The 288,358-nt window shown below is 37.1% G+C and overlaps 4 protein-coding genes across 9 annotated transcripts in view; 1 reads left to right on the top strand and 3 right to left on the bottom strand.

Moving 5' to 3' along the window:
• The window catches only part of LOC149812952 (uncharacterized), a 10,597-nt gene extending 10,281 nt beyond the window's left edge, over nucleotides 1-316 (bottom strand). For all 4 annotated transcript variants that reach the window (XR_016428261.1, XM_089991535.1, XM_089991537.1 and 1 more), the window contains exon 1: nucleotides 1-316. This exon is cut by the window's left edge and continues 293 nt beyond it. Coding sequence is in view for 3 of the 4 variants with exons in the window: in XM_089991535.1 (XP_089847661.1) it covers nucleotides 1-9 (9 nt within the window). In the remaining variant the exon portion in view is untranslated.
• A 31,119-nt stretch (nucleotides 317-31,435) lies between these two features.
• LOC149812951 (GDSL esterase/lipase 7-like) lies at nucleotides 31,436-41,329 on the bottom strand. The gene is made up of 5 exons (XM_089991020.1): nucleotides 41,095-41,329; nucleotides 40,854-40,984; nucleotides 38,104-38,352; nucleotides 37,469-37,724; nucleotides 31,436-31,656 (listed from the first exon to the last, which is right to left on the bottom strand). Exons 1-5 carry the CDS (start codon nucleotides 41,327-41,329, stop codon nucleotides 31,436-31,438), a joined length of 1,092 nt encoding a protein of 363 aa, XP_089847146.1.
• An 83,370-nt stretch (nucleotides 41,330-124,699) lies between these two features.
• LOC149812950 (DNA topoisomerase, type IA, core) lies at nucleotides 124,700-225,749 on the top strand. Of its 3 annotated transcripts, XM_089991319.1 has the most exons (22): nucleotides 124,789-125,007; nucleotides 125,746-126,947; nucleotides 144,039-144,128; nucleotides 148,441-149,095; nucleotides 152,933-153,019; nucleotides 168,693-168,739; nucleotides 169,208-169,317; nucleotides 169,433-169,533; nucleotides 172,566-172,658; nucleotides 172,760-172,843; nucleotides 173,793-173,876; nucleotides 174,042-174,110; nucleotides 177,197-177,256; nucleotides 197,792-197,863; nucleotides 201,434-201,541; nucleotides 201,747-201,823; nucleotides 207,021-207,104; nucleotides 216,864-216,978; nucleotides 217,100-217,189; nucleotides 221,344-221,409; nucleotides 221,611-221,706; nucleotides 225,349-225,749. In XM_089991319.1, exons 1-22 carry the CDS (start codon nucleotides 124,921-124,923, stop codon nucleotides 225,460-225,462), a joined length of 3,591 nt encoding a protein of 1,196 aa, XP_089847445.1. In that variant the 5' UTR covers nucleotides 124,789-124,920; the 3' UTR covers nucleotides 225,463-225,749. The 3 variants fall into 3 exon arrangements, 2 of the variants coding, with proteins under 2 accessions (XP_089847446.1, XP_089847445.1); XM_089991320.1 differs by lacking the exon at nucleotides 144,039-144,128 and having other exon boundaries at nucleotides 124,700-125,007; XR_016428229.1 differs by lacking the exon at nucleotides 225,349-225,749 and having other exon boundaries at nucleotides 216,864-216,952; nucleotides 221,611-221,677.
• Nucleotides 225,750-247,540: 21,791 nt separating this feature from the next.
• On the bottom strand, nucleotides 247,541-283,636 carry LOC149812949 (biogenesis of lysosome-related organelles complex 1 subunit 2-like). The gene is made up of 2 exons (XM_089991591.1): nucleotides 283,508-283,636; nucleotides 247,541-247,968 (listed from the first exon to the last, which is right to left on the bottom strand). Exons 1-2 carry the CDS (start codon nucleotides 283,592-283,594, stop codon nucleotides 247,690-247,692), a joined length of 366 nt encoding a protein of 121 aa, XP_089847717.1. The 5' UTR covers nucleotides 283,595-283,636; the 3' UTR covers nucleotides 247,541-247,689.
• Between the last annotated feature and the right edge of the window lie 4,722 nt (nucleotides 283,637-288,358).

The following is a 288,358-nucleotide window of genomic DNA, read 5'->3' as shown; positions in this document are numbered from 1 at the left end:
CGCGCCCATCTCTCTCGCCCGCGCGCTCTCGCCTGGCCGCCAGAGGAAGTAGGACGGAAAAACAACCGAAGGGTCAGGCTGAGCCCGGCGATCGCGGCCCCGTCGCCACACAGACGGCGGCCGACGACCTGCGCAATGGAGACGGCGATCGACGACCGGGATTCGTTGGATCCGTGATTGGATCGGCGGAGAGGACGCTTAGGGTTTTCTCCTCGCCTTCCTCTTCTGTGTCGTCGTTTTCTTCGTCCACTTCCTTCTTCCCTCGTTCTTCTGCTCTGCTCTGCAAAAGGAAAAGAGAAAAAGGGAGGAAGAAAATAGGAGAAAAAGGAAGGTAAGGCGGGTTGGTGCCTAAATACTGGGGTCGTGATCATAAATGGCTTCGCACGTGCGACATGGCACGAAGCGAGGCGCTGTCGACTTGTCCTCAGAGTGTACGAGTAGGATGGCCGATTCGTATCGGATATTCCGATTCGTTTCATTGTGATTTAGAACATGATTATGATTAGGAATTTGAAAATTTTAGCGTTTGAAATTTTGATTCCCTTTGAATTTACCGACGCGAGCGATCGGATTCGGATCAGCTAAATACATAGAAAAGTCAGATCCGGATCTGGGTAGGAATTTGACTGAATATTAGGAAAAATGCGAACCAGATTGATCTGGAGAGTTCATGATCAACTCCAATGTCAAGAAAATCTCATTCTCAAGAAAATCTCACCATGCTTGCAATGCCTCTATAGCAGTGGGATTTTTTCAAAGTGTGTGATTGCAAATCACACTCATGGTAGTTTCTCAAGTTTAGTGAAACATGAGAAAGTGCAAGTTGTGATTGTGAGTTGCACCTGTATCAGATTCTCCCTGTGACCAACAATTAGGGTTGGCAATCGTGTCGGGTTGGCGGGTTGGCGGGTCGATCCGACGGGTTGGCGGTTCAGCATACCTCAACCCAAACCCGACCCGTTTATTAAACGGGTCGGCTGTGGCAAACACGAACCCGGCCCGTTTAATAAACGGGTAACCCGACACGACCCGCCAACCCATTTAATAAATGGGTTGGGTCTGGTAAACGGGTTCTCAGGTTCGCAAGTCAGGTTGGTGGGTCAGGTTGGCGGGTTGACGGGTCGGGTTGGTGGGTCGGGTTGGAGGGTTGACCCACCAGCATACATGCGCAGATTTAGTGTGAATCTAGACAGATCAACTCTAATCCGGTGGCTAAGGCTATGAATCGGTTTTCTTTATTTCTTTTTTTTTCACATAATGTATGAATCGGATAATTGTTTAAATCCGGATCCGGTTCTGTTGGAGTCCAGATTTATTGTGAATCTAGACAGGTAGCTTTCAAAGTTAGGTATCACGCGTGCGAAGATATAACACTGGAGCACAGGCAGGGTCAACCAGCATACATGCGCAGGATAAGCATGGATCCGGGTGTGACGGCGACCGGACCAGTCTAACCCTGAACATTTGGATCCGGAATGGGAACCATGTCCAGAAGACAGACCCAAATTCTAGGGAAGAGAAGTTTAACCCAAGATAATATCCAGATCCAAATCCAAGTCTAGTAGTAAAGGTCCTCACGAAGATCATTTAAAAACCAGATTGGATTTACTTTGTATTTCGAGAGTCCAATCCGATCAAGATGAGCTCGGGTCCAATGGAAATTAGAATCGTTTTGACCTCTCTAAATGGCAGCATGGACCATCTCGTAGTAGGTGCACAAACGGATCGATTCATGCTGGATCATGCCAGATCATGCCAGATCCGAATCATAATCAGAAATGCAAATGGCATATCTAAATCTGATCAGGTAGGGCTGAATCCAGGTCCAAAATACACGTGATAAAATTGGATCAGGTTTTTGCATACAAATTAAAAACGCAATTGTATCATATTTTGATCCGAATTTGAATTAGATCCGACCTAAAAGACAGATCTGAATTCACCCTAAATCTGAGAATAGTTTGAGTAATCAAATCCAAATCTGATCTGTATACACATTCAGGTCTTGTTTTAAAGATCCAATTCTGAAAGACGAATCAGATATCCGACTACGTTTGATCCATTTACACCCCCATCACATAGTAAAAAAAATATCAACAATATTTAAAACTACTGTGATTTTATCATGACATTTTCTAAAACTGATCATATCCACAAAAAATCATGATATTTTACAATATTTGATTATTAAAGTATCACAATTTATCATGATTTTATGGTGATTACATAGTTTATAATATTATATATTTCATATATTTATCGATATTTTCAAATTTTTCTAAGAAACAAATTTTTTTTTGTTAATTTATCGTGAACTTTCTCCTGCCGGTAAAATCCCAATGCCGATATTTGAGGCCATGGATTATCGTGTCCAAATAGCTAATGTGGGGCAGCCTTGCCCTGCCAAACTTTAGTCCAAAAGAATAAAAAAAAAGTAAGTTGAAATGAACTTTTTCATTGATTTGAAAATCCATGTCGCTTATTTTCTTTAATTTTTTTATTCGAACAATTATTGGTCATTGTGGACTTCAAGGTTATGTTTGGGTGTCACACGAAACGTAACCAAGTTGATGAACTCCATTGCCTTTGTTAGCAAATATAGAAGATATGGCAAGAAACATGGCGGAGTTCAAGAGCTTGGTCACATTTTCAAGCAACAACTGCATAGCAAATTAGGAACCATTGTAGATTGTAGTTCATGAACTTAACCAGGTTTGACATGAAACCCAAACACACCATAACATCTTTTTCTTTTTTTTTTGTTAACATTATCAAATAACTCTCAGCTCTTCGCTGATCAAAAGATAAATATCCACGTTAAGAATGAAAGTTCTACCTCTTTACCAATGGAGGCTCCGCAAGTCATCTTGTATTGGGAGGTTGCAGGTTCAAAACCCATTGGTATAGTTGTATATCTGGTAGGGGTTTTGCCTAACCCCAGCTTGCCTTTAAAAAAAAGTTCTACTCCTTTAAAAGTAGGGATGGCAATGGACTGGAGAACGGCCCCGCCCCGTCTTGCCTCGCCCCATTTGGACCGGGGATAGAGAGGACATGAAAGCGAATGGAGGCGAGGATAAAGGTTAAAATCAAACCCGTGTTGGGATGGACTTACACTTTCTCTTGCTCCGTCCCCAAACCCCGTTAGTAAAATAACTAAAATACCTTTAGGGATGGTAGTGGACAGGGAAAAAGGGGGGCCCGCCCCACCTCACCCCGTTTGGACCAGGGATGGAGGTATGAAATGAGGATGGAGGTTAAATTAAAAACCAGTGCAGGGATGAAGGCAGGGATGGCAAGCAGAATTTATTTTGAGACGGGACGGGGGTGGAGACCTTGTCCCCTGCCTCTGCCCCAGTATTTAAAAGGGTGTTTGGATGCAGTCATTAATCCAGATAAACACGATAATCTGAAAAATTGCATTGTGATTCATAACATAGTCATGAATCTTGTTATCAGGATTTTCTCAGCAAAGGAAAATAATGTGTTAAATAAAAAATTTATTTTTTTCAGAAAATATTGGCATATTTCAATTTTAAAAATATACAAGAAACATATAAAATACAAGAAAAATATAAAAATATATAAAATTTATACACTAAAAATATTGCATTAATAACACGATAATATTGCAATAAAAACACACTATCAATATTTTGAAATTATTGCATTTTTTGAAGATTATATATATATATATATTAAATCTCGGCATAAAATCATGAGATTTTCAAAAAATTGCTGATATTTGTAAACTATGTTCCATAAGAGAATATACCATCCTCCTATCATATATGTTTATCGTTCTTACAAGTGGGCATATCCAAACATCCCCCGAGAGTTCGAACGCATTTGTTTTCATTTGTTTGTTGCAATTTCGGCAGCTTTTTAAACAATGTCACTTTGTGATTGCGATGAATCATAAGTAATTATTGCACAGAACATGAGAATTCATAATTAGTACAATGACTTGGCTCTTTCAGCATAGTTCTTAATGCTTGGAGCTGTCTTAGACTTAACCAGTTTTGTCAGCATATATTTCACATTTTTCGCTTGGTAGTTCTCCAGTTCCAGCAAACGCTGAATTTGCTTCCCTACCAACACACCTTGTTTTGACTATGACCATGAAATTAAATATTTATATTATACAAAGAACTTTTTCATGTTCAATAGTGGTGGATGCATCTATTGACATCCATCTCAAAGATGGATGGTGCTTGGTTTTATTGGTATTAGAAATCCATCAAAGGGTTTTGAAAGGGGGGGAGGGTACCGGATTTGGGGCACGTTTGGAAGCGAAAAAAAATCTAGAAAAAGTTTCCAACCTTTCCAAATGAGCGAAAATGTTTCCTTGTGAAACATTTTGAAAAAGGTACAGTTTTTTATAGCGAAGATTCTTACAGGAGAGTGGAAGAGTCTTTCCTATCAAAATCTTTCTGATCTTGAAGAGAGACGCCCTGCTCTCGCCCCTCCTCTTTAGTTTGTAACCAGGGAGGTCGTCACCTCTCTTGCCCCTCCTCTTGAGTTACAACTTTTTGTCTTTGTCATCCTCATTTTTGCCTCCTTCAACTTCGCCTCAAGATCAAATTTATGGGTCATCCCCTCTCTCTGCTTTTTCTCTTCCTTTTCGCTCTGTGGGTCTATGAAAACATGGTGAAAGAAGAGAAAATAGGAGGTCACCAGCTTGGATGAGGTCGACAGAACTATGTACACCACCTTTTGTAGTGCGGCGAACTCCCTCTCGCTGTTGTACACGCAGGTGCAGAACCAGCAGAAGCTCATGTCCCAGGCCGATGAGCTGCACTTGATGGTGAGAATCCAGATTCAGTTTAATCAGTTTTTATCATGGAATTCAATCTGTTGGGTTTCTCTTCCAATTCATTTGGGCGCTTCAACATTGAGTGTATTTTTGGTTTTTTGAATTGTTCCTTGCAGAAAATTAGCATTTTCTTGAGAGTTTTGATCGAAGAGATGATATGTTGTTTCGTTTGTCTGTTTGGATGTTATTGTTGTTATGTTTCTTTCGTATTTCTCATTTTTGGTTTTTGGGTATTTGAAATTCGTGATTTTTGTGCTTATCTAGAGGCATATAAGTTAGAGTTCCACATTGTTGATTGATTTCTTGGATATATTTTTGTCCTAATGGTGGAACCAATGGAGATGAAAAAATGGGCACTCTGATGAATACTTAATTTTTTTTTATTATGTTCAAAGTGTGCATTTAAAGGAATCAGTAGTTAATATCGTATGTTGCATAGGCTCCAACAACATAAACCAAGGATTTCAAATGCTAATTAACTTGGATCAGATAGAGATTTTTGCTTGATTGACGAAAAGACCTTTGTCTATTCCACACTGATCTTTGAATATATATGTTGCACTTGTTATATCGTTTTTCGGATCACGCAGTTTCACGATCAACATCATGACATAAAGCAGGAAATACAACAGTATTGAAATCATGATTGACAGTCGATCGAAACAAGAACAGAGAGCAAGCATGACGTTTTCCGCATAAAACCAAAATCCAGACAACAACATATGCACAAACAGATGCACATAACACAATAAAAACAAGAAAAGCATGTTAATACTGTATAAAAGGCTAAGGCGTACGAAAGTACTCCCCTTAAAGAATATTTGCCCCTACATACAGTGCAAACAGGGTTCGGTGTCCTTCCCCCAGGATACAATAGCCTCGACGATCAGAACGGTGCACTCTGACGGATCGTCCTTCGAAAACAACCTCTACGAACCAATGTTGCAGAAAAACCTCTTTCGGGATAACTCAGGAGAGACAGAGAGAACAACTGAGAAAGAGAAAACCATAGAGCTTTTCTTCTGTGTGTCTACGATCTGAGTAACCTCAGCCCTAACCATGCTTTTATAACCCACGAACGGTTATGAAACGTGGAAGGAGCCCGTTACGGAATCTGAGGCATCGAGGCCCGTTAACGGACTTCAAAGAGTCGAGATCTGTTACGGAATCTAAAGAGACAAGACTCTTTAACGAACACGGACTACAAGGAGTCGTGACCCGTTATCATTTCTCATAACCCATTAAAAAATCCAAATATCCACATAAACTTTGGGCAAAAAGATACTTTGGTCTTGATTGGATATGGCCCTAAAGGGCCAATTACCTGAACCTGAACCCGAGCCCGGCCCGGCTCGGCATGGCACGACGGGCGGGCGCACGCGCGCGCGTGTGGTAGTCATCCCAACCTCTTGTTCTTAGGAACAAGTGTAATAGTTTACATGTAGTTTATAAAGCCTACAACAAACTCAAACATCGTCAATATGGGACTATTCCACGTCATCAAAACCAAACTTTTTTCAAAAAAGAAAAGCAACTCACGTTTCTTCTTTTGAATTCTCTCTCACCACCCTTCTTACACCTAACATTCTCCCACAAATTCAAAGAATGAAACAGGAGGAAACTGAGATGCAAGATGAGACAATCTGCAGCATGACATATCATGCTTTCAGTAATGGTACCTTCCGATTTGAACCACTATCTTAGTTGACTAACTTTACCCCTACAAGAACGAAGTGAACTGAAGTCTTGAACTTGAAACTTTGGTGTAGGAGTGTTCATTAGCAACAACACGATAAAGGTTCTGGTTGTAATCTTTAGGGGCGGCACTTTAAAGGTCATGTGCCCGAATCCTGTTTCATGGCTGACTTTAGAAATAACCCAATTCTTTAAACTATGGTCACACAGTCACACTCACATAGGTGGGCTTCTCCAGAGATGCACTGCTAACATCTCGCCTAGAAGGCCTTGAATCCATTCAGAGTTTTAACTCTTCCTTAACTTGTAGCTACAACACCTTTCCAAAGTAATGAGGGGAACAGACACAGATACATAGTATCTCATAAATAAGGTGCTATCCAGTTCACCCTACAACTTGTTATTACCACATTGAACCTACTTTGTGGGATCTCTACTCAGATAGGTTGGGTTGCTACTGTAGATGAACTACTGATGGGTTTCAGTCCCATCCTCTCTCTGGATTTCAGGACTAATGACTTTTTTAGTCCTTTTGTTGATGTATCAGTTGTGTTCTCTTTGGATCCAACATAGTTCACAGCAACTACTAACTGAGACACCAGTTCCCTTACAGATTTTATTCTGACTTGGATGAGTCTTCTTTGCTTTTGGTTATATTTTATACTTTTAATCTTTGCAATTATGGTCATATTGTCACAATGCACAGATATTGCAGGAATTGGTTTGCTCATTAAAGGAAGTTCCTCAAGAAGTCCCTTTAACCATTCAGCTTCTAATCCTGCGATATCTAAAGCATAGAGTTCAGCCTCAAAAGTAGACTGAGACAAGATTATTTGCTTTACTGATCTCCAGGCGACTACGCCACCACCCAAGGTAAATACATACCATGTCACGCCATAACTCCCAGAGTTCATGGCTATTCACCTCGCATCACTATATCCCTCAAGAACTGCAGGGAATCTCTTGTAATGCAAACTCAAGGAAATAGTTTCTTTCAGATACCTAAGTACCATGCCCAATGCCTTTCAATAAGTGCGATTTGGACAACTTATGTATCTACTTAATTTTGTCACGGATAACGAAATATCCGGTCTCATGCAATTTGCTAGATACATCAAACTTCCAATAATCTGGGAATACCTTAATTGAGACACATGAACACTAGTCGTATTCTTATGAAGAGTAATAGAAGGGTCATATGAAATTGCTATAGATCTTCCTTGGTTATAGCCAAATTTCTTAAGTACTTTCTCAACAAAGTGAGATTGAGAAATGACTATCCCCTCAACTGAACGAGTCAGCTTTAAGCCTAAGATCATATTTGCAACACCCATATTTTTCATATCAAACTTACTACTAAGAAACGACTTTGTCTCATTCACAATTCCCATATTGGAACCAAACAATAGAATATCATCTACATGCAGGCATAAAATAATACAACCATCACTTTTAACTTTGCAATAAACACACTTATCAGATTCATTGACAATAAAGTCAAATGATAAAATAACATTATCAAACTTCTCATGTCATTGTTTAGGGGCTTGTTTTAATCCATATAATGACTTAACAAGTCTACAAACTTTGTTTTCATTACCAGGAGCCACATAACTCTCAAGTTGATCCATATAGATCTTTTCTTCAAGATCGCCATGCAAGAAAGCGGTCTTCACGTTCATTTCATGGACCGAGAGATCATAAATGGAAGTTAGTGCAATAAGCACCCTAATTATGGTCATCCGGGTAACCGAAAAATAGGTATCAAAATAGTTTATTCCCTTCTTTTGTTTTAACCCCTTGGCAACCAGTCTCGCCTTATACTTGTCAATGGATCCATCTGGTTTTAACTTTTTCTTAAAAATCCATTTGCACCCAATTGTGAAACTACCACGAGGGAGGTCAACCAATTCCCAAGTGTCATTAGAGACAATGGAGTTCATTTCACTCTTGATAGCGTCTTTCCAATGCCTTGCTTCAGGTGAAGCCATTGCATCTCAAAAAGTGGGAGGATCATCCTCGATAAGGTAAGTGATAAAATCACTTCCCAAATCTTTGGTAATTTGTGGTCTTTTGCTCCTTCTAGGTTCAACCACTTCCTCAGACTCAATGGGTCTAGGATGGGAGCAAGATGGTTCTACCCCCACATCTATCATTCTTTCCACATGTTCGGGAATGGAACTAGAAGTTGAAGGTATATCTAAAGAAGAAAGATTCTGAGGTACACCAACTTTCATGGGAAATACATCCTCAAAGAATGTAGCTTCTTGAAACTCAACAATAAAGTTTACATCTATGTCAGATATCTCAGACTTAATTACTAAGAACTTATAGGCATAGTTGTTCTCTACATAACCCAAAAAGATAGCAGCTACGGTTTTAGGACTCAGCTTCTTCTTGTTATGCTCTGGGACAAGTACCTTTGCAAGGCACCTCTACACTTTAAGGTATTTCAAGCTTGATTTCCTATTTCTCTAGAGTTTAAAAGAGTTACTATCCTTATGCTTCTTAGGAACTCTATTCAGAATATTACAAGCCGTATTCAGAGCATCCCCCCACATATAGGTAGGTAAACCAGAATTCTCAAGTAGAGTATTTATCATGTCAGTTAGGGTTTTATTCTTTCTTTCTGCAATCCCATTAGATTGAGGAGAATATGGAGCAGTAAACTCATGAACTATGCCAACAGATTTGCAATATTCATTGAGTTTATTAGAGGTATATTCTTCTCCTCTATCAGACCTCAATCTTTTAAGTTTTCTACCAGTTTGTGTTTCTGCTTCATTCTTAAAAATAAGAAACTTATCAAAAACTTCATCTTTTAATTTTAGCATATACACGTAACAATATTTAGTATCATCATCTATAAAAGTGATAAAATACTTTTTATGATTTCTGGTTAATACTCTATTAAACTCACAGATATTTGTGTGCACCAGATCCAATATTTCAAAATCTCTAACAACCGTATGGAATAGTTTCCTACATTGTTTTGCTTGCACACAAATTTCACATTTTTTAGTTTTATCAGTGAAATGTTCAGGAATCATTTTCAAGTTCATCATGCGTTTCATAGAATTGAAATTCACATGACCTAATCTATTATGCCATAAATCAGATGATTCTATGTTATATACAACATTAGACAATGAATCAAAAGAAACATCATTCTCTAATTTATCACTGCAAACATGTTCAACACGAAGTTTAAACAAACCATCATCTAAATACCCCTTGTCAATAAAGGTTCCAGAATATAAAATAACAACTTTATTACATTTAAAGTTAAATTCATAACCCTCTCTCACAAGACATGAACTACTTAGAATGTTCCTTCTAACTACAGGCACATGGTGCGCTCTGTGTAAAGACATGATTCGTCATGAAGAAAACTTCAGATCCACGCGTTCAATCCCTAACACCTTTGCAGTCGTTGAATTGCCCATAGTTACAGATCTGCTTGCAACAGCCTGGTATGAGACAAAGACAGACTTATCAGCATAAACGTGCATATTAGCCCTAGTGTCAACCAGCCACTTAGTTGGCTCATAAACGTGATAGATTTGCGGGTTAACGGAAACATACCCAGTATTGGTACCAACGACCTCAGTCACCATGTTGACTTGAGGTGTTCCATCTGTGGTCCCATGAGCTTTGGCCTTATTGGAAGGACATTCCTTAGCCCAGTGCCCAACCTGCCCATAGTTCCAGCACAGTTTGTTCTTTGCCTTTTTCTGGATTTTGGCCTTAGGTTTAAACTGGTTTTTCATTGCAGATTTCGGTTTTTGTCTCATTCCCTTAAAAGATCCGGTCATCATGTTCACTTTAGGTTGTTCAGTTGGCATCACGACCTGTTTCTGGCTTTTATGCTATTCTTCAATGGCAATGACTACCATAAGATCATCCAGAAAAATCTTTCTTCTACGGTGCTTGAGAGACATATCAAAGTCTACCCAAGACTTAGAAAATTTCTCCACAATGGTCATAACTTGAAACTTCTCAAGAAGTTTCATATCAGCCTCGAGCCAAACTATGGAGCAAAAACAGAAACTCGTGTGCCTACTCAGTGACCGACTTGCCCTCAACCATTTGATATTTCAGAAACTTGGCAACTGAGTATTTTTCTAGACCTTGGTCTTCGGTATTATACTTTTTGTCAAGTTGATCTCATAGGCCCTTAGCAATGGTAGACGAGGAATAGTACACATCGAACAACGTGTTGGACAAAGCCAACAGTATGCAACCATGACATATACTGTCATTTTTTTTTCACTCTACATCCGCAGTGACCGCAGCAGTATCAGGGTCAGTATCAGAAACCGAAGGGCAATCGAGTTCCAGAACAGACAACATCCCTATCGTAGTGAACCAAATTTTCATGTGTTGCTACCAATGCTTGAAATTCTGACAAGCAAACTTTTCCGGCATACCAGACATGTCCACTTTTTGCATAAAAGCAGAAGTCGACGACATGCTTCAAAATTTCTCTAAGACTGTTATATCGTTTTTCGGATCACGCAGTTTCACAATCAACATCATGACATAAAGCAGGAAATACAGCAATATTGAAATCATGATTGACAATCGATCGAAACAAGAACAGGGAGCAAGCATGACGTTTTCCACATAAAACCAAAATCCAGACAACAACATATGCACAAAAAGATGCACATAACACAAGAAAAACATGTTAATACTGTGTAAAAGGCTAAGGCGTATGAAAGTACTCCCCTTAGAGAAGATTTGCCCCCACATACAGTGCAAACAGGGTCTGGCGTCCTTCCCCCAGGATACAATAGCCTCGACGATCAGAACGGTGCACTCCGACAAATTGTCCTTCGAAAATAACCTATATGAACCGATGTTGCAGAAAAACCCCTTTCGGGATAACTCAGGAGAGAGAGAGAACAACTGGGAAAGAGAAAACCGCAGAGCTTTTCTTCTGTGCGTCTACGATCTGAGTAACCCCAACCCTAACCACTCTTTTATAACCCACGAACGGTTATGCAACATGGAAGGAGCCCATTACGGAATCCGAGGCGTCAAGGCCCGTTAACGGACTTCGAAGAGTCAAAATCCGTTACGAAATCTGAAGAGACGACTTTTTAATAGACACGGACTACGAGGAGTCATAAACCCGTTATCATTTCTCATAACCCATTAAAGAATCCAAATATTCACAGAAACTTTGGGCAAAAAGACAATTTGGTCTTGATTGGATATGACCCTAAAGGGCCAATTACCCAAACCCGAACCTGAACCCGGCCCGACCCGGCTCGGCACGGCACGACATGGCACGGCGGGCGGGCATGCGCGCGCGTGTGTGGTAGTCATCCCAACCTCTTGTTCTTAGGAACAAGTGTAAGAGTTTACATGTAGTTTATAAAGCCTACAACGAACTCAAACACCGTCAATATGGGACTATTCCACGTCATCAAAACCAAACTTTTTCCAAAAAGGAAAAACAGCCCACGTTTCTTCTTTTGAATTCTCTCTCCCCACCCTTCTTACACCTAAGAGCACTGTCATCATGAAAAATTTCTACTTGAAGTTTATAGAGAAAAGAAGAAGATTAAAATCTTTTGTTGTGCTGACAAGGATTGGAAAGCATTGCATCTAAATTATTTTCACTTATTTTTAATTGTTTAATATTTATTCTTGGCAGGTATTTTAGAAGAAGAACTACCATTTGTTAGTTAAGAGGAAAAATTTTCTATGCACAAACAAACAAGCGATTTTTTTTTTTTAGAAAACTTCTCATAGAAAAAACTTTTTTTGCCTATGAAAATTTTTCTCACTTCCAAACGTACCCTAGAGGTGTGCATGTTAGCATCTTGTAATCACTAGGGTATGATAGTCATGGTGTCTTTCACCTTATTGTTATATGGTTTATCATGCATGTTGTATAGAGAACCGATCCGCAAACATGTTGATGGATCATAGATGTGAAACCGATTGACTGTTATCTAAGGGCACATTTGAAAGTGAGAAAGATGTAAACAAGATGAAAAATTCGTATGATTTTTTTGACCCTTACAAATGAGAGAGACTTTTTCTCTGAGAGTTTTTCTAAAAAGTACACTTTTTGACTGAAAACATTACTCGAGGTGAGTTACACTCCCCAATACCCACTACATCTTACCACCACCTACCATCATCATCAATCTCACCACCACCACTCACCACATCTCACCATTACCACCACTACTCACCACCATTATTGCCACCACCCATCAAGACCACCACTATCCAACAACAACAACAAACCACCACCGCATCCTCAGTCCCTTCTGGTGGCCCCCAAACCCCAATCGCCCTCCCCCTCCTCCGACCTCCTCGAAGGCTCTCAATGGCACTACAAAGAGTTCCTCAATGTTGTGAAGAAGTGCAAGGTGGAGCACATCTTCTTTACCAAGGATGGATGTCGACGACCACCATGCCACCGCCGTTGTCCCTAATGACCCCAACCTCATTGACATCCTTGCGATGAACGGCGTCAGCATCTCCATCTCCATCTCCGAGGGTGAGGCCGGGAACAACCTCCTCAACTTCTTCACAACTTCTTCACAACCTCTTCTTCCTCCTCCGAAGAACTTAGGCGGCCCTGACGGGTTTGTCGGCACAATGGAACCTCACTCAGTAGCGAATCTCAATTGTGTAACCTACTTTTTTTATAACTACTTATTTTCCACTTCACTCCCAACATCTCCATCACCATCACCACCACCATCATCATTACCACCACTTCTTAACCATTATCACCACCACCGTCATCACTATCACCACTTCTCAACCATTATCACCACCACCATCACTATTGCCATCACCACCACCACCACCACCACCATTACTATCACTACCACAACCATCTATCGCCATTGTCATCACTACCATCACCATTGTCATTACCACTGTCACCATTACCACCACCACCACCATCATCACCATTTTCATCACTTTCATCCACCATTACCACCATCACTAGGTTTTGCTAGTCCCATGGCAACTAGGTTCTACAAATGAATTTTAGTATTCTATCGCAACTAAGTTTCTTTATTATATAGCAACTGTGTTTCGTTAGTTCTATCACAATTGAGATTCACTAGTTTTGTGGCAATTGGGTTTCACAACTGTATTTTGTTATGCTATAGCAATTGAGTTTTACTGTTGTATTGAAACTAAGTTTCACTATTCTATTGCAATTGAGTTTTGCTATTCTATCACAACTAAGTTTCGCTAAATCAGTGACACTGAAAGTCAGTCACTCGTACGTTCTAGTGAAAGGGTAAAATTATAAAAATTGTCATAAATTCAACAAAAAAATGAGTAGACGAGTATGTGAGAAATATTGTGATATTTTGTGAACACACTGAAATATCATTATTCTCAATGGTAGTAGGATTATTTTTCATGATTTTTACAACAGGCTTACATGTTGGTTTTATATGTGTATTCATGTCATTTCTGATTTGCTTCCGCTGCCCTTCATATTACTTTCTATGTATTTTCTTTTCATTTTTCATGCACTTGCATAATGGCTTCAAAATTGCAACTTACTTCTTTCTTTCTATTACATTTTTAACACTTGCATTCCCACTTCTGCTTTATGCATCACTCTTCACATTTATTTCATTTCATGGTAACTATGGTGCAACATATTCATCTAGCAATATCTTTCAATCCCTTGAGCTTTGGGTATTTTGAAATAGGGTTGGTTCACAATTTTTATGTTCACCATCCATCTATAAATTGGACATTATCATATGCCATTCGCTCACAGTTATCTCTTTAACACATTCTATGAACATACTTTTTGCAATGTCAATTTTGCATGTGGGTCGAATAAGAAAGATTGGAGGTCTAAGTTACAAATCTTTTTGAGCTTACCTCTGATATACCACCAGTTCAGGTTGTTTTTGTAAAGTTCCTGCAGATCTGTTAGGCATGGTCAATTTGCTAAAAAAATAACGCTTGGATCATATTTTTTATTAAAAATATAATTTTTAAACATTGAATATCTTTAAAAATTGTAAACTTTATTTTTTAAATCTTATAAAAACCTACCTGCATGTTAGAAGACGTCCAAGAGTTGATTCTTATAAAATCAAGCATGTAGATCACATATGTATAGTCATGTTTAAGAAAAAATAAAAAAGACCCTTACAAAGCACGGTAGGATGGCGGTAGGTTAGAAAAGTAGTAGGTCTCTCTCTCTCTCTCTCTCTCTCTCTCTCTCTCTCTCTCTCTCTCTCTCTCTCTCTACATATATATATATATATATATATATATATATATATATATATATGAGTAGGTGGTAACTACCTACCATTTTTTTTGCCTATGATGAATACACTCGGCTTCTGAAGGGCTTTTCTTCCATGTTTTCCTTAAATCTATCCGCAGATGTGTTCTTGCCTACTATCAATCATGATCTAAGGTCTCATCCTTACCAAACAGACCATGTTGAACACATTTATGTTGTCAGATTGAGTTGATAAAGCTTGAAACTTATGATCTTAGCAAAAAAAAACTTTTTTTTTTACCTTTATTGTACATTTAGTCATCTGGATGTGATTTACTTTTTTGGTTTAGTAGAATTCAGCCCTTGGATAATGTTCTTCCAAAATTTAAGTCATATTTTTCAAGGTTTGAAAAATCAACAACCTATAATATATCAAACTTTTAACCCTCAAAATTTTGTACTTTTATGTCAAAAAAATTATGATCCAAAAGGATGATTCCTAGCATTTTTTACCATGCCAAACACATCCACAAGGTTAGATTTGGTCAAACGGAAACCCCCTATTAGTTCTAGCTAGGGGTTCCTTGCATCTCTCTTTATATATATATATATATATATATATATATATATATATATATATATATATTGAAATATGCTAAATGAAACATGTCAAATGGGTTTTTCGACTTTCTCCATAATTTTTTTTGCGGTTTCAATACCATAAATGTGTTAGGCATGGTCGATATACTAGGAATCTACACCTGGATCAAGTATTTTTGGTCAAACATTGATATTGAGAGCCTAAAAATATTATAAATATTTTGGACCATTAATTTTGTGAGTTCTATAAATACCTACTCATGCTAAGAGCTGATCAAGTGTATAGATCACATCTGTACTGTCAAATTTTAAAAATAAAATAAACCTGAAAGACCCATTTAACATGTTTCATTTGACAAAAATGTATTACCTTATACATATATGGCACCGCAGAAAATATGCACATTTGTGTGTCGTATCTGTATCGAGTATGGGGACGTGTCCGTTGTCCTTGTGGCATTGATTCTAAAGTGAAGAATTTTTCCCCCAGACTAATTGGATAAATTGTATTCAAATAAAACCATGAAAGACCAAGCCAAATGGATTGAAGCCATGTAAGGTAAAAAGTGAGGCCTGCCAAGACCCAAGTGGTTTGACTTAGTGGGATGGGGGCCTAGACCGTTTGATGGGCAGTCTAGGTTCAAATCTCATGGGTGTCACCTCCTTGCATAAGCCGAAGTTTGGCGACTCCCTAGGGTCGAGGGGAAAGCCCTCAGAGTTTTACGCTGACATGGACAGAGACCGTAAGTACGGCAGGCTGAGCCAGCAGAACTAAGTTTCTATGCTTGGAGCGGTTTCTCCAAGTAAAAAAAAAGGTCACATGGTCTCAGCTAGAAAGTTGCTTTAAAACCTACAGTCTATTTCTAAACAAAACAAGAAGTGAAATGATTAGATAATCTAAGATTATCTCAATGAGATTAGTCAAGTATGATAACTCCATATTACATATTTATGATAGATCCGTTATTTAGTAAATCTCAATTAACTTAAACTCATTCAATATGCTCTGGGAACTTTAAACTAATCAAACAACATAAGCCTCAGTGCCTTTAAACAAGTCAGGCCTTAAAATTTTATTATGTGTGCATGTGTTTTAATTTATTAATTTGAGTGCACTTGCATCACCCCATGGATCTATTCCACCCCATGCCCAGTCCCAGGCAATTCCAGTGTATGCACATCTTTGTGCCTTACAACACCATTACATTCCATGTCATACATACACAAATCCAAATTCAACATGATAAATATCCAAATTATATTAAGATAAGAATTCATATTCAAACATAATAAAATAAAAATCCAAAATCAAGCCAATCAAAAATCCAAGTTCAATTAGAGAAAAAATGATTAGATTTAGCTTAGGTTAAAAGAAACTGATTTAACTTATGAAACCACATCTAACTTTGAATAAAATCATATTTACCCTTGATAAAGATAATTCAGTTTTAGTTTTTAAGACACTAATCGGATTTAGCTTTGATAAAGTCACACAACTTTTAAATAAAATGCAAGAGCCATTTTAGATAAAAATCTCATGTGTCATGATTCTCTTTTAAATACATAGACTAATTTCAAATAACATGCTTGAATCCAATGTAATAAATCCACATGGGTCTAGTTAAATTAAAATAGAAGGATTGATTTTCATGTTCGAGTAAGCTTTAGGAACACCATAGTTTTATTGACATCATCTAGACTGTATTCATTTAGAATTTATGCAATTATATGTATACAGGTATCATCCAAAACTTGATGCACATGCATACATATGCTTAGCAAAAGAAAATTGCGGATTAGCGATGGATGATATACATTACTAATACATCGTTAAACTGTTTAGCGATGGATTGATGACGAATTAGCAATGGATAGTGTTCATCACAAATTTTTGGTCGCTAATTAGCGACAAAACTTATTTGTCGCTACTTCCGTCGCTAATTTGTGACAGATTAGCGATAGACATGATCCGTCGCTAGTCTGTTGCTAAATAAGCACAAATTTGATTTTGCGATGGACATTATCCATTGCTAATCTGTCACTAAATTTAAAAATAAAAAAACTCTTTGTCGGGTGGTATTCTGGCAGCAATAGGCCGGACTTGTACCGCACCCCACAACCATTGCACAAGGTCTTAGACCCGAGCGGCCCGGCCCGGCACGCCACTGCGGGGTCTTCCGCACAAAACCGGTGCGCTCTCCGGCGTGCTCTTCTGACCTGGTTGCCCGCTTGTCCGGCTCGTACTTCATCGTGAAACTTTTGTTCAGCGGTCGCTCTGCCTCGTCATCATCCTCCGGTATCAACCCTTCTGCTTCTACTTCCCTTTCCTCTGCCACTTGGCCAGGGATGCCTTGATATGCTTCACCGATGACGGTTGAGGAAACAGCCACCGGAAGAACCTCTACAGCTTCATTGACCTCGTCGGCGATGGCGTCAACCTGACCACAATGAACTGCTTTGCGCCCTTCATGAAGAAGTCATCCGAACTTCGTTGCTCTTCACGAAGAAGTCAGTTTAAATCGAGCAACGAAGAGGTCAGTTTAAATTTTGCACGGGGAGAGAGGAAAAATTTCGCGCTCTAGGTGGGTCAGTTTAAATCAAAAATTAGCGAGGGAATTTTTCCATCACTAATCCATCGCTAATTAGCGATGGATTAGCGACGGAAAAATTCGCTCGCTAAAATGTTTTTCTTGTATTAAGAATTAGCAACGAAAAACTGTTGTCACTAATCCGTCTCTAATTAGCGACGGATTCATGATAGAATTTTTTCTGTCGCTAATTCTAAAAATCATTCGAATGTTAGCGACGGATAGTTTTCTCTAGCTAATCCGTCGCAAATTTGCGACAGAAAAAATCTGTCGCAAATTTCCATCGCTAATTAACATTTTTCTTATTGTGGTAGAGGCAAGTGAATAGTAAGATATGTGTATCTAGGCTAACAAAAAAAACCTAAATGCATGCAAACAACAAAACTCATGCATATACATGCTAAAAAAAACTGCAGATGCATGCAAATCGTAAGATATATGCTCAGATAGATTGCAAATGCATGTAAACAAAAAATACATGTTGGTACAGGTTCAATAAAAATCACATATGCATGTACTCAGCATAATACATGCCTACACATGCCTAAAAAAATCATTGATGTATATACACAGTGAAATACATGTGTTCTTGTTCAAGAAATGTCGATGCATGTACACAACAATAATTCATGTGTATAACTACTTAGAATAATTACAGAGACATGTAACTAGCCAATATAAGTATATACCTACTCTGATAAATATTATAGAAGCATTTAAACAACAATACACAAGTATATACATGATAAAAAAACTACATAGGCATGTATAAAGCAATACCTATGTATATATGCATGCTCAAAAAAATATTAGATGCATGTAACCAGTAAACCACATATGTATACATGTTTGGAGAAGTTATAGATGCATGTAAACAGTAAATTACATGTTTATAATTGTTTAAAAAAATAACAGAGGTATGGACACCACAAAATATATATGTCTATACATGCTCAAAAAATCTTAGATGTACACTACAAATTATATTCATGTTCAAAGAAATCTCGGATGCATATGAACAGTAAAAACATGGTCAGAAAAATTATGGATGCATGTATCATGCTCAGGATAACTTTAAATGCATGTAACAGCAACACATGCTCATATATATATATATATATATATATATATATATATATATATATATATATATATATATATATATATATATATATATATATATATGTGCAGTGTATTCCTAACTATATATCTATATAATTTATATATCACGTCTCAGCCATGATTAATACCCATGGTTGAACATATGTATAACCATACATGTTTGTGATGTGTACATGCAGATGGATCTTGGCACCTTGCACACACATACTACTAACATGTTGATCAAGGATCCGAAGCACAACACGTGCAGGTAAGATGGTAGATTGATCCCCTCCAAGTTGTAGTTGCCTTTGAGGTACAGTTACAGCCTTCACACAGTTACAATACCCTCCACATTCAACACTCCTTCAATGAAGTCCTTACCAATTGTGTGGGAAGACTAAAAGAGAGAGAGAACAAAAAAAGTGAGAGAGTTTTTGGTGTGAAAAGGGTCACCTTGTAAGAAGATGCCCTCTCACAAAGAAAATACAGATTCTAAGTGGGGACTCTATAAAATTGTGTGAGGGGGGAAAGAATTATCTCCCTCCACAAGCTTGCCTTCTTTACATGAGAGTCCATACCAAGATGGGCTCTCCAAAATGTAAAAAAGAGATAAAGGTAAGATTTCTTTCCTAAACTTAGCATTTGACTTTTTTTATTTTTACTTACATTGGTTTAGAGTCCCTCTCCTAGGAGGAGTCTCCAAAACTTGAAAGGGATGAGGTAACTTTGAACTTTACCTTTACCTTTTTATATTATATTCTATTAGAGTTCCAACCTCATGTGGACTCCTCTAAAACGTAAGAGGGGAAAAAGTAACTCTTGAGTTACCATAATAGAAACCTCTTTAGGTAAATCCCTTACTTACATTTTATTTTATTTTTAGTAACCCTCTAGTTAATTAGGATTTACTTTAGATCATTTATTATTTTATTTAATTAATTGGATATATCAAGTAGGTGCGGACGTCCCACCCTACTTGGGCTTTTTACACATGGGATCCAAAGCCCATTTAAAATATCTAAAATTCATTATTGGAATATTTAAGATCTAATATCAAAGATCCAATATCAGATTGTATAAGAATTTAGAGATTCCAATTGTGTTAGATATTATTTGATATTTGACCTGTATCTAAATTAAATTCTAATATAAAAATTCACACACAAATAAGAATTCAAACCACATTTAAATTGAAAATTTATTTTTATTTATGGAAGGATTATGAAAAAATTCATAGGTGTTATAGGTGGGATATTTATGATGTGGGGGACCTTGCACCATATTTTTGCTTGAATTATAGGTTGCAAGGTCTTCAACCTAGCTAGTTCTCAAATATGAGATGGTGGTCATCTTTCTTATTGTGGAGACAGTGGTGTCATGTTTGGTCTAAATTCGTAGAGGGGCTAGTTATATATGCCACTCGGTGGGATGCATGCACTTGGTCCTATTCTAAATCTGGGGAGCTCTTGATGGCTTCTTTTTCTCGTGCACATGGTGAGGCGAGTGTATACCCACTACCGATGGAATGTGTTTGGTCCTGTAGGCCATCAGCTAGATCAAGAGTGTTTGCTTGGCTCGTGATTAGCGATGGAGTGTTCTCATAAGAATTTATCATGAAGAGGCTATGACATGTCAAACATGTGTTGTCTATGTAACTGGGATCCAGAAATGGCCCCACACCTAGTATTTGTCTATTGCTTTTTTAGTCCATATTCTTAGCAACTTGGCAATAGCTTTGATTAGCAGTGCGAAGAGAATCATTTGTCAAGGACATGTTCCTTGACCCGAACCTATTTCCTAGCCGAAGTTGGTGGTATTTTGCTTGGAGATGTTGGCTACTCATTGCATGGTGGGCAGTTTGGCGGGAGCAGAATGTGAGAACCTTTGAGGGTCAGGCTTAACCAACCACCTCTTTGCTTATTCTAATTGTATCCGATGTTTTTCACATGATAACCATGAAATGGCAATGGACATGGGTTGGTCTTGACTCATATTTGCTGCATGTCATGCTCTTGTAACACTAGGGCTTGACAGCTAATCACCCTAAAGTTTATCTCTTATTTTAATAAAATCGAGTACTTTGTTCTAAAAAAAATAAAAAACTAGGATAGATATCGAACTTCGATAGTACTATCTCATACTATTCCAACCCAAAATCTTGGTTTTAAGAATAAATAGAGTATCTAAACACTCTCATAAATGTCTTAAGCTTTTTTAACCCATCTTATTAACTTTAGAATGGACACAAATTCTGCCATAAAATCAAGAATTCTACTTCATTGGAAAATAGAACAATTTACAAACCTCAGTTAGATATTAATCAATACTAATTTCAAAACCAAGCTTTTTTATTCTAGGGATATCTACACAATTTAAAAAATCTATATGCCAATTTTTATCTAATCTAAGTTTGTTTACCCCTTAAAAAAAATTACACATGTTCACTAAAAATGCATGATAGAAACATAACATAGTTTGTTGTATGTAAGCGTTTAGAGAAACTTGCTCAACATCTAACTATCTGAAGTACTTTTAATTCTACCAATATTTACACACCAAGATTTTTCTATGGTCCGAATTTAAGCTCAAACTGATATGATTTGCCTAATAAAGCTATTAATACAGATGCTAAAAAAACTAGCCCTTTGATATTTTTAAAAAGTACAAAGAGCTAGAAAATTTTAATAGGACTCTAGTGAACAGATCGCCAAAAAAGAAAATTTCATATAATTTTCACCATGACTCACTCTAATTTCTTTATGTCTACCTTAATCTAATTCCAAAATACTGATTGAGAGAAAGTTTTTATGAATTAACACCTAGTTTTGGTAAATCAACACTTCAATCGGCAAAGTTCTTTCACTTAGTCAATTTCTTAGATTTTCATGTCAATTTAGTTTGATTAGTGACCTTATGTAATTTTGAGCTTGAATATGATATTCAATTGATTTTCAAATCCAATTGGGTGCAACAATTCAGATCTGGTCCCCATTTATCTTTTATTGTATTGTGATAGATTTTATCAAATTTTACTTCATAACTCGAATCGATTGGTCGCATGTAAAACGTTTTTGAACTTCTGATACCAATTGATACCATACCCTAATTAGAACACTCTTTTTAGAATTTTTGAATTAAAATGATGAAAAAATAGAGGGAAAATAGTAGAAATGGAGTGAATCTTGGATATGGAAGAGGGCAAAATCTTAATGGGATTCAATTAATCTAAGAAAATTATTGTCCTACAAAAAAAATTTAAAAGGGGCAATTCTCTCTTAATCAGTTATAGGTAAAATTACCAAAAAACTGTAAAAAAAACTCTCTGTTGAAATATGAATTAAAAATACTCAATACAAACCATTTGCCATTATTTATAACCTTGGCAAGACAAACATTTATGTAAATCGTATATAACACCTTAAAAGAATTAAATAGCTACTCACCTATTTACATTATATCCAACCTAAATATAAAGTCAAATTAAACCCTTTATAAAATAGAACCCAAACCCAAAACTTAATCAAAGGGCCTCAGAATCATATACCATGTTTGGAGTAGATTCAGTCTGGGGGATAGAGGGGCGTATATCAAAAACTTATTTTATCAAACAATGCATGAGCTAACTATTAAAACTGTGTTGTAAAATAGCAATAGCATTATTTTTTATGACTATAGATGCTTAAACCATTCTATGAATTAGTATATAAACACTTTTTTAAAACAATACTTTTGAAATATATTATGCATACGATTATAAAAAAAAAATTAAGCAATGTGAGCTACGAGTTTTATCCTAAATTAATGGCCTTTATGTTACAAGGTTGGCCAGACTATATGGGCAAATGACAAAGTAAGGCTAGTAACTAGCAAGGTCTAACTTACCCCATGACAAAAATTAACACTAACAAAGTTGCATTATTTCTCCACATTAAACGATAAAAACCTACTAACCCTACTTGAGTCTGACTTAGAATATGCATGTCGAACTCAGATTAGATATGATTGGATGCAGCCTAATGTATTTGGGGTCAAATGAAAATGACCCTTATAAAACATGGATCTGATTAACCTATATACCCTAAATGGATCCATATATGTAGTTGAATTCGAATCTACCAGGATCTAGTGTCGATTTGAATTTAGACATGCATGTTAAATCGAGAAATGGAATTCAACACAAGGAACTAATCTGACTAGATTAAACTAACTGTATAGGATCAATCAGTTTTTGGTCAGGCTAGATTTTTAGCTATCATAAGTTTCAAAAATTTCACGACCGTGGTGGTATCCCATGTGGTAAGTGGGGTCCTAGGTTAAGCTAAAGGCCCAAGATCGAATTCCTCTGCCACTTAGGGTAATTGTTGTACTGGTAGGGGTCTGCGCCTTCCAAAAAAAAAATCAAAAATTTAAGATAGACACCTAAACTTTACAAAATTTTCCAAATAACAACTTAAGTTGCTTTTTTGTTCTCCTGACTCTAACTCTTGAATATGATAAAACCTTTTCTTTTTTTATCTTATTTAATGTCACTTTTTTTAAGGAATGTGAAAAATATATTAAGAAGAACGACATAATACAATGTTTGAGAATGAGATATCCTTAGTACTGAGTAGATGAAGTATGGGTTACATGATTGATAGCAAACAAAGGGTGATCTATTAGATTTTGGATCGGATCAGATCCAACCTAGATGTGACCCATATTGACATGGGCACATCAAGGGATAAACATGGGTGTGGCTCTTGGGTTTTGGGGGTTACATGTCTCATAACTATCCATTCATGCCCATTAGAACCTCTACTAGTGCCCATTATGGACCTCTGCCAAATCTCCCTATAAATAGGACACCCATAGTGTTGTGATGTATACCACATACGTATGTGATTTCTCTCTTTAGGTTCAAGGGTCCTACTAACCTCTCGACATTTTGGCCTGGGCACATTGAGGGCATCAATTGGTTGAGAATATTGACCACGTGTATCCACCAAAGCATTGTTCAGATTGTCCATAGCCGCGTCCGGTAAGTGTCTCTTCCATGATCCATTTTAAGCCTACACTGGGTTATGGGCCCTTGATCCATACAGTGTTTACCACTTTTTAAGAGTAGAATCAGTTTGGTGACCCATTCAGTGCTTTTCAAGACCAGTTCAGAGCTTTTTCTTTCTAGTTTTGAAAGATTTTTCACTGGTTCATGCAAGAGGGGGCCTTTTTTCTTGTATTTGATTTCCTAACCGGTTCGGTGATTTTCTAAATCGGTTCAAGTTTAAGTAACTGGTTCAGGGTCTTTATGGACCTGTTTAGGGCATTTTAAGACCCCAATCTTGGATATAACTTGTAAATGCATGTCTTTGTCATTGATCTTATACTTTTTGATAACTTTAGCATGATATTAGGTGTGTTTTATGTTGTTTTTTAGTTATCCATGATTGTTTAAGCATGATATTATAAACTTATGTGCTATTTATGTGTTGTGACATGCTTGACATGTTCTTACAGTAAAAGATCTTGATCAACTCACTTTGACAATCACCAAAGTAATCTGAGTTGTATTGATTGAGGGTTTTTTGAATTATGTTGAGATTAAAATTTAGAATTGCAATTGTGTAAAACAATGATTCTACCCAAAGGTAGGCAATTGTATTTCAAATTCACATAGGGTGTAATAGTAGGTGTGTACACGCCCATGAAGCATGTTTGTACCTAAAAATATAGTGTTGAATTGCCTCTAGTTACATGATCTACTAGTTTCACCAATTAAAGTTAATTTCTTGAAGATTGAAGAGGCGAAGCAATTTTGAGTGTTATTGTTTTCACCAAAGTAGAACGATAATGATTCTATTGTGCCTGCCTTAGAAAAAGTAAATAACTCCATTTAGATCCAGGTTTAGCCTGACCTAGATCCAAATCCATTGTATCCACGCTAGTGCTGAGCACTGGTGTGGATCTAGCTAGGTTTGGAGCCAATTTAGCTTCAAATTTGACCTGAGGTACGAATCTGAACTGAGGTTTGAATCCAAAGTTTTTAGCATTGGCGTGGATGGGGATCCACACCAGCACTCAATTTTCACATGGATTTCGTTGTATTTCATCGAGAAACTATAAATACCTCCTTGGAGGCTTTATATGAGTATCTTGAGCTCTTTAGTGAGTTTATACTTGAGTGTGTGCATGCTTCAGTAGAGAATCAGTAGTGCCTGCATTTTTCATTCTTATTTTTTGCTTCGAGAGGCGGCCCTACCACTAGGTAGATAGTTTCTTAGGAAGGCTAGATTTCTACCAGTTAGGATAGTTTGCTTATGTTTACATTAGGTTTTTCCTACATAGTTCATAAGAATATTCTAAGTACTACCCTAGCTTAGCTTTCTCATTAGGAATGCCATTCCCACATAAGAACTACGGCTAGAGAGTGCTACCTCTACCGAATTCGTAGCTCACAATCGAGTACAAAAATTGTCAGTTCATCAAGCGAGGGCTAGGGCTCTATGAAGCTTGAGTATTTATCTTCTCCCCTTTTCCTGCTATTTACTTTCATGTGAATTTGATTTGCTACCTTTTTGCACTAATTTGCACACATTGTTTCAGTTTTGTTTGAGCCCTAGGTGGATTCACTTCCCTAAGCTTACTACATAGGTGTACGAAGGGGGGCTTTTGAATGTCAACTTTCTCAGAAAACTCTCAGCCTTGGTCGGATTATCCCTTGCCACTTGGAGAGGAATGGTCTGACCTCATACCAACGAGGATCCCACATCTCTTGAAAAGAAGTTAGTTTTAAAAGAAGTAATTTTCTAAAATCTTTTCAAAAACGGTTTTTCAAAGGTTGGATTTTGGTCCTACGGAGCTATTTTTAAACTTGTGCCATTGATGATTTTGAATAAATCCATCCCTAGTAATATGAATGAATTGATAAAGCATTAAGATGAAAAGATATGTGATGAGATACACTTGAGTCAGGATACCATGCATCCTCACTGAGAATTGATGGTGCTGCCATATATGCATGAGGGGGAACCGAACAACCATATTGTTGAAGAAGTCAACAAGACTTGGCAGTGTGTCTAATCGTCACAAAACTGGCATTAGAAGGTTGCCTGAAAGCATTAGCATCACCAATAAATCGACTACCCTGATTGTTGTATGGTGGTTGGCTACCAAACAACAATTATGAGACCTAATAACTACCTTGATTCATGTTTTGTATGAAGTTTCCAACCCAACAACTTGTGTGTTGATAGATTCACTTGAAGAGGATTTGATCTAGCTCAAGAGGAGCAAGTCATGCCACTTGTCAAAGTCCTCTAGTTTTGTCTTCTAGCCATCAATATATCCATCATGATCATAGGATATCTGGAGGGATAAGAATTTAACTTGGTTATAAGAAAATATTGAAAATTGTTTGGTGTGGGTAAATCAAGAAGAGGAGAAGAAAACCGAGAACTTATCCCAGGATTGTCATTGCCATCACCACTTGGGGATGCCATGCATGATCTGAAAACCTGCTATAAAAGTGATGATTTGCTCTGATACCATATGAGACTATCAGGATCAAACCAAACACACACATGATTTGCGTGGTTCGATCAGTATGCATCTACGTCCACGGTAAGACATATCTTTCACAATTCACGATGAGAGGGGTATTATGTTTATAAATTAGTCATTTACAAAGGTTGGAAAGTCCTTTCCCTTCTCCTCAAAGCAACCAATCTTATCTCTATCAAGAGACCCTCTTATAGAAGGATTCAACGTTTTAGAATCCTTTCTAAAATACAATACATTGTTGGCTAGACTTATTATTTGAATAGAATCCATGCTGTGATCTCTCTTATCCTGGCCGTTCTGTAGAGTCTACTATTGTAAATCAAATGAAGACCTTTGGTGAAATTTTAGATGATCAAAAAATAGTAGAAAAAGTTTTAAGGTGTCTACCTTCTAAATTTGATCATGTTGTTATTGCAATTGAAGAGTCTAAGGATTTATCTGTGTATTATATTGATGAACTAATGGGGTCTCTTTTAGCCCATGAGCATCCCATAAACAGGTCTTCAGAAAAAACATTGGAACAGGCCTTTCAATCGAAAGTTGAAATTCCAAAAGAAAAGAATACTCAGTTTGATCAAAAGGGTGAAGGCAGAGGTCGAGGACGAGGAAGTTTTAGAGGATTCTTTCGTGGACGTGGAAGAGGCCGAGGAAGATTTTATGATTCTTCTCAAAGGAATGATGGAACAGAAAAAGGTAATCAAAATCTGTTCTTTAGAGGGAAACAATGTCATTTTTGTAAGAAATTTGGTCATATTGAAGCCCGATGTTTTGAAAAGGCAAAGCAACACGCAAATTTTGCAGATGAAAATGAAAATTTGTTTCTTGCAAGCATGAATACTAACAGTTGCAAAAGTGAAATGTGGTTTGTAGACAGTGGTTGCAGTAATCATATGACCGATGATAGAAGTCTTTTTAAGAATATTGATGAGACTATGAAGTTGAATGTGTGGCTTGGGGACAACAATAAAGTAGACGTCAATGGCAAAGGAACAGTTGCAATCAAGACAAAATCAGGTAATGAACGATACATTCAAGATGTGTATTATGTTCCTGGTTTGGCTCAAAACTTATTAAGTGTAGGGCAATTGGTTAAAAAGGGTTACACTCTTTTATTTGAAAATGACGTCTGTGAGATTAAAAACAAGAATGATACAGTTCTTGTAAAAATAGATATGGTTCAAAATAAAATGTTTCCACTTGAAATGATCAAGATAGATGATTGTGCCTTTATGGCAAATGATGTTGATCAATCCAAACTGTGGCATTTGAGGTATGGGCATCTTTATTTTAATGGTTTGAAACTCTTGCATCAAAAAAATATGGTGGTTGGTTTGCCAGCCATTAATTGTACAAATGAGATATGTGAAGGGTGTGTTTTTGGTAAACAACACCAATTATCATTCCCAGTTGGAAAAGCATGGAGAGCTAAGGAACCTCTTGAATTAGTTCATGCTGATATATGCGGGCCCATGAGAACTCCTTCATTAAACAATAGCAAATACTTTTTGCTTTTAACTAACGATTTTACTAGAATGAGTTGGGTGTACTTTCTTTCTCATAAATCTCATGCATTTGATAGATTTAAGGAATTTAAGTTCCTTGTTGAAAATGAGAGAAGAAAAACTATAAAAATATTGCGCACAGATAGAGGAGGAGAATTTTTATCTGATGAGTTTGGTTTGTTTTGCAAAGATCATGGTATTTGCAGGCAACTGACAGTAAGAAAGACACCACAACAGAACGGAGTGGCAGAAAGGGAAAATCGTACAGTGGTAGAAATGGCACGCAGCATGCTAAGTGAAAAGAAGGTGCCAAATGAGTTTTGGGCAGAAGCCGTTAACACTGCAGTTCATATCTTGAATATTTCTCCAACAAAGCCAAATGTAAGTATGTTGAAGGTATTTGGCAGTATAGCATATGCTTTGATTGACTCTTCTGAAAGAACCAAGTTAGATAAGAAGAGTGAAAAGTGTATCTTTGTTGGTTATAGTAATGAAACTAAGGGATATCGTCTTTATAATCCTTCTTCTAAAAAATTGATTATAAGAAGGGATGTTATTTTTTATGAAAAAGCATGTTGGGAATGGACCAACAATGAAAGTGTGAAGTTGCAAATTGATGAAGTGGCATCACAATCAAATCATACTACTGAAGCATTATCTCCAGAAACGTCAAGTATGGGAGATGAATTCACAGAAAATATTGAGTCCACACTTGATGTGGACACTCCTCCGAAAAAGGTACGGTCTCTAGAGGATATTTATAAATGTGATTTTGCTTTTGTTGTTCTAGAACCATCATCATATGATGAAGCATGCGCAGATAAGAAATGGATAGATGCAATGAAAGAAGAAATGGAGGTCATTAAGAAGAATGACACATGGGAGCTTTCCAACTTGCCACCTGAAAAGGAATCAATTGGAGTAAAGTGGGTTTATAAGGTAAAGTATGATGCTGGTGGAAATGTGAAAAAATATAAGGCAAGGTTAGTTGTTAAAGGGTTTGTGCAAAAGTATGGAATTGATTTTACTGAAACGTTTTCACCTGTTGCAAGATTTGAAACTGTGAGAATGATCCTTGCAATTGCAGCTCAATTCAAATGGAAAGTTTATCAATTTGACGTTAAGGCTGCATTTTTAAATGGTTTTCTAAATGAAGTTGTGTATGTTAACCAACCACCTGGATTTGTTGTTAAAGGAAAGGAAGAAAAAGTTTATAAGTTAAAAAAGGCATTATACGGGTTAAAACAAGCCCCGCGTGCATGGTATAGTTGCCTTGATAAATTCTTCCACCAAAACGGTTTTCAAAGAAGTGATAGTGAACCTACACTCTATGTCAAAGTAAATGGGAATGAATTGCTCATTGTAAGTGTCTATGTAGATGATATTATCTACATTGGTTCTTTATTTATGCTTATTGCAGAATTTAAACATAGTATGATGAAGGAATTTGAAATGTCAGATTTGGGGATGCTATGTTTTTTTCTTGGTCTTCATGTTGTGCAATCTGAAGAAGGGATTTTCGTGTCTCAAGAAAAGTATGCTTTGGAACTGCTCAAAAAATCAAAGATGTTGAATTGCAAAGTTTGTGAAACTCCGATGAATGCGAATGAAAAATTGAGTTTGGAAGATGGAATGGCAAGAGAAAATGAAAAGTGTTTTAGAAGCTTGGTCGGTGGATTAATGTATTTAACTCACACTCGGCCAGATATTGTATTCTCAGTCAGTATGATTTCAAGGTTTATGCACAATCCATTTGGGCAACATCTAGGCGCAGCAAAAAGGATTCTCCGCTATATACGAGCAACAATCAATTATGGAATTTTTTATAATCATGTTACTGACTTTAATTTGATTGGATTTACTGACAGTGATTGGGCAGGTTCAATGGATGATCGAAAAAGCACAAGCGGGTTTGCTTTCAGTTTTGGTTCAGGGATTGTGTCGTGGTGTTCAAAGAAACAAAATTCAATAGCGCTATCATCTTCAGAAGCAGAATATATTGTGGCTACATCTGCTACCTGTCAAGCAATCTGGATGAGGCGTGTTATGAAGGACCTGCATGTAGAGCAAAATCTCCCAACTAAGCTCTATGGTGATAATCAGTCTACAATTTCTATTGCTAAAAAACCTACTTTTCATGGTAGGACAAAACACATTGAGCTTAAATATCATTTTATAAGGGATGCGGTGGAAAAAGGTGAAGTAGTGCTGAAGCATTGCTCTACAAATGACCAAGTTGCTGATGGTTTCACAAAAGCCTTGTCATCTAAAAAAATTTTGATGTTCAGAGAATCCATAGGCGTGCAAGGCCTTTCACATTAAGGGGGAAAATGTTGGTTAATGCTCAAGAACGTGGGCAAGAGAATCCAAAGCCCACGTATGACTTGGTGCTCAAGGTAAAAGAAGTGGGTAGAGTATCCAATGCCCACGTTTTACTTGTAGAACACTCAAAGCCCATGTAATTTCAGTTTCCTAGTTTATAGGATTTGCTTTTTGTTAGTGGAGTCTCAAAAGTTGAGTTACGTGTGGTTTCTTTCCTACCTTTTAGCTCAAGTTTCTATTTTCATGTAAAGGCTTTTGCCTTCTATAAATAGTGGTACTTCTCATGTTAAAAGTAGAGTGTATAGAGAGAGGAATGGAAATTCGTGAATAGCAATATTTGAGGTTTTTACTTTTCAAGTCTTGTATTTGTGCTATTTCATGTATTGCACTTTTTGCCTTTATCCTCTATTTCCCTCATCGCGAGGCTTGTGCTCACACAAGGCAAACTGGTCCTATTGGATCTGGATACTTGATTCTTAACACTGAGTATCTTCGCATCCTTTCACGGAGGGTGGGCGTTGGATGTCTAACATCCATTCATCTGCTCTAAGAGAAAAAAAGGTCCTTAATCTTATGGATCTCCGAGGTGGATGGTTCTGCGTTTTCTTTCGTGGGCATTCGCAGAGTTAGTGATGGTTCTGAGTTTTCACTCTTGCTTTTGAGAGAGAGAGAGCATTTAATTATATATATCCAAAGATAGCTAATCTTTATTAATGAAAAATGAATGGATGTTGAATGATTATTGAATCAGATACATCCATACAAATTGAATTACATATTCTGTGCCATTAAATACCGAACAAGATGGCAGGTGTCAGGAAAAATGTGAAAGCGCCCAGAAGTAGTCTTCCATAATTGAAGATGGCTACACATATTTATGAATATCAACCCGTCCAGTCAGAGACCCTTGACACAAACTTAACATTGATGAGCGACTTGTACTCCGGGCAAGTGAGGGCCAAAGCCACAAGCAAAAATTGACAACAATAGGAAAGACAATCTCTCTCTCTCTCTCTCTCTCTCTCTCTCCTTACAGCCTTGCCAGCTGCAGAAGGCCAATTGGATAGCACTGACTTGATGTCTCACTGTAACAACTCTGGGCAATGATCTTATTTACAGCTTGGGTTGGGTGGAAGGCATCCCAGAACACATGTTGATCCCTGTCCTCACATGGCTTCTCTAAGGGCAGGCAGGTGAGGGTCCCACCATACCTGCCAACTCCACAGCAGGCCCTGTTTGCTACCGTGAACCCTGCAAGCCAACGCCATTAAATTTCAGAGCAGCTAACTGCTTGTTGGTAATACAGAATGCAGAAATTTTTCACAAGCAAAATATGTTTGATAATTACCAAAGTGTATCACAAACCAACTTAAGAAAAAGCTCTTTTGTTGTTGGTTTCTGGCTCCATGTTTAAGGCATGAATTTAGCTAGTGTTTGGTATCATGTTAAACATGACCAGGTCCCTAACTTCAGTGTTTCAACAATGGGGGGGTGGGGGGTGTTATGTTCAATTCTTTAATGCATATGCACCATGGTGCTAGCAGCGGTAAGAATGAGGTACAAACGTTGAAGCTGATGGACTTTGCCACAACTGTGATAAAGGAAAAGTGTAACTTCAAAGTACTATCAGAAGAAATGTTATATATATGAACTTGGTCGCAGGGGTGGAGCTAAGAATCGAAAGTAGGGTGAGCGCAAATTCATAATAAAAAGAAGAAAATTAAGCAAAGAACATAAAAAAAAAAACTAAAATGTTCTATTCAAATACCTTTGTCAGATACCACCTGATCTCTTAGGAACTGAAACTTCTAAGAGAGAGAAAGGGGTGCAGGGAAAAAGTAGGGTCTGGGTGGTGCCCACCTTGACCGGATCTTTCAAAGGGTCAGGGTGAGCACTGCTACACTGCCCACCCTGATGTAAACCCCTTATTTAGGATTTTTGGGTCAGGGTGCCCAAATGTGGCTCCTCGCTTCCTCGGCATTGCATGCGCCAAAAACATCCAAAAATCCCGTCTTGGATCTCATAATTAATAATGTTGTTAAAGAAACAGTGGGGCCCACCCTTTTACTCATGTAATGTGTTTGGACAAGTTTCTCCCGGAGAACCTTCTCCTTTATCTATACTGTTGGATTAATTCTAATCCAACGGTTTAGATAAGGTTTAAATTGTGAGAGCTTTTCTTTATAAACGAAATAAATGAGATAGGATGAGTGACAGTTTTCAAAAGTGAAATCAATGAGAAGAGTGACAGTTTTCAAGGATGAAATCAATGAGTTCCTCTCTCTCTCTCTCTCGTCCATATGTAGACATGAATCATGTGGACGAATGACATGAATGCATAAAATGGATATGCATGCATTCATGTTGATCAACTAACTTTTTCTTAAATTTATAGAAAACATGTTTTTCTTTGTGTCTCTCTCTTTCATGTTTTATAAATGAATGCATGGCCATAAATGCATGATGAATGATGGAATGGATGCATGCTCTCTCAATAATGATATTGATGCATGATGACAAGTTGATAACAATGAGAGATGGAGAAAATTAATGTTAATCACTTATTTAATTAATTACTTTGAAATCAACCACCACTCACTCTTCCTTCATTTAGTTTTAAGAAGATATTAATAAAAGAAAATAATTGAAATTAATAAATCCACCCCCTCTTTCATTTACTTTTTGAAAGCCATTAAAGTTGGAAAGCAATACAAATTTCAATCTTATTTAAGCAGTTGGATTGAAAATAATCCAATGGTACAGATGGAGTAGGTGCTTTGGGAGCATATATATACATATATATATGAAAATTTGTTTCACCTAACCATCCATAAGGTGTAAACAATGCTATTTTTTTTATGTTTCAAGCAAAGTTTGGTAAATCTGACCCCACAAATGTGTTCAATTAATTTGCTAGGAATCAATTGCTGGATTGTGTTTATTAGATGAGAAAATATGATTTTTTGATTCTTTAAATTTTATAAAAAATATTGAATTTTAAAGCCTTATAAAAATCTGCTCACGTCATAGTGAGATTATCCAAAAGCTTATTCTTATTAATCACACCATATAAATCACATCTATATGGTTAGATTCCAAGAAAAAAACTAACGAGTTAAAAATTAAGACTGTATGCACCCTCCTACCATTAGGAAGAATCAATCACTATATATATAGTTTTAGAGATAGGTTTATGGATGTCAATGGGATGGATCTAGGCATTACCGAATCTGAATTAATCGGATCTGACCTAATCGGATTTGGATTTGGAGTTAGATGAAAAAAATAGAACTGAATCTGAATCCGACTAGTCCAAAATCCAATATTTACACTTAATCGGATTCGGATCTTAGACGGATTCAGGTTTTAATCAGATTCAGGTTGGATATCGGGTAACATCCGACCTGTTGACATCCCTAGGGCTTTGACAAAACAACAACAACAAACAACAAACAACAACAACTACGCCTTCATCCCAAAACAATTGGGGTCAGCGATATGAACCAAAAAAGAAAATCATTTTGGGTCTTCCACATGAATCCTTTTCCTCCAATCATTTCTATCCAATGCCATGTCTTCGGTGAGGTTCAAAGCATTCATATCCTTTCCTATCATCTCCATCCAAGTCTTCCTAGGCCTACCCCGACCTCTTTTAACTAATATATTTTCCCATTTCTCCAACCTTCTAACTGGAGCATCAGTAGGCCTTCGTCGAATATGTCCAAACCACCATAAACGATTCTTTTGCATCTTATTTTCAATGGGTGCAACACCTACCTTCTTACGTATCTCCTCGTTCTGAATCTTATCTTTTATTGTATTTCCACACATCCATCTAAGCATCCGCATCTCAGCTACACTCATTTTTTGAATATGATGTCTCTTGGCAGTCCAACATTCTGTACCATATAGTAAAGCGGGTCTAATAGTCGTCCTATAAAACTTTCCCTTCAACCGCAATGGCATTCTATGATCGCACAACACTCCAGTTGCACTTTTCTATTTCATCCACCCAACCTTTATCCTATGATTTACATCTCCATCAATTTCTCCATACTTTTGAATGATGGATCCCAAATATATGAAATAATCATTCACCGGTATTTCTTGCTCACCAAGCTTCACTACACTCTCATCACTACTTCGTTGCTTACTAAACCGACATTCCATATATTCAGTCTTACTCTTACTCAACTTAAAACCTCTAGCTTCCAATGTCTGTCTCCATAATTCTAATTAACTTAGCATTAACCCCATCTCTAGACTCATCAATCAAAACAATATCATCAGCAAACAACATACACCACGGTACATTTTCTTGAATTGATCTCGTAAGCTCATCCATCACTATCGCAAATAGGAAAGGGCTTAAAGCAGATCCTTGATGTAACCCAACCGTTATCGAAAAATTGGTTGTCACCCCTCCACAAGTGCGGACATTGGTTACTACTCCTTTATACATATCTTTAATTATACTAATGTACTTGAGAGAAACACCTTTCTTCATCATTGTCTACCAGAGAACGTCCCTAGGTACTCTATCGTATGCCTTCTCTAAATCAATAAAAACCATATGCAAATCTTTGTTCATCTCTCTATATCTTTCAATAAGTTGTCTAAGAAGATGTATAGCTCCCATAGTTGATCTTCCAGGCATAAAACCAAATTGATTCTCCGATATCATGACAACTTTCCTCAACCTAGACTCAATCACCCTCTCCCAAAGTTTCATAGTATGACTCATGAGTTTTATACCACGATAGTTTGTGCAATCTTGTATATCACCCTTATTCTTATATAAAGGCACCAAACTACTCTTCCTCCACTCATTAGGCATCTTATTTGTTCGCCAAATCAAGTTAAAAAGATTTGTCAACCATTCTAAACCTTTCTCTCTCAAGCATTTTCAAGCCTCGATAGGTATACCATCTGGGCCAACTGCCCTTCTTGATTTCATTTTCTTCAGAGCCTCTGCAATTTCTTTCTTTTGAATCTTGCGCATGAAGTCACGATTTATCTCATGAAAAGGAATGGAGAAGTCTCCAAGATCCTGAGCATGACTATCATTAAATAGCTTATCAAAATAATATTTCCACCTCTCCTTAATCTCCTCATCTTTGACTAAAACCCTTTGCGTTTCATCTTTGATACATCTAACCATACCCAAATCCTTCGATTTCCTATCTCTCATCTTTGCAAGCCTATAAATATCCTTCTCGCCTTCTTTGGTATCCAACTTGTCATAAACCTCCTTATATACCTTAGCCCTCGCGTTTCGAACAACTTTTTTTGCTTCCTTCTTTGCTATCATATACTTCTCCAAATTCTCATTATCACGACTCTTACTTAGATTTCTATAACACTCTCTTTTAACCTTAATAGCTAATTTGACATCCTCGTACCACCATGATGTATCCTTACCTAGTGGTGCACCGCCTTTAGACTCACCCAATACCTCCTTAGCCACTTTTCTCATGCCACCCGCTATCTTATTCCACATTGATTCTGAATCCTCCTCGAGACACCAATCAGCTTCCTTAACTACCTGCTCTACAAACATTCCTTATTTAGCTGCTTTCAGTGCCCACCACTTAATTCTTGGATCTATCCTATGTCTATCCCTTTTGTGGCATTGTCTAATTCTAAGATCTAAAATTAAGACTCTATGTTGTGTAGCTACACTTTCTCCCGGTATAACCTTCCAATCGATGCAACAACCCCTATCTCTCTTTCTAAGTAGGAAAAAATCTATCTGACTCGTATTAACCCCACTTTTAAATGTTACTAGGTGAGACTCCCTCTTCCTAAACCAAGTGTTTGCTAAGATCATATCATAGGACAAACAAAAATCTAAAATCCTTTCTCCACTTTCATTTCTTTCTCCTATACCATAGCCTCCATGGATATTCTCAAATCCATCCCTACTAATGCCTACATGTCCATTAAGGTCACCGCCGATGAAAAGCTTTTCTCCATAAGATATCCCTTGTACTACTCTATCTAAATCTTTCCAAATTTGATGCTTAATGGAATCATCTAAACCTACTTGAGGTGCATAAACACTAGTAATATTAATAATATCCGTACCTAATACTAATTTAATAAGTAAAATTCTATCACCCTTCCTACGGACCTCAACTACATTATCTATAAACTGATGACTCATAACAATCCCTACTCCGTTCCTATTCCTATTTATTCCTGTATACCAAATCTTATATCTCCAAGGTTCTATCACTTTTGCTTTCTCACCTACCCATTTGGTCTCTTGTAGACATAAAATATCAATCTTTCTCCTACACATAACATCTACTAACTCTACCAACTTACCACTTAAAGACCCTATGTTCCAAGTGGCTAACCTAATTTTATGGTCTTGAACTAACTTCTTTACCCCCACCCGTCCAACAAAGTGAGAGAACTCTTGCCTATTTGACACCACACCCGGGCGCCGGTGTGACGCGTCGCTTCTGGGCGACGACCTAGCAACCCTTGCCCATTTATCACTGCCTCCGGGCCTAGAGAGTACAGCGCGTCGCTCAGTAGGGAACGCCCCAACGAAATTCTCATATTGGTTCATTTTCATAGGGCTTTGACAAACTTTTTTTTTTTTATAAACTGTCTGTAAGGGGGCATCTGATTCATGCTCCATGTGAAATAGGCTTCTTTACTCTAAGGGGTGAAAAAAACATATTCATGAAAAACACGTAGTGGGTTCTAGAAAATAAATGTAAAAAAAAATTTATTTTCCATCGAAATGTGTTCAAACCTTCCCTGCTGGGAAAGCACTTTCCCTCATGGGCCTCCCTTTCAAGGGAAAGTGGCTTTATTTGGGTGGGTGTTGAACAAACACGGCATAAAGGGAAAATATCAAAGCAACAACTTTCTCCATGGAAAATGTTATGAATGCAATGAAACAGTCCTAAGCATGTCTCATGTCACGACTGAAGATCCACTCGAACCATCAGTTGTTGGATCAAAGGCCAACCCATCTAAGGCTAGACGAGTCATGTGCTCAACGGTAAGCTATTCTAGACGTGTATGTGGTATTCCTCTTACTTACCATATTTGTAAGGATTGGAAGCTATATCCATGAAGATGTCATAGACATTATGATAGACGAAGTAGGATCCGGGGAGTACTGTCGAGTTGATGCTCTTTGTTAGCTCGTACAAGTGTCTGTTGAATGAAACAATATACTGGTTTACGCGGTCGACGCATCTTCCATCAGTGTCAGCCATGGCAAGTTGGCTGGGCATGCATCCCAGAGGCCCAAGGTTAACAACTATAATCTTCCTTGCACCCAAACTGTAAAGCCTCTGCATAAACACCACCAGCAAAACAAGATTAGATTATGTATAACATGTTTCTATCATTATTGTATATAGCCTAAGCAAAACTGATTGAAAAAGAACAAGCTTTAAAACTTGAGATCAATTTACATTACCTATTAAATGAGTTAGAAAAAAGCCAACTCTGGATTTGACTTAGCCTTGTATTGGAATTGTAGGGCTATACTGGATCTTGGAAGACCCAGCTGGGTTGGGCTTAATTCTCTCCAAAGTCTGTGTTTCAGTATCAATTTGAACATGGCCCAAACGCCATGTTTAGTTCTATCTAGACTCTTGAAAGTTCTTGAAAGTAGAGTGCACAAAAGTTGGTAGCCACACTCATGAGGATCAAAGAAAAGGAGATTACCTTCATCTGTTGGAAGTAGGTCTGGACCAAGAGGGCAGCGTAGGTGTCAGGGTCGTAGAGCAGGCTAGAGGTGTACATCTTGGGCATGAGGTAGTTGTTGATGTAGTCGTTGCTCCCAAAGACCAGAACAAATATTGATTTTGCCAGGTAGTTTGACAGTGACTGGGGATCTTGGAACAGTAACGAGTACTCAAAATTAAGGCTCTTCTCAAATAATACCAACTGCTGATTAAATGAAACCCTAGCCACCTGCATTTTTAGAATTCATTTTCATGAGTCAAACCTCTAAAGTCATTTATTTCACACGTGCTGCTGCTCATACTTCATTAAAGGATGGTGAACGTTTAATATATATATATATATATATATATATATATATATATATATATATATATATATATATATATATATATATATATATATATATATATATATATTCTTGAATGAAATTAAAAGAAAAATGTGTACAAGAAGTCATCAACACATGCTATACAGTGTGTGAAAGTTTAATATATTATTTACATGTGTGATGCTGACCCGCCTCATATAAGCTGCAACATGGATCATCCCATCAAAAGGTTGCATGGTCACACATACATATATGAGGAAACATTTGCTATTCTTGTGGGTTCCAAACCTCATAGTTAAAACTCATAAGAGGAGCTCGATGTGATCTAATCTACCTCATGGACATGTTTCAACATCAAAATAGGAGATGGGATCATGTCAGTGTGAATACGGACAGAGCTCCTTTGGATGCTGTTGATCTCAAGATGAACGGCATCCAAACCTGTACGGATGAGACGCCCATTACTTGGATGAGCCCTACGTTTTTTCCCGATGTCGTTCGTGTTTAGGAAGAACGGCATCTGAATGGTTTAAAATGAACGGCTAACAATGAGCCTTATTCACTGTTGTCTGTTGGCGTTCATTTTTTAGATGAACGGCATCCAAGGAGTGTCAGAGGTGCCTCTGACCTGATCTTCTCTCTCAAAATAGCCGGGATATCATTTTTTTTCAATATAAAGAAATGAATTTTTAAGGGTTGAAAATTCAGTATATTGTCTGCCATCGGTTTTTTTAACCCCTATACAATCTGACATATACATTGGATTGGAAAAATATGATTTAAGGGTAGGTTTTTTACATATCACATCTAGAGGGTTAAATGTGTAAACAAAATTAAAAGTAAAAAGTTAAGAGTTTTTTCACTAGAGAGACTGATACCCACTAGTCGAGCAAATATATATATATATATATATATATATATATAATTTCATGCTTGGTAGCCAAGTGGAACGCTCAACCAAGCCACGCTTGGTGTTCCTATTGAATCTTCTTTCGATGGTAAACAACAAGAAAATTAGTATGTGTGTGAGTGTGATGAATCAGGCACAGTGATATACATGATTGGTTCTTGAACTCACTTTAGCTTTGAACTATACAAATATGCTCAATAATATATAAATAATGGGCTCGGTCTCGCGATTGTTTCTAGTTGTGCATTTACTGCACCACAAGTTAGGGTTGCAGTTATCAATATAAAAAACTTAAATGCTATAATTACTCAAGTCTCAGATATCAGAAAGTTTTGGTGTCTACCTTTGGGGTACATGATAGTCCATGAGGACTGGGGTTTACTTTGGAGACTGGAAAGAAGCAAAGGTATTGCAGACTGACCATTATGGGCCTCGATCCACATTATTGCAGTGGATGATGTCAAATGTGCTGTTCTTCTAGATCAAACACCAAAGTTGGCGTATAGCTAACAGCCACTTTTAGCGTTTTGCATTTTCAAGGACGCATAATGCAGTGTAGTATTGCAATGAATGTTACAATCGTAATCCTTCAAAAAGAAAAGGGGAGGGGGAGGGGGAGAGTCATCTTATATATGAAAAAAACTAACCAAGAGGTAAAGGTAAAAAGGCTCTGAACTGATCTAGCAAACCCATATGCATGCTTTCCATTTCTAAAAGAGTACGTAGTAGAATATCTCAACTGGTGGGAAATACCTTTTCTCTCTTTTTTTTTTTAAACTGGGGAGAAATACTGAAATAAAGTATTTGTGGAGGCCGTATCTAAAAATGCAGTGTGGGAAGAGAAAAAATGAAATGCAGTGTCAAAGAAAAGTTCTGTGCTTAAAAAAACTGGGAATTTTGAAGGTCAACCACCAAAAATAACTTAGGCCCTTTTATAAGTGAATAAAAAGAAATTTGATACTCTAATAAAAGAAATTCATACTCCTCTCTCTGTATATGTATATAAATATTTGGGGATAGGCAGCTATCTCTGTGAAGAGAGAAGAGAGAGAGAGAGAGAGAGAGAGAGAGAGAGATCATTCTCCAGTATATATACTTTTTCAGGAAAAGAAAAAGACAAAAGAATTTAAGCAGGAGATCTTATACAGTCCCAGGGGAATAGCTAAGTTAATTACTTGCGAAAAGACGCCCAAATTTTTCATGAATTATGTTACAGTGAGCAACATTTTTGAAAGATGGTATCCAATGCTCTCAATGGTGAGGGCAATCCATCTCAGACATAGATGTCATTTGGTGTAATTTGATACAGCTGCTGACAGCCAACCATAGGGTGCTCGTTGCTTGGTTCTGAAATATCTAAATTGAGGATTTCTTATGTAGGATAATCACTCAGCATGGTGGTTTTTGTTTATAGTGATGCATATAAAATAGAACGTAAGGTCATAGACTCATAGTAAAAGAAGAGAAGAAAGTCATGAATATATCAAGTACATAGTTTTTGCCGGTTTCGTCGAGGATCCCTGCTGCTGCTGATGCAAAGTTCACACCCTTGAGAATATCGTTGGTTGCTTTTGTTTTTAGACTTAGGTAAGGTGGCACCAAGGGCAAGCCCAATGCCAGAGCTACATTAAACATAAAAGTCGATTACACAATAGAAAGATACAAAGCAAGACGTTGCAAAACATTACTATGAAACATAAAAACATACAAGAAGAATGCTCATCTAAAATACCTGCAAAATCTACCACAGTAAGTCCATTGCAAAACCGGCCAGTCGGAAAGCCAAAATCGATGCCGTAAGGCGGGTAGTTCGCTCGAGCAATGGATGGAATGTAGTTGTTGTTCCCGTCGTCTATCAATGAGTCGCCAAATATAAACAATGCCGGCACAAGCTCTTGGCCTGTGAGTCTTTTGATGAAATGAAGGAGAGGCAGAAGAAGCAGGAAAACTGTAACCCTTCTCTCCATTTTTGCTTCCTCTCTCTCCCTCTCGTTTTCTCCGTCTTATAGCAGCTACCTGTGTTTACTTATCTATGTTCATAAAAGAACAATCCTTTATAGTTTTAAATAGTACGAAAAAAAATGAAATCATTTAATTAGTGTAGGTGTATTAATGATGCAACAGTAGCTATACTGATTAATTTATCACGCGCTTCCTGAACCGTCTCTCAAAGAATTTTTTTCATTCTTCGGTTATCCATGAAAAGTTTGAAATAAAATGACTACAATTTTAGGTATTCGTTTAATCTTGTGAGGTCAGTGTTCAAGGCTCCTTATTTTGGTGGGGTATATGATACCAGGGCTCACTGAGGGAGAGATGCAAAAAGAAATATACCCTTAGCCAAGTGTTATATTGGGTTAATTATCTAAAGTCTTTTCTTTGAAGGAGAAGGATGGATTGTTAGTGTGAACCATTTAGAAGATATAATTGGACATGCCTGCCCTAGCGGATCTTTTGGCCCGACCCGGTCAGCCCGATCCATTAGGCCGGGCCAGCCAGCCTATTAATGCTTATACTTTCTTTATGTACATATTCGAACTTCGAACATATGAATACGATATATAATCAAAAGGTCCAAAAACAAGTGCATCCTCTTCTATGATTTGCAAAAAGTGCATTATAGAATTTGACAGCTGAAAGCCTGAACTTTAAACATTGCAATTTGGGCAATGGTTAGGTTGGGCTTGACCTGACCAGATATTTTACTAGCCTGATCAAACACAGGCAGAGCATGAACTTAAGAAGAGGTCGGGATGGGTTTGGGTCTTTCGGGTCCTAATGGGCATTGGGTTGGGTTAGTTTGCACTGGCCTGATGTCTACCCTTCCTAAGATAACCTTGATAATTCTATCATTTCTATAAGGATCTTAATGCTATGGGCATCGCATGGGCCAGGGCTGTGAACCAATTGGATCCAAGTGGGGCCTGATCTTAGGTCAGATCATGAAATCTTGCCGGATTTCTGTCTGGATCAGACATGTCCATGTGGGTGGATCCCAGATTGTCTTGACATGAACTGGGGTTTACCTAATCAATTTCCTCATAATTTATCCATTGGCAGGTTTGCATGAAAAATTCGTTCAACATGGGCTGGTATTGGATATGGGGTATTGTTTGAATTGGTTCCATGCACAAACAGGGTCAGAGCAAAAACCAATCAGATAATACATATTGAGCTCCCCCTCCCCCAGACCAGGTCTAGTGTTATGGATCTACAAATTTGAGGTCAACCGTCAACCTTACCTTCTGCAAAGAACAGAAACACACGGAAATCCTCACTTTCACCGAGTATTATATCAGGCTAGCAGCATGGTTGGTGCAGAAACAAACTATCAACACACACTAAAAGGAGATCAAACCTAATTAGTTTGTGCTTAGATACGAGTGGTGGTGCCATCTTTTTTTTGTTCTATGACGTCGCTGAGAACCAGGATACTTGATGGACCCATCTCCTGAGAGGTAAACCTCGGGTGGGGTCATCCACACCCACACACCTGCTGGGAGTCGAACCTGGGACTAAGGGTTCAGCACCTTCTCCTGCTGCCAATGGGGGCACTTGGTGCTGGGCGAATTACTTGCAGGGTAGTAGCTGGAGAGCATTATTTCATAATTAGATGGCCCAAACCAGTTGTAACTCCTTTTGTTCAATCACCTACAGTACCTTGAGCAATGCCATGTGAGCTTAGGTAGGCTTTAATGGGAAATAGCTCCACAAAAACAGTGGTAGCATTTAGTGCACAGGAGAGTTGAGACTCAGCTGGTTCGGCAGCATTAATGCAGTCCCTTTTCAGTGTGGATACCGAGATGTGTTGAAATGGGTGATGCCCCTTCCAGCTGGTGCCCACATGCTGGCACACCGTGTTCACTGTGGTTCGGCCACATGATTAATTTCGGCAGACTAATTTTGCTATCTAAACTGGGGATGGCTATGGACTTGGGCGGGGGCGGTGGACAAGGTCTTCACACACACACACGCCTCATCTCAAAATCTAGACCTCCATCCCCGCCTTCATCCCTGCATGGGTTTGGATTTTAACCTCTACCCCGCCTCCATCCCCGTTTTATGTCCTCCATCCCCGGTCCAAACAAGGGCTGGGCGGGGCGAGTCAGGGCAAGGCCGGGATCAGGACAGAAATGGGGCGGGGCGGGGGAAAGCGTAAGTCCATCCCCGCCTCCAACCTCACACGGGTTTTGATTTTAACCTTCATCCTTGCCTACATCCCCGTTTCATGTCCTTCATCCTCGGTCCAAATGGGGCCCTGTTTTCCCCCTGTTCACTGCCATCCCTATTAGCAGCCTGTAGGAGAGAGAGAGAGAGGAAAAATGTGGCATACCATTTTAATTTAAAAAAAAATTACAAAACAAATTTTAACCTATTTACAAACATGCGCCTAACTTTTGAGATATTACAAATAAACACGGCTAACTTTTGAAAATTGTTTTGTAAACTAGGGATGTAGTTGTAATATCTCAAAAGTTATTTAGTATTTGTAAATAGGCCAAAAGTTAGACCTGTTTTTGTAAATTTTTCATTAAATTTTAAGCCAAAATGGATCTGAACGTCCAGACTCCAGAGTCAACTTATTTTATTGCCAGAGCATGTGTTTTGTGCTCTGTGTGTCTTCAAGATCAAAACATCACCTACCTACTGTCAGGTAGTAAAGGAGGAAGGTCACTTTCAGTAATGAGGAAATCCACCAGGAGGTCACATTTTAGGCAAAAAAAAAAACAGAAAGATATCATGAGATCTCAAGAGTGGTTGATGGGCCAAACCACCCCAGGCTCATTCTACCCTGTCAGAAACAACTGAACCAACGCACAGCTTACTGACCACCAACTGGGTCAAATCACAGTAACTGGTGATTGAGGTACTTAGACCAGGTGGTTATCTGACTTCTTGTTTGTAAGCCAGCCAATCTGACCTAGTAAGTTAGGTTATTCGAGCTCACTTGTCCCTGCAAGATAAGGGACTTGCATAAGGTTACAGGGTTCAATTGCGAGTAGATCAAGTTTCAATGGCCTTACGTAACCAGTAGGACTAGGTCCTAGGAGGGCAGAACGAGCCTAGTAACTCGAAATCGGCTTGACCTAATTCATTTATAAAACAAGACTAGGGGTGGACAACATGCTTAATTAAGATAAAATTGATTAGATAAATGTGCCTGATCTCAAGTACCAGTTTAAGCTTGTTTAGCAAGTATGTGTATGGTACGATTTACTTGTTATAGCTGTGAGGTCAAGCCTTGGCAAGCTCACCCAACGAACTTGAGCAGTCAAGCCCATCCAAGCTCAACTTGAGCTTGAGTCTGGGTTTGAATTCTTTGTGCCTAGCAAGAAGAGCCCCAGTCTTGGGCTTGGCTTGGCTTGGCTTGGCTTGTGTGCAACCCTAAGTAGGATATGTCTCTAAATTTTTTTATGTCAATAGGGATCAAGGGATGAATTAGTTGTCCCCAAATGCGTATGACTAAGCCTATGATAAAACAAAGTCTGGCTAAGTAACTGAGTCTGCATAGAGTGCATTGACATGCAGGTTAGTAAACTTGATGTCATGTTGTTAGCCTGATCCAAGCCTATGTTGTAAACTTGACATGCAGGTTAGTAAACATATAGGTTACAACATATAAATCACAGCCTGAAAACTCAGCTTTAACTTTAAAACATTGGGCTCATTTACTCAAACTCATGATGTGGGCAAGGGTTGACTCATGAGTAGATGCAAACAAGTGGTAGGTGTGACTCTATAAACAGTTGCCGAATTCAAATCTTCATTGTGGTGTTTCTCAAGATTAAACATTTTTTTTATTTTATGAGGAACATTAAGCTTGTTATAAGCTGACTTGTGAATGGTTAAGTTCACTTATTAACTCTATAAATTGAAGTAAATTTAAGAGCTTCACATGGTGATATCAATACTTGAATGACCTGCCATAAGTTGTTATTGACTTCTAATATAGGATCATGATTAAGGGGTGTTAACCATTCATATAGGGTAGAGTTTATCAAATTATGAACAAAGCATTGAAGCTTCACATATCCATCTTATTTGTTTGGAAACCATTGAAAAATGTTAGATGAAATCCTGAATCTCTTGTTCTCCAGAAACAAGTAAGAAACTGAAAATTGCATATGTATGTACTTTTAAAAAATAAATAAATGTAGTTAATGAACTCAAAAATAAGAAAATGAGTCTTCAAAATCATTTTATATTGCTGATGAATTAACTTTAATTTTTTCCCCCATAAGTAAGCTGGGGTTAGACAGACCCCTACCTATTTATCAATACAAATCTACGAGTATGATGTAAGATAATCAAACTTGGTAAACAAGTTGGGTCTGGACTTTTGCTATTTTTAATTGGTAGTCTTTCTACAGGGCATATCAGGTGCAATGTGATTGCACACTTTTGGTGTGCTGCTGCACCTGATCACCCATCACCTGCTGTTGGGCCCCACAGCTGACAGGCTGTACCCAAAGATGTTGGGTGATCAGGTGCAGCAGCATACCAAAAGTGTGCAATCACATTGCACCTGATCCTCCCTCCATTGTCTGCGGATTGCAAATCAAGTAATGATTATGTAATTTAATTAGTTTTCACAAAGGCTCTTTTTCTTTTTGTAGTGCTAGTGGATAGCTTAGTTCAAGGATTGTTTGCCCACAAGGGCTCTACTCATCTGGTAGACACGACTTGTGAACCTCACCAACTGTATAGAATGAAGGAGTCCAATGAAGGAGTCCGTTGATGATATTTAAGACTCTCTCTCTCTCAAAAAAAAAAAAAATCTTTCTGGAAAGGGAGTGAATTGATTCTCATTCAAATGGGAAGTAAACATGTATAGGTTACAACAATCTCACCCCACAAATTATGGAAGAGATAAGGAAAGGTAAAAAAAATACAAAGAAAGATAAAGATTACAGTTACAAAATCTTTGGGAATATGAATCTCCTTTCCCAAATGAACGCCTACTATCGTGCCTTCTTCCTTGATCTCCTCTTGATATTTATCACCACACAATCTTCTCTTGGTGAGGTGATTTACCTTCTATTTTTACAGTATTGTTTTCAATACTCTCCCTTAGGGATGGCAGTGGGGCGGGGCGGGGCGGGGGACAAGGTCTCCACCCCCACCCCGCCTCAAGATTAGAACCTCCATCCCCGCACGGGGATGCATTTTAACCTCCACCCCCACCTTCATCCTCGTTTCATGTCCTCCATCCTCGGTTCAAACGGGGATGAGGCGGGGCGAGGCGGGGCTATTGCGGGGCGGGGCGGGGAAAAGTGTACGTCCATCCCGCCTCCATCCCCGAACGGGGATGGATTTTAACCTTCGTCCCTGCCTCCATCCCGGTTTTCTTTCCTTCATCCCGGTCCAAATGAGGCGAGGCGGGGCCCTGCTTTCCCCCGGTCCACTGCCATCCCTACTCTCCCTCGAGCTGGAGCATGGGGATATACCATACCCAACTTGCTAACAAGAAATTTAAACTGTTTTCTCCCAAGTGCCTTTGTTAAAATATCTGCCCTCTGATTCTTGCTAGAAACAAATCAAGTGATGATCAGGCCTTGTTGAAACGAAATGCAGGTCGAGCTTTGTGTTTCATCCGCTCGTGAAAGATTGGCTGCTATATGGAGAGAAGATTGGTTATCACAATACAGTAGTGCTGGCTGCTGATGAGAAAATCCCAGATCTCTCAAGAGATATTTTAACCAGGTTATTTCACTTGGCTGCCATGGCCTGGCCATGACTCCATATTTTGCCTTTGCAGATGAGCGACAAACAGTGGCTTGTTTCTTAGTCATCCAATAGAGGGCATGCTCCCTAGAAAAGTACAATAATCCAGAGTGGATCTTCTCGTGAGGGGGCAACTGGCTTATTCTGAATCTGTATAACAAGATAATTGCCTTGAGTTATCTACTTTTAATAAGATTCCTTGCCCTCAGATATCTTAACAATGTTAGTACTACATCCATATATTGCTAATGTGGCTCATTCATGAATTGACTTAGGATAGTGCTCAAATAGTTGAGCCGTCCAACTAACCATCGATATTGATTAGTATCTTTGAGAATTAGACTATGTGATCCAATTTCAAGTGTTGCTCCATAGGGATCTCACTTGGTTGAGATCCAAGATACACAACTTCCTTTACAAGGTGAAGTGCATATTTTCTTTGAATGAAAAATATTCCTTGTTTCGATCATGCTACCTCTATCCCTAGAAGATACTTTAACAAACGGAGATCTTTGATATGAAAACGCCTTTGAAGAAATTCCTTCAATCCGATGCTAATTTTATCATCATTTTCGGTGACAATTATGTCATCAATGTAAACTAGGACAAAAGGTCCTTTTGCCTCAAAAATGAGGGAAAAGAGAGAATAAACGACCAAGGACCATCAAAAACCATATTGTTTGAGGGCTTGTGAGAATTTGGGAAACCATTGCCTTGAGTCCTATTTTAAACTACTTGTTAAGGCAACATATAGGGGTCTCTCCCTCTTTGAGATATCCGATGGTAGTTTGATGTAAATCTCTTCATCTAAATCCCTATATTATAAGGCATTGTTGATATTCAATTGGTATAAGGGCCAGTTGAATATAACAGCCACAGTGAAAAGATACCGCATAAACGCCAATTTAGCAACTGAAGTAAAACTATCATTCAAATCTAGCCCCTCTTGTTTGTATTATCCTATGCCACTAACCGGACTTTATATCTCTCAATGGACCCGTCTAAATGACATTTAATTTTAAATACCCACTTCAACCGTATAACATGTTTTCCCAAGGAAAAATTGTAAGTATCTAGGTATTGTTCTCCTCTAGAGCTCTAATCTTAATTGACATAGCCTCCTTCAACCTCTCAACTTGAATGGCCTTTTGGTAGTATCTTGGTTAAATATTGGATGAGATGGATAGAAAGCTTGATGAGCTGTAGAAAATTGGGACAAGGAAAGGTAATGGCATATAGGAAACCAAGTCTCTTTCATGTTAGATCATGCAGTGTGGGTGTGGGTATAAAGTGTAGCATTGAAACAAAAATAATAGTTTAGATAAGAAGGTTTGGACCTTCAAATTCTGGGTCACTAGTCTCATTTTAGACAACATTATCATTATTTGGCACATGAGAGAGATCAGACTCATTTCCAAGGTCATTTTCATTCTTAGGCAAAGGCTCGTGATTATCTTTGATGGGTGCAAGTAAGACTTGAGTCACTTGATCGGGAATGACACGTCCAACATAGGTATGAAAAGGAAATATACTTTGATGAAAAACCACATCCCTACTAACAAAACTATTTTGATTATCCAAATCAACAATTTTGTATCCCCTTTGTCCATAAGGTCATTGTAGCACCCTATGTGAGACATCGGGAGTTTGGGTTTGGTTGGTATTACTTTCTAGAGGAAAAGCATACAGAGTTCACACAGAAAAAACATAGATAAAAATATTTTTCATTCTTTTCCAATAACTCACTTTCTTTCACAATGTTTTTCATTCATAACATAAGAAAATAGCAAGTACATAAATGTTTAATGACAAAAAAAATAAAAACTACTAAGTGCTCTACCGAAGAAGTAGTTGATTATGTTCTGCCTGTGCTAGTGTGCCTGGAACCTACTGTTGTAAATATATAGGTGGCTGAGTCTACAACCTAGTAAAAAATAATTATAAGCAAATAAAGATTGTAACTTACAACTGCAGTGGGATCTAAGCTCCTAGTCTGAGTTTAGTTTTTGACACACCATATAAGTTTGTATGTTTTAATTATCCTCCCATTAACTCTCTTAAATACTCTATCACACTAAACTAACCTTAGGTTGGCTATACCAATCAGTCATCTATAAGCGTAGCAACCCGCGTAGAACACTCCAATTATACATATTGACCAGACAATGAATCATACACTCACAGTGATCCATGGACCACCAGACACTACAGTAAAACAAAAAGGGCATCCTATTGGTAGCTAGCTGGGAGGTCAGGCTCAATCTCAATCTCAGCATGATTCATGCTACATCCTAACCATTATTGTTATCAAACATCCATGGTCATCTAGAGTTCCAAACACTGTGTGAGTATAACCCTAAGTCATAAACTAAGTTCAACACATTGAACCACATTTTCAAACTCGTATTTTACTTGTTCTCTCATTAGTGATATCGTGAAATGATCACGACAGATCTCAGTATTTAATCCTAGAATGATATTAGGGTTCATATTTATCTCATACTAAGTATGCAATGATGTAGAGTCTCCATATTGTTAAATCATCGACGGCCCACTCTCCATGGTGGCTATACTATGGCCGCGAACCAATTAGCCCTTACCATAAGTCTTCATTTTCAGGATTTAAGGGGTTATGCATGCTAATCTCAATATATCCATTCACATAACATGAATAAAATAAATGATACTCAAGTCTAAACACAATCTCATCATAATGCATGTTATTAGCAATTTATCACACATATATGCTATCACAAAATAATCTCTTTCTAAAATGCATGATTGTTATCATGCAAAATTTTACTTTTGCACTTTAACTGGCCTTTTGAAAAAGTTTTTAAAAAACTCATTTTCGTTTTAAAAAATATGAAAAAAATGGAGAGAGGAGACTCGCATGTCGGTATGAGGTTCAATCGTTCCTGACGCCTTAACCAGAGGTAATTGAGTCAAGGATTGAATGATATGCCTTGTTTTATTCAAATATATAAGAGATTATTTTGAATCCTAGAGTGTAGAAAGAATCAAACACACATGTGATATGTCTTTGAAAAAGGTTTATTGAAAACATGATGCATGATTAAATTCTTGAAAATACTTTGAAAGGAAGAGTATTGTGAGATATTCTGAAATTGAATTTTTGAAAGAATCAAATGATTGGGCGTGTAGCCTTTTTTGGCCCATGCATGATGCAACCTATGTCTAAATGATGCGTGGATGCAATTGATCAAAAAAAAATTTAAAAGATTTGAGAAAAATCATTTATAAATCTCCTTGTTTTAGAAAATTCTTTTGATGAAAATGGGTTTTTATGCCTTATAGAATTCAAGTGAGATAAATCTGCCACATATTCATGACTATGGCCACAAGTATGTTTTGAATATATTTCATTAAATTCTAAAACAAAGGTTTTGAAAATATCTTGAAAAAAACCTTTGAAATATGCAATGATTTTAGAAAATTACTTAAGTGTTTAGGCTTCTGTAACTTAAAAAAGATTAATAAAACTTGAATTTCATTTGTATTTTGACTATGGCCATAAATATGAATTTCACTCAGCTTATTAACTTCTTACAAGAAGGTGTGCGTGCCATTTGTATTTCACCATTGTGAAATTTAAAAATATATATATGCATGACAATCGATAGCAATTAATATTAAGAAAATAAACTATATGCTTATGCAATCCTAAGTTATGCAGAAAAGTAAATTTCTACTATTTCTGATTTTTTATTATAATTTACATTAAAAATTGAATAATAAAATAAAAAAAGAAAAGGAAAATATAGTCTTAAACTTTTCTACAAAATAAGCAAACATGTTAGTAGAAATATATAGGCTTTTCGAACAACAATATCTCAAAATTGAGGGATATTATTTTGAAATAAGCCTTTTCCTATGCATTCATAAAATAAAATCCCTAAATAATATAAATAAAAATGAATGACTTAATAAACCATAAAACTAAACATAAAATAAAAAATTTAAAATTGAAGTCAAAAGACCAAAATACCCCTAGAAGTTTTGATTAATTACAAAAATAGTATTAAAAACTAGGGTTTTTAAAATATGCTTAATCCAAAGACTAAATGAACTCAAATTGACACCAAATCGGGTGGAGAGCACCCTGACATGATAAAAAACATGATCAAAATCTAAAATCATGAAAACATTTCATAAAATTAAAAAATATAAATAATAAAATATTGAATCTGTCCCATTTTCTACAGAACTGGATTCTGCAGAAAATCAGTTTTTGGAAAACAGCAAAATAAAATATCAACTGACCTTCTAAAATCATGAAAATTGGTGTGAAGACTCCTAACAACCCTAAAGATAATATGCAATTGAAAAATAAATTTAATAAACACTCAGCAAAAAGATATTAAATTAAAAGTGGAATCGGGCTGCAGAACAAAATATTTTATACTTATCACGGTGTTAGACAGAGATAAAATAGCAAACAGAGATGAAAAATTACAAAATTTAACAAAGATAAACTGGACATGACAATGAGGAAATACCTTTTTATAGATCAGAAAATTTATCTTCGGTTAGAGAGATATGACTCTGACAAGATGACCCTAATCATGAACACTGTTCTGACACTGCAGAAAAATAGGTTATGGTTTTAGGTTAAAATAAAATAGCAAATGAATTTTAAAAAACACTAAAATCACCATAAATAGACTAGACATGCAGACGAAGAAGTTATCAATTTTTAAGGATATTTTGGTCATTTTTCTCTCAATTCTGAATTTATAATTTGTTTACTTTTATTATTTCTTTAGTCATGCATCATCCTCTATTTTATTTAGTTTATTAATTGTGATGATTGATGAATCATGCATATTTTAAATTCATAATTGTCGACATGAATGACATGGGCACCTGCTTCTAAGGAGTTGATAAACTCAGTGGAGTTCGTATTTGTGGTGATAGTGAGAATACGAATGATACTCAGATTTATCATCTTCTTTTAAGTTACAAACGACCTACACTCTTAGGCTATTTTTAGAAATCATTGCATATTTTCAAAAGCTTTTCCAAGTATTTATCCTTTTAGAATCAAATGAGATATATTCAACACATATCTGTGGGCATAGTCAGGGATATGTGGTGAATCTATCTTATCCAAATTTTATAAGGCACATAAAATCCTTTTATATAAAATCAATTTCTGAAAGAAAGAGGGATTTCCCAAAGCTTTTCTCGAATACCTACAAGTATCACTACAAGAAAATTGTTAATTAGCGACGGAAATTTGCGACGGATTTTTTCCGTCGCGAATTAGCGACAGATTAGCTAGAGAAACAATTTGTCGCTAATTCGCGACGGATTAGCGAGGAAACAACTTTTATCGCTAATCCGCCGCTACTTAGCGACGGATTAAAGACTGCAATTTTTTGTCGCTAATTCTTATTACAAGAACACCATTTCAGCGATGGATTTAGAGAGGGAACACTGTCGTCGCGAATCCGTCGCTAATTAGCGACGGCTTAGCGACAGAGTATATTCCGTCGCTGTTTTGGTTTTTTTATTTACGACGACTTAGCGACGGAATTATTCCGTCGCTAAATGTCGCGTAAATCCTTAATATCATCCCTCTTTCTCTTTTTCCTGTTTCGCTGTCTTGCTTCCGCCCGCCGCCCTCTCCCTCCCGTCGCCCGTCGGCTCTCGCCACCGCCCGGCCACCGCCGCTCGCCTGCCACCGCTCCCCGTCCACCGCTCGCCAGCCGCCGCTCCCCTTTCCTGGCTATGCCCTCTCCCCACTGTTGCTCCTCCATCGCCAGACTATCGTCATCCTTCGCAAACCCTGCTACCTGCGAACCATCTTCCTCAAAACCCTCTCACCTTCTCCTATCCACCTGATCCCTTCACCACCATCTTCCTTGAAACCCTCGAATACCCAAAAGGACGATCCCGTACATGATGCAAGATCGTTGGGGTTCAAGTTTTGCTCGATAGGGGTTTGAGCGACGGAGTTAGATCGTCAGGTTTCTATAGTTCTTGATCGACAGAGGTCTGAGCGATGGGGTTTGATCGATAGGTTTCGTCTGGGTACTACAACGAGCATCCAGTGTTGCCTTAGCGAGGTAAAGAATTTTGTCATCTCCCTTCTTTCTGTAGCTTCCTCTTTCCCAATCTCTATCGCCTTTTCTTTTTTAACCTAGCCGTTGTGCTCTTTCAATCCCTCAAACACTACTGGAGGTGGGAGATGTTTTAGGGTTTCTTTTAAAGGGATAACATGCATCATGATCAGATGCCCTGTTAATTAATTGTTGAGATGGTATTGGAAATTTTTACTTTTCCAAGTGTTTGTTGGGTACCATATAAAATAGTAGCCATTATAATAAAAAACCTCTATGAGTTCTCAGTATGTTGCACCAGCTTGTTCTCGTGTGTTATCTGTATGCCGTGTAACTATTGGATAGAAGATTGAAACAAACCGAAATTTTAACTATTGTGGAAATTCTTGTATTCTCCTGTATTGTAGCAATGTTTTGCAATAGCACATCAACTTATTTCTTTTATGTTATGTGTAGATTCAACCTCAGTTCCAATTAATGGATGAGATTGCAATTCCTTTGCAACACATTGACATTTCTTTGCCTGTTGTCTAATTGAGACATTTTAACCCTGATTCATTGCGGACTTGGGAGTGCTGTATGAACTTTATGATGCTTATAACTGAGACATCATAAACTCCTGATTCATTCCTGATTTGGCAGTGTTGCATGAACTTTATGTTGATTTTCGTATTTTCAATGCCTTTCAATATGGCCAGGAAAAAAAGATTCATCATGCAGGATATTGAAATTTTGAGATTTGTTGACTGTATCTGCTCATTGTTAGGTGCCTTCTAATTGTATTTATGCTATATTTAAGATAAGTTTGCTTCTGCTACAATTCGTGTGTTTTTCACTTTAAGATAAGTCTGTGTCTGCTTCTGCTACAATGGTCCGACCAAAGTTGTGCAATGCTACAACGGGTATATCGTAAATGGTTATCGATTCCATACAAAAGACTACGGTATAAACAAATCAACGATAAATAGTGACGTGTGTGTCAAGGGTAGCAGCTACGGTGAAAATGAACATGATTACTATGGTGTTATAGAGGAAATAATGGAGTTGACTTACTTAGGCATGAATAACAGGGTTACGATATTTAAGTGTCATTGGTTTGATCCAACTGCAACAAGACTCGACAAAGCTTCAGGCATTGTGGAGGTGAATCATAAATCCAGGTTTGGAACATATGAATCATTCATATTAGCCTCTCAAGCTCAACAAGTTTATTATACTTCATATCCGAGTATAAAAAAGTCAGATAGAAATGAATGGTGGGCAGTTTGCAAGGTGAAGTCCAAACCGTACCCCGAGTATGATCAGTTACAGGAAGATGAGTTAGCTGAAGACAGTGATTACTATCAATCAGATGATGTCTATGACTTCGCTTATGGTCACGATGTTGCGCATGATATGCATGTCATATCTCCATTGGCCGATGAAACATTCATAGAGGAATGTGATCCAAATGATGTACCAAGTGGATGGGCAAACAATGAAGAAGAAGAAGAAAGTCAAACTAGTGACGAGGAAGAATTCTCAAGCTAGTGAGCAAAATCTTATACTACAAACCTCTATTTAAATACATTGTAATACTTGATGTGAGTTGTATTGCAATACTTGATGTGAATGATTAAAAATTTTATCTGAATGTATTGTAATACTTGATACAAATGATTTGAATGCATTGTAATACTTGATGTGAATGATTTCAATTATCTGAATGTATTATAATTTATGCAACGAATGATTTGAATTACTGTAATACTTGATGTGAATGATTTAAATTATTTGAATGCATTGCAATGCTTGATGTGAATGACTTGAATGCATTGTAATACTTGATGTGAATTATTTGAATGTATTGTATGACATATGTTATTTGTTAGAATATGGTTCGTGGAGGTTATAGTGGTCGCTCATCCAGTTGTAGCCAGGCTCAGCCTTCATCTTCACGGGCTCCTGTGATAGGTATATCATATAACTAATTGGATGCTTGATTAGTTCAAATGCGCATTCTGAGAATTTCTAATGTATTTTTTTACAGATGATGTTGCGCCTGTACACGATCCACCTATACCAGTTGATCACACAAGTCAACAGCCAACACAGGAAACAGGGTCTTCTCAGGCTGGCACAAGAAGACTCATTCGAATAGTGTATATCGATAATCGACCGTAAGTATTTTGTTTTCAATTATTGCATATCTTTTAAATATTTTATATTGATATTTACTGTGTAACAATTCATGTGCAGCACGAGGTTTGAGCCACAAGAAGTAGTACGGGAGATTAAGAATTCACTTCTTCAACATCTACAAGGACCAGTTGCTCAATGGAAAGAGTACCCAAAGGAGGTGTTAGACAGATTGTGGTCCTCATTCATGGTATACAGTTGTTTCTCATAGTTAATGTGTTTCATATTTAATTTATTTAAGCAATGTCTACTAACTTTCTGAAAATATTTGTAGGTTTTGAATCGCTTCGCAACTACGGTGGAAGAAAATGATGCAATGAAGGTGTGGCAGAAGGTGGCTGTCAATCGATTTGCAGACATGCTGCACACTATGAAGACTGCAGCAAAAAAAGCATCTGGCGTAGTAGATGATCCATTACTGTGGAAGGGCCATGGTCCTATTACTATCAGGAGAGATTAGTGGGATGAAATGTGCGATAAGTGGGCGGGAGATGCATTTAGAAATCGCTCTGCGAAGGCTGCACAAAATCGATTGAAGATGCCCGAAGCCCATCTACACACAGGTGGATCTAAGACATTTGGGAGCCACCTAAAAAAAATGGTAACTCATCAATATATAATATTAATTTTATAAGTATTGTTGCAAACTTGTGTACTAAATCTTTTGTCATTTAACTTCGCAGGAAGCAGAAAAAGGAGGTAGTGTACCATATAAGGATTTGTTTGTAGAAACACATAAACGGAAGACCACGGGAGTCTTCGTATCAGAGAAGGCGAGAACGACAACGGTATGTATTAATTCTATTAAAAATCATTGCAATATATATGCAAGTTATCATAATGTTATCATTAATTATTAATGAATACTTTAAACATTATTTTGTATGAGGCATATGAGCAACAGATGGTAGAGCGATATGGCGATGACGCTACTCAGCATCCATCATTTGATCCTACAGCATGGGTGACTGCAGCAGGTGAACCCAAAAAAGGTCGCGTGTTCGGGTTTGGGAGTAATATGAACACTTCACCAGTTATTGGTTCTTCCAGTTACGGCTCACCGACTTCTTGCGCCGACATAAGCTCCAAGCAGCCGACTATTCTTTCTGGTGATGATGTACGCCAGATCATTAATGAATCACTGATAACTACTTCCAATACACCGTCGCCCCCTTTCTCCGAAATGAGATCAAGGCCGCTGTTCAGGATAGGGGATCTTCGATTCCAGGTCCCTGTCAGGTATAATCACATATTCAGTTTTTTGTCTGCCTTAGAACACATATGAGCATAATCGAATCACATATATAACTTTTTGCCTGCCTAAGAACACATATGAGCATGTTATAATCACATATTCAGTTTTTTGACTGCCTTAGAACACATATGAGCATGCTATAATAACATATAGAGTTTTTTTATTGCATTAGAGCACATATGAGCATGCTATAATCACATATAAAGTTTTTTTGCCTGCCTAAGAACACATATGAGCATGATAGAATCACATATAAAGTTTTTTTGACTGCATTAGAACACATATGAGCATGCTAGAATCACATATATAGTTTTTTGACTGCCTAAGAACACATATGAGCATATTATAATCACATATTCAGTTTTTTGACTGCCTTAGAGCACATATGAGCATGCTATAATAATATATAGAGTTTTTTTATTGCATTAGAGCACATATGAGCATGCTATATTCACATATAAAGTTTTTTTTGTCTGCCTAAGAACACATATGAGCATGATAGAATCACATATAAAGTTTTTTTGACTGCATTAGAACACATATGAGCATGCTATAATCACATATTCAGTTTTTTGACTGCCTAAGAACACATATGAGCATATTATAATCACATATTCAGTTTTTTGACTGCCTTAGCACACATATGAGCATGCTATAATAACATATAGAGTTTTTTTACTGTCTTAGAACACATATGAACATGCTATATATCATTTATGATAGAATCACATATAAATTTTTTTGCTTTGCCTGCCTTAGAGCACATATGAGCATGCTATATTCACATATTCAATTTTTTGACTGCCTTAGCACACATACGAGCATGGTCGAATCACATATATAGTTTTTTGCCTGCCTTAAAGCACATCTGAGCATTGTAGAATCACGTATAGAATTTTTCTAAATGCCTTAGAACACATACGAACATGCTATAATCACATATTCAATTTTTTGACTGCCTTAGCACACATATGAGCATGATAGAATCATATATATATATGTATATATATATATATATATATATATATATATATAACTTTTTGTCTGCCTTAGAGCACATATGAGCATGATAGAATCACATATAAAGTTTTTTTGACTGCATCAGAACACATATGAGCATGCTATAATCACATATTTAGTTTTTTGACTGCCTAAGAACACATATGAGCATGTTATAATCACATATTCAGTTTTTTGACTGCCTTGGAGCACATATGAGCATGCTATAATAACATATAGAGTTTTTTTATTGCATTAGAGCACATATGAGCATGCTATAATCACATATAAAGTGTTTTTGTTTGCCTAAGAACACATATGAGCATGATAGAATCACATATAAAGTTTTTTTGACTGCATTAGAACACATATGAGCATGCTATAATCACATATTCAGTTTTTTGACTGCCTAAGAACACATATGAGCATATTATAATCACATATTCAGTTTTTTGACTGCCTTAGCACACATATGAGCATGCTATAATAACATATAGAGTTTTTTTACTGCCTTAGAACACATATGAACATGTTATATATCATTTATGATAGAATCACATATAATTTTTTTTGCTTTGCCTGCCTTAGAGCACATATGAACATGCTATATTCACATATTCAATTTTTTGACTGCCTTAGCACACATACGAGCATGATCGAATCACATATATAGTTTTTTGTCTGCCTTAAAGCATATCTGAGCATGGTAGAATCACATATAGAGTTTTTCTAGATACCTTAGAACACATATGAACATGCTATAATCACATATTCAATTTTTTGACTGCCTTAGCACAAATATGAGAATGATAGAATCACATATATATATATATATATATATATATATATATATATATATATATATATATATATATATATATAACTTTTTGTCTGCCTTAGAGCACATATGATCATGATCGAATCACATATAGAGTTTTTTTATTGCCTTAGATCACACATGAGCACATGATAGAATCACATATAGTGTGTAATTTATTTCATTATATTTTGTTTATCAATACTGACTGTTCTTTTCTTGTGTAGGCTGCTAGCGATAATCAGCGTAGTGGAGCTGAAGGGACAGATAAAGACAATGAACAAGAAGATGCACAAAATCTTGGCGATGATTAGAGGACTGTGTTGAAGAAGTTCTATTTTTTTTATGTTTTCTAATTGTAATTGTTAAATTGTAAATAATTAAACTTCTTAATTTTAAGGTGGAACGATTAATTATTGTAGATTCTTGTTATATGAATTTTTTTGTGTGGTTTGTTTTTTATTTACAGGAAATATAAATTGTACAGGAAATAGAAATTGCTCGGTATTTAATTTTCACATAAATTTTTTTAAATTTTTTTCGTGTTTGCGACGGATTAGCGACGGAACCATCCGTCGCTATTCATATTAATCTAGCGACGGCATAGCGACGGAAGTAAATCCGTCGCCAAGCCGTGGTCGCCGTTTAGTACCGGCGGATTGGCGACGGAATATAGCGCTCGTTATTTCATCGCAATTAGCGACGGACCTGGCGACGGAATTATTCTGTCGCCAGTTAGTGTCGAAATATTCGCGACGTAAGCATACTGTCGCCTCGTTGTCGCTAATCCGTCGCTAACCATGTTAGTGACGAATTAGCGACGGAATGTGGTCGTCGCTAATCTGCTGCTTTGTTGTAGTGTATGATTTTACAAAACCATATTTTATTCATCATATAAGCTAGCCAGCATCATTTTTTAAGTTTTATTTTCCTCAAAATTGATTTTCTCAAAATCTTCAAATATTTTCCAAGTCTGACTCACAACTTTCAAGTTTTTTTCCTTCAAAAATCTCTTTAAGTTTGGCTCACGATTTTCCAAAGTTTTCCTTTCTTCAAAAGTGTTTTTTAAGTTTGAAAAATGATTTCCATTCATCTCCTTTTTCCATATATTTTCAATCATTCGAAGCATACATCATATTTTCAATCTGCATTTTTCAAAGTCATAGCACATGTCTGCTTCTTTGTGCATTTAGGAAATAGAATAATGATTTAGACAGTTGAGCAAAGCAAAGCACATGATTGATCTTTGGTTTGATTACCCCTGGTTATGGTGCCAAGAACGGTTGAACCTCGTACTGACAGGCGAGTCCCATTCTACAAATTTTTTCCACATTTTGAAAACGGAGGTGAGTTTTTTTCAAAACTTTTTCAAAGGTCAGTTTGACTTGCAAAAGTAAAATTTTGCAATGATAACAGTCTGGCCCATGTTTAAAAATGATGGACGGGTCATGGATCAAAGATAAACATTTAAGATGGATCCGAAATAGAATTATCAAGTGGATCTTAGATATTGAATAAGAATTGAAGAATGGATCCACGATAATAAATGATTGATAAGTGAACCCTGGATATCTGATGAGATAATTCAGGTTCAAAAAATAAATCAGACTCTAGATATAGACAACAAAGCAAATTGGATAAAAGATCCAGGTCTGAAAACAAGATGGACCCTGGATACAGTGAACAAATCCAGGTCCAGAATAGAAAATGGATACCGAACATTTGATCCAATATTTAATCGGATCAGATATGAAATGTCCAAATTTAAAACATAAATTGGATCTCAGATATAGATATAATCTCAGAAAAAGAATTGATCTAAGTCCATATTGGAAATCATCTTGGCTTAGAAATTGATTGAACTGCCTCTCTGAATAGAAATGAGCAAAAGTATGGATGATTTTGCCCTCCTGGGCAGAGGCATGAAATGAAATGAAGAGTGACATAAGGTTTGAACTGGGTTCTAAGGTTCCTAAACTCAGGTGAACTAAAAAGACACTATCTCAACTAGAGTCTCATACCACATGAATGAAAATAGACGTAGTTCTACATGAAATGATGAGGAATTTACTATAGAGTGAAGTGAGCAATGAGAGTATACTAGGTTTGAGCTAAAATGACAATCAATTGTACTAAGATTAACTAAATTTGGAGCTTAAACGAGCTAAATCCTAGCTAGGGTTAGTTCAATTCTAGATGAATTAAGCTAAAATGAACTCCAACGATGTGAAAAAGGTTTAAACTAAAAATGGACCACTTGAACTCCTGATGAGCACAAATTAAACACAGGATAATAGGATCTACTGAAATTGACTAACTTTGAGACAATTGAATTGAATTTGAGCTAGAAATGAGCTCATTTCATATGAAATGAACCAATTTTAGCTGAAATAAACTAAGTCTAGTCATTGTGAGCTCAGAGGAGCTAGAAATGACTGATATTCTAACTCTTCTGAGGTTACAATGAGTTGGGTTGGACCTAACTGACAGGATCTAGGGTTACCTAGGGGCAAAATGATAATTTATTAACAAAATGGGGTGGAATGACATCTACATTGGAATGGACCTAGGGGTTAGACTCCTACACTGTGCGAAGGGGTCGACATCTGTGAAAGGGGTGTCCAGAAGTGAACCTAGAAAATTTGAAGTGTTTACAATGACATATCACAACTAATGTGTATATGTAATCATCTCATAATTTCATGTATGGTCATTTTATGCACATCATGTTCACACTCAAAAGCTATTTATCTAATCATGCTCACTCAAAACATTACAATAACATGCAACGCAAAAAAGGTTTATTCATAGCTAAAATTACTTATAATATCCCTAAACTTGAATACAAATCTTATGTTATGGTCGTAATCGAATCTCAAGCAGTTCTAATAGTAGGATTTGATCATTACATATGCATATTAGTATTAATATATGTCACCTCTTATATTTTAACAAAATTACCAAAATACTCCTCCCAAACTGACTTGTGAAACCTTAATTTTTGTATCCTTGATTTGACCAAAACCAAAAGACCCAAAGATTTTTCCCTATGATATGAGTCCAATGCACCAAACCTCACTCGATTCTGAGTTCAGAGTGCAAAGTTATGCTCATTTTACAAAAATGAATCTTGTGTAACACAAGGGTACTTTGGTCATTTTGATAATTATTTTTAAAATTCAAAATTAAATCACAACTTGATCCAGTTTCATTTTTTATATGGATCCAAAATTGTCTGACTGGATCCAGACCCATTATTGATTTGGATCCAAAATTGTTGGATTGAATCCAGACTCATTTCTGATCTGGATTCAAAACTGGTCTATTTTGTTAGATCCAGATCTAGTTCTGATTTGGATCCAGTATTGATCTGAACCAAATGTTCTATATGCAGTTGGCAGAATGGCATTTTTGTTTTTTGAATAATCTAAAAAAAACATGACTGACCACACTTTTATCTTTTCTTTAAAAAAAGAAAAAGAAAAGATCGACCACACTTTGGTTGGCCTGGCCTCCAGTTGGTAAAACCCCAGAGTCAGCTTCAACCTCATGACAAGAGACACCACTCATGGGTTTGGAGCTTCTATTCGACTTCCCGTCAACTTAGTGGCATTCATAAGTCTCACCTACCATATCAGTGGAGCCCTTGTGGGGCATTCATTAAATTCTTGAACATATATAAGTTTGTCATTTTCAGCATGAATCAACTCAAGTTAAAAAGTTTTTTCGGCTTGGCTGGTAGGAGCAGCTAGTGCATGTCACCTTATGTTGGGACGTTGCAGGTTCAAAACCAAATGGTATAGTTGTTTAACTGGTAGGGGCCAGCCTAATCCCAACTTGCCTTTCAAAAAATAAAAATAAAAAAAGTTTTCCCAAATTTTGCATTGCCCTCACGCATACTCTGCCCTCAAGCCTACTCACATTGTTCAATGGTAAAGAGAGGGTGTTGTGTATTCTCCCCCGAAGACAAATTCGTGTGTTCTAGTGTGTACGAAGAAATATCATGGGACCCTTGATAATTCATTTGCCAATGTTACCCATGACAATTTTATAATAAAATAACATATAAAAAAGGTAGATATGTGTTTGACAAAAATGTCCTCCCATAAAATAGATATCTGTTTGACAAAAATGCCTCCCGTAAATAGTTTTGCACATTCTCGCGACTCATGTAGCCCATCGGCTCCTTCAAGGGGACAGTGCCTGAGCTGAAGTTTGTGAAGCATATTCTCAAGAGTGCATCATTGCTAGAGTCTCTAAGCATCAACCTCAGTCCGAAGAAAATGGTGCAGTGGGCTGCCATTACTAATGAGCTCGTTTGCTTGAAGTGAATGTATCCTCAGCTGCACATAGAATCGCTTTGCAGCAGGAAATGAACTCGACGATGAAGGATATGGATCCCTTTAACAATGCACTATCTGCTGTAATAGGAGCTCTCTTTGACGATGCACCCTTTGTTGTCGTCTACTGCCGCTGGAGCACACTTTGTCGTCATCTGCTATTGTCAGATCACCCTTTGTCATAATCTATTATCGCTGGAGCACCCTTTGTCGTCGTTCGCTCATGAAAAATAGTTAAACTACCAGAGGAATCAGCATTTTGTCTATTGTTCATCATGATACCAGGGTGCAAGCATCGAAGTGAGTAGACAGAGAATAGCGATTTACAACAGAGATAATGGTGGCAACGTCGATCTAATTTTTATTATAAATCGCTACTCTCTGATTTGATTTCTACTGTAAATCGTTACTCTCTGATCTAATTTTTACTGTAAATCGCCACTCTCTGATCTGATTTTTACTGTAAATCACTACTCTTCGATCTGATTTCTAACTGTAAATCGTTACTCTCTGATTTGATTTCTACTATAAATCGCTACTCTTTGATACGATTTCTACTAGAAATTGCTACTCTCTATTCTAATTTCTACTGTAAATTGCTACTCTCTGATCTGATTTCTACTATAAATCGCTACTCTCTGATCTGATTTCTACTATAAATCGCTACTCTCTGATCCAATTTCTATTGTAAATCGTTACTCTTTGTTCTAATTTCTACAGTAAATTGTTACTCTCTGATCTGATTTCTACTATAAATCGCTACTCTCTTATCTGATTTCTATTATAAATCGCTACTCTCTGATCTGATTTTTATTATAAATCTCTACTTTATGATCTATTTTTTACTATAAATCGCTACTCTTTGATCTAATCTTTGTTGTAAAGCATTGTTCTCTGTCTACTAAGTTCGACGTTGTCACCATTATCTCTGTTGTAAATCGTTATTCTCTGTCTACTTAGTTCAACGCATGCACCCTGGTATCATGATGAACAATAGACATAACGTTGATTCATCTGATAGTTTAACTATTTTTTACGAGCAAACAATGACAAAGGGTGCTCAGACGATAATAGATGATGGCAAAGGGTGCTCCGACGATAGCAGACAATGGAAAATGGTGCTCCGGTGGCAGCAAACGACGACAAAGGTGCTCCGACAGCAGCAGACAATGGCAAAGGATGTGTCATCAAAGGGAGCTCCTGTTACAGCAGGTGATGCATTTTCAAAGGGTGATCCGGAACGTTTAGGGTGAAATATTATGATGAGCACTTGTTACAACAGAGTTTACTGCTTAGGGCAAAAACAGTCTGATGAAAATGGTGCAGTGGGTTGCCATTACTAATGAGCTCGTTTGCTTGAAGTGAATGTATCCTCAGCTGCACATAGAATCGCTTTGCAGCAGAAAATGAACTCGACGATGAAGGATATGGATCCCTTTGACAATGCACCATCTGCTATAACAGGAGCTCTCTTTGACGATGCACCCTTTGTCGTTGTCTGCTGCCGCTGGAGCACACTTTGTCGTCGTCTGCTATTGTCAGAGCACCCTTTGTCATCATCTATTGTCGCTGGATCACCCTTTGTCATCGTCCGTTCATGAGAAATAGTTAAACTACCAGAGGAATCAGCATTTTGTCTATTGTTCATCATGATATCAGGGTGCAAGCATCGAACTGAGTAGACAGAGAATAGCGATTTACAACAGAGATAATGGTGGCAGCATCAATCTGATTTCTATTATAAATCGCTACTCTCTGATCTGATTTCTACTGTAAATCGCTACTCTCTGATCTAATTTCTATTGTAAATCGTTACTCTCTGATCCGATTTTTACTGTAAATCACTACTCTCTGATCTGATTTCTAACTGTAAATCGCTACTTTCTGATTTGATTTCTACTATAAATCGCTACTCTTTGATACGATTTCTACTAGAAATTGCTACTCTCTATTCTAATTTCTACTGTAAATCGCTACTCTCTGATCTGATTTCTACTATAAATCGCTACTTTCTGATCCAATTTCTACTGTAAATCGCTACTCTTTGTTCTAATTTCTACTATAAATTGTTACTCTCTGATCTGATTTCTACTATAAATTGTTACTCTCTTATCTGATTTATATTGTAAATCGCTACTCTCTGATCTGATTTTTACTGTAAATCACTACTCTTCGATCTGATTTCTAACTGTAAATCGTTACTCTCTGATTTGATTTCTACTATAAATCGCTACTCTTTGATACGATTTCTACTAGAAATTGTTACTCTCTATTCTAATTTCTACTGTAAATTGCTACTCTCTGATCTGATTTCTACTATAAATCGCTACTCTCTGATCCAATTTCTATTGTAAATAGCTACTCTCTGTTCTAATTTCTACTGTAAATTGTTACTCTCTGATCTGATTTCTACTATAAATCGCTACTCTCTTATCTGATTTCTATTATAAATCGCTACTCTCTGATCTGATTTCTATTATAAATCTCTACTTTATGATCTATTTTTTACTATAAATCGCTACTCTTTGATCTAATCTTTGTTGTAAATCATTATTCTCTGTCTACTAAGTTCGACGTTGTCACCATTATCTTTGTTGTAAATCGTTATTCTCTGTCTACTTAGTTCAACGCATGCACCCTGGTATCATGATGAACAATAGACATAACGTTGATTCATCTGATAGTTTAACTATTTTTTACGAGCAAACAATGACAAAGGGTGCTCAGACGATAATAGATGATGGCAAAGGGTGCTCCGACGATAGCAGACAATGGAAAATGGTGCTCCGGTGGCAGCAAACGATGACAAAGGTGCTCCGACAGCAGCAGACAATGGCAACGGATGTGTCGTCAAAGGGAGCTCCTGTTACAGCAGGTGATGCATTTTCAAAGGGTGATCCGGAACGTTTAGGGTGAAATATTATGATGAGCACTTGTTACAGCAGAGTTTACTGCTTAGGGCAAAAACAGTCTGATGAAAATGGTGCAGTGGGTTGCCATTACTAATGAGCTCGTTTGCTTGAAGTGAATGTATCCTCAGCTGCACATAGAATCGCTTTGCAGCAGAAAATGAACTCGACGATGAAGGATATGGATCCCTTTGACAATGCACCATCTGCTATAACAGGAGCTCTCTTTGACGATGCACCCTTTGTCGTTGTCTGCTGCCGCTGGAGCACACTTTGTCGTCGTCTGCTATTGTCAGAGCACCCTTTGTCATCATCTATTGTCGCTGGATCACCCTTTGTCATCGTCCGTTCATGAGAAATAGTTAAACTACCAGAGGAATCAGCATTTTGTCTATTGTTCATCATGATATCAGGGTGCAAGCATCGAACTGAGTAGACAGAGAATAGCGATTTACAACAGAGATAATGGTGGCAGCATCAATCTGATTTCTATTATAAATCGCTACTCTCTGATCTGATTTCTACTGTAAATCGCTACTCTCTGATCTAATTTCTATTGTAAATCGTTACTCTCTGATCCGATTTTTACTGTAAATCACTACTCTCTGATCTGATTTCTAACTGTAAATCGCTACTTTCTGATTTGATTTCTACTATAAATCGCTACTCTTTGATACGATTTCTACTAGAAATTGCTACTCTCTATTCTAATTTCTACTGTAAATCGCTACTCTCTGATCTGATTTCTACTATAAATCGCTACTTTCTGATCAAATTTCTACTGTAAATCGCTACTCTTTGTTCTAATTTCTACTATAAATTGTTACTCTCTGATCTGATTTCTACTATAAATTGTTACTCTCTTATCTGATTTATATTGTAAATCGCTACTCTCTGATCTTATTTCTATTATAAATCTCTACTTTATGATCTAATTTTTACTGTAAATCGCTACTCTCTGATCTAATCTTTATTGTAAATCATTGTTCTCTGTCTACTCAGTTCGACGTTGTCACCATTATCTCTGTTGTAAATCGTTATTCTCTGTCTACTTAGTTCAACGCATGCACCCTGGTATCATGATGAACAATAGACATAATGTCGATTCCTCTGATAGTTTAACTATTTCTTACGAGCAAACAATGACAAAGGATGCTTAGACGATAATAGATGATGGCAAAGGGTGCTCTGACGATAGCAGACAGTGGAAAATGGTGCTCCGGTGGCCGCAAATGACTGCAAAGGTGCTCCGACAGCAGCAGACGATAGCAAAGGATGTGTCGTCAAAGGGAGATCATGTTACAGCAGGTGGTGCATTGTCAAAGGGTGATCCGGAATGTTTAGGGTGAAATATTATGATGAGCTCCTGTTACTGCAGAGGAGTTTACTGCTTAGGGCAAGTACAAAATGTTTGGACTTTAAAGAGTTAAGATCATCCTCCTTTTTCTGGATGGCGGACATTTTTGTTCTTTTCTAGAATCATTGTTTTATGGCAGGAATAGCGAGAAATGGTACTTAAGTCTTTGTAATCGCACCAGACTCTGATGCTAACTAATGTCGACACACACGGGGATATGAGCCCCACATGCTTACATAAGTGGTGCTCATTCGGTCTCCGAAGATGCACCTGCATGTTCGGGGGGGGACATATAACCTGCTTCGACAAAAAAAACCCTTTGCTTGAACGAGGAGTAAGTGCAAGGCCAACACGACATCTCCACCCAATGCCCTACACGTTTTGCAAATCCATATACAATTCAGAATCCCCAGGCAGTCAGATTAGACTGTCGGACACCTATGGTACATCCCAAGTTCAAGAACCAACAAACCACATATAGTGGCATGAGAAAAACGTGATGTACCAAGGTCACCTTTTTTATTAGGATCTGAAGATTTCTGTAAAATGGACTTGAGAGAACTCTGTGTTTGGTTGGGAAAGAAAATCCTGAAACTCTTGCGTTTTAGAATTCCTTAATTCTTGGGTGATCCATGAAATTAATTCCATGTGAAGGTGGTGTCAACTGGTGCAGTTAGATGGGATATAGATCTAGTAATGAGACCAACGGGACGTTGCAAGTTCAAAACCCAATGGTACAGTTGTATCTGGTGGGGTCTGCCTAACCCCAGTTTGCCTTTAAAAACAAAAAAAAAAATAGATCCAGTAATCAGAGTGTTCACTTTCTCAAGTAAATATCGCCTTTAGAAGCAAATGTATGTCCCTTTTTGTAAAAGAGAATACTGGTTATTGACGTTAACTCGCTACACAAAAAAGAGGAAACAACTTGCTAGACAGAAGTTGATCAGGCTAGGAAGTTTTGTGCACCCAAAGTTAATGCCCTTGGCAACTTTTATGAAGGGGACACATCAACTTCTATAAGAGGAGATCACCTTTTTTTATGACAAAGGAACCCTTGCTGATATGAGGAAAATCCCAGGTGAGCCTCGTTACAATTATCAGTTCTCTTTCAATGAGCTCTGCTCCATAGACATCACAAGTTTAATCTAAAGAAGGATCGAACTAAGGACGTCTAAGAAAACCCCAGACTTGCCAGACTACACGAAAAACATGCACACACAATCACAAGAATTTTTAAAGTAGTTTGATTACAAGGATCTACGCCCACGATCGGTCCGCTCACTTTTTCTCTTGATTTCAACTGAGAGAGGATCGACGTTTATTTATAATATCACTGGGTTACATATCTTTTTGGAGGAAAGTCCTGTTTAGAAACAAATCACAATCCAACTTCCTTAAGAAAGTTAACATTGGGAGCTTTCTCAGGGTCTCTTTCATTGGAAGGACTTTGTACTATATTAGGAATATGAGATCCTTCCGGGTTGGGTCTCTTGAGCTTACCTCCTTGATCTTCTTGGAATCATACTTTCTCATTCACCTTTCTTGGCTGATGAGGACTTCTTTGATTGAGAGAACTTTTATTTCTTGAGGACTTATCAGGATTAGCAACACCCAGACCCATAGAAGATGTGTGGGCCATGTGATGATCTCTAACAGCCCCCTGCAAAATCTGCGTCCTGTAGGTTACATTGAGCTTGGACCTAAAGAACTGAAACTAAGAGACATGCAAGGGCTTAGTCAAGATGTCCGTGATCTGATCACGAGAGGACAAGTTCTGAACGCATAATTGTCTCTTAGCTACCTTTTCATGGATGAAGTGAACATCGATCTCGATATGTTTGCTTCTATTATAGAACATCGGGTAAGCAACAAGGTATGTTGTGCTGATAGTATCACACCACATGATAGAAGGTGAAGGCACCCAAACTCTAAGCTCATGAAGGAGGATCCGAACCCACGTGACTTCTGCAGTGGCATTGGCCACAATATGATATTTGGCATCTGTGCTAGAGCATGGCATTATATGATGCTTTTGAGAGCTCCATGATATAAGATTTGGTCTTAGGTACACGACATAACCCGAGGTTCATCGACAGTCATCTGGGCACTTGGCCCAATCCCATATGATACTCTGGTAGAGGGTGGGATTATCAAATTTTGAACCATTGGTGGCTAAAAGATTAATGAAAGCAAACATAGGCATGGATATCGGTTTGGTGTATACCTCATTGTGCAATATCCTCTAAATCATATTTCTAATTCATTGTAATGCTTTTACATTCCAATTTCTTTCTAGTACACAGTGCATTAAAAGCCCCTGAATCAAGGTACCATGCATGCTCCTCTGGAACAAAAGGAGTGGTGTTGCATAGGGTGACATGCTTTGAGTTTCACCTATATATAATCAATCTACAGTCCTTAGCAAAGTGCCCTGGCTTGTCATAGAACTGACATAAAAGATATTATTTTCTTGAGTTTTCATAATCACTGGGTGAGGAATGACCTTCGGATTGATTAGGTGGTCTTCCATAGAACCAACCACCTCTTTCACGACCTCTAAACTGACCCTAATCGCCTTGACCTCCATGAAAGTTTTCTCAATTTTCTCCTCTTTGAACAAAGTTTGCCTCATAGGAATCTTTCTTATTTTCATCGGCTTTAGTGAGATGAGCTTCTTGTAAAAGAAGAAGATTATGAAGATTTGTCAATCTAATTGGGGCAGATTTAGCTTGAGTACTAACAAACACCCGAAAAGAGTCATTCATAAGGAAGGCGAAGAACATAGAGGCTAAGGTCCGCTTCTTGAACTGGTTTCCCAGCAACAACGAGTTGATGAGCAATCAACTTAATTTTATGGATATATTCATCAATGCATTTGCTTTCTTTTTTGAAGCATTGAAGTTGCTCCTTCAATTGCATGACTTTCGCAAATGAATGTGCAACATAGGCCTTGTTGAGAGACTGCCATACCTCATATGAGGTGTCAAGGTCCACGATTTGAATATAGAAGTTGGTCGTGCTATCTCCAAACACGAAACTCAATGAATTCAACTGGTTTGGCCTTCAAATCATCAATGTGCTCTTGTAGATCATATGAGATCAATATGGGTTTGAACTAAGAAGCTCATAAATCATAGTTATCAATAGTAAGTTTGGTGCTAAGAAAATACTGAAACTTATTTGAAACAGGAAGCGTTGAGAGAAGAGAGGAGGAGGAGGATTCACTACTCATACTTTGATTGCTCTCGATGAGAACCTGGATACTTCAACACAAAAAAACTAGGCCAGTAGTTATGGCTCTGATACCATAAGAAAGCACCAGACATGCCAAACTACACGAAAAAATGCACACACAAACACGTGATTTTTTAACCTGGTTCGACAGTAAGGATCTACGTCCATGGTCGATCCTCTCACTTTCTCTCTTGATTTCAACTGAGAGAGGATCAACATTTATTTAGAATGTCACCGGGTTACACGTTTTTTGGAGGGGAGTCTTCCTATTTAGAAATAAAGCACATTCCAACTTTCTTAAGAAAGTTAACATTAGGAGCTTTCTCATGGTCTGATTGGAAGGACTCTGGACTACATTAGGAAGATGAGGTCCTTCTAGATTGGGTCTCATTGATCTTCTTGGAATCTTCTTTTCTCATTAATCTTTCCTTATTGAGAAATTTCTTGATTGAGAGAACTTTTTTTTTCTTGAGGACTCACCAAGATTAGCAACACCTACACCCATAGAAGACGTGTGGGCCGTGTGATCATCCCTAACAAGATCGGTTATTAACATGGAAAGAGTGAAGGCACCCAGAAACCCTAAGAAAGTCAGGCAGTAGGCAACAACGGGGAAATCCCTTACGGTCATATTGCATATGACTGAGGCTCTTCTATATTCAATCCCCACCCCACATCTCACTTAGAAACCTTGAGATGTATGAGAGCAGGCCCCATACGCACCTCCATCAAGTGAGATGTGTGATGGCGATGGAACACAAGGTTATAATACAATATGACAGTAACTGGTATCTCTGCAAGAAGGGTGATGCAGTCAACTAGGTCAGTGTGTCTGAGTATCCTGTGCATTATTTTTGGTGAGGACAGGAGCATAACCGATTCACGTTTTTAGCAAGGCACTGCCACGATGGTGTAATTGGAGAGCACGCCCTCGTGTTCCTAAACACGCACCATCTAACCCTAATTTATTATGCCCCCATGCTATTTTTATGTTTTACTAATGGTATTTTGCTAATGATGAGCTTGGGATGCCAAGCTCTGTAACATCTGGTCCATGTTCTCAAGGCTCGTAATTTCATGCTGACCTCACTCCAAAGCACCAAGTATCACCAAAACAATAAAAAAAATACATAAAATAAACCAGACCCCAGCATGCCAATCAAAAGGAACAAAAATGCATAAATTAAATACAAAACTTACTGTGGTATCTTTTCATAACCAAGAAAAGATTACCAATCAGTTGCTTGGCTCATGACTTGCTTCGTCGTCGCAATCTTCCTTGCTTCCCTGTTTTGAAATGTCTGTCAAAAAAACAAAACCATTTTAAAATCTATTTTTTTAACATCTTGTTACCTGTGTTCATGAATTTTTCTTTTCAACTAAAGGATTTTTTCAATTATAACCCACCTTTTTGTTGTATTCATCCCATGTTATCTGCAAAGATATTTTAGAACTCAACTTTTTTGCTGAAAATATCAAACAGATACCTAAAGTTAATTTGACTGTTAAGATGGTCTGAAAAGTGCTACTTTTTTGCCTATTTTATTATGCAACAGGGGTCTGCAGTTTAATAATCTTAGTATACACAACCCACGATCTTGTGTTGCTCTGACTGAGTTAGACGTTTGGCAGTTTCGGTGAAAAGTTGGTCGTAAAATATCGTTTCAGAAACTGTAAGACACCTTTTGAAATAACCAGGCAGAAGATCGGACTCATGAAAACTTTTTTATTAATTGATCTGATTTTACTTTAAAAAAGGGCCCACGAGGGCTCTGTTCATCTGGTAGGAGCGACTTGTTAAAGGTTAAAGGGACATTCCGGTTTTGAAATCCATGGGTGCGCTTCTCTTGCTGGAAGGTTGAAGCTGCGTGTACTCCTTACTGGATGGAAGAACTGAGGTTTCTATACCAATCAGCTTGCGAGTGAGTGATGTGGATTTTCTTTTTCTTTTTCTGTTTTTTTTATAGGCAAGCAAGGGTTAAGTAGATCCCACCAATTATACAAGGTATCATTGGGTTTTGAACTTGCAACATCCTAACAGAAGGTGACGTGCACTAACAGCTCCTACCAAAGAAGAAGAGCCACCATTGGTAAGTGTTGTGGTCAATGTTGTGAAAAGTGTTGAGGCGTAGCAAGGCACTTCACCAAAAATTGAGGTGAGGCGTAAATCTCCAGGCATAAAGCTAAAGTCTCAAAAAAAATGAAAATAAAAAAAAATTATAAAAAAAATATCTAAAAATACAAATAAATAAAAAAATATTTTATTGATGAAGTAACAACCAATAAGAAATAGAAAATCCAAAATAAGTACTAAAAAATATGAGATTAACATGTAAAAGTAACTAAAAAATTGATTACATAACTGAAAAACTAATTATATAATTAAAAAATATAATATCCTATAAAGCAACAACCAATAAGCAATAGAAAATCTCAAATAAGTACTAAAAAAGTAAAAGATTAACCTATAAAAGTTTAAAAAATATGAGATTAACATATAAAAGTAACTAAGAAACTTAGAAAATCTCAAATAAGTACTAAAAAATATGAGATTAAAAAGTAAAAAAAATATGAGATTAATATATAAAAAGTAACTAAGAAACTAATTAAATATATATTCTTCTTCTTCTTCTTCTTCTTCTTCTTCTTCTTCTTTTTCTTCTTCTTCTTCTTCTTCTTTCTTTCTTCTTTCTTCTTCTTTACGCCTCAGGCTGGCGCTTTGAGGCGCAGAGGGTCTCGCCTCAAGGCGCATTTTTAATAACACTGGTTGTGGTTTTTTGCCATTATCTAAAAGAAAGAAACATATCACTTGCAAAAATCTTATAACTCCATTAACACTATTTCGCTTTGTTGGCATATATGATTCTATATGCTGCAGTTTCTGCTTGGTGCAATTTCAGTAACAGCAGATCTTTGCTTATCATCATGTTGATTTCCAACAAATTCATTGTCCAAAACACAAAAAAAGAAAAAGTGAAAGAGCTAACCTTAGTTTTATGAACCATTGCTTGAAGATATTCTTGAATTTTTAATGGTTATGCCCAAATATACTAAGCTGAAAGAAAGAAACATTACTTCTTCTAGTTGGTAGGTAAACATTTGACTGTCATTTTGATTTATGAAAAAACTAAGGCTCGAATATTCTGTTTCAGCAAATGAAAGTCAAAATAACTTGGTTATAAGCTGACTCTGAATATGAACATGCTAACTGTAGGGTTAGAAGCTTCAAAACCAAAGGTACCTAAGCTTTCTTTTCTACCATTGTTTATTTTTTCCAAGTGCAAATACCAAAATCCAGTAGCACGGACCAAGGGGTGGGAACGTGAGTTTGGAAAGACTATATCATACTAAATGATGTACAACGGTCAATTTCAACTTATTTAGGAAAGCTAGTCAAAGCTATTAAATAATTATTTATTTATTTTTCCTACAAATTTTTGGTCGTTGGCCTAAATTGAGTAAGAAAAGTCAAAAGAAGCTAAACCAAGACAAAACCCTCAATCTAGAAACATGCCAACTTGACTGCAGATCGACTCACTCACCCTAATAAAATATCAATTTCTATACTTTCTATTGGTGACTTATGACTTTACTGATCTGACACTAACATTGAGAGACAAAAGCTAAGAGATCGAATGGAGTTAGGTACCCCAATAGCCCTAGCTGTAGACAGTGGATATTAGTGCTTGTTAGTATTGGCGTACTTGAAATATACACAAGAAAGGCTGCTTGGTACAAAGGTTATTTCATTAATTCACATGAAAAAAAGGCTGTGATTGTCTTTATACCAAGCAAGGAACAAAATCAAGTCAGGCAAACTAGCCTTGGTTGAAATTAAGTTGAGTTGAGCATGCCAAAGCAAGTGCAATAGAGCCCAATGTCCTAGGAGAGGAACGTGCAAGCAGTACTAGTGTACTCGGCCAAACATTCATCTACAAGACTACGCATAACAAAGTCCTTTGGATGTTGAAAATTTACAATCTAATCCCTTATTCACATTTCACATAGGGGTGTCAACCGGTTACCCGGACCTGACCCCGACCAAACACTATAGGGTCTGGGTATGGTGACAAATAACAAGACCTGATTAAGACCCAGGTCCGTACACGAAGGTTCGATTAATACATGGACCCGGGTATAGTTTGTGAAATTTTATACCAGACCCGGACCTGACCCAAGTTTCTATTAAGACCCACATTTTTTCAATGTAAAAATGATAATAAATATTATTTTATCAGGTATGGTCCGGGTCTGGTTCATGTAGTTCTTATCGGGTCCAGGTATGGTTTCTCTTATAGTAGACTCAATTAGACCTGAATCTAGACCCGGTACCATACCCAAGAATCTGGTCCAAGTCTGCTTCCACATGAGTTCGAACCAAACTGAACCGGCTGACACCTCTTAATTTGATCACTCTTCTCACTTGGGGTGATTATCAAATAAAGCTAGTCGAGCTGAAATTGAGTTATTTACATTTTACACTGTTCTTACTACTGGTGATTATCAAATCAAGCTATTCGAGCTTAACTTGAATTTGACTTCAAAGCTCATTTGAGCTTGACTTCTTAAGCTAACAATTCAAGTTCAAACACTATTTTTAAACCTCGAGAATGAATCAGAATTAGGGAGGCCAAACTTGAGAAACTTTTCAAATTGCAATTCTCATTTCCTCTAGTCACAACATAGGACCTTGCTAGGTCCGTCAACCCCATTTGGAGTTCTCTAAATTTTCTAGGGTTGATTTATCTAGTTGGCTCTTCTACGTAGAGTGGTAATTCAAAATCTCCCAAACACCATATCAAGATCGGGTGCATTTTGCCTTGATTCACATGGAGGAGGCAATCCGGTGGTACCACTGGTTCGAGACCAGCCTAGGCATGCCCACCTGGGAGTCATTCTCAACAGCCCTAGTCATGAGATTTGGGCCATCAGTATACGTGAACCACAATGTGTCACTCTCAACGATCAAGCAACACGAAAGTGTGGTATACTACCAAGTGGAGTTCGAATAATTAAGCAACTTGGTGACTGGGTGGTCTCAAGACTCACTTATTGGGATGTTTATTGCGGACCTCAAAGGAGATCTGCAAATCAAGGTCCAGACGGCCAGACCCATCTCCCTCCCATAGTGTTTTGAGTTGGCTTGTATTGTCGAGGAGAAGCTCTCTAGGTGGGGTGCTTGATGGCTGCGATTGAGTGGATCAGGTGGCATCAAAATAGCAACTCAGCTTCATCACGATGGGGGGGCAAAAAAAGGCGAACATGTAGGGGTCTAAGGCACACTGAATTCCACGTCTAAAGTTGGTGAATGTACAAAGGGTGTCACACGAGCACATGAATGAGCGCAACAAAATGGGTCTATGTTATACTTGTGTAGAGGTTTTGAAGTCGGTTCATAGGTGTAAGGCTCTAAACCTGCATGCATATGAGAGTGAGAGGGATGAGAGTCATCTAAATGACGCTTTAGAGATCTCCTACCATGCCTTAGCCCGAGTCGATGTACTCAAAACTCCATTTCATTGACATTGGTTAGATGCAAAACTTTGTGTGCACCCAAACGACCAAGATAGCCAATTGTGTGTCCACCCCATAGACTCCATTTGAGGTGGTGATTAGAAATGGAAGCAAGTTGAGATGTGAGGCTCAATGCCCGAATGTGTAACTGGACACCTAAGGCACACCATTTGTTATATGCATGTCTATCTTGCCGATGTGGTGCTTGGAATGCAATGGCTTCAGTTCTTGGGTTGTGTTAAAAATTTTGTGACATGAAGATGGAATTTGACCATGGCAGGAAAAGACTTGTGATCTCCGCTTTCAACTTGACTCCCTTTACTTTGGCCAAATCCAAGCAAATTGCTAAGACCTTACAAGAAGCACCACAACAAAGCAGTGGATTAGCGACGACCACATTCCGTCGCTAACCGGCTTAGCGACGGATTAGCGACGACTAGGCGACGGTATGCTTACGTCGCGAATTTTTCGACACTAACTGGCGACGGAATAAATCTGTCGTCAGGTCCATCGCTAATTGCGACGAAATAACGAGCGATGTATTCCGTCGCCAATCCGTCGGTACTAAACGGAGACCTCGGCTTGGCGATGGATTTACGTCTGTCGCTAAGCCGTTGCTAGATTTATATGCATAGTGACGGATGGTTCCGTCGCTAATCCGTTGCAAACACGAAAAAAAATAAACAAATTTATTTGAAAATTAAATACCGAGAACGGTACAATTTATATTTCCTATATAATTTATATTTCCTGTAAATAAAAAACAAACTACACAAAAAATTTCATATAAAAGGAATCTACAACAATTAATCGTTCCACCTTAAAATTAACAAGTTTAATTATTTACAATTCAACAATTGCATTTAAGAAACAAAAAAAAATAGAACTTCTTCAACACAGTTCTCTAATCATCGCCAAGATTTTGTGTGTCTTTTTCTTCATTGCCTTTATCTGTCCCTTCAGCTCCGCTACGCTGATTATCGCTAGCAGCCTACACAAGAAAAGAACAGTCAGTATTGATAAACAAAATATAATGAAATAAATTACACACTATATGTGATTCTATCATGTGCTCATATGTGTTCTAAGGCAATAAAAAAACTTTATATGTGATTCTATCATGCTCATATGTGCTCTAAGGCAGGCAAAAAACTCTATATATGATTCTATCATGAATTATATGTGTTTTAAGGCATTAAAAAATTTTATATACGATTATATCATGCTCAGATGAGTTCTAAGGCAGCTAGAAAAACTGTATATGTGATTCTACCATGCTCATATGTGCTTTAAGGCAGGCAAAAAGCTATATATGTGATTCGATCGTGCTCGTATGTGTGCTAAGGAAGTTAAAAAATTGAATATGTGATTATAGCATGCTCATATGTGTTTTAAGGCAGACAGAAAAACTCTATATGTAATTCTATCATGCTCATATGTGCTCTAAGGCAGGCAAAGAAAAAAACTTTATATGTGATTCTATCATGAATTATATATGTTCTAAGGCAGTAAAAAAACTCTATAAGTGATTTTGGCATGCTCATATGTGTTTTAAAGTAGTCAAAAAACTGAATATGTGATTATAACATGCTCATATGTGTTCTCAGGCAGTCAAAAAACTGAATATGTGATTATAGCATGCTCATATGTGTTCTAAGGCAGTCAAAAAAACTTTATATGTGATTCTATCATGCTCATATGTGCTTTAAGGCAGGCAAAAAACTTTATATGTGATTATAGCATGCTCATATGTGCTCTAAGGCAGGCAAAAAACTCTATATGTGATTCTATCATGCTCATACACTACAAGAAAAATGTTAATTAGCGACGGAAATTTGCGACGGATTTTTTCCGTCGCAACTTTGCGACAGATTAGCTAGAGAAAACTTTCTTCATGAATCCATCGCTAATTAGCGACGGATTAACGACAATGATTTTTTCATCGCTAATTCTCAATACAAGAAAAACATTTTAGCGAGGGATTTAGCGAGGGAATTTTTTCGTCGCTAATCCGTCGCTAATTAGCGACGGATTAGCGACGGAAAAATTCCCTCGCTAAATCCCTCACTAATTTTCGATTTAACAGAGCGCGAAATTTTCCCTCTCTCCACGTTCGAAATTTAAATCGGCCGCGCTCGATTTAAACCGACTTCTTCGGAGGACGGCGACGTCGGAGAGCATGACGGCGACGAGGCAGTTTCACGGAGGACGGCGACGCTGGAGGACGACGACGTCGGAGGACGCTGGAGGACGGCGATGCCGGAGGACAGCGACGTCGGAGGACGCTGGAGGACGGCGACGCCGGAGGACGCTGTCTCACGGAGGATGCCATTTCACGGAGGACGGCGACGAGGCAGATACAAAAGCGGTGGCCGAAACCTCAGCTTTTGGCAGCTCGTTGGAGCCGAAGATGGCGGTGCCAGCAGCTGCAGTGGATGAGAAGAAGTGGCCGGCCTCTGGACTGTCAAGGAACAACAATATTGAAGACGGAATGTTGTCTTTCTCCTCTGCGATCGTCCTTCCGTCCGGGGTGAAGTCGGAGGGAGACTCGAACCACTTTAACCTCGAGGCATCGGTGCGGGAGGCCGGTTCACGGAGGACGGCGACGCCGGTTCACGAAGAATGACAACACCGGTTCACGGAGGACGGCGATGCCGGAGAGCATCGGTTCACGGAAGACGATGACGTCGGTTCACAAAGGACGGCGACGCTGGAGAGCACTGGTTCTGTGCAATGCCTGTCGGGTGCGGTATAAGTCCGGCTTATTGCTGCCGGAATACCGCCCGACAGGGATCAATTTTTTTTATTTTTTTTTTTTAAATTTAACGACAGCTTAGCGACGGACATTATCCGTCGCTAATCTGTCGCAAATTAGCGACGGAATTAACGACAGATAAGTTTTTTCGCTAATTAGCGAGCAAAAATTCGCGATGGTCTCTATCCATCGCTAATCCGTCGCTAAGCCATCGCTAAACTGTTTAGCGACGGCTTAGCGATGGATAGAGACCATCGCTAATCCATGATTTTCTTGTAGTGATATGTGCTCTAAGGCAGGCAAAAAGTTATATATGTGATTCGATTATGCTCATTTGTGTTCTAAGGCAGACAAGAAACTGAATATGTGATTATACCTGAGAGGGACCTGCAATCGAAAATCCCCTGTTCAGCACAAGATTGTTGATCTCATCTCAGAGAAAGGGGGCGACGGTGTCATGGAAGTAGTCATTCATTGTGTCCTTAATGATCTGGCGTACATCATCACCGGAAAGAATAGGTTGTTGCTTGGAGCTTATGTCAACGAAAGAAGTTTGTGAGTCATAACTAGAAGAAGCAATAACTGGTGAAGTGTTCAGATTACTCCCAAACCTGACCTTTTTTTGGGTTCACCTGCTGCAGTCACCCATGCTACAGGATCAAATGATGGATGTTGAGTAGCGTCATCGCCATATCGTTCTACCATCTCTTGCTCATATGCCTCCTACAAAATAATATTTAAAGTATGCATTAATAATTAATGATAACATTATGATAACTTGCATATTAAAATGATTATTAATAGAATAAATACATACCATTGTCGTTCTCGCCTTCTCTGATATGAAGACTCTCGTGGTCTTCTGTTTATGTGTTTCAACAAACACATCCTTATATGGTATAATGCATCCTTTTTCTGCTTCCTACGAAGTTAAAGGACAAAAGATTTAGTTCACAAGTTTGCAACAATACTTATAAAATTAATATTGTATATTGATGAGTTACCATTTTCTTTAGGTGGCTCCCAAATGACTTAGATCCACCTGTGTGTAAATGGGCTTCGGGCGTTTTCGCTCGATTTTGTGCAGCCTTCACAGAGCGATTTCAAAATGCATCTCCCACCCACTTATCGCATATTTCATCCCAATAATCTCTCCTGATAGTAATAGGGCCATGGTCCTTCCACTGTAGTGGATCATCCATTACGCCAGATGTTTTTTTTGCTGCAGTCTTCATATTGTGCAGCATGTCTGCAAATCGATTGGCAGCCACCTTCTGCCACACCTTCCTTGCATCATTTTCTTCCACCGTAGTTGCGAAGCGATTCGAAGCCTACAAATATTTTCAGAAAGTTAGTAGACATTACTTAAAAAAATTAAATATGAAACACATTAACTATGAGAAACAACTGTATACCGTGAATGAGGACCACAATCTGTCTAACACCTCTTTTGGGTACTCTTTCCATTGAGCAACCGGTCCTGATAGATGTTGAAGAAGTGAATTCTTAATCTCTCGTACTACTTCTTGTGGATCAAACCTCGTGCTGCACATGAATTGGTACACAATAAATATCAATATAAAATATTTATAAGATATACAATAATTGAAAATGAAATACTTACAGTCGATTATCGATATACACTATTCGAATAAGTCTTCTTGTGCCAGACTGAGAAGACCCTGCTTCCTGCGTTGGCTCATGACTTGTGTGATCAACTGGTGTAGGTGGATCGTGTACAGGCGAAACATCATCTGTAAAAAAATACGTTAGAAATTCTCAAAATACGCATTTGAACTAATCAAGCATCCAATTAATTAAATGATGTACCAATCACAAGAGCCCGTGAAGATGAAGGTTGGGTCTGGCTACAACTGGATGAGCGACCACTGTAACCTCCATAAACCATATTCTAACAAATAACATATGTCATACAATACATTCAAATAATTCACATCAAGTATTACAATACATTCAAGTCATTCGCATCAAGTATTACAATAATTCAAATCATTCGCATCAAGTATTGCAATGCATTCAAATGATTCGCAACAAGTATTACAATACATTAAAATCATTCATATCAGGTACTACAATGCATTCAAGTCATTCACATCAAGCATTGCAATGCATTCAAATCATTTGCATCAAGTATTATAATGCATTCAAATCATTCAAATCATTCACATCAAGTATTATAATAATTCAAATCATTCGTTGCATAAATTACAATACATTCAAATAATTCAAATCATTCACATCAAGTATTGCAATGCATTTGAATCATTTGTATCCAGTATTACAATACATTCAAATCATTCACATCAAGTATTACAATGCGTTCAAATAATTCGTATCAAGTATTACAATACATTCAAATAAAATTTTTAATCATTCACATCAAGTATTGCATTAAAACTCATTCATTTGCATCAAGTATTACAATACATTCAAATAATTCAAATCATTCACATCAAGTATTGCAATGCATTCGAATCATTTGTATCAAGTATTATAATACATTCAAATAATTCAAATCATTTACATCAAGTATTGCAATACAACTCATTCATTCGCATCAAGTATTACAATACATTCAAATCATTCACATCAAGTATTACAATGCATTCGAATAATTCGTATAAAGTATTACAATACATTCAAATAAAATTTTTAATCATTCACATCAAGTATTGCAATATAACTTATTCATTCGCATCAAGTATTACAATACATTCAAATAATTCAAATCATTCACATCAAGTATTGCAATGCATTTAAATAGAGGTTTGTATTACAAGATTTTGCTCATTAGCTTGAGAATTCTTCCTCATCACTTGTTTGACTTTCTTCTTCTTCTTCTTCTTATTCTTCTTCTTCTTCTTCTTCATTGTTTGCCCATCCACTTGGTACATCATTTGGATCACATTCCTCTATGAATGTTTCATCGGCCAATGGAAATATGACATGCATATCATGCGCAACATCGTGACCATAAACGAAGTCATAGACATCATCTGATTGATAGTAATCGTTGTCTTCAGCTAACTCATCTTCCTGTAACTGATCATACTCAGGGTATAGTTTGGACTTCACCTTGCAAACTGCCCACCGTTCATTTCTATCTGACTTTTTTATACTCAGATATGAAGTATAATAAACTTGTTGAGCTTGTGAGGCTAATATGAATGGTTCATATGTTCCAAACCTGGATTTATGATTCACCTCCACAATGCCTGAAGCTTTGTCGAGTCTTGTTGCAGTTGAATCAAACCAATGACACTTGAATAAAGTTACTCTCTTATTTATGCCTAAGTAAGTCAACTCTATTATTTCATCTATAACACCATACTAATCATGTTCATTTTCACCGTAGCTGCTACCCTTGACACACACGCCACTATTCATCGTTGATTTGTTTATACCGTAATCTTTTGTATGGAATCGATAACCATTTACGATGTACCCGTTGTAGCATTGCACAACTTTGGTCGGACCATTTTCTAAATCACATATTCCTTGATCTTTAACATCACCATGGCGGACCTACGCACAGACATAAACAATGATTGTGATCACGATCAATTAAGTAACTTAGTGTTGTTTATAAGTATAAAATTTATGTTAGCTTCTTTACCAACTGTTTCAACCACTCCACAAACTTAGTTTTACGTTCTTTTTATACTTCTGCATTAGTGAGATGTGAAACTTCTCTTTGCAACTCCAGATCAAATCGTCTGCAAACCACAAATACTTATATTACTGAGCCATGTATCCACATATAAAACATAAAAGGATTTATAATTGTGTTGCGTCTACATATACTTACTCGATGTATGGGTCGATCACTGAGTAATTAAAAAAAATATAGCTGTGTGTTGCGTCTTGCTCTCAATCTGTCAAGAGCCTTGATCGGCAACTACCAAATGCATGCCCAAGTGGTTGAAATATCGACAGCTTGTCAGCTATAGTTACTTGTTCTCCATCATCGTTACGGGGCGGGCATGTGTAACGTGTTGGAATATGAGGTTCGATGTACATAGATGAGAAATTTGAAATATCTTCTAAAGTGTACGCCTCACAAATAGAGCCTTCTACTCTTGCTTTATTATGAACCTTTTTTTTGAGGTCGAACATGCATCTAGCAAAAATATACATTTCAAATTTTAAATAACTATCATTAAAGAGACAAATATAAAAAAACATATACATTTCAAATGGGTACATCCATCGATATTGCACAAGGCCACCAACCCTTAGTTCATATGGCAGATGTATGATCAAATGTTTCATAACATCGAAAAATGCTAGCAGAAATATCTTTTCTAACAGACAAACAGTGGTGATGACAGAGTCCTCGAGATTCTTTATATCTGATACTACGACCTCCGATGCACATAATGTTCTGAAAAATCTGCTCAACTTAGACAATACCCTCATATAGGTTTGTCTAACATATCATGGAATGCTAGGGGTATCAATCGTTGCATAAAGATATGACAATCATGGCTCTTCAACCCATATAACTGTCCATCGTCAATCTTCACAGCCCGAGCAATGTTAGAGACATATCCATCTGGAAATCTCAATTGTCTCAACCATTGACATACATGTTTTATTTGATCAGGTCTGAGCACGTACTTTGCCTTTGGTTTCAGTACTTTGTCATTATACTCTTTGAGTTCCAATTCTGGTCTTTTACATATTAATTTTATATTCATACGGGCCTTCGGATTATCCTTCATTTTTCCTTTAACATTCATTATTTTATTGAACACATTATTAAACACATTTTTCCCCACATGCATCACATCCAAATTATGTCGTATCAATAGAGTCGACCAATACAGTAGTTCTCAAAAAATAGATTTCTTCGTCCAATTGTGATCCTTCCCAAAACCACGAAAGGGTGTAGGACTGCGGGCATCTGTTAATACATTTGGAAAGTATTGAATCTTCTTAGAATCTCTATGTCAGACAATCTTGAGGATGGACCTTCCGTTTTAATTGTGCCTGCTTTAAACGCATTCTTTTGTCGTCGAAACGGATGGTCGCTGGGTAGAAATCGACAATGGCACTCAAACCAGCAAGGCTTCCTTCTATGCCTCAATCTAAAAGCTTTGGAATCCTCCATGTAGTACGGACATGCCAACCTCCCATGTGTGCTCCAACCAGATAGCATGCCATATGCAGGGAAGTTACTGATTGTCCATAGAACAGCGACCTTCATGTTGAAATTTTATTTTTTGTGGGCATCATACGTGGTAACACCGTCATCCCACACTACTTTTAGTTCATCAATCAATGGTCTTAAATATACATCAAGATTTTGGCCAGGTGAGGTTGGACCAGGGATCAACAGAGACAAGAAAAGATTTAGACGTTTCATACACAAGCTTGGTGGAAGGTTGTATGGAGTTACAAATACTGGCCAGCATGAGTATGGAGTTGATCTACCCCCAAATGGATTAAATTCATCTGTACATAGACCGAGTCTAACATTTCGCACTTCCATTGCGAAGTTCTGATGAGTACGATCAAAGTGCTTCCAAGCTTCAGCGTCAACAGAATGCGTGATCTTGTTTTCATCGTGTCAAACTTTATTTGCATGTCATCTCATGTGTTTAGCTGTCCTTGAAGACATATACAATCGCTGCAATCTAGGAGTGATAGGAAAGTAGCGGAGCGACTTGTATGAAACTTCCTTTGATCTCGTGCTACCATTGACTCTTGTTTTTTGCTTAAACCGAGGATGCCCACATGACGGGCATGATATGTTGTTTTCCTGCTCCTTGAAATACAACATGCAGTGATTTGGACAAGCATTAATCTTTTTGTAACCCATACCTAGAGCATTGACCATAACTTTCGCACGATAGAAATTTTGTGGCAATTTTTCATCTTTGGGCAACATAATCTTCACAATCATGCACAAACGGTCAAAACATGATTGACTCAAATTATACTCGGACTTCAAATTCATTAGTTGAAGAACTGCAGACAAGAGAGTGTGACTCTCACAACCGTTCAAAAGTGGCTCATCAGCATCTTTAAGTAAATCATAAAATCTACTAGCTGCATCGTTTGGTGATTCTTCGTTACAGCAGTTCTTACATCACTAGAACTCATAGCATAACCCAGTTCTGTTCCTGCGGCATCAAATATCAAATCCATATATGGATTATCGTGCACCACATTCACCTGTGCATCAAAATTGTTTCTAAATTCTTCTCCATGAAACGTTCAGTTCTGATAATCACTCATAAAACCCTTCCTGTTCCATTCGTTGTTCGCCGGTCCTACCGTCCACAGGCCCCACCGCCCGAAGACAGGTAAAGGACCCCCCCCCCCCCCCCCCGCGCGATTTCTGACATGGGGTTAACCCTCTGCGTTTCCGGCAGGGGGTCGACCCCCTGCTAAAAATCGCAGGGGGGGGCGTCCTTTACCTGTCTTCAGGCGGCGAGGCCTGCAGACGGTGGGACCGGCAAACGGCGGGAGTGGGACCGGCGAACGGCGGGAGCAGCGAAAGAAGAAAAGGAAAATTTGTCTGGGATTAGGGTTATTCGAAACTTAGTGACGGCTTAGCGACGGAATTAAGTCGTCGCTAAGCCAACGTAAACCAAATTTATGAAACGAGCGACGGACTATATTCTGTCGCCAAGTCCCTCGCTAAGTAGCGACGGACTAGATTTTGTCGTAAACGTTGTCGCCAAATGGTGCGGTCGTAACGACAAAACAGTATGTCGCAAAGTCCATCGCTAAGTAGTGACAGACTGGGCAACAGACTATATTCCGTCGCTATTTTCGTAAGCTTCATTAATTATAGCGATGGATGTTTGTCGCTCGTTAATCCGTCGCTAACTAGCGATGGAATATTTCAGTCGCTAAAGTCTGTCGCTAACAACGTATTTTCTTGTAGTGAAGGAGATTCACAAATATATGTGATGATGGCCATGGATGGGGTTACTACTACCCAAAATGACCTTCACACTGACTTGGATGGCGTGATCAGACACTTTAGTACAATTTCTCATAATCCCAAGGGGTTGTCCCCTCAACATAGCCAAGTTCATGTTATTCCTATTCAATTCAGGGCCAAACCAACCAATGTTCGACCCTATCGATATGTGTATGCTCATAAGCAAGAGATTGAGTGTCTTGTAAAGGAGATAACTCGTCTCAGGCATTATATATTCAAGCAAGATTCTATATTCCTCACCGGTGTTTTTGGTGAAAAAGGATGGTTCATGACAGTTTTGCATCGACTACCAGGCCTTAATTTAATCAAATCACAATCAACGGAAAATACCTAATCCCAGTGATAAATGAGTTATTGGACGAACTTGATGGGGCAATTTTCTTCTCCAAGTTGGATATATGTTCAAGGTATCACCAAATATGATGGTACTGATGGATTTGCAAAAGATGGCCTTTCATACCCATGATGACTATTATGGGTTCCTTGTTATGCCTTTCAAGCTCACCAATACTAATACCATGTTTCAAGGGTTAATGAATAATGTTTCGGATCCTATTTGAGGTGATTCATTTTGGTATTCTTCGATGACATCTTTATGTACAATGGTACTTGGAAAGAGCACTTACACTATCTTTGACTCAACTTGGAGACTTTTGCTAAACACCACTTTGTATGCCAAAAGATACAAGTGCAGTTTTGGGCAGCCATGGGTGCAATACTTGGGCCATGTCATTAGCTGTCAAGGCATAAAAGTCAACTCGAAGAAGATTGAAGCCACTAAAGGTTGGCCCATTCTGAAGTAAATAAAAGGATTACAGACCTTCCTTGGGTAAAATTTGTGCATAACCTTTGCCAAATCGTTTATCCTCTTAACCTTTAGCTTATGAAACTCTTTTCAATGGAGTGATGAAACGACAAAGGCCTTCGAGCATTTAAAGAATGCCATGATCACCATATCCATCTTAGCTTTGCAGGACTTCTCCAACCTCTTCATGAATGACATGAATGCCTCTAGGTTGGGCATGGGGATGGTTCTCATGCATGAGGATCTCCCTCTTGCTTACTTTAGCAAGGTGATTGAAGGTGAAAAAAATGGACACTTGACCTAGGAGAAGGAATTCATGGAGATCATACTCATCATGATAAAATGGCACCCCTACATCTTAGAACGACATTCTATAGTATGCACAAACCATAAGAGACTTCATCATATGCTGGTGCAAGGGGTCAGCACATATAACTAATTGCATGCTTGTGCGTAGTCAAAAAAACCAATAATCCACAATAACCCCTGTAACCCCTATTAAATGTTTGTGCACGGTCAACCGCAACTACATCTAACTAAATGCATGTTTATGCACGGTCAACCTTAGCCCCAAACTGGAGAGAGGGAGAATGTTCAAGATTTGGAAAGATCAACCTCCAGGCTAACACCCATTAACAAAAGGGTGATTTTCTGTATACAAAACACAAATATTGAATCAATAAACAAGTAATTAAGGTCTACCTAACCCCAACTTGAATATAAAAATAATATATATATATATGCAAAAACCCTAAACGATAAATTTGGTGCCTAATATTAAATAAAACTTTGGGTTACATAAATAAATCATCCTTAATAGAGAAACATACATAACACATCCACAACAATAACCAAACAAAAGCACTGCAAGGTTGTTAACTACTCATATTTACAGGAAAAGAAAAAAGTTTAGAAACAATTGTAATCGTTGGAATATAGAGAAAAATAAACTGGAAAGGCCGATGAGCATCAGAATGGAGCAAAAAAAATCACAAAAATAACAGAAAAGGTACAGAAAAAGACAGGGTTCTAGAGAGAAAAGGGTTATCACTCTTTCCATATACAAACGCAAAAAAAGGAAAAAAAAAATAAACACAAATGCCTATATATACACGTAAATTCGCACACTAAAATGAAATATCACATCGCTTAAAGTCGACAACACACGAAAGTCTGTGAATTCCTCAAACTTTTCATAAATTTTGCATCAAAAGTAGACTTTTGCAACAACCAACGTGAAACTCTTGATGAAATTTACACTCTAATCACCTATATATACACGTAAATTCGCACCCTAAAGCTGAACTTTGCATGCAAAAGCCTGTGAATTTCACAAAAGATGCATTTTACATCGATAACCAAACTTTCGCAACCACCAACGTGAAACTCTTAATAAAATTTGCAAGTGATTTTCATAAGAAGTGTCATGATTTTTGTATTGTTTATGCAAAATATGTGATTTCTGTAAAAAATATCATGCGAATTTTGTTTTTAGTAAGATTTAGCAAGATCGAGAGAGTGTTGCAATGTAACGCACAAAAATCAAGGAGTTTCGCAAGGGCCAAGTGTAAAAAACTCCTGAAAAAGTTAGAAACCTGTAAAATTGGTCATCGAGCAAATTTTGGCAAATTGTGGAGGTTTTCTAAAAACTCATCAAATTTGTCGTTACAATCATTTTCTATTTTTTTATTATTAGGTGATCATTGTACATTGTTTTGAAAAGACAAACCACGAGATTGGATCCTTCCTTGGGTGATTTATTGTAATTTTTATTCATTATCAATAAAATTCAGAGCTTAGACTCCAGGGATTACCCTAAAAAGAAATCTTCTTAAATACGTTGATTCTACACTTGAGAATTTTCAGCACCATCATATATAATTATTTCTAATTGGTGATTATCATTCCTCTTATATTTCTTTGAACGGGTGCTCCATAGACCCTTAGCCATCAACCTTTTCATGAAATCAAATAAATCCATTTTTTTTTCCTGATTGGCAATAAGTCCAACATTGATAAGGAGGAAAAGTTCATTATTACTTCAGTTAGATATGGATGTATAAGCTCATGGACAAAATCAAATAAAGCTCTAAGCTCAATACAAGTTAGACTTCGAAATTGAAATTGAATTTCCTGACAAACCAAGTTTGAATATGTTGAGATTCGACATGGCTTGGCATGTTGGCACCCCTAACTTGCAAATTAAAGGGCTTCCTGGTCCTTTGCAGAGGTCAAAACCCATGATTTGTCCTTCAAGTCAAACCTCGACAAGGGGGTCCTCCACTACCCTATGGCAGCGTGCCAACTCGCTTATCTTGATCTCAACGAGGAAGGATGCTATGATTTAAAAAAGAAGGCAAGGAATAAAAATGGTGAAGAAAATCAAACACAACGAGTGAGGTGTCCTGTAGAGGTGTGCTGTTTTGGGAAAGTGCGCTAAAGAAAAATGATATTAGTACCAAAACCCTAGGCTTGATGTGATCACCAACTTCACAGTTTTAGCAATGCGTGCATGGCGGCAGACAGGCGCAAGACACTCGTATCTTCCATTCCACGCATTCATACTCCCTATTCACCATGATTTTTTCAAGCCACCAAAGCCTAAAATTGAGACCTGGCAGCTTTTGTCATCTGTGATTGATTAATCATGAGTGGTGACACAGACGTGTCATAGTGTTCCTATTATATTATTCACAAAGACAGAGACAGAAAGAAAGTCTAAAAATAAGAATCTTTGCCTCTATTTTGACCAAGGTTCCTTCCACTATAAATGCCTTGCTTCCATTTTAGTTACCCCTCTCTTTTGTTGATCTTCTACTACAAGTGATGGATCTCTACAGACTGACAATCATACTGTACTTCTATTTCCTCCTGAGTTTTGCTGCTCTTTGTAGCTCTACTCTAGAAACCCAAAATGGTATGTGCAACATCTCGCTGCTATTAATTCCTTTTAAAGATATTCTAGTTCTGTCAAAAAGAAAAACTATGCTACATTTCACTGATAGTATAGCCAGTTGTCGTTCCTGGTGATGTAGCTGATGTTAGTATTGTGTTGCTGCAAAAACATGAAAACTGAAGGTGCAGTTGTATGCTTTATGCAGAGACTAAGATGACAAGCAAAGGGAAGTACATGAATGTTCATCCAAACACTTTGTTAGTTGATCAGGTAGGTGTGTGAATCTGTGTGTGCGTGTCCAGTGAGTTAAACAAAGAGGGGGAAAAGGAAAAGAATGTCTGACCTAAAAAATGAGTAGAGAGTTAATTTCCATAAATTCACAAAGCTATTTCCAAAGTTTGGGGGATCGGAAACAACAAATATCTGAGCATTTAATGCCAAGCCAATGGGGTATCTACCAAAAAGGAAAAAATGTTGGGGTGTTGGCACTTTTCTTTTGATGGAGGTTTTAGCTTTTTCATTGTTTTTGTTCACTTATCATGTAGAGTTTCTTTGATTGCAGAATGTTGCAGGTGGGTGGTTGAAAGCAAGGAAGATGGTGGGGGTTAATGAGATAACAAAGAAAGAGAAGATAAAGGGGGGAAAGATAGATGATCCTTCAAAAATTTCAGGTGCCACCCATTCTAATGGAGTGAAGGGCCAGTGTTGTAATTTGAGTGAAAAAACTCTGCTTCATAGGAAGGTCAAGCTGGTTGGTTTTGCATCATTTAGTGCTGATTATCGTGGTCCACTGACACACCAACCCAAGCATAACTGAGGGAGTTGCATGCAACTCATTAGCTTAGTATCATACACACTATGTTAATGTGAAAAACAGAAAGAAAACAATGAGAAATACTATAGAATGTATGTATCTTGTTGAATTTTGGCATTTAAGCTTTTCAAAGGAATTCTTATACTGAAAGAAAGTCTCCTCTTGGGCTGTACTCAGAATCTCTCTTCAATTGTATTTTCCTTTTAGTCGGATGATTAATGAATTGGGCTGCATTTTTTTCAGTGTGTTTATGATGTTTTATCTGGTGGAGAATGCTGCATGTCAGTTGGAAATGAGGGTGGTAGAAGAAGTAAAAAGTGGCTTAATGTTTTTCCTTTGAATACTTGGGTGTTCAAATGCAGGAAAAGGCATGAAAGAAGCAAAGAAGTCCTTCGGAGGTTCTGAGTCGAGAACTGATTCTCACGTTAACCACAAAAGCGAGGTAAAATTTCTCATCCTGACGTTTATGCCTCTCTCTCTCTCTCTCTCTCTCTCTCTCTCTCTCTCTCTCTCTCTCTCATAGTGACAAATACTGAGATTTTTTAAGATATCACAAAAATATCACATCTTGTCAGCCATTTTAAATGGTCAAAATACCACGATAGTGACAGGAATTTTATTAATGGCCTTTTTGTATTTTATTATTTGATTTCTTCTACATTTATTTTTCCTATTTTCTAGTTTACTTATTTCAGCTGATATTTTCCCATAAAAATCAAACATGTATAAAAATTTTCCGTTTCTCACACAATATTGGCTGCCGTGTTTTTACCCTCTCTATATTTCTCTCTAACACAAACATGCATGACACAAGCATTATTGGCAAAAGTCTCTTTTATGATTTATTTTCTTTTTGGTGTAATGAAGCTAACGTGGTTTTACTGGTGCATCACAGTCTATCAATAACCTATCAAATTTGAGGACACCGAACTCCATCACCCGCAAAATTGCCAAGAGCAGCCATGATGAGCCACGTCTCAACTACCATGAACTCACAATTCCAAAGAATAGGAAATTTCTCAACTCAAGAAGTTCTCATAGTCCTAAGCCTTCGCTCAACAAGAATGGTGATGAAGAGGACAGCTTCATGTTTAACATGGATTACAATCACTGTCCCCACCATAAGCCTCCAATCAACAACGGACAACCTCGAACTGCCTCGGTTTGCCGGCCTTAGATAGCTATAAATGACCAATGTAGAAGGGCTCTTTTATTTCATTTTAGACGATGGTTTTTTTTATACTAAAGTAATATATAAAGGAGGGGAAATTCAAGATCTCTAGCTATTCTGTTTTGGCGCTCCTACAATACTTGGAACACAAGTCTCCATAATAGCATGTTAATGCCCTCAAATTCCTTTCTACTTCAAGCTCTTGATATCTCGGACTGAAATCAAAGGTGATCATGTAGAATAGCTGTATTGGTGGGCTTATTTTTGGAAAAGCAGAAAGTCTTTTTTTTTAGAGAAGAAGAAAAGCATGTGATATACAAATGCAGCTTTTTACTCGAAAGAAATATAGTCATCAGGTTGACAAGACACCATCATGAGTTTGAAACCCATGGGGGCATCCCTTACTGCAATATTGAAACTTTCTCAAATTTTCTATTAAAATTTCAATTTCTATTACATTTTCCTTTCTTGTAAAACTTTTTCCAAGATTTGGATTTCTTTTTGAAAGAAATCATTTTCTCTTGGAATTTTCATTCCAAGATTCTTGTTCCTAAGTGGATGTTGATAAGAAATTTTACCAACAAGGTTTTGAAATGTCTTAGAAAGATTTTTAAACTTGCCTTAGTTTTCAAGATGATGGGATCGGCCCACTCAGTACGGGGTTGAATCTTTCCTTTCCAAATGGCAAGGGATAATTCAACCAAGGTTGAGATTTTTGCCTGGAAAATTTTGTTCTTGAGCCTTCTAGAATCCTTGAGAGCACACTTGTGAGGTAAACTTGGATGGTGGACTCACCCAATCCAATAAAGTATATTTTTCAATTAGAATGTGTACAAATAATAAAATTTTCTAAGAAAATGCAAGAAACTAAAGAAAGAATGTACAAGAAAGGGAGAGAGAAACTTGGGTTTCTATGGAACACTAGCCCCTTTCTCGCGATGATCCGGCATAGTGAAGGTGTTTTGAGCTTGCAGATGTTGAAATTGTAGTGTGAAATGAGGCTTTCCCATAAAGGAGCAAGGTTTTTGGAATAGAAAATACAAGAAAAGAGGTTTCTTGAAAAAAGAAACCCAAAAAAACCAAAATCTTGAGCAAAAGAACCCAAAATGCAATGCAATATGTAGAGAAATGAGAATTTTAAAGGAAATTAAGATAATATTAGAAATTACCTTCAGCCCCTCCCCGAAAGTTTAAGGTTGTAGGTTGATTCTCTGGTTGGGCGAGAGAGAAATAGAGAGAGAGATTTGGGAACCGAGGGGAGCTTTCCCCACCCAAGATCTCAAACTCACAATTTTTCCAAAAAAGGGACAATTTTCAAAGGGACTTTTTTGAAAATGGGACAACCAAAGGAACTAGAGAGCTTTTGGAAGGCTCTTTAATGATTTTGAGAAGCTTTTGAAGGAAGGGGAGGGTGTATTTATAGGTTTGGAACCCCCAAGCATTCAAACCACATCCTGGCACAAATAAAGAGGAATTGTCATCATCCCCAAAGGGGGCTAGCAGCAATAGTGGATATTGCCACTCGGGGCTGGGGGCAATACCCAGTATTTCCATAAGGGGACCTAGTGGCAATACTCATAAGGGGGGCTAATGGCAATATAGAGTATTGCCACCGAGGGTTGGCAGAAATGCTAGTATTGCTATTGTTGCCATGCTTGGCTGGGCTATGCTCTTTTCTGCGTTGTTACAATGTTTTGGCTATATCTCTGAAATTGCGCATTGTATCGATGCATTGTTTGGTTTGTTGGAAAGCTAACCTATTTACAAGTTATTTTGAATCAGAGTCAAAATTGTTAGTTTGATTGGTCAACATTTGACTTAAAGTGGGCCCTACTTCCGAAAGCTATTTTCCCAAAAGTAAAACTTGTTTTGCTCATAACTTTTCACTCTGATATCTGATCGAAGTGATTTTTATTTGGTTGAAAAGCTTGAAACCTCTAGTTTTTAATAAAAATACTAAGAAGATGTATTTTTAAAAAATAAATTTGGCAAAAATCATTTTTTGGCAAAAAATGCTTCAAAATATACTTGAATGCTTTATAGAATGGTCTCTCTCTCTCTCTCTCTCTCTCTCTCTCTCTCTCTCTCTCTCTCTCTCTCTCTCATGACTCAAAGATATTATGTCCAAAGTGTTGATCAACCTTGCACAAAAAAGAATCCTTCATAAAGTAGCTCACTCATTGCATGTGAAGATACTTCAGGCTCACATCCAAAAGCTTGGTAGTGTTAAAAAATCATCCCATTTTTTACAAGTCATCCTAGTGACTCCAAAGTGTTGGGACCAACATTTATGTTGGTTAGAAACCCAAAAAAAATTGGGTGTCAATAGTGAGAAATCACTTATTCCCACTAAGATATCAACTTCAAGAGACTCAAGACATTGTCACCATGCCATATCTTCACGAGGAATGGGTTAGGGTTTCCAAGAAACCTAAGTATGATTCTCTCTCCCTCTTTCTTGTTCTATTTTCTTTATTTACTTGCATGTTCTTGGGAATCCTAATTGTTCACACATTTTCTAATTAAAACACATGTTTCTTGGATCATGTTTTTCTTGGGTGGTTCCACCATCCATGCTTACCTACAGGTGCAATCTAAAGGGTTAAAGAAAGGTCATGAACATATTTTCTTAGGTGAAGATCTTAACCTTGGTTGAATTATCCCTTGACATTTGGGAATGAATGGTTCAACCTCATATCGAGCAGGCAGATCCCATCACCTTCACCTTTTAAACATGAAGGTGATTTTTTTATAATCTTTTATAAAATTTGTATAAAATCTTTTCAAATCCATGTTCATGAATTTTTCTATCAACATATCTTTCTTTTTCGCAACAGTGATGAGACCTACTCTATTCTCTTGTTGAGATCATCTTGAAAAAATTCTTTTTTAAGAATTGTTGAACCTAAGCACCATACACACTCACATTACTAGGGGTCTACTTGACATGTAGATTATAGGAATTAAATTTCTCACACCTAGCAAAGTCACAAATTTGTGTAAAATATTGTATACTTCGCTTGTGCTCTCTCACTTTTATCCTTTCTCTCTCTAGGATTTAGAGTCCTTGTTTTTGCATGTGCAAAGTTTCAAACTACTTTGTCCCATATCTTGGATCAAAAGATCCTCCTTCCATATACCAAGATCCCTTAGCTTGAATATATCGGTTGGTATTCATGGATTGCTAATGTCCTTGCTTGCACGTACTCGAAGCCTTTAGCTTGGGTATATCATGCACGGTCTTGAAGGGAACCCTAACTCTAAAACTTTGAAGTAACTTGCTTGAGTAACTCTTGATTAGGAAACCCATATATTTCAAACATTATGTGCAAGTTGTTCTTGTGTGATGTCTTAATTGTTGTCCTAAGCCATGGGTAGGTTTAGGAAGGGCATGAGTGATATGAATGAGGAATTTGATTTGAAAGAAGGGATGCAAGACCTAACTACATCTAGTGTACTTACTATAGCTCAAAAAGCTAAAATAATAAAATCTGAGATTCAAGAAGAACGAGTGATGTATATTCTAGTGTATGTGGATGATATTATAGTTATTGGGAGCTCTCAAAAGAAGTCTAAAACCTCATTGATAATTTTGGTTGTGAGTTTTCTATCAAAGATCTTGGAGAATTGCATTTCTTAGGAATTGAAGTCAATAAAGTTGCAAATGAAATCATGTTATCGCAAAGAAAATACAATTATGATCTTTTTATTAAGGCTCAGATGTCAAGAGTCCAAACCAATGATCATTCATGCAGCTCACAATGTCACTCTATCCAAATTCAATGGTGATCCAATGCTTGATGCTAATCATTATCGAAGTGTGGTTATTGCCCTTCAATATGTTATTTCCACTAGACCTGATGTTATCTTCTATATTAATAAAGCATGTTAGTTTATGCATGAACCAACACAAGATCATTGAAATGATGTAAAGAAAATTCTTTAATACTTGAAAGGAACAATCAATTATGTATTAAAAGTTGTCAAGTCCAATTCTTTGAATCTGCTTGCTTTTTCTTATGTAGATTGGGTTGGTTGTCTAGATAATAGAAAATCCATCGGTGGGTATCTCACTTGCTTAGGGATCAGCATCATATCCTGGAGCTCCAGAAAACAACATGCCATAGCCAGATCAATTTCAGAAGCCAAATACAAGGCCTTGGCAGAAGTTGTGTCTGAATTAATGTGGTTGAAAAAATCTCGTAATTGAATTGGGTATAAATTATGATGCTAGTCCCATGCTATGGTTTGATAATCTGGGAGCTACCTACCTTACTGCTAATCTTGTTTTTCATGCCAGAACAAAACATATTGAAATTGACTATAATTTTGTCAAAAAAAAAGTTGCAAGACAAGACATCAATATAAAGTTTATATCCTCTGAAGATCACTCTGCATATATTTTTATTAAAACCATTCAAGGACCCAGTTTCTATATGTTGATAGGCAATCTCAATCACCAAGAGATGAAGATTGGCTTGCGGCATGTTAAGGAAGGTATTGAAGATATCATCCATGTAAGGAAGGATGAAGATGGTCATGTCACACTACAAGAAAATAACTCATTGCCAACGACAGTTATATATGATTTATGGTGGACAATAATATAAACAACAATAAATATCATCACCAAATACGTTGGCTTTTTACTGTCATTTATATTGCTATTTTCGATAATAATTATATATCATCATTTTTTAAAAATAAATTTGATGATGAATATAGTTGGTATTAAACGGTTGGCTCTAGGATGTCATTGGTAATATTATATCTAAAGTAACAATAAATATTGTCGATGATAGTAACTAAATTCGATGATAAATATTATTGACTATATTTAACATAACTGATCATATTTATCGTTGGTTTTGTATTAAAAATGATGACAATTATCATTGTATTGACCTTGAAAATTCATATATGTTGAAATAGCTGATGATAAATATTGTCGACTATAATACTTAAAACCGATGATGAATATCATTGGCGATATTATTTTAAACCGATGATGAATATCATTGGCGATATTATTTTAAACCGATGATAAATATTGTAGGGTATATTAGTTAAAACTGACAATAAATATTGTTGGTTATATTATTTTAAATTAATGATAAATATCATTGCTTATATCGATATTAAAAAATCACTCATATAGTCGACTATAAATTTTGTCGATTATCTTAAAAAAATTAATTGTAAATTATCGACATTGACTTTAATTTTTTTTTTTACAAATACAAACCCAACATATCATATTGTCTAGCTCAAACATACACAAACGGCAGCATTGAAGCAAAATTCAATATAAATTGATGTCCATATTGGTAGCTTAACAAACGATTGATGTCCATATTAATAGCTTATTAACAAATGATGTACATAGGCTTTTCAAGAGGAAATGATTGAACATCAACAAAACCAGAAGTCCTCTCTTTTTTCTTGGAAGATGCTTTAACTGCCTTTCTGTAGCCTTTTTCTCCTCCTCAGTCTCATCTCCGAAAAGATCCAAGTCATCATCATCTCCCTCTAATGTGGCCTAAAAACCATAACGAGTTAGCAAGGCATTTGAACAGCACACCTAAGTGTGTGTGTGTGTTTCTATATATATATAGAACACTAGGACTGGTTTCGTATGCATGTATATGATATGTGCACCACATGAATATAAGTTGCAAAACATAACATGTGCACACCTCTTTCACTTTTTCAACATGTGCACCTGCAAATGCTTGACCACTTATTCTGACTCCAACACTTTTGGGAAACTTGCATTGATCAACTGTGAGTCACCATGACATAAAATAGAAACAAGAAAAACAAACATTCACCAAATTTTAAAGCATGCATATATTGCATGGTCACAGGTATGAAATCATATATTGGCTTCGCTGGCTTTTGGCTGATAGATGGTCATAGCTTTTAAGCAAACATATCTGCATGGTAACAACAAAAGTACCATACCATTGCCAAATGAAGCATATTAAGATTGATTAGTCATGGTCTTGATAATGCTCTTGGTTGGCACTAGTTCTCTATCCTATGTTTCTCTAGTGGATAAGTTTTATACTTCACATATAAGGATGGTTCATGTGATACTTTGTCGGTCCTTCTAGCCTTTTATTTTCTTCCCTTTAAAAGAGTGGCCTTTATATGGTTTGTTTAGATATTTTTATTTTGTTGTTTTATTTGATTGAATTTTATTGTTATTACTCATGAACGTTAACACAAGTTTTCTCTTCACCCAAATGTTATCATCTTTTTCTAAAGAAGGTACACCAGTGGCCATTATGTGATCATTGTGTACTGCTAGTAAAAGAACATGATAAGCATTTAACAAGTTGGATACTTCACCCCTTTATGGATGGCATGTTTAAATTCTTATGCATAAGTTGAGTGTGACATAATATATTGGTTTGTATTACCTAGTTGATACAATATTTTCCTCCAAAGCTCCATTTTGGAGGTTTGAGTGATCTTCCTTTACAAGAGAAAAGGTCCCTTCTTTTGATCATGCTGCTTTCCCTTTATTTAACATTTTACAGAAGTATTTTTATGATATCTTCATGAAACTAGTTGAGATTAATTGAGAAATGATAACAGGTTTTGAATAGGGCAGTGACACCAAACAATTAAAGCAAACAAGCAAATCATATATGTATATATATTTTTATATATATTCATCAAATTTTAAAAAACTCCAAGCTTGAACTAAGTAAGGTGATGAGAGACCGAGAACATCCATGAAGATGTAAATGAATCCAATGCATGAGTTTTCATTGATGTAGGTTCTTAGTCACACATATGCAGCATGTATATGAGCCAACAGATGTTTGATCAGAGGGCCTTACTCGGTAGGTGGTTAATGTGAATTGGGTCAACCAAAATTGGATCCTTTGGAGGTTTATGAATTTATGTGCCATATGTGTGTATTGTGAGGTATTTAGTACTCTCATTTTTAAAATTCTATGGTCTCTTCTTGGACAGCCATTCATTTTAACCTTTTAATGAAAGCAAAGAAAGAAATTTCATATTGTTATCTTAAAAGTTAAAACTTACCAACTCATGCTTTTTAAATTTTCAAAAGAAAATGTTTTTTAAGAAAATATATCTTGCCTCAAATATTTAAAAAAACATTTTTGTTAAAAAAGGTTCATGAATGATTTCAAAATTGTAGATTACCTAGGAGAAAAAGTTGCATCAAGTGGTCAAATATTTTCTGATTCTAGAGAATCTTGTGCACTATTTTCCAAATATTTTTAAAAATAGAGTATCTGTAAAATATGAACACAGCTTTCATGTAAAAATAAAAAAGCCTCAAGCAAGTGAATGTCTTGCCAAGTGCTATTGATAATTGATCACTATAAATATTAATAAAATTCTGACCAAGGAATTACCCTTTACCCCATCCAAAGTTCAGTAAGTTGTTATTAGAGTGGTATAAGTCATCTTGTTGAAAAAATAGGAGACACATTATCAACAAAGTCAACAGCCATACATCAATTTTCAGTTAGACAATAAAACAACTTGAATTGCCCGCATGCATTTATAAAAAGCCTCAATGGGACAAACCTTGTATGATAAAGCTTCATCAAGCTTATTTTTGAAATATGTATTGAAAAATTGGTAATCACTTCTTGTCGTTCCAGTTTGAGATTACATCTTTTGAGGGTATCTAACTCAAATTACCAAACCGAGAAAAATCAAACAAGTGAATCAAATTTTTACACTAAGTTACCAAATTCATCACAATGGTAATTTAGAATTTCGAGACAGGAACCTAAAGAACATTCAACTGTAGTTTTCTAGTAAGCACATGTAATCCATAGAAAGCTCATGTTGGAAAGGGGGGGGGGACTAGGGAATGAGGCTATAATAATTTAAAAATATGGAAAAAGTCCAAAGAAATCTAGAGACAGAGTTTAATCATTCGGATGCCACAACAAATATGAAGATAACATTGTGATAAGGAAAACACAACCTAAAAGTACACAAAAGACAGTCACCCACAAATAATAGTTATCTATTTGCCTAGAAAACTAGGTTTCTAAAGCAGTAAATAAGAGAACAAAACTTCTCTCTCTCCATGCACATGCATATAGTTACAATATGTCATGATGTTTTCAATTTATCATGTTATTGTAGTTCTTCCAGAGAAACAGAAAAGGTCAAAATGTCTTCTTAAATTTAAAAAAATGGTAAAATGCAATTATGCAAATTTATACTGCTTTTTATTTTTAAATGATTTTCCCTTAAACTTTTCCAAGAAAACCATTTATTTTTAAATTCATCCAAGAAAAACTCTTGGTTGATATTTTCTTAATATTGACATTTATTTATGGTTGATTGCTTCTTGGTTAAGTAATTCAATTTTGAACGAAATGCTTGTGAATAGGGAGCAAGGCTCATATTGAGGAGCAAACTATTGTCATTCACACACTAACAATGTGATTCAACCAACATTTTTGAAGATTCAAGTTAATTTTTTCCTCTGGCATATAAACCTAAGTTAACTGGTTATGTTCTCTTATCACATTCCACATAACATTCTAACTAAAGAACCCTTTCATTAAGCTTAGTCAAGCTCTTAACAAGCTCAAAGATGGGCTTCACTTCCATCTCATTTAAGTAAACGAGCTTGGCTCGTTAGTTCAGATCATTGCACAAGCCTATATACAAATATACATGAAAAACATGGACATTCAACGACAATTCTTGTTGATGATCAATAACAAATCTTTTAAGTGAGTTGAAAGAGGCACTATCGGACATCTATCAACCATAGTCATAAACATTGGTCTCAACTATATCTCTGCAAGGCAACTTCTTGCGATAATATAGGTTTAATTGACAAACCTCGGGAAAATCACGGCACTTAAAAAAAGGATATGCAAGAATTTATTTAACAAACATGAGAACTACCAATTTAAGGAAAATCAATGGAATCAACAAAGAACCATACTTTTAAAAAATGAAAAAAAAGGATAAAAGAGAAAGGAATAAATGAAATATATTTCCCATACAAATTATAATTCTCAAATAAAATAGCAAAGAACAAGAAAGGGAACATTAGATATTTACCATGATGATTCCCTACTTTAATCAATTACTTCTTTGCATGCCTGCAAACACTTGCAAGGTTTGTTTTCTGCTTTATTTCATCACAACAACATATAGTGTATCTACTTCAACTTTTTACCATATTGGTCTTTAAATGATTAATTTCAAAGGCTTTGTCTCAAATGAAAACATATTCAAAATGATTAATTTCACAAAACAAACATGAGATATTTATAAATCTATTACATGATAGCAATTGTCTCAATCATTAGGTTTATCAAATCATCCAAATCTATTACATGAAAGCAATAACCGTATTTAGACACATATTTCATCATAATAGAAGAATTCTACTTCAGAAGCAAATAGACCACAAACAAGCCTATGTCAAATCATCCAAATCGTTCAAATCTAGGCAGAGAATCTCTATGCACGCGTCCATATCTACATAAAAAAATTTTGAACATGAGGATCACAATGCAAATGTAAACAATGCTAGAACATAAATATATATATAGTAAACAAATCTGAGTAGCTAGCTAAGTAAAGATGTATGAAAGAAAAGCTATTAAACTACAATACAAAACTGAAATTATTTAATAATACCTTTTAGCTTAAACTTTGGTCTTGTTGTAGTAGTGTTGCAACCATTCCCTCAAACTGCATCAGCCTATCTTGCAATCCCACCATTGCACCCCTCAAGGTGCCCATCTCTTCTTTGGTAGTTGCCAAGCATTTTTTGGCGATCACCAATTCTTCTTTAATTGATTTAAGCTCATGCCTAAGAGCATTGTTCAATGTATTGGTGGAAGAACCTGCTTGGGTAGGTATGGCAGAACTCTCCATGCCTCTGACATAGCCAGGTCATGTACCAAGGACTTTTTTAAGTATTATAGAATATTCTATATTGGAGTCTTGTGATGCCAACAGTGTCATCTCAAGCTGCAACACAAACATATACTTGAATTAGTTATAGTCAGAACACATAGTTTCATACACAAGATCGTAGAATGATTCAATTACTTACATAATTGTTGGTTGCAATATCATGCAGAAAGTCATCTTTATCGTTTGTATGGGTTAACCTATATATCTCAATCAACCAAATTTTCTCTCCTAAAGCATTGCTCTAAATATGAAAGAGAAAAATTAAGTTATGATTTATGGTCATTTAGAAATGAATAAATCTCTTCAACATGAACAAATTTTTATCATACACCTATGAAATCAAATTATTATACCTTCTCTCTTCAATGTCACATATATGATTTTGCCCCACTAGTATGACTGACCTCCAATCCAACTCTATTGGATTTATTTCTTGCACACTTGGCCTAGATGAAATGAAGATCAATCGTTTATATATATATATATATATATATATATATATATATATATATATATATATATATATATATATATATATATATATATATATATATATATCCTCCAACAGGTAGTTTACCATTCATTTTGAATTGTTGAATAATTTGTTACACATATATATCCTCCAACAGGTAGTTTACCATCCATTTTGAATTGCTGAATAATTTGTTACATATATCCTCTCACTACACATCAAAAATATGCTTTGGAACATTGGCTATGGCTTCCTCCTTAGTCCTATATCCCTTAAAGATATTGTTGTAGTCATGGTGGATCTCTATGCAGTCTTGAGCCAACTGAACGTTCAAGGCTCTCATGTCCTCTAATTGATTCATTTCTAAAATGAAGTTTGGTTGAAACATATAACAAAACAACTAGGAGATGAGAGCTGATACACTTTGTTAAAACAAAAAATATAGGTACAACTAAGTAGAGCATGATAGTTACCACTTCCTTTTTGTGTGCTTCGGGCACTCATTTTTAGGACATATGATAAAGGTGTGCATGCTCATGCACAATGTACGTTATCCTCCCAGCAACTATAGGAGCTTTCGGGCACTCTGCTGCCTATGATCCATCTAGGACACTAAGTGGGATATGGTTTCCTTGCCTTAGCAATGCAAACCATGTATCTAGATTCTTGCCTCATAGATGGAATAGCTGCATAGACAAGTACATGTGGTTAAAATGGATTGAATCAATGTGATATATAAAGAATAAGAGACATAATTAACATAAAAATATCACTTACATGCAGCACGGCTCGATGCACCATGGTTAGAGGATGTTGCTATTAGGAAAAGCTCATCGTCTGACTCATCAAAGAAAGATGTTGATGTCCCCCAACCCTACAAGTTGTCATCAAGATGAGTGACAGGAGGCATCAGATCCCTCACAACAGTCGCCTTGCACTTACAAGGATACACAAATCGAATCCGCCCTCCTGTCATTTGTTTATCATTAAAAAAACAATATTAGATTAGCAAAATAACATATTATATATATGAGAACTGAATATATTAGGCCTCATTTCTCATTTTGCCCCATAGGTTTTAAGTGTTTTATGATAGACCCGAACCATTAGATGTGTTTAGAATGCTCAATTTAGTGGGAATCAAATCTTGGATCATATTTTTTTGACGAAAAAACATGTTTTTTGAACTGAGAAAAAATGGTGCCTTTATAGCCATTGATTTTGGATCACCGAAAAAACCTGTATACAGGTCAGATTCTGGTGATCCAAAAGTCGATTTCCACTAAACAAAACCTATAGATCACAGCTATTGTGTTAGATGTGAGAAAAAAGGAATGCATTACTCTCTCTCTCTCTCTCTCTCTCTCTCTCTCTCTCTCTCTCTCTCTCTCTCTCTCTATATATATATATATATATATATATATATATATATATATATGTGTGTGTGTGTGTGTGTGTGTGTGTGTGTGTGTGTGTGTGTGTAAAATTCATATCCCTTTTCCAAACAAAAAGAAGCCTTTGGTGGGAAACACAATTGAATAAAAATGTATTAATTCCATACAAAGAAAACCTATTATGCTTTCAAAAATAGGAAAAATTTATTCATAATCAGCTATTTTTTTCTTCATTTATATTTTCCAAAAATGGTAAGTGTGTGCACAATGGTAAGTAAATTAAACTACTAAGAGTTCATGAATCATGATAACTAAAAACATTGATAATTAAAAATATTACATTTAACCATTGTCTTACATGCTATTTTTGTTAGAAGGTATGCATGCCCCATCCAAAGTCTGTACCATATCAGTAGAATCTTTATCCTCATCATCAAAGTATGTCTCCACGAGCCTAGGATCTTCTTGACCATCAAAAGATGTGTCATCGTCGGTCTAATCTCTCGCTTTTTCTTCATGATGGATGTCTATCAGGTCAATTTGTACTTCAACCAAATCGACGTTATCTCTATGTAATAGTGACTCTTCATCATCATATTGAATATTTAATGAATTAGCATCTTTATCATCAAATCCAATATCATGACCATCATCGGTGTACTCCTCTATCAATTCATCTTCTTTGGATCCACTTACTACTAGAAGAATATCGGATTTCTCAGAGATATTTTTGCACTACATGCCAACTTTTTCCCAATTTGGTATCAAGAAGGTAAAAACATTGTGTATCTTGACACGCTAAAATAAATGGTTGATTATCATACCATGTCCAAGATATATTCACACTTGTAAAGTAAGTGTCTTGTCTCATTCTTGTACCAAGCTGAGTGTCGAACCAATCACATCTGAACAAAAATATTGTATGTCCTCCTGTATAGCGTAGAATATAAACATCTGTTAGAACACCATAATAATCAATTGTGCCTGTATCATCCTCACATAGAACAACAACACCATTGTTTTGGTAACAACATAGAACAACACCATTGTTTTGGTAACAACAGTTTTTTTATGATCCATTATACGAAACCTATTCTCATTCATGATACAACCCAAGAACCTGAAGACCTCACGATCTGGGCCATATGCAAGAGCACGTACTTGTAGACTAACATCTCGTCCATTCGGTTGATGTATGTGAACCTTAAACTAAGCTTCAAACTCCTCTTGATGCTTATGTTCAACATTTGTAGCAGAGATCTCTCTTGCAATCTCCTCTTTATGTTTACTGCATTAAAAATAGATGAGGTATGGAAAGCAATCAAACTATATATGCTACTTCACTTAAGGAAGTGTAGGAAAAAATATATCTAATGTAATCCTGAATTTTTGCATAATTATCTAGTGCATACCATCGAGCCCTAGCTAGAGAAACATCATCCAGTGGTACCAACTTGGAGGTTCTTAATTCATAAGCTCGTTTAGAGAAAACATATAAGCCTATAGAGTTCTTAACTAACAAATCATCATAGTTACGCTCTTCATGGTTATGTTTTATTTCAATTCCACGTAGATATATGGAATAAAAAGTCAGCCATTCATTTGAGATATATGCCTCTACAATTGATTCTTCTGCATGTTCTCTATTCCTTATAAAATGCTTAAGCTTCCTAAGATACCGTTCAATTGGATACATCCAACAAAATTATACAGGTCCTGCAAGCTCAACCTCTCGAGGTAAATGAATTGATAGATGCACCATGATGTCAAAGAAATATGGCGAGAATATCTTTTTCAACTTGCATAAAATCAAAGTTATATCATCCTTCATGCGGGTCAAAAGATCTACTTTCAAAGTCCTAGCACACAATTCTTTGAAGAATATGCTCAACTCAAAGTCCTACCAATGTGAACGTTGTCACTGACATATATGTAGTTGTATCACGGCTCTGTATATACAAATTTTGATGTATGTAAATGGGTAATTACTTTTGTATATGTTTGTTAACTCATTTTATATATATTTGTTTACTTAGTATATGAATGTTACAGGTATGATTGCGGAATATGTTTTTTTGTATATGCAATACTTAGGATTAGGCGAACCATTAAATTTCACAAAGGTATGTCATAATATGTGTTCATATTTTGCTTCTTTTTTTAGTGATATTTGTCGCATGTTTACTAATTGACCTGTGAGGAGTAAAAGAAAAAGAGGGTTGAGCTTGCAGCAATGAAAGCTGATAAAGAATATAAGTCGAAGGATGCCATTCTCCTTGAGGATGTAGAGACGGCATTGGATAATAAGGTGTTGGATGGCAATGAGAGTTTATAAGACCTATGGGCAGTCATGGGTGACATAACGAAGCAATGAGTCAATGACCCTCTTTTTTATGTTTTTGTAGTTGGCTAGGGTATCTTCAATTTGATTTTAAGGTTGTTAGTCTAACATGAATTAGTTGCATCATACAATGATAGTATATATTCTGCAGTTAATTTTTTCTAATTAGAGTATCTTTTGCTTTTAGTTGTGGCCCTCATACTCATCCATTAGGGGATTTGCCTAATCAACTCTAGTAAGAGTCACATGGGATATTGAATCATCTGCCAAAAATATATGGCCAATTGGCAAACTTAATCATTGGTTTGTCCAAACTCACTATTGTTTCTCTATGATAAATTCCCAAGTAGCTAAATCATCCACAAAATTAATATAAATAAACTTTATCATCCTATTTAAATTAGAAAGAAAATTCACAAGGTAAGTGTGAATTTTCATTCATTTCTTTTGATTTAAACAAGTTTGAACAAAAAAATCGTACGCATCTTACAAATTTTCTTTCTGATTTTAAAAAAAAATAAAAGAAATTTGCATGTACCTTGCGAAATTCTTTTTTGGTGCAAAAATCATCAGTTGCAAATACATGTTCATTCCATGGTTTTTTACACAATATACATAAATCATTCACATAAACAAATCAATTACCCATTACAAAAATAATACATATCCAACAACTTACAAGATTCAAACAACTCCATTCTATGTTATATACACATTTGATTCTCATAAACAATTTAATTACCTGTTACAAAAATAACACATATCTAACAATTTACAAGATTTAAATAACTTCATTCCCTATTATATACACAATTGATTCTCCTCAAACAACAAGAATCAAACAACTTCATTCCTTGTTATATACATAATTCATTTATAAACAACTTTAATTACCTCAATTAATTAATGTACGTAACAAAATTCAAACTTTAGCAATATACAAATTTTAATTAATCAATTAATGTACATAACAAATTTTAATAATATATAAAGTTCAATTAGTCAATTAATTTACATAATAAATTTCAATTAATGTACACCACAAAATTCATCGCTCTAGTAGCCCATTGATGTAATTTTGCAAATTAATGATAAGAGTACTTTGAGACTTAAGCATCTCTGTTAAACATGCATTTTTTTTCTTAAACGGGTATTTTTTATATATGCCCTAGTAGCACTTGTTGTAGCCTCAACTTTCTCCAAGATGTGGACCTTATCTCTCCCTTCATCCCTATGTACATCAGTTATGGATTTCCTATTGATGTTTTCCCCACCATCATACCAATCTTTCAGTTCATATTCAAATAGTGGGATAATCATTCTTCTTATCCTTATTGTGCCATGGATTATTTAAATAACTACTCTAGGGCGATGAGGTGTTTGCTAAACAAAGTCAAATTGTCGGACCACTCAACTGACTAGTTGTCGCTCAACTTCGTTCATGTTGTGCAACCAAATGTCACTCCTTGCAAGCTCTCTCATGTGCACAACCACCTTCTCATGGTTCTCATATACCACGTCTACATAGGGGCACCACATTACTTAAAACGTAACAAACATCATGAATGACTTTAATAAAAGAATGAACACCTCCAACATCAGAATAAACACCTTCAACAGATTTTTTGAAGAAAACTTACATGTACTTCAGTGATGTTCTTTAATTGTGCTATGCAAGACACTCTATTGATATTACGACACAATCCTCTTCGATCATTTATATCCTCATTGTCACGTGTTTGTCTCCATATTGCACCATGTGAAAATTGAGGGAAAGGGTTACGTCTCAAGGGCATTTCAATGGATATGTTCTCTCATATTCAAATATGTTACAACAGATCAATACAAGAATTAGCACAATATCAATAATTTATAGATAACAAATGCAAAGAAATATCAAATAGGAAACATAAAATAATGAATACCTCTAACAAAACTAAAACACCTATAATATATTTTTTGTCAGTCTTGCACTCAGACAAACCTGAGTACATGTGTGCAAGAATTGTAGCTCCTCGTGCATATTCATCGATGGAAGTCAATGGTTGCAACAATTTCATGTATGATCTATGGATCGTCTTTTCAACCAAGTTGATGAATAAGCATGCATCAAAAAAGTAGAGTATGAATGCTTTGATGTCATTTTATGGATTCTTTTTACCTTCCCCTCCAAAAGTCGACACCAACTTCTCACCAAAACTCTTTGTTAATGTGGGGTCATAGTGGTTCCTCAACCATGATAACTTGACATCAGCATCATCATATGCCTCATCATCTGCATCTATGAGGACACAACCCCAATCCTTGAATAACCCTCAATGACATCCAGTCACTGGCTTTTCATGGCACTTCAATATGGTAATTCATGCCACATCCACCAATGTAATTGTCATCTCAATGTCTTCGAAGATGAATGTGTTTGAAGTTGAAGACGGACTTTAAAACTGCATAATAGAATCTATGAGATTGTGGTCAATGTTTTATGGGTGATCTCCAAGAATTTTCATAAATGCATATGATCCAGCAAATCCTTATGGAACTCTATCAATGCTAGAAACCACAAGTGTGCTTTGTGCCAGAAAAATTAGTGCACGTAGGTTGGTGGAGGCTGATGTGGCTACACACATACTTTTTTGTTTTTGTTTTTGAAAGACAACTCGAAGATGTTTTAAACCTTATGCTTATGAATTAAGCTTACACACAAAAACATCAAGTGGTTCTTTAATGCTTATAAACATCAAGTGGCAGTTATGTACAAAATATGTAAATATTTGTGGCAACGATATACAATTGATGAAAGCCAAGCAAATCGCTATAAGGGTGTTGAGCTCATCCTTGGGCCACAGTACTGATAGATGCACAGCTGGACCATAATGATCTCTACTATGAACATTCACAAGGTACAATAGAGGTTTTATGGTAAATCAGGAGCTAATCATGCCCAAGTATATACTGATTATATGATACAGAAAATAGCCCAATGCAAATAACCTAATTGACACAATGGACAAATAAAAACATGAAGTTCAGTCATTGTTTGTTATTGCAATTTTAGACGAAGATAAGGGAAAGGATGCACAAAAAATTATAAATGACTTTAGGATACTATACATTCCATAGCATTCCATTTTGTAATGTAGTTGTCCTATATTGTCCATTGAGGTTCCATAATCATTAACTAACAAAACTAAGAGAATTGTTACATCATATTGTGTGTTAAGATCCTAATTGCTAGATTATGTGCGATGAGGTGCCCTGTTACAAGAGTCCGTGTTACATATATTAAATACAAAAAATTGACATAGTTGCTAAATACCACACACACAAACACAAAAACACACACAACAACATTGCAAGAAATAAAAAGACAACTTAGGTTAGGCATTTTATCAAACACATGGGAGGCAAGATGCAAGAAGGTGGAAGATAAAGCAATGAATAGCACAATACATATGTAAAAAAAACAAAAACAAACAAACACTGGCCCAAGCTTCAATGGCCAACAAAAACATCCTCCACAACTGCTTACCTTAGAAAAAAAATAGTCAGCCACAACCTTCAAACTCAGCCCTGCACCCAAAATTGGCAACCACTACCTTTAAGTAACACCCTTTACCCAACAACAAGAGAGCGATTGTCGACCTGCAAAATGGGTTGATAATGAGAAAGGAAAGAGAGAGGTGGTGTGTAGATCCCATTGATTCCACTTATCAAATTTATTATCAACTTTCCTCCAGCCAAGACTTATAAGTTCTCCTTTTCAAGTGTAATATCATGTTGATAAACCAAGTAAAACTCTGAAAAGCTGGCAGCATGATCCCAAATTATTGTAGAAATAGATAAGTGGATTCACCTTTATGAGATTCAAAATATGAAGTCTTCGTCTAAAATACAAACAAAATACAATAAATTAAATACAGAAAAATGTGTGTGTGAGAGAGAGAGAGAGAGTTAAAATGAAGAACATAAAAATTGTCTTACAAGTTTTATGACTTTCAGATTTTCAGATAAAGTATTGAAGGTGGTGGCTTACCTGATCCTCCTGCCGACTGCTTGAATTTGCCAAAGCTGGCCCAGTAGAGTCTATCCCAGTTGCAGCCTTGTCATAGCTTTTTGTCTCCAAGGCCAACTCTGACGATCCATGAATTAAATCTTGTGAATAAACAAATAACTACATATACCCACCACAACTTCATAAGGCATTCCTAGATGTCGGATTATACAATTCACTTTGTTGTTTTGGTACTAATGAAGGTAGGAAACTATGGAGCTGGAAATCATAGGTTCAAGTTGAATCAACTTAGTTTGACCACATAGATGTCTTTAGCATGTCTTATTTGCTAAAGATCAGCCTTTGGATTTTTTTTTAATATAAATATATCATTTTTTGAGTCATGAAATTTTAATACATTATACGCTAGTTGTTGATTTTTGAATCTCTTCAAAAACCAATTTATATGTCATAATCACATTATTTAAACTAACTCCGCCTGTGTAGTTATACACTGCCGGTCCCAAGCCCGGATAAAGGAGGAGGGTTGCGGTAGGCCTGTGACAGCCAGCATAAAAACTTTGTCATATCCTATGAAAATGAACCAATATGAGAATTTCGTTGGGGCGTTCCCTACTTAGCGACGCGCTGTACTCTCTAGGCCCGGAGGCAGTGATAAATGTGCAAGGGTTGCTAGGTCGTCGCCCAGAAGCGATGCGTCACACCGGCGCCCGGGTGTGGTGTCAAATAGGCAAGGGTTCCCTCACTTTGTTGGACGGGTGGGGGTAAAGAAGTTAGTCCAAGACCATAAAATTAGGTTAGCCACTTGGAACATAGGGTCTTTAACTGGTAAGTTGGTAGAGTTAGTAGATGTTATGTGTAGGAGAAAGATTGATATTTTATGTCTTCAAGAGACCAAATGAGTAGGTGAGAAAGCTAAAGTGATAGAACCTTGGGGATATAAGATTTGGTATACAGGAATAAATAGGAATAGGAATGGAGTAGGGATTGTTATGAGTCGTCAGTTTATAGATAATGTAGTTGAGGTCCGTAGGAAGGGTGATAGAATTTTACTTATTAAATTAGTATTAGGTACGGATATTATTAATATTATTAGTGTTTATGCACCTCAAGTAGGTTTAGATGATTCCATTAAGCATCAATTTTGGGAAGATTTAGATGGAGTAGTACAAGAGACATCTTATGGAGAAAAGCTTTTCATCGGCGGTGACCTTAATGGACATGTAGGCATTAGTAGGGATGGATTTGAGAATATCCATGGAGGCTATGGTATAGGAGAAAGAAATGAAAGTGGAGAAAGGATTTTAGATTTTTGTTTGTCCTATGATATGATCTTAGCAAACACTTGGTTTAGGAAGAGGGAGTCTCACCTAGTAACATTTAAAAGTGGGGTTAATACGAGTCAGATAGATTTTTTCCTACTTAGAAAGAGAGATAGGGGTTGTTGCATCGATTGTAAGGTTATACCAGGAGAAAGTGTAGCTACACAACATAGAGTCTTAATTTTAGATCTTAGAATTAGACAATGCCGCAAAAGGGATAGACATAGGATAGATCCTAGAATTAAGTGGTGGGCACTAAAAGGAGCTAAACAAGGAATGTTTGTAGAGCAGGTAGTTAAGGAAGTTGATTGGTGTCTCGAGGAGGATTCAGAATCAATGTGGAATAAGATAGCGGGTGGTATGAGAAAAGTAGCTAAGGAGGTATTGGGTGAGTCTAAAGGCGGTGCACCACTAGGTAAGGATACATCATGGTGGAACGAGGATGTCAAATTAGCTATTAAGGTTAAAAGAGAGTGTTATAGAAATCTAAGTAAGAGTCGTGATAATGAGAATTTGGAGAAGTATATGATAGCAAAGAAGGAAGCTAAAAAAGTTGTTCGAAATGCGAGGGCTAAGGTATATAAGGAGGTTTATGACAAGTTGGATACCAAAGAAGGCGAGAAGGATATTTATAGGCTTGCAAAGATGAGAGATAGGAAATCGAAGGATTTGGGTATGGTTAGATGTATCAAAGATGAAACGCAAAGGGTTTTAGTCAAAGATGAGGAGATTAAGGAGAGATGGAAAGATTATTTTGATAAGCTATTTAATGATAGTCATGCTCAAGATCTTGGAGACTTCTCCATTCCTTTTCATGAGATAAATCGTGACTTCATGCGCAAGATTCAAAAGAAAGAAATTGCAGAGGCTTTGAAGAAAATGAAATCAAGAAGGGCAGTTGGCCCAGATGGTATACCTATCGAGGCTTGGAAATGCTTGGGAGAGAAAGGTTTAGAATGGTTGACAAATCTTTTTAACTTGATTTGGCGAACAAATAAGATGCCTAATGAGTGGAGGAAGAGTACTTTGGTGCCTTTATATAAGAATAAGGGTGATATACAAGATTGCACAAACTATCGTGGTATAAAACTCATGAGTCATACTATGAAACTTTGGGAGAGGGTGATTGAGTCTAGGTTGAGGAAGGTTGTCATGATATCGGAGAATCAATTTGGTTTTATGCCTGGAAGATCAACTATGGAAGCTATACATCTTCTTAGACAACTTATTGAAAGATATAGAGAGAGGAACAAAGATTTGCATATGGTTTTTATTGATTTAGAGAAGGCATACGATAGAGTACCTAGGGACGTTCTCTGGTGGACAATGATGAAGAAAGGTGTTTCTCTCAAGTACATTAGTATAATTAAAGATATGTATGAAGGAGTAGTAACCAATGTTCGCACTTGTGGAGGGGTGACAACCAATTTCCCGATAACGGTTGGGTTACATCAAGGATCTGCTTTAAGCCCTTTCCTATTTGCAATAGTGATGGATGAGCTTACGAGATCAATTCAAGAAAATGTACCGTGGTGTATGTTGTTTGCTGATGATATTGTTTTGATTGATGAGTCTAGAGCTGGGGTTAATGCTAAGTTAGAATTATGGAGACAGACATTGGAAGCTAGAGGTTTTAAGTTGAGTAAGAGTAAGACTGAATATATGGAATGTCGGTTTAGTAAGCAACGAAGTAGTGATGGGAGTGTAGTGAAGCTTGGTGAGCAAGATATACCGGTGAATGATTATTTCAAATATTTGGGATCCATCATTCAAAAGTATGGAGAAATTGATGGAGATGTAAATCATAGGATAAAGGTTGGGTGGATGAAATGGAAAAGTGCTACTGGAGTGCTGTGCGATCGTAGAATGCCATTGCGGTTGAAGGGAAAGTTTTATAGGACGACTATTAGACCCGCTTTACTATATGGTACGGAATGTTGGGCTGCCAAGAGACATCATATTCAAAAAATGAGTGTAGCTGAGATGCGGATGCTTAGATGGATGTGTGGAAATACAATAAAAGATAAGATTCGGAACGAAGAGATACGTAAGAAGGTAGGTGTTGCACCCATTGAAAATAAGATGCGAGAGAATCGTTTACGGTGGTTTGGACATATTCGGCGAAGGCCTAATGATGCTCCAGTTAGAAGGTTGGAGAAATGGGAAAATATATTAGTTAAAAGAGGTCGGGGTAGGCCTAGGAAGACTTGGATGGAGATGATAGGAAAGGATATGAATGCTTTGAACCTCACCGAGGACATGGCGTTGGATAGAAATGATTGGAGGAAAAGGATTCATGTGGAAGACCCAAAATGAATTTCTTTTTTGGTTCATATCGCTGACCCCAATTGTTTTGGGATGAAGGCGTAGTTGTTGTTGTTGTTGTTGTAATCACATTATTTAAACTATTTTCTACTAAATAAACCTTGTAGATCATATCCACATAGTCCAATCTACAAAAGGCCTAACATATAGAAGTAGAAGTGGATCTTTACTAACATATAGAAGTAGAAGTGGAAATCTATGTATTTAAGAATGGTGAGATTCAAATACAACCTAATAGGATTGAAGGCAAAGGCCTGATAGTTTTGTTGCTTGCCCAGATGGACTCTTACCAGACCTAGCTCTGCTAGGCCCAATTCAATTGTGCTTCCACCAAAACCTAGAGTAAAACCAAATCCAAACCTTTTTTGGACACAGACCTATTTGAAACCAAATAGTTTTTCCCCCAAACCATTATAGGCCCAACTTGACTCATACTCAACCAAAACCTAGAGTAAAACCAAATCCAAACCTTTTTTGGACACAGACCTATTTGAAACCAAATAGTTTTTCACCCAAACCATTATAGGCCCAACTTGACTCAGACTCAACCTAAACCTGACCTTCAAATGTATGTGTCTTGATGTTTTTGCTAATTCAATCCATTTGCAGCCTAGATATAATCTCAATCCACACTTTAGGGACTCTCTTTTCTGGAGAAATTTTTTATTTTGTCCTGAATTAATCGATTGACCTAACAATCAGTTGTTGAAACTGAAGTACTGAGCAATTCTTTTATACTTACCTCTCAAATACAAGAAATATATTATATGCACAATAAATTTTGCATTCATGAACTGAAAGACATGAACAATAAACATTTGCCCCCACAACCACAAGAATAAAGAATAAATAACTCACGTTAGACAAGGATCAAGAATCCTAAAAAGCGCCAACTCCTCTTAGTCTGCAGAATACACGCACCTTCGACGACCACTTATGGAAGAAGAGAGAACAAAAACTCTGCAAAAAATCAAAAACTAGGGTTTAAAAAACAATGAGGGAACAAAAAAACAAAAAATAAAACAGAAACCAAACCTCAAAATAATGCTTCAATTCTAATCGATGGTGATCTCCCACATGGTTCACGGAAAACACGTAAAAGATGAAGACGAGAAAGCAGACTAATTTCATACAAGAAGTGGAAATGGGATTACCTGGATCGGTTCTCAGTCTTACCCTGCGTCTCCACCCTCTTCATCAACATCTTCACTTCCATTGGCGCCCGAATCTTGTTCCCCAACAGCTGCGACGGCGTTCCTGGTCGAGCATCGGCGGCTCCTCGTAGAACGTCGTACTCTCTCTCTCTCTCTCTCCAACATTTTCTTCACAGCACAAAGTGCTCTTTCATTCACCACAATACCTTTGGGAAACTTCACCCAAAATTAGAGAGAGAGAGAGAGAGCAGTTTGGGGATGAAAAGAAAGCCCCAAAAATGAAACCCTTTACTGGTACAGTTTGTGGCTGTCTGAGATAATGGATTTACTGGCGCAGTATCTAAATGCGCCAGCAAAACGTTATATTCCATAGCAACCTTATTGTTTTGGCGCGGGTAGTAGATGCGCCAGTAAAATACATTTTACAATGGCACTGCCGTCAGGGTTTACCAGTAAAACACATATTTCTTGTAGTGCATGAAAGAAATGGAAGAACGTGTAATACATTTTATTCTTGTTGTATTTTTGTTTTTTCCTTTGTTTTCTCGTGCTTATATTACTGTTTCTTCCTTTGTTTTGTTTGGTATTGGTACGGTATTGTTTCAGTACGATGGGTTGTAATTTTCTTTTCAAGTTTTGTTGTTTGGGCCGTGCCAGTTTCTCTGGCTCTCTTCTTGCGTGGGCTTTTACTCTGCTTATAGTTCTTCTGGGAGGCTCAATTGGTGGCTCTTTTGTTGTGCTTTTGCAGTTTGCACTGTGTTTTCGTCCTGAACTGTAGCTCCATAAGAATATTGTTCTCTATCTTACGGAAAGAGTGTGTTTTTTCATGTTTTTCCCTTTGATGTTTGCTCTCTTGATTCTTTGTTTCTGGCACGTGTGCACGGTTCTGTTCTCTAGGGATGGCAGTGAACAGGGGGAAAACAGGGTCCGTGTCCCGCCTTGCCCCGTTTGGACTGGGGATGGAGGTTAAAATCAAAATCCGTGCAGGGATGGAGGCGGGGATGGATTTACGTTGTTTTTTTGTCCCGGCCCATCCCCGTCTCCAATTCCCCGCCCCGATCCTTCTTTAGGGACCGAGGGGAAACAGGTTCCCCCCTCATCCCATTTGGATCGGAGATGGAGGACATGAAATGGGGATGGATGCAGGAATGGAGGTTTAAATCAAAACTCGTGCGGGGATGGAGGTTAAAATCAGAACCCGTGCGGGGATGGAGGGCAGGATTTTGAGATGGGGTGAGGGTGGAGATTTTGTCCCCTGCAGCGGTCCACTGCCATCCCTACTGGTCTCTCTTTCTTTGGTTTTCTAGTGAATGTTTGGTGGGGTTGATACTTTGTGTAGTGTTGGAAAAGGTGTGCTAACTTTCTTTTTGGTGCATATTTTCCTGATTTTTTTTGTTATTCTTTACATTTTAGTTGTATTTACTATCTTTCTTCTGGGTCTTATTGTTCATGCTTTTGTGTTTTTTTTAAGCTTTCATTGGATGCTACTTCTTGAGGGCGTTGGCGTTTTTGCTCTTTTTTCTTGTGTTTGCTGCCCACCCTGGTGATTGTTTGTTTGGTGAGGTGGTTTGTGCTTTAATAGGCTGACCTTGTTTGGTCAAGCATTTTCTCTATGGTAGCATACATGTCAGTTTTCTTTTTTTAGGTATATGATCAATCTTGATGCAGCTTGTATGGAGTGATTATTCTAGGCATATGGTCTATTTTCATATGGTTTGAACGCAATGATGTTAGTTTTCATTTTTACCATGCACTTTTGCTTGTTTGGGTTGGTTGCAATTTTCAAACATCAACTTCAAGTTTATGAGCTAGCATTTTAAACTATCGTAGTTAAGATAAGATTTAAGGGCTTTGTAATGACCCAAATTAACCGCTCGAAAATCCTTGGAAAAAAAATTAAGGTGAATGACTCAAGGCCTTATCGATAGTATTGTTCGAACCAAACTACACTTAGGGGCCCGCCTGAGTATAAGCGCAAGCGTATATTAGCCCATTAAAACTAAGTTCGCGAATGAGACAATTAAGGACAAGAACCCTTTGTCAAAAGAAAAAATACATCTTTTTATAAAAGCAAAAATACATCTCATGGATCAAGGGTACATCACATATTAGGAACCCACATTCCACAAATCAACCATCCATTTTAAACCATTTTTAAAATGAAATAGTTCAAGTCATAATCAAAACTTAATAAACTTCATATTTAGCTCACAAGTTTTTATTCAAATCCCATAACATTTAGAAACAAGAAATCATCCACAATTCATAAATCCATCCTCTCAAGCATACATGTCACGTCATCACTTTGCTCAACTGACCTCATCTGAAAATGTGGTACGAAACTTTACATTATCCAACAATAAGGAATAAAGTCTTAGAAATCATGAAGGCACATAAAAAAATTCAGATATGATTGTAGTCTCACATGATACATGAACCAATGCATACATGATACATGAACTAATGTATGAAGTAACTTTTATCTCCTTATTGACACTTATTTTTTAGTGCATAAGCAAATTTAATGAAAACTACTTTTTCTTTTAATCCAGTTGTGGCTATTGTTTACAGTAAAAATCCAAAGCATATCTTAATCACACATAATTGTATTTTATTAATTTGGTCTTAACTAAACTTGAAATTTTAGAGTTGAAATGGCAGAGCCATCTTAGTTTGTTGCTCCTCTCAAGCAAGTAACAAATTGCTGAAACACATGACACCATGCACGAGTAGGCGTACGATCAATCTGCACAATCTTAGAGCTCAGTTCCAAAGGTTTCATGTTCTTGACTCAACTCCCTCTGCTCATATAGTTGGTTTGCTCTTTTGAAAAACTGAACTGGGAGGTTGGAACCTGTGGAGGGACAAACCACTAGGACACTATGCATGGCTTATAAGTAAGGATTTGAGATTGGCCAAGAAGATACAGATGGATATGAAAAAACAAAACCATTGTTTCTTCCTGGCGAGGCCAATGAAAAACCAGACCATCATCATTCGCACATAAGTGAGCCTCCAGTTGGTGAAATGCTTGATGTCTTTGAGTTGGGATCTAGGGAGTGCTTATGTATCCACTTATGTAACACTAGACAATCACATGACAACATTTGTATGGGGCCACACCAATAGATTGCAAGCCCCACATGGAATGCAATCATGTGATGTGTCACATAGCTGGGCACTTAAGGTGACTTTTGCACATCGCGCCAAATGTTAGATGCAGTTGACGTGGCCACATCCTAAAAAAGGGGAAACAATGTTTCACCCCACCCTCCTTTTCCTGGAACTAGGGGACAAGATAATGTTCTGATGCATTTAAAAAAAATAATGCCCCCCCCCCCCCCCCACTCCACCCTCCTTTTCCTGGGTACACCCTCAACTCGCTCTTCATCTATCTCTCCCTTTTCTTTATTATGTTGCTCCTTCTTGCTCGTTCCTCTCTCTCTTCTTCTTTCTTTTTCTTCTTCCTCGTTCCTATCACCCTCCATTTTTTTATTTCTTTCTCCTCTCTCTTCTTCTTTTTTCTCCTTCCTCATTCCTCTCTCCATTTTCTTCTTTCTTCCTTTTCCTCTCTCTCTCTCTTGATTTGAGTTTTTTCCTTTTCATTTAGGGTTTGAATTAGGGATTTTTGATCTACATAATTGACACCTAATTGAACATTACAAACATATGGCAATCCCTACTTTAACTACACAAACAGACAATTTGTGCCTAACACAAACAAGTATTTTACAGTTAACTAGAAGCATATTGCCAGAACACATAAGTAACCCCTAATTGATTACATATAACAAGCAATTAAATAGATAATAACATAAAAAATACTTCTACATGTATCATTCCCTATAGAGCCTCTAATGAAACTCATAGATTGAGGTAATTTTGACCAAATTTGACCTATAGATGTGTACAAGATGGTCAAGCCAGTAGGGAATGAATCTTATATCATATTCTTTGAATATAAAAGTATATATTCATTGATGGTTGAAAATTCAGTATTATAGACCATTGATTTTTCAACTTCTAGAAAAATTATTTATTAGAAGGTTCAACATTAATGTAAACTCATAATCAGATTTATGAAAATATGCTACCAAACTAAGGATTATCTAAGAAATTCTAAGAATATATACCATTGAGGATGCAAACGGTTTGGATATCGGGTCCCAAAATACATTGGGTTGTAGATTCAGTCCCATTGTATCAACCATATGCTTGTGTTGGACCTTGATGGAATTAGATCTTAGGACCTGTGGGTTATTCTCGTCCTGAGAATGGGTTTAGATCAATTGTGGGTCTTGGGTGAGGTTGGGGATTGGACAAGTAAGATGATGAGTTTGGGTAGGGCTTGTTTGGACTGGGTAATTAGACTGATGGGTGTAGGTAAGATCCGATTGGATCATAATTGGATTAGGGTAATAATATGTCATTAGACTTAGATTTGGTTGAGATTGTGATACAGATCCAATTAAACCCGGATCCACAACAACACTAATTTGCACAAATTCTATAGAATCCATATAAGTGGCAAAGCATGAAGAAACCAGATCCAATGAGGGCCCAAATAGATCAGTGCAAGAAAGAAGAATCATACCTCACTTGGGAGGACCCGGATCCAAGGAAGCCAAAAAAGGGACAACTGGCCCTAGTGGGGCTCACATGTTGGGTATCCTCCCGTAAATCTGGAAAAGAGAAGAAAAAAATGAGATAACTCAAATTATGGAGAAGAGTAGCTTAAATTAACTTGGCTAATTCTAGCCAAGTCAAAGGAGCCTTTCTAGGAGTCCTAATAGGCTTATTCCAAAATAGTCTAAGTCTAAAGTAGGAATTGCTTTCTCTAGATTTTATTTACTTGTCATCTTGAAGATTGGTTTTTCTCAATTACTTTTCTTGAACTTGTGAAGGGTTTGTAAATGCCTTTGAAAATAAAGAAAATGAAATATCGAATCAAGTTGTCTCTCACTCTCTCTATATTGGGTGTGGCCCTCTCTTCTTCTTCTCTCTTCCTTGGCCCCAAGGCCCTCTTCTAAATTGAATCCCTCTCTTGATCTATTGTGAGTTCTTTTTCTTGACTCGTCTCTCCCTAAGGACCAATTATTACTCATGGGTGGTTGATCTCTGGTGGATTTGATCACTCCAAGTGGACCAAGGCTGCAACAAAGGCCCACCTTCATTCAAGTATTCAAGAAATTCGGTGGATTCGACCTTGGTGCATTCACATTCTTTATTGTTCTAGCCTAGCCTCGACCATGCCAACCTTAGTAAACCATCCCTAGTAAGCTTGTTTAAGTCCAGTAAGTGGTCCCAACCCTTTTCCTTAGTTATGGCATAACCAAACGTGTGAACCCAGTTAAGCTCAGTTTCAGACTACTGATAAAAGCATAATCTGAACTGACTTTGAACAATCATATCTCCCTAACTCGACCTCATTTGAACTTCAAATTTTAACCATAGGTGCACTCACATGTCTCCAATAAACCCTCCGAAAGATGAAACTCACTTAGAAGATTCACACTTGCTACATTATTTTGTCCCCATTTGTGTGGACCTCTCAACATTCACACCATTATCATGCAAACCTCTGAATATAGTAAAAAACATTGAGAAGATTTGCATGGTAGTTACATGGACCTGATGACATTTGCACAAATCACCCAAGAATCATAGAGAGTTGAAGGATAACACATAATTAGGGTTCTCTTAAGGGGCAAATAGACTAAAAAAATACAAGTACTTATACGAGTCTGAAATCATGCGTCTATAAACTTTTAGAGGCTTATAAAATATTTTATATAAATGTCGAAAGGTTCCGTAAACATCTTGTGAAACTCCTTGGGTTGATTTAACCATATTTGAAGGTTCACAACATATTTGTGTGAATGTCAGGAGATTCACAACATATTTGTGTGAGCGTTAGGAGGTTCGTATGTGAATGTCATGAGATTCACAATATATTTGTGCGAACATCAAAAGGTCTGCACAAGTATATCATGAAGGATAAAATGTCCTAAATAAGTCAGGAATGAATGATTTTAGACATGTTGAAATTTTTGACATATTTGTGGGTTTTTGCAAGAATGCACCATTTTTATAAGACAATACGATCAATTTTTGTTATGATAAACGCTAAGTCTCCTAATGTAAAAAATGCATTCTAATTATATATGGATCTAATATAGATCCAATATTTAAAATAAAAGTTAAAAAATACCAAATAAAAAATGTGAATCCAAAATGATCTAATGGACCTAGATGATATTATGCTCTCACTCCAACATAGTAGATAATATATTTCCCTTATTGAAATGCATTATTGGATCCAACAACCAAACACTCCTTGGTAGTTCAAGCATAAAGAAAGTTAAGGTTAAAACTCAATCAAAGTCAAGTCAAATATAATTAGATCAAGACAAAAAAAATTGAAGCTAAGAAAAACAAACCTCGAAACACAATTTTGTGGCATAAAGTTAACATGTTTGGGTACAAACTTGTAGACTTTTTATTAACAAAAAATGTTGTATTGTACTGCTATTTTGACCTGATGCTCTTAAAACCCTATAATTTCTTATATTCTTTTGATGTCCAAAATTGCAAATATCTCACATCGTTAGGGTCATTTTACCTTTCGCAACTGCGAATTGAGGCATAATTGCGATAAAATTATACCATCCATCGGTTAAGTCCAACTCTCACTTAATTCCAGAATCACAAGTTTTTATATGCGGAACTCACAAACTCACATAAATTTATTTGCGAATTTTCAGTGAAACTAAAACCACAAAAATCATAAATATCCTACACTTTCACATATAAGTCAATATTTTGCATAAATATATTTGTGAAACACCTCTCATAAATATCTTACTTTTTTGCAATTACTTTCCCAAATTGCATAAAGTTATGTGCAAAACTCCACATAAAGGAAAACAACAAAATCGTAAATCTCTTACTTAAATATTTGCGAAACTTTAATTACATGCATTTTTTCTTAATATTTATGATTTTGTCAAATCATATATATACTTGTTTTTTATTCGTGGGTTTCTTTTTCTCATTTCTGTCTGCAAAGAACTTCTCTGTAGAGCCCTTGCAGTGATTTCTGCATTCCAAGGAGGTTACAATATCATTCTTGTGATCGACTTTCCCATCTACAAGTTTGAAAGGTGAGTTTTATACAATATACACATGCATATTCCTATGTATATTTCTTTTTAATATGACAACCTACAATCAAGGGTGTGAATAGATCCAGTTTGCGATAATTGAATATCCCCTTTGTTTATTTTTGTTTGGTTGTTGCTATGGATGTTTTTTGTATATTTTTTTGTGTTGTCATCAACTTTCACATCTACCAAATTTATCATTTAGGGTTTACTATGTTTAGAGTTTTTCATAGAAATATATATTGTTGTAGATGATTTATGATTATTTGTTTGTCATTTAGTTAATATTTGTTATTCTTGTGTTGGTGTAATGATGCTAGGGTTCACTATGTATAATCATTGAAAGGGCTAAAATACACTATCGTGGTTGTTGTAGGCAGACAATGATGGCGTTTAAAAGGGCTAAAGTACTACCGTAGGTCTGATTACACTAACTTGAAATCTATAGTGGTCTCGAAAAATATTACCTTTAAGAAATTTAACTTTAATGTATTGTAAAATCAGATATATAACAAACTTATTGAGCCTTCAGTATAGTTATTATCCAATCTTAAATAAGCAAAAAATATGAATAGATGTTGAGAATGATGGTGATATAGAATCAATGTTATTTAGTGGTTATGTTTACTTGGAAGTATACAAAGTTAATGAGTAGTTGACCAATAGAATTATGTGAATCCCGTGGAGAATATGCATGTATCTCAGGCACCATCTATCGAGATGAGTCATTTGTCGATTATCCAATTGTCTCAAACAATTGATGATATTGATGTTGTACATGATCAACAGATCACTTCAAATGATATGAAACCATGTAAGCAAAGAAGTGACACTGATCTTAATCGCAATAATTTGAATGACATGCAACATTACTGGGCATACAACAATGCTAGGTATAAGTTGTCATTTTGATATAATTTATGATTAAGATGTAAGTGTGATGATGAATGTAATATTTTGATGGTTACTCTTGAATGTTGAAAATGTAGTAATAATGCATGTATGAAAGCAAATGAAGTGATATATATAATGAATTTTGATTTAGTTGGTGCAACAGAACAATCAATCAATGGCAGTAATAATCATGTTGATAGTGAATAATCAGATGATAATGATGATGATGAGTATACCATGTCGATAGGAGATGATGAAGACAATGATGGCATGAGACAAATAAGGGTGGGTGAAAGTGATGCACCAATGACATTCAAGAACGAGAACCCTTGGTTCTCATACAATGAAGAGCAATTAAAAAAGATTACACACTCAAACAACCAAAAAATTGTTTTGGGTAAAAGGTTTAATGATCTCCAGTATTGCCATGAGTTTTTGAAAGATCATATGATCAGAAATAACTATAAAGTAAAATTTTTAAAGAGCAGCAATAACAGAGCCACTGTTGTATGCATGAGGAAGAACACTCATATAATAGTTGATTTCTCCTTGAAGATCTATTGTACAAAGGTACGTGAAGCAGGTCTTTTTCAATTGAAGATGTATGATAGAATGCAACTAAAGGACAATAAATAGTCGCAACTAAAGGGCATCGAGGTGGGGCAGCTGACTGCTTAGAAAGCAACGACTTGTCATTTTATTTTATTGATACTAACAAGGTATGTTTTTACACAACTTTACACGATGACTTATACATAAATTTTCACTTTCACAATGATGTTACACTAAATTTATGTTGCAGCTCTTAATTCTTTTCAACTGGGGCAACGAGCACTAACTTCTTTGAGATATTGACATGAAAGAAAAATATTTTAGGCTATACAATTCCATGCTGAACACATATTTAGCAGATAAAACCCTCAAATAAATAGTACGATAACATAACTTACTCAATAATGTACTCGCTTTTTGTGTATGTTTGTTATCTATTTTTCGTGCATATGTGTTGAAGATTTATTTTGTTTAGCGTAATTTGAGTTTGACTATTACAAAAATTAAACAACGCTCACCATGGAGGGTATTTCTCAACAATAGAATGAGTAATTACTTTGCATTTATTTGTTAACTCATCTCATATATTACATATTTTTCACTTGGTATTTCTTTGTTTTACAGGTATGACTCTGATATATTTGTCATACAATATATGTAGTACTTAGGCAAAAACTGGAGATTGAACTTCACACCAGTATATATTTATATGTCAGTTGTTCATTAGTTTGAGATGTTTGTTGTAGTTAGTTATTACTAATAAAGGGTTATTTTCAGCAAAATGTCACAGATATAAAGAGTTGTATGATCAAGTTCTACAAGCATACAAAGAAAAAAGCTTTTAAGAGTATGAAAGATAATTAAAAGCCAGAGACATCAGTTAGAGATGTATCGAAAGAGTTTGTCTAGATAGCTGAGTTGTCGACAATTATGCACCTTTGAGATAAATCAAGTTAAATTTATATTTGTAATTGAATGAATCAAGTTAAACTTTGACCATGGTTACCTTTAGACTTCTATCCCGTCATCTCCAGCGAGATTATGCACCCCATACACCTCCAGCTCAGCCTAAGAGGGCGAAGAAACTCAGGTTCGATCCTCTTGCTTCCATCAAGTTCAAACTAAAGTACTGGTTTGTTGCTAGCAGAGGGCTCCCTTCTGGTCTGAACTCCAAACCAATTAAACCAAATCATGAGAAGGGTGCAATATGATTCAACCCCATTATCAGATCTAGAACAAACATGTCCAGATCGATTTGGACACGAACAAAGCTAGATAGACAAATATGTTGGATCTATATGAGAGTCTAATATAATTTAAATCCATTATATATTTTGTTCGCTCTAAAAGTTGACAAATTTTACGTGCTTTCAGTGGATCTAATGTCGCAGGGGTTCATATCTCATTTATATCTGGAACTCCATTATGAGAAACATAGGGATGTCGATGGGTTGGATGTAACCTGACATCTGACCCAACTCCCAATCTTAATCCGATTAGTTGGGTTCGATTGTCAACTTTGAAACCCAAATCTGACTAACAACCTGAACTGATTAAGTGCATACATGGGCTTTTAAGCTAGTCGGATCCTGGTTTGGTTTTATCTTTTTTCATTCGAATCTCAATCCGAATTCGAATGCGAAATTGAATAGGTCAAACCTGATTAAGTTGTACTGGGTAATACTTAGATCCGACCCATTTAACAGTCGAATTCAGATCCAAAATATGACCCACTTTTCAAAGAACGTATCTAGTGTTGGGTCAAGCCTGACCTGATCCATCTGACCCATGTGCAGCCTTTTTTTTAATCACCGAACAGATCGGGTCATGAAGGAGTCGATCCATCCTTGCAAGTCCATTTCGGACCGCCTTACCCGGTTCACCGACTTCGATCCAAATGGGGATACGTTCGAAGTTCGAACACGAGGCAGACCGCCGCCCACTCTGCCCTAAGCCATTTCTTGGCGCTTCTTCTTCCTCTTCTTCTTCTTCTTCTTCTCTCTCTCTCTCTGCTGCCAAAAGAAAGAGAGCATCAGAAACTCTAGAACTCTCTCGGGGAAAAATATGATTTTTGGCCTCCTCCTCTGAGGAAGAACGAGTTTCTTCGGTCGTTCTTCGTCTGTAATGGGTGAGGCTCAGTCGCGGCAATGACGCTTTATCTACGCAGGGTATTCGCTATGAGTAGTAGCTGCTTCGGTGTTCCCTCCTATGTACTCTCCCGTCTACTCCCCATGGTACTCTTTCTCTCTCTGTGGCATTGAAGTTTTGGGTCGGTTCCAAGGTTCTTTTCAAGTGGGCAGCTTCTTGACTCTTGAAATGTGACGTATAGTGGGTTAGGTATAGGTGATTTTTCTTTCAGCCCATTCTGTAGCCTTAGAATTGCAAGTTCTTTTCCTTGGGCTATTTTTGTTAAAGTTTGCTTTCTTAAGCTTGATTTCATGCAAAACAATGACTTTTTCTTCATTCTTCGAATCATCGGATTCGTTTGTTGAGAAAAAACATTCATATCGAGTTCAGTGAAAGGTATGTTTTTAGTTTCGGTGAATTGAGAATGTGATTGTTATTAATTTTGCCTTTCTCTGGATCCTTACGCAATGTTGAGGAGCATGGTAGTTGCTTACATTTCATGGAATAGATTTGTCGCACGAGAAGTAGTTGAATGTCTTGCATAGCTTATGTAGTCATGTGCTGAAATGAGGATTTCTGTCTTGTTCAACAACACATTGAGCCGTGCATACTAAGGTGGATGTCTTTGAGGATAGAAATGGTTCTTGGTAATTTCGTTCAATGATTTTGAGGTGTTTCTTTGATCTTAGTAAGCAAATATGATGCAATTTGACCTTGGTTTGATGATTTCAGATTTATTGCCTTCTGTGATTTAATTTATCTTGAAGGTTTAATGGCTATTTTTGTTGATATATATGCTCCCCTGTTTGATTTTTTTGGTCTTTTTTCAATGTTGTCTTGAGCAGCAGCAATGCCAAGCTTTGCAGTATCCGTTTGCTTGTGCCTTTCCTTATTCAAAATTCAGTAAGGAAGATACAGGTAGAAAGGTTCTCCGACTTAAAATTAGAAAGCCATTGGAGAAAACCAGCAATGCTGTAAGTGCTGTGGGCGAGATTGCTGCTTCTAAGTCATGCTTGACTGATGGCCGCTTTCAACGAAACTCAGTGGATTTAATCCAAGCATCCCAAAATTCGCAAGGTAAAAGATTTCCGGTGAAGAGAATTTCCTTGGTTGTGTCATCATCAAGCACTCTGACCAATCCAAGTGCTTTGAGTTCTAGTAAATTTCGCTCCAAAATTGTTGATGCTTCTGAACCCCAAAAGCAAATTAGATCTAATAAGGGTATCCAGAAAATAAAAACTGATGATCAAATCAACAACAACGATGCAACTCCGGTAACAGCTGTTGTGTCAGAATCTACAGCAGATAGTAATTTTATCGATGGAACGAAACAAAAAAATCGGTCCAGAAGTAAAAAATCCAGCAAGTCCTCATCAGAGGCTGAAGGAAATGCATCTACTGAGATTTCACAGAAGAAGAAACACACAAACAAAGAACCACATGGTAAAACTGCTCAGCATTCTTCTGAGGGTTCTGTAAAAGATAATAGCAGGAAAAATGAGGCCAAAGGAAACAGACTGACAGGGGCTTCACAAAGGAAGAAACGTACAAACAAAGAACCTGACAGTAAAAGTGGTCAGCAATTTTCTGAGGTTGCTGTAAAAGCTATAAATAGCAAAAAGATTGATTGTGAAGACGACCCTGAAATTCATCAGCTGGTGAAAACATTGGAAACCTCTGAACCGAAGAGGGCTTCTAAGAAAAACTCAGCTACTAAGAATGGACAGGATGATCTATCACCAAGCAAGAACTTGCGCTCTATGTCACTTTCACCAGTCCTAGATGAAACCAAGCATTCCCAACAACGCCTAGGCCCCTTGTATCCTCCTGTTGGAAAATCTGTTGTTGTAGTAGAGTCTGCCACAAAAGCTAAGGTTATTCAGAATTATCTGGGAGATATGTTTCAGGTCTTGCCTTGTTATGGACATGTTAGAAATTTAGCTGCCAGGTCTGGATCTGTTCGTCCTGATGATGACTTCAGTATGGTCTGGGAGGTTCCTTCCACTGCATGGACTCATCTTACAAGTATCAAGGTAGCACTTAATGGGTATGCCTCATCCTTCCTTTTTGGATTTTGACACATGAAACTGTTTGCTCCTTCCATCAGATGTGTTTCTTTTAGCATATTAGGTGACATTTATGTAGACTTTACCACAATCTGGAATATGTGATTTTATATCCTTGATGGCAACTGATTATCATATTACAGTGGTTGATAGTCTCCAATATGAATTGTCTGTGATTGTTAAGTTTGGATTTATTCACTTTTTCAAATGCATCTTCAATTATGAATCTGCACTGAAATCTTGCTTGAAGACATAAATTTTCTGATTTATGCGTTAGAATAAATCAAGGGTATGTTCGGCTGCTCCTTTGAAATGTGATTTGGAATCTCATGAGATTTCATTTCTCATGTTCGGTTGGCTTGAGAAAACCAATCTCATACAAATGAGATTCATTTTCTTTTATTCGGTTATTGTGACGTGGATTAATTTTCTCATGTTTTACCGAATTCCATTCCAGCGTCCGGTGAGCTCTCCCACCTGTGCTTCGCCCAAAAATAAAAATAAAAATAAAAAATAAAAAAACTAAAAAAATAAAATAAAAAAACTGAAACAGGGCCTCGCTGGTGAGCCCATGTTCACTCCTGGGAATGGCGATGGAGTTCACCGCAATCCATTCTGGCATCCGGTGAGCTCTCCGACTTATGTTTCGCCAAAAAAATAAAATAAAAAAATCTGAAACAGGGCCTCACGAGTGAAAGCCCATGTTCACTCCTAGGTGAAGGCCGCCGCTCCGATGGAGCTTGACTCCACCACCTTCCTCAATGTCGTGGCATGACGTACATCGTCGACTGCCGTCCGCCTCTCTCGACAACTCCTTTTCGGCCGACCCTTCTCCCTCAAGTACTAGTTACCCAACGAGGAACCCGACACAACCACCAGCCTTGGCTCCCTCTTTGAGGAGTCTAAGGCTGAGACCTGGTTTGTCGATGCCTTCAACGGCGCCATAGGTCACCCCTCCCCCTTTAATCTCTCTGCCATGGAAAAAAAACATTTTACCTGTGTTTTTCGCTGAGCATCTCCTTCCTTCGACGAACAACTTCCTTTCTGCATCGCCTTGCTCTGCTGTTCTTCATATAGGAAAGAGGAGGAAGAGATGCCCGTTGCAGACCCGTGAAACACGGGTCTCAGGTGCATACCCGTATTTCATGAGTGTGATTTTGAATCACTCTGATTTGAAATCACAGGGCAACCCGTGAGAGAGTGATTCTCACGGGGTGATGTTATTTCGAATCAGAATTATTCAAAATCACAACAAGCTTGAAATCTCATGTTCGGTCTCCTTTTGGAATCACTCTCTCACGCCCGTGAGAGAGTGATTCCAAAAGGACGTTATCAAACATATCCTAAGAGACTTCTTTTTCCACACTGGGTGTTGCAATATGAAGTTCCACTTTTTATGTCTTTAACATCATTGGATATTTAACTGATTAACCGATTCATCCTTGTCCACTGAAGGAACTCAATCATTAATCCTAAAATCCTTTTTTTGCTTTCCTAATATATTACATGCTTTTCTCTTAGTGAAACTATTTCCATAGATTGATGCAGAATATCCCTGCACAGAAAATCCACTGAGGCTAAGGACATGTATTGAGTATTTCTATTTATTAACAAATTATCCTCTCCTGAAAATGTTTGCTTGCATTAAGTTGGTTAGATCTGCAAGATGAGAGCAAGAGAGCATGGTATGAAGAAGAAGAAGAAGGGCAGGAAGAATCACAATACAGTAGAAGAGGTTTCATGTAAGAGTAAAAGTGAGAAATTTATTGATTACTTCTTCTCACAAGAGATGTGATGCAGGGCAAGACCCGATTGGATCCATCGTGCCACCCGATCCGCCACAAAGGGCAGATGACCGGACCCACGTGTCCGACCCCATTGCAAGTACGAAGCCGCGATGCAGGGACGTACCCCTGCGCACCTACTCCAGGCGTGGTACGGTTCGAACATCACAGGGCCAACAGCCGATTGAAGCTGACCCGAATCGTGGGTCGGGTCCAGGGCTGGACCCGCGACCCGGGTCCAGCAACAATCTATAAAAGACTCTCTCCTAGGGTTTCGTGAGACAGAGAATATGAACGACTCAGCAGCCTTTTCCTTTTTTCTTTAGTTTTGACATTGCTTGTTCTGTTTTCTCCATTTCCTTTCAGTTAATCGTTGTTGCTTTATGCCTTTACTGTTCCTTGTTTCCCCTGTATTGCTGGAACCTTATTGAAAATAAAAAAATAGCAGAACCCCCACCGATTCCAGGTGGGTATTGACTCTTTCTCCCCAAGAGCGCTGCATCAAAGTGGTATCAGAGCAGGCGTCCACCTTCATTAGCGGGATGACTCTTGAAGCGGGGACCGATCCAGTACGAGGCGAGGAGCGTGAGGAGACTGGCAACGAAGATCCAATGCTGTGCGTAATGGACGTATTGACGAAAATCCAGGAGAACATGCTGCACATGAGTAGAGATATCGCCGGCCTATCAAAGCGATTGGATGGGTTTGACGACCGCTTGACTGCCCTTGAATCACACAAAGAACAATGCACAATACCAGGCACAGACCTCGTTGATGGCGCACCCGCAAGCTTGAGTCCCAATGTTGCAGAACCCTATCAGTCGACGCAACTCCAGCAAGGTCGTGTCGTTGTTTTCCTGCTGACTCCAGTATCCACCCCTGATCTGGGCACTTTTCAGCAGCACCAGGGGCCCCCGACGAGCAGCAACCCCCTTGTAGTGGTGCCTCATCCCAGGCAGCGAGCACCTGCGTTGGTATCGCAGGTCAGGCCGAGCCTGCAGGACCCCAGCAATACGCTAGGTCCACCTGCAGGTTTGGGTTCGTGGCCGCGTGTCCCTGCGACTGCGCCGCAAGTCAACCCAGACCTGCAGGGCCCCAGCGTTGCACTGGGTCCACCTGCAGGCCCTGGCTCGTGGCAAGGCCTCACGCGGGTTGCGCCGTAGATCGAGCTGGGTCGGCAGGGCCCCAGCGTCACGCTGGGCCCTGCCGCAGACCCGGGTTCGTCAGCCCAACCCGGGAGGGACTCACCTTTCCCTCTCGACCCCGCACGGGGAGGCTCCGTGATCGCACCCCTGCGAGCGGGAATAGGCGAGCCCCTTTGGGTTGGGCCAGACCCAAGAGGGTTCGGTCCAGCTTTCGCTACAGCAGGGCATAGGCCCGTTTCGCTGGGACCGGCCGTTGGGTCTCAGGGAGCGGGTCTAGGTCTAGAACCCCTTTACCCGGTCTACCTAGTTGGGTTCGGTTCGCGGGCTGCCTCGAACTAGGCCCAACCTATTAATTTTGACCCTCAAAATAGACTCCATGTCGACCCAAACCCATATCGGGACCAGACGGAGCTCCAGTTTGGATTTGAGTCGGGTCAAAACCAGACCCATAATCTTATGGATCGTGGATCGAGTTCAAACCAAGCCTCTTATCCCCACAACTCGACCCTCGATCCAACCTATCCACATCTGGGTCCGACGAGTAGTTTAGGAATAGACCCGATTCACATCCCATCGGGCGAATCAACCCATCAATATACCAACCAGGCCCTGTACCCATACCCAAACCAACCTGTCAACCCAACCTTGACCCAGAACCCAATACAACATCCGACCCAACACCAGTGTCTTAACCCAAACCCATATTATACCATCCCTACCCGTCAGGAACCCGAGACCCACCCGAACCATTCACCTTACCTTGGACTTCCTGTCATCCCAGTGCCCCAACGCCGGCCGCAGATGGATCTTGTCCACGGGCAAGCCAGGCCGAGGCAGAATCAATAGGGAGCGGTGCGACCTGAGCGCCAACCACCCATCAGTGGAGTTCGTCAACACCAGCATCCAGGAGAACAGTACCACACAACGGGCAATGAAGCAGTTTGGGATGACGACGCTTTCTGGAACGAGTATCCTGCAGGAATGGTGGAGTCTCGACAATAGAGAGCACCAGAACACTCCTCCACTTACGGAGTGAAGCTGGATCTTCCGGAGTTTGCGGGGCGATTCGACGCGGCGCAGTTCTTCTTCGACTACTACACCGTCGCCGAACACCGTCGTGTCTCTCTAGCATCTACTCGATTGAGAGGCCTAGCACAGACATGGTGGGTGGAGCTTCAGCGATCGAGAGAATGGCAAGGATTAGAGCGCGTATAGTCATGGGAGGAGATGCAAAGATTGATGCAGTCAAAATTCGTGCCTTTAGATCACGCCGAGAGGGCCTACAAGGAGTACCTGACCCTGCGTCAAGGCACCCGAACTGTGGCAGAGTACACTGCGGAGTTCCATCGTCTTTCCCTACGTGTGCATATCGAGGAAACCGCCCGCCAGCAGGTCATGAGGTACATTTCGGGTCTTCGCCCTGCCATTTCTGATGATTTTAGTTGTGTCACAGTTGATACATTAGATCAGGCCAACAGTTACGCCATGAATGTCGAGGAAAAGCTGAAAAGGAGGCAAAAATATAGGACCTCCCGTAGTGAACCCACCAGTCGACCTAAGTCGGGTTTCCGAACTAGGGGAGCAAGCTCCCCTAGTGACACAAAGCCTAGAACAAACTTTAGCAAACCTGACAAGTTAGGATCAGCTTTCCATACCCGGTCCAAAGCCAAACCTAGTGAGTCGACCCTTCGTTGTTTTAGGTGTCAGGAGTTAGGGCATGTCGCGTCTAAGTGTCCCACCGTGAGCAAGAACACCCATCTTGTTGAAGGTATTGTAGAGTCAGCATCTGAGAGTGAGAGCAAGTCACTAGCTGAGGACGAGGATGAGAGGGAAGTTATAGAGTTCGACGATAACGTCGAAAGTTTGTTGTCCATCCGTCATGTGTTGACCACACCCCAAGAATCGGCCCCATCGAAATGGTTGAGGAATAACATTTTTAGGACCCAGTGCAACTGTGAGGGTCACGCATGTGATGTTATCATTGATACCGGGGCATGCAAGAACATGGTGTCTAAGAGTGTAGTGTCTACCTTGAAACTTAACACCGAGAAACTGTCCCAACCCTATAAGATGGCTTGGTTCAAGAAAGGAAACGAGGTCCCCATCACTCAGCGATGTCTAGCCCGGTTTTCCATGGGGGAACACTACCACGATGAGGTGTGGTGTGATGTAGCCCCTATGCACGCATGTCACATCCTTTTGGGACGTCCCTGGCAGTTTGATCGCCAGACAACTCACGATGGCCGCAAGAACACATATTCTTTTATCTTTAATGGCCATAAGATAGTCCTTCTCCCTATCAAGGAGACCGAGTTTCCCACCGTGGATAAGCCTGAGCGAGTCCCCAGGCTAGCAGGCCTCTCGTACCAGCTTTTCTTGAACCTGTAATGAAATGGTGGTCTTCAACAAATGCACAAATAACTCACAAACAAGTGTCTATTGGAGACACTACAAGCATGACCCTTGAAAGGGTATAAAAGGAAGAACACTTGAAAAATAAATAATACTTTATTCATGAACAAAATGCTTAAGAAGCAAGAGACGTTGGATTCCAACGTCTCTTAATATAGCTGTTGGACTACAGTCCAACAACATTTATTATTATAGCTGTTGGACTATAGTCCAACATCATTTATTATAGTTGTTGGACTACAGTCCAACAGCTATTTGCACAGTCAAGTTCCAACAAGAACTTGACTGGATCAAATATCTAGTTTCTATTGAACTAGATGCTAAAAAAGAAAATAAAGAAAAATAGAAAAAGAAAATAATAAAAGAAAATATAATAATATATATATATATATTACAATTTACATTTTAACACTCCCCCTCAAACTTACGGTACAATGATCAAAAGTTTGTCTAAGAGGAAGTGAAATCTGGGAGCAGCGAGAGGCTTGGTGAAGAAGTCTGCTAATTGATATTCTGATGTAACATATGGCAGATCAATGGTTCCATGTAAGTATTCCTCTCTGACATAGTGACAGTCCATCTCAATGTGTTTAGTGCGCTCATGGAATATCCGGTTGCTTGCAATGTAGATCACACTTTTGTTGTCACAGCACATCTTTGAAGCTTGCGTTGCTTTAGCTCCCATATCCGCTAGCAATCGTATGAGCCAAACAACCTCCATAGTGGTGGTTGCCATGGCTCTGTATTCAGCTTCGGTGGAGGAAAGAGAGACTTTCTGCTGCTTCTTGCACCTCCACGAAATTAAGGTTTCACCTAGGAACACACAAAAACCAGTAGTTGAGTGTCTATTATTGGGATCACCTCCCCAGTCAGCATCAGTATATGCAATTAAATTTAATGAAGATGAAGCAGACAAGAAGAGTCCTCGTGAAAGAGAGGATTTTAAGTATATAATAATACGCAAAATCGCTCCCATGTGCACGGAGGTGGGAGCATGCTGAAACTGACTGACTGTATGAACCACATGAGTTATATCTGGCCTAGTAATGGAAAGATAAGAAAGAGCTCCAACAAGCTGTCTATAAGGAGTAGGATCATCAAAAAGTTCTCCATCATCAATTTTCATTTTAACATTGACAACTTCTGGAGTGTCTACTTTCTTATCATCTGTAATTCCAGACCTGGAAACGATATCAAGAGCAAATTTAGATTGAGATATCAAATACCCCCGAGGGGAATAAGCAACTTCAATGCCTAAAAAATATCTTAATAAACCTAAGTCAGTCATTTCAAAGTGAGTTTTAAGAAGAGAGATTTGATATTTGCAACTCCCTGTTTGTCGCCTCCGGTGATGATCATATCGTCCACATAGAGAAGAAGAATAATGATGCCTGCATCAGATTTCTTAACAAACAAAGCAGTGTCAGTTAAACAAGGTTGAAAACCAATATCAAGCATAACATGACTAAATCGGTCATACCAGGCTTTTGGAGCCTGTTTAAGACCATAAAGAGCTTTTTATAGACGAAGAGCTTTACCCTTAGGGATACTAATACCAGGTGGGGCTTCCATGTATACTTCTTCAACGAGATTTCCATTCAGGAAAGCATTTTTGACATCTAATTGAAAGACAGGCCATGTTCTAATGGAGGCCAAGGCTATTAAAGTTCTAACAGTGGTCATACAGGCCACATGAGCAAATGTTTCTTCATAATCGATGCCATACTCTTAGGCATATCCTTTTGCTACTAAACGGGCCTTATATCTTTCCAGGGTCCCATCACTTTTGGTTTTGACTTTGTATACCCACCTACAACCTATAGGTTTCTTACCCGGAGGGATATCTTGTATCGTCCAAGTATTGGCCTTTTCTAGTGCATCCAATTCTATTTTCATGGCTTCTATCCATTTTATATGATTTTTTGCTTGAGAATAGGATGATGGTTCAACATATGATTGTATTAATGTAATGGCGACCCTATACGTGGGTGAAAAAGATTCATAAGACACAAATTTTTCTGGAGGTTTAGAGATTCTAGACGTTCTTCTAGGTGAGACTTCAGAGTATTTTTGTAATGCACATGGAAGATTTTGCTCTCTACGTCTTGAATATTGTAGACTAACATCCCTATGGATTTGCTCTTTATTATCATCATTTTCAACAACAATAGGACTTTGATCATTGTCAATGTCACATCCAACATCACATTCATTGGATTTTGAAGTTGGATCAATTAAAAACGAGTATTCAGTGACATCCTTGGATTTTTCAAATTCAAAGAAGCTTTCTTTTTCCAAAAAAGATACATTTCTTGACACATATAATTTGTCATTTTGAAAATTGAAACACCTGTAGCCTTTTTGATTATCAGCATATCCTAAAAAGGCACATAGGATTGCACGAGGAGAGAATTTGTCATTTCTGTTGGTGAAAACAAAACATTTGCATCCAAAGACTCTTAATCTAGAATAATCTGGAGTTAAATTAACAAGCTTTTCTATTGGAGTTGTATTCTTTAATGAGGAAGATGACATCCTATTAATAAGGTAGGTGGCAGTTAGGACCGCTTCAGCCCAAAAACTTTTTGTAACTTGATTTGCAATTAGCAATGTCCTAGTAGTTTCCATAATGTGCCGATGTTTGCGTTCGGCTAGGCCATTCTGTTGTGGAGTGTGTGGACATGATCTTTGATTGTAATACCATGTAAATTGAGATAGTCTTTGAATTCGTTGGACATAAATTCTCCCCCTGAATCAGTGCGAAAAACAGAAATATCATTTTGAAACTTATTTTTAACCATTTTATGAAATATTTGGAAGTTAGCAAAGACATCAGATTTATACAACAAACAACAACAACTACGCCTTCATCCCAAAACAATTGGGGTCAGCGATATGAACCAAAAAAGAAATTCATTTTGGGTCTTCCACATGAATCCTTTTCCTCCAATCATTTCTATCCAACGCCATGTCCTCGGTGAGGTTCAAAGCATTCATATCCTTTCCTATCATCTCCATCCAAGTCTTCCTAGGCCTACCCCGACCTCTTTTAACTAATATATTTTCCCATTTCTCCAACCTTCTAACTAGAGCATCATTAGGCCTTCGCCGAATATGTCCAAACCACCGTAAACGATTCTCTCGCATCTTATTTTCAATGGGTGCAACACCTACCTTCTTACGTATCTCTTCGTTCCGAATCTTATCTTTTATTGTATTTCCACACATCCATCTAAGCATCCGCATCTCAGCTACACTCATTTTTTGAATATGATGTCTCTTGGCAGCCCAACATTCCGTACCATATAGTAAAGCGGGTCTAATAGTCGTCCTATAAAACTTTCCCTTCAACCGCAATGGCATTCTACGATCGCACAACACTCCAGTAGCACTTTTCCATTTCATCCACCCAACCTTTATCCTATGATTTACATCTCCATCAATTTCTCCATACTTTTGAATGATGGATCCCAAATATTTGAAATAATCATTCACCGGTATATCTTGCTCACCAAGCTTCACTACACTCCCATCACTACTTCGTTGCTTACTAAACCGACATTCCATATATTCAGTCTTACTCTTACTCAACTTAAAACCTCTAGCTTCCAATGTCTGTCTCCATAATTCTAACTTAGCATTAACCCCAGCTCTAGACTCATCAATCAAAACAATATCATCAGCAAACAACATACACCACGGTACATTTTCTTGAATTGATCTCGTAAGCTCATCCATCACTATCGCAAATAGGAAAGGGCTTAAAGCAGATCCTTGATGTAACCCAACCGTTATCGGAAAATTGGTTGTCACCCCTCCACAAGTGCGGACATTGGTTACTACTCCTTCATACATATCTTTAATTATACTAATGTACTTGAGAGAAACACCTTTCTTCATCATTGTCCACCAGAGAACGTCCCTAGGTACTCTATCGTATGCCTTCTCTAAATCAATAAAAACCATATGCAAATCTTTGTTCCTCTCTCTATATCTTTCAATAAGTTGTCTAAGAAGATGTATAGCTTCCATAGTTGATCTTCCAGGCATAAAACCAAATTGATTCTCCGATATCATGACAACCTTCATCAACCTAGACTCAATCACCCTCTCCCAAAGTTTCATAGTATGACTCATGAGTTTTATACCACGATAGTTTGTGCAATCTTGTATATCACCCTTATTCTTATATAAAGGCACCAAAGTACTCTTCCTCCACTCATTAGGCATCTTATTTGTTCGCCAAATCAAGTTAAAAAGATTTGTCAACCATTCTAAACCTTTCTCTCCCAAGCATTTCCAAGCCTCGATAGGTATACCATCTGGGCCAACTGCCCTTCTTGATTTCATTTTCTTCAAAGCCTCTGCAATTTCTTTCTTTTGAATCTTGCGCATGAAGTCACGATTTATCTCATGAAAAGGAATGGAGAAGTCTCCAAGATCTTGAGCATGACTATCATTAAATAGCTTATCAAAATAATCTTTCCATCTCTCCTTAATCTCCTCATCTTTGACTAAAACCCTTTGCGTTTCATCTTTGATACATCTAACCATACCCAAATCCTTCGATTTCCTATCTCTCATCTTTGCAAGCCTATAAATATCCTTCTCGCCTTCTTTGGTATCCAACTTGTCATAAACCTCCTTATATACCTTAGCCCTCGCGTTTCGAACAACTTTTTTAGCTTCCTTCTTTGCTATCATATACTTCTCCAAATTCTCATTATCACGACTCTTACTTAGATTTCTATAACACTCTCTTTTAACCTTAATAGCTAATTTGACATCCTCGTTCCACCATGATGTATCCTTACCTAGTGGTGCACCGCCTTTAGACTCACCCAATACCTCCTTAGCTACTTTTCTCATACCACCCGCTATCTTATTCCACATTGATTCTGAATCCTCCTCGAGACACCAATCAACTTCCTTAACTACCTGCTCTACAAACATTCCTTGTTTAGCTCCTTTCAGTGCCCACCACTTAATTCTAGGATCTATCCTATGTCTATCCCTTTTGCGGCATTGTCTAATTCTAAGATCTAAAATTAAGACTCTATGTTGTGTAGCTACACTTTCTCCTGGTATAACCTTACAATCGATGCAACAACCCCTATCTCTCTTTCTAAGTAGGAAAAAATCTATCTGACTCGTATTAACCCCACTTTTAAATGTTACTAGGTGAGACTCCCTCTTCCTAAACCAAGTGTTTGCTAAGATCATATCATAGGACAAACAAAAATCTAAAATCCTTTCTCCACTTTCATTTCTTTCTCCTATACCATAGCCTCCATGGATATTCTCAAATCCATCCCTACTAATGCCTACATGTCCATTAAGGTCACCGCCGATGAAAAGCTTTTCTCCATAAGATGTCTCTTGTACTACTCCATCTAAATCTTTCCAAAATTGATGCTTAATGGAATCATCTAAACGTACTTGAGGTGCATAAACACTAATAATATTAATAATATCCGTACCTAATACTAATTTAATAAGTAAAATTCTATCACCCTTCCTACGGACCTCAACTACATTATCTATAAACTGACGACTCATAACAATCCCTACTCCATTCCTATTCCTATTTATTCCTGTATACCAAATCTTATATCCCCAAGGTTCTATCACTTTAGCTTTCTCACCTACCCATTTGGTCTCTTGAAGACATAAAATATCAATCTTTCTCCTACACATAACATCTACTAACTCTACCAACTTACCAGTTAAAGACCCTATGTTCCAAGTGGCTAACCTAATTTTATGGTCTTGGACTAACTTCTTTACCCCCACCCGTCCAACAAAGTGAGGGAACCCTTGCCTATTTGACACCACACCCGGGCGCCGGTGTGACGCGTCGCTTCTGGGCGACGACCTAGCAACCCTTGCATATTTATCACTGCCTCCGGGCCTAGAGAGTACAGCGCGTCGCTCAGTAGGGAACGCCCCAACGAAATTCTCATATTGGTTCATTTTCATAGGATATGACAAAGTTTTTATGCTGGCTGTCACAGGCCTACCGCAACCCTCCTCCTTTATCCGGGCTTGGGACCGGCAGTGTATAACTAAACATAAAGACATCAGATTTATGTTTAAGAAAATAAATCCAAGTATGTCTAGAAAAGTCATCAACAAAAATGACATAATATGTATAACCACCTTTGGAAATAACTGGTGCGGGGCCCCAAACATCCGAATGTATTAACTCAAGTGGTCGTGAGGAAACAAAAGTTCTACTAAGAAATGGTAACCTTTTCATTTTGCCAAGAATGCAGTCTTTACAAGAAAAATTTTTAGAATTACAAAATTTTTCCAAACTTGGAAAATATTGAATTTTAGATATATGAGGATGGCCAAGCCTTTTGTGCCATAAATCCAATTCTAATTTCTGAATATTATAACAAAATGCATTCTTGGGTAATTCCAAAAAGTCCATGTAATAAAGTCCTCATTCTCTATGGCCTTCCCCAATCAGCTTCCCTGACTGGCGATCCTGTACCCAACAACCATGAGAAGAGAAGGAGATATTACATCCATAATCAGATATTTGCGAGACAGATAAGAGATTCAAATTAAGTTTAGGGATACATCTAACTTCTGGGATAAAAAATCTTTTGGATTTTTGAAGATTTTCAAAACATCATATTCCTTTTACTTCAAGAGATGTGCTATCGGCTGTAAAAACCTTTGACACACTTGAGTTATTTTTAAGACATTCAGATAGACTATTAACATTTGGGGTCATATGAAAAGAAACACCAGAATCTAAAAGCTAAGGAAAGTTACCTGGACCGTAAAAAGATGCAACTGCCGCTCCAGTTGAGGCTTCGGTTGAGGAGGATACCCCTTTGAGAAGAGGTTGAAGGATTTCCATCAGTTGAGCAATAGACACAGGTGCATCTTGATCTTTTGACTCAGATGCAACAGATGCAACTCATTTTTCTTCTCTTCTTTTTAACTTTGGACATTGAGGCCTATAGTGCCCCGGTTCATGACAATGATGACAAATAACTTTTCTTTTATCAAAGTCGCCGTTTTGCCTTCCAAAATAAGGCGACTTGTAAGTACGAGTATGATTCTTCGGTCTAGATACAGCTAAAACGGAGTCATCATCAACTTTTGGAGTACTTTTTCTAAGTCTATTTTCCTCCATAGTGAGCTCCTCTAGAGTATCAACAATAGAAGAAATTTTTCCACGATGTAAAAGGGCCGATTTGGTGGATTCAAACTCCGGCCTTAGACCATTCACAAATTGATAGAAATGTTCCATATCGAGTTGCTTTTGGCGAAGCTCGATGTTTTCGACACAATGCCATTTGGGCTCAAGAAGAGCCAACTCTTCCCAAAGTTCGGACAACTCATTATAATATTCTCGAATAGTTTTATCTTTTTGAGTCATTGTCCGAACTTTATTTTGTAAATTGCATACATGTGCAATATCTTTAAGGGAATACATGTTTTTGAGGTATTCCCAAGCTTTATCGGCATGCTCAAACTTAGCTAGACTAGAGCATTTTTTAATGTCTATGCTATTGATGAGCCATGACATAATTTTTGCATGCCCTATCCTCCATTCTTTCCATTTCTTTTCATAAGTGGCTAACGCCTTACTCTTCTCTTCTTCCGTTAGAGGAACCTCTTTATCACCCTCTTTCTTGGTAAGAGATAGTTTAGGTTCCAAATCGGAACCATCCATTATACCCCATAAACCTTTTCCCCAAATGTGGTGCTTCATAATCGAAGCCCACATTACATAGTTAGTATCATTTAACTTCATAGGAATGATGGTGATCTTATCATTGTCATCCATCTTTTACAAGGGTAAGAGAGGAATAAATAGGAGGAGAGAGAGAAAAAAATAAAAAGAAAAGAAAAAGAGTAGACAAAGGAATAAGAGAGGATACAAAACCAAAATTTTTTGTAGCACAAGTTCGCCTTTCTTCAAACAAATCTTCTTGAGCCAAGAACAAGGTGATGAAACACCTTTTGTAAATGTGGCACGGAAATCGAGGCGGAAGCACTTCAAGATCTAAGGATTTCATAGCTCTGATACCATGTAATGAAATGGTGGTCTTCAACAAATGCACAAATAACTCACAAACAAGTGTCTATTGGAGACACTACAAGCATGACCCTTGAAAGGGTATAAAAGGAAGAACACTTGAAAAATAAATAATACTTTATTCATGAACAAAATGCTTAAGAAGCATGGTTATTTACATTGAAGGGGTTCACCCCTATATATACAAAAAGTGGAAGAGAGAGGAGAGCTCATTTTGAGCTCTCCAAAAGAGACGTTGGATTCCAACGTCTCTTAATATAGCTGTTGGACTACAGTCCAACAACATTTATTATTATAGCTGTTGGACTATAGTCTAACATCATTTATTATGCACAGTCAAGTTCCAACAAGAACTTGACTGGATCAAATATCTAGTTTCTATTGAACTAGATGCTAAAAAAGAAAATAAAGAAAAATAGAAAAAGAAAATAATAAAAGAAAATATAATAATATTAAATAATATATATATATATATATATATATATATATATATATATTACAGTTTACATTTTAACAGAACCATTGTCAGGATGATGGCTATTGTTATGCCCTGGTGGCAAAGCCCTTGATGAGTTCTTCAGTGTCCATTCCCGCGGACATTGCCCCTCTTATAGAGGAGTTCCGCGACATTATGCCGGATGACCTACCTGATGGATTACCTTCGACAAGGGTAGTCCAACATGCCATTGACTTTGTGTTGGGGTCGAGTCTACCCAACCTCTCCGCATATCGCATGAACCCCTCCGAGCATACCGAGTTATTAAGACAGGTTCAAGAGTTACTGCAGAAGGGTTTCATTCGCGAAAGTGTTAGCCCTTGTGCAGTACCCGCCTTACTCACTCCTAAGAAAGATGGGTCCATGCGCATGTGTGTTGATAGTCGTGCGATCAATCGCATCACGGTCAAATACCGTTTTCCCATCCTTCGTTTGGATGATATGTTTGATATGTTATTTGATGCCTCCATTTTCTCTAAAATAGATTTAAAAAGCGGGTATCATCGGATTCGTATACGGGAGGGGGATGAGTGGAAAATGGCATTCAAGACACGTGATGGGGTATATGAGTGGTTAGTCATGTCGTTTGAGTTATCTAATGCCCCAAGTACCTTCATGAACATGATGACCCAAGTCTTGCGTCTGTGTATCGGTAAGTTTGTTGTTGTCTACTTTGATGATATTTTGATTTATAGTTCATCTTTGTCCGATCATTTGAGTCACCTGCGTCAAGTATTGAAAATTTTGAGGAAAGAAAAATTGTATGCCAATGCGAAAAAGTGTGAGTTTATGACATCCAGTGTCGTGTTCTTAGGTTTTATTATGTCATCTGATGGAGTCAAGGCAGATCCCGCAAAAGTTCGTGCGATTGTCGATTGGCCTACCCCAAAGACTATAGGAGAGAGACGTAGTTTCCACGGGTTAGCCACTTTTTACCAACGTTTCATGAGAAATTTTAGCACCCTCATGGCCCCATCACGGAGTGCCTAAAGGGCACTAGCTTTCATTGGACGCCCGCGGCTGGAAGAGCCTTTACGATCATCAAAGAAAGAATGACTAGTGCCCCTATCTTAGCTCTCCCTGATTTCAGTGCAGTCTTTGAGGTTGAGTGTGATGGCTCTAAAGTGGGAAATGGTGTCGTATTGAGTCAGAATCGCCGCCCCGTTGCTTTCTTTAGTGAGAAGCATACTCAGGCCAGGTGCCAGTATTCCACTTATGATGTTGAGTTTTATGTCGTTGTACAAGCCCTTCGTTGTTGGAGGCATTATCTCATTTATAAGGAGTTTGTCTTATACACGGATCATGAGGCATTGAAGTACTTGAATAGTCAGAAGAAGCTAAGTGCTCGTCATGCCAAGTGGGTCAGCTTCCTGCAAGAGTACACTTTCACAATTCGTCATCAATCGGGTACTCTGAACAAAGTGGTTGACGCCCTTAGTAGAAAAAACAGCCTTCTGATGACTATGTCAGTGCGGGTTATTGGGTTCGAGCAGTGCAAGGAGTTATACCCGACGAATCCTGACTTCCAACAAGTCTGGGAAGAGTGCATCTCTTCAGATCACCTCGACGACCACCATTTTAGTATTCATAATGGTTACCTATTTCGTGGGAACAAGTTATGTGTGCCTGATTTTTTCCTTAGGCTTCAGTTGATTTCCGAGTTACATGAGGGAGGGTTAGCTGGACATTTTTGACATGATAAGACGTTCGCCTTATTAGATGAATGATACTTTTGGCCCAAAATGCGCAAAGACGTGGTTAAGTTCATTAAGGGTGTCATGTGTGTCAAGTGTCTAAGGGTCATTGTCAGAATAGTGGTCTGTATATCTCGTTACCCATCCCTGAGCGATCGTGGGAGCACGTATCCATGGACTTTATCGTAGGTCTTCCCAGAACTCAACGTCGTTTTGATTCAATTCTAGTCGTTGTTGACCGTTTCTCCAAAATGGCTATTTTCGTCCCGTGTAAGCGAACCACTGACGCCTCATTAGTAGCTTCCTATTACTTCAAGGACGTCGCCCGTTTCCATGGTTTACCCCGCACTATCATCTCTGATCGTGACACGCGTTTTATGAGCTATTTTTGGAAATCATTATGGGCTTTATTGAAGACCAAGCTTCAGTTCAGTAGTGCATATCAACCCCAAACAGATGGCTAAACCGAAGTTGTCAATCGCACCTTAGGAAACCTGTTACGGAGTCTAGTGGGGGTGAATGTCAAAACTTGTGACCTCGTATTGCCTCAAGCCGAGTTCGCATATAACAATTCCATTAACCGTTCTACAGGTAAATCCCCTTTCCAAGTGGTGTATGGTCGGTCGCCCACCCATGTCGTTGACCTAGCCCCTGTGTCCGATCTCCCAGCTCCGGCTCCAGACGCATTTGATGCCGTCGAATATATGCATGACATCCACAGACAGGTCCGCGCCAAACTTGTGGAAAGCTACGAGGCCTACAAAGCTTTCGTAGATCAAAGTCATTCTGATGTCCAGTTTCAAGTTGGTCAACTCGTCTGGGTTTACTTGCATCCCGAGCGCTTTCCAGTAGGCACCTATAACAAATTGAGTCCTAAGAAGTATGGTCTTTTTAAGATCATTCGACGATTAGGTTCGAATGCCTACCTCCTTCAGCTGCTCGACGATTGACATATTTTCCCTATTTTCAACGTGACTGATATATATGGTTACTGTGGAAACAACAAGTCGTCCGAGTCGATTTCTTCCCAACCAGGGGAGAATGATGCAGGGCAGGACCCGATTGGATCCATCGTGCCACCCGATCCGCCACAAAGGGCATATGACCGGACTCACGTGTCCGACCCCATTGCAGGTACGGCGCCGCGACGCAGGGACGTACCCCTGCGCACCTACTCCAGGCGTGGTACGGTTCGAACATCACAGGGCCAGCAGCCGATTGAAGCTGACCCAGATTGCGGGTCAGGTCTAGGGCTGGACCCGCGACCCGGGTCCAGCATCAGTCTTTAAAAGACCCTCTCCTAGGGTTTCGTGAGACAGAGAATATGAACGACTCAGCAGCCTTTTCCTTTTTTCTTTAGTTTTGACATTGCTTGTTCTGTTTTCTCCATTTCCTTTCAGTTAATCGTTGTTGCTTTATGCCTTTACTGTTCCTTGTTTCCCTTGTATTGCTGGAACCTTATTGAAAATAAAAAAACAGCAGAAGCCCCACCGATTCCAGGTGGGTATCGAGTCTTTCTCCCCAAGAGCGCTGCATCAAGATGCTTACATATTCCACAACAATGAGTAGGTATAATCCTATTGATTCCTGACTAGCAGAGTATATCAATTAGACTTGAGTTATCAGAAAATGTTTGATGCATGATTATGGGATCTCATATCAAGTTTGGGCATCTTTTTTTTGGACTTTGTTTGGGAAGAGCCAATCCACCTCATTATGTTTTGTCTTTTGGTGGTACACATGATCTCCAACTGCATGTAAGTGCCGCTTTGTGGTTATAATATCAAGCCTTTTTTTTCTCTCGGTTGGGGGGAGCAATGTTGTAAAAAAACGTATCGTAACCTGTATCTGCCAGGCCCAAAATAAGATATGTACCATATCGTCTTGTGAAAAATCATATGTTTTAAATACAAAATCCCCCAAAAAAAAAGACAGGAAAAATTCAGAAAAATTCATAACACAAGAAACAAGGATGAATTGCATAAGATAAAACTATAATATCACATATCAAAACATTTATGCACTATGTCACTAGGTGCGGGAGCGGATGCGGCACTTAAAAAAACTTTGGGTGTGGGGGTGCGGGGAGGATATATATATATATATATAAATATATATATTGTAATAGTTTTAAGCTAACACTATGTGTATTTGTGTGCATTTATGTATTTATATATATAATATAGATAAAAGTGGACTTGATTAGGGTTAACTGAATCTACTTTTGGATAGAAATGGACTTCAGTGTGGTTGACTTCACCTAACACAAAGGAAGCTGTGTCCAAGTGTCACACCCACCTGGTTACGGGTGTGACGCGGGTACGGTGCCCTATTAGAAGAGTCCGTGTGACATAGTTTATGTACTATGAATGTCATGCATAAAACATTGAACATTCAATAATCAATATAATATGCTATAAATGGCATGCATATCTCACAAGAAACATGCAAACTATGAAATAATAGGCATATTAAACAATGAAACTAGGCTAATAAGTCACAATATTCATAATAGCGTGTGTTTAGATAAACAAAAACAATATCACAAAGTGTTTTCAATATTAAAAAAATTTACATAACCAATTTTTTTCAAAATTTAAACATGAATGAACTAGATAATGTCAATCATGATTATCATCATCTCCTTATTTTTTCCCAGAAATCTCCCCAAATCACTCTTATGCTTGTTAGGAATGAGTATGAACCATGGTTGGATTTCTTGGCGAGTCAACTTGTGACTCGGCTGAGTCGTCTCGGATCAGAGCCTTCTCGATTAAAAAAAGAGGGTAAACTCGTTTTAATCCAAAAATTGCCCGATTTGCCTGTGAAACCGGCAGGCTCGTCCGAATCACGAGTCAACTCGTGACTTGCTGAGTTCATAGCCAAAAAAAGCTGATTCAACTTTACATAAAAGGTTGAGAAAAAAAGTTGAAAAGGGGTAGGGTCTCACCTCTCGGCCCTCATCTTTACTCAACCCTGTCTCTGGCTCTCTCCCTCAAGTGTTGAACCCGCTGCTGCGGGTGGGATTTTCTGGCGAGTTGACGCCCAAGCGAGCAGATGAAGGTGGCACTCAAGGCAGGTTGGTTGTAGGCATCTCTCTCTCTCTCTCTCTCCCCAGTTCCCACTAACATAACCCCTCTTTAATCAGGAGCAACTTGTTGATTCTCCGTTTGTTTTCCCTTCTCCTCCTCCTTTGGTTGGCGTTAGGGATGTTGATGATGTGGTTAACGAGCAGATTCCTCGTTGCTGGCCTTCTCTTCGCTGTTGCCGATGAGTCAGGGCTTCCTATGGCGTTGACGTTGCAACAGGCTTTTTTGGTGCACGAAGGCGAGCGCTTGGAGGCGGCCAGAGCGAGGGACATGGAGCAACACTGCCGGATTCTGCAGAACGCCATCGAGTTCAATGTCAATGGCTCCATTGATTCGCTCGCCGTTGGGTACGACCGGTGTCAGAATCCTCGGTTTGGTTTTAGGGGAATTGTATGGCGAAGCGATCTTTGGATCCAACAAACACCCTACTCGTGCCATTTTGTGCTACAAAAATGGGTATCAGCTTTCAAAATTCTGATTCTTTTCTGGATCTCTTAACTTGAATGTATATCTAACCCCAATCTAATCCCATGTTTTTTTGAATCAATGGTGGTTTCATGGAAGGTTCTAATCCCATGAGTTTGGATGGATCTATGTCCATATAAAAAAAGGTGTAAATCCCAAATTCCGTTGATGCTAAGGTTTCTGTTCTACTGAGGAGTATTTTTTGTGGCAATTATGGGCTAAGCTTTACTTACTCCTGAATTAGCTTCTAATCACATTAGTTTCCTAACTAACTAATCCATAACATTTGGGAGTCCATAAACATTCTCTCTCTCTCTCTCTCCTCATCACAAATGATTAAAACCTCATCATCATGCCTTATCCCAACTATATGGGGTAATGATCAAAACCTATTTTAATTTAATCATGTCCCATCCGAACATGTAGGCCCCTGTTGAATTTTGATCTAAGTTTATTTCAATTTTTAAACCCAGTGATCCAGATGATTTCAGAAGTGAGCCTAGCATGTGAGCATCCTTCCAATGTTGAATCTATCTTTCTTAATGAATTTAGGCATCTTTTTCTCAAAATATTTTTCATGTCATTTGATTCATGGTTTTTGAAGGTGACTTATAGAATAACGCTTGCAATTTGCTGCATTTTGGGACTCTGTTTGCTTTTGTCCAGTTGCATTAGATTTTTTTCCCATTAAATTTTGTTTCTTTGCTCATGCATAGGCATATCTTGGTGGTTATTCCCTTCCTAAGTAATCATTAAATACCTCAAAAAGATAGCTGTTGCTCTTATAGATTGAAGAATTTGGTGGCTGCAATTAGATAAAAGATGTGTATGTTCAACTTATGGGCTTATAATGTTATATGATTCACACTAAAAATTATATCTAATCAGTTGTTTTCAGTCCGTAAGTGTTAATAGCTTTGTAATATTGGTGATCTCAGGTGGACATGTATGTGTACATATGCATGCATGTGCTGTATGTCTATGCATGTGTACTTATGCCATTCAGACTAGTCATTGATTATAAGTGGATATTTCCTTCTGTTTGGTGGTTCAGATTTAATTGGGTCCGGGTCTGGCTATCCTGATTGCAGTGGATTTTTTCATAGTTCTGTAGGGACTTCTAGTTGACTCTTTCTTGGGTTACTTCCTCTTTAATAAATATAGGCTTTTCTTATTACTTCTGAGGAAATAGTAATGAGTGATCCACCTTGTCCAAATGATACTTTTGATTGTGAACCTTAGTTTTCTTATGTTGAAACTTGAAAATTGCAGTGTCAATTTCCTTATGCCGCTTCTGCATATGCTATGCTACTGGAAGATCTTCAAAACATTTATTGTTCTCTACTATGTCACAGGGATTCGGCTAGCAGGGTGCCACACCCGCGTCGACGCGACGCGACGCGGGTGCGGTCAACCCGACCCTGGGTGCAGTCAACACACCCAGGCTCATTTTGGTCCAATTTTTCGGACTTAAAAAAAAATTTTGCCAAGATTTTTTTTTAATATATGTCACAGGGATTCTCCAACTAGGTGCCACACCGCACCCGATGCGGTCAACCTGACCCTGGGTGCAGTCAACGCACCCAGGGTCATTTATGTCCAACTTTTGGATTATATATATATATTTGCCGCACCCCCGCACCCGGGTTTTTTGGAAGTGCCGCATCCCCGCACCCGCACCCATGTGACATAGGTTCTCTAAGTTTTCCTCATATTCCAGCATGAACATGATTGAGCATATGCATGGTGATTGAGGAATTTCTGATTAACATGTTTTGAGATTACAAGTCGCTTTTGCTCTTTGTCTTTATGATTCAGGTCCTTCATATTTTATATCACCTTGACATTCACTCATCATCTTTTATTGAGTTTGAGTACTGATCTTATGCATCATTCCTGTATATTTTCATTTCTTGTTTGAGTCACTGACCATAGCTGCTGCAGGTGGTTATTTTATTAAAGAATTGGCTTTCCTGATGCATGGTTCAATATTTGTACTGTTTCATATCTGGTTGTAATAAGTTCACTTCTTTTTTCTTTTGCTTTTCATTTTGGTTTGTTCAGAATGCCTAATGCATGGCTGGAGAAGGTAAATCGGATCACCTTGTTAATTTTTTCAGGTGTTAAATAGTGCCAGAAAGAATAGAATATAACTTCTGATTTGCACAATGATTAATCTAGATAATTGACAATTCATATATATTCTTTTATGCCAACCTGACTTTATATTATTCTGATTGGTTGAATATATATTCATGTATGTAATACAATCCTTGGCATCTCAAGTGCTTTTTCTTTTTCCCTTTTGGATCATGTGTTTCTATCAGAGCAGTGAATCTTATCCTTGCAACGGATCCTGATCGTGAAGGAGAAGCGATTGCTTGGCATATTGCTGAAATGTTGCGCCAACAGGATGCTTTACATGAAAATATTAGAGTAGCAAGAGTTGTCTTTTATGAGATAACTGAGTCAGCCATTAGAGCTGCTCTGCAGGCACCCAGAGATATACGCACTAGCTTGGTCAATGCTTATCTTGCACGCAGTGCTCTTGATTACTTGATTGGCTTCAACATTTCACCTATTTTATGGAGGAAGTTACCTGGGTGCCAATCAGCTGGTAGAGTTCAATCTGCTGCATTGGCTCTTGTCTGTGAAAGAGAGACAGAAATTGACCAATTTAAATCAGATGAGTACTGGACAATTGAAGCTGAGTCATGTCCCGTTAAAATACCTTCATTAAATAAAGCTGCTTCTGTTGAGGCACGCTTAACACACTTTGATTCAAAGAAACTGGAAAAATTTTCTATAAGCTCTCAAGAAGAGGGAGACAGCATAGTGCAGAAGGTTTTGTCCTCTAACTTCAGTGTTGCTGGCGTTAATATTGGTAAAATGCATAAAGCCTCTTCTGCACCATATATAACATCCACGCTTCAGCAAGATGCTGCAAATAGACTCTCATTTTCTGCAGCATACACGATGAAGGTCTGATTTGCTCCTGACATTTTGTTCTGTTCCTGTTAGAATTTGCATGTTCTGCAGAATATGTATTTGTTAACACCTAAAACTAGTTTTGAATCTTGGCGTGCCTTATATGAAGTTGTGCATGACGTGGAAATTCTCAGTGCTGACCATAATTGCATCTTCTTCTTCATATATTCTTACCTTTTCAGCTATGAGGTCTGGTAATCTTTATTGAGAGATGATATTTACTGTTGAGGGGCTGAGGGTGTCTTTTAAGACCTGAACTTTGAATCAATGCTTTTCCTCTAGAACTTGCATCTGATGTTTGACCCTAGGAAACAAACCTTGAATCTGGTTGGGTACCCTTGAGTGTTTTTTATTGCTTTTCGAAATACATATAATTCTTTATTCATAAGCTTTTCTTTTTTTCCGGATTTTTTGTTTGCCAATTGAACATGCTAGCTGGGCCCATTCCCATGAGTATTATATGAGCGTATATAGTTTTTTAAAAGAAAAAAGTTTGCTTAGTTAATCTTGGATGTAATAGTTGTATCATAATTGGTAAAGTATGACAACTTTGACTCTTTTTACTTGTGAAATTTAAAATACTTTTTTATTCACTCCTGAAATGCCTTCTAATCATGCTTTCTACTTCACATGGACCTAAAAGGTACTTGTTTCTCTCTTTTGCTTCCTGCAACGCTTCTTGATTATGATTTCCTCTTTGCCAATCTTGCTTAAGAGTTAAGACTGTCTTATGTTGCATGGCATTTGCTATTCAAAGTAAAGTTCTCTGCATGTCTTGCACTGGATCGATACTTCAATAACCAGGTCATAATGATGTGAATGGACTAATAGGGCAAATAAAATTGGATGCCATAAGTTTAGAATCTCAGCCATCAAGAAATGGGCAGGTTGTAACCTGTCACATGGGTGCGGGTGCGGGGGTGCGGCACTTTCAAAAACCTTGGGTGTGGGGGTACGACAAAAAAAAATATAATATAATTTTTAAGTTTTATCAGTTAACAACATTAACACTAATGAAATAAAAAACAATTATTACAATATCATCAAATCAATTCATCATGCATGCAATAAATCAAATTAACAATCTACAGTTCTATTCTTCATCATAAAAACTAACACCACAATTAAATCAGGTAAAATCCCCAACTCAACAACTACAACAAAAACAAGCAACAATATGCTGTATCAGGTAAAAGCCCCAACAAAGTATAAATGAAATAGAGAATAACACCACGCACAAGCAGCCAACACTAAAAAATGGATGGTAATCCAACTAAAAAACATTGACTTAGCCGAAAGAATAGCATTAAAACATGAAGAAATACAGTACCGATGCTAAATCAATAAGCACACTGCCCAAACTCAACACAAAGAGGTTCGTGCCCAATATAGCCTGAAACTAGGCTACCGCCTGCAAGAACCCTCTCAAAAACACATTAAATCTCACCCAAAGTGTCAAATCTGTTTACGCAAACAATTTTCTCACACTTCTATATAAAAAATGACCTGAATGATGCTATTCTCTCAACCAAAAACACTGAAAATTGATATTTCTTGAATCTTGTCAAGGACGTTTCTACAATCCAGCAATCCTTGGGAAATTCACCAAAAATCCAGTACTTTTCCAAATCACCTGAAACTTGGTTAAAAAATCTTCTAAAAACACAAACTAGTGAATCCCCCACTCAAAACCCTCAAAACTGACATGACTGTACCACTGGACTCCTCTTGTGATGACGTCAACACAGTGATGACATCAACGCAACACTGGCACGAAGGCCGCGCAACTGCGAAGCATCATCCATCGATTTCGACATTGAAAATATCAGTGTAGGAAGGAGAGCTGTTTCGACTCCCCACTTGAGCCAACACATACCGAACATCCGAAAGCCCACATAGCGGCAAGGGAACCAACAACGATAGAACCCTGCAGTGTGGCCTGCCAAACCGCATGTCCAAGCCCTCTGGCAAGATGCACAAGGAACCTTGCAATTGAGCCGTTAGCACCGAATAGGGACACGATTCCGCTGCGACAAAGGTAAAGCAAACACAGAGACCCCAAAAAGCACAAGCCGTGTGCAGAAAGCCCCGACATTCTAAGAGAGAGAGAGGAAAGACGAAGAGGAGAGAAGGAGAGCAGAGGGAGTTGGAGAGGAGAGCAGAGGGAGTCGGGGGCATACCTGGAGCGGTCCGTGGCAGAGCGGTCGGCGACGGTGGCGTCGGGGTCGGCTGAGAGCAGAGGGAGTCAGAGAGGAGATGAAGGGAGGATTAGGGCAATTTTTTTTGCCTTAATCCTCCCCTCTGCAGCCCATTTCATCGGGCAGATTTTTTTTAATAAAAAAACTGGACCAAAATGACCCTGGGTGTGTTGACCACACCCATAATCGGGTTGACCGCACCTGCACGTGCACCCGCATCGCGTCGACACGGGTGCGGCACCTGGTTGGCCGAATCCCTGTGACATAGGTTGCAACAAGGAAAAATCAATATTTTGAGACAAGTCAAAATGCCCTTCAAAAACTTCATAGATCAGACTGCCTGGAACAAGGCAGAAAAGAGTGTAGGATACATTATATGAGTGAAAATGTTCACACTTTACTTTCAAATAATGCAGGAAACCTCCCAAAATGGAAAAGAGAGTTGGAAAAGGAAAATAAACCTAAGATAATGTAACCTTAGGCAGCAATCTGAGGAGCAAACAGAAAAGATCACTTGAAGATGAAAAAGAAAGCAGAAACCTCAGGCTAATCTTTATCTTGTCACTTGCTCTAATGTGGTGAACACAAAATAACCATGCTGCTTGGGCTTTGAATGGTTTCATAACTCTTCTAATTTACAGAATTTCTCATTGGAAGGGGGAGGTCTTACTTCACATGATTGGGTCTGGAGGTTAATCATGGATCTTACTTTTGATATCCAGCATTTTCTGGAACCCCAAATTTTGGACATGCCAACTCAAAGTCCAGATTGGCTTGTTTAGAGCTAATAGTCAAATTTACCTTAATAGATGACTTCGGTTTCTTTTGGGCTTTCCCTCATTTTGTGTTCATTGTTAATTTGGTTCTGATTCTTTCTTTGTTATGTATTCATGCCTTCTTTTGATTATGCTTTCTATTAAAACAGTTTTCTCATAAGTCATAACTGTGCCTTCTTGTGTGTTATCTGATATCAGGTGATAAGACATACAACATTAACTTTAGTGCATGCATTGTTGTCCATCACACTAAAACTTCAAATGTTTGGATATCTTTTCCACAAACTGCTTATTGCCATTTTATTGTTCTATTCCCATGCACGTTCTTAAATGATACTGGAAATGAATACTGTCTGCAGTTATGGAACATACTGTGATCTTATTTAGTAGGATTCATGGTCATCAAATGGGTCAAATTTGCTTGCTTAGAGGCTTGAACATTTATCCAAAACTTGGTGTGCTAATGTTGCATACAAGTTGTCACATGGATATTCCATTTCATCTAATATTAACTTATGCACCACTAGAGAGAAATCCAGGACATACCTTTTATTATGGGACTAATGACTAAAGATGTTTCTACTGTCATTTCTTTTTTGAATCTAATGTTTTTGATCCTCTAACATGATTGTACACAGAAATGGGAATCTTCTGCATTATCTCCTAGAGATAAATTCATTCCATTAACTGTTAAATAAGCCTATTGGTATTTATCCACTCCTTTATAAATTAAAAAATAAGTGCTAAGAGATTACTAAATTAGAAAGTGGCTAAGTTTCAGTTTGCTCCTTGTCATTGCAACTTACTATTGCAATGTATATGTTTAGGCTCTCTTATCTTGCATTGCTTGATTACAGCTGGCCCAAAAGCTTTACGAGGGAGTCAATTTAGTGAATGACGAAGTGACTGGACTGATAACATACATCCGGACTGATGGATTTCATGTTGGTATCTTTGTTCTTGAACTCTTTCCCAGTAACTTGGTTGTAACTAAAACAATAAGAATTACTTTTGTGTTATTAATCTAAGTTGGTATCTACTTAATAATTCTGCTGATGGATATATGCTAGATTTCTTGGTTGATATCTTTTGCTACAGACTCAAAGAGAGTTTCATGTTTCTAGTTTAAACTGTTTTATTTAACTTTGGATTAATTTGCTAGAATTGTAATATTGCATAATCCTTTCAATCAAATTCTCTTATGACTATACACATTAAATTTTGATTTATGTTTCATGTATCTCAATGCGGCAATTTTTATATATCCATCTTGTCTCTGCTCGCGGTCCCAAGCATGAAGAGCATGAGTGGGTGAGCTCTACCTCTTCCTCGCACCTCCTATGGTATCTCAATTTGGAGCGACGCACTCTCGGGTGAGGGGGCTGAAGCGCAGGATCTACGGCCCTCTCTTCTTGTTTCTTCTGTGTCCGGTATCTAGCCCTAAGAAGTGTCATGAGCTTAAAAGTGAAGGCCCCTGACGATGCCTCGGTTGATCCTAACACCGAAAGGAGGCCTTTCAAGCATACAAGCAAACTCTCAACACATGCGCAGGAGCAGAAGCAAAAGTACGCACATGCACAAACACATAGACAGAGCAAGGAGGTATGAAGGCATAATTTTCTTTATAGAAATTGTAAGAGAGTACATAAAGAGAGATAGAGAGGGGAAAGGGGCCCATTACCGAAGTATACGGGGGTTCTTAGGCCAAAGGCCATTTACAAGCATTGGAGAGTGCTAAAGAGGTATACACATCAAATGCAAAAAGTGAAAAACATAGCGGTCTCAAACATGCTCTCGCTCCTAAGCTGGCGCCATCATCGACATCAGTCGTTCATGGTAATCCTCCACAAGTTAATGATGATGCAACATATGGGAAGCTTTCTCCCAGTTGGCTTCACTCTTTGGTAGATCTTTCCACTGCACAAGATATTTATTTACTTCATTGATGTAGTTGTTGGAGTTGTTGAGGATGACTTTTGGTTCTTTGCTTGGGATGATGTCTGTTGATGGCATGCACTGCGGGATGGGAGCATGCTGAGGGATGCTCCGTTGAGGATCTCATTCATCTTCATGGAACGACTTTAGGTTGAACACATACAAGGCTGGATGCACTTGAAAATTTGTTGGTAAGTTCAACTTATATGCCAAGTTCCCAACCTGCTTCATGATGGTGAAAGGGCCATCATATTTGCGAATGAGGCCTCTGTGGTGACCTCGAAAGATAGCTGTGCGCTCAGGGAAGAGCTTCACTAACACTATCTCCAATGTGAAACTTTGTTGGCTGACGCTTCTTGTCCGCCCATTTCTTTATGTGGTTTGTCGCCTTGTTCAGATATGCCTTTGCCAATTCGCTCTGATTTGCTAGTTTATGATAAACTGGTATGCATAAGGCACTTTGGCACGTCCTTGAGCTGTGAGTGTGGAGTTTGCAGCTGTTGTCCTGTTGCAACTTCAAATGGACTATGGCAGAATGACTCACTCTTCTGGAGGTTATAGCAGATTGGGCGACATCAAACAAATCTACCCAATCTCTATGGTTGGCACTAACAAAGTGCCAAAGATACTCCTCTAGCATGCCATTAATCTCCTCTGTCTGTCCATCGATTTGGGGATGAAAACTTGTGTTGAAATGCAAGTCCCTCTCCATCAAGTGAAATGCATCTCACCAAAACTTCCCAGTGAAGCCTCTCAGTTGCTCACATTAATGGCAACACACAATACCTATATCATGCTTCGAGATCCCATCTTCGCCCCACCAAAATTGGTAGGCTGTCTTGCTGCCACCATAACATAGTCACCAGAGGAATAGGATTGAAGAGATTTCACCTTAGTCTCCTCAACACTGATTTCAGATAAAGCCTGGGTGACTTGAGGAAGGAATGTTCTACGAATAACAACACTTTTGATATTATCAAACTCTGAGCGCAATCCCATAAGGAACTCAATTACTTTTACTGTTTCCTTGGATTGCATTTATGCCTCCGTACAAGTCTTGCAATCCCTGCAGGCTAATGAATCCCATAGCAGCTGCATCTTAGAATGATACTCCTCAACTTATTTGTCTCCCTTTTTAATGCTTTCAATTCCTGCATTAACTGATACTGCCTTGCCCAGTTCTTCTGCTTGTACACTTGCTTGAGATAACCCCAAGCATTCTTAACTTCAACAAACTTAGAGATGTTCATGACAATTCTTGGTTCTACAGAGCCAAGAATCCATGCCATAACCTTCGCATTGTTTATCTTCAATTCTTTGATGACATTTCCATAATTTATATCTCCATGTTTGGGCTTCACTGAAGTCCCATCAAGAAAACCTCATAGCCCTTTGCCATCAACAATGGCTAGCATAAAGAGTAATTGGTTTCATCAAACTTAACTGTAGCCAACTAAATAGTGTCACTCTTCTCCATTTCAATCCAACCCCCAAACTACAATACTTAATGTTCCTTCATATAAACAATACACCAAGGGAAAATATGTAGAATATATCTAAAACCCAACACACGATTGTAATGAATAAACAAGTGCACAAATACAATGCCACAATGCGTCTACAAAGGTGCACACTCACAAGAACAAGAGCTACTAATGAGCCAAATAGAAAGAGCCACTAAGGGCTAATCACGCAAACTCTAAAAAGACAACAAGAACATAAAAAATAATAAGGATTTTATTGAACAATGCTTGGCAGCAAGCCTGAATAATACAAAGAGAGGGAGTGCCTTTATATAGGCTCTCCCATGCATAAAGGGCTGTTGGGCCAGCCGCAATGGCTAGATTCCTAGCCGTTGGGGCTGGTCCAACAACCAGTTAGACCCGCTCCCAATCAGTTGTCAGCTGACAGCTGCAGCTAGTCAGCTGTCAGCCGTCAGAATCAAAACAAAAAAAATCATTAGTTGCTAGTGGACTGAATCTTATTACAATATGAAATGACTGAAATACCCTTGATGGGAATTTCAATTTAGATACATAGTGAACTATATATATGCATATATATACATGTATATATACAAAATACAAATGACATATACACAATACATTTTAACACCCCCGAAAGTTTGTCAATAAGTGAATAAAATCGCAGTGACGGAAGCGCCTTGGTGAAGAAGTCTGCTAGTTGATACTCAGAAGTAACATATGATAGGGTGATGATCTGCCTCAAAAATTCTTCACAAACACAATGATAATCCATTTCTATATGTTTGGTTCTTTCATGAAATGTATGGTTGCCAGCTATGCATATTGCACGCTTGTTATCAGAACACAGTCTGAAGGGTGTCTGAAGATGAACACTCATGTCTTTAAGTAATCTTCACAACCAAACGATCTTTGATGTTGTAACCATTGCACGGTACTCGGCCCCAGTGGATGATAATGATACTTTTTCTTGTTTTTTGCACTTCCACGACACTTGAGAATCACTTACAAAAATATAAAAAGCAGTAGTTGAGCGTGTATCATTTGAATCTCCTTCCCAATCTAAGTCAGAATAAGCAATCAACTCAAGAGAGGAAGAGGAGAATAGCAAAAAACCTCTAGAGGTAGGGGTTTGTAGATATCTAACAATTCCCATCACAATTCTCATGCGAACTGTGGCAGGAGAATGTTGGGATTGGCTAGCAGTATGAACCATGGTTGCCAGTTGAGGAAGCGATACGGGAAGCGGGAAGCGAGTAAGTACTTTCAAAATTTTAGGAAGCGGGAAGCGTAGGACCACTTAGGAGCGAATCGGGAATCGTCTCAGAAGTGATCTAGGAAGCGAACCGGAAGCGACCTAGGAAGCGAAGGGGAAGTGAAAAAATAAAAAAAAATACAAAAAATTTGAAAAATTGGGGGAAGCGTGATGGGAAGCACGCTTCCCATTTAAAAAGGGAAGTGCGCTTCCCCGCGCATTTCAGAAGCGCGACGTTCCGCGCTTCCCCACTTACCTAGGCGATTTCAGTAACTCTGGTATGAATTGCATGCACAATATCAGGCCTAGTAATAGTTAAATAAGTCAAGGCACCAATCATTTGGTGATATGAAGTAGGATCATTTAGAGGTGTCTCGTCATCAATCTTCATCTTGGCATTAATAACTTCAAGTGTGTCCACCCTATTTTCATTAGTAAGGCCTGACCTGTCAATACTATCATTAGAAAACTTGGTTTGAGAAAGCAAGTATCTTCTAGGAGAGTAAGCAACCTCAATTTCAAGAAAAAAAATATGAGAAATCCAAGATCAGTCATTTTAAAATATTTTTTGAGGATACATTTAATATTCTTTACTCTTTGTTTGTCTTCACCTGTAATGATCATATCATCAACATAAAAAGAAGTATAACAATCCCTGCATCAGATTTCTTAGTAAACATAAAAATATCAATATAAGAAGACTTAAAACCAAGCTTTAGCATAAAAGAACTAAAGCAATCATACCGGGCTTTAGGTGACTATTTTAAACCATAAGGAGTTTTTATCAATTGAAGTACCTTACCAGAGGAGACTTCACTTCGAGGAGGTGAATCCATATAAACCTCTTTTAAATCTTCATTTAAAAATGCATTTTTAACATCCATTTGGTATATAGGCCAACCTTTAATAACAAAAACAACAATAAGGGTCTTAAATGAAGGCATCCTAGCTACTGGTGCAAATGTCTCATCATAGTCTATTTCGTATTCTTATGCATACCCTTTAACAACTGACCGAACCTTGTTTCTTTATAGGGTGCCATCATTCTTAGTTTTAAGTTTATACACCCATCTACAACCTATTGTTTTCTTACCTATAGGAAAATAAAAAACTTCCCAAGTCATGGATTTTTCGAGTGCTACTAATTTTCCATTCATAGCTTTTATTCATTTGAAATATTCTTTTGTTTGTTTATATGTGGAAGGTTCAAAATAAGCCAAAATTCTAGCTAGACAAGCCCTATATTGATGTGAGAATGATTCATATGAAACAAATATATCAGGGGTTCTAGAAGTCCTATATGATCTCCTGACGACTTTAGTTTGTTGGTTTTCTAAGGTAGAGTACCTTTCTAAGTCATTTGGTTGACTATCATTGTCACGTCTTCTATATTGAATTATACTAGGTCCTCCAGTTTCAATATTTTCTGGTTGACTATCATTGTCACGTCTTCTATATTGAATTATACTAGGTCCTCCAGTTTCAATATTTTCACCATCCTGACTTTCAGAACTTTCCTGGGCTTGTCCTGAAATGTTGAACATGGCTTCATGTTCAAGTAACATAGTGTGCAGTTCGTCGAAAGGAGGATGCGGTTTTAGACCAGCATGCATGGCAGCAAACATGTTATATATGCTACCCAAGCCCCGATTAGTCTTCATGCAGATGTCTTCATCAGATAAAAGGGCACCAATGGCAGCCAGCTGATGCGTTACTTGCTTGACCCTATTGAGATATTCCAATGCAGTGGAACTACCTCAGCTTAATTTCCACAAACTTGGCCTTCAATTGATAGATCTTGGGAGTAGAGAGCTGTTCAAACCACCTATGAAGGATTTGCCACAACTCTCCAGCCAATACACCGGTGGGGATATGCAGCCCTGAAAAGCGTAGCAGTGATGAAGGCTACCACCATCTGATCATTCTTCTTCCAAGAAACAAAGTCTGGATTCCTTATCACCTCTGCAATACCTGTGCTCCCATCCTTCTTTTCTCCTGCATCAACCTTTTTCTGCAGTCCCTGGAGGCATTAGGATCGATCTGTCGAGATGTCCCATACGATCATGACTGTTGATAAATCATAAATGAGATTATTTGTTTTTTCCAGGTTACAAAATTTGAGGAATAAGTTTTTCGGAAATGAGTTGACTGAAAAACAAAGAAGAAATTGGAGAAGACAACATGCTTAAAGAGAATAAAGGGATAAGTACAAGAAAAAGAGGAAGATTTGAGAGGGTTTGCTGGGATATGACAGGGTGCCGATCTGCTGACATCAGCAATAATGATGTCTCTCTCTCTCTCTCTCTTAATATCAGACATGATCTGCAGATGAATCAATCACGTTCTATCAATCACAATCTGTTCCTCTTTTTTTTTTTAAACCTTCATTTTTTACATGATCACAAGCGGTTTTGTAACGACCCCAACTCATCCCCTTTGAAAATGCGGAATTTTTTTTTTCTAAAACAGTACGGAAAACTTCCCAGAGACCCGGGGTCCTCACAGTTCCAATTCCAACTGGATAGCCACAAACCACAAAGGAACTTGCAATTAACATCCATAACTAACCATTACCTTTATTCATGAATGAAAAACTAATCTCAAAAATAAAGTGTCTGACTCAAGTAACTACTGATGACAATAAGCAAATAACAAGAACACTAAATAAATAAAAAAAACAAAACAAAGAGCCACTCTGTCCACATAGAAGACTGTCAAAACTCGTTGTGACTCTCACGCCCTCGCAGTAGCTGTCGACTTCACTGATCACCTGCTTCTGCGAAAAACCAACGAAGTAGGGTGTCAGAATCGAAATCCTGAGCACAGCTACTTCTTAATGAAACAAGTGAGATAAAGAATGAAGATGAGATATCATGCAACAATTAATGGAAATACATACAAGACAATTTATAGCAATTGAGAATTTAATCATGCAACAATCATAATTGCTAAGCACGCAAAGACAGTAAAGCAGTAGCATCTACTAAAATTTCAGCATGCAACAAGAATTTAACATTCAACATCTACCCTCATGTACTGAGTAAGGAAACCATTAAAGTATGCATGATCTAATGCATAACAGAAAAAATGCATGTCTTTTATGCAATGCATGAATCATTTTATTATCTTCCATTTAAGTCTTTTGTTTCCTTATGCATGCCCTATTAAATGCATACAACTTTATGTTTCTCTTTTAATTATCGTTGCCCGCGGATACACCAAACGGGTACAAACCCCGAGGTTAAGTTAGGTTCCCAGGGTAGCTTAGCACACAATTTATATTTTATTACTGGGTTCCAACTTAGCCCTCGACCGAATCACCTTCGGAACATTAGACCTCCACATCTAACGTCGGGGACACAAGGGACACCCCACGCCCACAAGTGCCACTTTCTTGGTACCAAAAACAACAGCTGTGTCAAACACACCACTCCCGGGTAAAGTGGCGGACTCTCCCTAAAACCGTGGCCAGGAGAAGGAACCTCAATATCGGGTTCAGGGGACCAAAATTAAGCACACGGAGTTTTGTATCCTCACAGTCTCCCCAAGACCGGATTTCTAAGATCCCATTCTCCAGATGGGTGATCCCAGAAGGTATATTACACTGTGCTTTATTATTTCTTTTATTTAAAATTTAATTTCTTAAATTTTGCAACATCATATGCAAAAAGAAAGATAAAAGCTCGCATCTACCTCGCGAGAGCCATCACAGGACTCCGGCCTGTGGAAACATATAGAACAGTGCAATAAAACTGAAATATTAATAAGGCATGATCTTTGCAATGCATTGAAATGAATGAGGGAAAACAATTCCACAACTCGGGTTTACCAAACCCTCGATGATTCATCATGATCACCGAAGCACTGATGCAAGAATCATAATCATAAGTATGCAGTGGTATTAACATGCCTGCAAGGGATAGGCATATACGTACCAAATTAACCTATTGACAATAAACATGAAATATGACATTCCCATATGCAGATTACACAACCCATGTTATACCCCATTTTTCTGTGCATATGCATGGTATGCGCATGCATGCCTCTTTATGCAATTATCACCACATATGGTTCAAATCATGAATTGTAATGAGATGAATAAAAGAGCATTCATGTGTTTATGTATATGCAACCACACCTGTTAAGTCTATAAATAAGTAAGCACTCAACAACTTTGTCATGGAATAAAGTGTAAGCATGCTCAAACACACATATGAACCACATCAACGCCTAACATATGTGAAAATTAAAATTTCAGGTACATGACTTATTCCCAAGGTTTAACATGCCGTAAGAGATTTAAAAGCCTAACTTTACTAATTGCAGCCAGCCCTGTTTTTATAATTTAACACACTTATATCACTAGCATGCTACAATACCCACATGAGAAAAAAAAATTGTATCTAACAGCGCAGCCCAGCCGACCCGGTCGGCTGGGTCTGACAGGGTATTCACAGGCCCCTTTTGGGCCTGTGTAAGCTGCCAGGAAGCCCCTCCTGTACAGAAAAATTTTCTGTATAAAGTATACCCAAAAGTTTTCTCAAGGCCAAGGCCCAGGCCAGCACCCACTGACTGGGTCGACTGGGCCTGCCCCAGCCCTGCCAAAACCATCCACACACACCCAGCCAAGCACTTGGCTGGGCCTGTCGGTTCGGCCAGCAGCTGACAGTCAGCCGAGAGCCACTCTGCTGGCTGCCAGCCAGCCAAACCAACAGCCGAAACCTCACTAAAAACAGATTTCACAGTTTTTTTTTTTGTGGTTTTATTTACTTGTTATATTTATTTACTTTTTTTTTTTTTTTGAAAGAACAATGCCCAGCCCAGCCGACCCTGTCGGCTGGGTCCACCAGCATGTGCACAGGCCCAGTTTGGGCCTGCGTATGCTGTCAAAAAGAACAGCCTACCTGCCACAAGAAAATTGATTTTTTTTTAAATGTTTTTGTTGCAAGCCTGCCCAGCCGACCTTGTTGGCTGGGCTTAACAGCATATACACAGGCCCAGTGTGGGCCTGTGTATGCTGTCTACAAGAACAGCATAAAAGAAGTTTTATTTACGCACACTACCTGTTAAAAATATCATGTATATATATATTTTTTTTTGAAAAGGGGAAGAACACCCAGCTGAATTTAAAGTCATAAAAATGTTAAGCTTGGATTTTGGATCGGATCCGGATCCAAGATCCAAACCCATACTCATACAAGATTTGGATTAAGACTTATATCCATTCCAGATTTTTGTAGGACCTAACTAGGACCCAAATCCATAAAAATTTGGATCCTATACCTTGGATTCAATCCGATCCAATTTCGGATCCGTCCCAACAAACTGCTAAAATTTTAGAAAAACGTGATTTCTGGGCCAACCGGAACTCGGATTTGAAAAAGTAAAATACTATTGCACTCAGAATTTCGAGACGCATCCAACGATATATTACATGAATATCAAATTCCGAATTTCGCCCGAAAATAACCCGAACTTCGCTTGAATTTCGCTTGAATTTAAAGGTTGAATTTAAAACTCTTTGCCACACATCGATTGGCTTGTCTAGACCCTGATTATGAGACTTGGGTCAAACCCAAACTCTAAGACCTTGGTCTAAACTCAAGCCTCAAACGATTTTCTTACCAGACTTAGCCAAATTTCAAAGTTTTTCATGAAGTGACTAAGGTCTGAAAACACGAGATCTTACATCCCTACCCCCTTAAAAGAATTTCGTCCTCGAAATTAGAACGTACCAAAATAAGTTATCACACGAGTACTATCGATTTGACCACTAAGAAGATACCTTAAGCCAGATCAGTCTGATCGTCCTGAGTAGAAGTTGTAACGGCATAAACCCTCCCATTAGTCTTCCGCTGACCCTGTTGCGGTTGAGGTATCTGTTGTTGTTGCTGTAGTGGTTGTTGTCCTACCTGAGTTGCTGGCTTATTCGGACAAAAAGGAGCAATGTGCCCTGGCTGTTGGCAGTGATAGCAATTTCCCTTGAACAACGGGCAAAAACCTTGTGGATGGTTCTTGCCGCACCTACGACATGTTGGCGGGGCCTTTTCTTGCTGTTGCCCATTATAGGTCCGCGGCTTCTTGCCACCCTGAGTCTTTCCGCCTGTAGGTGGATCCTTCCTCTTTCTGTCCGAAGCATCACCTCCATTTGTGCCTCCCTTTTGCGATACATTCCTAGATCTTTCCCACTCCTCGGTTAGTACGGTGGCTGACTCGATCGCCTCGGCCAGGGTAGAAGGACGACCCCCGAGCACACGAGTCCGTAACCCGTCTTTCAGTCCACGCACGAATCTAGCCGCCCTTGCCTTCTCATTCTTGAAGAGGTTTGGGCTATACTTCTCAAGACTCCGGAACTTAGTAGTGTATTCCACTAGACTCATGGTCCCCTGAGTCAGATCGAGGAACCTTTGTTGCATCTGCTCCTCGGCGTAAGGGGGAAAGTAGGCGTCCAGAAACTCCTCCCTGAACGTCTCCCAAGGAATCTCATCCCAATCAACAAATTTCACCCTTCGCAGGGTGTCCCACCAGTTCATGGCATCGCCCTTTAAGCGGTACGTGCCAAAGGGTGTCTTTCTCTCCTCAGGGACAACTAAGACGTCAAACACCCGCTCAATCTCCTCGACCCATCTCTCGGCAGCCTCCGGGTCTGCCTTTCCTGAAAAGGAAGGCGGGTCCAACTTCAGAAACCTCTCGAACGAAACGCCACCTGCGTTGGGAACGATGTTGACCGGAGGGTCACGAGTCGCTGCCTGCACGGCTGCCTGTGCAGCCTGTGCTGCTTGGGCCGTTTGTGCAGCTTGTGCCGTCATAGTCTCTGTTAGGGTATGGATGGTCTCCATCATGAAATCTCTTTCCTCCTGCCAGTTCGTGGGAGCAGCAGTAGAAGACGAAGCGCCTCTACGGGTATAGTGCGACATCTACAATGCACCACCTTTTCAAATTAGACTATTATTGACACTACCCCTTTAGGGTTGATCATGAACAGTATTTGTTCCCGAATCACATCAGACTTTTAATTCACACCAAAGAACATTAAATTTTAAGTAACATAATCACAAAGGACTTATATAAAGTAAGCAAAAGTATTAAGCAACATACCAGTGAAGAAGACTGCTCTGGAGGACGAGTCACAACTTGTTGACGCTTCAGGACAGGGCTCACATACCAATTATGAGAATTAAACATTAAAAGACGATAAAATTGCAAGTATTTGTGGGGCTCTGATACCAAACCTGTAACGACCCCAACTCATCCCCTTTGAAAATGCGGAATTTTTTTTTTCTAAAACAGTGCGGAAAACTTCCCAGAGACCCGGGGTCCTCACAGTTCCAATTCCAACTGGATAGCCACAAACCACAAATGAACTTGCAATTAACATCCATAACTAACCATTACCTTTATTCATGAATGAAAAACTAATCTCAAAAATAAAGTGTCTGACTCAAGTAACTACTGATGACAATAAGCAAATAACAAGAACACTAAATAAATAAAAAAAACAAAACAAAGAGCCACTCTGTCCACATAGAAGACTGTCAAAACTCGTTGTGACTCTCACGCCCTCGCAGTAGCTGTCGACTTCACTGATCACCTGCTTCTGCGAAAAACCAACGAAGTAGGGTGTCAGAATCGAAATCCTGAGCACAGCTACTTCTTAATGAAACAAGTGAGATAAAGAATGAAGATGAGATATCATGCAACAATTAATGGAAATACATACAAGACAGTTTATAGCAATTGAGAATTTAATCATGCAACAATCATAATTGCTAAGCACGCAAAGACAGTAAAGCAGTAGCATCTACTAAAATTTCAGCATGCAACAAGAATTTAACATTCAACATCTACCCTCATGTACTGAGTAAGGAAACCATTAAAGTATGCATGATCTAATGCATAACAGAAAAAATGCATGTCTTTTATGCAATGCATGAATCATTTTATTATCTTCCATTTAAGTCTTTTGTTTCCTTATGCATGCCCTATTAAATGCATACAACTTTATGTTTCTCTTTTAATTATCGTTGCCCGCGGATACACCAAACGGGTACAAACCCCGAGGTTAAGTTAGGTTCCCAGGGTAGCTTAGCACACAATTTATATTTTATTACTGGGTTCCAACTTAGCCCTCGACCGAATCACCTTCGGAACATTAGACCTCCACATCTAACGTCGGGGACACAAGGGACACCCCACGCCCACAAGTGCCACTTTCTTGGTACCAAAAACAACAGCTGTGTCAAACACACCACTCCCGGGTAAAGTGGCGGACTCTCCCTAAAACCGTGGCCAGGAGAAGGAACCTCAATATCGGGTTCAGGGGACCAAAATTAAGCACACGGAGTTTTGTATCCTCACAGTCTCTCCAAGACCGGATTTCTAAGATCCCATTCTCCAGATGGGTGATCCCAGAAGGTATATTACACTGTGCTTTATTATTTCTTTTATTTAAAATTTAATTTCTTAAATTTTGCAACATCATATGCAAAAAGAAAGATAAAAGCTCGCATCTACCTCGCGAGAGCCATCACAGGACTCCGGTCTGTGGAAACATATAGAACAGTGCAATAAAACTGAAATATTAATAAGGCATGATCTTTGCAATGCATTGAAATGAATGAGGGAAAACAATTCCACAACTCGGGTTTACTAAACCCTCGATGATTCATCATGATCACCGAAGCACTGATGCAAGAATCATAATCATAAGTATGCAGTGGTATTAACATGCCTGCAAGGGATAGGCATATACGTACCAAATTAACCTATTGACAATAAACATGAAATATGACATTCCCATATGCAGATTACACAACCCATGTTATACCCCATTTTTCTGTGCATATGCATGGTATGCGCATGCATGCCTCTTTATGCAATTATCACCACATATGGTTCAAATCATGAATTGTAATGAGATGAATAAAAGAGCATTCATGTGTTTATGTATATGCAACCACACCTGTTAAGTCTATAAATAAGTAAGCACTCAACAACTTTGTCATGGAATAAAGTGTAAGCATGCTCAAACACACATATGAACCACATCAACGCCTAACATATGTGAAAATTAAAATTTCAGGTACATGACTTATTCCCAAGGTTTAACATGCCGTAAGAGATTTAAAAGCCTAACTTTACTAATTGCAGCCAGCCCTGTTTTTATAATTTAACACACTTATATCACTAGCATGCTACAATACCCACATGAGAAAAAAAAATTGTATCTAACAGCGCAGCCCAGCCGACCCGGTCGGCTGGGTCTGACAGGGTATTCACAGGCCCCTTTTGGGCCTGTGTAAGCTGCCAGGAAGCCCCTCCTGTACAGAAAAATTTTCTGTATAAAGTATACCCAAAAGTTTTCTCAAGGCCAAGGCCCAGGCCAGCACCCACTGACTGGGTCGACTGGGCCTGCCCCAGCCCTGCCAAAACCATCCACACACACCCAGCCAAGCACTTGGCTGGGCCTGTCGGTTCGGCCAGCAGCTGACAGTCAGCCGAGAGCCACTCTGCTGGCTGCCAGCCAGCCAAACCAACAGCCGAAACCTCACTAAAAACAGATTTCACAGTTTTTTTTTTGTGGTTTTATTTACTTGTTATATTTATTTACTTTTTTTTTTTTTTTGAAAGAACAATGCCCAGCCCAGCCGACCCTGTCGGCTGGGTCCACCAGCATGTGCACAGGCCCAGTTTGGGCCTGCGTATGCTGTCAAAAAGAACAACCTACCTGCCACAAGAAAATTGATTTTTTTTTAAATGTTTTTGTTGCAAGCCTGCCCAGCCGACCTTGTTGGCTGGGCTTAACAGCATATACACAGGCCCAGTGTGGGCCTGTGTATGCTGTCTACAAGAACAGCATAAAAGAAGTTTTATTTACGCACACTACCTGTTAAAAATATCATGTATATATATATTTTTTTTTGAAAAGGGGAAGAACACCCAGCTGAATTTAAAGTCATAAAAATGTTAAGCTTGGATTTTGGATCGGATCCGGATCCAAGATCCAAACCCATACTCATACAAGATTTGGATTAAGACTTATATCCATTCCAGATTTTTGTAGGACCTAACTAGGACCCAAATCCATAAAAATTTGGATCCTATACCTTGGATTCAATCCGATCCAATTTCGGATCCGTCCCAACAAACTGCTAAAATTTTAGAAAAACGTGATTTCTGGGCCAACCGGAACTCGGATTTGAAAAAGTAAAATACTATTGCACTCAGAATTTCGAGACGCATCCAACGATATATTACATGAATATCAAATTCCGAATTTCGCCCGAAAATAACCCGAACTTCGCTTGAATTTCGCTTGAATTTAAAGGTTGAATTTAAAACTCTTTGCCACACATCGATTGGCTTGTCTAGACCCTGATTATGAGACTTGGGTCAAACCCAAACTCTAAGACCTTGGTCTAAACTCAAGCCTCAAACGATTTTCTTACCAGACTTAGCCAAATTTCAAAGTTTTTCATGAAGTGACTAAGGTCTGAAAACACGAGATCTTACAGGTTTGATGATCTGGCCTGTAGTAAGTGTCAGATCTGATAGAGAAAACAAATTTGATTTGATATGATTTTTGAGAAAGAATTGGAAGAAAAGAAATGATAATATGAAAAAGGAAATAAAAGCAAGTAATAAGAAATAGGGAGAATAAGGAGATGTTGAGAGAAAAAAAGAAGCAAAGGATATAAGTAATAGGAGAAGATATAGGAAATAGAAGAAGAATAGAAGAGGAAGGAATCAGCAGTCAAGAGTGTTAATGGGACTTACCTCTCTCCGGCTCTGATACCATGTGAAGCTGTGCCTTGGTGATTGTGCCACATGGAAGATACTAATGAAAGGTGAAGGACGGAGAGAACAGAGAAGATGTCTCAGCAGAATAGATTAGGGCTGACGTCTCCTCTTTGATATAAAATATGTGTAAAGTTACAGAAATGCCATTACACAGGAGGTTATAACTTGAATGACTATTACACCCTCACCAAGCAAGAGAAGTACAAAAGCATATAATACAAACACAATACAGCCTATTCCTTAACAACTCCATCAGCCTTCATGAATCAATATACCCTGGCCATCCTAAGTGTGAAGATTGCAACAATTTAAGGGGGCTCCAGCTAAGTGACAAAGATTACATGTACTTGCAAATGAGTTGCCTCTTTTAATTCAACTGAATTAATGCCCTGTCTAAGGACAGAATCCAAGAGAATTCAGGGACTGCAACTCCAAATTAAATCTTGGGAAGAGGAGCCACATTAGGTCGATTGAAAGTACTAGAAAAACTTAACAGAGAACTGCTTGAAAGCTTTGCAGTTCCATACCACGTTGTCCATTCCATCTGATGTTCTAATTTCAGGTGGATCAGCCATTAATTCCTTCCGCTCTATATACTCTTCCATGGTAAGATCACTCCTCAAGGTTATTGCAGATCCCATCTTCCATGTGACTTCCTGCATCTGAGGCATCTTGAACGTACATGAGAACCTATGTGGTGATATACCAGCACCAAACCAAGGTTTTCTCCATGATCAAGGGGCTGGTCCATTTGCGACCTTTTTCTCAATACCTAGAATTGAGATACTATATATTTCTTATTGTTCTGCTGTGACTTTTCGTGACAGAGCTGTTCCATCGTTTCAGGTTAATACATTTTCATCGTTTCTCAGAAAGAAAAGCAGGTAAACTGGGAAGCCCAGTTTTCTCACATGTATAACTTCCTATGCAACAGTTTGTTTATTTTTTATTATTTTTTGAGCTAGTTGGCCTTATGTGCTATAATTTAGGTGATGTTGGGTAGATGATTTGATATTATTATGATTCTGTAATGCATCACAGGTATTGAAGCCTGTATTTTTCCATATTGCTGACGGTTTGTATTGCAATCACTATGAATGTCCATTGCATTCTTAATTTTCCTTCCCCCTTTTTTTGTAGGTTTCTGATGAAGCTGCAAAATCTATCCTTTCATTAGTTTCTGAAAGGTGAATATCTCAGTGGTGCCCTTACCTGTCTTCTTAGGTTTTGGTTAACCTTCCATTTCTTCATGGGATTCACTCCTTTATGTTTCTTTCTGAATTGCAAGTTTTCCAATACTGCAGGCATTCCTGCTCCTGCTTAAATGAAAAAATTGCTTCCGAATTGGATAATTTGTTTGAAAAAATCATTCACCTGTTCAGTAGTACTAATGCTTTCTTATATAAATATTGATTTGAAAAGTTATTTAACTGGCAATCTCTGCAGTTTTCTTTATTCCTAGTGGTTGATCAAGGTTCTCTTTATATTTTTAGCTAGAAATCTGTTAGACATGAGAAGTAGGGAAAATAATTTTTGAAAAGATTATACCAAACATTCAGTGTATGTAATTATATACTTATGTTTTCTTCTTGATTCCCACTTGTCTGTGTGAACTGTTCAAGAATAACTTAATCACACTTGTTTTGCTTGTGTAGATATGGGAAAGATTTTGCATCCAAGTCGATTAAAAAATTTTTGAACAAGGTGAAAAATGCACAAGAGGCTCATGAAGCTATAAGGCCTACTGATATACGCCGTTTACCATGTACATAAGTATCAATTTGAATCAGCTTTTATGTGCTTGGATTTTTGTTCATTCCTCTCTCTCTCTCTCTGTGGTTTGCATTCCTAATGCCTTGATGCTGTAATTGGTTTCTCAGCTGCATTGCATGGTGTGCTTGATGAAGATTCTTTGAAACTCTATACACTTATATGGTGCCGTGCCATGTCATGCCAGATGGAGCCTGCTGTCATTTTAAAGGTTGATATCTTTCCACTTTTGTATCTTTTGCACGTTAAATCTGATACCGTTATCTGAACTTCTACTGTTAATGGGCTATTTATTAATTAAAGTTGAACTAGATCTGTTTAGTTGTTGCCAGCTATGTAGCATTATTAGTTCTAACTGTAAATCTTTGAGGATAGAAGATCAAGGGAGAGGAAGAGAAAAGATGGATGACAAGATATATATTCCAACGAGTTAGCCTAACCAATTTTTGACAATTTGTTAATTTATGTATTAGGATTTGGTTCTATAAATGCTCTTGACATGCCAGATATTGCAAATATGCCACTGTTTCACATGTTATGATATCAGACAACATAAATAACAAAATTACAACCATGTCTTCTCTAACAATGTTTGGACTAATAGCTATTCTCAAGCTGTGCATGGAAAAACATGATCTGCGACTTGTTTTTCAACTCCCAATGACAAGATATGGACAAAGCTTTGATGAATAGGTCAGCCACTTGATATTCGCCAATCATAAGATTTATTTCATCCCGATGGATGGTCCCATAGATTGCAAGATCCAAGTGATCCAAGTCATAACTAGATAGTTTCACATTCCCAATCTAGATAAATTGGGTCACTTTCATTGAGATTCTTGACCCCCTCAATGATGTACCCCAACTTTTTCTTTGCACCAATTGAGATCTTGATGGACTGGGATCATGCCTCATAATTTTTCTCACAGAACTTTACATGTTTGGGGAAAAAGGAAGACTTTTAGTCAAAACAAATCTTAAAAGATGATAGAAACTCAACCATATACACTGTCCAAACAGCCATATGTGCATCCATACACCAACTCCCATTGTTAACATTCTACTATTCTCCAAATAAAGAATACACTAATCAAAGGATTTACCCATGCAATACTTCACCAGAAAATTCTGGAAAAGTTCTGTAAAATAATCTGAAATTTTTTATACATAGATATAGCTAAATGGCCCATGTGCCTGTGTCGACACAGCCCAAAACAGGTACGGGTATGTGCTGAGCTTGGATCAGGTTGGGTCCAGCCGGGACCCAACCCGAAACCCAAAATCTCTCTCTCTCTCTCTCTTTGGTTGTTTGCAAAACCCTGAGAAGAAGAAAGAGCAGAGGCGAAAGAGGAAGAAGAAGAGGAGGAGGAGGAGAAGAGGAAGACGGAAAATAAAAAAAGAAAAAAAGAAAGAAAGAAAGAGGAGCTATGTCACATGGGTGCGGGTGGGGGTGCGACACTTTCAAAAAACTTGGGTGCGGGGGTGCGGCAAAAAAAATACAAATATATATATATATATATATATATATATATATATATAAAGTCCAAAAGTTGGACATAAATGACCCTGGGTGCGTTGAATGCACCCAGGGTCAGGTTGACCGCACCGGGTTCCACACCCACACGCGCACCCAGTTGGCCGAGTCCCTGTGACATAGAAGAGGAGAGAAACACAGAGGCACTGAGATGGTGGGATGAAACCCCCTCTCCTTTCCTTTTTATCGTGTCCCCCTTTCCCTCTTTTATGTTTTTTTTCAAATGTTCATTTTTTACCTTCACTCCCCTCTTTATTCAAAATGTGAACCCACAAATCCCTCTTTTACTAAAAACTTCTTTGGACCTACAAACCATTATATGGATGCAGTGGACCCATAAAACCATGCTTATATATATGGCCTTGTCCCCGTACCCACATTTTTAAAAATTTACTTGTCGTACCCGCACCCGTACTCATACCCATGTGACATAGTCTGAAATCATACCTTTCAAATGGTCCAAACTATACTTGAAATAGAACCTTCACAGGGCCAGTCCTGATGTCAGCCTAACAGCAACCATAGCCACAAAACCACCTTTAAAACTGAGCCGTCATGGTTTTGATACCATGTACTCCATCAATTGGCATTTCCTCTTCAATTTTCTGTATTGGATGAGCTTTGAAGATAAGTGGATAGGGTGGATTAGAGAGCTCATTACAATTGCTTCTTACTAGCGTGTATTAATGGGAAAGGTGGCCCCCCTTTTAGAATGTTGAAAGGGATGAGTCATGGATGTCCTGTACTGCCCTTGCTGCTCAATATTGCTCATGATTGCTTTCTGCATCTTTCAAAAGTGCAATTTCCTTGGGATATATAGAAGCTTCAACATCCATGATATTTGTCTTTCACTTTTGTAATATGCTAATGATATATTGCTCATTGGCGTTGCATCGACCGTACAATTCAGCAAAACATGGTTAATCCTTAAGGCTTTCTCAGAAATGTCGGGACTAAGAACGTATGCGGGTAAATATGCCATTTATCTTAGGGAAGTACACAACTGGGAAAGATCTGCACCTTTTTATTGTAGGAAAACTTTTTGCTGCTAAGCAAAAACCTGAATTCATTGCCATGATAGCTAGATGTGATCTAATCCAGAATATCTGAGCAGTTTCTTCTTTGAGTAGCTTAGTAGGTTTTGTTATTTGTTTCACATGCAACAACAACAACGCCTTCATCCCAAACAATTGGGGCCGGCGATATGAACCAAAAAGAAAATCATTTTGGGTCCTCCACATGAATCCTTCTCCTCCAATCATTTCTATCCAATGTCATGTCCTCGGTGAGGTTCAAAGCCTTCATGTCCTTTCTTATCATCTCCATTCAAGTCTTCTTAGGCCTACCCCGACCTCTTTTAGCTAATATATTTTCCCATTTCTCCATCCTTCTAACCGGAGCATCATTAGGTCTTCGTCGAATATGCCCAAACCATCGTAAACGATTCTCACTCATCTTATTTTCAATGGGTGCAACACCTACCTTCTTACATATTTCCTCGTTCCGAATCTTATCTTTTAGTGTCTTTCCACACATCCATCGAAGCATATGCATCTCAGTTACACTCATTTTTTGAAAATGATGTCTCTTGGCAGCCCAACATTCCGTACCATATTTGTTTCACATGCATGGTGTAATTTTTGGTAATTTTTGGTTTGTAAGCAGATATCCTCTTTGTCTATGTACTTCGACTATATTTTCTGGTTCAGGCACAAGTTGATTTTTCGGATCCAGATGAGAGTACGAGGTTACGTTCAACTAGTTCCAAAATTGAGTTCCTGGGAAACCAGGCTGTTTATAAGGTCTTCTCAAACATTCTACTTCTTGAAATTTCCTTTCTGTTCTCTTTCCTTTGTTTTATTTATTCAAATTTTAAGTATCATATTGTCATTGTTTTGTCTAGGACCAAGAAGCTGCTGTTTTTAGCCGTGGTGGGGATGATGATGTTGATCAAGGGGATTCTTTCTCACTCCTTTCTATGCTTAAGGTATACATATTAATGTGCTTAGGTTTAACTTAAAAAAAAAACAATTCTGGATTTTCTTATGCTTAATAGTGTAGATATTATTATCATTTTGGCATTATTCTATAAACTATTCAGTAATTTCCTGTATGGTTTCTTCTGTCCAATTACAATCGGAACATCCTGGTCTGTATGGTTTCTTCTGTCAAATTACAATCAGAACATCCTGGAGGTTTCCTGTCCTATTTCATGGTTGTCTTATTTAGCTAGATGATATAGTTAATCATCATTCATGAACATTTTGCTGTCCATCTTGAGAAATTTATTTATCTAATATCCATCACGGTGGCTTGTCTTAGACATGAATTGGTTACTATGAGATTGAACTTATAGTGCAGAACATTTGGCATTATTGTGGGAACTTTGAGTAGCTGGATGCTTTATATTTAGGGCGATACGAAGTCTACTTTTTTTTATTGATATGTTTCTCTCAATGACTGGAAAGCCCTTCTCTCTTGTTGTCTTATTGAAGTTGACTATTTCTGTATCAAGCTTAATAAGATATCAGTAATCCTGCAGAATATCTCAGCAAGCTTTTTCATTTCAATATGTCATATCTTGCAAAGATCATGGTGACTGGCTTAAAAGGTAGAGTGGCTTTGGGTTTTATTTCCATGTCTTGTTGATAGACCTCAAACATACCCATACCAATAGGATGAGCACAGTGCAATGCCTAAGAGGTTTTATTTATATGATTCCATTTTTTCTTGCGTTGTAATGTATGGTTTTTGCTATGTATAATTTTATCTATAAACATCAAATTAGTACCTTCTAGCATTTCCTTCTCTGCATTACAGATATACGTGCATTGTTTCTATGTGTGTGTGCTACGTACATGTATATATTTACTGTGTGTGTGCATGCCTATTATGTCTTCATGTTTTTCATCAATTGACTCAAGATGTGTCCTTAGCCTGGGGTACAAGTGAATTTTGCTAAGGTGGAGCTGAAACAGCACCACACAGAGCCTCCTCCACGGTATTCTGAAGCAACATTGGTGAGTTTAATGAATATTCTGTAGATATGGCATTAGTTTTTCTTGTGTTTCCCATTCTAGTTGCCATATTTTTTTTGAGCATACAAAAATCTTAAAAGTTTATGAATTTCCTTTCTTCCAGTAGCATACCATTGTTTTTTAAATACTTTTAATTACACATTCAAGGTTAGGAAGCTGGAAGAACTTGGGATTGGAAGACCATCAACTTATGCAACCATACTGAAAATATTACAGGTAGATCTTGCATATCAGACTACTCTCTCCCTCTCTCTCTCTCTGAGTGCACTTGTGACACGTGCATGTGTGTGTGTATTTTAAAGTTACATCTTATGTAAACCAGAGGACATGAGAAGATGTGAACTATGTAGGGTCTGTGCGGCCCAGATTGTAAAAGTGTCTTTAAGAGAGACACTATGATCAAGACACTAAGTTCTTGATGAATGAAGTGTGCATGAAGGCACAATAAGTACACTTGTGCACAAAGGCACAACCCACAATGGCTCACAAATGCACAAAGGCACAACCCACAATGGCTCACAAATGCACAAAGGCGTAAAATATAGAAAAATCTATTGAGGCATGAATGGCTTTGACTCAAAGCCTTATATGATACAAGGGGAGAACCCCTTTATATAGGAAATGAGGAGGGGCCTTGGAGGGGCTCCACCTCTAGCCGTTGGAGGGGCCCAACGACTAGAGTGTGGCCCCCCCAAGGTGTACTACACTTTGAAAATAAAAAATAAAAAAATAAAAAATGAAAAGAAAAAAGATACAAACATATTCAAAATAATGAATATGCGTAAAATCTGGAAATGACTAAAATACCTCTACAGCTAATACATATATTTTATATATATAAGTAGATAGACACATGCACATATATATGTAATATATATATGTATATGTATCTCTCTTTATATATATAAAATATATGAGAATACAATGATTTATATGTTACAATTTAACACAGATATGCCTCAAGGTGACCTAAATAGGTTAAGCTCAGCTTGACCAACCCCTAACATGATTGTTACTGGTCATGCTGGTTGTGGATTAGAAATAAATGAGCCTGGATATTGATATAGTCATAAATATCTATCTCAGCTATATCTTGGCGTGGAAAATTCACGGGATATTATCATTTTCTTGATAAATATCGGGAAAATCTGAAAAAATAAAAATACAAAAAGTTGGAAAAAAGAAAAAATACATGTTAAGCAAAGAAGCAATAAAGCATGAATATAAATATAAATATAAATATGAAAAATTATATGTTAAGCAAAGAAGCAATAAAACATGAACATAACACATACATATAAATTCCCGAGATTTTCTCGATAATATCGTGGTAAATTGAAATTCCTGGTGTTTTCAAAATATTGCGAGATTTTACCTGTAAAATCAGTTTTTGATTTTATAGCGATAATATCACAATATTTTGAAAATATCGGCGATATCTGTGGCTATGGGTTACATGCATCTTATGATCTATAGTTAGAACAATAAAAAAGGATATTTAACCAAGTTGGCTGATATAGTGCATGTATATATGATGCACTGTGATATCAAGCATATGAGCTCTAGCATATGCATCATAGAAAACCATCATGAGTTTTAAAAGCTCTAAAAAAATGTTAAAATTAAACTTGTGATGGAATTTAGAACATGCTATAAGGCGAAGGCATGAATGAAACTTTGTCTAATAAAAAACTTTTAGCATCTAAAATTGCTGATGAAAATTTATTGTTTTAGCAATTCTCTACCTGTGTTTGTAGAAAGACATAACATCAGAATTAGGAATTCAACAAGTAAATTTGTGAATCAAAATTGATACATGTGGCAACTATTGTTTCGCTGCTGAATGCGAACAGATGGCTCCACATACAACAGCATCTTAGAATTCATGCCACATGCAACATGCTGTCATATACATGCAGACATTTTATGTGGTAGTAGTGTGGTATATGTTTTTCATGCAATATCATTGGACCAGGCACTTTGGCAACATATAATCTTACATGAAAATCGGTAATACATATGACATAAACACACATATAACTAGTGTCAGATAAGATGGACTTCCATATATGCCTACCTTCACATTTTCAAATTTATTTATTTACTTATTTTTTATTTTAGTTACGCATGGCTAACATATATATGGGAATTGTGATCATGGAGGTGGGGATTTATTTGTTTTACTTGTACATGAACTTACATTCACGTTTTTTCGTCATAAGGATTCACCATATTAGCTTTGCTAATTAGTATTACTTACTATTTTAGATTTGTGATATTGTTTTTGTATTGAGAGTTACAATTACTTTATCTAGGGATGTCAACAACCGGATCTTATCCAATATCTGACTGAAATTGATTCCGTTTAGTTGCATTTCATAAGCCAAAACAATATATGATTATAATTGGATTCGAATGTGGTTTTGATTTTTTGCTAATGAATGCGAGAAATATCTGACTTCGATGGATATCCGATTCCATTTACATGTAAAAAAGCCGATGTGGTATGAGCTTGCCACTATCCGAATTTGAATCCGTTTAGCGAACATCCAATTAATCGAATATGGTATTGGACACATCCAATCTGAATCCGAACCGTTTACATCCCTAACTTTATCAATAGCACAAGGTCACAACTATGTGATCACTTCATGACAGTTGGTTGCAGAATTGTATAGTTTTGCTTAGTAGTAATTATTTGAATGTGATGTTTGCACACTAGCTTAATGCATCCAATAAATTGTGCCTTTGATACTTAGATACCAATTATAGATGTCAGATGATGTCTGCGATTATATACTATTTTTATATTGAAGTAATAAAAGTTTGCAATACCTGGCCAATTTACGAGGTTGACTCGGCTGAGTCCTGAGTTGACATTGAATGAGTCTAGTGATAAATCACATGATCCTTTGGAAAAAATGTTCACGATATTCTCAAAAGTGTTTAGCTTCGTCAAACTTTTTGCATCCAGAGATTCTATTATGTTCAACTTCACAGCATTGTTTGACATGCATCCAGACTTGACCAGGTTATGAACTCTCATGTTTGAATTCTTGTTGTTTCTTGTGATCTTTTTAAACTTTTTTGTAATGATTTGTAAAGTTTAATGGCTGTTTTCTGATTATTTCCTGATTATGATGATGAAGATGGAGTTTGTTTATTGTAGAATTCCTTTTGGTTTTGTATGATTAAGGTTGTGTATAGTATAATTCTTGAACTTCTAGTGTTTGTGAGCTAGTTATTCAAATGTTTTGAATTTCCTCTTGTTAACATCGATCACTGCTTGTTGGACAATCTAGGAAAGAAACTATGTTACAGTGAAGAGCCAGCGGTTGTTCCCCGAATTTCGTGGTCGCATGGTATGAATAAGATTTGCAGATATTTATTCAATACTTGTAGCAATAGATTTTATTGAAGCCGCTATGGCATTTTTATTTTTTGTTGACAGTGTATATTTTGCTACTCATTATTGTGGCCTTTACCCTGCATGTGCATCTTACATGTATGCTAAAAGTAATTTGCTTTAAGGTTGCAACAAGTTACTATGTGTGTGTGTGCTCGCAATTGATTAAGCAATAACTTGTGTAATTAGAAAATCATGCACAGTTTTAGACAGGTGTGTGTGTGTGTGTGTGTGTGTGTGTGTGTGTGTGTGTGTGTGTGTGTGTGTGTGTGTGTGTGTGTGTGTGTTCTCATGCACATGCATATGCATGTGGGTATGCGCTTGTGCATGTGTGTGATAAATTAAAGTTGCCTTCATACAATTGCCAATCTTGATGACCAATATCAAATAGTACAATACAAGGTTGTAAGTATCGTATGATCGTGTCATAAGTTCTTAACACATATCGGTCGGGCCCAAAGTAAGATACATATCATAAATTTCACTAAAAATTCTTTAAAAATCTAAAAAAATCATATAATACAAGAACACAATTTATTTTTGTAATAAGATTAACTAAACATAGATATGTTCTTAAACATTAAACAACCTTGCATTTGATTATGCAGCCATACATCTAATCACCACAAATACAATCGATTAAGACAAAATAATGATACATTCAAAAGCCAGAAAGTTTTCATAACTCATTACAAAAGTTAAAGTTACATTTTTCTGTTACAAAATACCATGCTAAGGGGAAAAGCGTACAAGCTAGAGTTCAAAAACATATAATAAAAGTCATCTTCAGTGCCAAACTTCAGCTCAATGATTTCCTTTGTTTATTGTATCGTTAAATGGCTTGAGATGATGATGGGTCATCTTCATCTTCTAAATCAGGGACCACCTCTACGAATTTCTCTCCAGCAAATGTTGCATGTACTCGTGTTTTTTTTTATTATCTTCTATAAGACTAGTAAAAAGCTCAACACGAATATCACTAGAAATGTGATGTTTACGTAATTTCACCGTGGAGTTGTTATGCTACACAATATGACATTTAAATTTATACAATCCTCCATGCATTACAAAACCACAAAAGTTAAACTTCACTATTCCTTTCAAACACATATCTAAGTCAATTGATGCACAATATTTCAATGTAGGATCCTTTGAGAGATATCCTCCAAGTTCTTCACCCTCCATCGACCTTTTAGAGCACGGATTACTAAATCTAATGACTACAAAGATGTGAAACAATGCTCAATAACACACTTAGGGACAAATTTTGAGTTTTAAGGGTACAAAAAATGGGATAAAAGGTAAAAAAAATGAAAAGTAAAGTAATATCTTCTTAAAACATAAAAAAGAAATAAGCTTACCCTTCTACTTCAATCATACACAAATGAAACAAAGAATGAAGATTTTTTACTTTAACCCACTTCTTTGAGTGGAAAATGGTGGAAATGCACTCTTACTTGAGCAAACCACAAAAACTCTCTCCCTCTCCCTTGCGCACGAATCGGCCCCCAAATCGCGCTCACGACTTCTAGTGTGTGTGAATATCCTTCTAATGGCCTCTATACCAATGAGGGAGTCTGCCTTCAAGATGTATTTAAACCCCCCCCCAACAACAACAACAACTACGCCTTCATCCCAAAACAATTGGGGTCGGCGATATGAACCAACAAAGAAAATCATTCTGGGTCTTCCACATGAATCCTTCTCCTCGATTCATTTCTATCCAATGCCATGTCCTCGGTGAGGTTCAAAGCATTCATATCCTTTCCTATCACCTCCATCCATGTCTTCCTAGGCCTACCCCGACCTCTTTTAACTAATATATTTTCCCATTTCTCCATCCTTCTAACTGGAGCATCATTAGGCCTACGCCGAATATGTCCAAACCACCGTAAACGATTCTCTCTCATCTTATTTTCAATGGGTGCAACACCTACCTTCTTACGTATCTCCTCGTTCTGAATCTTATCTTTTATTGTATTTCCACACATCCATCTCAGCATACGCATCTCAGCTACACTCATTTTTTGAATATGATGTCTCTTGGCAGCCCAACATTCCGTACCATATAGTAAAGCGGGCCTAATAGTCGTCCTATAAAACTTTCCCTTCAATCGCAATGGCATTCTACGATCGCACAACACTCCAGTTGCACTCTTCCATTTCATCCACCCAACCTTTATCCTATGATTTACATCTCCATCAATCTCTCCAAACTTTTGAATGATAGATCCCAAATATTTGAAAGAATCATCCACCGGTATTTCTTGCTCACCAAGCTTCACTACACTCCCATCTCTATTTCGTTGCTTACTAAATCGACATTCCATGTATTCTGTCTTACTCTTACTCAACTTAAAACCTCTTGCTTCCAATGTCTGTCTCCATAATTCTAACTTAGCATTAACCCCAACTCTAGACTCATCAATCAAAGCAATATCATCAGCAAACAACATACCCCCCTCCCCCCCCCCCAAAAAAAAATATGATTCAGCCCTTTTTAAAGTGCGTTGAAGGTGTATCATACGATACACCCCGTATTGTACGATACAATACAATACAAGGTTGTATCATACAATACATACTATACAGATACGATACTTACTCGTATACGAGTGTGTATCATATAGTTATTTTCCATAGTAACAATACGTATCGTACAATGAGTACGATACTAACATTGGTACAATATGCATAAAGCTTACCTATTGCACATGGGTTTTGAATTTCAACTAGATGACCACTTTTGGTTGCATTCCAAGTTGATCCATTTGGACTTGGAAGTGTCCACTATGACTATATAGGGCCGACAGGGTATAGGAAGATCACTATAGACCCTAAAACCAATGTCTTATGTAAGTTTGTTAGACCTCAATCCAGCTCAAATGGGCTGGAGGCTCGGCGTTGACCGAGTCGGACTCGGCATTGACCGAGTCCGAAGCCGCACCCGAGTCCGCACCCGTGTCGGGGCGTGTCGACTCGGGTGCGGCAACCCTTTAGCCGAGTCCGTGTTACATAGGCTGGAGCTTGATCCAGTATATGTAATTGTCTTCTGATGTTCAATTTATATCCAATTAGAGTGAGAATGCCTCAGGAATAGGTTTTCCTGAGCAAGCAACATACAAGAGAGAAAGAGAATGAAAGAAAAGGAGTTTTCCCAATGGCGACATCACCCATTGTGGGTGACATAATTCTGTATTTATATTATAATGCGGAAAGTGCAATAATGCCTCTCACTTAGTTGAGTATTTATAATATACACATTACATCACAATTCTCATGGATCCGGTCCAGATCCTATCCAACCAACATCATACTCTTAACACACCCTCAAACTGAACATGGTGTAGAACCATGGACAGTTTGGATTTTAAATCCCAGTACCGATTCACTGGAAGTGCCTTGGTGAATAAATCTGCCACTTAGTCTTCTCTGCGAATAAATGTAGGATGAATCTCCTTGGATTCAACTTTTTCTTTGATGAAATGGTGATCTATTTTCACATGTTTCATTTTTCCATGCTGAACTAGATTAGTGGAAATAGAAACTGCACCGTTGTCACAATAGACTAGAGAACTGGAGGTGGATTGGTGCAAGCTATATAAAATATGCTTAATCCAAGTGACTTCAGCAGTAACGGTTGCCATGGCCCTATACTTTGCCTTGGTGCTAGACCGCGCAACTGTTTTATGCTTTCTGCTTGTCCAGGAGACTAGATGAGAACCTAAATAAACACCATTACTTGTGATTGATCTCCTTGTAGTTGGATCATAAGCCCAATCAGCATCCGAGTACACAATCACCTTGATGGAATGATGGGTATGGTCATGAGTCGGTCTTATGTAAACAAGTCCATCAGAAAGAGTGCCTATGATATACCGCAGGATTCGCTTCACCGCTTCCATGTGCTTTGTTTGAGGCTTATGCATGTAATATCTCATAAATTTTCCTTTATTTTAAATTTTATAAATATAAATTTTAATTAAATAATTATATTTTGAATGTCTAAAATAAAAAATAATATAAAATAAATAAATATATATTAATATATATGGACAGACATCAAATGGATCTGGACATGGTCTAGGATCCATTGACCGAGACCTATATATATATATGTTGACAATATGGATCTGGGCATGGTCCAATATTTATTAACTAAGACCTATATATATATGTATATGTATACATATGTAGGGGCTGAAATCTAAATGGACTGGGGCTTGGGTCATGGGTCCAGCCAAGACCCATAGTCCATCCATAATTCTTTAAAATAAAGAACAATTTAAAACTTTAACTAAAAGAATATATATATATATATATATATATATTTATAAGAGATAGTTGAGAAAGAGTTCTATTTTTAATAGAACTCTATCCTAAATAGGGGGGCGTCACCCCCTAAGAGGAGTCCCTCTTGTCTTATAAGCCTCTCTCTCTCTCTCTCTCAAAAACCTAAGTGAAAGAGAGAGAGAGAGCTGTGCTGAAAAAAAAATCGTGCGCCCTAGAGAAAGAAAGAGAGTGAGGAAGAGAAAGAGAGAGAAAAACCACCGTGTTCTCTTTCTTTGTCAACGACACTCGTTTCTTCCTCTTTTCGCGTGTTTGCAGCAAAAAAAATGGGTTCTTCTATTTTCTCGATAGAACGGGGATTTAGCATGGGCTAAATCACATAGGTTTAAGGGCAAATCAAATCTGCAATTTTCTGCATGCATAAAATATGTATTTTCAGCGCAATCGATGCTTGAATATGATATTCTGCGTTCTTGAACATGTTTGCGATTTCCTGCATGCATAAAATCTGTAGGTTTAGCGGTCTTGATGCTTGAATCTGATTTTCTGCATTCTTAAACATGTCTGCGATTTTTTGCATGCATAAAATATGTATTTTCAGCGTTCTCGATGCTTGAATCTGATATTGTGCGTTCTTGAACATGTCTGTTTTTTCTGCATGCATAAAATCTGTATTTTTAGCGTTCTTGATACTTGAATCTGATTTTCTGCATTCGTGAACATGCTTGCGATTTTATGGATGCATAAAATATGTATTTTCAGCATTCTTGATGCTTGAATTTGATTTTCTGCGTTCATGAACATGCCTGCAATTTTCTGCATGTATAAAATATGTATTTTTAGCGTTCTTGATGCTAGAATATGATTTTCTGCGTCCTTGAACATGCCTGTGATTTTCTGCGTTCTTGATGCTTGAATCTGATTTTTTCTACATTCTTGAACAAAGATTCACAATATATATATATATATATATATATATATATATATATATATATATATATATATATATATATATATATATATATATATATATATATATATATATATATATATATGCCAGCTTGCAACTTGGATTGTATTTGCAACTGATATATCAGTCTGTGATTTTGCTGATGTTCGCATCACAGCTGATATATCAGTCAGCGATTTCGCTGATGTTTTCAGCCTGCAGTTGATATATCAGTCTATGATTTTTGTTGGTGTTCCCAGTTGCCAGTGGTAAAACATATATATATAACAGTCTGAAAAACATGTATATCAATCTGCATGTTTGACTATGTTCGCAACAGTGACATACATGTATATCAGCCGGCGATTTGGGCTGTTTTCATAGCTTAAAATATATGCATATCTGTCTGCGTGTTTGACTATGTTCGCAACACTGACATACATGTATATCAACCTGCTATTTGAGTTGTTTTTGCAGCTTAAAATATATGTATATCAGTCTGTAAAACTTGATTTTTTGTTGCGGTAGAAATATATACATGTCTGTATCTTGGTTTCGTTTCGCAGCACATACGTATGTATATCTGTCTGTGACCTGGTTAGAGTTTGCAGCATATATATATATATATATATAGCTGAATGCGATATTTATAGTGTTCGCAACATAGCTATATATATGCCCGCAATATTGAGAGTATATATATAACTGTCTGTAATCTTGACATCTTGATAACACTTACAATAGAATATATATATATATATATATATATATATATATATATATATATATATATATATACACACACACACACACACACACGCATGCCTGCGATCTTGATAGCGTTCACAGTAGAAATATATCATGGACAACTATTTAATCTGGGAATTTCTAACTGTTTTGACTTCTCTGAGAGTATGGTAAGACTGTTATATATAGTTCAATATGCATTTATTAAATTGCCATGATTGTACCATGAATTGTGTAATGAACATGAAAAGTTAATTGTTTATGAGTGTTTCATGTTCATTGAAAAATCTTGCAATGCTAGATGATTATGGTAATGTCTGAATCACTGATGGGCCTTTTGAGGCCATGAGCATGTGTTGCTTGGTATATCAAGAAAGTGACGTTATTGAATGTTGATTTCCTTGATGTGTCGACATTAGGTAAATATTTTTAGTGTTCTGATTGACAGTGTGAATTTCTGACATCGGTCGGAGAAAAGTGTAGAACCCAGTAATTAAAATACAAACTATGTGATAAGCTACTATTAGGAACTGCCTTGATCCTCAAAAACTTTTGTAACGACCCCAACTTATCCCTGTGAAAAGTGTTTTTTTTAACAATTGCAAAAACCAATTATAATAACCAAACCATAAGGTATTGTGCATTGAATCAATAAAGGAAATAACTAACTTTATTAATCAATAATATGAATGTTATGAAACAAAAATAAATAAAATATATAACATGGAGCCACACTGTCAAGAACATCAGAAACAAGTCACGCAAACTCGTAGTCTCCATGTGGCAGTCACCTCCCATCACTGGGCTTCTGGTCCTAAAAAACATTTTTAAAATATCGGGTAAGAACCAGAGATTCTTTGTATGAATTCCTCTAAAAAAAAAAAGAAAGTAAAGAGCATAAACTAAATTCATGCATAAATTTAAAGGAATATCACCATACCAATTTCATAATCAATTTACCATTCAAACATTTAAACAAGTATAATGCAATAATAATCTTCATGTTAGACAAAATAAGTAAGAATGGATGCACTAATGCAGAACAATAATGATGCATGATTCAATGCACATGCATAAATAACTTATTAAATTATTATCAGAGTTCTCTTTTGCATGCATGTCCCTATTAAATATACACAATTTTAGTTTCACTTTTCATTAAATATGCGGATACTCAAAACGGGCACAATAATTTTCGAAGTTCAAGTTAGGTTCCCAGCTATAACTTAACACACAATTTTATTTTATTAGTAGGTTTCACACTTGTTCATCGACCAATATCAAGAATCAACTTCATTCATCGGAACATTAGAAATCAATATCTAATGTCGGGACATCAGGGTATGCCAAAAATAACAGCTGAGTCAACAACACCACTCCCAGGCAAAGTGACTAAAAACTTCCTAAAACCGTGGTCGAGAGGTGAACCACTACATCGGGCTCGGGGGCACAAACACACACAGAGTTTTAGTATCTTCACGGTTTCCTTAAAATCGTCATTCAGGATTCCCACACTATAGAAGGGACATCTAGGAAGATAATTAATTACATTGTTTATCTTTTTTAACTTTTTAACAAAAATCAAGTTCTTTGCACAAGAACCATTTTGCAAATCAACATGCAAAACCCAACTCGCCCAGTATCATTTTAACAGTGCAATTAAATTAGAAAGTCAATAATTCCAGAATGAATTTTGTAATACATAAAAACAAATATTGGAGCAATACATGCTTCTGGCCCACATAGCCTACATTGGTTCACATCTGACCACAAATACATTTTATGCAAAATCCTTAGTGAACATGCACACAGTTGTTCAAATCATGTCCACAATGCACATTCGATCACACAAAACAAAAATGTTCATATAAAATAATTTGCATATGCACGCGAACAAATGCTTGCAACATACATTTTTCATGATCCATTTTATGCATAACCTCTCAAACGTGCACATGATCATAGTCATGCATACAACAAAATAAACTTCATAGTTTTCCATGCGTATGACATAAGCATTTGCAACATGAAGATTGAATGGATACATATTCAACAAGGTACCCTGCAGTCCATACAAATTAGATCTGAACATAACTACATTTTCTAGAAAAGATGACGTACAAACCATTACGAAACTGATCAAAATCTAGGTGTCACAGACCATGAAAATCTAATCAGCTTGCACAAGAGTCGAGTACGGCAGATCTGGTTCAGATTTTCCCCGGACCAGTCTCTAACCGACAGGCCATACCTATGCTCCAGCACATGCACAAGACAGCATGCTGCCACGGGGCATTGGTATGTTGTTGGCAGCATGTTTCTACTACAGCAACATGTGGCCACAAGCTGTGGACAACGGACAGTGTTGCAAAAAAATATGTAGCATTGTTCTGCCCAACAACAACTCACATAAGCTCATAAGTACCACATATATAGAACAACATTTTATAACTGAACATAAGGCAGCATTGAGAACAATTAGCATTCAGCCTACACTAAAGCATGGAAAGGCATTTCAACATAGTACTAACAACGATCGACAACTATGACCTCGAAACTGTTTTGAATGCCAATCTATATGGTAGCATGGCCATATCATAGATGAAAAAAAAACATGAACAACTTGCTCATAACCCACATAGGGGTCAGTTTTATGAACTCGGGCAATAAAACATTAATTTTATCAAATCAACACTAATGACAGATTTTTGTTTTGTTTCTTTTATTAACAACCAACTGATTTTTCCTCTATAAAAATTTATAGACAGGCCTCACACAGGTAAGTGCAATGGTCAAGAATTTCACAAACTCGGGTCTAAGGACCGACACACATTAACAGTCAGCCAAACATCAGATTCAATAACTCTGATTAAATCTGATGTCAGCCAAAGGTATAACTCAATAACCAGCTCGACAACAGCTTGCATATGTATACCCTAGACAGATCTGTCCACATGAGGTGAATCGGCAGATCTGTTCAGATCTAAATGTGTATAGCAGCAGATCTAAACCAGAGCTGTCTCTATCCCAACATTTGCAGGGCTGTTCAGATCTGTCTACATGAGATAAATCGATAGGTCTGTCCAGATCTGCATGCGTGCATCAGATCTGATCCAGATTTGTCTATATGCAAAAGGCTGCAGGTCTATCCATATCTACATGCGTAAACACAGTAATTTTGAACCAGATCTGTCTATATGAGATAAATTGATAGGTCTGTCCAGATCTGCATGCGTAAACGCAGCAGATCTGATTCAGATCTGTCTATATGCAAAAGTCTGCAGGTCTGTCCAGATCTGCATGTGTAAACACAGTAGATCTGGACCCAATCTGTCTATACGCATGAGCAGAACAAATTTGACCCATACAGTGTTTCCAGAAACATGCTAAACAAAAAATATTCATCAGCCAAGGCTGTATGCTTTTGAAACACGATATGCATATATTTTCTGATACATGATTATTCCACACAACAAAACTAAATCATCAGATTCGTTTAGATGCATGCACAATAGGCAGACTTGAACAAAAATATAATTTATTTTCGTATGCATTAGCAGGGAAAATTGTCTAACATGTATTACATGCATGTTCAGTTCCAAATCAAGAAAATCGACTACTATGGAATCAAAATCATACATATTTTCAGAATTTGATACTTTAGGGAAATCAACAAACTCAAGAAATAAACTCGTCACTCTATATATGAATATATGTACCCTTTTGAAACAGATTTCCCTTTTTCCATGTAATACTTATACATAAATTGATTTATATGTATTTCTTTCCTGTTCGAACCTAGAGAGGAACCCATACCTTGGATTGAAAACGGAAAAAGACCGAAAAAGTAATCATCGGACGATCGTCACAGGAGATGGACTTCCTCCTCTCCTCCTTTTCTTTTTCTTTTCTTTCCTTTTTTCTTGTCTCTCTTTTCTCTCTTTCTCTCCCACGAATTTCACTCTCCCTCCTCTCTCTTTCTCTCTCTCTAGAATACCGATTCTAGAGGGAGGGAAAAAATCCAGCCCTTATATAGATTTTCTAGATTTTATTTCCCCTCTTTTTTTGGTGTTATATTTTTAATGGGATCCTCTAGAGGGTGATGCCCCTCTAGAGTCCTTATTCTATTGAGGATAGAGTTCTACAAATGTAGAACTCTATCACTCTTTAGCTACCTCTCATTATCTCTCTCTCTCTCTCTCTATATATATATATATATATATATATATATATCCTCCTTTTTTTTCTTTAACTGCATTAGGGATCTTTCTAGAGGGTGATGCACCCTCTAGAATCCCCTTATTAGGTAGAGTTCTACAAGTGTAGAACTCAACTCTAACCAGATAATTAAAATTTGGAAATTCATTAATTAATATATTTTTATTAATTATTTAATATTTTAATTATTAAATAATAAATTTTAAGAATATTCCAAAGGGTGTCTCCCCCCTTTGGAAGTCTTCTCATGGCAGAATTCTAACTTAATTTAACCTTTAGATCAAATTTAAAGTTTTAAATTGGTTGAAGTTGGATTTTGTATTCAAATCCATATTTAAAATCCATATGGATCTCGACTTGGATCAGATCCTAGTTAATATGGGTCTTGGACTAGGTCCAGATCCATATAACTCGGATCAAACGGATCCGATTCAACCCAGAAAATGGTGAAAATGGAAGCAGGTTATTTTTGAAAAACACAATTTTTGGGTCAACCGTAACCCGATTTCAGAAAAATGAAATATCAATGTTCTCAGAATTTTGAGATGCATCTAACAGTATACTTACCTGATTTTCAACTTCGAATTTCGCCTGAATTTTGCTCGATTTTCGCTTGATTTTAAAGGTTACAGACAAAAAGTTTCTCAAATATTATTCACCTTATTTTGGTCTTGTCAATGGGCCTTGTGCCACGCCCAGACCTAGCTGACATTGCCTAAAATTGAGGATATTTTTCATGATTTTTATCAACTTTATAACACTTACCCAAAATTTCAGAAATGCAGAATTTAAAACTATGGAAAAAATACACGATATTACAACTTTGCTTGTTTTGAGTATCTGTGGGTTGTTAAGAAAGTGGACACTAAATATTGGTGTGCATTAAGTAGGGACATGTATGCAAGAAAAAATATTGATTAATGAACTTAAAAGATATTCATGCATGTTGCACCAATTCATGCATCTTAAAATGTTTATTTTAGTATAAAATTATTGTTTGCTTGCTTGGACTGTTTAGATGGTAAGTTTGTTCTAATGATATGTTACTTGTGATTCCTCTTAAACTTGTACTTGATTTACTTATGTTATTTCCTTATTGTTGGAATTTGAGAGGTTCTTGTACGAGGACTTCGGTTCTTACCTCGTTTTAAAAAAAATGTTTTTTAGGTACTGAGGCACCGTGATGTAGAGCATAAGGGTTATGATCTGGTGGCCTAGATTCTGACGTACACTAGAGATTTTGTTTTGAGGAACTTAATTGAAATTATTTGATTGAGTAAATGCAATTTCAGTTCATGGTTTAAATTTATTCTATGTTTGAAATGATTAATTGGGTTGTGAATATTAAATCTGTAATGTGCCCGCGGTCCTTGGGATGTTTTCCACAATTGTTAAAAAAAAAGTTTTTGCATTTTTCGGTGGTCAGTTTAGGGTCGTTACAAAGTTGGTATCAAAGCCTAGAGATAAGATTGAAAGTATCAAACCATGCCCGAGAGGTGTTTGGGTTTTCACAATCTCAGTAAAGAGGTGTTTGGGTCTCCTTTTGAATACCTAGGTGGATGCTTCATATACACTTCCTCACACAAATCCCCATGTAAAAACACATTTTTAACATCTAACCGAAATAATCTCCATTCATATAATACGGCCAATGATATGACAATTCAAAACTGTTTCTATTCTGACCACATGACTGAATGTTTCATCAAAGTCTAAGCCATGCTCCTGTGTATACTCCTTTGCCACGAGTCTAGGTTTGAAACACTCAGTGTTGCCATCTGACCTTCCTTTAACTTTATATATCCATCGACATCCAACAACATTCTTATCTAGTGGCCTCGGAACCACTTCCCATATATGACATTCACAGAGTGCAACAATTTCATCATTCATAGCCTCTGTCCAATGAGAATTGAGGCTTGCTTCAGTAAAAGACTTGGGCTCTTGAACATATTCAAGAGCTGTAGCATATGTGTAAAAATCTAGTGAAAAGGATTCATAGCTTACCCATCTAGATGTCGGATTCTTGACTCGAGTAGTCATATGAGTGGGAGCATCTGCTGAAGATCCTAAATTTGAACCATCATGCATTGAAGTTGTAATCGCATGATTAGGAGTTTCTATTGGATGTTGCTACTGTTGATCCGAAACAGAAGAAAATACAACACCTCGTGATTGTACCGTGATGTCTTAGCTGGACTGTTGTGCTGGTCTCCTTTTAGCATAGGTCTGATCAAAGAAAGAAAACTGATTTGCCTTTGGTGCATGAGAATCCAGATCAACAATCCTGTAAGCAAAGATGAGACATTAACATCACGATTTCTTGTACTCATTACCACATGTGAGGAAGGCCAAAAAAAATGCAAGAGTTCGGAATTAGATGATTTCTGCTGTCTGCCATGTATATCCTCATCGAAAACATGTCGTGAAATGATAACTTTGTTATCCGTACGATCGAAACTATGATAGCCCATAAATTCATCATCATACCCAATGAATTGGCACATCGTGGCCTTAGGAGAGTTTATTTCTTAGAGACTTCTTGATATGAACAAAACATTGACATCCATAGGCTTTTAGCCTTGTGTAATCCAGATGCACACCATTGAACAAAAAATGGGCTGATTCTCCTCTAAGAGTGGACAAGGGCAATTTGTTTATTAAGTGAACCGCTGTGTGAAAAGCTTCCGTCTATAGGCCCTCCTTTAAATTTACACATACATCATTATTAGGGTTGTTTCGACTACATGGTGATGCTTGCGTTTGGCGACTCCATTGTGTTGAGAAGTTCTAGGACAACTCATCACGTTACATACCATTATCATGTAGAAATGTGTGAATTCATTTGACATGTATTCACCACCACCATCACTTCGCAAGGCAAGGATTTTTCTTGAGAATTAGGTTTCCACATATGATTTGAATTGACGAAATATGAAAAATATTTGATCTTTTGATTTTAAAAAGAATATCCAAGTAAAACGACTATAATCATCCGCAAAAATCAAATAGTATTTGGATTTTGTTAAGGGTACAATAAGGGAAGAACCCCATAATTTTGAATGAATGAGTTCAAAAAGAAATAAAGCCCTTTTATTAGATTTTGAAAAAGAAAGTTCATGACTCTTACAAACTCGACAACTAATACAAGAGGAGACACTTTGGTCTTTAACATCAATAAGATATTTATTACACAAACTATCAAGAAAGCTGAAATCACATTGTCTTAATCTACGATGCCAGATATTGGCATCCTGGCCAGCAACATACTTTGATAAAGAAAACAAGGCAGTACTAGCAAAAAAAGGAGTAGACGACGACGTTGGAGCTTCATCAAGCAAGTACAAATTCATGCATCTCCTTCCTTTTGCAAGCGTTTGATTCGAGTGAATGCCCTTCACAGAAACAAAAGACAGAGAAAATGTGACACATGAATTAGTGTCTCGACATAACTGAGAAACGAAAATTAAATTTTTTTGAAGATTAGGCACAATAAAAATATTTGTCAAAGGAAGGGGACCTCTAGTGGTAGGCACAATAGTAGTGCCCACACGAATGATGTGGTGATGTTTTCCATCTCCAGTGATCACACGTTCATTTCCATGATAAGGTTCAAAATAAGTGAGTTTACATGAACCTCTTGTAATATGATTTGTGGCCCTAGAGTCCGTGAACCAGCCTTGATGAGACCTTGATGGATGTGACACACCAGAATGCGCTGCCTAAGGGTTCCCTATGGGATTATGTGGATGCTGAATATTTATCTGTCCAAAACCAATGCTAAGTGTATCCATATCATAAGAAGATGTAACTAATAAAGCAGCTGCAATGGGATGACTCTATGAAATTAGCTGGGACGCGTGGTTGTGGACCAACCATGGGTGGACCAGCTGCAACCAATGCACAAAAACGAGGAGGTATTGGCGTCATGGGTAGTCTAAAAGTAGGGACATATCATCAATAAAGTTAGAGGTGATATGGCCTTTCTTTTCACACATTTGGCACACAATATTTGACTTATTTCGGGGTGCAGGTAAGATACTTACACCTCAACCACCACCACCAAAATTTCATCTACGCCCCCTGCCTCTTCTTCTAGGCACATAGGATCCAGTATATCCTTGGGCAAAAATCAACACTTCATGATTAACTTCGTTCTTTTGAGGTATTGCTGACAAACTGAACATGCCCTCATGCTCCAGCAACATAGTACACAGACAATCAAAAGGTGGGTGTGGTGTCGTATTTGTACACAAAGTGATAAACATATTGTATTCCCCCAGTCCTCAAATAATTTTTGTGCATATATCCTCATCAGACAAGGGTGAACCAATGGCTGCCAGTTGATCCATGATAACCTTGATCTTGAAAAGATAATCAGCAACAGAGGAATCACCTTTCTTTAAATATGCAAATTCTGCTTTCAATTGATATACCTTTGTAGTAGAGATCTCTTCATACCAGTGACACGGCATCCCACAATTCCTTTGCAAGAATGCCAGAGGGGATATGCCATAGAACTTCATGCGAAAGAGTGGTCGTAATGAATGCAACCGTTGTTTGATCTTTCTGCCAAGCAATAAAATCATGATTGCGAATATGGGATTTCACTGCCTTTTCTGAACTTCCTTCATGCACTGAAGTTGTTTGGGAAACAAATTCTAAAGGTACAAGGATCGACCCATCAAATCATAGCTGCACAAGAAAGGAACAATTTGCTTTTTCAGGTAGTAAAATTTGTGGAATCGAGCTTTTCGGTGACGACATGGTTGAGGAAAGAATTAAGCCCAACTACTATAAGAACGAAAAACAGAAAACACAGGAACAACATAAATCACAAGAAGGGGAACAAATAAAGAAAAGCCAAAACAAGATAAGACAGACTGCAAAACAAAGAACGAGTACTGGAGAGGGATGAAATATCAGAAGAACGATAACACCTTTTTTTTAAAGGGCAGGCAGGGACATCTGTCAAGACAACGTCAGTAAAATGTTCTTCCTCTTTTTTATAAGAATATATATTTGAGGTAAACGCAAATCAGATCTCAATATGGTCTGATTTGATGCAGAAATAGGAATGTAAAAATGGTGAGAATATAATCCAAGGTGCAGATTTTTCGATCTGATAATTTTTTGATATGATCTTTAGAGAAAAATAATAGATCTAAACGATTGTGGTCGAGAAAAAGTGGATCTGATCTGATCTGATTTTGATTATATCTGCAAGAAAAGTGACAGATCTCGGTGATTGAGGAGAAAAGAAGTTTGATTTGATACTATTCTGATGAGATCTGAAAGGAAAAGGTATAGATCTGGTGAATACGCACCCGATCCGACACAAAGAGGGTAATGAAATGATGGAGAGGGGAAGATCGGATTCATAAATCAGATCTGATTCAGAAAATAAGGAAACAAGAGATCTAGATGTGAAAAGAAATTGTGCAGCCAAGATTCAATAAGACTTATCTTTTTGCAGGCTCTGATATCAAGTGAGAATGCCTCGGGAATAGGTTTTCCTGAACAAGCAACATACAAGAGAGAAAGAGAAAGAAAGAAAAGGAGATTTCCCAATGGAGACGCCACCCATTGTGGGTGGCGTGATTCTGTATTTATATTATAATGCAAAAAGTACAATAATACCCCTCACTTAGTTGGGTGTTTATAATATACACATTACATCATGATTCTCATGGATCGGTTCCAGATCCGATCCAACCAGCATCATACTCTTAACAGTTAGTTAGATCTAAGCGATCTAACTTGAACAAAGTGATCCCAAACTCAGCATGGATAAGTCTGTTGGATCTCGATAAACTCATATGCATTGATGCAACTTTTTGATAAAGTATTTTTAAAAGATATGTTTTAATAAAATTGCTCGTGTAAACCGTGCATCAAATTATAAAAACCAGCTCACACAAGTGGTAAAATCTGGGTCGAACTCAGGGAACGAGTTTAAATTCTTTTGTATCCCACACAAAGATGAACTTTATTGCCTTGATTAAATAAATAAAAAAATAAATTAAATGTGCTACCTTCTACGGAGGGCTCAAAGAATAACAGGCCTTATTACAATTTTAACTTAAAAATAAATGACCCTTTTGCCCTAAAAAAATAAAAATAAAGAAAGCGAAAATTGCAGGGCTTCTTTTCCTCTTGTGGTCTAACATTTTTTTCACTTGAATGCTACAGTTGAATCTTCAGGCTTGAGGGTCCCTTTTCCAAGGGGCACACCCCTAAGGGGATCTTTAGATGACCCTTTGCACAAGAAAGCTTCCCTGCAAAATATAAGAAAAACAAAACACAAAACAAACGCAGGACTATGTTGCTAAAAAAAAACAAATGTTAGTTATATAAAGAAAGCAAACAAGAATCAAAATTAACTAAATTGAAACTAACTAACTAATAGGATTTAACAAACTAACTATAATGTAACCGACTAAAAGATTCTAACTACCCACAAATCAAAAACCAACTCGAGCTAACTAATTTAAACTAAAGAAACAAATCAGATCTAACTAACGAATTATAAATTATTAACTGCTAACTATGGAAAATCGTTAAAATGCATTAACTAACCTATAACGTAAAACAATGACATAACACCTAATCAAGCCACAATGCAATAACCATAAAACAATCTAAAATAAACTAACTGATTGTAAAACAAATTCAAAACTGACTCTAGCTAAGTAACTAAGTAATTCTAAATTTAACAACTAGCTATAAGAAACGTGAACCAATATATCTAATTAACGACATGAAGTAATCTAAAATTCTGATCTACTCTACCAACTAGAAATAATTAACAGTAAAACAAATTAAACCATTAACCATTCCATACTAATTCTGTTAACTAACTACACTAGGAATTAAACTATACTAGCTAACTGGTATAAAGCAATTCAAAACAAGCTACACTAACTAAAAATTTGATTCAGTTTAACTACCTGATTACACGAGTGAACTAGGACAGCAGCAAAGCAAACTGATTAAGTACCAAAAAAAAAAGAACAAACAACAATAAGATACGTCTAGCCTAAATGACTGTGCACAAAGTTAAGTTAAATCTATCTAGAAAAATTAAGTGGCTAACACAGTAACTATTCTAATTGATGCAGGGCATTCAGCTATGCCGACCTGAAGCAAAATATGATTTATGTACTCTTGGATTCAGACCAGCAATGACAGATCATGCTGATCTGCTGTATTCGCTAAACACGTGGGTGCGTGACCCAAAAAAATATGCTTAAACACTATTTTTTTCTGTGCACGCTGTGCTGCTGAGCCTTTTAATTTGCGACCACTGCTGACCCATAGCCTGATCAGATCAGGCTGCTCGGCTACCCAGGCATCTGATCAGATCAGATCTGGTCAATCTGATCAAGTGATCAGATTGCCCAAATCTGACACAGACACGCAGCCTGCGCAATACAATAATTTTTTTCTATTTAACCAACTGACAGCAGATTACCTATGCTAACAAGAATGATTTAATTAAACAGGGATTTCTGTTATGCAGCAAAAAGAAAAAAAATAAAAACCTAGAAAGCTAATGCATGCAATACTACGTAAAGAAAAGAGGGAGAAAGAGACGTACCTGCTGGTCCATCTCCAACGGATGGATTGAAAGAAAGAGCGGCCTTCCACGATGTATGCTCGTCACGCTGCATCCCCTGACGAAAGCAGAAGAAGACGCCGGCGAGGAAAAAGGGTAGAAGAGAGAAAGAGGAAGAGGAAGGATGGTAGAAGAGAGGAGGGGAGGAAGCCAGCTGAGAGCGAGAGGTGGGAGAGAGAGGAGGAGGGGCGTGAATCCCAAGAGGGGAAAGACGCCCCTTCCTCTTCAAAATCTCTTAGTTATACTAATAGGTTAGGTTAAAAGGGTGGTTTTAGCAAATTTTCTAAAAAAACTTTTCAGATTTTCAATAATTCATAAAACCACCTCTTTCCAAAAACTATTTTCTAAAAAACTGTTGAACTTTACAAAAAAGCTCAAATGGGACCAAATTTGCTCATTTTTCTTTTCTTTTTGAAATATATGAACTGTCATGCCAAAACTCGATAAAGCATGGGTATTTAGCCTTGTTTCACATATAATCATGCATATGAAATAACTATAATATGCATAAAATTATGCATGATCATGCTTCTGGATGGGATTTTGTGAACCATAGTTGGACCATGTCTGTTAGGTAGGGATCAAGTTAGGTGCTATTGTGGTTTGTTTTTAGCTCTAGTTGTCATTAGGGCTGGCCAGTTGTGACTTGTGTTTGAGGTAGACATAAAGGTCTTTGGTAGAATTGAAGTGCTTTTGGGACAGCTATAGCTGGATCCCAGCGGATTCAGCATGAAATCTAGTTGGTGAATTGCAAATACTGTTACTATTTAAGGTGAAATATTTGATTGTATTCTATGAATTGTTTGTGCATAAAGCCACCATTACTGTACTGAAATAGCCAATATATTCAATTAGTACAACCTTAAGGTGATTGTTTACGCATACATTAACATCAGAAAGTTGTAATGGACTCGATCCTTTCCATGGTGCAAGAACTTCTTAAGTGGTTACCATACTATTCTTGGGAAGCTTGGAGATTATTTCAGGTTATTTTTACCAGATGAAAACTTTTTCTATTAACCAACCTTGCAGCTAAGTCTGACTGTATTAAAAATATCTGTGGAATATTAGGAAAAAAAGATTCTATAAATATATGAAATTTGGGTCCATCGTTACCAAGCAAATGCTGTCTCTATTTGGATGCTCAAGAGGATGATTATCCTTTATTTTTGGTGTTTTTTTTTCATGTTTTCTATCTATAGCTTGCAAGAAACTGGAGCTAGTTGTTCTCCCTGTTACCTTAGGTTCACATTCCCTCGATTTCTTCCATTGAGCAACTTATTTTTCCACCTTAGGCAAGGTCACAAGGAGTGTGATGCCATTGAATGTGTGTGTTGATGGCTGATGTGGGGGGTCAGTTGATTGGAGAGTAACTTGAGCTTCTTTGAGGGAATCCCATGTGGTGTGGAGAGCGGCCATGATCAATTTTTGCACATACTGCATCTATGCTCCGCCAATAAGTACTAGGTTTCAATATTTTGTGGATGGGGTCTCTTGGTGTGAGTTTTTCCTCGGTTAATATCTTTGTATTTCTATTAGCATCAGTGACTTCTTGTTCTATACAACAACAACAACTACACCTTCATCCCAAAACAATTGGGGTCGGCGATATGAACCAACAAAGAAAATCATTTTGGGTCTTCCACATGAATCCTTCTCCTTCAATCATTTCTATCCAATGCCATGTCCTCGGTGAGGTTCAAAGCATTCATATCCTTTCCTATCATTTCCCTCCAAGTCTTCCTAGGCCTACCCCGACCTCTTTTAACTAATATATTTTCCCATTTCTCCATCCTTCTAACTGGAGCATCATTAGGCCTTCGCCGAATATGTCCAAACCACCGTAAACGATTCTCTCTCATCTTATTTTCAATGGGTGAAACGCCTACCTTCTTACGTATCTCCTCGTTCCGAATCTTATCTTTTATTGTATTTCCACACATCCATCTAAGCATAAGCATCTCAGCTACACTTATTTTTTGAATATGATGTCTCTTGGCAGCCCAACATTCCGCACCATATAGTAAAGTGGGCCTAATAGTCGTCCTATAAAACTTTCTCTTCAACCGCAATGGCATTCTACGATCGCACAACACTTCAGTCTTGTTCTATGTTTAAATAAAATCTTTTTGTTTGAAAAATAACTGTTGTATAAATTTGTTTGTGTTACTTTTAGGACTAGTCTCCACTTGGTCTTGTATCTGGCTTGTTTGTGTTGTACATATTGGTACCTTTTGACACATTATATCTATTGTTACTTGTTTTTCTTTATCCATACATTTTAGTTTTTTTTTTCTGTATACTTTTCACAAAATATCCCCAAAAGAATTCGTATTCCATTCTCTTGCCTATGCTGTAATATTAAATAAAACAATTCAACTTATATGGAACATAACTCCAAATGCACTTTTGCATTGGCATGAGAAAAAGAAAGACCAAGCTGTCTTACATGGTTATTAATTTATTATTATTATTGTGTGTTCTATTTACATGTGAACTATAGATGGTATGCACTTTTCCATTTTGCTTTAATTTTTTCCCTTTCCTTTCTCTTTTTCCTGATTGATGCCATTTTCCAGTGCTATCCATTTGATCTGTGTTAATTTCTTTGTATTTTACGTGCCTTTGTAAAATGTAAAATACTTATAGTTGATTTCTCTTAATTTAAGGTTTCCGCATTCCTTTCACATTACTTCTCTGAGGTGACAGAGTATAGCTTTACATCTGACATGGAAAATGAGGTACTAATCAATATTTTGTTCACATCCAACTTTGTTAATTTTCTTTATGCACGTAATGAGTTGAGCATCATTGGAGAAACTCGCATTCTATAATTGCTGTTTTAGCCTTTGCCAAATCCTTCATTCATCCATTCATTCTATCTATATCTTTTTTTCTTTTCTTTTTTCATGAAGAAAATTATTTCGTTTTCATTATTTCAATTTGTTGTGTATATGTTGTTAGAAATAGCATGTATTATGTTTGTTTATTTATATTGTTGGGATATATCATAATACCCATGTACTTTAAACATTGTAATGAGCTGCAATTTTGTACAACAAAAAGTATTGTAATATAAAGGTGGTATGATGCCCAAAGAAAACATATTGGATGTCTCTTTCAGTATTGACTACAACTCTCCCTTTTTCATCTTCTTCTGTGCACGGATACCAAAGCCATGTTTTCACCCAAAGAAAATGTGGGGATGCCCTTGTTTCCTACAAATTTTGGGATTTTGAGGTTGCCAAATACCTTTCTTGTTCTTAGCATCCAAAATAATCTTATTTATGTTTCCCAATTAACTAAACAAACCAATTCTTCCATTACTCTCTCTCTCTCTCTTTTTCTGTGAAGGTTCTTCACATGAAGTGGGCATTCGTTGAAGGAAAAGGAATGGATGCCTTTATGTTTTAGATGTTCTGGAGTCCAATTGATCTTCAGCTTCTTGTCTCTTATTGTGTCTGGTGTGGAGAAATCCAAGAAGTTTAGTTATGGCATTATCGTTTAGGACATTGCAACTTTGGTTTCTTAGAGTCCCTATGCAATAAAGTGTATATCCCTTTGAGGGGCAGGCTCATGAGTTGTCCTTTTCTTGTTCCAGCTGTCATATTTGTAAAAACCATCAATTACCTTTTTCTCATTCTAATAAAACAACTCTATTTTTGTTTTCCCTTGTTCATTCTGTCTGTGGGGATCCATATCTAAATCATGATATTATGTTCTGTTTGTAGACAAATACTCGATATACATGGATTTATTTTCTTAAATCTAAAGGCAAAGTATTGTCTATCTTTCGAAGGTTGAAGTTTTATGTCGAAAATCAATTTTCATGTAAGATTTTCACTCTTTAGTTTGATGGTGGAGGGGATAACGAGAAATCTTGATTGTGGCTGAGAGAAAATATTGTCATGTTACAGAGACTGCTCCAACTGTGATAAGTGATGGTGGTTTAAGGCCAAGTCTGTGGACTAAAGCCTTTCATACTGCTGTTCACCTTATTAACTGTATGCCTTTGTCCATTCTTGATGGGGATTCTCCTTATTTCCTTGTTTATGGTGAACACTGATGATTATAGTGGCTTACATGCCTTTGTTGCAAGTGTTATATTCATATTGATTAGTCGCAAAGAAATATTTTTGATGTTAAGGCTCGTGAATGTTAATTCCTTGGTTATGATGATGAGTACAAGGGGTACAAATGATATGACTTAAGCAATAGAAAGATGTTTATATACAGACATGTCGTGTTGTGATGATATATGTGGTGCTCTTCTAGGAGATGAGGAAGTTCCTTTTAGTGAGATCTTTTGGCCATCTACTTTGTCTGTCGGAGGTGATGATCAGCAAGATGGTTCAACTTCTTCTGTTTTAAGTCAGAAGCTGTCCTCAGATCCTTCCACTGAAGCTCAGGATTCATTAATGGCTTCTCCTGGCAGTTTAAGCCTTTAAGGCAGCAATCCAAGGAACCATTTGAGTATTTTGCGAAGGTATACCATGGAAGCGACAAAGTTTCAGCTTTTATTAATAATGATATGCATCCCAACATGTTAGACATATTACATCCAGAACCACAACCATCAGCTCTTGGTATGTCTTCAGAAGCACGTGTTGCTATACAACATTCCGCTAGAGTGAGACTCAGTGGATTCTCTGGCTATTAAGCTTTCTATTTTGACTAAAATTTTTGTTACAATCATACATCAAATTCTAGAACCCAGACATTGCAAAGAGGCCTTTGCAATCCAAGGTGAGTGGATGCGATGAATGAATAAATGGTAGCATTGCATGAATGCGACACTTGTTGGTTGTCATTGGGTCTACAAGGTGAAATTGGGTATATGTGGATGATATAATGATTACTTTGAATAATGAGGATAAGATCTCACCGCTTAAAGAGGTGTTGAATAAGACGAAAAACTTGGGCCCACTCAAGTATTTTCTTGGTGTGCAAGTTGATAGACAACCGAATGCATTCATGTCATCTCAATAGAAGCATGGTATGAATCTTCTAAATTGAAGTGGAATGCTTAATTGCAAACCAACTAAAACTCCTATAGCTTTCACTGTATGTCTTGGGCAAGATGATGTAGGTGATTCTCCTTTCGCATGAACATGAGAAATTTTGTAGTATAGTTCGGGCATTGCAGTGCTTGATTTTCATGATGCCAGACATTTATAGGCAGTTAATCAAGTGTCAGGAATTTATGCATTCACTGAATGTTAGTCACATGGAGACCATATATTGAGAGGCACTATTACTGATGGTCTCGTACTCTCGTTTATAATGCTCCTGCTCATAGGCCTCACATGTATGACTTGACCATTATTCTCTTCTTGGATGCTGATTGGGGGTAGAGATCCGAGTATCAGAAAATCAGTGGCTAGTTTGTGTATCTTGGTCCTCATTTGATTTCGTGGGCAAGTAAGAGGTATAGGGCTGTAACAGGTTCTATCACAGAGGCAAAGTATCGTGCCATGGCTGCAGTTACAACAAAAGTTTTATGGATTCATCATCTTCTCTCTTCTCTAAATCAGCAAAACAATAGATCCTTTTTCCTTTGCAACAATAGAAGTGCCACTGCCATCTCTACCAACACGGTTCAGAACAACAAAAAATGAAACATGTGGAACTTGACCAGCATTTTTGTGTAAGAAAAACTTGGAAACAAGTAAATTCAACACGTTTTTATTCAAGCAGAAAACCAACTTTCAGATCTCTTCACAAAGGCCTTGTTAGTGGCAAGATATTGGTTATTAAAGGGCAAACTGTCCATAGTGCTTACCCATGCACGGTTTGAGGGGGAATATTAGAAATAGCATGTAGTATGGTTGTTTATTTTATATTGTTAAGGGTATTTATATCATTCAAGAGTCAAGACATCAGAAATTCAGGATGCCCATGTACTTTAACATTGTAATGAGCGGCATTTTTGTACAATAAAAAGTATTATAATACAATGGTAGAGTGACACCTAAAGAGAACATATGGGATGTCTCTCTCAGTACTCTCTGCATCTTTCCCTTTTACCAAAGCTTCAGATATGTGATGTATTGTACATGTTCTCTTTTATGCTTTCTTGGCACTTGATAGAAACCAGTAACCAATGGTTGGTGGCGCTCACTATCCCATCTATCGACTTTTTTTAATGTGTTATGGAAAAATAAAATTTATGGATATGTTAATGTATTTGGACAAACTATTTTTGAGCAATTATGATATACGTCATGATACACATTTTATAACATTGTTTAGTTGGCTATTATTTCTGCCGTTTCCAGCACTGTACTTACTCTTTTGTTTCATCCCACCAGTTAGACAATGTCTCTGCTGGTATCACTGTATGGAAGAGTCTTTTGAACAATTATTGGACACGGTTTAACAAGTACTGTGATCATGTGAGAAAAGTTGAAGTTCGACAGGTATGCTTTTGACTTGTTTTGAAACATCACAAGGCATAAGTTGTTGGCTGAACTGTTTATCGTTTTCTTTTCTATTTGAAATGTGTAAAAATACTTTTGGCATTTTATCTGGTTTTATGGTATATTATCCTTGATTAATGTGAAATTACTGCATTATCATTCTGTACAATTCTTGCTCTTTGCTTATTTGATACTCTTCTCACAGGTGGAGCACATGCTGGAAGAGGCTTTTGGTGATCAATTGTTCTCTTCTCTTCTTAATAAAAGCAGAACTTGTCCTAGGTATTTATGCTACAATGCAAACTCTTTCCTCTTGAGCAGTAGATATTATATAATTTGTTGGTTCTTTCTGTTAACATACTTTAAACTTGTAGACACTATCTGTAACGCCCCAAAATTTCAAACTTGCGAACCTTTCATAAAATAGGCTAGAGACTAGAAAAATCTCTTTCCTTCAGTGTTTATTTATGAAATCAGCGGAAGACTATTCTTTTGTTAAATTCAGAAAGGCAAGCTGACAACTTTGGGCACTTAACTAAAAGAACCAAAACTCACAATCTATGCTACTTGCAAAACACTTGGAAAAGTCACTTCCATTAAAAGAAGTTCCCAAATGGTACAAAATTCGGACATCTCAAGAAAAATCCGTTACAAAACCCCTAAAACGTTCAGGACGCGAGCTAAGAGCAGAAAGAGAAAATCTTGAAGCTATCTTGCCATCGCGTCATGGCTCGTGGGGTATCTAATCATCACTTTTATTCATAGAATGAGTTAGTTTCGCGAAAAACTAGTAGGTGCACAAGAGCGACTACAGGAAACTAAATTAGGTACATTTAATTCAGTATGGTAAGCAGTTTAAAACAGATATGCAGTTAAACATGTAAGTTGTTCAAAACAGGTAGGCAGTTCAAAGCAAGTAAGCAATGCAACTGTCAAACGCAACATAACGATTCATTTGATCGTAAGTTGTGAATTACTACGCAATAAGCAAGTCTCATGACCCATCAACCAGTGTGAACAAACTTTATGTTTCGATATTACTGGCCTGCGGGTACGCGCAGACAAAACGTAGAAACAACTGAAACTAGTTCGGGTGTTTGTTATTCTATGTATTTTCAATAACCCGAATAGCTAGTTGAGTCCGCTCCTAAGGGAATGACTTTAGTCGAGAGAGGATTTCTCAAAGGCAGGTACTTGGCAACGGATGCATCCAACTTTTGCAGAAGTCCGTGGGATCTACTACCTAGGATAATGTCTGATAGTCCCTTCCCCTAACTCGAATGACTGGGGAGGCCAGATCTTTGCCCGTGGGGTGGTTGTTAACAACCTGTCCATTGGAGTTTTGTATTGTTCCGTCCTCTCCCTTGACAGACAACAAGAAGCGAATGGGTGCGTTAGGTGTTGTTTAACTAACGACTCATTCTATGTTGTGGTCTCTCAACCACTCAAGCATCTAGCCTGTGAAGGCAATCAGTCACCATTTTATGTGATTACAACATTGTGCATTTAGCACTATTCGAGGTCGCATGACCGTCTCATCCATTCATCGCAGTACTAGCGTGTAGTGCACGACTACAAGTACTCTAGGTTGAAAGGGGTATAGCTCCTCAATAGGAACCTCAACACAAGTGTTTCACAAAGATGTAATGTCTCTCAAACTTTACTTTTGACATTATGTATCTTTTAAAACAGCCAACAACTTGTGCTACATTTGGCATGCAATTTTCTAGAATCCTATCCGTTGTCGTGGTATCTACATGTCTCGCATGACTCGATACTAGCCTCGATAGACGGGATACAGGTTTCTCAATAGAACCCCTCGCTAAGAAGTTCGCTCAAGTCAACTTTGCAGGACTTCTCGCTCGAAAAGTCAAGATCCCTGCTAGGGATCCCTCTCCTTAGACGAGGATATATCGCTAAGCTCTTGACTCAACTCTTGTCGCAAGAGGGAGAGCGGTAAATGCCGCTTGCATCCTCCACGAGGATGCCTTTATAGCACATGCAATGAGCGAAAACCTGAGCGTCATCTGCAATGGCAAGACATTAACGAAACATTTGCAAAAGCAGGAGCCTGGGCGCAATGCGTGACGACAAAGTAAAGACTGTAAGCAGGAGTGCAAACGCAAAGCCTGGGTGCAAAGCGCGACGACAAGGTAAAGACTGTAAGCAGGAGTGCAAACGCAAAGCTTCGACGCAAAGCACGACGGCAAAGTAAAGACAGAAAACAGGAATGCTTGAGCGAAGCATAGGCGCAAAAAGCGGCGGCAAAGGAAAGACACGACAGAAAGTAAAGAACAAGGATCGCGAAACCACGTCTTTGAGTTAAATACGTACTCATATAAATATATATATGCATATATATTTATTTAATTGCCCTTTTTAGTTAATTGAACTCAATTCAATTGTCCAAGTCTTTCGTGCAATCTTCCTCTACCTTAGGGAGTTGCAAGCTTGCTGGCGCCTACTGGTGTAAACGATTGACGGCTCGGGTCGCAGAGCGCGAGTGAGATCTGTCGTACGAGCTGCAAAAGCGACAGTCTTAGCAAGCTAACACCAAAAATAGAAGATCAGGAGCATTGTCGCTGACCTGACGTGAAGGAAGCAGAGGCAGGTGCATCGTGCTCTTGCGCACCTGCTATCAGCGCAAGAAGTAGGGGCAGGGGCTGCGAGCCCCTACTGACCTGCTGTTAGTAAATTACGAGGAGGCAGAGGGTTGCACCCCTGCCCTCAGAAAGCAAGGGCAGGCAGGGTTGCGGGTGCGGCACCCAGTTGGCCGATGCTATTATAGTTAAAAATATCACGATATTCTCGTGATAATATCACGATATTATCAAATTGCCGCTATTTTCAAAATATTGTGATATTTTAACTATAATAGCATCAACGCGGGTGCAGCACCCAGTTGGCAGAGTCCCTGTGACATAGAATACAACATAAACAAACAAATAGTGTAAACTGTGAAGAGAAAAATGAAAAGACTGAAAGAGAAGAGGAACATGCTACTATGAAGCATATTCACTAGCAGATTGATATATACACACAACACCACTCAAGGTACACACATAGCATATTCAACTACACACATCTACATACATGTAGTCATCCACACTACACACAACATGCATACAAATGTATGCTTGTACCAGTGTTGTATTGTACAGTACCATACGATATGTACCGTAACCTTGAGTGAAATTGATATGATACACACCCATATCTTGATATGGGTGTGTATCATACCTGTATCAGGTGTATCATACAATACACCCCTGATATCATATGATACAGCCGATACAGGGTATAACATATCTTATGATACACAATCAGTGCAATTTAAGTTGCACTGGTTTCAATTTTTTTTAACATATAAGGCGCTTTAGGGAGAGTTCATATTCATTCATAAAGAGTTTGAAAGTGATTTTTGGTTGATTTCTTGCAAGAAGAAGATAATGATCATAATCATGATTGACATCATCTAGTTCATTTTTTTTTTGAATTTTTAAAAAAAAAATTGTTCTGTAAAATTTTTAAGTATCGAGAAACACTTTGTCATTTTGTTTTTTGTTTATGTGAACATGCACTATTATGAATCTTGTGACTTGTTGGCTTAGTTTTGTTGTTTAATATGCATATTATTTCATAGTTTGCATTTTTCTTGTCAGATATGCATGTCATTCATATCATATTATCTTGATTATTGAATATTCGATGTTTTATCCCATTCATAATTGTTTGATATGCGATATTATGATTTTATTTATCATTGTTTCTTGTGGTACAAATTTTTATTATTTTTGATTTTTTTGGAATTTGATAAAAAATATGAATTTTTAACGATATAATATGATACAATACGATACATATCTTATTTTGGGCCCGGTTGATTTGGGTTACAATACACTTTTTTACAATCTTACACAGTACACAACATGAACATAAACATAAACACTACACACAACTATAGTGAAACAATAATGCACTATTACAATGCCAATGAAAGGCTACACAAGTGCACAAATATAAAATGGTCACTAATTTACCAACCACAATCTCACAAAGGAGATAGCGAATATCACTTGGGGGTCAAAACCCCCCATTTGACCATACCTGAATTAGGTATGCACCTCATAGCCAAGGCATGCCTCGAATGAAGCGCATACCTTGAACCCTATGTCACACGGATTTGCCAAGACAGGTGCCGCACCCGCGTCGATGCGACGCGACGCGGGTGCACGTGTGGGTGCCGCACCCGGTCCGGTCAACCCGACCCTGGGTGCGGTCAACGCTCCCAGGATCATTTTGGTTCATTTTTTGGATTAAAAAAAATCTGCTTTAGAAAATAAAAAAAGAGACCGTTGCTTTAAATTCATTTAAAATGCATTGAACAACATTATTTTCAAGTGAATAAATTCTCATTAAACTCTCTCTCTCTCTCTCTCTAATTTAATATTAATAAAACTTTCTCTCATCCACCAAAAACATAAAACGAGTTCCTCAACAAGGCAGCTTTGGAAAGTGTTGATAATAGAAAATGGTTTCCTAAAATCTATCTTGGAAATTAAAAGCTTTCATTGAGAATAGGAAAGGTCTCCTAAAGTCCAACCTGTAAATTAAACCCATATTTTGAAGTTTTAAATGATTTTATTTAGAAGTTTCAATTTTGGACCCCCTTCTCTCTCTCTCTCTCTCTCTCTCTATATATATATATATATATATATATATATATATATATATATATTTTCCCGCACCCCCGCACCCAAGGTTTTTGAAAGTGCCGCACCCCCGCACCCGCACCCGCACCCATGTGACATAGCTTGAACCCAGTTGTGCTTTAGTATATCTCTCCAAGCTCAGGGAAGTGTGCCTCGCTCCGACGCATGCCTTTTGCACCTTGAAGTATGCATTCAACAACACTGGTTTGATAAACTTTATACAGCCAAGTTGATGCAGATAGGATTAGGCTCAGGCATTTTCCTTGTTCCAGTATTTCTTAGTTAAGTATTTTTTTACCCGATGTTGAAAGTGATTGAGTCAAATGAAACCATATACTTTAAGTGCATGTAAGTCTAGACTCATGAATATAAATATCTTAGCTGTTATCCATATATGCGAGTGTCAAAGCAAAAATCTGCATGTAACTAGCTCTTTCTCTTGAACAAGGGGTGATGAGTTCAAAATCTCACCCCCTTTCTCTTCAATAAAGCATGAAAAAGGAGATAGTGAAAAGCTTATCTGGCAGTTAACATTAGTGATTTAACCTCAATTCAAGTAAGGCAGAGGTCTCATAGTCCAGCACTATGTTCATCATGTCTATCACTGCCTGCAATTCTTGTTTGTTTCTTTTTGCTACTTTTGACATGGCACCTCATTGAAGATGATGTTTTGTATGATTTTTATAAGTGAAGATGAAGGAGCCAAATGCTGTCTTTTGAAGGGATATCATATTGTCATTAGGATTAATTTCAGACTTTTTATGCAGTTGTCAAGTGGGGACCTTGATATTCAAAGTTAGTAGACATGGTTCTGGATATTTCATTGCTTGTGATCAACATCCAAAATGCTCGTGAGTTTTTACAAGAACAATCACTTCTTAATTTTCTGATGGTTTTTGCATGCATAAGTGGTTATTCTTGAATTGTATACTTGACAAATGCTTCCACCATGCTTTTTTTTTATTGTTGTTAGCTTAGGGCAGTATTTCTTTGCTGCACATGATTTCCGTTTTATTAATCGGCAATCTATTGGTGAACTGTTGTTTGATCCAACTATTGCCTTTTATTCTTCAGTTTGTATCAATATAAAAAATTAGATGTCACCCTTGAATGAGAAAAAAAAGAATGTTAAAGTAGTCCTAGAACTATAGTACTTAATGACTGTTGAACAACAATGTGAGAATGCAGTACACTAGCTCACATATTGTTAGTAGCATTTATTTCAGAGAAAGAATCCAAGCTTCAAACTTTCCGAGTTGATGAATGAAAATATGTCAAAGATATGCATAGCATGAAATGTATATTGGCCTTGTCATTGGCCACAACCTTTATATCACTGTCACCAATATCGGCGGTATTTTGAAAATATCTCGAGAAATACCGATATTTTGTGGTAGCTGATATTAAACGGAATATCTCCCGATATTTTCAAAATATCGCCAGAAGACAAAATATTGTGATAGTATCGCTATAATATCACAATATTTTTTAGATTATTTTTTTATTTTTTATTTTAATGTTTCCATTTCCTATTTTTTTGTTTCTTTTATATTTTTAAAACCTTTAAAACATGTTTCTTTATATTTTTGGAAGAAAAGTAATGCAAAACTTATTATTTTCTTATATTTTTTGGTTATTATTTATATTTCTTTCAGTTTTTTAAACTCTCAAGATTTTCCTGAGATCTTTCAACTTTTTAAAATCTGTCCGAGAAATATCCTCCCTGAGATAATACCTTGAACGATATAGGTGACTATGCTTTATACATTTACCTCATTCTCATGACTAAAAACCTGGCCGAAGTTCCGACGAAATGCTTTTACCATGAAATTACTGCCTTCATGGAGATGATGCACACTTACCAGGCACATTATCTAAGTTGTCCATGTTTTTATCCAACACAGCTAGGTATGAAGTTTTTGATAAGATGTTTTCGTGGCAATGTATTTATGTGAAAGATTGTTAAAAGAAAGGCCTTGTTCTACATTCAATTCTTGAACCACTTGCATGATTCATAATGATACTCGTTTCTATTAGTTTATGCTTTCTTTCCCTTATGCCATTTTGTTGTGGCATGTATGTTCAAATAGTTCCATCCTACAATCTTTCCTAAAGTCAAGGATAATGTTTTCTTGAAGATTGACTTTGTAGGCTAAACATAAAAATCTACTAGTTTTGTCCATGAAAAAGATGACTGGCCTTACGGTTACTTCCATGATGGCCTCTGAATTCTCTGAATGTATGGCTTTATATACTCAAGTTATTAGTTATATTTATGATGAATAGTGATTTCAATATGAGGGATGATTGCCCCCCCCCCCCCATTTAAACAATAAGTGAAAGCTTGATTGGTCATTAGATATTTTGACAATTTGGGATTATTTAATTTTTCTCATCACTCACTTATCTGGGGATTGCTTCTTGCAATACTCTCGAGGCAACTTCCATCCACTGATGGTAGTTTTGAACAAGATGATGGCAGATTTGAAGAATCTAAAGGATGGGTATTGGTAATATATTGCATTTTTGCAATATTCAGAAAGAATACAATATAAAATCTTATTTAAAAGAAATGGAGGATCACTTATGTCATCAGAATACAGCAACCACAAATGTTTCCAGCTTGATTCATGTTAATGATCCAAGAAAGATACATATTGGACCATTTTCCCCTATCACACACATCATGTCTGAATGGGACAGAAAAGGGTAAACAGCTTGGCGGATTTCAAATTAAAGGTTCCGTAATCTCTCTCGACCAAAACAGCCCACCATACTCTCAACAGCTACCATCTCCATATCAATGCCCAATGCTTGCTCCTCTTTAAAATTGCTTGTCCGAGCAATAAATTCCTTATATAAGATTCACATTCTACAGTTGCCTTGAGCTCTGGCCAGATCAGCTAAAAAAGCTTTTGAAACATGCCATAAAACCAGAAAAAATGGTCTGCAGACTCTTCTGCCTTGCGATGCATAATGTGTCTACTGGCTAAATGAATCCCCTTCTTATGATTATGTTGCATTTTCACTTTATCATCAACAAAAGCCAGCCAAAGATTTTTGCCCGCATGATAGATCTGGCTCCTAAATGGTTTTCTTTGACAAAGGGGACATACCTGGTTTCATCAATGCATTGTGAAAAGAAGACATAAGACCTGCTTCAATCAATTCTTTGGTTATATTTTGGCAAAAGGAAATTAATTTTGTTTTTAGGGGGAACTGAAAGTTTAATTGTGTGGTTTTATGGAAGAATAATGGATGTTTTATCAAGTTAAATTCAAAATAAGAAATAATATTAAAATAAGAGGGGCTGGTTTTAAAGAAAGGGATGATGATTTTGGAGAAAGTAGAGCTTGAGACTTGGTGGTATAGGATATTCTGATTGGTATCTGTTTCACAGTTGGAAAAGGTGACTCCATTGTTTTTTGGTGGAAAAGGTTGTTGCATGGATGGTTCTATGGTAGAAGAGATTCTGCTATTAAGGAGAATTCAGATGAGAGTATTATTTATGATTTTATGATGGATAAATGTGGTCCTCTAGGAGGTTTTGTGGACAGGTGTATTAAAGAGGAGAATTTTCCTCGTCATTAAGAAAGAGCATTAAATTTGGGTTGAACTAGGTAGCTGGATGGTTTGGTCAAACTACTGCAACAGAGGGGTCTCAGGTTTGAATTGCACATGGGTTATTTATCCCCCAGTTTGCCTTTTCAGAAATGAAAACAGGCATTATACTTTTCACTTCTTCACTAATGAAGAATGATTTTGATAAACCTGTCATCCTAATCAAATGTATTTATTATTGTTAATCTAAGTTGATGCATTTGAAAGGCCATTTTTTGATGGTGCAGAGCGTGGTTGCCAGTTGAGGAAGAGGGAGCGGGAAGCGATAGGGGAAGCGAGAGCGGGAAGCGAGGCACTTTCAAAATTTTAGGAAGCGGGAAGCATGGGACCACTTAGGAGCGAGTCGGGAATCGTCTCGGAAGCGACCTAGGAAGCGAGGGGGAAGCGAAAAAATACAAAATACAAAAAAACTGAAAAAAATTGGGGAAGCGTGGGGGAAGCGCGGGGGAAGCGTGCTTCCCATTAAAGGGAAGCACACTTCCCATTTAAAAGTGGTGCTTCCCCGCACGCTTCGGAAGTGTGATGTTTCACGCTTCCCCTTTTACCTAGGCGCTTCCGGTAACTCTGGTGCAAAGCTCAATCAGCCGTTTGCAAGTCCTAGAAATGCTTGGTTTTAACTTTGGATCAAATGCAAGGGCTTAGTCCTTTAGCTTTTTCTGCATGTGTTTAACTTAGGGCAATACATCAGTTCTTTTTGACGAAAAAATCCACATGAACTTGTTGCAGTTATCTAAAAAAAATGACACAATGTTGACAAAAGTAAGGATATGATTTGTGAGATTCTATATGAGCGTGGTGAACAAGCCACAATAGGTAAAGGTTTTAAAAGGTTTTCCTTTTTAATTAGAAATGGGTAGTAATAAGTGACTATTATGAAAACAAAAACTTGTGAGCATGTCCTAATGTCATGACCAAGTATATGACTGTCTGAGTTTAATTTTTTTTGAAATAAACTTTGGATCCTCGTCATGCCAATGACGTATGCAATGATGCTATATATTAGTAGCACCTTTATTGGCCCCTCACTTAAGTGCACTAGTATACAACTTGATGCGGGAACAAACATTGATTCCTTCTATCAAAGGATATCTCATCAAGTTTAAATTGTATTGTGATGACTTTCTTGAGTCTATTAGGTAGTCTTCCCGTGGATGACTTGGATCTTTGTCTTGTTGAAGGTTTAAAACAGTTTAGAAGATGCAAAAATGCAATGCATGAAATGCCTGAAATGCGTGAAATACATGAAATGTGTGGAATGTATAGGATGCATGCAATGAATTTGCATATGAGGTATGCAATGAATAGGATACAATGCATGAAGTGTTAAAACATATGTAATAATACCATAATACCATAATACCCGATAGGGGTATTATGGTCATTTCACAAAGTACCCCATAGGGGTACTTATTTTGTTTCTCGTATTTCACTATTTTTATTTTTATTTTTATTTTTATTTTTGTATTTTTTGGATATCTAAAAGGGGCCCCACAATGGAGTCGTTGGGGCCCCCAACGGTCACATATGTGACCGTTGGGGGCTCCCAACGACTCTATTGGGAGCCCCTTTGGTCTCCTCTTCTTATAAATAGGGGGAACCCCCCATGTATGTTGTATTGCTCTTGAGAGCTCCTCTTCAATAATAGTGATATTATTTTTCATGTGTGTAGCCTTTTTATAAGGCCCTTTGTATATCCCTTAGTGGATTTTCTCTCTTGTGCTTGTTGCATTTGTCCGTGTGGGACATAGTGAATGCTTTAGCATTCTTGGTTTCTTCCGCTTATTTCATTACATGGTATCAGAGCCATAAGATCTTCTAAAGGTAAAATCTTGTCTCTCTCTACTTCCTTTCTTTCTCACATCTTCCTTGTGTAGCAATGGAAGTCAAGATCGATCTATCATTCAAACTCAATGGAAAAAATTACATGATGTGGGCATCCGCAATGGAGAATAATCTCAAAGGCAAGAAGCTTTGGGGTTATGTAATGGGAACCGTTCCGGAACCCCAACTTAAGCTCACAAAGATGGAAGGAGATCAAGAGAAAGCACTTGAAGGCGATGCTCGTCTCAAGGCCATTGAAGATTATAATCATCAAATGGAAGATTGGGAGAGCAACCATGCAAAAATCCTTGCATGGTTTATGAATAATGTCGAACTTAAGGTATGTGCAAATATTGCAAAATTCCGTCGGGCAAATGAAGCTTGTTTTTTTATGAAGGGTATGTTTACCCAAAAGGATCTTGCAAGAGCTTATTTCTTGCAAGAAAAAGTAAGAACCACAAAACAAGGTGACATGAGCATACAAGATTACTATAGTGCTCTAAATTCTTTGTGGGATGAATTGGCTCTTTTAGAGCCTAAATGGGTATCTATGGAGGATGCGGTTCTAAGACAAAAACAAATGGAACAAGATAGATTGTTTCAATTTTTATTTGGGCTTCGTCCCGAATTTGAACAAGTGAGATCCTCACTTCTCCATAGATCCACGTTTCCTCCCTTAGAAGAAGCTATTGCCGAGATTACTCAAGAAGAGACTAGGCATAGCATGGGTAAAAGCATAGAGGAAGTTCTTGCCGTATCTAAACCCGGCAATCATGTTAAAACATACAAACCACCTCATTTTGGTAAGCAAGGGAGTGGTGGAAGAAAAATGATTATATGTCACCATTGTTATGAGCCGGGACATATTAAACCCGTTTGCCTAAAGCTAAATGGGGCATTCAAGCCAAAGGTGGCTTCCGTTGAAGAATCCACCACCAAAGAAGATGACGGCAAGAACGGGGATCTCAAAGACACTCTTGGACAAATCTCCTTGGCTCTTCAACAAATCTTAAAGGTCACTTCTTCCACCTCCGGTGCCGCCATTGCCTCATCATCACCTCCCGGTACGTACTCTTGGATTTTAGATTCCGGAGCTTCTTTTCACATGACCCCTCATGAAAATGCATTAACCAATGTGCACACCAATTCAAAAATGTCTTGTGTCTCTATGGCCGATGGAACTTTTCTCAAAATAAATGGTGTTGGAACTCTTGATTCTAAAAATGTTCAAAATTTTCTTGTTCCAAAAGTTAGAATAGTTCCAAAATTAAATCTTAACCTCTTTTCCGTTTCTCAAATAGCCGACCATGGATGTGAAATATCTTTCTCATCCCAAGGGTGCTTTGTGCAGGATCTCCGGTCCGGGAAGCGGATTGGGCAAAGCCATAGGAAGGGAGAGCTTTATTTTATGGATAATTTAATGCTTCCAAATACCTCATTTTGTACTTATGTCCAAGACAAAAATATTGAAACTTGGCATAAAAGGCTTGGACATCCAAGTTACTCTAAAATGTATCTTTTTCCTTTTGGACACAAGTTTTGTAAAGAAAAAGATATCAATTGCAAAGATTGCATTTTTGGCAAAATGAAGTCTACTCCTTTTCCTATTAGATCCTTTGTGACAACAAGACCTTTTGAATTGGTGCATTCCGATGTTTGGGGGCCATCTCCGGTTCTATCTAAAGATGGTTATTCATATTATGTTACTTTTATTGATGATTATACTAGATATGTATGGATTTATTTTCTTAACTTTAAATCGGAAGTTTTTAACTTCTTTAAAGAATTCCATGCAAAAATTCAAAATCAATTTCAAAGTCAAATATCCATTCTTAGATCCGATTCGGGTGGAGAATACTTATCAAATGATTTTCAAGCATATCTAAAACAACATGGCATTTGTCATCAAAAATCTTGCCCAAGAACTCCTCAACAAAACGGTCTAGCGGAAAGAAAACATAGGCATATTTTGGAAACCACTAGATCCTTACTCATTTCTAAAAATATTCCTAAAAATTTTTGGGCCGAAGCCGTGTTAACCTCCACCTATTTAATCAATAGGATGCCATCTTCAAAATTGAATAATATCTCTCCTTATGAAAAACTTTTTAATATGACACCCGACTACAATCGTCTTCGGATTTTTGGGTGTAAATGCTTTGTTCTTTTACATAAAAGAGATAAATTGTCACCTAAAGCAATAGAATGTGTATTTTTAGGATATGGTGAAAATCAAAAAGGCTATAGATGCTTTGATCATAAAAACAATAAGTTATTTGTCTCCAAAGATGTAACCTTTTTAGAAGATGAAAATGGATTTGACATATTGGAAAAATCAAATGAAATTGATTATATGTTTATCAATGATCTTTTAGAAGATTCAAATGATGACTCTTTGAGTCATCCGGAAATTTTAGAAAATACTCATGATTCTCATGATGATGATGTATCACCAACTAATGGTGACAATCTCCAAGTATACACTCGGCGTGAGGAAGCCCAACCTATTAGTGCTTTAGAAAAATTCTTGCGGCTTAATGAACCCCTAGAAGAAACCTCCCTTAGGCGTTCTTCTAGAGAATCAATTCCACCTAATAGGTTTGTCTCATATGAAACTCTTTCACCTAAATATAGAGCTTGTCTAATAGCCTTGCATTCTTACTATGAACCCTCCCATTATAATCAAGCAAAAAGTATACCTCATTGGGTTGAAGCAATGAAAGTTGAACTAGATGCTTTAAATAAAGCTAAAACTTGGGAAATAGTTCACCTTCCTCCAAATAAGAAAGCTATAGGATGTCAATGGGTCTACAAAGTCAAAACAAAAAGTGATGGTTCCCTAGAGCGCTATAAAGCTAGATTAGTTGCTAAGGGATACTCACAAGAATATGGCATCGATTATGAGGAGACTTTTGCTTCCGTGGCTCGCATGACAAGCGTTAGAACTTTAATTGCGGTAGCATCATCTAAGAAATGGCCTATATTCCAATTAGATGTTAAAAATGTCTTTCTTAATGGTCAGTTGAATGAAGAAGTATATATGAATCCTCCGCCGGGAATCAGTGTTAACCAAGGTCAAACCCTTCGGTTATTAAAAGCCTTATATGGTCTTAAACAAGCCCCTAAGGCTTGGTATTATAGATTTAGTGCTATCATGTTACAATTGGGATTTCGCTCATGTTATACTGACACTGCTCTTTTTGTTAAAAATGCAGGTAATAGTATCATCATCCTTCTGCTTTATGTTGATGATATGATCATCACTGGCAATGATGAAAGCGGTATTCTTAAAGTTAAAAATATGTTAAAACATAATTTTGATATGTCTGATCTGGGTTTTCTCAGGTACTTTCTTGGTATAGAAGTTGCATACTCTCCTCGAGGGTATATACTGTCACAGATGAAGCTTGCTGCAGACATATGCTCCAAATCTGGGATTTCAGATGATAAAAAGGTGGAGACTCCCGAGGTTATCAATGCTAAACTACGACTGGAGGATGGAGTTCTGCTGGACGATCCTACGCCCTACAGGCAACTCATAGGCTCCCTCACCTATCTGACTATCACCAGGCCCGATATTGCTCATGTTGTGCACTCTGCAAGCCAATTTCAGCATGCTCCTACATCTGTGCATATGAGTGCTGTGCTCCGGATCATTCGATATATTAAAAATACTTTGACTAAAGGGCTATTCCTATCCTCAATCTCTTCCTTAGATTTACTAGCTTATACTGATGCTGACTGGGGAGGAAACCCAAATGATCGAATCTCAACTACTGGCTTTGTGTGTTCCTAGGAGATTCGCTAATTGCTTGGAGGTGCAAGAAACAGCAGAAAGTCTCATTATCTTCTACTGAAGCAGAATACAGGGCTATGGCAACCACTACAATGGAGCTGGTGTGGCTTCGAAGTCTTCTTCAAGATATGGGAGTCGAAATTACCGGGGCTTCAAAGCTTTGTTGCGACAACAAAAGTGCTATCTACATTGCCAGCAACCACACTTTCCATGAGAGGACGAAACATATTGAAATGGATTGTCATTATGTACGTGATGAATATCTTCATGGGACAGTAACACTGCCATATGTCACTTCAGAATATCAACTTGCTGATTTCTTTACCAAAGCCCTGCCTGCTCCTCGCTTCTTGTTCCTCCTTGGCAAACTTTCGGTCATTCCCCCGTAAAGTTTGAGGGGGGGTGTTAAAACATATGTAATAATACCATAATACCCGATAAGGGTATTATGGTCATTTCACAAAGTACCCCATAGGGGTACTTATTTTGTTTCTCGTATTTCACTATTTTTTATTTTTCTTTTTATTTTTATTTTTGTATTTTTTGGATATCGAAAAGGGGCCCCACAATGGAGTCGTTGGGGCCCCCAACGGTCACATATGTGACCGTTGGGGGCTCCCAACGACTCTATTGGGAGCCCCTTTGGTCTCCTCTTCTTATAAATAGGGGGAACCCCCCATGTATGTTGTATTGCTCTTGAGAGCTCCTCTTCAATAATAGTGATATTATTTTTCATGTGTGTAGCCTTTTTATAAGGCCCTTTGTATATCCCTTAGTGGATTTTCTCTCTTGTGCTTGTTGCATTTGTCCGTGTGGGACATAGTGAATGCTTTAGCATTCTTGGTTTCTTCCGCTTATTTCATTACATGAAGTATATGAAAGGAATTGTTGGGAATGCATGTAAGAAATGCATGAAATGACCACTGAAGGGATTCCTTTTTGGGGGAAGAACAGCCCTGAGGAAACAACTGCTGACGACATATCATGTGTTTTAAAGTTTGCATATGACTTGGCTATGACTCAGTTGGGTTAACTTATGACTCAGCTGACTCGGTTGGGTTAACTCCTTTAGGACCTAAGCACTATTCTCTCTCTCTCTGTTGGGGGTGGGGGAGATGCAAGCCTGGCATCACAGTGAAACCAAGTGCATTTTTGGCATACAGTTGTGATGTACCTTTATATTCATACGAAATGTATATAATCAAATTATTTTACGTTGCTTTTGGGGGTTCTTGATCTAGTCATGCATATTTATTTGACCTTGTCGTTTGCTGTTTGTTAAAACTGTAAATGTGCAAGCCATAAATTTAATGCAAATCTGGATCTGTTCAGCCATGTGGTCAAGCTGAGCCATAAGAAATATCCTCTGCAGGTATATTGCTAAAACAGTTATTAGTGAAGATGATGATGATGATGTGATCTGTGACAAACCGGACTTGTGTTTCCAGCCAAAGTTAATAGGTTTGCACCCTAGCTCTAACGAGAAGGTTGGTTATGCATCTTCACTGGGGTGCTTTTTTTCTGAAAATTCACATCAATGAATGCTTCATCATTTTTCTTGCCTTTTTATTTATTGCACTGTGTCATCGATTTTTCTTTGTTATGCAGATTTTGTTGAAAAATGGACCTTATGGGTTCTATATCCAACTTGGGGAGGATAGAAAAGGCTATTCTCCGAAAAGAGCTAGCCTTGTCCAGGCATGTACCATCGTCATCAATGAAATTTCTTTTTGTTCTCTGTGGCATGCATTTTCATTCAACACTTGTGTGTTATCTTTTAATGTGTAGTTAGTATGTGCAATTGCATAGTCATTGCCAGCAACCTGAATTTTATTTTGGGCTTCCTTTTGAATGAGGCACTTGGCCTCACACGCACATGTTGCACATTTTGCAAATCCTTGGAGGGAAAATTACATCCACTTTTGGTTTCTCAAAACATTGTTGATTGTGAGCTTTTTAACTATATATACCAGTACAGCTACTAGCAAAAACACCAAATGACAACATATACTGCAATCTAGAACTAGACACATCAGCTAACTGTTAGTGCCATAGGGCAAGCGGCTCCAAAACTGCAACACCCATACTAAGCTCAGCTATGCCTTTCGAGCTTTGATTCCATTGATCTAAGAAGTAAAGTTGGCCTCGTCTATGCCTAGTCCCAATTCTCCTCCCTAACCACTGATATAGCACAAAGCAACAGTCAGGAGTGAAAACAACATCACAATTGTACTGGGTAATTTAATAAAAAAAAATCAGATTCATGGCAAGAGAAGGAATTAAGAAAACTTCAAGAACATTTAATTTTTCATTGGGATTGAAATAAAAAATGACATAACCAACTTTAGAGACTTTCATATGAGAACCATATGTAGTATCAAATACTCCACAACATGGTTTGCAGTTGGTTAGTATAAACTCATTCACAGTCATACAAAGCAACAGTCAGGAGTGAAAATAACATCACAATTGTACTGGGTAATTTAATAAAAAAAATCAGATTCATGGCAAGAGAAAGAATTAAGAAAACTTCAAGAACATTTAATTTTTCATTGGAATTGAAATAAAAAATAACATAACCAACTTTAGAGACATTCATATGAGAACCATATGTAGGATCAAATGCTCCACAACATGGTTTGCAGTTGGTTAGTATAAACTCATTAACAGTCATATGACATGATACTCCTGAGTCTATCAACAATCAAAACTGACACTTGGGATATCTGCAAAGGCACGACCAGAGTTATAGGGAGTAGTTGAAACAGAAGGGGCAGACAGAGAAAAAAATTGTTGTATCTGTTGTTGCAACTGATCAAGCTTGGAATGAACAAAAGACTACGCATTAAAAGTGGATGTAGTCACAGTTGCAAATACACTTTCTTCATCCTTCTCAGTGTTCTTTTCTCCACCCATAGCACTAGAAACAGATGCACTTCCACCGCACTCCACTCAACATTGGGCAGGCCTTTTTCATGTGTCTTATCTCCTTGCAGTAGTGACACCGCACTCCACTCGTGTCAATCTTAGGTGCCCCAGATTTTCCACCACTATAACCCTACCTATTTTCCTGGTGGCTACCATGATCATATCTCTAAATAGATATGGCCCAAATGACTTTATCTTATTCTCTTCAGTAAAAAGATCAAAGAGAGCCTGAGTGACAATAGGCAAAAAGGTGCTCTGGATCATGACACTCATTACATTATCGAATTCAGGTTGAAGAGCTATGAGTAACTCTATCACTCTAACCACCTCCTTGGATTGAGTTTCCAGATCCATGTAAATCTTGCAACCCTTACACTTTTCACGCTTCTAATTGTTTTTTATCAAGGCAATAGAGTTGCATAATTGTTGAAATTTTTTAACAGAAATCTTGAATAGATTTGTTCCCTTGCCTTAGGGTCCTCAAATTTGGCATTTTCTGATATGCTCTTGGCCAATTCTCTTGCATATAGGCTTGCTTCAAGTAACCCCAATCATCTTTCAATTATTGGAACTTGAAATGATTCACAATTATTCTTTGTTCCGCAGATCCAATAATTCAGGATTTCACCTTGGCATTGTTCATCTTCCATTCTTTCATCAAGGTGTCATAGTTTGCATCTGCCACTTTAGGCTTTCTACACGTTACATCCAAGTAGCCACCCAATCCTCTTCCTTCAATTGCAACTACCATAAAATCTCAGCCCCAACTACAATTCAAATGCTGTACAAGAACAACCACAACACAACAACACTACAATATGTTGTATATTGCCAAGAATCAACAATGTAAGGCCGAAACAAGTTGCACCACCTAATCAACGTCACAAAACGATCAATACCAAACTATCAACACTTAGTTTCATGATGAGATAACAATAGGTCTACAGCCAATCTGATCACACCACATCGAAACCATCACAAACTCAGTATATAGTGACAGTCAAACAAAGAACTCAGCAAAAATCATTCAAACCAACAATCCAACAGTCATATTCATCCAAAAACTGGATACTGTCTCAAGTAAACTCTTAAAAACATCAAAACTCAGCCAGATCTGAATCTGTCACCCAAAATGCAACCAAATGAATCCTTACTCAAAAATGACTGAAACACATTTCATTTGAGGCATTAAAACTCATTGGTGCAATCAGACTGAGCAGGTTTCTCAAAGCTGGACAAAATTGACCTCAATATCCTAAAATCACAAAAAATTGCACAAAAAAAAATCAATAATCTGATTGCCACCAATCTTCTAAATTCGCAAACTAACAAATCCCCAAATCATAACTCGCAAATCTCAACAGACTGTACAACTCGTTACCTCTAGAGATGACGTCAGTAGGGTAACTATGCAGCTTGAATGGAATCTTCTTCTCCTCACCAACATGATGAATCTCCTCTCAAGTTTGCAGTCATGGCTCTGACCCCATGTTCAGCGGAGAAGAAAGAAGAGTCACAGTGAAGAAGACTTTCATAAAGCAATGACTAAAGATGGTTACAACAATATATGGGAATCGACTTCTCTTTGTTCACAAAAAGACAAAAATAGTTGACTACATAACGCCATGGTTAAGTACAAGAATACCCATCTAAAATAATATGTACAAGAGTAGAAGGGTAGCATAAAATTTAGTACTACATTCCTCAACAAAGGTTTTGAACACTTTCTAATTTGTTGCAACAGCTTTGGCGGTGTCATATTAAATACTCAAGCCGCGTTTCTATTCCTACACTCAGTTGCACTCTATGCCTCCAAGTGAGGTCTTTGAACTACCTTGCCCTTTATTTCGACTTTGGTCATTTCTTTTAAATTTTTAATGGATTTTAGAAATACCAACTGCAATGCTTGAATAATCCAAAACTTAATCGGATTCAAGGACGTGAGTGTGAAGTCAACTTGGGTCTAGTTTCTCTCTTCCAATTTATGTTTTGGGTTTCTTTTATCTATTTTGGTTTTGAATATGTATCTATGTATTTCAGCGTTTTAGTCTTGTTTCTTTATCTGGTGGGCTTGAGGATAATCTAGAAATAGATCTGTGTTTGGATCTGGAGAGGCTCTGCTTCCAGAACTACTTCCTTCTCAGCTGCTTGGACTTGATCAACAAAACATTAGCAGCGTTAGTTAGCAAATCAAATTCAGTGGCCCTTTTCTCTCAAGAGGGATTGTCAACGGCGAGTCAATTAGCAATGCTAGCAATGAAATATGATGATTCTTTCCTGTCGAAAATCAAATATAAGAGAATCTTTTGAGGTGGTGTGGATCATATATCAATCATCCCTCTACCAAAACTTGTTGGAGAGGTCACTTTTTGTATTTCTTGGGGATTAGGACTACCTAGGCTCAAATGAAACCATAGAATTAACAGTTTTTTATTGGTGCTTCAGCTTTCTCTTCTTTTTTATTAATTGAGTTATGTGACTTCATGATCAATTTCCTTTTATTTTTTTCGGATCATTGATCAATGATAGAGGGATGTTTCTTGCCCACATGGTTAGAGAAGGAAATTTTATGTAATTTTTTTTTTGCATTTTTTTCTGTTTTTCTAGGACGGGACAGCTTGCTGCTAGCCTTCTCTCTTTCTGTGTTTTTTCCTTTTTTCTTTGTTTTGTAGGTTTCGGTTTTAGCAATTACTTCAAGTGTAATAAAAATTGCCTCTCCCTAGTTAGCTGTACATTTATTGGCCTTGTAAAGGTTCTCTTTCCTTCAGAAAACATTTGAAGAATTACTAATTGCTGTTTGTTTATTCATTACTCGTGCTTCTTGTTATTGTCTTAATGGTCATCATTGCTAGCCACTATGTCATCTATTTTGTGGTTCTTTGTTTTCCACAAAGCGAAGATGGTTTTTCTAAAATCTTGTACAGGTAAAGGATGTGGAGTCTGTCGGCTTGGAGGATGCTCTTAAACTTTTGCAGTACCCTAAAACATTGGTATCTTCGAATCTTATACCCTTTTGTTCTAGTAAACCGCTTGTTTATTTATATTTTTAAGTAAAAGGGGAAACAATAATATAGAGAACCACATCACTCTTCATTTATTTGTTTTATTGTATATTACTGGCTTAGTTTCTTACTTGTGCAGTGCAGCTGCCTATCAACTTGGTTTTAATTTTTGCTGTTTTATGGTTATAGGGAAGTCACCCAGAAGATAAGAAACCAATCATATTGAAAATCTCCAAATACGGATTTTCTGTAAAACATAGACGGACGTGTGCTCCTGTGCCAAAGGTATGCTTTCTGTTTGTCTAAAAGTATTGATTTTTCAGTGAAAATATAACCAAATTATTGACAAAGGTCAAAGATCTTATGCTGGAGTTATCATATTTCACATCATTGTCTGCCCTACTTGTATTGACTCTTTTTTACTCCTCTTGTATGTTGATAACATGATTACTGCTTTGGAAATCAGCATGGCTTCCATTGTTAAAACTACTATATAGTCAATCTCGGATGATATTCATATATATACATTTTATAGTATGGCTTGGGTGCGGGTGTGATGCAGGTGCGGTGCCCTGTTAGAAGAGTCCGTGTGACAGTTTTGAACTAGATAAAAATAAAAAAGGTAAAAATAATTAATATATATATATATGTAATATGTATATGTAATATATATATATAATATACATATATATATATATATATATATATTTAACACTCCCCCTCAAACTTACGGTATAATAACCAAAAGTTTGTCTAAAAGAAAGTGATATCTGGGAGCGGTGAGAGATTTGGTGAAAAAATCTGTTAATTGATATTCTGATGTCACATAAAGCAAATCTATAGTCCCATGAAGATACTCCTTTCGAACATAGTGACAATCCATTTCAATATGTTTAATCCATTTATGAAAGGTACGATTGCTAACAATATAGATCGCACTCTTGTTGTCACAACATATGCGTGAGACACCAGTTACCATATCAACCAACAACCTTCTAAGCCAAACCACCTTCATCATTGTAGTTGCCATGACCTGATATTCAGCTTTAGTTGATGAAAGTGAAACCTTCTACTGCCTCCTGCATCGCCATGAAATCAGAGATTCACCTAAAAATATAAAAAAACATGTGGTTGAGTGCCTATTATTGGGATCACCTTCCCCGTCAGCATCAGTATAAACAATTAAATCTAACGAAGATGAAGCAAACATAAAAAGTCCTCAAGAAAGTGAATTTTTAATATATCTAATAATATGTATGACTGCTCACATGTGAACAAAAGTGAGAGCGTGTTGAAATTAACTAGTTGTGTGTACAACATGTGTTATATCAGGCCTAGTAATTGAAAGGTAATAAATTACGTCAATGAGTTATCAGTAATGAGTAGGGCCTTCAAACGGTTTTTCATCATCAATTTGCATTTTGGTGTTGACAACCTCAAGAGTATCAACTTTCTTATCATCCGTGATTCTAGACCTGAAAATAATATCAAAAGCAAATTTAGACTGAGATAATAAATACCTTTTAAAAGAGTAAGCAACTTTAATTCATAAAAAAATATTTTAGAAACCCTATATTCGTCATTTCAAAATGTTTTTTGAGAAGTTTTTTGATATTTTCAACCCTGGTATTGATTATGTCATCCACGTAGAGAGGTAGGATAATAATATTTGCATCAGAAATCTTAACAAACAAGGCAGTGTCAATCAAACAAGATCTGAATCCAATATAAATTATAACACGACTAAACCTATCATACCAAGCCTTTGGTGCTTTTTTAATAGCATAAAGAGCCTTTTTCAGACGAAGAGCTTTACCCTGAGGAACATTTATACTAGGAGGTGCCTCCATATAGACTTCTTCAACTAAGTTTCTATGAAGGTAACATGGGGATTTCTAAAATGATGGGTATGAGGATACATGTATATCTAACACACAGAAAAGTTAACACTATTTGCAAAATGTTGTACATATGAAGTCATAGTTTGTCAATTATAAACTAAAGTCCAACACATGTTAAAGATGCACAAGTAACTAACAATGAATATTAAAAAACAGTAATGCTATGGTGCTCCAGGAGCACCTTAGCCCACCTACTAGAAACCATGGGTGGGATGCATCTTCTCAATCAGACCTCATAGATGAATTCTGCAGAGTTTATTTGATAGGAATCATTCCTTGGATCATATTTTTTTGGATGTAACAATAGGAGTTTTTAAATCATGAGAATTTCGCACATTGTGGGTTGTTGCTCTTTGAAGATCTTAAAAAACTATATGTACCTGACGACCACATCATCCAAAACTTGTTTTCTACTAAGAAATGTTTGACCTGCAGGGTTTGTTCAACAAAAAAAAAAGCTTATGAAAATTATAGCTTCTAGTAAGTGACTGTAGGTGTTCTGGGACCACCTATTCATTACTAAATAAAAAAATATATAGTTAATATTGGAGCTTTTGTTTCCAAGTGTTGACAATATTTTGACCGGAATGGAGTTGATTCAAATCTTAAACCCAGTTGACTTATACTCAGGAGTACCCAAGTACTGGTACAGGTATGACACGGCTACAGGGGCTGACCCAAGTACCTATGTTATAAAGAGTACCAAATATATTTCTGATGTATATTATATGTGCATGCTATTCCCTATACCTGGCCTATGTCCAGTTTGTACTTGTTTTCACTTTTCAATACCGAGGCTTGTATCCTTGAGCAGGTAATATTGCAGTCGTATGCTTACATTATTCATCTACACTGCCACGTTATATTTGCACTATATTTTGTAGTGCTATGTATCAGCATCTTCATCTTTATTTCCATCATTACCAAGTCTTCTGCCGTCATCTAATATTTGTTTCAAACAGATGTGCATTCCCCCTTTTTTCTGACAGAATAGACAAAACACCTTTGTTTTCTTCAGTGTTTGATTAGTCCTGTTTTATCCGTTTGTTCATTTTGAGTGAAAACTTGAATCACTATGTAGTGTTTCATATCCTGCTCAATAGCTTTTGCTGTCTTTACCACAGCCATTTTGATACTTCGACCGCAGCATCTCACAACTTAGTATGTTCCCATCTAACATTTTGCCCAAACCATCTTTAGGTGGTGTTGCTTGATTTTCTCCACCATGCTATTCTTACTTTCTCTTTTTTTTTAGTGGTTTTCTCTGTCTAACCTTCTTTGCTTTTCTAATTATAATACCCTCAGCAGCTTTCAGTTGTACAGTTGTACCCAGCGGTCAAGGTCATGAAATAGTGCTCATCTTGGTCTAGGTGCATCTATGGATATGAATCTTTTGTTTTCTGTTGCATGATCCATCAGGAAGAATATAGGGGCATATGTACTGGATAAGAGCTTAGTGGGAATGTTACCTTGCTCAATAATGTATGTCTGGCATTATGTTGGAATCCCATACAATCAAAGTCAAAATTTCCTCCAAAGGGTACAGCAAAATATTTTAAGTAGTTTTCTCTGTAGAATTAGATGCATGTTTGTCTCTTTAAACTAATTAAATGAACTGTGTAGATTGACAGTCTTTTGTCAATTTGTCTCTTGTGAGGATCCTTCATCACTCTGTTAATGTAGAGTTTCCTCCTCGTTCAGTGCTTAGGCAGTCTAAGTGAATACAAAGTCAATGATTTAAGGACTTGTTTGAGACTAGTCATCTAAGTTTAAGGCAGCCAAATAAGGATCTCTGAATTGTTAAAAGGCTAGTCTTTTAGTGTTGTTAACTGAGGCCCTTATGGTAAAGACTTGATATTGATTTCTCCAGAGCTAACTTTCTTGTTTGCTTTTGTTCCAAGATCATTTTAGCCATGTTTTTAGATTTCTTCAGCAGATGCTTTGAGCTGTTTATTTATTCTGTTTTGTGGATATCTTTGTGCTCGATTCTCATTTTTCTGCATTGGCCTCACAATCTTTGTAACAGACTGTAAAACCAGACAGCGTTACAGTTGAAATGGCAATGAAGTATTTGACCGGTAGGTTTGCCAAACATATTGGTCGACCCAAATCCAAACAGAAGGTCATTAGTGAAGCTTAATGAAATCATTAACTGCGGAATGTCAGCTTATTTGGAGACTTGAAGAGCCATTTTTTTTCTCATTTATTTCCATGTATAAAAACCTCTTCTGAGAAGGAATTGCATTCTTAGATGAGCTATTTATGATGGTGTAAATAATTATGAAATTTTGTAATAGCTGTTTACACCATTCACTGTTTTGCACTAAAATGATGCTAGGAAATAAATATGTTTCTCTGTAAACATCGAGACTACTTTAAATCAGGGATTTCTTCTGAGCTGTATTAGGAAATAAATATGTTTCTCCTTGAAAAGAATGTGACCCCATAGCATTTAAGTGGTTGAGAGCACCATAAAGTATGATATCTTCAGAGACCATGAAGCAACGATTTGATATGTGTTTGACCAATGTCCTCTTTCTCTTTCTCCACAACAAGGCAGGTATGCATGTCCACTTTGGCAACCTTATTTTAGTGACATTTATGAGGTACATCAACTCGTTAGATTTGAATGCATTGACTTAAACCGAGAAGCCATTCTTTATAAGGTTGCAATCTGGCCTCCTGGTTAGGCGTGACTGGTTTGTCATCTGACATGAGTGTGCTCCCTGGTGGGCTTCCAAGTCAAAGCTGGATGTGCTCCCTGGTTGGCTGCCAATGCGCGGTTGGTGGTGAGGGGGTTGTTTAGTTTTCCCTTGGCTATGCCAAAAAACTTAATAACCAAAAATTTCAATCTTCTAGCTGCTACTAATGAAAAAATTCAACTAGAAAAGCTGCAGAGTTCGTTCGAGTCGTTCAAGTAGAGATTTGGGATTTTTTTTGTTCTACCATCAAATTTGGACAGCCAAAAGTCTAATGGGGGTAATAGCTTCTTGGAGCACATCATACAATTCAAAAAATATGCATCAGTAGGGACGCTCATGGAATCGGTTTGGTTTGGAAGTATGACTGAACCCTACATAATCACAGATAGATTCGGGTTCAGGTTTGGTTGAAAACTGCAGACTTTGTATTCAATTAGCTTAAATAGCAAGGGCGCAAATATTGCTTTCAAGAAAATCTTGGTGAGGGAAAATGGAGATATTTTTCAAATTTCTAGATTTTCTTAGGAAAATTTGTATAAACATCAGCATATAAATATTAAGTATATATCTAAATATAGCAAACGTAGATTGAATATAAAAATATTGCAAAAACTGTTTTTATCATGTTAATAATGAGTTAGAATCGCCTTAAACTCACATTTGCAATGCAAATATTTTTTTAATGACATTATACTTATTGAAAATGGCTGTATTGTATGGTAAAAATGATGTGTTTCCTTAAAAACTCAACAATTTGTTAAAATATGCCTCATGACCAAAATTATAAATATCCAACTTTGTTAGGACCTTTTTACCCTTCGCATGTGCGAAACTCACAAAGTTCACGTGATATATCGATTTGCTTGTTGAGTATCACAAACTCCCACTTAAAAGGAGGTTCGCATATTTTCTTTGTTTTTTGTGAACATAATTATGTTATTTATGCGGTCTTCTCTATTAATCATGAAATTGTAAATACTTTAGTAAAATCACATATTTTATATTAAAGATACAGAAAACCGTTTAAACCTTCTTTCTCTTTTATTTAACCCTTAAGTGTATGTTCACACATTTTTTTGTAGTATTTCACAACCTCCTTATGATAGTAACTTTGCAAGTACCTTAGTAAAATCACATATATTTGGTACCTATAAAATGTGATTTTCATGTTTATAGTTTTTCGTGGTATAAAAGATAAATTTTGCACCCCAGGGCTATTTTCGCATTTTCTAGGGTTTCTTTGTGGTCTCTAACTTGCACTTGCTTGATCTTTTGCAAAAAAAACTGGCAACTTTTTTATCCATTATTTTTTGCCATTCTTTTTCTATGATTCTTCTGCGACACTTCATCGTTGCATTCCGACGAGGTTGTGGCCCCGGTTAGATCTATAGGTGAGTTTCATATAAACAATATATATGCATATTGTTTTATTTTCATTCCAAACTTTTTTCATTTTTGTAGAAAGTGTATCATCTAGGCCCATGTGTATATGTATATAGTAGTTTGCTTGTCATATGTTTTATTTAATATTTTTTATGTGATTTATCGTTTAGTGTTTATTATGTTTACGATTTTATATATATATATATATATATATATATTGTAGATGATTTATGTGTGTTTGCTTGTTCTTTTTTTAATTTTCAATAAAAACTATACAATTTTTTATATTCTTTCGATGTCTAAAATCACAAATATCTGACATCGTTAGGACCTTTTTACCCTTCACCACTGTAAATTGAGGCATTATTGCAATAAATTATATCGTCTGACAGTTAGGTCTAACTTCTACTTAAATCCAAAATCACAGGGTTTTTTTATGTGGACCTCACGATCTCACATAAATTTATTTGTGATTTTTTTATGAAATTGAAACCACCAAAATCACAAATATTCTATATTTTTGCATATAGTTCAATATTTAGTATAAATATATTTAGAAAACACATCTCACAAATATCCTATTTTTCACATACTTCTTGGAATCGTGTAAATTTATATGTGAAACCACTTTTACCACTAAATTCACAAATATATTACTTATTCACATATACTAGACGATCTTGCATAAAGTTATTTGTGAATCTCCTTTTATCGTAAATATCTTAAATATTTACAAAATTATGATAAATATGCAACATTTCTTATTTTTTGTGGATTTCTTGAATCATATATCAACCCGTTGTGGTCCCAACCTGCTGTTTAATTTTGACAATTATTTTTAACTCATTTACATATATCATGCTTTTTTGCATATACATTCTGAAATCTCGTGAAGTATATTTACGAAAATCCCACTGATCGACAAAAATCTGACAGTTTTGCAAAACTGTTTCTCCATGTATAGACAAGTCAATATAATTAACATAGAACTAAATATAGTTGGTTTATAAGAAATCAAATAACTTTAAGTTTAACCATTACAAAGTTATATTTAATACATGGCTTCATTACAAAGTTGTAGTCAATGTTTAACTTGAAGTTTAACTTAATTCATTCAATTACAAATGTAAGTTTAACTTAATCTATCACAAATGCGCATAATTGTCGACAACTCAACTAGCTAGACAAACTCTTTTGGCACCTCTCTAACTAATGTCTCCACCTTTTCATTGTCTTTTACACACTTGAAAGCCCTTTTCTTTGTGTGCTTGTAGAACTTGATCATACAACTCCTTATATATGTGACATCTTGCTGAAAATAACTCTTTATTGGAAAGAACTAACTATAGTGAACATCTCAAACTAGTGAATAAGTGGCATGAATTCATACCTTCGTGAAGTTCAATCTCTAGTTTCTGCTCAAGTATTGTATATACTGTATGACAAATATACTGCAGTCTTGTAAAATGAGAAAATACCAAGTGAAAAACATGTACATGTACAAAATGAGTTAACAAACAAATGCAAAGTAATTATTGATTCTCTTGTTGAGGAATGCCCTCCATGGTCTGCATTGTCTAATATTTGTAACAGTCAAATCCAAATTGCGTTAAAAAATAAGCCTGCAACACATATAAACAAAAAGGAGATAACAAACATATACAAAAAGCATTTACATTATTGAGTAAGTTATGTTATCGTACTATTTGCTTGAGGTTTTTATCTACTAAATATGTGTTCGGTGTGGAATTGTACAGCTTGAAGTCCTTTTCCTTTATATTCATTTATCAAATAACCCAATGCTCGTTACCCCAGTTTAAATGAATTAAGAGCTACAACATAAATCTAGTGTAACGTCATTCTGAACATAAAAATTTATTTATAAGTCGTCGTACAAAGTTATGTTAAAATGTAGCTTGTCAACATCAATGAAATAATATGGCAAGTCGTTGCTCTCCAAGCAGTCGGCTGCCCCACCTTGTTGTCCTTTAGTTGCGATCATTTGTTATGAACAAACATGGTTTACGAGTTAGTTTATATTAATCGGTAGTAAAACAATATAAACTTTGCTTTTCAGACTCACAGAGAAATACGAGGTAAGATAGAGTCTTCGGCAAGTTGTGTCTTTTCCTATTCTCATTATGAGCCAGTTGTAGTCTTTCTATGAATCTTGCTAGATGATACATAGTAAATCCAGTGTGGTAACAAAAGACTAAACAAAATAATGTGCAAACGTAACAAAAAAATAAACAAAAAAATATGCAAAACTAACACGTATATCACTTGCCAAGAGAGTTTTTTTGCCAAACTCATATCAGTGTGGTATTTTTTTTTATAGTTTTTCCTTTCTCATTAACCTATTCTTAATAACAAAATAAATTATATATGATTAATATCAAATATACACACGTGAGTCCTAGCTATTACTTAGACATGATGTATGATCAGTTGTTCATTGTTGTTCGAACTTCAGGACTGTTAGAATTCTTTCAGAGTGCACGAATGTGTACGAATATACATCTCGAACTACCTAATATATACACAAAGAAGTAATTAATTAAAAAATATTGGATGTACACATAAAGAAGCAATTAATTAAACAACACTAGATACACACATGAAGAAGTAATTAATTAAACATTGGATATACACATGAAGAAGCAATTAATTAAACAACACTACATATACATATTGTTATTCATGCTTTTGCCTGATATAGTCAATCTCACTACATAGACTGCACTTGTATGACACATCTTTGTATTATGTTTCTCATCTATTAACCATAGGTCACCTTGCTTTGTAAACCACTTTTGGTGTATAGACATCTATAAGATTAGGTGGAGCGATGTGTGGGACATTATCTGCCATCGAGAAGAATAAATATTGATTATATGTATCTTGATATGATTAAACTGTGAAAAACTTATTGCAGTAATCCTTCGATGGGTTGCCCTCATACAAAATGCATGTGATCATGTGTTCGCAAGGAATCTCGCTAACTTGCCACTCTTCACAAAAGCACAAGCGCCTTTGAAGATCGACAATGTAATTGTGAGATCGATTACGAGCTTCGTATTATTGTCGGAGGTAATGCACTACTTGCACACGTACTTGTTGTGTCTTTTTCTTCAATTTTCTAGATTTTTTTTTAAGTTTAGCACCACAACGTCTGTCATACGCTGCCTCACAATCTTTCTTTTCTAAAAAAGTTTCATAAGCATGAGACCAAGCTTTTCAATAAGTGGAATTAGGGGCTTATCACGTATTGTAAAAATCCACGAATTTAAGCTCTCTACTATATTAGATGTTAAGCAACCATATCTTCTCATTGAAAAATGGCAGTTACTCAATATTTTGGTTCCACGTCAATGGCAAGATACTTGTATGTGTCTATGCTTTATTCCTTAATTTTGTCAAGAAAATAATTGCATTGTTTTTTCTTGGTTGCTCAAGCTACACTCCACCAAAGTGCACTGAGTGGTGAACCAATTTTTTTTGAAAAGTTCTTCGTCAAATGCTTCATGCAAAATCTAATATGACATATAGGGCATGTGTGGGGGATAACATACTTTAAACCAGGATGCCTATATGATATAACTGTCAATACTCTTCTCTCTAAACTCGTCGAAGTGTATGAATTCATGTTTTATATATTCTAAAAATCATGCCCATGAATCATTGAACTCATTATCAATAATTGTAAATGCTACAAAAAATATTTTCCCATACGATCAATAATATGGGCCGACAACAATATACCTGCGTATCTTTCTTCTAGGAACATACCATCTACCAAAAAAACTAGAGGGCATCCTTTCAAAACCTATCGATCATCGGTTAGCCTTCATCAGATGATCCAAATAAGTAAGAAGCATCTTGAATGACTCTTCGAATGAACCATATAATGCAGCCTTAGTGTGTTCTCATACACACCATGCTTGTTTATACCACACCTTTCTCGCAACTGATGTCATTCATGATTTCTCTTGGAGTTATCTTCAGGTTATCGTGCATACGTTTGTGAATAATACCTGAAATTTACTTGGAAGACAATTTCTCCACTACAAGGTTGCCAAGTGATTCACCACATATATGTTCGCTATCATACATATTCACTTAAAAGAAACATGCTCCATGTACCTTTGTGCAATCAATCTTTTACGGACAATCAACCGTCGTATGAGTGTTCTTCATCGTGCATACGACAATGGGTATGTTATTGCAACTCTTTAAGAATCTTGCTTTATAGTTATTTCTCATCACATGATCTTTTAAAAACTCGTGGCAGTGCTGAAGATCATTAAATCTTTTGCCCAAAACAATTTCTCAATCGTTTGAGTGTGTTGATAGCCATTGAAATTGTTCACAGTCATTAAGCCTTTTATTATGTAATTGCTCATACAAATTAAATGTCTTTATTTCAATGATTTTCAATTGTACTTCATTGTATGAGAACCTATTGAAAGAGAACCAAGGGTTCACATTCTTGAATGCTATTGGTGCATCACTTTCACTCGCCCTTATTTGTCCCATGTCATTACTGCCTTTATCATCTCTTATCGACATGGTATACTCATCATCATCGATATTATTCGATTGTTTATTGTCAACATGTTTGTTGCTACCACTAATTGACTGTTCAGTTGCACAAACTAAATCAAAATTTATTGTATCTATCGCTTCATTTGTTTCTATGCATGCATCATTTTTGCATTTTTAACATTCAAGATTAACCACCAAAATATCATATTCATCATCACACCTACATTTCAACCATAAATTACATCAAAATTATAACTTATACCTAGCATTGTCGTATGCCCGAGAAGGTTGCATGTCATTCAAATTATTGCGATGAAGATCACTGGCACTTCTTTTCCCACGTAATTTCTTATCCTTTGCAATGATTTATTGATCATGTACAACATCAATATCATCCACTATTTAGGACAATTGGATAATCGGTAAAAGACTCAACTCGATAGATGGTGCCTGAGATACATGCACATTCTCCACGAGATTCACATCATTTCATTGATCAAGTACTCCTTCACTAATTTTGCATACTTTCAAGTAAACATCACCACTAAATAACATTGATTCTATATCATCATCTTCATCAACATCTATTCAGCTTTCTTGCTTATTTAAGTTTGAAGAATTACTATACTAGAAGCTTAATAAGTCTGCCGCATATCCAATTTTATGAGACATCAAAGCTGCAAATTCTTTAAAGGTAATATTTTTGGAGACCACTATAGATTTTCAATTAGTGTAATCAGACCTACGGTAGTATACTTTAGACCTTTCAGACGCCATCATTGTTTGCCTACAACAACCATGATAGTGTACTTTATCTCTTTCAATGCTTGTGTACAATGAACCCTAGCCCCATTACACCAAGACAAGAACAAAAAATATTAATTAAAGAACAAGCAAACAATCATAAATCATCTACAACAATATATATTTCTATGAAAAAACCGTAAACATAGTAAACCCTAAACGATAAATTTGGTGGCTTAAAAAGTTGATAACAACATAAAGAAACATACAAAAACATCTATAGAAACAACCAAGCATAATAATGCATGGCGATATTTAATTGTCGCAAGCTGAATTTGTTCACACCCCTGATTGTAAGTTGTCATATTAAACTGAAATATGCATGGGGATATGCATGTATATATTGTATGGAACTCACCTTTTGAACCTGTAGATGAGAAAGTCGATCACAAGGATGATATTGCAACCTCTTTGAAATGCAGAAATCATCGCAAGGGTTCTATAGAGAAGTTTTTTGTAGATATAAACAAGAAGAAGAAACTCTTGAATAAAAAACAAGTATATATATTATTCAACAAAATTGCAAATATTAAGAAAAAGCGCATATAATAAAACTTTCATAAATATTTAAGTAGGAGATTTATGATTTTGTTGTTTCTCTTTAATTGGACTTTTGCACATAAATTTATGCAATTTTGGAAAGTATATACAAAAAAGTAAGATATTTGTGAGAGGTGTTACGTAAATTTGTTTGTACAAAATATTGACATATATGTGAAAGTGTAGGATATTTGTAATTTTGGTGGTAAAAAATTCATAAATAAATTTATGCAAGATCGTGAGGTCCACATAAAAAAACTTGCGATTATGGATTAAAGTAGAAGTTGGACCTAGTCAACAGGCGGTCCAATTTTATCCCAATAATGCCTCAATTCACAATTGTGAAGGGTAAAAAGGTCCTAACGATGTTGGATATTTACAATTTTAGACATTGAGAGAATATAAAAAATTATAGAGATTTTAGAGAATCAGGTAAAATTATTCATATAAGACAATCATTTTTCATATTTGTTTTTTGTGTAGGTAGTTAATGATGGATTCAATATTTGTTAAATTGCACTATCATATCACTGATGATTGCAGCTAGAGATCTTTAGTGGTTCCCTAAAACATTATCTTTCATCAAACATAGAAAATTAACATAATTAGATTAAAATCTTAAATATTTGTCATTGTTCGCAAATTTGTATTGATGATTTAAGGAAACACAAATAACAGTATATTAAAGTATTGTTGGTTTGCAAAATCTGTATTCATTTGAATTTGTTTAATGAATTCCTTATTTATATTTATGTAGTCTTTTTTAATGAATTGTTTCAATGTCTTATGTCTTCTATGTATATCTTAGGTAGCTTGTGATGAATACTTATAAACCATATCAGAAATGTCGCAGCAAAAAGTTATTCAAACCTTCATCCTTATCCCCAAACAAGGAAACAACTGTGATGCTCAAAATACTTGTAAAGGTTGGTGAGAAAAGTCAAATGAGCATAAAGAGTATGAATTTTACGAAGATACTTTGATGGCAAGTGACGTAAGTGTTAGGTTTGCGCGTTCGTTTGTTATGTTTATTTGCATACTCAAATGAATCTAACATGAATGTACCACATACATTGCATTTAACAAGATTCATATAAAGACTCTAAAAAACCCACAACTAAGACATGAAAAAATTATATAATATGTCAAAAATCATTTACCTTGCCCCTTATTTTTTTGAGAGTTTGAAAAACTGATGTTTCTGTTGTTTTACTATTGACTAACAAAAACTAACTTGTAAGCATTGACTGGTCAAACAAATGCTCACAACTAAAGGGCAGGAAGATGGGGTTGTTGGATGTTTGGATGTTGATGACAACATACCTTATGTTTGGTTTAAAGCTAACAAGGTATCTGTTGGACAATGTTGCGTGTATTGCACACATAAATTTGGAGTGCCCAAAGTAACCTTAAACTCAATTTATATTGCAAGTCTTATTTTCTGTCAAGTGGGGCAACAAACACTGGGTTCTTTGATTAATGAACCTAAAGGCAAAAGAGTTTAAATTATATAATTCAATTCATAGCACAACTTGTGCACATAAGGATGTCTGCAATATAGTAAGTTAAGATTTTTTAATTAAACATGATTTTATTTCTCTCTCATACTTGATAGGTTTAATGTTTTGTTGCAAGTAAAATTTTTTACAGCGTAGATGGGCTACAATTGTTACTCCGAGTAGATAGTCTGACTTGCGAATGGTATTTCTCAGCAAGAAAACAAATAATTATTTTGCTTATATGTTTGTTAATTTAATTAATATTTTGTACATGTTAATTTGAAATATTTATGTTATAATTATGACTATAGTATATTTGTCCTTTTATACATGCAATATTTGGGCAAAAATAAGGAATTGACCTTCACCTAGGTACGTGTTTACATATGCATGTTCATGATGATTATAGAAGATAACTTATATTAGTTGTTTGCTAACAATTCTTTTTTTTAAATTATGTCACAAACCGTAGGAATCATTTGATCTCATTATATAAGAAAATGAGGGTGAATGCTAAGGCAAAGAACAAAAAAAAACTGCAGCAGAAAACAACAAATGTTATAGAGATGGATGTTATAGAACTGTGGGTAATTATGGTGACTATCTTTTGATTAATATTGTAATTTATAAATTGTCAAACTTTAATGATATAAATTATGAGTTTAAATTTGTTCTTCATGTTTAACTAAGTCAAAACTTATAGCTGATTAAAATTTTCATGTTTTTTTATAGTCTAAATTTTTTATGTTTAATAAATTTAAATTTGTCAAACTTTAAAAATATAAATTATGAGTTTTATCATTATTTTTTAAATATTTCAGGTTTAATATTCTACAAATTTTGTATGTTTATAGAGGACATGTGCAAAACATAAGAAATTAACATCATTGTCATTGTTCTAAAAAAAATTATGAAAGTCTTGAGATTCATGTTTGCAAAATCGCATATCTTATGTTGAAATCGTATATGAGAAAAAACACTTATTTGGTATTGCGAATGTCTCGAAATTCTTTAAATTTGCATATATTAGTCATTGTTTGCAATAATTTGTTGCAGAGTTCCGCATGATCGTAACTCTTTGTTTACAAAACTGTTTTGCGAAAGTCACAAAATTCTCTATGTTCACAAAACTTTTTTACGGAGCTCTGCATCCTCGCATCGTCCTTATTACGAAACACAGGTTAAAATCGCATATCTTGTATTGAAATCACATATGAGAAAAAATACCTATTTTGTGTTGTGAATGTCTTAAATTTCTTTCAAATCATATAATATTAATTATTGTTCACAATAATTTGTTGTAAAGTCCTGCATAATCACAACTCTTTGTTCCTAAAACTATTTTGTGAAAGTCGCAAAATTTCTTATGTTCACAAAACTTTTTTGCGGAGTTTCGCAACCTCTCACTATCCATTTTACGAAACACGGGGGTTAAAATTGTATCTTGTATTGAAATCACATTTGAGAAAAAATGCTTATTTTGTGTTGTGAATGTTTCAAATTTCTTTCAAATTGCATATATTTGTCATTGTTCATAAGAATTTATTGTGAATTTTTGCAAAAATCACAACTCTTGATTATGATTTGCAACAATTATTTGTGAAGTTCTTTAAAATCGCAAATCCATCATTTTTTGTTGTAATTCAGCAAACATTTTACAATTCAATTTTTTTTCATTCAACATGAACCAACTCTAACATTCATTCATTCATTACCAAATGAAAATGCTTGTATATACATTCATTTAAAAATGAAATTGTTCATACATATATTTATTCATTTATTTCAAAATAGACTTGTTCATACATACATCCAATCATTAATTCAAAAATAAATGCACTCATACGTACATTCATTCATTCATCACTAAATAAATTTGCTTATACATATATTCATTCAAAAATAAACATGATCATATATACATTCATTCATTTAATTAAAAATGCACCTGCTCATACATACATTCAATCATTAATTAAAAAATAAATATACTCATACACACATTTATTCATTCATTTAAAAATAAATAAGTTTATACATTTATTCATTTTCATTCAAAATAAACCTGCCCATTCATTTTATTCACTAATTCTATTCATTCATTCTAAAATGAACATGCTCATACATACATTAGATCATTAATTTGAAAATGAATATACTCATATATATATTCATTCATTTATTTATTTTAAAAATAAACTAGTTCATACATTCATTTATTTCATTCATTCGAAATGAACCCGCTCATTCATTCATTCTGCTCAGTCATTCTAAAATAAAATTGCTCTTATATACATTTATTTTTTGCATTCATTATAAACCAACTCTGACATTAATGTATTCATTCATCACCAAATGAATATGCTTATACATATATTTATTCATTTATTAAAAAATGAGCATGCCTATACATATATTCAATATAGTAATTTAATAAATGATTGAATATAAAATAGAAATTGATTGTAAACATCTTAAAGATATTTATATACAAATAACAAATGAACAAAGTACCTATCCAAGATCATCGAACTTTCTTTTTCGCTTCGATCTCTTCTTCAGAGCTTGCACTTTCTTCTCTATATTCTCCCTTGTTGAGGTGTCTCCTCCCCTTTTTGTAGAATTCCCCATCCCCTTAATGAGGTTCCTCCTCCTCTTGTTGGGGTTTCTTCTTCCCTTGCTGAGGTGCTTTATCTCATTTTCCTTGTTGAACTGCCTTCTCTACCCCTCTATCATCCATATTCTTTGTGGCCGCGTCCCTAGCTTCATCTATCCAATCATTGAGGTGAGCAACAACCTTAGAGTGAGCACATGGGTCAAACTTCTTGTTTGTTGGGTCTCCCTCCACCTCCTTAGATACTTTCAGGATGGGAGACATGATTATGGTAGCAAACTCCTCATCCTTTTGTTGCATATTTTGCTTCAACTTTATGCCACCCAAGAGTTGTTAACTGCAATTTAGCCAATGTTTCAAGTGTTTTGTGATGCTCCTTTGGGGGTGGCTCATAATTGAGAATGCATTTTTTTTGATAAATGTCGTAAAACCAGTATTTTTGCCATGAAACAAGCTCTCTCTATCCATGTGTCAAGTTGATTATATACATTATAGTACATAGGATGACCCAATATGTAATTTTTTTTCTTTGGCATTTCTTGTTATGCTCCAACACTAGCAGATGATGTGGGTGTGGGCCCCTAAGAAACAGACTTCTCAGTCTTCATATTGTGTCAAACTCTGCAAAGTCAATACTAAGAAGCACAAGATTTAACGTTTGACATTAAAGTATACAAAAAAGCATAAAATTTATTCATCAATGAGAATAAATTATTAGTTGTAGTTGTCATTACTATACCAACAACAACAACACTACGTACAAAACAACTTAAAGGAAATTAAGCAGTGAACTAAAATAAAACCATGACCCATAAGCCTCTAGGATTTAGAAGATGAAAGTGCTCATAGCCATCACCCAAGCAAGTGCCTCAAGTCATTAAACCAATCAATTAAATCACTATTCAACTGTCAATAAAACTCAATGTTTAGGAAGGTAAACTAATAGTGCTATAGTTTCTTATATTTTTCAATGTATTGATTGTAGGCATATTTTTTGTAGGAAGGATAAAGAAAGGTACAAGAGAGAAGATGCAACAACTTAAGAAAAATAGTTACCGAAAAACTCATCAAAATATTATGCTTACCAAAAAAACTCATCATTAAGAATATGCTTATCAAAAAACTCATCGTCATTGAATCTGAAAAACTCAACGATGAAATGCCAACAATGAATCACCAGAAAAAGTGGCCAAAAATAGTTGTCGAAAAAGTCACTGTATTTTTTTTGCGAAAGATGAAGAAGGAGACCACAAAGAAACCCTAAAATATGTGAAAATAGCCTTGGGTGTAGGCAATCTCTTTTTATACCCTCTAAGAGTCACATTTATTCTATGTCGGTTAGCATGGTTTTCAGCGACTTTAGTACTAGATATATGCAATTTTACTAAGGTATTTATGAAGTTACAATCATAAGGAGGTTCACAAAACTTGTTTTTGCACGCTTCTTGAATACCATAAAAATATGTTCAAACATACATTTAAGTGAAGGTTAAAGAAATGATAAAGGAGGTTCGCATGGTTTTTCACAACTTTGATATAAAATATGTGATTTTACAAATGTATTTGTGATCTTATGATTAAAAGAGAAGACCGCATAAATAATATAATTTGTTGTGCGCTTCATGAGGTCCGCAAAAAAATGTGTGGACTTCCTTTTAAGAAGGAGTTTGTTATGCCCAATGAGCGGAGTGATATATCATATGAATTTCATGAGTTGCACACATGCAAAGGGTAAAAAGGTCCTAATAAAGTTGGCTATTTACGGTTTTAGTCATCAAGCATATTTTAGCAAATTATGGGTTTTTTAAGAAAACATGTCATTTTTTCGTACAGAATGATGTTATCTTTTTGTATAATATTGGCCATTGAAAATATCATTTTAAAAGTATGATACTCTTAAAATATGGGTTAAATAGTTACTCAATATGTCGTTTTCATAATTGGACTCGAGGTTTGTCAGATTTGGATTTGGATGTATGATGCTAAACCTGTTAAACTATTTATTAATCAAATGAAATATTGGTTAAACTCTAAAACATAGTAATTAGAAGTGCCCCTTTAAGGGGGAAGCGCTTCCAAAGCAAGAAGTGCCATGCTTCCCCAAGGGAAACTTGTTTCTCATTTGTGTGAAGCACACTTCCCACTCACTTTTCAACTTGCTTCTCTCTCACATCACTTTCATTTCCCTCTTGTTTTCCCTTTACCTCCTCCTTATTTGCCCCTTGCACCCCCTTTGCTTCCCACTCGCTTCCCCCTTATTGCCCCTTACCGCCCTTTGCTTCACACTTGCATCTCCCTTATTTGCCCCTTACATACCCCTCTCCTTCATTTCCTTCAAGTTTCCTCTTTTTCTTCTCACATGCTTCCACAATCTCTTCCAAAATGAATCCCACTTCATGCTTCATACTACTTTTTAACATTAGCTTCTCTGCTTCCACTTGATGCATCGCTTACAATATCCATTTTGCTTCCTGGTAACTAACCAAATTCTATAAATGCCAACTAGTTGGCTTTGGGTCTAAGATTTATGCACAAATTGGTCTCAGTCCAGGCTCAATCCTGGTGGACCAGGTAAAACACTGTTTTACAATGTTTTTTTCTTTTCTTTTTTTGCGACACATGGTGTGACACCTGCCCAGTTTACGTACAAAGTACCAACTGGATGTGTATCACTTATTTGTAAATTGCTTGCTAAGATACTTTACCTAGTGGACCTTCGGGTTGGGAAATGAGACGAGCTGATGGTGTGGCTTGGCTTGTGTTCAGCTTATAAAAAGCTCATTCAAACTTGTGAAATGGACTTGACAAGACAATGGGTGTTTGGCTTGACTTGGCTCATATAAGTTCGTCAGCCAGTAATAAATATAAGACATTCTCAAAAGCACACATAACTTCTGAGCAATAATCAGTTTTAATTTTTTTAAACAGAAAATAACCTTATTGTCCTTGAAAAAATGATGTGTTCTTGCAAAAACCTATAAACATGCCAAAATCCTTAGCATGACTAAAATCGCAGATTCATGACTTATTTAGGACTGTGGATCCATATTTTAAAAAAGATTTTGAAATAGATTTTAAAGTGGATATTTTGAAATCGGATCTAGATATAGACAACTTAGAGAAGAATTTGGTTCTTCAAGAATATGGATCTTTCTTTCATCTTCTGGTGAGTAGGAATCAATCGATTCAGGTATGGAGCTTTTTGTCTTACGGTGCGATCTGGCATACCTCGACCCAAACTCTTAAAAAGAAGGTGAGATTGATGGTAAGGGGAACCACCAATGCTTAAAAAATAAAATATGAAAAATAGAGATAAACACGTCCCAAATAAATAAAATAAAATAATAAGAATAATTGAGGAAGAGCTTACCATGGGCTTAGGTAGCCCTCCTATGACTTCGACGACCATGAGGTGAATTCAACAAAGCTTCCGCGAGATCAAGACTCTAAATGGTTTGGATCCAGCATAGTAGACCTAGTGAGACTAAGACTCAAGAAACCTGGGTCTGGCAGGATGGACCTAATGGGGCTATGGATCAAGACCTAAAAGGACGGCTGGTTGACTCAGTAGGTTAGGGGGTCTCTCACAACAACAACAACACTGTTACACTCAGGTTCTAGATGCTGAGAGAGAACCTCTATTTATAGGTTTTTAGGGTGGATCATAGACCCATACCTATTGAGTTTGGGTCTAACTATCGAGATATAGCTATTGCACAACAGCCAGCTTCCGATTGGCTAACAAATGAGGTGTCGGGCCATGATTGGTTGGGAATGATGGCTAAATCCTATTAGTTGGTGCTACCTTACTTAGAGGCTAAGTTTCTAAGATAGGCAGACAAGGTAGGATAAAGGCTAATGGAGAAGGAAAGAAGACTAGGTTCAATGAATTTAGAATATAGAATCTAGGGCTAGATCTTGGATTTAGGAAAGTTAGTCCATGAAAATCTAGGAATTTGACAAGTCATGGGGCCCATAACATCCTTCTTCAATTGTCAAATTGGATCTAGACAATACTCTATTGGATTAGGATCAAGTCCAATGATAATGGGATCTGGATCGAGTCCAATGATCTAGATTGGGTCCATGATTCAATTGATAATTGGTCTGAATCAATTCATGATCCAAATAAAAATTGGATCTAGATCAGGTCCAGTGACCATTCAAGTCGAATCTAGATATGGATCAGACCCATTTTGACATCAAAAACTATTTTAGCTATAACTTTTAATCGGGAGTCTTGACATGATTTTTGGCTTATTGAAAAGTTTATATCCTCTACTTTAATTTATCTTTTAAGCGCAAGACTTGAAAGCATAAGTTTCTTAGCAAAAAATATACCTAAAATTTAAGAAGGCTTGAAACTCCTTCTCTGACAAGATATTTGAACAAAAGATATTTTTGGTAAAATTTGAGATGTTTATAAATGCCCCTCTTTGTTGTTGATCATGTGAAGCTCAATCAATAACAAAAAAGTACACATCGATTTTGAAAAGACGAGTTGACACTGACATCATGATTTTTCAAAAATATCTTTCAAAAGGACAAGACATGATAACAAATGTGCACAATATACCTTAAGGCATGTGCATAGCTACACACAAAGGTCCTTCTATGATGTTCTTTCATTTGAGCAAATAAATTTTGGCTCAAAGACAAAGCCATCTCCTTGTTCCACATGAGGGCTTTCTCTTGAACTCTGCTAATTGAGCGAGATGTCCTTGTCGATCAAGGTCAAGTAAAGAACAAAACAAGTGCCTTAACGCATAAGATTGCATAGGAGAGACGGTTGACAGTGACAGATAAAACTCCTTTTTTGAAAAAGATGATGCAAGCAACAAATATTTTGACAGGAATTGAAGTTTTTGACCAAAAGGACCAAAGCCACAAGGACCAAAGCCACAGATTCACTTGGGAAATGACAGTATCTACATGCTCGTCTATTGGGTTGCCATGCGATAACCTATGAACCTAAAGTACAACTCATAGTTTACAGAGATAGGTACGGTACGGAAGGCCCTCAAAAGTTTTAGGTGCATTTTTATTAAAACATGTAACTAAAAATTTTGGTACGAGTTTCTTGTAGACATTGGTACGAGATTTGTAGGTTGTTTCCTTGATGATGGTATGGGTTTTTGGAAATTAGATCGCATTATTTATGTTAAAGAATAATGACATCATATATATTGTGATAAAAGAAATGCTAAGAAAATCAAAAACACTAAAAGCAAAATGTTTGACAATAACCAAATAAAGAAAAAGGATAGATCATTCTCAAGCTAAGTTGGTCATCGACATAAAGGCTGCCTCTTGCAAGAATTTATGAAAAATATATGCAACTATGAGAATGATATGTCTTCTCAAATATCAATCATAAAATGATATAGAAAGTACAAAATCCAAGTTTAGATTCAAAAAAAAGAAATAACCTCTCTGATGGCAATCTCAATGGAAGTGAGAGAAGCCTAATGATGGTTTCAATGAAAGTATGCTAGATATATATAAGAATGGTGTAGGAGGGGATGTAGAGGTCCTATTATCCAATGTCTTACCTTATTTGAGAGGGCTACAATGATTGCCACCACCATATAGATGAAACCCGCTTTGGTACTGGTTTCACTTGTACAAGGGATTGGTTTCCTATGTTCTTTCATTAGAGGCTTTCATTTATGCTGCCTGTGTTTTTCTAGATTTTCTTGCTGGGAGCCAGATTAAATATAAAAAGATGATGTTAGGATTTCTCCATAGTTTATTCCGTGGAAGTTGCTGGCCTTCACCGTGACTTGAGAAGGTTTACAATCACAGAGATATTTCTTGATATATTTTTTTTTCAAAGTGTTGGTTCAGATTAGATGTATGGAATTTTTGCAAGCTTGGACTCCCTAGTTCCTGTTTTTTCATGTTTACAGATGTATTGGTTTCCCTTCTCACCAGATTCAGGGCCTCAGTCCTGGATACTTTTGGGTTTTGTTATGTATTTCTTTTTATATCTTCCTTAGATTTGGTTAATTGTATACATGAGTGAAGAGTAGGCATGCATAGGTGAAGGTTATATGAATTACCTTGTCACCAAGTATCCTTGGAACTAGCTAAGCATAGCACGTGTGAGTAGCTACCAGAGCGGTCCCCCTTGACTAGGCAGTGATTGGGTAGTTGCCTAGCTTCCTTTGAAATATAGCAATATAGATTGTAGAAAACCGTTCAGTATAGGATTGTTCTTGACTAGATCTAAGATTGCTGTCATTCTCCTTCCGGTGATCATGATATTTTAAAGTACGGTGATCATGAGAAACTGATGGTGCACACCTATAATAACAAACATTGAGAATATTTTGAAGATGTCATGATATTTTAAATCCAGTATAATCTCTAAAATGTAATAATTTCAATATCACCTGTTTTAAAGGATGGTGTTTCTATCTTGATATCTAAGCAATAAGACCCCTTTCATCAATTTTTATATTTTTGTGTCTATATTTTTTTAAATGTATACTCCTATTGTTTATAGTTTTTGTATATGCCACACTTTTTTTTAATTTTTCCAAAAAAACATTTTAAATTGATCTCAAGATTTTTCCTCACTGAGGTTTTCCATTTGATACTGCCCGCAGCATGCTGATTAGGTGATGAGAATGGCAATTTTGGTTCATTGTTCTTGGGTAATGTGGTTATGTATCATGAGTGGGGACAACATGTTCAGCATCATTAATGATTGCAGCAACATCATGCAAATGGATTTGAATATTCAAGCTCCTATTCCTTGTTTAGTTTGACCATTGTATGACTACAGCATCAAATTGCAAAGTTCTGTACCATGCAGCATATTTGCATTGTGTTGGTCCTTGACCTCCAAGATATTTATTAGATTGTCAGCTGGGTCTCGAGATTTACCTAGACACCCTCTACTAAACAATATTACAAGTTTAACAACTCCAGAAGTATTGCATGAATATTATGATATCATATATACCTCTTCAGCTATATGTCAGCTTCTAACAGCTAATTATAGCTATCATGAGAGTATTCTACATAAAAACATGTGAAAACAAAACTGTCTGGGTGTTTTGGGGACTATGCACTGGTTCATGATTTTTGGCAGAGAGACCAACCAATTTTGCATTTCTAGGATAACATGAAATAACTGGGTTCTTATCGACCACTTGCCAACTAAATTAGAATGATGTTTGACAGAAGCTTGGGAGTGAACAATCACCTTCAAAAGGGGCCCCAATATTTGTGGAAGTCAAACATAAGTACGCATGCGTGTGTGTTGAAGATTGTCGAGTTCTTGCTTCCAAGCAAACCACCAGGCTAACAGTTTAGAAGGTTAGGTTGTTTTATAATAGCTATTCTACAGTTAAGTGATAGTAAAATCTCCTAACATGTAGGTTATTCAACATATGATAATTTTTTCACTTAATGCACATACTATGGGAAAGAGAGTTATAAGCTTTTCTATTATTTGGTGTCTGATCAATAAAAACTAATTTTGCCGTTCATTGGTGTTTCATATGCTGAGCCTTGAGTATCAAGCAGGTGATTGCTTCGGAAAATGAGTCCGTGAGGTGGACCACTCCCCTTGGCCTTCCAGTTGTGCAACCTTACAAGAAGCAAGGCAGGTGTCTTGTAAGTGTTCTCTTCTCTCTCGCTCACTAGTTGGTGAGTGAAACCGACTTCTATTTCATGAATAATGATCTGGTGTTTAAGAATAATCTTACTATTTCATTTTGTAATTTTTCAATCAAGTGTGTTTCTCCATTCGTAAATTGATGATGAATTGGTACTGCAGATAAAAACTTCTTACAGGTTTTGACATTACAAAGAAGGTTTTGACATTACAAAGAGAAACAGATAAGGTCATTTACGAGACCTTTTTGTTCTAGTTTAGCTGAACAACATATATACTGAGTGACTGAATGGAGTTTTACAAACATTATTCATATTACTTTTATCTTGGCTCTGTCATGTTCACTACATAAGCCTTCTTCTGTAGGTCAAGATTAAGAGGCAGAGGACTGTTTTTCCCCTTAATTTTGTTCATTCCCTTGATTGATCACACATGATGATGACAGCTATTGCCTGCAAAAAGGCAGGACTGAATTTTGCCAGTGTGTCTTCTTCTCTCATATCTTGAATGTGGTGTATTTTGAGTTGTCTTTTAATTTTGTCTCACTTCAGGAGTTCATGATTCGTACTGGACACATGCATGTAATGTGGATGAAATGAACAGAATAGTGAGGGAGAAATTTGTGAAATTCTGAACAGCTGATACTGGAAAATGTAAGCATTGAAACTTGTCAAAACCAATGCACATATTTGATAAATTTTTGAGAAAAGTAGCACCTTTTTATGTGGAAAAAAGAGCCAAACTTCTGCAGGAAAATGTCCTTTTCTCTTATGAAGTGATTCATTTCCCATCATGTCAATGATCCTTATAGAGAAAGAAGCAAGAATACCAAAAGGCTAAGGTGGCTTCTATGAGTCCTTGACATCAGCCTACATTATTTTAGAAGTGCCAGAAAACCTCACTGGAAATAAACTGGGACTAAAAGAGATTATGCTTTTTCTTTAGAAGTTGAACTGTTTTTTCATCACTAATAAAGAATTAGGCATTTAAATTGGTCATCACCAGGTACTTGTATACATTCAACTGTCTGATATGTATTCTGCATGGTAACATGTGACTGCAAATTTTGCGCATATCTAATTATTTTATCAGATCATTTTCATAGCATTGAAACAAATGTCCTGATTCATTTGTACAATAACCTACATTATGTGGTCATTTGTCAATAACCAGAATTTTCCCAATCATCTTTTGAATCATGGATATACTTTATTTTCAAGAGGCAAATATTCATTTTATTAGGTTCTTGTCATTTGCTGCTACTGAACTATGTCTGTGCCAGTGCAGTTGTTGGAAAGCTTCCAGAAATCATTTCCTAAGTTGAGTTTTCCTCCTCTTCCGGACTGTGGTGATTTTGATCTGAAGGAGGTTTTGAAGTCGCCTTATTTTTTCAACTGATTTCTTTCTACAGCCAGCCTTGCTTTGTTACAGATGACAAGGTTGGAGGGCTTGGCTCAGTATAATCAATCTCATTCTGTTTCTACCATTACGGTATAAGATGGCGGACTTTTATTCTTTTCACTCATGCTTCACCACTTGAAACATGAGCTTTTTGCATAGTCTCCACTACAGCAGATCGTGCTGAGATACTTATCTCCATGTAAATATTATGTGAAGACAGCTCTTCAAGAGAGAGGCATTCCTGACTGCATCTGAACATCTGCTTTATCTCATTGCCCAAAGAGATCTACTAGCGTTGTATTTCTATGTACTAATCTTGTATTCAATTTGATGCATGAACCTTTTGTGCTTGGTGTCTTCACCCTCCCTCCAAGTATCAGTTTTGGGTAGGAAAAGCAATGCATGTTGAAGATTTAACAGAATGCTGAAGTGGTTGCTGTTTGGAAATCTTAGAAACGCACAATAGAGGTGTAATTTTATGTAGTACTGAACCCTGGAATTTCAGCTCTAGGTTGTTAAAATATGCATTTTTGCAACTGTTGGTTTCTTTTAATGTAAATAGTGATCTAATTTTCAGCTTTTTTTTGGGTACCAAGTAGCATGTTTCAATGCCCAATGGTAAATTCTGCAAAGCTGCTTTTTTTATATTTAGCAAGGGAAAACTCTGGTTCAGGTGGTGGGGCTCAGTAGAGAACGATGCCCTGCCATATGAGCCACTCTGGATTGGTTAAAACCCCTCGGCCACCCTCTTCATCCACTAAGGAGCTTTCTGCTTCAATCTTAGAGCAAGGTTCGGGAACTGAACTCTCGACGCACTTCAGCTTTAATGCCTTTTATAGACCCAACTACTCAGGTGGATGGGGCCCCTCTGCTTTTCTAAGACTAGACGTTAATAACAAAAGCAGTTGATGCATTTACCAGTGTGGTAGTGCACAATGGAGAGAGAGAGAGAGAGAGAGAGATGTTGCAGGAAAAGACAAGATTTTTTCTAACAAATGATGAGATATTCAAAAAATATCACTCAATAATGAAAGAAACTCCCCATTTGGTTAGTTTCTTTGATTCATTTAGCACGAAGTGGGAAGAAACTTACAGCTTCGATCTGGTCTGAATGCAATGTTTTTTGCTTTTCATATTCGCTTGTCTCTCTCTCTCGCCATGCCTTAAATTTACATGCATGAATGGCACACTGAGCATCAAACATCATCAAAATGGGCTGTCTGGGACCAGATAACTGTCTAGTTTCAATAATCTAATTCATTGGTTTAGGAAGTAAATCCTGGTATGCAGGTCGCACCTTCGTTTCCAGCAAACGGACATAGTTATCAAGCATTGAGATCACAGCTTCAAATTCAGTTACTTGTTGCTCTATTGAATCTATCTGCTGAACATACTCGTCGAAATTGCCATTTTTTGTCTTTAGTTGCTCAACAAACACTCTTAATCCAGAAGCAAAATCTCCAAAATTTTGGTATTCTTCTGCTACTTTGAGGTTCATCTTCTCCAAAAGCTCTAGAAGGTTTCCCGTTCCCTGCAAAAAAAGATCCTTGTCTTTTCAATAATTCTCAGGTTACAGTGTCTGAACAGACATACTGATAGCATTCAGTAATACAGAAGATGAGCATGGACCCTGCAAATGGATGACATGCACAAAGTGAGAACTTATTCATGAATCATCCAAGCTAGTAAGCCCACACCAACTTGGGCCAATCCACCATGAACCAATGTGGGCTACCAATTCTCCAACATGACTCTGGGTGGAATAGTCTTAACCATAGACAGAAAATCAAGAAAGAAGTTGCACGCTGCAACAAACTGTCGATCAATACAACAGAATGACCCTCTAAAACACACAATACATAGCCATTAAGGTATATTATCCAAATATGAATCCTAAAAGATTAAACGTAGTTCGTCTACCAAAGAAACATTAAAAGATGAAAACGTACTGCAGTATTTGAATAGTAAATGTACAATAGACTAAGAATATCTACCTGACCACAGTTGGAAATAATTTTAGCTGATTGAGCTGGTGTAAAACCAGAGTTACCAGTCGAGGAAGCGATACGGGAAGCAAGAGCGGGAAGCGAGGCACTTTCAAAATTTTAGGAAGCGGGAAGCATGGGACTACTTATACCATGTAATAAACCCAAATATTAAAATAGAAAATTTTTTGAACTTCAAAGTACCACTGCGTGAGGACTCAGATCCCTACCAGTCATACAACTATACCATTAGATTTCGTGCAGCTTCCATATGAAATAAGAAAGATGACCAAATAAACTCAGTTAAAACACAAAATGTGAAATGCTTCTCAACCAATATACTGTTTTTTTTTCATGGGACTCGCATAAGAATATAAATCATCATCGTATTGATAACACAAAAGATAAAGACCACCATGTTATTGCAACAGGAAAATAAAACAAATAATCTCTAACAATCCCCTATTCCCTAAATGTACCTTCTAGAGAGAATAAAGGGATCAAACCTGCAACACAAACCTCTACTCACGAGTTGAACCTCACACAGGTCAGACACCAGCCCTATATCACTTGAAAACTCTTCATCAATGCGAAATACGGGTCCACCATTTGGGGGAAACAATTTGGATGGGTCGAAACAGGTCTAAAGTCTAAACTCATTGACTGACCTTATTTCCCCACCTTAACGTCCTCTGAGTAGCCACACAAATCTCAGATTTCCAGAAAGTGCACCAAAATAAAATTAAGTTAGACAATGATGTCCCAAACCCTAGGTAGAGAATCGGATCTCCAAGGACCAAAACTTTCAGAAAATAAAACTGATAAGCTTTCCATTTTCAGAAGATCAAGGTTACGGTTACAAGGCAACGGTAAGCTATAAGCAACCCAATAAATAATGATAAACATAGATAGAATAAATTGTTTCCAACAGCATGCACATGAATAAGCAATTCTGCAGAACCGACAAAGAGTGTAAAACATATTCCCATTTCGTCATGCTATTCATAACCTAAATGTCATATTGTTGAAAAAGTGTATTTTGGATATTAAGACCCGGGTCCATTGTGTATACAGTCTGAATATTAGGACCCGAGTCTTAAGTATGGTCCATTGTATGTTTTATTTCTTTTGGGTCTTTCGGGTCTGGACATTACACCAGACCTGGACCCTCTGTTCATTTACACTTATTAATACAATGTTTAGGTCACGATTTCATAACATTGAAATCGTGACAGCCGCACCCTTTGTTCTTCTATTTCCTTCTTCTCTTTTCTCATTTCACAGGTTTCTCTCGAACTTACGTGGTATCAAAGCCGAGATCCAGGATCGAAGGGGCTTCAAAGAAGGGTTCCACCAGAACTAGAGGTCTGAGGTTTTTATCTCTCTCGTGCTTTTCTCCTCTCTGTGGATTCACGTTTCACGTGAAATCCCTAATTTCATCATCGTGTTTCTCTCATGTATCTCCTCTCTGTGGATTCACGTTTCACGTGAAATCCCTAATTTCATCATCGTGTTTCTCTCCTTTATCTCCTCTCTGTGGATTCATGTTTCACGTGAAATCCCTAATTCCATCACGGTAACGTGAAACTTTGAAACATCCAAAAGGATCGTTTCTCTCCCCGATTTTCTGGCTCAAATATTCTTCAATATTCTGTCCTCCTCCTTCTTCGTCTGATATACCCAGATCTGATTGCATCTTTGCAGTGAGGCATTTTCCCTTCTGCGTGTTCCTTTTCTTTGATTGAAGTATCAATTCATTCCTAACCAGCGTCTCTATCTCCATTTTGTATTTCTATTCTTGCTGTCTTATTTGGTATTCAGAAAACAGTTGACAGTTCATGTTATTTTACCTGTGCTTTATCTGCTATTTGTTCAATTTTTTTATTGCTTCAAACATAAGCCTTATAAAAGGAGAAAAGAAAATTTTTCTGGATCTGACAGACTCAGATCGCCAATCTCTTGAAAAGTGACAGTTGAGCAGCAAAAAAAAAGGAAGGGGTGACCAGTACCCTTCTCGGCAACAAATTGAGTATTTCACTTCGTGATTGTTATTGTTAATTTTCTTCTCCCTCCTTTCTCTTCATGGATTCACATTCCTCTCAATCGAGCATTTCTTCAAATTTTCTCAATCAGCTTGTTTCCGAAAAGCTAAACACCTCAAACTTCTTGATCTGGAAGAGACAAATTATCCCTTTTATAAGGAGCCAAGGACTCTTAGGCCACCTGGATGGAACCACTCCATTGAAATTCCACTAGAGGGGGGGTGAATAGTGAAATACGATAAAGATCGATAAAATAAAATAATCAGGCAATAAGGCACAACACATAAAACACAGAATTTATATTGGTTCGGTCAGTATCCAGTCCCCAAGCAAACCACTTGAGCTTTCCACTATAACATCCGAGTCACCGGATAAATAGTACAACACCCTCTTCCTCAGAGGTCTTCTTCTCTCAACAGAGAAGGGGCACACCCTCTTCCACAGAGGTCTTCTTCTCTCAACAGAGAAGGACAACACCCTCTTTCACAGAGGTCTTCTTCTCTCAACAGAGAAGGGCAACACCCTCTTTCACAGAGGTCTACTTCTTTCAACAAAGAAGGAATACAGTGAATAACAGAGTTACAATACTTCCTATAGAACCTTCAGAATGATATGAATGCACGAATGAAGGATTCTCAGAATGTTCTGTTTGTCACTCAGAGGATGCTCTTTGTCAAAGAGCTGGACTTGACTTTTTCTCTTTTCTTTCTTTTCTTTCTTTTCTTTCTTTTCTTTTTCTCTTTCCTTTTCAAGGCTCTCTTTTCAAATATCGAATAGGAATTTTTCTCGTTGTAAGCTCACACGTCTATTTCATTCCATTGTTTGAATAGTTTATTTGAGTGTGTTTATATAGCTTTTAAAAAGTAGTCGTTACATTTTGGAATTGTAACTTTTTGAAATGTGAAATGTTATATCATTTCAAAAATATCTTTTAGAGAAGTTCGAGAATGCCTTTTTCCATAAAAGTAAAATAGAGGGTACACTAGTCGTTGTAGTATTTTAGGTAATACATATTTTATGTAAAAAGTCTATTTCTTACAATAGTACATTGAACGTTGGGTTGTAGTTTTGTCTTTATTCTAATTAATGATTTGAGGTACATAAGTACTTCTTTACTTTAAATGAGTGTAAGTACAATGAGTGTTTTGAGATATTTATTTGTACATAGTCATGTCAAGTGTTTTCTTTATGTTGTGTTTTTCAAAGTCTTCAGAGAGAATGAGGACCAAAAGAAGGTCGATATTCTTTGAGAAGGATATTAACAAGGATTTGTTACAGGAGGTATTTAATGCTTTGTAAAGAGAATGATGACTTCAAGTAAGTCGACATTCTATGGTTTTGTAAAAAGGTAACTAAAGTCCTTTCAAAAACATATTTTATTTGTTTTTCTTTTGTATAGCCGATTTATGTTTTTGTCTTCTTCTTATATTAGAAACATTTCTTTAAAGAAGGTAACTAGAGTCTTTTCAAAAGCATATTATATTTGTTTTTCTTTTGTGTAGCCGATTTATGTTTTTGTCTTTTTCCTACATTTCTTTTTCATGTTGTCTTGTATATAGTGTAAGGTACAATTATTACATGACAAAATATCTTTTTCATAAAAGGTTGTAAGAAGGTACAATTATTGGTTTTCAAAAAGGAGCTTTTTGAAACTATCGTATACTTTTATGATATAGTGTTTATGAATGAGTATGTAATATGTAATATGCAATATGCATGTTCCTGAAGGTTCTGTTACATATGACTCTAAAGAAGAAAAAAAGTCTTCATCTTGAGGTAGCCGATCTCTTCATTTGAACTTTAGGAATGCATGGCTCATCAAGCTTTTTCTTCAAGGAGTATGATTGCACCATAGTTGTACTTGAACAGGAAGTCTCCATCCTTATTGGGTGAGATATCCTTGCATCAAATACTCGTTAGATTTATAGCAAAACATATTCAGTCATAATATAACATTTTTCAAGAGGACATTATCATATCATATAAAATCAAATACGACAGTGTATCATATTATGTGACATCAAAACAGAGTTTCTCAACATTCTCCCCCTTTTTGATGATGACAAAATATGCTCTCCCTGTCAAAAAGACATTATGCATAAAAATAATAATATGATAAAAAAATTGAAAAATGTTTAAAGAGAGTATTTCTCCAATAATGGAGACAGGTTTTCTCCCCCTTTGTCATGGACAAAAATGAAGGGATCAGAGTAAGAGAGTTATTACAGACCAAATATTACAGTCCAAAAGTAATTAAAAGTTATTACAGACAAAAAAAAATGAATTTATCTCGAAGGTGGAGGAGGTGAATGTGTTCGGTCGGCACGATTCCGCTTGCGAGTCTGCTGCAAAAAGGGCTTGATTACGAAGGATACGATCCTGAGAGTGCTCGATATCCATCATAGCAGAAAAGTAATTGAAGGAGGATGTTGGATCTGCTTCATCAGAGCCGGGCATGTGCAGGGACCTTAGATTGAAGGTGGTATCATCGAGGACCTGAGAGGGACGGAGGATGACTTCGTTGTGAAGGGGTACTTTGAAGTATTTGAGAATGGGAGTTATGAAACACCCAAAAAGAAGAGGCTCGAATTTTTTATAATGAATAAAAAGGTCGAAAAGAATGGATGACCAGTTTATCGGAAGAGAAGAAAAAATTGCGTAGATAAGAAGAGAGATTTTTCGAGGAACTAATCTCTGGCGGGGAAGCTTGGGATAGATGTTGTGGAGAAGAATCTGGGCAAGTAGTTGAGCATGAGGTTGGAGATTCCTCATGTGCCATGGAAGTTGGTAGCAGTTGGTGCAGAGAAGTATTTTTCGAAGTACTGATCGTTCGATTGGTACTATGGTGTTAAGGTCGGTACCGGTGGAAGGTAGGTTTAGAATTCTACCTAGGTCGGAAGCATCGAAAATCATCAGCTTTCCTCGGACTTTGCTGGTGATTGTGGGTTGTTCATGATCAGTAGAGAAGTTGGTATAAAACAGTCGAACTAGTTCGGGATAATAGGCAGCTTGGGATGAAGATCCTAGTAGAGGTTTGAGTTCAGGGAGATAGGTGTCTAAGTCAAAGAGCATGAAGTCGTCGAAGTTAACCAATTTACCTTCATGAATGGGGCGAGAGCAGAGTAAGTTGTAATTGTGAAACAAATCTGGATACCTTAGATCTGCTGCAGTAATCACATTGTTGGAGGAGGAAGAGGCCATTGCAAGAGTTTGTAAGGAAAAAGGACTAAGAAGGGCGAGTTTGAAGTGGGCAATAGTTTGTAGGATGATAGATAGATACGAGTGGAATTGGTGTGTGATGAACCAATCCATTAAATAGAGAAATGAAAATAATTTTGATAGGTTTTGAATGACATTGGAAGTGAGTGATTTTTAGATTTTAGTCAAATAAGGAAATCCGTGAGTAGTAAGTTAAGAGACTTGTGAATGACAAATCAAATCAATGTTTGAGGATAGTGTATTATATTAGGTTGAGAAGGATATAGTATTGATATATATAGTATATATATGGGTTTTACTATGGGTGAGTTTATCGACTAGTGAGAGAAGCCATTAATAGAGTATACGTAATCTATGATATAACAAATGATATAGTAAAAAAATTTACGTGAGAACATAGCAACTAGATCTTTTAGAAAAAGGTAAAAGAACCAAAAAAAATAATCATTCGATTTTAACTAATGAAAAGCATGAGTTCTCATAAACTAATATGTTATCAAGTAGAAAGGTGAAACAATTTATCGTAAGAGAAGTTTTCACAAAAGGACAAAAATAATAAAGGAGTTATGAGATGTTGTGATAGCTTTTAATATAATTAGTTTTTATGGATATGAGTGAAAGGAGATAGGACAAGGAGTCATAATGGATGTGTACTTGAAAGATAACAAGTTGAAAGACATAAAGAATGTGTCTTCTAAGAGTTTAACGTATACGTGAATATGGAAACCTAGTTTGACTAACAAAAAACGATAAGAAGAAAAGCTATTTAAAATAAGATTTTAACAAAACTTATAAGAAGTATTATAATAAGTGTGATTAATTTATAAGTCACTTAGTTTGCATATTCCTAGTTCTCTTCTAATTCGTGTAAAGTCTTCATGTTTCAATGGTTTAGTGAATATGTCTGCTAACTGTTGATTAGTGGGTATGAATTCTAGTTTAATTATGTTGTTTAAGACTTGTTCTCTTAAGAAGTGGTGTCTTATTTGAATGTGCTTAGTTCGTGAGTGTAAAATAGGATTCTTAGATAAGTTTATAGCACTCGTATTATCACAAAAAATAGTTGTATTTTCAAAATTTAAACCAAAATCTTTTAAGGTTTGTTTCATCCAGATAACTTGTGTACAGGCTAGGCTAGCAGCAATGTATTCGGCTTCAGTAGTTGATAAGGATACACAGTTTTGTTTCTTACTGAACCATGATACTAGTGAGTGCCCTAGCATATGACATGTTCCACTTGTGCTTTTTCTGTCAGATTTACTTCCAGCAAAGTCAGCATCGCTGTATGAGATTAGATCAAATGTAGAGGATTTTGAATAGAATAATCCAAAATCAACTGTGTCTTTTAAATATCTCATTATTCTTTTTACAGCTTTAAGATGTGATTCTTTTGGATTTGACTGAAATCTAGCACACAAGCAAACACTGAACATAATATCTGGACGGCTAGCAGTTAAATAAAGAAGTGATCCTATCATACCTCGGTATACCTTTGTATCAACAGACTTACCATCTTCATCTTTGTTCAAAACAGTAGTAGTGCTCATAGGAGTAGATTTTGAAGCAGTTGAGTTCATGTTGAACCTCTTCAGAAGTTCACGAGCATACTTAGATTGATTGATGAAAACTTCATCCTTGGTTTGCTTAATATGCAGTCCAAGAAAGTAGGTGAGTTCTCCCATCATACTCATTTCAAATTCTTTCTGCATGGACTTAGAAAATTCTTCACAAAGAGTGCTGTTAGAAGATCCAAAGATGATATCGTCGACATATATTTGAACAATTAGGGTATGATTATTCACTACTTTAACAAATAATGTAGAGTCTGCTTTGCCAACAGAAAAACCAGTTTTTAATAGAAAGGTTTTAAGTCTATCATACCAAGCACGAGGTGCTTGTTTTAAACCATATAAAGCACGTTTGAGTTTAAAAACATGATCTGGGTATTGTTCATTTTCAAATCCTGGAGGTTGTTTTACATAAACTTCTTCATTTATAAAACCATTTAAGAAAGCACTTTTAACATTCATTTGATATAATTTGAAATCCATATAGCTTGCATATGCTAGAAACATTCTAATAGATTCAAGTCTAGCAACAGGAGCAAATGTTTCATCAAAATCAATACCTTCCTCCTGGTTGTATCCTTGAGCTACTAATCTGGCCTTGTTTCTTATAACATTACCTGTTTCGTCTAGCTTGTTTCTGAAGATCCATCTTGTCCCAATGATTGGATGATCCTTTGGTCTAGGTACAAGATCCCAAACTTCATTTCTTTGGAATTGATTCAGTTCTTCAGTCATGGCTAGCATCCAGAACTCATCAATGATGGCTTCATCAATCTTCTTTGGTTCAAGTTGAGAAATGAATGCCATATTTGCAATTCGTTCTAACTGAGCTCTAGTCTGAACCCCCTTTGTCAGTTCTCCCAAAATTTGCTTTTGAGGATGATCTTTGATATCGACAAATGTTCTTTGATGATCATCTTCATTAGACTTAGCTGTGTTATCTAAAAATAAATATGTACTTTCAACATCATCATCATTAGTTTGCTCATGAACAGATTGATCAATAGATTCACAAAAACTAACATGCATAGATTCTTCAATAGTATTATGACTCTTATTGAAAACTCTGTATGCTTTACTATGACTTGAATATCCTAAGAATATGCCTTCAACAGATTTAGCATCAAACTTATCCAGGCTATCTTTTGTGTTTAGGATAAAGCATTTACATCCAAAGACTTTGAAATAGTCTATTCTTGGAGTTCTGTCATAGAATAGTTCATAGGGAGTTTTATTTAATAAGGGTCTAATGAGAACTCTATTTGTTATGTAGCATGCAGTATTAACAGCTTCTGCCCAAAAAGATTTAGCAAGATTATTGTGTTGGAGCATAGTCCTGGCAGATTCCTGAGGTGTTCTATTCTTTCTTTCTACTACACCATTTTGAGGTGCAGCTCTAGGAAAGGCAAAGTTATGAGAAATACCATGCAAGTTACAAAAATTTATAAAGAGTTCATTTTCAAATTCCCCTCCATGGTCACTACGGATTTTAACAATAGAACAAGATTTTCGTTTTGTAATTTTTTACATAAGATTTCAAACTGACAAAATGTGTCACTTTTGTTTTTCAAAAATATTACCCAAGTAAATCTTGAGTAATCATCTACAATGACAAAAGCATATCTATTATGATTAAGGCTAGCTACCCTAGAAGGACTAAAAAGGTCCAGGTGGAGAAGCTCTAAAGGTCTTTTACTTGAAATGACATTTTTTTATTTGAAAGAAGATTTTGACAATTTTCCTAATTGACATGCATCACAAAAATAATCATTTTTAAAAGATATGTTGGGTAACCCACGTACTAACTTATCTTTAGCCAGTTTAGACATGTATTTAGAATTGACATGACCCATTCTCATGTGCCATAGATGTTGAGTGTTATTATTAGCTATGAGGCAATGTTCTGTGATGTTTTCTAGGTATAATTCATATATATTATTCTTTCTTATACCTTTTAAGATGATGTTTTCGTTGGTGTCTGCTATGAGGCATGCATCATGATTAAAGCTAACATTATAACCTGTGTCACACATTTGACTGATACTTAGTAGGTTATGTTTTAAGCCTTTAACAAGGAGAACGTCTTTGATAAGAGGTCTATCTATGTTACCAATACTACCAATGCCAATTATCAAACCTTTGTTGTTATCTCCAAAGGTGACGGTTCCTCCTTCTTTATGATGAAGAACAGCAAAAAGGTCTGGATGTCCTGTCATGTGTTTTGAACATCCACTGTCTAGAATCCATCTGTTCTTCTTATTTGGAGCCTGCAAATCATCAAGTAAAATTTCTTTTTGGTACCCAATCGGGTCCCTTTCTGTTAGACCTTGGAACCCATATCCATTTTGATTTGGGTTTGTCTACAACCTTAGAGGAGTTAAAAAGATTAGCATTATAATACTCCTTATTTGGTTCAGATGAACTTTTCACAAATGTGGTCTTTTGATTCATACAAGAAGGTTTTTTGAAATGAGAGTAGCCAATACCATTCTTGTAGAAAGAGACTTTCTGAGAGGATAAGAGTTTATCCAAGTTCTCTTTACCTTTAGTAAACTTGAAAACCGTTTTCATGAGGTTCTCAGTTTTACTTTTTAGCTCTAAAATTTCTACTTGCAGATTTTTAGTTTTGGAGCTAGTAGAAGAAATTTCAGACATAAGCATAAGGTTTTTCTTTTTTAACTCAGAATTTTCACTGCTGAGCTTTTCATTCTTTTGGGAAAGCTTTAGATTTTCAGATTTTAAATCTTTATTTTTGAAACTCAATTTTCTAGATTCTTCAAATAGTTCTTGAAAAGCATCTAGAAGTTCTTCAAAGGAAAAATCAGAGATTTCACTTACCGAACTTTCGTTTGCCATGAAGCACATATTTGTAGTTTCGGCTTCATCATCACTTGACTCTTCACTGCTGGATGGTTCTGAATCATCCCATTGAGCATGCAGAGCCTTTTTCTTGAAGAACCTCTTCTTAGGTTCCTCAGTCTTGGACTTTCTTTTGAGAAGGGGACAGTCACGTCTCAAGTGACCTGGCTTGTTACACTGATAGCATATGGGATCTTCCTTAGGATCTTTTCTTTCCTTGTGCTTGTTTGGAAGCCGGTTCCTTCTCATGAAGAGCTGGAATTTTTCTGGTTAGTAGCGCAATTTCGGATTCTTTGTCTGAGTCTTCATTCTCAGATAGAGCTGGGAAAGCCAAAGTTTTCTTTATTGGTTGCTCTTCTTCCCTTCTTTCTTTCATGTGGACTTCATAGGCCATAAGATTGCCTATTAAGTCGTCCAAAGTAAGCTTAGATAAATCTTCAGCTTCTTCAATAGCTGTAGTCTTTTTCTCCCAATCAGTTGTGAGAGATCTCAAGATTTTCTTCACCTTTTCAGTCTGGGAATATGTTACACCCAGAGATTTCAGATCGTTGGTGATGTTGGTGAATTTGGTAAACATCTCTGTGATGGGTTCATCTTTGTTCATTTTGAACAACTCATATTTTCTAACAAGAGATGAAATTTTGGCTTCTTTCACTTTGTTGGTTCCTTCATGAATAACTTCCAAAGAATGCCAAATGTCATATGCAGATTCACATATAGATATTCTATTGAATTCGTTCTGATCAATGGCATAATATAAGGCATTCATAGCCTTTGCATTTAGGTTTGTCATTTTCTTTTTTTCATCAGACCATAAGCTATAGTCTGCGGATGGAGATGTGTATGGATGCTCAACAATTTTCCATACAGCAAAATCTATGGATTTGAGAAATATAGCCATTCTGCACTTCCAGTATCCATAGTTGGAGCCATTGAAGAAAGGTGGACGAGATGCGTGTTGACCTTCAATATCACGAGCATAAGAGGTAGATGCCATTTGTGCTGGAAGACTTGTTACGTCGAAACCAGCAAACCTGCTCTGATACCAAATGAAATTCCACTAGAAGGGGGTGAATAGTGAAATACGATAAAGATCGATAAAATAAAATAATCAGGCAATAAGGCAAAACACATAAAACACAAAATTTATACTGGTTCGATCAGTATCTAGACCTACATCCAGTCCCCAAGCAAACCACTTGAGCTTTCCACTATAACATCCGAGTCACCGGATAAATAGTACAACACCCTCTTCCTCAGAGGTCTTCTTCTCTCAACAGAGAAGGGCAACACCCTCTTTCACAGAGGTCTACTTCTTTCAACAAAGAAGGAATACAGTGAATAACAGAGTTACAATACTTCCTATAGAACCTTCAGAATGATATGAATGCACGAATGAAGGATTCTCAGAATGTTCTGTTTGTCACTCAGAGGATGCTCTTTGTCAAAGAGCTGGACTTGACTTTTTCTCTTTTCTTTCTTTTCTTTTTCTCTTTCCTTTTCAAGGCTCTTTTTTCAAATATCGAATAGGAATTTTTCTCGTTGTAAGCTCACACGTCTATTCCATTCCATTGTTTGAATAGTTTATTTGAGTGTGTTTATATAGCTTTTAAAAAGTAGTCGTTACATTTTGGAATTGTAACTTTTTGAAATGTGAAATGTTATGTCATTTCAAAAATATCTTTTAGAGAAGTTCGAGAATGCCTTTTTCCATAAAAGTAAAATAGAGGGTACACTAGTCGTTGTAGTATTTTAGGTAATACATATTTTATGTAAAAAGTCTATTTCTTACAATAGTACATTGAACGTTGGGTTGTAGTTTTGTCTTTATTCTAATTAATGATTTGAGGTACATAAGTACTTCTTTACTTTAAATGAGTGTAAGTACAATGAGTGTTTTGAGATATTTATTTGTACATAGTCATGTCAAGTGTTTTCTTTATGTTGTGTTTTTCAAAGTCTTCAGAGAGAATGAGGACCAAAAGAAGGTCGATATTCTTTGAGAAGGATATTAACAAGGATTTGTTACAGGAGGTATTTAATGCTTTGTAAAGAGAATGATGACTTCAAGTAAGTCGACATTCTATGGTTTTGTAAAAAGGTAACTAAAGTCCTTTCAAAAACATATTTTATTTGTTTTTCTTTTGTATAGCCGATTTATGTTTTTGTCTTCTTCTTATATTAGAAACATTTCTTTAAAGAAGGTAACTAGAGTCTTTTCAAAAGCATATTATATTTGTTTTTCTTTTGTGTAGCCGATTTATGTTTTTGTCTTTTTCCTACATTTCTTTTTCATGTTGTCTTGTATATAGTGTAAGGTACAATTATTACATGACAAAATATCTTTTTCATAAAAGGTTGTAAGAAGGTACAATTATTGGTTTTCAAAAAGGAGCTTTTTGAAACTATCGTATACTTTTATGATATAGTGTTTATGAATGAGTATGTAATATGTAATATGCAATATGCATGTTCCTGAAGGTTCTGTTACATATGACTCTAAAGAAGAAAAAAAGTCTTCATCTTGAGGTAGCCGATCTCTTCATTTGAACTTTAGGAATGCATGGCTCATCAAGCTTTTTCTTCAAGGAGTATGATTGCACCATAGTTGTACTTGAACAGGAAGTCTCCATCCTTATTGGGTGAGATATCCTTGCATCAAATACTCGTTAGATTTATGGCAAAACATATTCAGTCATAATATAACATTTTTCAAGAGGACATTATCATATCATATAAAATCAAATACGACAGTGTATCATATTATGTGACATCAAAACAGAGTTTCTCAACATCCAGTACCACTAGAGTTTGTTACGAGAGAAGAGAAAGATGACAAAGGGGTAAGTTCAATTGTGTATGTTAAAAATGTGGAATATCTCAACTGGGAAAGGAAAGATCGGTCAGTGGTCGCATATATCACTTCTACCCTGTCCCAAGAGGTCCTTGTTGTCATTCCCGACAATTGTACAACCCTGCAACTCTGGGAGAGATTGGTTCAGACGTATTCACAGGTTTCACAGGCGAGGATGGTTTTTCTCAAGAGGGAATTTCAGTTGCTAAAAAAAGGTTCCATGACCATCATGAAATATCTGAACAAGATGAAGACTATCACAGACCAACTTGCAGTTATAGGATGTGTGGTAAGTGACAGTGATATGGTGCAACAAACTCTGAGTGGATTGGGATCTGACTACCATATGATCGTTACTTCACTATTGTGTCTACCTACCCTTCCTACCTTTGATGAGTTACGAGCTAAAGTAATTTAGTACGAAATGACTCTGAAGGGTTTCTCTGAAGAAACTCATATTCATACAAATTCCCAAGAAATTCTTGTCACAGGGGTGACTTACAGCCGAGGAAGAGGACGAGGGGGGCAAGGGCGAAGTGGACATGGAGGACGTGGTTTGCTCCCCACTCCGAACATGATGACTCATGCACAGGGACAAAGATCCATCCCCACTTGCTTCCTTTGTAACAAAAGGGGGCATATCAAGGCGAATTGTTGGCACAATCCAGAAAATAAAGGAAAGGCTTCACAGACAGAACCCAAAAGAAATTTCACCAATATCAGAGACAGTGGAGAGATTAAAGACCTGTTGATATCCACCTTGTCAGAATTGAAATTGAAGCAGAATAATCAAGGTGCTTGGTTTGTTGACTCAGGGGCAGCAACTCATATGACTGATGCAGGTAAACTTTCCAACCCTATTCCTTATTTTGGTGAAAGTAAAATTGTCACTGGCGATGGATCCCACCATCCTGTTTCTCATGTTGGAAAAACTGTCATTCCCATGTCACATTCCACCCTTGAAGTTTCTGATGTTCTTCATGTTCCCAACATCAAGAAAAATATTGTCTCTGTTTCCAAACTTATTGATGATAATCATGTTTCAGTTGAATTCACTCTCTTCTCTGTGCAGGTCAAGGACCTTCGCACGAGGGAAACATTCGCTGAAGAAAAGAGACGAGGCAATATGTATGTCTTTGAAGAAGCTCCATGTCATTCCGTTCCCCCTGCTCATCTGGATTCGAAGTCTTCATTAGAGTCGTGTTATTCCTCTTCTGCAAATGTTTTTAGTATTTCTGAATGTAATAAGCCTTTCTTATGGCATAGTCGATTAAGACATTGTGGGAGTCATTTTATTGAGAAACTTGTCTCGAATAATCTCATCCCCAAAGAAAGTCTCAATGGGGATGAGAAAAGTCAGAAGTGTTCCAGTTGTCTTTTATGCAAAAGTCATGTATTGCCTTTTAATTCTATTAATAAGAGAGCTTCAAAACCTTTTGAGATAATTTGTTCTGATATATGGGGACCCGCCCCAGTTGCCTCTGGATCTGCAAGCAGATACTACCTAATCTTTGTTGATAGCTATTCTCGATACACCTGGATATATTTCATAAAAAATAAGTCGGAAGTTTTCCTTTTGTTTCGAAATTTTCTTTCCTTAGTAAAAAATCAATTCTCTGAGTCTATTCAATTTTTCCAATGTGATGGAGGTGGGGAGTTCAGCTTTAGTGACTTTATTTCTTTTCTTCAAAATAACGGGATAGGAAGAAGGGTGTCCTGTCCACACACCCCTCAACAAAATGGGATTGCTGAGCAAAAACATAGGCATATCGTTGAAAGTGCCATGAGTATGCTTCATGACAGTAATCTTCCCATCAATCTGTGGACAAAAGCTTTTCATTCTGCCGTACATGTGATAAATAGACTGCCCATGGTTGTTCCGGAAAATAAGTCCCCTTATTACTGTCTTTTTGGAGCTCATCCTAATTATCATGATTTGCGTGCCTTCGGATGTGTTTGTTATGTGCACATTGATCGGTCCTTGAGAAATAAATTTCAGGACAAGGCTCAAAAGTGTAGATTTGTGGGATACGCAGACGACTACAAAGGATATAGGTGTTATGATCCAACCAAAAAGCGCATCAGAATCTCAATGAATGTTGTCTTTGATGAGCAAAATTTTGATCACAGAGTCGACACAACGGACATGTCATCTAACACAACTGAAGTTTATTATCCTTGGTTGAATTCAGAACTTTTTACCAGTTCCAATGAAGTCTGTCCTCCAGATTGTGTACAACAAGAAGAAAGAATGTTTGAAACCACCGGGACATCGAGATCACAAAATGAGGAAGAAGTATCATCATCCGTACCGGGCAGATACAAGGGCATTTCCTATTCTAGACAGAGAACAAGAACATCAAGTCATCTAAATCCCGTCTCAGCAACCGACCCTACTCCTTCTCATACCCTTAAAGTTAGGAGGTCAAATCGCATACGACATCCTATTGATAGATGGGTGAGCTACAACAACTTTTCCTTGGACCTTCAGCTGTTTTTAACAACCCTCAATAAAGAAGATGAACCTATTATGTACTGTCAGGCAGCTACTTCTACCAAATGGGTAGAAGCCATGAATGATGAAATGCAATCCTTACATGAATGTGGAACCTGGGAAATTGTTCTCAGACTACCTAACAAAAATGTTGTCGGATGCAAATGGGTCTACAAAATAAAGTATAAATCAGATGGAACCATTGAACGATACAAGGCAAGACTGGTGGTAAAGGGGTTCACCCAAGAAGCAGGGCAAGATTATGATGAGACCTTCAGCCTGGTAGTGAGAATGGGAACGATTCGAATCATTCTTTCCCTGGCTGTTGAACATGGATGGAAGCTAAGTCAGCTTGATGTAAAAAATGCGTTTCTGCATGGGGATTTGAAGGAGGAAGTCTATATGGAACAACCTCCTGGATATCAAGAACAAAACTGTAAAACCCATGTGTGCAAGCTAAAGAGAGCTATTTATGGTCTAAAACAAGCATCTTGTTCTTGGTTTGACAGCTTCCCGCTTGAGATTCAAAAGCATGGATTTTCACATTCCCTACTGGACCACTCATTATTCATTTTTAGAAGTCAGAGTGTAACCACCTTACTGTTAATCTATGTTGACGATATTGTCATCACAGGACACTCTGAAGCTCACATCAAAGAAGTAAAAAACTTGCTAGGCCAGAGATTCAAAATGAAAGATCTTGGTGTCTTGCGTTACTTTCTTGGTGTAGAAGTTGACAACCAGGCTCATGGTTTGACTCTCACTCAGCACAATTATACAGTAGATGTTCTCAGTAAGGCAGGTATGAAAGACTGCAAGCCTCTAGGAACTCCAAGTGTGCTTCACCAAAAACTTAGCATTCATGATGGAGACCTGTATGAGGACCCCACCAGATATCGCAGTCTAATAGGGATGTTATAGTATCTCACATTCACTCGCCCTGATATTGTTTATTCAGTCAATCAAGTGTCTCAGTTTATGCATGCACCACGTACTGGACATATGGAAGCGGTTAAGAGGATCCTTAGATATTTGAAAGGAACCATTGGGGACGGATTGATATATTCCCCACAGTCATCTGGCAGCAAGGATGAGCATGAACTTACTGTATATTGTGATGCAGACTGGGCAGGAGACCCTGATGAACGAAGATCTACATCAGGATATTGTGTCTTCATTGGTAGAAATTTAGTCTCTTGGAGTAGCAAAAAACAAAAGGATGTTGCTAGATCAAGCACTGAGGCTGAGTATAGATCCATGGCTGCCGCTACTGCCGAAGCTACTTGGATCAGGCATCTACTAACTGAAGTGGGAGAAAATATATCTCACTCTACCTTGCTGTGTGACAATCAAAGCGCTCTCAACATGTCATTCAATCCCGTACATCACAGTCGTGTTAAGCATATTAAGATCGACCAACATTTTGTGAGACAAAAGGTTGAAGAAAAAGAGATCGAGCCTGAGTTCGTCAATACTGAAAGACAAGTTGCAGACATATTTACAAAAGGTTTGACAAAAGATCGTTTTTGGATGCTTAAAGGCAAGTTGTTCATGGTCCAAAACCATGATCAACTTGAGGGGGGGGGGGGTGAAAAAGTGTATTTTGGATATTAAGACTCGGGTCCATTGTGTATACAGTCTGAATATTAGGACCCGAGTCTTAAGTATGGTCCATTGTATGTTTTATTTCTTTTGGGTCTTTCGGGTCTGGACATTACACCAGACCCGGACCCTCTGTTCATTTACACTTATTAATACAATGTTTAGGTCACGATTTCATAACATTGAAATCATGACAGCCGCACCCTTTGTTCTTCTATTTCCTTCTTCTCTTTTCTCATTTCACAGGTTTCTCTCGAACTTACAATTGCATCTTGTTCCCTAAAAACGAAAGGGAGAACAAAGATGAAGGAAAGAGATGGAAAGAGAGAGGTCGTGGGAGATACAGAGAGAAGAGATGGAGAGAGATGGAGGGAAGAGATGGAAAGAGAGAGAACGTGGGAGATACAGAGAAGAGATGGAGAGAGGAGAGTATGTACCTGAATGGATTCATCGCCGTGGAGGTCGCCGGATGTCGGTGAAGGTCGCCGGATTCTGGGTTCCGCCGATCAGTTGCCAGAGAGAGGAGAGAAGAAGGGAGGAGACTCGGATTGAGCTGCGTGAAAAAACCCTAAAGCCCTTTCGGGTTTTGTTTTCACGGGTTTTTTAAAATCTCTTTTTTGCCCTTTTTTAAAAAACTCGTTCTTTTAATTTTTTTGGGGAAAAAAGTTTAAAAAAAAGACAAATATGTAAATTCGCCCCTTCGTACCCCTTTAATGGGGGTGCGCGTACCCCCCTTTTAATAGGGTATGTGCACCCCATTAAAGGGGTACGCGCACCCCATTAAAGGGGGTACGCGCTTCCCATTTGAAATGTGTGCTTCCCCACGCGTTTCGGAAGCACGACGTTTCGCGCTTCCGAAGCGCGTATCGGGGAAGCGTGCTTCCCCTTCTATAGGGGCGCTTCCGGTAACTCTGTGTAAAACCAAGGCAGACTTTTAACACAAGAAGAGATCCTTTGACATGATCGGGACCATAGATCTAATACATGCATCATAGCAGCAACTTTCTTGAAAACCAGCATTGAGTGAATCAAGAAACTAATATTAATTTCACTGGGATGGCGGCTTGTTAGGAGTTGCAAAAGTCCAAGCAGCTCAACTATTGATGTCACATAACAGAGGCAAGATTTTGAAAAGGTTACACAAATAAAGCAAAAGAAAGGGTGTCATAATATACAGCAGAAGGATGACTCAATAACAACTTAGAAATGCGATCAGTGCACCAACTTGACGGTACTGCTTGGTGCAGCCTGACATTTTCTTCTACCCTCAAGGATCACAAAGCTCACATACAAGGTAAAGAAAAAAAAGGGAAAAATCATGACAAGGTCTAACAAGAACTGAAAAGCAACCAGAGCAATAGGACTCAAGAAAAAGAATCCAATCACCTCAAATATGAGCTAAGAATCAAGGGTGAATTTCAACATGGAATAAAACTGGTGGGATACAACTAAATAGATGAAGATGAAGATAAATGCCTACCAGACTCTTAGCAAATGAAAGGAAAAACCATAGAAAACTATAATCACAGAGAACAGACAATTTCATAAAGCTAGATTGCTTGAGATTTCACCAATATGCCAGCTTAAAAGCATATCCTAAAACTGTTAGAAAATAATACATATATGTATATATATATATATATATAATCTTCTTAATACAAGAGTATGTATATGTATATAAATACATATTTAAAGTATATATGTATATATTTGTAATCTTTTCTTTAATTCTGTAATTTTCCTTTTTATTTATTTTTACCTTTTAGGTTCTTTTGATGTAAACTGTCATCAGTTGAACACTGTCAGCTAATGACAGACTGTGTGCAGCAGAGTCTGTCAGCTAAGAGACGTTGGGACTGTACCCAACGGCTTTAATGGATTGTCATTTTGTTCGTGAAGAATACTTGAAGAAGACTATTGATCTTCCTTATGTAACATCAGAATATCAACTTGCGGATTTCTTCACCAAGGCACTGTGCTCACCAAGATTCAACTTTTTACTTGACAAACTTTCGGTGATTTTACCATAAGTTTGAGGGACGCTGTTAGAAAATAATATATATATATATACTCTTCTTAATATAAGAGTATGTATATGTATAAGTATATGTATATAAATATGTATTTAAAGTATATACGTATATATTTGTAATCTTTTCTTTAATTCTATAATTTTTGTTTTTATTTATTTTTACCTTTTAGATTCTTTTTATGTAAACTGTCATCAGCTGAACATTGTCAGCTAATGACAGACTGTGCTCTAATTAGAGCCGTTGGGTATAGCCCAACGACTCCCTCTCTTTTACACCCTCTATAAATAAGGGCCTTTCAGCCCATTGTAATATATTCAAGAAGGGGTTTTTATCCTAGTGTTCATTAATGAAATAGTGTATTTTATGCACTTTCTTGCTTTTGTGATGTGTAGTATTTGAATGTTACTTTGTGCTAGCCTATGTTTTTGTATGTTTGAAATATCAAGTTATTTGAAAACTTGATTGTTTGTAAGGCTCTTCACATGGTATCAGAGCAAGGTTTATGATCAACGGTGTATTGGTGGGCTACCTCGTAAATTGTGCTTATTCTACTTCGTGGTGGTAACTTCATTTCCTCCTCTAATTTACCATGGGTGAATCTTTTCCACACAATACAAGCAACTCCAACTTTATTCCGCCATTCAAACTTGAATGAAGCAACTATAATATTTGGCCATAACACTTAGAGACATTCATCAAAGGTCAAGGTTTATGGGGATTTGTAAGAGGTACTATTCTTGAACCCACTCTCAAAATTTCATTAGGTGAAAATGGGGTTGAGACTAGTCTTGAAGAAAGAAACAAAGCCATGGAAGAATACTACAAGAAATTGGATGAATGAGAAATGAGAAACACAAAAATTCTTTCATGGATGCTAAGTGGAGTTTAGACAAAAATTGTCTCAAATCTATCATGCTACAAAAAGGCAGATGAGGCGTGAGAATATCTTAAAGGTATGTTTACCGAAAAAGATATGGCTCACAAGTATTATCTTCAAGAAAAGGTTAGAAATATCAAACAAGGAGATAAAAATGTAAGAGATTACTTTCGACCCAATTTGCTCAATTTGAACCCAAAATGGGAAGGTAAGTGTATAGAAATGCGAAGAGTTCAAGTTGGAGAAGATAGACTATTCGCTTTCCTCTATGGTTTGAGACCCGAATTTGAACAAACAAGGGCCTCCCTGCTATCATCTTCATCACCCCCTACTATTCATGAGATTCTCACTAAACTTAGTGGAGAAGAAACTAGGTTAAACATGAGTAAAAATGTTAGCGTTCTTGGTAGTTCTAGCAATGGTCAAGAAGAGGATTGCGCTCTTGCCACATCAAAACCAAGACATTATATTAAGCCATATAAATTGCCCCACTTTAATAGGAATAGAGGAGAATAAAAAATCATTTGCCATAACTGTAATGAGCCCGGTCACATTAGGCCTCAATGTCCTAAATACAAATATAGGCCTCAAGAAAAACGTGTTGTCGTTGCACCATCAAAACAAGATGAAAATACTCTGAATCTCAAGGACCTCACCAAATCATTATCCCAACTAACGGAGGCATTACAACCATTGCTTAAAGGATCTACGTCAGGAGCGGTCATTCCATCCTCTTCTACTCTTGGTATGTGCTCTTTGTTTCTAGATTCAGGAGCTTTTTTTCATATGACTCCACATAAGTCTATATTATCCGAATGTCAATCTAATTCAAATACATCATTTGTTTTCACTGCTGATGGAACTGCCTTAGAAATAGAAGGTGTTGGAACTTTTAAAAATGATTTGTCAAAACATAGCAAATTTTATATTCCAAAAATAAGATTTATACCTAAACTACATCTTAACCTACTTTCAGTTTCGCAAATCTCGGATCATGGATGTGATATCATTTTCTCATCAAATAAATGTTGGGTGCAGGAACGCCAGTCCGAAAAATTGATTCGAGAAGGTTCTAGGCAAGGAGATCTCTATTATATGGATTTTCTTTGTATTCCAAAGGAATCATTTTGTAACATTGCCTATGAAAAGATGTCATCACTCTGTATATGTCTGACCCGATCCATTTATATATTGGATCGGGTCCAGACCCAATTGGTGTAAATGTAAATTATCACGTTAAAGGGGTATTTCTGTACCCTAGGTTTATTTTACTTAAAGTATTTAATAGAATGAAAGGGTAAGTCGATTATCGACAAAACCCCTTTCTCTGAAATCACTCTCCCTCCTCTCTCTCTCTCTCCTCTCGCTCTCTTTCTCTGTTGCAGGTAAGCGTGGAAGATCGAAGGCTCCTTTCTAACATGGTATCAGAGCAGCGTGACGACTGTGCGTGAAGAGCTGCTTTTGTTTCACGGTGGCTTGATTTCACGGTGGCTCGATTTCACGACGACTGTCACACAGTGGCTCGATTTCACGGTGGCTCTATTTCGCGATGACTGTTTCACGGTGACAATTGATTCTTTGGTAAAAGACTGTTTCTCTTTGGTAAAAGACTGTTTCACTCGATTTCACGACGATTGTCACACGGTGGCTCGATTTCACGGTGGCTCTATTTCGCGGTGACTGTTTCACGGTGACAGTCGATTCTTTGGTAAAAGATTGCTTCTCTTTGGTAAAAGACTGTTTCACGGTGACAGTCGATTCTTTCTGACTTCTTTTCACTGTGAGTTCGTGATTCTAAATCTAAATCGACCCTTTCTGGAGATATTCACGGTGAGTTCGTGATTCTGTATCGACCCTTTCTGGAAACATTCACGGTGTGTTCGTGATTCTGAAAAATATATCTCTGATTTCGTGATTCTGAAACTGTTGTTTCGTGGGTTCTGGAAGTATTACTGTTGTGTGAAAATATTTATGAGTTCGTGATTCTGAAATTGTTGTTTTCGTGGATTCTGGAACTGCTGTGCGTGATTCTAAAACTGAACTGATGTATCTCCCATGTTGGAACTGCTGTGCGTGATTCTAAAACTGTTGTTTTCGTGGATTCTGGAACTGCTGTATCTCTGAACTGTTGTGCATGATTTCCCATTTCTGTTGATCTATACCTAAGTGTCAGCCGAGTGCCCTGTCAGTCGAGACCTCGGCTGTGATATCCCTAAAACCCTGTTAGCCGAGTCCTCTGCTGTGAATGGATTCCTCTTATGGACAGTCATGTCTGTCCTCAAGCTTTCTTGGTCAGCTAGTCTCTGAGAAATTGAATAACTTCAATTTCTTAACCTGGAAAAGACAGATCATTCCATTTATAAAGAGTCAGGACCTCTCCGGTCATCTGGATGGATCTGTTCCATCACCTCCAGAATTCCTCTCACAAGAAAAGGCGGACGATAAAGGAGAACAATCTGTTGTTCTTCACAAGAACCCAGAATATGTTGCTTGGATGAAGAGGGATCAATCGTTAGTGGTCTACATCACTTCAACTCTCTCACTGGAAGTCCTTATTGCTCTTCCTGATGATTGTACGGCCAAGGAACTGAGGGATGAGTTAGTTCAGACGTATTCACAAATTTCTGAGGCAAGAATTATGTATCTTAAGCGAGAATTTCAAATGCTGAAGAAAGATTCCATGTCTGTTATGGAATACTTGAACAAAATGAAAGGCATCACGGACCAGTTGGCTGTTGTTGGGTGTCTTGTCAGTGAAAAGGATAAAGTACAACAAACCTTGAGTGGATTGGGGTCAGACTATCATGTTATGACGACTACCTTTTTATGTTTACCAGAACTTCCAAAGTTTGAAGATCTTCGTGCGAAACTATTGCAATATGAGATGACTCTGAAAGGATCTTCTGAAGATTCTCATGGGAATTCAGGAACACAAAATGTGCTGGCTATGGGAATGAGTTATGGTCGAGGACGAGGAAGCTTTTTTCGAGGAAAAGGAGGCCAAGGGAGAAATACCTATGGAGGTCGTGGCATACTTCCGACACCAAATATACAAGGACAAAGACTCATTCCCACTTGTTTTCTATGCAACAAGAAAGGACACATTAAAGCAAATTGTTGGTTTAATCCTCAAAACAAAGGGAAAGCTCCACAAGTAGAGGCTAGGAAGGATGGAGAAGTAAAGGAGTTGTTGTTGGCAGCCTTGGCAAGATTGAATATGAAGCAAAATGACAAAGGAATTTGGTATGTCGACTCTGGAGCAGCTACTCATGTCACAAGTGATGCAGGTAAACTCTTGACTCTTACACCTTATGTTGGTAAGAATAGCATAGTCACAGGAGATGGATCTCATCACTCAATCTCACACACTGGAAATGCCATTATACCAATGTCAAAGTCTTCTCTTAAACTTCCAAGTGTCATCCATGCACCTAATATTCAAAAGAACATTGTTTCTGTCTCAAAACTTGTTGATGATGCCAATGCTTCAGTTGAATTTACTCCCTCTTCTGTTTATCTCAAGGATCTTCACACGAGGAAGACATTCGCTGAAGGAAAACGATGGGGCAACATGTATATCTTTCAAGAAGATCCTTCCTCCATTCATTCCGGCTATTCATCCTTGAAGCCTCACAACGTCAATTTGTTGATTCTGGTTTTATATTCAATATTTCTGAATGTAATAAGCCAAGACTTTGGCATGGTCGTCTTGGCCATTGTGGTTGTCATTTTATTGAAAAACTTGTCTTGAATAATTTTATTCCTAAGTTCAGTCTGAGTTCAGAGGTCGTTGATACAAAGTGTTCTAGTTGTCTTTTATGTAAGAGTCATGTCTTACCTTTTGCTTCCATCAATAAAAGAGCTTCAAGGCCATTTGAGGTCATTTGTTCAGATGTCTAGGGTCCTGCCCCAATTACTTCTCTTTCTGGCAGTAAATACTATCTTATTTTCATTGATAGTTACTCACGTTATACTTGAATATTTTTTATGAATCACAAATCAGAAGTTTTTGGATTGTTCCAAAGATTTCATTCTTTTGTTCAAAATCATTTCTCTACCAACATCCTCAATTTCCAGTGTGATGGAGGAGGTGAATTCTCCTCAAATGACTTTGTTGGTTTCCTTCAACATAGTGGGATAAAGAGAAGAGTGTCTTGCCCGCATACACCTCAACAAAATGGGATTGTTGAAAGGAAGCATCGACATATTATAGAAACTGCAATGAGCATGATGCACGGGAGCAATCTTCCTGTATCATTATGGACTGAGGCCTTTCACTCCACAGTCCATGTGATAAATCGATTGCCCATGAGTATCTTAGAAAATAAGTCACCATATTTCTCTCTTTTTGGCATACAACCTGATTACCATGCATTACGTGTGTTTGGGTCTGTTTGCTATGTTCACATTGACAGCTCACTCAGACACAAGTTCCAAGATAAAGCCTTAAAATGCAGGTTTATAGGATATGCAGAAGACTACAAAGGGTACAGGTGCTATGATCCTCTAACTAAGCGTGTCAAGATATCAAGGAATGTAATTTTCGATGAGATGAACTTTGATGCTCAGGATGCTAATTCTACCCTTCATGCTGATAACTCAAGCCCCAGCATTGAGGTATATTATCCATGGTTAAATTCAGAATTTTTTTCCAATGATAGAGTAGACTGTCCAGAAAATTGCAGTCAGAAGGAGACACATGAGGAATCAGCAAATGAAACTCAAACGGAAGAAACTGTTCTACATGTCTTGGAGCCAGCAAGGTATAAAGGTATTGTGTACACCCGGCGAGAAAAAGAGCCCTCATTGCCCCCACGTACGAGTACGGATTCATCTTCACAGACAATAGATATCAGAAGATCCTCAAGGATTCGGCATCCACTTGACAGGTGAATAAGTTATAAAAAAATTTCATTGGATTTTCAGTTGTTCTTGACATCCATAAGTAAAGAGGAAGAGCCCCTCATGTTCTATCAAGCTGCGAGCTCTAGAAGATGGGTTGAAGCAATGAATGAAGAAATGGAAGCTCTACATGAATGTGGAACATGGGAGATTCTACCCAGGCCACTAAACAGAAATGTTGTTGGGTCAAAATGGGTGTACAAGATAAAGTATAAACCAGACGGGAGCATTGAAAGGTACAAGGCTAGACTTGTAGCCAAGGGATTTACACAAGAGGAAGGCCAAGACTTTGATGAAACTTTTAGTCCTGTAGTTAAAATGGGGACCATTCGCATTGTGTTGGGTATAGCTATTAAATATAGTTGGCCATTGAGCCAGCTGGATGTAAAAAATGCTTTTCTGCACGGGGATTTAAAAGAAGAAGTTTACATGGAACAACCCATTGGATATGCAGAACGAGAAGCCAAAGAATATGTATGCAAGTTAAAGAAAGCACTCTATGGTTTGAAACAAGCCTCTTGTTCCTGGTTCGACAGTTTTTCTCTAGAGATACAACGACATGGCTTCTCTCGGTCCCTTCTGGATCACTCATTATTTATTCACAATCTACAAGGAGTCACTACTTTCCTATTAATATATGTAGATGACATCATCATCATAGAGAACTGTAAAGTCACATTGAGCAGGTGAAGGCGTTGTTAAATCAGAGATTTAAGATGAAAGATTTGGGAGAGCTGCGATATTTTCTTGGAGTAGAAGTTGATAAAAGAAATGATACTCTCACCCTTACTCAGCACAAATACACGTTGGACATTCTCAGCAGAGCAGGCATGACAGATTGTAAGCCGTTGACAACTCCAAGTGTCATTCATCAGAAACTGAGTTCAAAAGACGGGGACATATATGAGGATCCCACTAACTATCGCAGCTTAGTTGGCATGTTGCAATACCTGACTTTTACTAGACCTGATATAGTATATTTGGTTAATCAGGTATCCCAGTTTATGCATGAACCTCGTATGTCACATATGGAGGCAGTCAAACGTATACTTCGTTACCTGAAGGGTACAATTGGTGATGGGCTGGTATACAAGAAAAGGGAATTAGATCCAGGCGGGGGCCATGAGATCGTCACTTATGCTGATGCTGATTGGGCGGGTGATCCAGACGAACGACGATCAGTATCCGGTTATTGCAGCTTCATTGGGCCAAACTTGGTATCCTGGAGCAGTAGAAAACAAAAAGCGGTTGCTAGATCGAGCACTGAGGCTGAATACAAATCCATGGCCACTGCCACGGCCGAGGCTACATGGATAAGACATCTCCTGACAGAAATGGGAGAACCGATTGCTCGATCACTGTTGTTGTGTGACAATCAAAGTGCCATCAACATGTCCTTCAATCCCATCCATCATAGTCGAGCAAAGCACATTGAAATAGATCAACATTTTATTAGAAAAAAGGTTGAAGATAAAGAGATTGAGCCTATGTATGTGCCAACTGAAGAACAAGTTGCTGACATTCTCACTAAAGGGTTGACGAAGGACAAATTTTGGTGTCTGAAAAGCAAGTTGTACATGGTTCAGCATCATGCACAACTTGAGGGAGGCTGAAAAGATGTCATCACTCTGTATATGTCTGACCCGATCCATTTATATATTGGATCGGGTCCAGACCCAATTGGTGTAAATGTAAATTATCACGTTAAAGGGGTATTTCTGTACCCTAGGTTTATTTTACTTAAAGTATTTAATAGAATGAAAGGGTAAGTCGATTATCGACAAAACCCCTTTCTCTGAAATCACTCTCCCTCCTCTCTCTCTCTCTCTCTCTCTCTCTCTCTCTCTCTCTCTCTCTCTTTCTCTGTTGCAGGTAAGCGTGAAAAATCGAAGGCTCCTTTCTAACAGCCTAAACAAAAGATATATGGACTTGTCATCATAGACTTGGACATCCAAATATAAAGAAATTAAATTTTGTATCAGTTACCAAGAATATTTGTAAAAAAAAAATTGAATGTAAAGAATGTTTGCTTGGTAAAATGACAGCCTTGCCTTATGGTCAAAGAACTTTTTTTTCTTCAATGCCTTTTGAATTAGTTTATTCAGATATGTGGGGTCTTGCACCCGTAGCTTCTAAAGGAGGATTCTCCTACTATGTTGTGTTTATCGATGATTTCACTAGATATTGTTGGATTTACTTTCTTAAGTTTAAATCTGATGTATTCGCAATCTTCAAAACATTCCATAACATGATTAAAAATCAATTTGAAAGTAAACTCAAAATCCTCAGAACTGACTCTGGAGGAGAATATTTGTCAAATGAATTTAAACAATTTTTAAAAAATGAAGAAATCCTACATCAAAGATCGTGTCCTAGAACTCCACAACAAAACGGAATTTCAGAAAGAAAACACAGACACATTATGGAAACTACAAGGACTCTTCTTATTGCTAAAAATGTTCCAAAAAATCTTTGGGTTGAAGCTGCATTAACTTCAGTATATCTTATAAATAGGATGCCTTCAAAAACATTGTCCAATATAATTCCCTTTGAAGAATTATTCAAATATCAACCTGACTATCAAAGACTGAGAATCTTTGGTTGCAAATGTTATGTTTTAAATGATAAAGGAGATAAACTGTCCTCTAAGGCTATTCCATGTGCATTATTGGCTATTCAGAAACACAAAAAGGATTCAAATGTTATGATATAAAAAATGATAAACTTCTCGTATCAAGGAATGTTAATTTTGTTAAAAATAAAGTGGATTTGAAGAAAACATGTCGCAAGAGATAAATTCTGATTACTCATTCTTGTTTAAATTGTTGTCTAATGATGAAAATATTTATGTAGAACCTCCTATTGAGAATATAACAACAGTTGAACAAATAGTATACACTAGAAGGAATCGAAATGCAACCAATGAAGGTGTAAATCAAAGTAATCATGAAGCTTTAGAAATACCCTCACAACAAACAACTATTCGTAGATCGGAACGAACCTCAAGGATCCCAAATAAATTTGTGCCTTATGACTCATTCTCTCCTAAACATAGAGCATGTTTTATAGCCATTCATTCTTACTTTGAACCCTCATGTTACAATGAAACAAAAAATTTACCCGAGTGGATAAAAGCTATGCATATAGAATTAGATGCTCTTAAAGAAGTTGATACTTGGGAAATTCTAAATTTATCCATCGAAAAGAAGACCATAGGTTGTAGATGGATTTTTAAGGTAAAAACCAAAAGTGATGGATCCTTGGAAATATATAAAGTCAGGCTAGTTGCCAAAGGATATTCTCAAGAATACGGAGTCGATTATGAAGAAACGTTTGCTCCCGTTGCCAGGATGACCATTGTTCGGATGCTTGTAGCTATTTCAGCTATTAAAAATTGAAATATATTTCAAATGGATGTTAAAAATGCCTTTTTGAATGAGCATCTTAATGAGGAAGTATATATGGATGTTCTATCTTGATTGATAATTCCTTCAGGTAAAGTGCTTAAATTAAAAAAGGCACTATATGGTCTCAAACAAGCACCTAAAGCTTGGTTTGATACCTTTAATAATGTTATTACAAGATATGATTTTAAACCATGTTATACTGATACAACTTTATTTATCAAGAATTCTTCTGTAGGTATTATAATTTTACTTTTGTATGTTGATGATATGTTGATTACAGGTAGTGACAAAGAAGGAATCAAGAAAGTAAAATAGTTTTTGAAAAATTCTTTTGAAATGACAGATATTTGGTTTCTTACATACTTTCTTGGTATAAAAGTATCCTACTATAATAGAGGATACATATTGTCACAAACAAAGTTTGCTTCAGATATTATTGATAGGTCAGGACTATCAGATGATAAAGTTGTTGACACCCCAGAGACACTTGGAATGAAGATATGAGCCGATGATGGAGTTTCTTTGGACAACCCTGGGATCTCTTATGTATCTAAGTATTACAAGACCAGACATATCTCATGCGGTATATATAGCTAGCCAATTTCAACATGCTCCAACATCAGCTCATATGAGTGCAGTCATGATAATCATTAAATATATCAAAAGTACAATTCTATCTTCTTCTTCCTCCTTAGAACTTATTGCATACTCTGATGCTGATTGGGGAGGGGATCCAAATAATAGGCGCTCAACAACTGATTTTTGTGTGTTTCTAGGTGAATCATTGATTTCATGGAGATACAAGAAACAACAAAAGGTGTCTCTATCATCTACATAAGTCGAATATAGAGCAATGACAACTACTACTATAGAAATCGTGTGGCTCAAACAACTAATTTCAGATATGGGAATTCATCTTCAGAATCCTATAAGATTATGTTGTGACAACAAGAGCTCCATATACATTATTCGAAATCATACGTTCCATGAAAGAACTAAGCATATAGAGATGGATTGTCATTTTGTTCGTGAAGAATACTTGAAGAAGACTATTGATCTTCCTTATGTAACATCAGAATATCAACTTACGGATTTCTTCACCAAGACACTATGCTCACCAAGATTCAACTTTTTACTTGACAAACTTTCGGTGATTTCACCATAAGTTTGACGGAGGCTGTTAGAAAATAATACAAATATGTGTATACTTGAATATATATATATATACATATACATACTCTTCTTAATACAAGAGTATGTATATGTATAAGTATATGTATATAAATATGTATTTAAAGTATATACGTATATATTTGTAATCTTTTCTTTAATTCTATAATTTTCCTTTTTATTTATTTTTACCTTTTAGATTCTTTTTATGTAAACTGTCATCAGCTGAACACTATCAGCTAATGACAGACTGTGTGTAGCACGGTCTGTCAACTAATAACAGACTGTGTGCAGCACAGTCTGTCAGCTAAGAAACGTTGGGACTGTAGAGCCGTTGGGTACAGCCCAACGACTCCCTCTCTTTTACACCCTCTATAAATAAGGGCCTTTCAGACTATTGTAATATATTCAAGAAGGGGTTTTTATCCCCTAGTGTTCATTAATGAAATAGTGCATTTTATGCACTTTCTTACTTTTGTGGTGTGTAGTATTTGAATGCTACTTTGTGCTAGCCTATGTTTTTGTATGTTTGAAATATCAAGTTATTTGAAAACTTGATTGTTTGTAAGGCTCTTCACAAAAACACCATTACATTTCCTATCATATTGCCTTGTTAACATTACTTGCCATAATATTTTGAACATATTATGATATTTACAGTAAGATTTTCAAAAAAAAACAACAAAGTATGTTTTATCCTGAGACTTAATGAAGATCATAATTTTATCATGAGATCTAATAAAAATAATTATTTTTTTGCATAGGACAAGAAAATATTATGATTTTTTTAGTATATATATAAGCTTTTCCTTAATTCTTTTCTTATAAGATTGGACATTCTATCCATTTTCTATATATTAAAGATTACCAAAATAATTTTTCTTAATTTCCAATTATCCATTTTTTTATTCAAAATTAACAATATTTTTTCAAAAGTTCTCCAGTGGAAACATAACAATTTGAAATTCTCTGAAGAAATTGCCGGTTGTATCTTCTCTGAAGATATTGTTGACTATGTATGCCCACATGTTTGTGTGCATGTGTATGCATGCACATGCATCACCAAATCCTGTTTTTCAAATACCCAAAGAATATGACACCATAGTACAAGTTTTTGACATTACATTTATATAGAGTAATGGATCTGTGCTAAATGAAATATGCTAAATGAAATGTGCTAAATGAGTTTTTCAGGGTTTTTTCATTTTATTTTTAAATGTTGACCGTACAGATGTGATCTATGTACTTGATTTTATAGGGGTCAGCTCTTGAAGTGTTCGATTCCGAGACATGGGTGTTTTTTATAACATTCGAAAAATCAATGGTCCAAAATCTTTGTAAATTTTCGAGGCTCCAAATGTCATTTTTTTCATTGAAAATGCACGATCTAGGTGTGGAGTCCCCGAAACTACAAAAAAAAACACCGGAAGAGCAGAAAAACCCATTCAGCATACTTCATTTAGCACGGACTCATTTCTCTCTCTATATATATATACATAGTGAGGGAAACATGCTAAATGGGTTTTCTGGGCTTTTTTTGTTTTATTTTTAAATTCTGACTGTACATATGTGATCTACGTAATCAATTTTATAGGGATCAGCTCTTGGAGCATTTGATTGCGACACATGGGTGGGTTTTTATACAACAACAACTACGCCTTCATCCCAAAACAATTGGGGTCGGCGATATGAACCAAAAAAGAAAATCATTCTGGGTCTTCCACATGAATCCTTCTCCTCCAATCATTTATATTCAATGCCACGTCCTCGGTGAGGTTCAAAGCATTCACATCCTTTCCTATCACCTCCATCCATGTCTTCCTAGGTCTACCCCGACCTCTTTTAACTAATATATTTTCCCATTTCTCCATCCTTCTAACTGGAGCATCATTAGGCCTTCACCGAATATGTCCAAACCACTGTAAACGATTCTCTCTCATCTTATTTTCAATGGGTGCAACGCCTACCTTCTTACGTATCTCCTCGTTCTGAATCTTATCTTTTATTGTATTTCCACACATCCATCTCAGCATACGCATCTCAGCTACACTTATTTTCAATGAGTGGGTTTTTATAATGTTCGACGCTTGGAAATGTTTGGGAGAGAAAGGTTTAGAATGGTTGACAAATCTTTTTAACAAGATTTGGCGGACAAATAAGATGCCTAATGAGTGGAGGAAGAGTACTTTGGTGCCTCTATATAAGAATAAGGGTGATACACAAGATTGCACAAACTATCGTGGTATAAAACTCATGAGTCATACTATGAAACTTTGGGAGAGGGTGATTGAGTCTAGGTTGTCATGATATCGGAGAATCAATTTGGTTTTATGCCTGGAAGATCAACTATGAAAGCTATACATCTTCTTAGACAACTTATTGAGAGAAATAGAGAGAGGAACAAAGATTTGCATATGGTTTTTATTGATTTGGAGAAGGCATACGATAAAGTACCTAGGGACGTTCTCTGGTGGACAATGATGAAGAAAGGTGTGTCTCTCAAGTACATTAGTATAATTAAGGATATGTATGTAGGAGTAGTAACCAATGTCCGCACTTGTGGAGGGGTGACAACCAATTTTCCTATAACGGTTGAGTTACATCAAGGATCTGCTTTAAGCCCTTTCCCATTTGCTATAGTGATGGATGAGCTTACGAGATCAATTCAAGAAAATGTGTCGTGGTGTATGTTGTTTGCTGATGATATTGTTTTGATTGATGAGTCTAGAGTTGGGGTTAATGCTAAGTTAGAATTATGGAGACAGACATTAGAAGCAAGAGGTTTTAAGTTGAGTAAGAGTAAGACAGAATACATGGAATGTCGGTTTAGTAAGCAACGAAGTAGTGATGGGAGTGTAGTGAAGCTTGGTGAGCAAGAAATACCGGTGGATGATTGTTTCAAATATTTGGGATCTATCATTCAAATGTATGGAGAAATTGATGGAGATATAAATCATAGGATAAAGGTTGGGTGGATGAAATGGAAAAGTGCAACTGGATTGTTGTGCGATCGTAGAATGCCATTGCGGTTGAAGGGAAAGTTTTATAGGACGACTATTAGGCCTGCTTTACTATATGGTACGGAATGTTGCGCTGCCAAGAGACTTCATATTCAAAAAATGAGTGTAGCTGAGATGAGTATGTTGAGATTGATGTGTGGAAATACAATAAAAGATAAGATTCAGAACGAGGAGATACGTAAGAAAGTAGGTGTTGCACCCATTGAAAATAAGATGAGAGAGAATCGTTTACGGTGGTTTGGACATATTCGGCGAAGGCCTAATGATGCTCCAGTTAGAAGGATGGAGAAATGGGAAAATATATTAGTTAAAAGAGGTCGGGGTAGGCCTAGGAAGACATGGATGGAGGTGATAGGAAAGGATATGAATGCTTTGAACCTCACCGAGGACATGGCATTGGATAGAAATGATTGGAGGAGAAGGATTTGTGTGGAAGACCCAGAATGATTTTCTTTTTTGGTTCATATCGCCGACCCCAATTGTTTTGGGATGAAGGCGTAGTTGTTGTTGTTGGGTTTTTATAATGTTCGAAAAATCAACAGTCCAAAATCTTTGTAAAATTTTGAGGCTCCAAATATCATTTTTTTTTATTGAAAACACATGGTCCGAGCATTGATTCCTAGTAAATCAACCATGCCGAACATATCTAAGAGGTCGGAATCGCGAAAGAAGCATTGGAAAAGCCGAAAAAACCATTTAGCACGTCTCTCTCTCTCTCTCTCTCTCTCTCTCTCTCTCTCTCTCTCTCTATATATATATATATATATATATATATATATATATATATATATATATATATATATATATATATATATATATATATATATATATCTATCTATCTATCTATATATATATAGATATAGATATAGATATATACACACACACACAATAGTCAAAAGCACTTACTAGTCCACCTAATTGGCCTAGGCACAAGTAAAACCTCTAGGCTTTGCAATTCTTAGGTGAATACCTTAACATGTACCAATTTTGCCCACTAGTCGCCAACTAGGGCGCCTAGTAAGAGATTAAGGTTCCCTCGCTTAGGCGGGAGGGGGTTAATTTTAAATGATTATGTTATATATATATATATATATGTGTGTGTGTGTGTGTGTGTGTGTGTTAATTTGTTTCAGATGATTTTTTCTATTAAAGGCTGAAAGTAAGATATATAGGTGTGATTTTTGTTTGTATATATGTGTGAGATTTTGTAAATTTTTCTATAAAAGTCTGAAAGCATGTTTAGTATTATTGATTATGTAATATGTTATTTATATATGTATGTGCTACTGTGCTTTTGTGAAAGCGGAAAGCATGATATATATATTGGCTACTAATGAAGGTACGGAACTAATGAGTAGAAATCACTTTTTTCTTCAAAAAATACTGATTTCTTTGTAAATCAAATGTTATGGATGTGATCTACATGGTTTGTTTAGTACGAAACTTGTTTTGAATCATGTAATTATGGAAAGTAATTAGGTTTTTAAAGGGGTTTAAAAATCAACGGCCCACAATGTGTCAAAATTTCATAACTCAAAAGATCACATTTTTATATCACAAAAGCATGATCCAAAGCTTGATTCTTAGTAAAAAAAACATGCTGAACACGTGGTTAGATTGAGTCGATACAACTTGCACCTATGATTTCTAGCTCATTAGTTCCGTACCTTCAATAGTAGCCAATATATATATATATATATATATATATATATATATATATATATATATATATATATATATATATATATATATATATATATATATATATATATATATATATATATATATATATGATGCAAGTGGCATGCCATTTGTTGCCATGGTGCCAGTACTATGGCTACAAGTTGTTCAAGGGCTATTCAATTTCATCCTGGCACCAGCCCTGGCTATCTCTGAGCACAATAGAGCCAGGGAAGAAACATTCTCGACACTGGTTTTCTTCCCAGACTGACAGGCTTCAATGAGGCAGCCTAAATTCAACAGGATGTGCATGCCCAGTGACCGTATAACTAAAACACTAACAAGCACAGGACTACTATCATTTTTGGTTGAATCTGCAGTGTATTGTTTCCCAATCGCTGAAAACTGAAATTTTTTCTAGAGCTTAAACTGATGATTCCTTTCATGGTATGAAGTTTATATGGCACTAATTTGCATTCCCAACCCATTCAATGACTATTGTCGTACATTCATCAACTTGCAGTTGTTCCAAATGTTTGGTCAGTTCATCAGGGATCAGTTTCAACTCACATTTAATGCTCACATTTCTCTGCTTAAACTAACACGAGAATATTCATTTAATAAATAATCATCAGCCTAAGTTTCTCAAAATAACATCTTCTCCATCATATCCACTTTATCAAAAATACCTTAGGCTAAGAATTTCATGTACAGAAATAAACAATTGAATCTAACGAGGCGTTTGTATGCATCTATAATTCTCCAGATAAATGAGATAAATTGGTGTATTGTATTTCCTCCAAAGTTCATCCAGATAAATGGGACAAATCGAGATACTACATTTAACTCCAAAATCCAATGTCCCAACTTAAACCAGCTTTCTGGATAACTTGGGAGAATCCACTAACCCCATAGATGTGGTTGGTCGCACCCATTTATACAGATAAAAAGAGATAATTTGTGTAATCTCTGGAGGAAAACTGATTTTTTCTCCACGATGCAACATTCGATCCTGAATCAGTTTTCCGGAATCCAAACATTTCCTGATAATGCGCATAAAAATGCACGCACTTATCCAGATAAAAATCAATACTGCATCGTGAAGCATAATGAAATACCCGAAATATCTAAATGCTCGGGATAAGTTAATGGATCCAAACACCCCTCTATAAGTAGATTTCCCTCAGGAAAAACCTTAAACACCAGAAGTTCTGATTATTTAAACTGGATTACAGTCCGAAACAAAACACCCAAATCCCAAAAAGGAAGATCTAAATTATAACACGAAAATGAGAAAAAATCCATCGGAAAGAGATAAAGATCGGAACAGATAGATAGAGATAGAGAGAGATTTGCACCAGAAGCTCAGACTTGAGCATGGAGGAGAGGTTGGTGAAGAGGTCGTTGAGGGATCTCCCAAGTTGGTTGCTATCTCCCTCCGTCATGATTGAATTCCGCCACAACCAGAATCCTTCGGGGAGTCGAAGAGTTCCGAAAGTGGGGAAGTGAACGGATCGGATTAGGTTCAGATATAGTTTTTACTGAAAATCCGACCTGAATCAGAAACTGACGAACGGGAGTCGGAGTCGGATGGAAAAGGGTCGTACAGAATCCAGATTTTTACATATATTAGGATATAAATATCCATTGGATTCGGCTGTGAAAATCCCAAACCGAATCCGATTGTTAATCAGATTCGACTTGCTTTACTGAATCCAACTAATCAGAGTCGGATTCACTCAGACATCAGATCCAAATCCGATCGCTTGACATTTGGCAAGGAAACGGGAAAGGTGTTGGTCAGGTAGAACTAGGGGTGTCAATGGATCGGGTTTAACCCGGACCTGACCCATCCCAAACCCTCTAGGGTCAGGGTTTGGTCATAAATAACATGGTCCTATTAAATTCCGGATTAAATTTGAAGGATCCAATTAATATATGGAGCTGGGTATGGTTTGTGAAATTTTCATACCAGACCTGGTCCCAACCTGAGTTCCACTAAGATCCACAAATTTTCAATATAAAAAAGGTAAAAAATATTATTTTACCGGCTATGGTCCGTGTCTGATTCATATAATCTGTATAGGATCCAGGTATGGAATTGAATCCAAGTCCAAACCCAGTACCAGCATCTTAAATCAAGTCTGGGTCTGATTCCACAAGGGTTCAAACCAAAACCGACCCATTGACACCTCTAGTTGCAACACTTGGTTGGGTTTAGATGGGTAAAATCCAGTGTTGTCCATATCGATGCAAATCAGCCTGAATCGGCCGTTTTTGCATCGTATCGGCCCAAAATCGATTCAAGAAAAGTTCATTCAGCCCTCAGACGACATTTAATATTTTTTTAAAACATTTTAATAGTTTAGTAATATTTTAAAATTTTTAATGATTTTCATATTAAAAAATCTTTTTTAGCAAAACTCCTGGTGGAGCCCCCACGATCACTCTGCCTTAGGTGGCCCACCTCTGAAAGATACAGGCACATCTGTCAGTAGGGATGGCAGTGGGGCGGGGGACAAGGTCTCCACCCCCGCCCCGCCTCAAGATTTTATCCTCCATCCTGGCCGGGGAATGGATTTTATCCTCCATCCCCGCCTTCATCCCCGTTTCATGTCCTCCATCCCCGGTTCAAACAGGGATGAGGCGGGGCGGGGATGAGGCGGGAAAAAGTGGTCAGGGCGGGGCGGAGAAAAGTGCATGTCCGTCCCCGCCTCCACCCCTGGACGGGGATGGATTTTAACCTTCGTCCCCGCCTCCATCCCCGTTTCATACCCTTCATCCCCGGTCCAAATGGGGCGAGGCGGGGCGGTGCCCCTCTTTCCCCCGGTCCACTGTCATCCCTATCTGTCAGCCAGTGGTGTTTGATATCTCATCACCCTCACAACCACCCCCACTCCCACGCGGGCGACCCCTGCAGTGGTTTATATTCAAAAAAGTTAAAATGACCGATTCAGCTAGATTTGGTTCGATTCCAAATGGCCAGATTCTCTGAATCGATTTGAAAATTGATTCAAGATTGAAACCCACATGGACAACATATTGGTTACAACCCTGGGTCCGGGCCACACAAGGGATAAATATGGAGCCAGTTTCGGGTCCTACCTTACATCCTTAAAATAGGACAAAGGAACAACTTTCATTCTGCTGCAACCCTCCCCATCCAAAGGATCTTGTTGTTGGCTTTGAGAATGGATTTGGACATACTTGGTAGTGGGCTGGTAAACAAGCCAAGTGAGCTAAGCTTCAAATGTTCAAGCCTGGTTCACAAAAAAACAAACCAAGCGAGCTAAGCTACAAGAATTCAAGTTTGGTTCATTGAGTCCAGCTAAGTTCAAGCTTATAATGAGCCTAAATGAATGCGTTGTACACAAGCTGGAAGCAATAGGATCACCAAAAAGATAAATGGTTCCAATAGCATTATTTTATTTTCAAATCTATTGAGATTGCAAAGAAATGTTTCAATCATTTGTTTTACACTATACAATTATGATAACAAATAATGCAAAGCGGAACAGAAAACTTGGGTCTATAAGGATTCATTTTCATTTTAGATTTTTATTTTAGTTCTTGTGTTTGGATCACTATATATCTTATCTTTTTAGAAGTTTATCATATTGAGTAATTTGCTTTAATTAGAATTGGTAAAATATCATTTATTTATAGACAAGGGATCTCTGTAGATAAATAGTTGAATGAGATAAATCAATTGTCCTCTTTTTCTTTAATTTCTTGTTTTTCTCTTTATTTTCTGCATATTCTTGCTTTCTGGTTATTTTCTTGCTTTTCTCGATTTTTGTGCATTGAAGTAGTGTAAGAGATACTTTAATCGATTGTTCATGATGTCGCACAACTCGAAAAGCAAATAGGGGAGCCATTGAAGCACGCATGAATTGTGCAGAGATCACTGAATACGATGCAAAACAACAAATCAGCGAGATGAGGCAAGACATCACATTATTGGTAGAGATGCTCAAAGCCCAGTTTGGAGTCCCACAGACACGCTATAGTGAGGATCTTGGGTTCTTCGTAAGGCAGCAAAGACGTCATTCTAGTTCAATCTAACGAATCAATGCCCAATGAGAAACAATAAGTGGTGGAAAACACTAACTTGGGGACTTACCTCAATAATGCATCGATAGACGTACCACAACACTAGGGAGCCGGTGGCAGTGGTGCTGTCATCGGGATCCCTTTCTTGTTAAGGTTATCCCCTTTTGGGTTGCTCTCGACCTGCCATGCCACCATCGCCAAACAATCTAGGCATGGCAACCCTATGTGGTCTAACCTAGGCTGGTGAGAGGTGCCCAAGCCAACTAGGTGGTTCATCGGGGTACCCCCATATGAGCCTGATGGAGGGGGAGCCAACCCCCCTCTTTGTCTTGCTTAGGTGGGCCAACGACCTGACCACCAGCTGGGAAATGATCGACGAGCCACTGTCGACCTTCCCTAGTTTGCGATAGCCATGGCCGCCAACCACTGCCCCCATCAGAACACCCCCACACGAAGGCTAGGTTGGGGGTTCCTTCACCTCAACCTCACGCGGGTGGGGTTTTCCTAGCTGGTTCGTCGGGGTTAGGTGGAGAGGCCAGTTCCTTCGGGAACCAATTCTTCCCTGGAACAGGGCAGCAAACCAAGTTTTAGGAACTAGTTCTTGGGAAGTGAAGTATGAAAATATCAAAAGATTAATCAAACATGGGCATGTACAAACTCTTATTTTATAGTTTAAGTCTACAATAACCCACTTAGAGGAAAAACTCTTCAAACCGAAAGATGTCAAGACTACCTTTTGTTTTGTCTTTACTTTTTAACCCCTCTTTTGGTCGGTCATGTGGACTTATCCATCATATGCATTAGTACATTTTGCTCTTAAGTCTTGTTTTCAATATCATTGAAAATGACTAAGTTGATTATTTTATTGTATAACGCAAAAACTATCCATTCAAACATTATCTTGGGGATTTTTTTTTCTGAAGAGGAGCATCAAGAAAAAGAAAAAAGTTTTCATAAAAAAAATTGCCAAATGTAAAAAAACAAAAGAAAAATGTGAAAAAGTTTCAAAAATCTCAATGTTTCTTTTGCAATCAAATATCTCATGCAAGAGATGCCCAAGATGTCTTTACCTTTGTTATTTCTTCGAGCCTCACATTCAAGAATGTTGTTTCCAACTTTCTTTGTTAGCCCCTTTTGAGCCTCATGACAACAAAAGAAAATCATCATTCAATCCCTTACCATTGTTATCACCATCCATTTTCACTATCCCAAGTTCAATAACTTATATCCTATTTGTTTCTTTCAAAGACTTTGAAAAATAATTGGTCACTTAAAATTATTCAATATAGATTGGATGCAAGCTTTGGAGTGAGAAGATTAAAGTGCATCATAATGGAATGTCTCAGGCTTTTATACAGCTCTCTTTTTCAGGCCTAGATGGCCAAGGAGTCTTCCTACTCATTTAAAAAAATTTAGAGTCTCAATCTTTGTGAAATTAAACTGACAGTTATTAAAGCACGAGCTTATACATGTATGACTAGTCACTTTGAAAGTTGAGGGTCAAACAAAAGATTTATTCTAGTGAAAAAAAGTAAACTTGTTTCATTTATGATAACTTCTAGCAAGGAAAAAAACCAGAATGTGAAATCCGATCAACATTGACAAAAAATAAAACTACTGTTGAGTAATACAAGTTGCACACACTCAATTCTACACTCGCTCTTCTCATGACTATAACACTTTCCAAGGCAAGCACCCAATCATGTGATGTAAATTTTTATTCTCAACATTCACTTTCAAAAAATTTAGCAAAGGGTAGTTCATTTTTTTTTGGAAAAAAATTAGAGCATCATTTCTAAACTTAGGTCATAATTCATATTGCATTTCATAAGTCCCACCATGGCACTCAAATGTCATGCACCATTGTCATTCATAAATGTCATCTTTGTATTGTCATTTGTTTGTCATGAAGTTCTTTACTATCATGATTTGATTGTCTCATCCATAGCATTTATATTGCAGTCATTCATTCATATTGACTCATTTGACCCATAAAGGTCTACATGTTGATCCTGTATCAAGATTTGTTCTGACAAAAAAAATTGTAATATTTATCAATTTTATCCAAATTAGGTTTTTTACAATACACAGATCATTGTCGTACCTTTCGCAAGAAGTGTCATTTTAAGTCAATCTTTTAAAAAAAAAGTCTGTCT

The sequence above is a fragment of the Nuphar pumila genome, chromosome 16 (genome assembly GCF_984573655.1).
Source record: "Nuphar pumila chromosome 16, dmNupPumi1.hap1.1, whole genome shotgun sequence".
NCBI classification, from domain to species: domain Eukaryota; kingdom Viridiplantae; phylum Streptophyta; class Magnoliopsida; order Nymphaeales; family Nymphaeaceae; genus Nuphar; species Nuphar pumila.
The sequence above is the reverse complement of the archived record's forward strand: the minus strand, read 5'-3'. Positions and strand labels throughout refer to the sequence as shown.

Coding starts and splice junctions, on each gene's coding strand:
- LOC149812950 (XM_089991319.1), top strand. CDS start 124,921: ATGACGCTTTATCTACGCAGGGTATTCGCTATGAGTAGTAGCTGCTTC. Junction 144,129..148,440: donor TATTCCACAACAATGAGTAG/GTATAATCCTAT, acceptor TGTTTCTATCAG/AGCAGTGAATCTTATCCTTG. Junction 169,534..172,565: donor AGCCTGCTGTCATTTTAAAG/GTTGATATCTTT, acceptor TTTCTGGTTCAG/GCACAAGTTGATTTTTCGGA.
- LOC149812949 (XM_089991591.1), bottom strand. CDS start 283,594: ATGACGGAGGGAGATAGCAACCAACTTGGGAGATCCCTCAACGACCTC. Junction 247,969..283,507: donor TGCTCAAGTCTGAGCTTCTG/GTGCAAATCTCT, acceptor CTTTTTTTGCAG/GGAACGGGAAACCTTCTAGA.
- LOC149812951 (XM_089991020.1), bottom strand. CDS start 41,329: ATGGAGAGAAGGGTTACAGTTTTCCTGCTTCTTCTGCCTCTCCTTCAT. Junction 38,353..40,853: donor ACGAAACCGGCAAAAACTAT/GTACTTGATATA, acceptor CTAAAAATGCAG/GTGGCTAGGGTTTCATTTAA. Junction 37,725..38,103: donor CCTACTTCCAACAGATGAAG/GTAATCTCCTTT, acceptor GTGTTTATGCAG/AGGCTTTACAGTTTGGGTGC.